The following is a 234980-nucleotide window of genomic DNA, read 5'->3' on the forward strand; positions in this document are numbered from 1 at the left end:
AGCTCAGAGGCAGAGGACAGCTTGTGGGAGTCACTTCTCTCCAGTCTTCAGGCTTGGGAGTGCAGCCGTTAGCTGCACATCCTCATCCTGGCTCCTCTGATAGAGTTCTTGGGTGTATGCATTCTAACAGCACCTCTGTGTCCTTTTGACCAGCGTCTCTGTTACAGTTTCTTGACGACAGGCTCTAATGCTGCATATGACATCTGTCTTTGTCTCCCACACTGAATTTAGACTTGAGTGTGTCCTGGCTGCTGTCAGGAGAGCTCTTACTCAGTTACTGTTTGCATGGAACATCTTTTTCTATCCTTAACTTTTCAACCTTTTTTTGCTTTTGAACTCAGTGCGAGTCTTTTAAAGACATATCATGTAATTGGGTTGCAGAGGGTTTTTTTTTAATTTAATTTTGCTGTGCTAGGCACGGAATCTAGGCCCTCGGGCCTATGGCAAGTGCACCCTTATGACTTCATTCTCAGCTTGGACCGTAATTACTGAGTTCATTTTGCTGATCTCCCTTTTGTTTGGTTGTTGTTGCTACTGAACACTTATTTTACAGCCCTGCCTGGTCTGGAACTCTCTGTGTAAGTTACTAAATAACTCACTATGTAAGTTCAGATAGTGTTGAACTTATGGGAATCCTCTTGCCTCTGAGATACATGCTGGGATTACAAGTGTGTATCATCAGACATGGCTGCCAGTCTCAACCTTTTGACTGAAGAATTTAATCTAGGGCTATTGAGATGGCTCAGTGGGCAAAGACATTTAATGCCAAGCCGTTCACCTGGGTTTGACTTCCGGGGCGCACGTGGTGGTAGGAGAACTCCTGAAAATTGCCCTCTGTGTCCTGTAGCACACACCCATCTGTAGAAAGATAGACACACAATAAGTATATGTAATTTTGAAAATATTTTATTTATATTTAATTATTGGCAAGGAAGAGTTTCTGAAAATCTGCCCCTGATTTTTCTTTCTTTCTTTCTTTCCTTTTTTCTTTTCTCTCCCCACCCCCACCCTCTGAGACAGGGTTTCTCTTTGTAGTCCTGGCTGTTCTGGAACTCTCTTTGTAGACCAGGCTGGCCTTGAACTCACAGAAATTTGCCTGCCCCTGCCTCCCTAGTGCTGGGATTAAAGGTGTGTACCACCATGCCAGGCTCTTTCCCCTAATTTTTTAATATATAATATATATATTATATATATAATATAAATATATATTTATATATTATATACACATATATGTGTGTGCTTTTCTTATGAATTATATCTTCATACATTATATGATTACCAGCATAGCTATATAGTGATTAGTTTGTGTAACTGTCTTTAAATCATGCAGGGGGAAAGATTTACAAGCCAAAATGCAAAACGTATTTACCTATAAGCGGCATGTGGTTCACTCAGTCTTCTTTGGATTAACGTCATTTTAGGGAACCATGTTTAGTTTCTCAGCCCCACTGCATGGCTGTGCTTCAGCGGCCCCCAGACACATCAGCCTGGTCCCCCTGAAATACAGTCTGGGGGTCTGGAGAGTTGGCTCGGTGATTAAGAGCACTTGTTGCTCTTCCTGAGGACCCAGGTTCAATTCCCAGCACCTACATGGTGGCTCACACTTGTATATAACTCTAGTCCCAGGGAATTCAATGTCCTCTTCTGACTTCCAAGGGTACCAGACACACATGTAGTACACACAGATTCATGTAGGCAAAACATCCATACACGTAAAATAATATAATAAATCTAGAACATTCTTTCTTTGTTTACAAATCTGGAGCTGAGGACAAAGCTCATTTGGTAGACTGTTTGCCTAGAATGCACAGGGCCTGGCATATTAGTTATTTTTCTTTTTTTAAACAAAATTTATTAATTGTATATGAGTACTTTATCTGCAGAAGAAGGCATCAGATCACAGCACAGATGGTTGTGAGCTACCATATGGTTGCTGGGAATTGAACTCAGGACCTCTGGAAGAGCAGGCGCTGGAGAGATGGCTCAGTGGTATTAGTTATTTTTCATGCTGCAATAAAGCACCGTGACCAGCCTAGGAGGAAGCATTTATTTGGAGCTTATGGTCCGGGAAGCTTAGAGTCCATGATGGTGGATGCAGGTGACAGGCGCCAGGAGAAGTAGCTGCAAACTCAACAGAACTAACACAAAATGGCCAGAGTCTCTTGAAACCTCACAGCCCTCCTGCAGACACATGCTTCCCCAGCAAGGCACATCTCACCCTCCCCAGAGGGCTACTGGCTGGGGTCAAGTATTCAAATGCTTGGGACTTATGGGGGATATTCAAGCCACCAACATAGGTTCAATTCCCAGGATTGTATAAAGTGCTATTTATATAAATAAAGCCTGCTAACACTTGCCTATAACCCTAGCTCTTAACAGATGGAGAAAGGAGTCTTGAAGTTTAGGCCATTCTTAGCTCCATAGAGAGTTTGAGGCCAGCCTAGGCTAAAGGCCTGAAAATCAAAACATCCCCAAAGTGCCAGGCATGGTGGCACACTCCTTTAATCCCAGCTGTGAGTTCGAGGCCAGCCTGGTCTACAAAAGTGAGCCAGGACTGTTATACAGAGAAACCCTGTGTCGAAAAACCTAAGAAAAAATAAATAAATAAAAATTCCAAAAGCAAACACACACACACACACACACACACCTCTGTATACCAATGTAGCTATAGTCTCCCTCCTTTTATGTTATTATTTTTATGTAAATAATAACATTATATGTTATGAGTATCAGATGAGATTTATGAGCACTGCATTACACATGTCTTTTAAGTCAAGAGAAAAAGGAGTTACCATGCACTGGCTTATATTTATCTGTTTACTTACCTTTTTTTTTTTTTTTTTTTACTTACCTTTTATTAGTGTGACATTTTAAAATATACTTCACTCATAATTTTTTTTTTTTATGTGTATGGGTATCTGGCCGGCATATGTGTGTCTGCATCCTAGGCATGCCGTCCCTGTAGAGGTCATAGATGGCATCGGATCACCTGGAACAGTTAGAGATGACTGTGAGTCACCATGGGGGTGCTGGGAATTGAACCTGGGTCCTCTGGGAGAGCAGCTCCTAACCACTGAGCCATCTCTTCAGTCTCTAATACCCCATTATTTTTGTTTTCAGTTTAGACATGGATTTTTCTTTTTTTTTCACTGAAAACATTTTCATATAATATATTTTATCTCTCTCTTAAACAAAACAACTCAGGAAACACACATAGACACAAAAATCACAAAACCGCAAAAAAGGAAATCAAAATAAACAAAATACCAATAAAAAATTTAAATGCCAAACAAAGCAAAATGAGACAGAAAGTCGACAGGGAAGTTCTGTTGAGTTGGTTTGGTGTCCCCAACTACTCCTGGGTGTGGGGCCGCCCTGAGCTGTGGCTAGAATGCCCAGCGGGACTCCACTGGACTAAACCGAGCCTGCCTTTGCCAGCAAGGGATGCCTGGTCTTTGAGTTCACTAGCAACTTGCTTCCCTCTGGTCTCTCTGGTCTTACCTGTCTCTGCCTTTATTGGAAGATACTTTTGTTACAGAGTTTTCATTTTAGTTTTTATACTTTTTCAGCTCCAGAATTTCTGCTTGGTGCCTTGTTTTTCCTACCTCTTTGCTGACACTCAACTTGGTGCTATATCATTCTCTTGGTTTCTCTTGGCTTTTTGTCATTGTTGTTCTGAATTCTTTGAACGTACATAAGACGATTGGTTACATTTGGTCAGAAAGCTCAATGTCTGGTCTTCCTCAGGAGTAGTCTCTCCCTCGCCCATTTCCTGTGAGTAGATCATGACCTGGGCTGGTTTTGCTTTTGCGTTCTTGGTGACTTTATGTGAAAACTGGACATTTAGTCAGGTATCATGGCGCACACCTTTAATCCCAGCACTTAGGAGGCAGAGGCAGGAGCCTCTCTGAGTTGAGGCTGGCCTCATCTTTATAGCAAGTTCTAGAATAGCCATGACTATATAGAGAACCCTGTCTGAAAAAAAAAGGCACAACTGGACATTTTGATGGTGTATTCAGTATAATAGCACTGCTTGCAGCTTCTTGTCACGCCCTCAAGTTTGTGTTCCTCTGTGGACACACACGGCTAGTGACTTTTCTAAGCTACTTATGTACCGACTATTTTTATTGATTTTGATCACTTATTTCTGTTGCTTTAGTTCAATGATTAACACACTATTTAAAAGCTGAGAATGCTGGGGAGCTGAGGCAGGCATACGAGTTCAAGGCTAGCCAGAGCCTCCTGCCCCTCCTTTCTTTTTAAAAAAAATTTTATTTGATTAATTTATTCCGATTACATCTCAATTGTTATCCCATCCCTTATATCCTCCCGTTCCTCCCTCCCTCCTGCTTTCACCCTATTCTCTCTTTCTTTTAAAGAGATTTAATAAAGATTCCCTTAAATAACCAGAGTTTAAAATAAAAGAAGAAAAGGGAAAGGAAATGAGGGAGGGAGAGGGAAGAGCAGAGAGGGTCCAGCCCGCCCGCCCTTCAGACCTTTTGCAGCTGTCTTAGCTGCCACTTCCTCAGTACAAGTCACTGAAGGATCAGCTAGCAGGTAAAAATGAGGGTCTTTTCAGGAACTACTCGCTTGCATCTATCCTGGGGGCGGGGTCATGGGGGACTTGCGGTGTCAGCTCTAGTCCTCCACTGTCACTTCACCAGCCTCTGGCTTTCCAAGTTCCTTGTTGCCTCTGCTGCTTGCTCCACCCACTTTGGCTTGCCCTGGGGGCAGTGGGCTAGTGCGGTTGCCTTTAAATGCTTTTGACAAACACTTCCGGAAGGCCAGTCTAGCTTTGAAAAAGTTCTAAGTGAGGTGAAGGTGAAACAAAGGCAAGGCCCTAGCGAGTATCTCAGGGACCAGGTATTTACCAGACAGGTGGCTTGTGGGTCAGAAGATACCAGGGTCTGGTAAGTTGCACAGTGGTAGAGAACGGGAGTTGTAGGCCCTTGGTTCCAGCCCCAGCACCACAGACTTCAGCCACAGTTCTTCGGGAATAAATTTGATGTTGCTTACAGTTTCAGAAGTCAGTCAGCCCATTGTCATGGCAGGAAGCATGGGGGCATGCAGGCACGTGCTGCAGCCGATGCTGAGGGGCTACTTCCTGACCTTAGATAAGCACTGACACACCTCATCAAGGCCACACCGAATCCGTCCACACAGTTCACCGAATGAGGACTAAGCATGCAAATGTGTGAGCCCTTGGCTCCCTGAGACCAGCCCCTTCCTCCTTGCAGGCCAGCAGTGCTGTCTGCTCTCCACTGAGCATTTCCCACTGCTCCCTGGGGCACCGGTGGCTTATGTGCTGTTAAATACAGTTGATGCCAACAAACTCTTCATAATGAGTGGCCTTTATTTTTACCTTTATTTAACTTTATTTGTATGAGTAGCAACGCCTGCTACACCTGTACAGGTGCGTGTGGAGACCAGAACTTAACATTAGGAGGTCTCTCTCAATGTCTTCTCCACTGTATGATTTCTTTTTCATTTTCATGTATATGTGCGTGTATGTGCGTGTGTGTGTGCTCGCGCGCGCGCACGCTATATGGTAATTCTTTGTTAATGCACCCAGCTGAGTTGCCCACATGCCAGCATGCCTTTGAACACGTTACACACATCTTTAATAGGCTCCGGCGCCGTCACAGCTGGTTGCCACTGAAGTCCCAGCTCCAGAGTGCTAACTCAGCCATGACTGTTTTAAAACAGCTTTTGCTTGACTTGTTACCATCAAAGCCTCTGAACAATCTGTGACCCTGCTGCCAAGCTCTCACCCTGGCCAGAGGAGGAGCACTTCTCCAGATGGCACAGCAGAAAATCTGTGTGATTGGTTCACATGTGGCCCTTCATTTGCATGAGGGGCTGCCATGATTGGTGCGGACACCTTTTGCAACCCCTCACTGGGGTGAGCAGGCTGTTCACCTCACATTCCGAGGCAGCCAGGAGACACCCTCCTGTGTGGCTCCCAGATGTTACAGCATTAACCCAGGTTTCTCAGTGGTCTTTTTAATTTGCCTATTTTTGTATTTGTTTTTGTTGTTGTTCTTCTTCTAGAAATTGTTTTGTTTTGGTATGATTGTTGTTCTGGTTTTGTGTGACAGGGTCTCAGAATAACTCGGGCTGGCCTTGTACTCACTGTGTAGCTAAGAATGACAATGTTCAGATCCTCCTTGGTCCCATCCACCTCTCACAGGCTAGAATTTAGGAGTGCACCACCACAGGAGGCAAGGGTTTGGGTGGGGGCGGGGAGCTGCTAGAGAGACAGCTTCCATGGTTGAGAGTTCTTCCATAGGGCTGGAGACATGGGTCACAAGTTATGGGCACTGTCTGTTCTTCCAGAGGTCCTGAGTTCAATTCCAAGCAACCACATGGGAGCTCACAACCATCTATAATGAGATCTGGTGCCCTCTTCTGGTTTGCAGTCACACATGGGGGCAGAGCACTGTATACATAATAATAAATAAATCTTAATAAAAGAAAATCATGCCAGGTACAGTGGCACACACCTGTAATCCCAGCACTCAGCACGCAGAGGCAGGCGCATCTCTGTGAGTTTGAAGCCAACCTGGTCTACAAAGCAAGTCCATACATCTAAGTCCATACAGATAGACCCTGTCTTGAAAAACCAAAAGAACACACACAAAAAAACATGTTCTTCCATAGCATTGGAGTTTGGTTCCCGCCCCTGTGTGTCAGGTGGTTCACAGCCACCTATAGCTGCAGCTGCTGTGGATCCGGCACCTCGGGCTGCACAGACACGCCCAGCTTTGGGCGTCGGTTCTCTTCTTCCACTGTGGATTCCAGGAACTGAGCTTGCATCAGACTCCCTGGGCAAAAGCCTTTACCCACAGTGCTCTCTCGCTGGCCCTGCTTTTGATATTTATTATCACAAGTGCTGGCTGAGCTGATAGCAGAAGAAAGGGTGGGTGTGGCCATAGAGCAGCTGTGAAGATAACAGCTACAAGGGGGCCCGCTAAAGAACTCCAGACTTGACGGGTGCAGAAACAATGGGGGAAAGAGGCAGATAGATGGAGCCAAGGAGGACAGGACCATGAAGAGCTGGAGACTAGGAACTGGGAAAGTTGCAGGGAGCTGCAAAGCCTCAAAGGCAAGAGTCTGGGCCACCCTGAGCCTGAGAACTGTATCACCAGCTCCTGTCAAGGACCGAGGATGCCAATACCGGAGGCCCTGAGTGTGACACGTAACTGCTGTAGGACTGAGGGTCCTAGCACCTCAGACCTGTTGAGATGCCATGGTTCAAGCTGCTGCTGCTGCCACCACTGCTGCCGCCACCGCCCCTCACTGCTGCTGGCAGCTGAGGGTTACCGTGGCCTGAGTGCTTGGGCTGCTAGTGGTTAAAGCTTTTTTGGTAAGCCTCTAACTTGAATGTTTGGAACGTTAAGTCTCCAACTGGAGGAAAGGGTTCAACTAGCTGGCTAGTGACATGCAATTTGTTTGGCTTTTGTTATTGTTGTTTGTTTGAGACAAGGTCTCACTGTGTTGTCCCTAGTTGGCCTCGAACTCTGTATAGAGCAGGCTGGCCTTGAGTGCTCAGAGCTCTAATGTGTCTGTCCCCTTGGATGCTGGCGGTAAAGGCATGTGTCACCATGCCTGGTTGCTTTGTTTTTTGTTTTGTTTTTTTTTATCTTACATTTTCTGTGTGTGTGTGTGTGTGTGTGTGTGTGTGTGTGTGTGTGTGTGTGTGCGCGTGCGCGCGTGCCACACACATACAGTGCCTGTGGACACCAGAAGAGGGCATCAGATTCCTTTGTGAGCATCTGATAAGGGTGCTAGAAATGGAGCCCATTAAGAGTAGTGAATGCTCTTAACCACTGAGCCTTCCATCCAGCGCCTTTTGTTTGCTTTTTTTTTTTTTTTAAGAGATAGATGGTCTTGCTTTGTTGCCTAGAATGGCCAGGAAGTCTAGAGCTCAGGTGATTCTTGTGCCTCAGCCTCCTGAATAGGATGTCTGCTTGTGCCACACTGTACCCAGCCGCCATTAGTTTTTATTAAACTTCATAGTTCACTAGGTGTTGGTTCAGGGAGTTTTACCAGCTTAGTTCATGAGCCTGTGATGGCCCGTATCTTAGGGATTTCTTGAATCACTCTTTGTTGATGTCACTCCAAGGTATAGACATTTTTTTTGTTTTGTTTTGTTCTGTTTTTTGTTTTTCAAGACAGGGTCTCTCTGTGTAGCCTTGGCTGTCCTAGACTCACTTTGTAGACCAGGCTGGCCTCGAACTCACAGCGATCCGCCTGCCTCTGCCTCCCAAGTGCTGGGATTAAAGGCGTGCGCCACCACCGCCCGGCTAGACATTTTTTATTATTCCATTTCCTTGATAGATTGATTACTAAAAGAAATAAGCCATTTAGCCAGGCATGGTGGTGCGTCCTTACCCCAGTCCTCAGGAGACATATAGTGGTAGACCTCTGTGAGTGTGAGGCCAGCCTAGTCTACATAGTGAGTTCCAGGATAGCCAGGGACAGACAGACAAATGAACAAAAGAAATAAGCCGTTTTAAATGTATTATTATTACTTGTGTATCTGTATGCACAGGTGAGAAGACAGTTTTGTGGGGTTGGCTCTCTTCTTCCCCTTTGCTTGGAGTCTAGGGATTGAATTCAGTCTCCATGTTGACATGGCAAGCACCTTTGCCAGCTCAGCCGCCTTGCTGGCCCCAAAGAAGCCAATTTTTTTTCATTCACTCAAGTATTTATTAGACACACTATGAAAACCACAATTACCCAGATGTGTTTTACATGTCAAGAATTTTACGTGTTTAACAGGGAGTTGGCTGGCTCATTTAAAATAGATCGGTAACAAAAGATACATATAGATAGATATATCTCTCTCATTCTTTTGAGCCGAGGTCTCCTATAGCCTGAGTTGGTGCAGAACTGCCTCACTTCACTTCCAAAGCGCTAGACTTACCAGCATGCACCACCAAGTTTTGTCTAGGAGAAAATCATTAGAATTTTTCAAAGAATGCCTGAGGAACAAGGCAGACAGCACGCTTTGCCTATCTTAGTGTGTAACTTTGTACCACTGTAGCTAACATCTTGTTCAGGGGACTAAAAAAGACCTGCTTTGAGTGTATTTGTACACTCAGTGAAAAAAATTTCTTTTTCTCTTCTGTCTTACAAACTTTATTAAACCTAGAAAAGGGGGCAAGCATCTCCCATCTCTTCCGTGCACTACTGCTTGCTGTTGCCGTTGAAGGGACGGGTCACATGGTTGGGGGAGGACCGAAGGGCCTTGATCTTGGGGCAGACACTGAGACAGGTCACATAGGCAGAGAGCAGGGGGAAGCTGTCCAGGCAGCCAGGCGCCAGGACCTGGTGGATCAGCAGCAAGTCCAGCAAGTTGTAATCGGCAAAGGAGATCTGGTCACCCATGACGAAGGCTTTAACCTCCCTGGTTCTGGGACAGCAAGGTCTCAAAAGGCTTGAGGTGCCCAGGCAGGGCTTCACATGGTCATCCTTACCATCCTCCTATTTGGTGTAGATGAGGGTGACGTATCTGCAGTGAAGGTCCTCCACCCCGCCTTCACCATATCCACCAGGGCAGCCCCCCCCCCCCGCGCCCCGATCTTTCCCATAAAGCCCAAATGAGCGGCCTAGATGCCTCAAGATGGTATTAGATTGGTACAGGATGAGGTCTCCATCCTCAAACTTGGGGAGCTGTCCTCACACACAGGTGGGCTTGAGCAAGCCTTGCACGCAGGTGTCTTTGGTCACCACCCCCTCCTTCCAGCTCTGGCCCTGGTCAGCCCACAGCATGTACATGTCCTCACAGCACCCTCAAACTAGGAAGTAGACAATATGTATGGTGGCATGGCTGCTGTGAAGACGGAGGCGCAGACTCAGTGCTGCATAGGCGATGAGGGGTCTTGGACATGCATGTGAGCCAAAAATTTTTTTTATCATATTATAATTTGAATAGGTGCCAAACGTCCTGTTCCTTTTCTTCAACTGGGAAATTATTTTCCAAATCACTTGAAGCTTGGACAAAACTGACCATTCCTCCACATCATTCCGTAGTATTACAGATTCAGCTGCATGGTAGACTTCTTCAACCTTTCCGAGAGGACATCACACCTCCCCAGGGCTAGCACTGCCCACGGTGAGCCACCTCCCCAGGGCTAGCACTGCCCACGGTGAGCCACCTCCCCAGGGCTAGCACTGCCCACGGTGAGCCACCTCCCCAGGGCTAGCACTGTCCACGGTGAGCCACCTCCCCAGGGCTAGCACTGCCCACGGTGAGCCACCTCCCCAGGGCTAGCACTGCCCACGGTGAGCCACCTCCCCAGGGCTAGCACTGTCCACGGTGAGCTGGCTCTGTCCACATCAATTATCAATTAGAAGTATGTCCCACAGGCTTGTCCGGAGGGTGCTGGCGGTGCTCACAGTACAGGAGGGCAGCAGCTGCTTCTTCACACAGTCCTTATCCCACACGCCCATTCTGCTGCCACCATTGGCTCACCTGTGTTCAGATCCTCCACACCTACAAGTTGACCCGATTCTGAATGTTCTGCTTGAACTTTAACTAATGTTTCCTGAAGGTCAAACCCAGAGTTCTGCACAAGAACCTTGGAAATAATGAGCAAGGCGTCTGCCAATGCCTGGACTCCAAGCTGAGGCCTGCCCTTCACACTGGCCTTGTCTTTGATCAGAGCTTTGCCATTGCCACCTCTACTGCACCAGCTCCTAGGACAACACAGCCATCAATAGCAATTTTCACAGCCCTCAAGCCATCTCTTACTGCATCCTTGATTTGAGTCGGTGTGTACTTACTTGGTCCTTTAACCAGTAATATGACAGCCCGGGGATTGTTACATTTCTCGATAAAGGTGAACGTCTCTTAGCTCAGTGTGTACTCAAGAGACAAGCCCTGCATGTCCCAAACAGTCAGGATTCAGGTCATCAAAGGACTTCAGAGCGACCCCACCACAGGCAAGTGCCAGCTTCTCCATGTTTCTCCTCTTAGCTCTGCACAAAGCTATGATACCTTCTTCTGCAAGGGCATCTAAGGAAAGGGGGTCAATTCCCTTTTGATTAATGATGACAAATCCTTTATCAGAATCACCACAGACTTTCTTTTTCAGTTCTATTTTTTTAACTCTGTCATCAATGAGTTTTCTTTCAGCCTTTACTAGGTTCTCTCTCTCTTCTGCACTCTTGTAAAAAGAAAAAAAAAACAACAACTCAGAATTCACTTCTGTTTTCTCATATTCTAAGGACACGTTGCATCTGAGGATGTAGGCATTTTCTGCTCTTTTCTTCATATCAGGATGCTGAGCTCCATGAACCAAAACAAGAGCTCTGAGTAAGCTTGAACCAGTTCAGGTTTGTGCTTCCTCTCCACGATCTCAACCGTGAAGAAGCCAATGGGCTCATCTTTTTTCCTAATGGCCAAAATGGAGTCCACTACAGCCTCTGTTTAAGACATCTGAAGTCTTTAGTTCGTAGAGACGTTCTGGCCACACTGATGAGTGTTTCTCTGTCCATCTCTCTGCTTTCTTGACTTGTTCCAAAAACTAGAGTGCCTTTTCCTTTGCAGCTTCAAAACTATCAGTTATTATTCTGAGGTGAAGAGCCTCAGTAATGTAGAGGTCCGCTTGCTTCAGCAGCTCCCCAGTGATTAGGACCCTGGGTGGAGTACCATCACCAGTTATGTCGTCCTGGGCTGCAGCTGCTTTTGCTATTAAAGAGGCTGTTGGGTGTTGAATTTGCATTCCATGTAGTAGCACATCGCCATCTTTACTAAGCTCGATGTCTCCAGCGCCAGATACGAGCATCTTGATGGTGCCCTTGTCCCCAAGTTGGTCCTTAGAACATACTGCAGGCCCTGCGCCTCGCTGACGTTCACAGCCAGCACTGCCTGAGCCTGGGCCAACTCGGCCTTAGGGTTTAGGGTCTTCACCACTGCCATGGTGGCCTAGCTCAAGGAGAGGCTGAGGACAACATCCAAATAAGCCACTTTAAGTGTAAGTAGTAATCTGTTTCTCATGTGCCAATATTCATCATAAACATTTTTAAATTTTTGATTAGTTGTCAAATTTTTATTATTTTAGTAATAGATCACAGTTATATTGATTTGAAAATTTTCATTGTTGTTGACTTTGGACCCTAGTCAGAGCACGGTTCTATAAAGTGTCACTCCCTTTGATCACTGAGTCTTGCTAGCTGTCAGCATCCGTCTTCACTGCAGGCCATCCAAGTCTGGGCCTGAGCCGACAGCAGTCTATGTGTGGGACACAGTCCTGCCTGTCAGTCCCAGCATCCCTTTAAATTTACAAAAATGTATGGACCTTTAACCATGTGCCAAATTTGGACAGGTTTTGGGGACTGGTAGAGACCAGGTTACCTTCTCTCACCACTTGTAACAAACAGATGACATCAGTTGCAACAGGAGTCTCTTGACTCAGGCCAGGGGATATGGGGCATCAACTCAGAATACAGCTTTTCTCTTGAGAGGTCCTAAATACACGCGCGCGCGCACACACACACACACACAAACACAGAGAGTCAGAAATCTTTGTGCTTGACCATTCTGTTGATGAAATGAGAAGTCTGGTGCTCCTTTCATCTCGGCTACCCAACCTCAGGCGCAGAGCCTAGCCTTGGCGATAGGCCTGGAAAAGGATTCTCCTGGGTACCAGGATTTAGGATCTCTAGGTTTCTTCTGGCATTTGCCTCACCTGCCAAGGAGTTCCACTGAAGACAGAGTATCCCACAGTTTTCAGATGTAGCACCAGAAGACTTTTCTACCTCTGCCTGGTGGAGGACGACACAGGCATCCCCTGCACAGGTGGAGCCATGATTAGGGTCAAACACCGTCCTGATGGAGCAGCTGTTGCCCTCGCAGTTCATACATCGCAGTCCCAAGTTGTCCCTCTCCTTAGCCAGTGTGGTTTGATGTCTGGGACACTAATGAGGTGAGTGGGGACCCATGGTGCTGTTTTCATATCCACAGGCATCGGGCAGCCATTGCTTTGCCAAACCTAAGCTGAAGTGCAGCCTCTTGGACACACCCTTCTCCACTTAGTGCAAGAGCTCTGTAGCCCCACAGCGGTTCTAACGCCTAAATCATTGAAGAGGCCCAAAATGCAGATGCCCCGGGACCCGTTCCCCACTGACTGGAGCCCACCACCTGTAGAGTTCCTAAAAAAGAGCAAGAAGGTCCCTCAGCTCTGCAGGAGATCACTTGAGGACTTAGAGAAGGAGCCCCCAGGTTCAGACCAGAAAGTAGAGCTGACCTCACTGGAGGAGCTCTTCTGGAACATGGCAGGTCCAAGCCAACAGACTGTGACCTCAGAGGTAAGTAAGCCTGTGGCCACCGTGGCGCCCCCTCATTGGCCACTTCCTTTAGTACGGCCTCCTAGTTGCCCATAAGCCAACCCTTTCAGACCACCCCTTCCACAGTCATGTCCCAGCTCTCCTTGTACACTCAGTGACGCCCAACCCCGTCCCAATTCTCGCTGATCATGTACCTTCCCTCTCCCCAGCCCTAGGGCTCTCACAGCTGAGAGTGCAGGCTCAAGTCCGGCTCCACTCCTTCCCCTTGGTTTTACTCCTAACTCTTCCTCATCCAGGCAGTAGCAGCAGATTCAATGCCATCTGTGCATTGGGGTCCCTCAAGGCTTTGATGTCTAAGGTTGGCCTTGGAGCAAAGAGGGGCCTGAGTATCAGGATCCAGGCCTGGTAGCAAAGACTATACGTGAGGTTCAATAATACAGATCCTAAATGGCGACTGAAGTGACATCCTTGTGGGAAGTAAGAATATGGGACACTTAAGGACCCATGGGCTCAGGAAGTTTATTCTAAGCGTAGCGCTTCAATTATTTACCATAGCCCCAGACTGTCAGTAGCCTGAACGCCTGCCACTGGGGAACTATGAACTATGTTCTAGCCTTGTGTAAGAATACTCTGATGGGCTAGAGATGGCTCAGCTGTTAAGACTAGGCTTATAACCAAATATAAGAATACTCTGATGATGGTAATTTAGCACATAGCGCGCACACACACACAGATGCACACACGTATACATGCAAACATGCACATATACATACACATGTACAAATATACCATGCACAAATATACAATGTACAAGTGCACATGCATGCCTAACACGCACACATATATACACACATGCACACATGTATACACGTACACATACACACGCACATAAATATACACATGCACATGCACACATACACATGCACACATATGCACACACACATGCATACATATAAACACACACACATATGAACAGGCATACATATGCAAACTTGTGCACACATACACACATACACATGCACACATACATACACATACACACATACACACGCATACATATAAACACATACATATATGAACAGGCATACATATGCAAACTTGTGCACACGTGCACACTACACACTATATATTCACACATATGCACACATACATATACCTACAAATACACATGCACATATACACATATGCAATCTATTTGCCGTTGCTATGAAATGGCACTCAAGCTATATTTCTGATTGGAAAGAAGAGCTTGCAGGATGAGGTGTGTGGCCCGTAGGTCTTGCTCACAGGGATTGATGAAATCACTGCGTGCTTGTCTTTGTATAGCAGCGTCTGAAAGCACACACACACATTCACCTGCCGTTGCCTAGGGGAATGCACTGAGAGAACATTCACACTTTTGAATGTTTAAAAAAATTATGTGATCATATGTCATCTGTTCAGAAAAATGAGCAGAGTACATTAACGTCCTCATGCCGTGTCTTTGCAGATTTCCTCTCGGGGTTCAGAGTGCTATGTCAACAACTTAGATTACTTACTGCAGGAGAAGAGGTGAGCAGGGCATGAGGGCCAGCATGGGGTGGGCCATGTCTGGAAGCACAGCGACCCCTGTGGAGGTGGGCCAGCCTTCCCAGCAGGTGTGGCATGCCCTGAGCTCTGACTAGTAAGGAACCCACAGCCAGGTCAAAGACTGGCTTCCAAAATGGAGGCTCTGGGCCCGTACCCACAGCAGAAACAAAGCCCTCATCCCAGGTTCATCCTCCTCCCTGCCTCCACCCCTGCCCAGTTCATGCCACAGGCTGTCCGTCAGAAGGACATGAAAAAGAAGACAGCTGTGGTCCAGCCCGACTTGGCCTGTCCCAATACTGAAGCACTTTTAGCCAATTTTCCTTCTTGCTTTATCTGATCACACTCGCCTTCTTCCTGCCTCACAGCACACCAGTCTCATAGAGGACTCAGGCTCTGAGTGGCTGTTCCCTCTGCAGTGCCTGAAGTTGATCAGGAGTAGACATCTCTTAGGAAGTTGCAGCTGGTATCAGACCAGCACCTGCCAGTCTCTTTTGGAGTGTCCTCTCAGAGCAGCCCTTTGGAGTGGAACTGTAGGTTCTGTGGTGCACAGTAGATGCCTCACACTGTGAAGTGGCCAGAAGCAGCGCTCACATGTGTGGCCGTTTGCTAGCCTGGAGTTTGGAGGTATATAAAAGACTGTTCTCATGACCTAGGTCTTTCCTCTGCTGTGTCCTTTCCTGTGTGCATGTGTGCACACTGACGAAGTGCAGGTACATGTGCATACATGTTGAGTGCAGGTGGAGCTCCTGCTGTAAGCATCCATGCCCACCTTCATAGCCCTGCTTTCTTGCCCACAGAGTGTATTAGGTTTACTCAGGAGTAGACGGTTGTTTTGTCTGGTTTTATCCATTGCCTGCTCCAGAGTCAATCTGCTGCCTTCTTCTATTGAGTGACTTTGGTTTTTAATATCACAAAACTATAGTTTAGGACTTGATGTAGGGAGCTGATGGTGCCACTCTACTCCCTGGAAATTTATCTTGAATCTGGTATTTTCCTTACTGTCAAGTTGCTGAGAAAGGGCCCCAAATACCAGACTTTCCCTGGAACTGTGGAAAAGGAGGCATGATGTCTCATAATGGCAGCTAGGGCCAGCTGTGCGGCTCCTGGAAGGCTGGGACAGGAACTCTGGGTGCTGACAGGGAGGAGGGATGTGGCGGGAGATAGAGCTGCGGTGTGGCAAACCCACTGGACATATACACTCACTGAATCATGGGAGCATCTTATGAGGCAGAAGTATGGTTTTCTGCACGTTAAGGAAAGATGACTCAGACTGTCCTGGAAGAATGGGTGTGGTGCTGAGAAAGTAGCAGAGCTGGGAGGGCGGAGGCCTGGGAGGGGGGCCTCCAGCGCCTGATGGCGTTTGTGGCCTGAGCTGCCAGCTTTTAGGTTGTTTGGGGGAATGAAGACCTAGATAAGTAACATGAGAGGACCTGGTCCCACGAGCTAGAAACTTATCAGGTATAGGGCTGGTGTCAGGGTCTGAGTACATGGGGGGCTTTGGCAGGAAATAGAATTTTTCATGTTGAAGGTCTGTGGTCACAGCTATAGGGAGCCCCCTAGACAGGCCAGAAAAGGGGTGGGGACTCCCAGATTTTTTCAGCAGCCTGTAGAAGCAAGGACAGTGTAGGCTGAAGGATGTCTTGATGCCTGCTAGGAATATGCAGGGTTGTTAGGACAAGAGAGAATGAAGGAATCCATCCCTACATCTTCTGTTGCTATAACAGAATACCTGATATTGAGAGCTTTATAAGGAAAAGAGGCTGGCTGTCCAAGAGCATGGTTCTTGCACAAGTCTGTACAGTTTCTAGCTAAAGTTTTATGCTTCCCCCATGGCAGATGGAAGGGAATGCAGGAAAATGTAGCATTAAAAAAAAAGTGGGCCAGGCATGGTGGCACACACTTTTAATCTCTTGTATGTTCAGGGCCAGCCTGGTCTACAAAGTGAGCCCAGGACAGCCAAGGCTACACAGAGAAACCCTGTCTCGAAAAGCAAACAAAACAAAACAAAAAGTCATCACCCATCCATGTCAGAGCCCAGTGCCTCTTCATAGTCCCAGTGCCTTTTCTTTGACAATTACATTTCTATATGAGTTTGAAAAGGACAGACCACATGCAAAGCATAGCAGAGAGTTGGGGCTCAAGGGGGGTGATGGTGGGTACACCAGGCCTAAGTGAAGGCTAGCCAAAGTGGGGAAGTTGGAAGAAAATAAGGCACTCCTCCCTGCTGCATGACAAGGGGCAAAGAGTGGGGGAGAAAGAGGCGAGCAGAGATAGGAGGGAAGGTTCTGGTGTCTTTCTCTCTCTTTCTCTCTTCTCTTGTCTCTTTTCTTTTCTTTTCCTCTTCTTCTTCTTCTTCTTCTTCTTCTTCTTCTTCTTCTTCTTCTTCTTTTCTCTTCTCTCTCTCTCTCTCTCTCTCTCTCTCTCTCTCTCTCTCTCTCTCTCTCTCTCTTGGTTTTTCAAGACAGGGTTTCTCTGTGTAGCCTTGGCTGTCCTGGACTCACTTTGTAGACCAGGCTGGCCTCGAACTCACGGAGATCTGCATGCCTCTGCCTCCCAAGTGCTGGGATTACAGGCGTGAGCCACCACCACCCAGGTAGGTCTCTTGAGTGAGAAGAGGCAAGTGGTGAGCTGGGGCTGGCAGGGACCTGAGGGTACAAGCTTCCTCTTGTGCGCTGAGCCCTGGAGTAGTAGAAGAACCACAGAATGAATGGCTGTCAAGACAAGATCCACCAACAAAGACACTTAACATTCTGTGGCAAAATCTTGTCTTCTTTTCTCATTGCCCACTGGAGACAAGGCAGAACTCTGCCCCCCAGGAAGTACATATCAGAGCCTTGGTTTAGAACACCAGCAGTGTGCCCTTGCACTTCCTAGGCATGCTGTGTTCTGGGGGTGGTGTTCTCTAGTCTGGGGAGATGGGTGGACAACAGGTAGGTGGTGCTAATGGCTGGCTCAAGCTCTCATTTCCCCTCAAGAGAACAGGCCCTGGAGCAGGAATGGGAGCAGCTGTTGCAGCAAGAGCATCCCACACTCGGCTCTACTGAATGTGATGAAGAAGACAGAGAAGCAGCGCTCACACCTGAGCACAGGTAGGAGCAGGGCCTCTTATGGGTATGGGCAGAGTTTCACCCAGCAATTTGTGCCACCTCCTCTTATGGCCACAGAGTTCAGAAAATCTCTAGTCACCTGCTGCTGGCCTTCAGAGCGGGAACAGCCTTCTAGTACACAGAGACCATGAAACAGCCCAGATACTAGCCAAGTTCATAGAACCCTGTCTCCTGGGGAATGGCTACACAAAAACCACAGTCCTAACTGAAAACTGCCGTTGGAGGGAGATTATGGCCACATGAGTTTTCTCATCTTCCCTCGATTGGAGGAAGGAAGATAGTCATCAGTGCTGTCACCCAGCTTCCTTGGCAAGGATTTCATTGCCTATGGGTTGAGGAAGGACTGGATTCATCTGTACCACAAGGTCTCAGATGCTAGTGACTACAGTGGAATCCATCCTTACAATCTTCTGTTTTCCATGTGTGGTGGTGTAAGTAAGATGGGCCCTGTTGGCTCATATGTTTGAATGCTTACTCAGCAGGGAGTGGGCTCTTGGAAAGGATTGGAGGGCTAGGAGGTGTGGGCCTTGTTGAAAGATGTGTGTCACTGGGGAGGGGCTATGAGGTTCATAAGCCCACGGCAGGCCCAGTCTCTCTCTCTCTGCCTATGGACCAGCATGTAACTCTCAGCTACTGCCCCAGCACCTGCCTGCATCCGCTATGCTCTACCCATGATGAAAATGGACTAAACCTCTGAAACTGTAAGCAAACCCCTAACTAACTGTTTTATTTTATGAGTTACCTTGGGCATGGTGTCTTTTCACAACACTAGAACAGTGACTAAGACAGAAGTTGGGACCAGGAGTGGGATTTTGCTGTGACAGGCCTGACCATGCTGTTTGTTGGGAGAATATGAAAGACTTTGGGATTTTAGATTAAAAGAAGTCGTTAGACACTTTAAGTGGGGCTTAACAGGGTATCCTTGTAGGAGCATGAAAGACAGTGTTGCAGTGTTGCCGGGGGGATTTGAACTGTGGGATCTAGCACAAGACGTTTCACATGGAAGAATATTAGTAAGAGACCTAGAGACCATTCTTGTGATATTTTGGCAAAGAGTGTGGCTGTTTATTGTCCTTGTCAGGAAAATCTGAGGCTAAATTGAAGAGTTTTGGATTAAGAGAGTTCAAGACAGCACAGTATTCTTTGGTCATTAGTGGCCACTCTTACATAGATCTGTAATGAAAAGGAGCAAGCTGAGCAAGGAAAAATATAAAATGTACGGTTTGAGGAGAAAAGGAGCACTGGTAAATATAATGGAGCTAAATCCAGTGCTCAAGAAGAAAAAAAGAAAAGCTTGATGCTAAATGGAATAAAGGAAGTGGTGACTTCAAGGCAAAGCCCACTCAGCTAAGCTTCCAGCCTGTGAGAAGGAATTAAAGGAAAGCTTAGTCACTGAAGGAACCGACTGAAAGCTGGTGAGGATGTAACTGAACGAAGGGCCAAGTTCAGCCCCGTCAAGCAACAGAACTTGGCGGCTTTGGCCATGGTGATTTTGGCTTTAGGGACAAGTACACAAGAAAGAGGTTAAGGAATCTCCCTCCACGACTAAGGAAAGTCACTGAGGCCAGGTGTGTGGCAGTGGTATCCCTGCGTGGCAGCCAGAGAGGCCGTTGTGTGAAGCTGTGAAGGTGAAGCTCGGATTGCCTGGGAGACCCCAAGATACTGGAGATGGCAGAGCTGTGTGGAAAACCTGCCAAGAAGAGCCAAACCATGAACCAGCCCAAGAGAGAGAAGCGTGCTACTGTCAACACAGCTGGAAGGAGTTGCCTATATGAGGAGCACTTTGAGATCAGATGTGGAGATGCAGAGTTTGGAGTTTGCTCTGCTGGTTTTCGGTCTTACTTCCACCCATAGTTTCCTCACTGTGCTCCTGTATTAGTCAGGGTTCTCTAGAGTCACCAAGCTTATGGAATAGAGAGGTTGTGTGTGTGTGTGTGTGTGTGTGTGTGTGTGTGTGTGTACACGTATGTACGTACATATGTATGTACATATGTATGTATGTATGTATGTGTATGTATGTATGAATGATTGGAAGGACTCACATGCTATGGTCCAGCTAATCCAACAATGGCTGGCTGTGAATGGAAAGTCCAAGAATCTATTAGTTGTGCAGTCCCACAGGGCTGGAAGATGGGGGAATTTCTCTCTACCAGGGATCAAGAGTTTTGACAGCAGACCAAAAGAAGTTGTTCTCTGTAGTTTATATGCTGTCTGCCTGGGGCGCATCAGATCCATAGTGGGGGACTCCATCCCAGTGACTGCCCTCTGACCCTACTCTAGATGCCTGTCCCAAGCCCAGGTTGTTTTACTTGTCCCTCTGACTCAATATGAATTAGGGCTCAGACAGACAGCCTACTCCTTTGGTTCAGTAAGTTTGCTGGGAGAGCTCAGAGGGCTCAGAAGCGCTTACATCGCTAGTCCTAAAAAAATATGAGAAAGCCTGTGAAGAGACACACAGGCAGCTTTGAGAAGGGGCACAGAGCTTCCCCATTCTGTCTGGGCATGCCCCTAGCCAAGAGCCTCCTTAGGTAGCTGGGAGCTCTCTGAAATCTGCCCTTTTGGGTTTTTCTGGAGATTTTCTTGCATAGGCATGATGGGGTGCCCACCTTTTCAGGGTCTTAGCTGCTCTCTGTAACCTCACTTCCTCAGGGCATGAGTCCTCTACAATAGGGGAATGTCTTGTGACTGTCAAGCTACATAGGTCAAAGGAAGATTGTGCAGATTCCAGGAGTTTCTGTGGCTCTGGGAGACCCCTTTAGGAAGGGGAGTTTTAGTTTTTATGGTTCACCTGAAGGAGGGACTCAAAAGTCAGAAACGATGGAAAGCACAAAACATTTGTATCATAATATCCCACAGAGTCCCAGGAGTTAATCCAGGAAAAATTATGCTGGCCAGAGCTATGGGCAGGTAGGCAGGGCAGGCGAGTTCTGGTGTTTCAGGAAAAAGTGGCAGTTTGCTAGTACAGGGGGTAGAGAGTGTGGGAGAAAGAAAGTCAAAGCAGGGGACACCAAGATCTTTGACCTAAGCAGCTGAAAGACTGGGGCAAGGTATGTTTTTATTTTCTGAAATAGGTTTTCCAGGCTGGCCTCAAACTTCATCCACCTACCTGTGCCTCCCAGTTTTTGGCATTACAGGCACGTGGTTTGAATGAGACTGGCCCACAGGCTCATATGTGTGGTTGTCTATCCTTAGTGGGATATTGAATAGGGTTTGGAGATGTGGTCTGGTTGGAGGAGGTGTGTCGCTGAAAGTGAGCTTTGAATTTTTAGAAGTCACATGGCAGACCCTGTCACTACCTCTCTAGCCCCACACATGCCTGCCTGCTCACTGCCATGGTAATAATGGACTAAGTCTGAAACTGTAAGCCAGCCCCAATGACTCTTTCCTTTATAAGAGCTGATATGGATATGGTGTCTCTTCACAACTGTAGAACACTGACTAAGATAAGGCCAGTGTGGAGGTATCTTTAATCACATGAGGACAGAGCCAGTGAGCAGAGGCTGGCTTAGAAGTAGAGTTTACTTGGGGAACTCCAGGGTCAAGTTCAGGTAGGAGGCCGGAAGAGGCAAGGTTGGGAGTCACCATGTATAGGTAATGTTTAAAAGCCGGCAGGTAGGACATCACATACCTGTTTTCTAGGACTCAGATGGCAGAGGCAAGAAAGTCACCAAAAGTTGAAAGCCAGCCTGGACCACATAGAATACTGCCAGGGCTGCAAAACAAGACCCCGCTCAAAAACAGAAAGCCTTGAAACAAGGTGAGATGGCATGGGAGTGAGTGCACAGGGAGAAGAGCTGGCGCCTGAGGGCTGAGGCCATGATGAGGAAAGAGAAAAGAAACCGACCATGCTGGAGGAAAGCTGGTCCTGGAGCCAGCACCCGTGGGCTGCTGGGCGGCTAGTGGACAGGGTCAGGAGCATGCGCTGATGCAGTGGTCTGTGCAAGCACAGTGGTAGCTGCAACCTTATCAAGAGCAGCTATGTTGGGGACAAGCCTGGCTACAGAGCGGGTGGAGAAGCTAAAGAGAACAGGAAGCAGGCGCTTAAAAGGAACGTGGAGCCAGGATTTGGGGGTAGGGGGGGTTGGCTGACCAGTTGGTTGGTTGGTGTTGCTTCTTTGTATTTGCTTTTGTTTTACTTCCATGGGGACATTACAAGAAACAGGGCAGCTGACGTTGGAAGACAGAAAGGCCATCTTTCATTGTGGCAGGAAAGTCTAGAGGAGGTTACAGAAGGAAGGTGGCCTCAGGTAGCCTTGCTTGTTTGATGTCCAGGCGTGGCTTTTTCTGAGTCTAAGTGTGCAGGTTAGCCTCAGCCCAGGCATGATACGTGTCGCTTTGCCCACACTCAGGTTTGTTCAGGTGTAACACACTGACAACCTAGGGACCCCGCCTTGAGGAGTCCCAAAGGAATCCTACCATTTTTAGTTGCCCAGAGATGACTTTAAGGTCTTTGCCTGGCCATTTGCCCTTTTCACAATTGTCCCTAGACAGACTTTCTTTTTCGTAGTCTGAAAACAGATAGTAGATGCTTTAGGCTCAGAGCCATCCATCTGTGGAGTTGTGGTCTCACAGAAGGTTCCTAGAGAAAGTTCCCCTTAGACAGGAGTTCAGCGGCAGAGCCTGGCTGTGCTGCAGGAACCCCTGGGTGTGGAAGTGGGCCCCAGGCAGGGACTCGCCTGCCTTCTGCCTTTATCATGACGAGCATGGGTAGACTGCTTCCCCATGCAGTGTGCCAATCACCGAAGCAAAAGACTATTTACCAGGCAGCCAAATTGAGGAGGGAGCCCTGAGCCTTTAACTAACTACCTCCGTAAGGGGGGCAAGGTAGGGTGTGCATGTAAGCCTGGTTCTTGGCGGGTAGAGACAGGACAGCCAGGAGTTCAGGGTCAGCCTGTTACATGAGACTCTGACTCAAAAAAGAAAAAAAAAAGTAAATCTATCTTCTTTCTTTTGTTGTGTGTGTATATATACATATATATATATGTATACACACACACACACACACACACACACACACACACACACACACATACATGCTGGGTATAGAACTCAGGACCTCAGGAAGAGCAGACAGTGCTCTCAACCTCTGAGCCATCTTTCCAGCCCCAAATCTGTCATTCTTAAGGACAGATATTAGGGTTATTAATGGGATTAAGATGCAGGCATGGGGAAAGATGGCTAGAGGCAGAGAGAAGTGAAGGGCTTGATAGTCTCCATGTGCAGAGTCAACTTCATAGCTCTACATAGGATTGATATTCAGAAAATGGCTGCATCGGTGAGCTCAGAGGGTAAAGCTTTTGGTCTTCTAGTGTTAATAGGTCATCCATGCCAGGTGGTGGTAGTGGCAGCTACGGAAGCAGCAGTGGTGGATCTGTGTGAGACGAGTCTCGCCTGGTCTACAAAATGAGTCCAGGACAGCCAAGGCTACACAGAGAAATCCTGTCTCAAAACACACACACACACACACACACACACACACACACACACACACACACACACACACGAAAAGGAAAAAAAAGGAAAAGGAAAAGAACAGAAAGAAAGAAAAGTTCATCCATTGGTCATGTGCGCAGCCTTGAGTGGACAAGTGGTAAGATGGCTGATCCGAGTTGGACTGATTCAGCCTCCGCGGTCCAAAAGCAATCCAAAGAACCACTGCTCCCCTGCTCTGATCTACTCAGTGGACAGCACGTGCTCCACAGTTGTGTGGAGAGTGGGGACTGATTCTGACATAAGCTCTGGTGCTCCATATTTGACCACCTCCCCTTGGTGGGGAGGCCTGGTGGCACTCAAAGAAAGAATAAGCAGGCTACCAAGATGAGACTTGATAGCCTATGACCATATAGTGGGGGAGGAGGTCTCCCTTGGACATAGACCTAGGGGAGGGGACTAGGGTGAAAGAGGGAGGGAGGGAGGAGCGGGAGGATACACGTGATGGGATAACAATTGAGTTGTAATCTGAATTTAAAAAAAAAAAAAAAAAAGAGCTACTGCTGTCTGCCCTCGAGATAGCAGGGAATGCGGCATGCTTATTCAGCTTTTCCCTCTGTCTCCTCTTTATTGTGGAAGCCCAGGAACATGTTGTGACTGGACAGCCACCATATGGACAGGAAGCCCCTTTTGCATGCTGCCTGGGGACCCACGCTTGCTAGGAAGTTGTTAGACATCAGTCAGACGCTGCAGGGCAGGTGCTGGGTCCTGCCTGCTGTCCTAGGAGCCTCTTGGCGGAAGTAATGTAGCAGGAGACTGAGCTGAATCAGTGTGTGGAGAATGCTGTGGTGGCGTCTCTGGGAACGTGGATCTTCAGGGGTCTCTGCTCACTAGACACACAGCTTTGCAATGAAGCCTCTTGCAATGGTAGTGAAATCTCCGTCGTGAACTGGAACCATAGGTCCATGGGCAAAGCACTTGCTAGATAAGCATGGGACTTGAGCTCCTGTTTCCAGAAGCCATGGAAAGATGGGCTTAGAGGCCAGGTGTGGTGGCACACGCCTTTAATCCCAGCACTCAGGTGGCAGAGGCAGGCGGATCTTTGTAAGTTCGAGGCCAGCCTGGTCTGCAAAGGGAGTCTAAAGCAGCCAAGACTACACAGAGGAACTCTGTCTCGAAGAGAGAGAGGGGGTGGGGAGAGAGGAGAGAGACATGGGCATAGCATTACTTCTGTGATTCTAGGAATCGTTTTTTGTTTTTGTTTTATTTTGTTTTTTGAGACAGGGTTTCTCTGTATAACAGCCCTGGATGGCTGTCCTGGACACACTTTGTAGACCAGGCTGGCCTCAAACTCACAGAGATCTGTCTGCTGGGATTAAAGGTGCTGGCCACCACACCCAGCAATTCTAGGAATCTTAAGCAAGATGGAAAGTAGAGTCAGGAGCATCCATGGAGACTGGACAGCCAGCTGTCCGAGAATACACAGTGCCAAGGACACAAAGGGAAGGAAAAGGAAAAAAACTAGGTGGTGTAGTATATAACTTTTATTCGAGTACTGGGCAGGTAGAGGGAAGCAGATCTCTGAATTCCTGGCCAGCCTGGTCTATATAGTGAGTTCCAGGCCAGCCTGGTCTATGTAACAAGTTCCAAGCCAGCCAACCTATGTAATGAGGCTCTGTCTCAAAAACAAAACAAAACAAAACAGACAAACAAAAATTAAACTAAACAAGCAAACAAACAAAAACAAAAAACAAAAAACAAACACAAAAAACAGAGAGAGACTGTCTCAAATCATGTAACTAGCCAGTAAGAGCCAACACCCAAGGTTGTCCTCTGACCTCCGATGAGCATACAGTCTCATAGATCATACACATGCACACATAAAGACTTTCACATTTTAAATTTTGTGTTACATTTATTTATTTGACGTGGGGTGTTAGTGCCACAGCTCATGCGTGGAGGTCAGAGGACATTTGTCGGAGTTGGTTCTCTTCTTCCACCACGTGGTTCTCACTCAGGTTGTCAGCTCTGGTGACAGGGGCCCTTAACCGCGGAGCCATTGTGCTGGCCCAATTTTTTAAAAGTAATTAAAAAAAAATCCTCATAGTAAGAATAATTTGGAGCTTTTGACCTTTGTACTGAGTACACACAGGACTGTGGAAGTCATGGCTTAACAACCAGAAAATTCCACACAGAAAGGGAGCTGTGTGTAGCTGCTCACAGCAGAAGGTGTTTTTAGCTCTGAAATCATGGCTCATTTTCTGGGCGCATGACATTCTCCAGTGGTGCTTTGAGAAAGCCTCTTTGACAACAGCCACTTTGAGGTGGTGGTTTTGATGTAGGATCATTGTGGTGAGATGGTTCAACCTTGTGTGTTAAAATTTAAAAAATGACTCACTGGTATAGAAAACTGCCAACCTGTTCCATCTCTGAATGGGTCCAGAGGAAGTGGTGAGGGCCAGCGAGACAATGTGGGTGGGGAGGGGTAAGGCCAAGGGTGGGGGCTAGGCACCATCAGCCAGACAAGACGTCATGTGATCGCCACAACTTGTCTGTGGTGGGAAGGATCATCCTGAGCAGAATGTGTGCTCATACACTAAGAATTGGCTTGAATCTTGGCAGGATGACATCCTAAATTATCTCTTTCTTAAAGTTAAAAGATCTTATGTGTGTGCTGAGATGGGGAGGGCAGGGGAAGGGAGAGGCAGATATTTAAACCACAACATGGCCCTTTATTCTCAGCTCTGGGCTACACAGGAAATCCCTAATTAGACGTGTGACAGTGTCTTGGAATCTCTAATGATACACATACATTACAGTTAACATTACAAAAGCCCCTTTGAGTGATGGCTTGCGGGAAAAGGCTAGGACCTCCCCCTTTATAGTTGAGCCTACTTATTATTAATTTCTTAATAATTTGCACATTTTTCCTAGCCACAGAAGTAACAAAAGAAGATATGATCGAACATTCTGATGGCAAAGACTTGACCAAACAAAGTTATTCCATCGGTTGTATGGTAGTCACCAGACTCTATGAAAACCTGGAGAGCCTGGCTCTTCTGGGTTTCCACCATCTTTCCCATTTAGAGCACCATCTTGTCCTCACACAGCCCTTGGAGTCTTACCTTGGGTCACGTGGCCAGAAAGGGAGTCAGGTTTACAAGGCTAGCTATCAGGTGTTGAGGTATTGTTACCCCATCGCCAAGGCCAGCCATTCAGTCACAGGACCTAATAGAGCCCTAAGTGTCTTTTCCCCTGAATTTTGATGCCTCAGCACATCTAACTGGGAACCCGTGCGCTTCCTTCCAGTTAGAGAAGGGAATGTAATATCTGTAGCTTGTTTTCTTCATTGCCGTGGAGCATATGCCATATTGCTAAAACACCAAGTGGAGCACGGCTTATAAAGCGAACAGGAAATGTCTATTCTTCCTCTCCCCCCCTACCCAGGTCTGTCCAAAAGGGTCATCAATGGCGTGGGGAAGCTCCTGTGTGTAGGCGTGGTACACATGTACTGCAAGTGTGTACAGAAGTCTCCCCTTATCTGGTTTCATTTGTCATTCTTTTGGTAACCATAGTAAACTGCTGTCTGAGACTGTTAAATGGAAAATTCCAAAAACAAACAATGCATAAGCTTTAAACTGCACACCGCTCTGAGTCGTGTGATAGTCTCATGGTGTTGCTCCATCTTGCGTGAGATACTAATTATCCCTTTGCCCTTTGGATCTACACTGAATGTGATACCCACCCATTACTCACATGGATTAGCAGATTAGCAGCCACAGGTTCAATGGTTGTGTTCAGGTAACCCATGCTATACTTAATGGCAGTCCCAAAGCACAGACTAGTGATACAGGAAATGCAGATATGCGGCAAAAGACTGTGAAGCACTTCATTTAAGAAAAAAAGGTGAACATTCACAATTTATGGAGAAGAGGAAATTGTCTGCTATGGTTTGCCAAAATCTACAGAACAGATCTTCATCTGCAAAGCTGTGGAAAAGGAAAAAGAAATCGGTGTGAGTTTTTCTGTCACACTTCAAACTGCATTAAGTCACAGCCATGGCATGTGACAAGGGTTAGGCTGTGAAGAAGCATTATGTTATGTATGCCTCAGTACTAGCTGCGAGTACAGGCATCCATTTAGGGCCTACTGAGATGCGCGCGTGCACGCGCACATGCTAGCCTTCAGCTTAGTGCTTCTCCCATCAGTGTGCTGTGATTGGCTGTCTGTACCAGTCTGTTGTGTAGACTCAGTGCCCAGGACTGACCTTAACTGTCCGCCCTTCTCCATCCCCTTTGAATGGATCAGACAGAAGTGTGGAGTCCCTCCTTCTTTGTCTTGCTCCTTCCCTGTCTCCTAGCTGGCTGCCTTGGGTGATCCTCATAAGTCACCATGGAGACTCACGCACATGGAGGCCCTGTCTGTCGATGCCTCCTCACCACCCTGGCCCTCACTGTACAGAGCCCCTCTTCCTGTTCCCCTCTTAGCACTCTGTAGGCTGCTACAGAACCTGGTACACCTCTAACTGCTTTCCTTCCCCTTGCCTTGCCAGGATGCTGGTGGAGAAGTTCTCCGTGTCCCTGCAGGTCATTTCACCAGTGCATCCAGGGGAAACTGTCTTCTTGCCTAGACGTCACCCTTTGCCTTGCATTTTGGACTCCTCTAGTCTAAAGCCACACAGCCAACTGGAAGAGCTATTCCTCAGGTAAGCATTCTGTGCTGGCTACTTTTGTGTCAGCTTGACACAAGATAAGAATCATTTTAGAAGATGGAACTTAAATTGAAAAAATACTCCTACCAGCCTGGCCTGTGGACAGCTCTGTGATGCATTTTCTTGATTGATGATCAATGTGGGCGGTGCCAGCCCTGGTAGATGATCCTTAGGGTTGTAAGAAAGCAGGCTGCTAAGGGAGCCATGAGGAGCAAGCCAGTAAGCAGCGTTTCTCCATGGCCTCTGCATCAGTTTCCTGCCTCCAGGTTTCTGCCCTGCTTGAGTTCCTGCCCTGACTTCCCTCAGTGATGGACTGTTAGCTGGAGGCATAAGATGGAACAAACCCTTTATTCCCAAGTTGTTTATGGTCATGGTGTTTTATCACAGCACGAGAAACCCTGACTGAGACACACAGTAGAGGCAGTACAGGGGAACAGTACAGTCTGTCCTAGAGACAAGGGCCACCTCAAATAAGGAGATCCAAAGCAATGTTTTGAACAACATGGATATGTAACCTTTTATGAATAGAGGTGATTGTATTAGTTACTTCTCTGTTTTCTGTAACCGTAATAAAGAAAGATTGAGCATCTTGGTGGGAAGTCAGGGCAGAAGCTGAAACAGGAACCTGGAGGCAGGAACTGAAGTAAGGGGGGTGCTGCTTATTGGCCTGTTCCCAGGCTCATTCATGTTCAGTTACCTTTTCTATAGAGAGAGACCAGGCTTACCTGCCTGGGAGTGGTGCTGCCCACAGTGGCCTGGGCCAACTTACATCAGTTAGCAATCAAGAAAATGTCCCACAGACATGCCCACAGCCAATGTGAGGAAGGCAGTTCTTCAGTTGAGTGTCCTTCTTTGCAGGAATGTCAAGTTGACAACCAGTAGCATGTCCACTTAGAAAATTTACTAATTTAGATACATAAACTCTATTTTAAATTTGTATTTGTGTGTGTGTGTGTGTGTGTGTGTGTGTGTATTTAAATATATGCTATGTGTATGCAGTGCCTGAGAAAGCCAGAAGAAGGTTCTGGTTCCCCTGGGCCTGGCAGTTGTAAGTGCTGGGAATCTAACTTGTGTCCTGTGGAAGAGCAGAATGTTCTTTTAACCACTGAGCCATCTTTCCACACCCCATTCATCACCTTTCTAGAAGCCTACATTACAGTAAACAGCGGGCCTGGTATGTGCATGTCATACTGCCTTTTCCTCCTCTGTCCCCCAGCTCATCATGCATGGCCTGGGGGTGTTGTGTCAATCAGCACAGGGCCAAGCTCTGAGCCATGAGAGCCCATGGTAGTCACTCCTTCCTAAGCAGGGCTCTTATCTGTATTATGTCTCATAATAATTTCAGTTACCTGTGGCCAGCTGTGGTCTGGACAGTATTAAATGGGAGGATTCAGAAATAACTTACAAGTTTTTTTATTATGTTTTGAGTAGGATGTTGAAATTTGCGCCATCCCACCCATCAGCCTTGGATCTGTGTGAACCCTGATGTATTCTCACAGAGCATGCCCCCACTTCCTGATCCCCAGTGACCACACACTGATCCTTGAGTGTGGGAGGGCTTTCATTCAAGGAGCCTCTGGTCTACTTAGTGACTGCAGAGCACGAGCACAGTAATCCTGGGGCTTCAGACAGGCCGAAGAGACGTCATGAGGCTCCTTTCAGTCTGTGTGGCATCAATACTAAGAAGTCTGTCCCCAGCCAGAGCGTGCTTGAGAACAGTAGGGCTGCTCCTCCTTCCCTGGGGCTAAATTCATGCTCATTTTCACACAGTCACCAACAGGTTCTTCTGTAAGGGCATTTTTAAACCGTTTACTACAATCGTGCCCAACCCTTGGCAGTTGTGAGCTCATGTCCAAGATTAATATAAGAGAAAGATAAGGGGGAATTCAAAGTGGTTGCTGTTTGTCTGGCACACCTATGGCTGGTGACTGAGGTGGGGGCCAAACAGATGGCGGGAAGGCTGCCTCAGCCACCTACCCCAACCACAGCGTGAGCCTGATCTTGTCAGATCTCAGTTCATCTCCACTTTAAAGATGACCAGTAACATTTGCATGTTTCTTTTTAAGCTCTTTTTATTTAGTTTATATTTTATTTAGTTTATATTTATATTATATGTAATAATATATATGTGTGAGTTTTTTGCCTGTATGCATGTATGCACATGCCTGGTGCCCTGGAAAGTGAGAAGAGAACCAAGGTCCCGAGAACTAGAGTGTTGAACAGTCATGAGTTACCATGTGTGTTCTGGGAATCAAACTCAGGTTCTCCACAAGAGCAATAAGTGCTCTTAACCCCTGAGCTGTCGCTGCAGCCCCTCTAAAGGTTTCTATCCTGGGAGCTTGCAGTGTGTCTGAAGGTTGAAGGAGCAGCGTAACCTGCCTTCACCTACCCGTCGCTCAACCTCAGCATGGCCAGCCAGTCTCTCTTCCTTCCTGACAGCATAACATTCTATTTTTAGATGCTATTGCCCCTAAAAGCAGTAGCTTTTATGCACATCAGTCAGTGGAGCTTGATTGGCTTACATGTGTGTGTGGAGGTCACAGGACAGCTTTTGGGAGTCTGTTCCTGCCTTCCACTTGGGTGCTAGGAATTGAACTCAGGTCACCAGGCACGGCAGCAAACACTTTTTCTATCCCAGCCATCTTGCTGCTTTATAAATGTTTATAGGTTGTTCTGATTGGGATCAGAACAAAGTCCCAAGAATTGCAAATGGACTGTGTGATGCTGCCGTAAGTAATCCACACTGCTTCCGTGCCTTAACATGTCCACTTTCCTAGTCTTTTGGAAATACAATCTTTTCAGTTTTTCTCTGTTGTAAATAATACATCAATGTCTAGAAGTCTAGAAGGTGTCCCTCCTGCAGCATGAGATAGGAAGTATATGTGTAACCCCCGATAAAGGTTCACCTGGCTAGAACAAAAAGGGGTCAAATAAGGAAGTGATGAAAGAGAGAAGTAAGGAGACAGGCAAAGGAACAGAGAAAGCAGTTGGCTGGGAGTCGGTAGGCAAGGCTGGGTGTCAGAGAAAGGAAGGCTGCCTCAGCACTGGGGGTGTCAGGGGAGAGGGGGATGTAGCCTGGTGTTAGTACCAACTGCAGGTTTCAGGCTGGAGGCAGGTGAGATTGCCCATGGCACAGTGACCTGGGATCAGAGCTGCCCTGCCAGAGGGGGCCAAGTGACTTCCCAGCCTCCCTAGAGGAAGAACCCAGACCTTCCTCCCTCGGGTAGTGCTACTGAGCAGTGGACATGGTGCTGGCAAGACTTCAGAGCACTGGTGCTGAATCTTTGCTTTCTGGCAAGGTGCCTTCATTTGACATAAGTATGTCACACTGTGTATGTGAAGGGGCTAGGCACCAGGTAAGGGCCTCTTTATTGGATTGTCTTTGTCTCCTAATTGTAATCCAAGTCTTCATCCTACATTTAAGAGTGGAAGCAAAGCCATCCAGTCATAACTCTATAGTTTTGGCCAGAAACATGACTTTAGAGCAGTGGTTCTCAGCCTTCCTCACGCAGCAACCCTTTAATACAGTCACTCATGGTGTGCTGACTCCCCAACTATAACATTATTTTTGTTGTTACTTCAGAACTATAATTTTGCTACTTTTATTAATCATAATGTAAATATCTGATATGTGAATCCTGTGGGGGTCGTATCCACATATTGAGAACTGCTGCCTTAGAGGAATGTACAGGATTCTGAGGTCTTCCCAGACAGCCTCTCCTGGGCCCCTGAGTGGCTCAGCAGGTAAAGGCACATACAGCTAAGCCTGGGGACCTGAGCTGATTCCTAGAACTCACAGTGGAAGGAGAGAATCCATTCCCAAAAGTTGTCCTCTAACTTCCACATGTAAATCATGGCATACATGTACCTCTATACACAGACACACACACACACACACACACACACACACACACACACGCACATGTAGCACACACATACACATATACATGCACACGTAGCACATACACATAATTTAAAGTTAATGCTTTGTGAGCTGACAAATTACTTTTCAAATGTTGTGCAGTTAGCAGGGAGCACAGTTATCTTTAGAGGAAAGGAAGTAGGTGCTGGAGTCTTTTTGGCTTTGTTTTTTGTTTTTTTTGAGACAGGGTTTCTCTGAATTGCCATGGATGTCCTGGAACTTGTTCTGTAGACCAAGCTGGCCTCAAACTCACAGGGATCCACCTGCCTCTGCCTCCTGAGTGCTGGGATTAAAGGTATGGGCCACCACTGCCCATGGAGTGCTGGGTTTTTGAGGTTTTTTTTAAAGATTTATTTATTAGCCGAGCATGGTGGCACACACTTTTAATCCCAGCACTCGGGAGGCAGAGGCAGGAGGATCGCTGTGAGTTCGAGGCCAGCCTGGTCTACAAAGGGAGTCCAGGACAGTCAAGATTACACAGAGAAACCCTGTCTCAAAAAAACAAAAAAAAAAATTATGTATATGACCACTTTTATCTGTGTGTACATCTGCACACCAGAAGATGGCTTCAGACAGTTGTGAGCTGCCATGTGGGTGCTGGGAACTCAACTTAGGACCTATGGGAAAGCAATGAGTGCTTTTAACCACTGAGCTACCTCTCCAGCCCCAAATGCTGTTTTATTTTTTTTAAACAATCACCTCTTGAATAGAATCCCCTGTGTATCTTTCCATGACAGGAGAAAATCTTCCTCTGAGCAGAGTAGGAAGTGTCCTCACAGATGAAGCAAGCTGTCCAAGTGGAGCAGCTGGGCAAGGGCACAGGCCCCACCTCCAGGTCTGGAAGGCCTCCTGCATCTTCTCAGATTCTTGTGCAGGAATGCTGCCCCTGCAAGGGAAGCTGCCCCCAGAACCCTCCCATTTACCACCAGGCAGACTGACATACGACCTCAGATCAGCTCTCTGTGATGCAAGTTCTATGCCTTAGTGACAGGCATTGGCTCCCAGGATCCCAGAAGCCAAACCTTGTTTCTTCCTTCATTAAGAACAATTGAAAGGAATTGCTCTTCCCAAGCAGGGAGGGAACTGTGGAGGCCCACATGCTGCCCCCAGCACCCAGCAGACACCTCCCCTGGAAGGTAGAGCTGCTTCCCAAGTATGTGGAGGGTGTGTGTGTGTGTGTGTCTGTTGGTCTGTCGGTCTGTCTGTCTGTCCGTCCGTCCGTCCGTCCGTCTGTCTGTCTGTGTGTCTGTCTCTGTGTGTCTGTGTGTCTGTCTGTCTTGGTGTGAGGGAAGGTGAGCTGTCAGGAAGTTTGGGTGTAGACTGGGCCTCAACTTCTGTTGCATGTATTACCTGTATTACCCTGAGGCCCCCACAGCCCAGGCTCCCATTTTTACTGTGTGCACCTTTTCTGGAAGAGGGTCCCATGTGGAAACCAGCGCTGGAACGTAGAGCATCCTGCTTGCGTCAGGTGCCCCCAGAATGAAGGAGAAGCAACAAAGCTGAACCACTCTGCTGACAACCCTGGGCTTCTGACAGGGTGATATTCCCACTCTTCTCTTCAAACAAAGGAGAAGAAAAGTGAGGGTCAGGCAGACATTTCTACCATTATTCGTTCTGTTCTGTTTGGGCGTTTTATTGAAACTTTGCATCTGAAAACTTGGCAAGGGCCCAAGAAGTGATAGCGTGTAAATAGTTCCCCTCGGTGTTTACCCTCCTGCTGCACTGGGACTCAGCGGCACCGAGAGACCTTCCCGCTGGGACTGCTGCTGGGAAGTGGACTTGCAGCAGAAGCTGGAAGACTCCTCCCTGGTGCAGTGTCAGGGTCACACATGCCAAGGAGGCTGCAGCTTGGCTCAGAAGCCCACCATGTGAAGCAAGCTGGTCCCCATTTGTTGTCTGCTGCCTGTCTTTTTCCCTTTTTGGCTGACTTCCTTCCTCCCTCCCCTCTGATGCAGCCGGCAGTGAGGAAATAAATATCTGTCCTCTGTCATAGCTGTGGTGGCTAGGGACTAGCAGCGCACACGGTGTGGCTGTGCCCTTCCCGCTCATTTCCAGTCATAGCCTTCCACAGGACCTTTTCTTCACTAGCACCCTGGGAGGTGACAGCTGGGTGCTTCATGCTTAGCCTGGGCGGTGTGGCATCTGTTGACCCTCCTCCAGACTTCTCAGACACTCTCAAGCTAACTTCTTACCTCAGCCCTGGCAAAGACGTGACCTTGGACCCAGCATCAGTGTTGTTTTTATTTTGGGTTTTAAAAAAAAATTTTAATTATGTGTGTGTGTGTGTGTGTGTGTGTGTGTGTGTGTGTGTGTGTGTGTGTGCGTGCACATGTACAACAACAAGCTAATGGAGACTAAAGAAGAGCTTTCAGGAATCAGTTCTCTCCTTCCACCATAGTGGTCCCAGGGTTTGGAATTAGGTCATCAGGCTTAGCAGCAAGCGCCTTTACCAGTCGATCTGCCTCTGGCCCAGCATCAGCATTCTTGGTGTGGAGACCAGACACTGGCTGTTACACAGCTAACAACTGACTGTGTCACCCAAGGTTTTTAAGTTTTCTTTTCTTTTTTGTTTTGTTTTGTTTTTTGAGGCAGGGTTTCTCTTTGTCACCCTGGATGTCCTGGACTGGCTTTGTAGACCAGGCTAGCCTCAAACTCACAGAGATCCACCTGCCTCCCAAGTACTAGGATCAAAAGTGTGCACCACCACCGCCCGGCAGTTTTTGAGTTTTTTATGGCCTATCTTCCTTCCTTTTTGTTCTAGGCCTTCCTGACCAGGGACGCTATGGGGTCCGTCCTTCCTCTTCAGGGTCAAGCGAGTATCTGCACTAGGTTGCTTTGTGTCATTTGATTGGCAGCCCCTCACATCCAGTGAACTACACTTGGCTCACTCCCCAGTCTCATCTCCTTGCCTCTCATTTAGCTGCAGACCTAGAAAGCCTAGAGAGCCATTTGCTGCCGTGCACTGTGGGGTGAGGCCTTCTCTGGCTCCCTTGCTCCTCGCCTTCTGGAGGAAATGAGCCTCGACAGAGATGAACTTGAAGGCAGCTCTCATTTCTCCAGCAGGAAGTGCACTGGGAGCCAGACGAGCAGACGGAAGGCACTGTGACTCTCCCTCAGAGCAGCAGTTGAAAATGTGTTTCTCTGGGCCAGCAGGGGCTTGTACAGTTGGTTCCCCCACTGAGCAGCTGGCAGGGTGCCTCACCCTAGCAGAATGCCAGAGCTGGTGTCTCACAGCCCATCCCCCCCCCCCCCCCATTTCCAGTGGCCTCGATGAGTACCCTACCATGTCCTGCGGGAGTGTAAGGCACTCTGACTTCGTTTGCTAAGGGTGTGGTTTTGTTTGTTTGTTTGTTATTTTGGTTTTGGTTTTGCCTGCACTAAGAAAGCATCTTTGTGACAGAACAGTGGGACCCATGCACACACCGGAAAGTCTGTTTCCGAGCAGTTAGCCCGTCTTGAGCACAGGCACAATGTCTCTTTCTTGTCCAAATTTAAATGACTTTAAAAATACATATAATTTGTAAATGGCCTGGACAGGCTCAGAGAGATGGCAGCTTGGCTCAGGAAAAAGTCTTGGTTGTGGAGCGTTCTGTTCCTGGCAGGATGATGTCCTTTTCACAGAAGGAGTAGAACAGACAGGGCTGGCTGCAGAGGATTGACACAAGATGCTGTCTGAATATTCACTTCATAGTTCCATTTCCTGGAACCCAATTCTCTAGAGAAAAAGCACAGAATGCAGCAAGGTTGGAACACCCTACCCCACACCCAATCTCAAGTGATCAGGAATTCCAGGTGACAGAGTTCAAGAACTGCCAAAACCCTGCAGGTACACACGGCACACCACACCATACAGCCAACCCCCCAGGACGGGCCCTGCAGGTCAAGGTGACCTACCAGCAGCCTGCTTCTGACAGGATGTAGGACTGCACACACAGGTTCTGGTTAAAGCTATGTTACTAGCCTGAACACACTCCTGGGCGGGTGCAGTCCACACCATCTGAAGAAGCCGTCAAGGAACCCTTCCTGGGTAGTTCCTTCCCAGAAGTTCTCAGTTTTGGGCCCCTTTGTGTTATTTTTCCCATCCTCTCAGGTGTCCTCTCTGTCAGAAAAACACAAGGTGAGGCGGAAACACTGTGTAACTAGACCCAAAGACACAGGAACCCATGGGTAATCCTGTCTACCCTTGTAGCTGGAGCCCCAGAAGGAGCCTCAGGCACAGATGCCTGACCCTCTAGTTTCTCTGACGTGCCCAGGATTCCCCTCTGTCAAAGCAAGAGCAAAAACTAGTCAGTTGTAGGTTAAAACACCATGAAGTTTGTCTCTAGGAAGCTTTGGAGACAACAAACCAGTCTGACAATATCACTAGTTTTTCCCTTCCCATGACACCGCATGCTGAGGATTCTTAAAAGTGCGTTTGTCTTATGTCCCTATGTGTTTCATGGCTTCCTGGTGGAGCAGAGAGGACTCCAGCAGTGCACTGAGAACAGCTGGCCAAGAAGCCCCTGCTAAGGAAGCCACTGTGCTGCCAGCTGGAGCTACCCTAACCTGACTGCCCTGGTCCCACAGGTCCCCACTGCCCCAGCAGCTCTCCTTCCTGCACCAGGGCCTCCTGAGCAACCTCTACCTGCATGTGTCCGATTGCCCTCTGCCTCTGCTCCAGTGGCTGTTCCAGGTGAGGATTGCAGGCCAGCCACTAGGTGGCGGGAATGGTGCAAGGGTTGGATTGGCTGGGCACTTAGCTTCTTCTGGCCTTGGGTCCTTTAGATCCGGGACTGGCGGAAGGCTAACAGGCATTAATCCCCACTGTAATGCTAAGTGTGCCAAGGTTAGGGAGGTTCAGGGTCCTAACTGGTCCCAGACGTGGAGACACCCTCAGACTGTGTACCTCTAGGGTGCCACTGGGTGAGGGGTGTGGCTTTCTGGGGTACCTGGTGTTCCTAATAGGCTTAGAACTGAGTGACTGAGTTCATTCTAGTTGATAAGAGTGTCCAGCTGAACGCCATCTGTCTTCCTGTTGTCACAGTCATGAATGGCTCGTCCCAGTGGCACAGCTGGAGGGGGAGACAAGGGCTTCTGAGTTCATTGCTATAGACTGTCTGGAGTTTAAGGGTTTGCAGTTTTCTAAGAAACCAAAGGTGGTCTGGAAAAGCTTAGAACAGCTGCTCCCTCTGCCCCAGGTTCCTCCCTGAAGGAACATTTTGCCTTGAGGCAACACACCTGCCTGAGGATGGAAACCTCTGGTAGGTGAAAGGCTAGCAAACAGCCCAGGACCTAATGCTACTATCCAAATGTCCGGCATTTGCCTTGTCTTGGCCTCCCGCCCAGGCCTGTCCCTGACCGGGGATGGGCTCATCACAAGTTCCAGCTGGTACCAGAGCTGCCAGTTGAGGGCTGGAGCCCAGCTGTCAGTCAGGACTGCCATGTGGGGCCGATTGCTCAGACACTTGGCAAGCTCGCAGGCTGGCTGCCCTCCTTAGGGAATTTATTCTGCACCTTCTCTGGACCCTTGTGCTGCTTCTGTCCTGGAGGGAAGGACACTGGGACCCTGGGACCCTGGCCCCTTCTTGAGTTCCTGGGGTGGGGAGATGGGCCCTTGGGCGGGTCGGAGCCAGGAACAGTCAAGCTATTATTTCGTACCCACAGTGCAGTTCCTTTCTGCCCCTTGCACAAAATATGACAAAATACACAATCAGCCATTGGCAGGCACAAAGAACCTCTCTCAGAGATCGCCCACAGAGGGTCCTTGTGTGACCCTGACAGGCGAGGAGTGCCCTCCCTTTTCGTGGCTCAGTCTCCACTAGATTCTGAAACCCAGACCATGGGCTGCATGGAGAGGCTTCCCTATTTTGTGTCATCTCCATTAGACCAAGATGGCTACACAGGGCAGCAAAGTTGAATCCTAGCCCCAAGTGCAGGCTCAGGCTCTGCCACTTTTCCTTCTGCATTGCTTTGAGCAAGTCCTTGGTGTCATGTCTGTGTGATGGAGCTGACAGTCAGTGTGGATTAAATAAGAAACTCCTACAGTCTGTCTGGTCCTTAACCCTGTCCCCTCCCCTAGCTCCCCGGTTCTGTTCAGGCCTAGGCAAGGACACAGATGCTGCTTCATGTCTGTAAGGACCCTGGGGTCCCTAAAGCCACTGCAGGGAATGCTCCCTGGGAAGCCAGACATGGCTAGGCCTCAGGTGGAAGGAAGACCAGGGATAGGAGGGTGGCCACTCAAGACAGACTTCTTTCTCTTCCCCAGGCACATGGCTAGGTAAGGCCAGGCCCCATTTCCATATCTGAGGGAGAGACTAGCTGACCTGGTCCAGACTAAAGCACCTAAACTGGTCAGGCCACAGGCTATCCAGCTTCCCTGGGGTCCATTTTAAATGAAGAGTGACCATCAGACCATAGCACCTCAGCTCAATTGACCACTCCCTTGGAAAAGACATCCTATTGTCACCAGGGCTTGGTGGGTCCTGGGCTTGCCCTTTGCTTGCTCCAGAGCCTCCTGTGTTCACAGTGTACACAGCAGGTGAACAGACAGGCCTTAGCAGAAGCTGAGCAAAGGATTCATTGCAATTGGGCTCCAGCAGTCTCCTTCCTCATTGTATGTATGGGGGGGGGGGTGGCGGGTAGTGTGTCGGGGACCAAGAGACCCAAGAGAGTTATCCTAGGTGAGGGTGGAAGTGAACCCCGGTGCTGGCCTGGAGAGGGCTACACCTTGAGCCAGGCACGGCCTGTAAGATCAACGTCTGGGTACAGAGTCCCATTTTGCTTGCTGCCTTCAGCTGCATGGCCCTGGGTAGGGCGAGGGAAGCCTTGATATCTGTACAGCAACAATCATGGCAGTATCCTTATACCTTATTGATTTGGAAACATTAAATAAGATATATTTAATACATGATATTATATACACCTGGGAGGTGGAGGCAGGAAACCAGGAGTTCAAGGTTATCCTTAACTATTCAGCAAACTATAGGCCAGCTTCAGCTACTTGAGATCCTGCCTCAAAGGACTAAAACTAAAACAATTACTTGTATTATGAAATTTTGCTACTATTATTCTGTAATAAAAATCTTTTTTTCTAGAGGCAGGCAGATCTCTGTAAATTGTAGGCCACCCTGGTTTACAAAGTGAGTTCCAGGACAGCCAAAGCTACACAGAGAAACCCTGTCTAAAAACAAAAACAAAAACAAAACAAAACTTTTTCCCCCCTAGTTGTTAACATGGCCTCCAGAAACATCTTCAAGAGCTTTTGGTCTCCTCTGGGATCTCAGCATAGATGGGCTATTCCGTCAGCCTGGTGAGTACCAGGGTACGAGGTGGGTACTCACACTCTGGAGCTTGCCCCCACTCCCACCTGAGCCCCAGCCCAGCATGCTGTGGGGATATTGCATCACCTGTGGTGGAGACATCAGGCCACACATCTTTGTCTCTGGCTCCAGTGTTAGTGACAAGCAGAGCCAGCAGGCTCCTTGGCACCTCCCCGAGCCTCTTGGTTCGGTTCTTGGTGCCTCCTGGGATCCCTATACCATCCAGGAAGGTGAGTTCTGCCCCAGGCAGGTTCTTGCTGAAAGGGGACAGCTTGTCATCCAGGTTCTTCTACCAAGGACCCAGGAAGGAGAGCCTCAGTACATCAGAGGAGCATTTTGGGCTGACATCACCAGGAAGGAAGCCTCAGAGTTGCCCCTCCACCCCCATGCTCTCCTAAGGGCACCTTGAATGATGGTCTCAGATCTGTACCTTGGCTATGACATTTTAGGTATATTTGACTCAGCATTTCCAGAGAAGCATTTTGTGTCCTGCTAGTGGCTACACCTTCCCCAGCAGTTGTCATTTGGTACCTAACCCTAGACATTTTGGCACCAAAAGAATATTATGTAAGCAGTTGGAAGTTGCTTACAGCTGGCAATGAGAGGATTCTCAGAGGACTGGACTCCGCCTTCACCCAGCCATAACCCTCTACCCCAAAGTGCGCAAACACACGGCTCTGAGGGCCGAGGTTCTAGCCTGGCATGCCAGAGTTCTCTGCACCTTGAGTGTCTGCATTGTGCTCCTCTGCTTCAGGAGGCACCAAACTGGGGCCATCTGTCAAATCAGAGCATTCTGGACGCCCCCGGGTGCCCCTCACTGAGGGTTTCTAAGACGCCACCAGTCCAAGCGTGTTCTCCCTTTTTGTAACCTCTGCCCTCATGGCCTGCGCTGCCCTTTGCAGCCCCAGGGCCGCCTCTGCAGCATGCCTGCCCTTTTAGAAACAGAGGCCTTCCTTGTCCACCCCTCTCCTCTCTGTGTTGTATGTAGTGTGTGTCTCCTCCGCTCTGCTCTCCTTCACCCCCCAATCAGGAGGGATACAGAGTAGACCCCAGGTTCCTGTTCTCATCTCCGGCTCTCCCAGCTCCTTATGAGCCCAGCCTGGGGTCCAGTCCCCTGCCAAGCAGAATAGAGCCTGGCCTAGTGAATTCCTGTCTGAGATCAGGATCCTACTGATTGGGAGGAAGTCCGGCCTCCACAAAAGAACGAGTATAAATGGATATCTGCGTTCCTGTGTTCATAACAGACGAAAGGTAGAAGCAACCTACATGCCTGACAGATGACTGGATAGACAAAATGTGACATATATGTATGTATGATGAACTATAATACATACATGTGATGGACAGAAGAGACATATGATGGAATATGCCCCGAAACGGAAGGCAGTTTTGACATATGTTACAATATAGATGAACTCTAGAAACCTTGTGTCAGCTGAAATAAAACTAACAAAAGGGCAGAGTCCACTTTAGTCCCTCAAGAAGGGAAATTCACAGAACTGTAGCCCCCAGGACCTCAGGAGGGTGGTGGGGGTTGTTCAGCAGGCTTTGTCTTAAGAAGCTGGGTTGGAGCCAGGTGTGGTGGTGCACACCTTTAATCCTAGCTAGCACTCAGGAGGCAGAAGCAGGTGGATTGATGTGAGTTCGAGGCCAGCCTGGTCTACAAAGTGAGCCTAGGACAGCCAAGGCTAACACAGAGAGATCCTGTCTTGAAAAACCAAGAAAAAAAAATTTTTTTAAGAAGCTGGGTTGATGCCTTGCCATAGCAGGAGTGCAGTGGCCACTGCCCCTCACAGCAGCCACACGCGTTTGACCGCTCAGCTGCACCCCAGCGAAGGTGGCTACAAAAGAAGGCCCTACTCATCAGGTCACGTCAGCCCGGAGCCTCCGGGGGCTGGGGCTGGTGAGCACAGCAGAGCTCAGGGCAAAACTGCTGGGCTGCGGGCCTCACCACCTGTGTTCATGATATCACCTGACCTTTTCCACACGTAATTTCTGTCCCCTGGGGGTGGGGGTGGGGTGCCAACCGGGGGCTGTCCTCTGACCCACTTCCTGAGTCAGAAGAATGGACCATGGTTTCAGCATATCCTGTGAGGGAGTTAAAGGCTTGAGGGCTCTAGGGTCTGCAGATGAATAGGGGCTGGCTGTGTGGTGGAGCAGCTGTGGATAAGCGTGGAGGCTGGAATATTCAGGAACATTGTTAGCCTTTACTTCAGAGGATATTCTGTCATCCACTCACAGACACCTAGAGACTTCCTGAATTAGGGCCCAGCAGGATGGCAAAGGGACAGGATGACATAGGCCAGCCCTTGTCCTCAGAGGCTGATGACCAAGGAGAGGGCATGGCGTCAGGTACCACAAGAGAAAGAGGAAGCAGAGTAGCAGGGATTGAATTCTAGCTGGGTGTGGCTGGCTGGCAGGAACCAGCACTCAGGAATTCTTAGAGGGCCCCTGGAAACGCTGAGGGCACCATGTACACTCACTTGCCTGCAGACCAAGTAAGCCGCAAGTAGAGCTCCTGCCCTTCTCAAGGGTCTGCCCATGCCAGCTCTGGTCCCGGTCAGTTACGGCGTCACATGTAGCCATGTTTTCATTAAGCCCTACCTTGACTGTTAGTGGCATATAGCAGGAAACTCACAGAGGGTTGGCCACATGTTGCTCTTTAGCATCCGGGTTCTGCTTTCTGTGTCGGCCTTTTCCACTGCTTCTCCTCAAGGCCCCAAAATGTGTACGAAAGGATGAGGTGTTGCGTGTTCTCATCAGACAGGATTCAAGGCTGAAAAGAGGGCTCAGTGGAAAAATGCCTGCCTAAGTAGGAAAACCTGGGGTTTGATCCCCAGCATTCAAAAAAGAAGAAAAAAAGGCAAAGTTGAAGCACTGACCCCCAAAAAAGAGGCCCCGACTTTGTTAGTACTTAGTACACAGTTCTCTCTGTGTGTGCATTCTTTACCTTCCTGCTCTTCTGATTAAACACCACAACCAAGACAACCTATGGGAGAGTTTCATTTGGACTTAAGGTTTCAGAGAAATGAGTTGAGTCTGCCATGGCAGAGATGGATGCAGGGCAGGGATGGATGCAGGGCAGGGATGGGTGCAGGGCAGGGATGGATGCAGGGCAGGGATGGGTGCACGGCAGGGATGGGTGCAGGGCAGGGATGGGTGCAGGGCAGGGATGGGTGCAGGGCAGGGATGGGTGCACTGCAGGGATGGGTGCAGGGCAGGGATGGGTGCACTGCAGGGATGGGTGCAGGGCAGGGATGGGTGCAGGGCAGGGATGGGTGCACTGCAGGGATGGGTGCATGGCAGGGATGGGTGCAGGGCAGGGATGGATGCAGGGCAGGGATGGGTGCAGGGCAGGGATGGATGCACTGCAGGGATGGGTGCAGGGCAGGGACACATAGCAGGGATGCATGGCAGTAGGAGCAGGAAGCTGAGTTCACATCTTCACCCCTAAGCACAAAGCAAAGAGTGACCTGGAAGCGGGCTGAGGCTATACCTCCTGGCACTGCATCCGCAGTGACTGCTTCTTCCAGCAAAGTTGTGTTACTTCCCCAAGCAATGCTACCAAACCAGGACCAAATGTCCACGTACCAGAGCCTAGAGAGGACATCCTTACTCAGACCATTACACACACTTCCCAGTTTGAGTTACTTGTGTGCACATGCGTGCGGGTGTGCACATGCCACAGGCTCACTAATGGAAGTCAGAGGCTACCTGTGGGAATCAATTGTCTCTTCCTCTTTGTGGGTTCTGAAAATCAAACTTAGGTTGTGTGACTTGCTGACAAGTCCCTTTACCCACTGAGCCATCTTTGCGGCCCACTTTTCCCTTCTTACCAGGACTGTTTTATTTTTTTTATTTTTTTATTTTTATTTTTTTGAGACATAGTCTTGGTTGTCCTGGAACCCACTGTGTAGAACAGGCTGGCCTTGAACTTATAGAGATCTGCTTGCCTCTGCCTCCACAGTGCTGGGGTTAAAGGTCTGTGCCACAGCCTCCAGTTTACCAGGACTTTCTTTCCATCTTGTTTCACTGTACAGAGCTGGGTTACAAGCTTCAAAGGCCACTGGCATATTTTCTGACTTTGAACACCTTGTCTGTGTGTGAAGTCACAAATCCAACCTTCTAGGACAAAACCCAAGAAATGCACTTTTCCAGCCTCCTTTTAGATATTCAGTTGTTTTAGAATGGGTCCCTTAGCAGCACAGTATAATGAGTCTGTTTACACAGCCTTCCCATTGTGAGAAATACTCTGAAGACTTTGCAGGGTGTACTAGGTTCATGACTTAAAGACTGAAAATAATGTGCAGTGTGTGTGGCTTCTTTGAACTGTGGTGTTTTGTGTAAAGGACCTGAGGAGCCTCAGATTTTGAAGAGCGTGTTGGAACCAACCCCCAGGATTCCAAGGGCAGCTACATTGTCTGAGCATAGTTACCGTGTTAGCCTGTATCTATGCCTTTAATGCCTGGCCATTTAGTTCCTTACATGGCAACGTTGGCAGTGAAGTAGCTGTTTAGACTACGAAGAGACGTCAAATGCTAGACCCTGGGAGGCACAGTCTCCTAGATGGCCTCGATTCTTTTCCGGAAATACTTTGATGGCACATGGCACCCCTAATTCTGGTTTAATGAGCCTTCTCCTATGGGGTCTTGTGGCAGGAAATAGCCTGGTTTCTGCTGGGATAGCCTGAGCTGTTTCTGCAGACTGTGGCTCAGAGACGCAGCTCCTGCTGGCCTCCCCAGGCTCCTCTGCTATGCTCTTTTTTTTGTTTTTTGTTTTTTTGAGACAGGGTTTCTCTGTGTAGCCTTGGCTGTCCTAGACTCACTCTGTAGACCAGGCTGGCCTTGAGCTCACAGCGATCCACCTGCCTCTGCCACCTGAGTGTTGGGATTAAAGCATGCACCACGCCCGGCCTCTCTGCTAAGCTCTTAACCCTGGAGTGGGCATGCTGTCCTATGCACACAGCAGCATAAATGGAGTCCCCTTACCAGAACAGGAGAAATGCACCTCTCACCAGCCCAGAACCTGCTATTGTCAAATTCCTTTCGGATGCAGTGATAGAGCAATGTGACCAAAACCAAGTTAGAGAGGAAAATGTTTATTTGGCTTAAACTTCCGGGTCACAGCCCATCACTGAGGGAGGTCAGGCCAGAGAAGCAAAGCAGGAACCTGGAACTTGCTGGCCGGCTCTAGACAGACTTGGTGGAGCATGCTTGGCTGTACTTTCTCCCTCTCTCTGTGCTGTATCACAGAATGCCTTTGTCCTTCCCAAAGAAACGCTATAGGCATTGGCAAGCAGACCCTCCCATTATGCCCTACCTCCAGCTCTGGCAACCTTTAGTACACTGTCTCTAAGGCTTTGTCTCTTTGGGTTAGTTAGGTTTTGGGATTTTTTTGTTTGTTGGCTTGGTTTTTTGTTTGTTTGGGGTATTGTTTTTGTTTTTTGACAAGATCTTATGCATCCCAGGCTAGTGTATGTATCTGAGATTGGTCTCACCGTAGTCCTGGCTGACCCACTATGTAGATCCCGCTGACCTCAAACTCACCTCTGCCTTCCAAATGCTGGGATTAAAGGCCTGAAGCAGTATGCTGAGTGCCACAGTAGCCATTGTATATAATATTACCCAGCCTGTGATGTTTATCTCTGGCTTCTTGCAAAATGTTTTCAAGGTTCATGCCTACTTTATTGTGCCTTACCCTGAGACAATCTGACTGAATCAGATGCCCACTCATTTGGGCTGGACTGGCTGTCCAGCAAGTCCTTGGACAGTATTGGAGTCACAGGCACACACACTTATGCCCAGCTTTTTTTTTGGGTGCTGGGGTTTCACGCTCAGTCCCTGGTGCTGTTCACCGAGCAGCCTCCTTAGCCAGTCCCCCACTTTCTGATTTCAATTTGCTTGTTTTTTGAGACAGGGTTTCTTTTGTAGTTCTGGACTCCCTTTGTGAACCAGGCTGTCCTCGAACTCACAGAGCTCCACCTGCCTCTGCCTCCCAAGTGCTGGGATTAAAGGTGTGCGCCACCACGCTAGGTCCAGCTTTCAGTATGCTTCCCCTGGTGACCATCCTTTTAAAGATGCCATTGCTAGTCCTGACAGCTATGGTGTCTCCTTTTAAATAATAAATTTGGGCCTTTTGTTTGGGCAGTGAGAGGCAGAGGCAGGAGAACCTCTGAGTTCTAGGCCAGTCTGGTATTCAGAGTTCCAGGGCATCCAGGGCCACATAGAGAACCCTTGTCTCTGCCTCGAAAAACAGACAAATAATAAAGGAAATGTAGGCTGTTGAGCCCTTTGGCTTCCCTTTCCTGTGTACAAGGGGTGAGGCGAGTCCCGCTCCATTCTAGTAGTTGTAGCCACTGCCTGGTCAGTCCCGCACCGTGTTTTTCAACACCATCCCTTTCTTAATGAATTGCCTTGGCTGCTGGGTTGAAAGTCAATTGACCATCCTGGGTGTGGTGGTACATGCCTTAAATCCCAGCACACGGGGAGACAGAGGCAGGCAGCCTGGTCTACAAAGTGAGTCCAGGACAACCAAGACTACACAGAGAAACCCTGTCTCTAAAAACAAAAACAAAAACAGTCCATTGGCCATGAATATAGGGGTCTCTTTTTGAATCCCCGAATTTCCCTCACTGGTTAGCATGTCTTTTATGCCAGCACCGAGAATTCTTGACTAATTGTAGAGTCAAAAATGAGTTGTGTTTATCTTCTACCCTGTCTGAAATGGTTACAGCAATTCTGAGTTCCCAGGTTTTCATCTGAGACTCCATGGAAATCTTCACTATTTATGTAAAAATAACAGCTGGAGTTTTTATCCTTGGTTGTGTTGAGTCTGTAGGTACCGAGTGGTTCTGCCTTCTGTCTTGGTGTGCTCTGTGTTGCTTTAGGAGATCCCACAGACTGGCTGATTTGGAAACAATAGAGTAGTGCATTTGGCTCTCTATTTTGGAGGCTGGGAAGCCCAAGCCTGGGGGCCACTTCTGGCCAGGACCATGTTTCTGTGTCAGAAGGTCATTGACGGCTTCTAGAGAGAAGGCAGCTGCATTCATCCTGTGATGAGGAAGCTCCTCCCAAGATAAGCAGCGCATTCTTAAGAATTCTTTCCTTGTGACTTTAGCACTCAGGAGGATCCCATCTCTCAACACTGTGGCCCTGGGAATTACATCTCTAACCCTGGGGGACACATGCAAACCACAGCACTTTAGTAGCAGTCTTGCCTGCCAGTCCATGAACATGGGATGTTTTCCACATGTAGTTCCACAAAGTAGTTCTCAGCATCCATGAGCTATGCTGCTTTTGCTAAATGTATTCCTAAATACTGGGGCTAGAGAGGGGGCTCAGCAAGTAAGCAGTCTCTTGCAGAGGACCAGGCGTGATTCCCAGGACCCGTGTCAGGCAGCAGTCTGCTTGTAACTTCAGTTCTAGCGGAACACACTTTGAAATCCATAGGCTAGAAACTTACACAGGCTTACACATACATACAGTACTAAAAATAAATAAAATCTCTTTCAAAATGTATCCCCTAAGGGCTAGAGAGATGGCTAAGCGATTAAGTGCACTGGCTGTTTTTCCAGAAGATCTGGGTTCAATTCACGGCAACCACATGGCAGCTCACAATTGTCTGTAACTGCAGTTTCAGGGCATCTGACACCCTCATTCAGATATACATGTAGGTAAAACACAGATGTTCATTTTAAAAAAGTTTCCCCTAAGTATTTTATTCTATCGATGCTACTATAAGTAGGATCATTTTTTTCCCTTTTGAAGTTTTTCCTCCTAACATGGCAAAATATGAGAGGCTTTTCTGTACACTGACCTTGTGTCCTTCAGCCTTGCCAGACCTGTTTATTAACTATAATTGTTCTTGTGTTTTCTGTTTTTTCTTGTGGTGGAGTTTGGTTTAGAAGGCAAGCATTCTTGAGCAGTTAACTATTTGGAAGTAATAACTTTGTTTGCTTAACGATGTGTTTTGGCTGGCTGGTCCTGCGCTTGTAGAGGTGTGGGCCTGGCCATTACCTCAGACCTAGTCCCATGAATCCTGTGAGTAGAAATCACTGTTTCTGCCCCTGCTGGAAACCCAAACTCTCCAGAAAAGGAACAAATGGTGTGTAGCTCCTTTCCTACCCGCTTCTAGAAGAACGTAGTTCATCTTACCTGTGCAGCCATTCTCTCCCTGCATGTGTCGTATTGTGTGGGAGGAGGCTGTGATAAGACAGAGCGACCCTGGCCAGGGCAGTCTTTGGATACTTTGAAAGTGGGCAAGGAGGTCAACTCTAAGAATAAATTTAGTTCACTTTCCTGAGCAGGGTCTCTGGACACTCCTTCCTGCCTTGGTCATAGTGTGTCCCCAGCTCTGTCCCCAGGGCTCTGAGGTTACTGTTACTAGAGTTTGGGGCTCCATGTTGCTTCCTGCACTCTGACCTTCCTCCTCCTTCCTCCCCTTCTTCTGGCCGCTCTACACCTCCTAGACAGTGTTCTCCAAGTTCCTTCTTACTGCAAAGGCAAGGTTGGTAGGGTGCTTGCCTAACTTATACCGAGCCCCGGGCTTGAGCCCCAGCACAGCATAAAGGGGTGTGGCTGTACACACATGTCATCTCAGTGCTTAGAAGTTCAAGGTCATCCTGGGCTACATAGCAGCCAGCTGGGCTGATGCCGGCTTGGGCTACATGAACTCTGTCTCAAAAGTTGACTGAATAAAACTAACCAATGGACAACCCCACCCAAGCATTTAGTAGTAATGAATCATAAAGCAGCTTATTTTGAAAATAATAATTTGATACATACAAAATTTTACCATTTCCTTGACCTCTTGCCTCAATTTCATCTGTACTAGGATTACAGCCATTTACTTGAGCAATGGTTCTCAACCTTCCGGATGCTGCTGTGACTCTTTAATACAGTTCTGCAGTTGTGGTGACCCCAAACCTTAAAACTACTCTCTTTTTATTTTATGTAGTTGATGTTTTGCCTGCATGTATGTCTGTGTCAGGGTGTCAGATCCTCTGAAACTGGAGTTAACAGTTGTGAGCTGCCTGTGGGAGCTGGGAACTGAACCCTGGTCTTAACTGCTCTTAACTGCTGAGCCGTCTCTCTAGCCCCTTAAAATTATTTCATTACACCAGGCATAGTGGCGCACGCCTGTAATCCCAGCACTTGGGGAGGAAGAGGCAGGCAGATATCTGTGAGTTCGAGGCCAGCCTGGTCTACAAAGTGAGTCCAGGACAACCAGGCCTCTGGTACTTCCTAAATATAATTTTGCTACTGTTATGAATTGTAATGGAAATGTAATCTCTGTTCTCCAGTGGTCTTAGGTGACCTCTGTGAAAGGATCATGTGACCCCCAAGGGGTCACAACCCAAAGGTTGAGAACTACTGCTTTAGAATTAGTGTTTTTAAAAAACTTATTTGGGAGACAGAGGCAGGCAGATTGTTGTGAGTTCGAGGCCAGCCTGATCTACAAAGCGACTCTAGGACAGCTAAGGCTACACAGAAAAACCCTGTTTTGAAAAAAAGAAAATTAAAATATAGAAAATAAAAACACGTATTTATAGCTAGGCGTGATGCTGCACACCTGAAATCCTGGCACTCGGGAGGCAGAGGCAGGTGGATCGCTGTGAGTTCGAGGCCAGCCTGGTCTACAAAGTGAGTTCAGGATGGCCAAGATAACACAGAGAAAACCCTGTCTCAAACAACAACAACAACAACAACAAAAATTGAGACTTGCCATGTAGCATGTAGTCCAGGCTAGCCCATAACTCCTAAACCCCAAGCTCAAGTGATTGTCCAGCCTCAGCCTCCTAGAGAGGATAAGATTACAGTGGCAAGTCACCAAAGTTGTTTTTAAAGAATTAGAATGTAAAACATAAACATTAGTGCAGGTGACTCATCTCCACGCCCTTGGGCCCAAGGTCTAGAAGACCTCATGTGGCCCTTGTGTGACTCTCTGGTCATTCCAGAACCCCAGGGGATAAAACTTAAAGCTCCTAGGAGAACAGGGCTTTTACCTGGAGATAATTTAAGTGTTTTTTGTTTGTTTGTTTGTTTATTTTGGTTTGGTTTTTGGTTTTGTGAGACAGGGTTTTTAAGTGGTTTTTTTGTTTTTTTGTTTTTTGGTTTTTCAAGACAGTGGCTAACTTTGTAGACCAGGCTGGCCTTGAACTCAACAGTGATCCGCCTGCCTCTGCCTCCTGAGTGCTGGGATTAAAGGCGTGCGCCACCACTGCCTGGCTTTAAGTGGGTTTTTAAGAGGCAAGAGAAACACAGATAAATATGTACACGTAAAAACATGTGGATGGCACATTCATTTTGCTTCTGAAAATAATCACAAGGAACTGCTGCTAATGTGTGTATGGGGTAGGGTGGGTTGTCCCAGTGGCTGGAGAGGAAGGCTTTCAGTCTACGTGACACCTTTCTCTAGTGTGTTAATTTGTTAAGGTTGGAGTACTTAACACATGACAGCAGGAGACATGGTGAGATAGTGGGTGAAGGTGCTTGCCTCCAAGCCTGAGTACTTTAGGTTAATCCCCGGGATATATGTGGAAGGAAAGAACCAATTCCTGCAAGTAATAAATAAATAAATGCAATTTTAAAAGGTGACAACATGGGTTGTCTGGGAGGTAGGATTACCAGTTTTTATTTTACTCTTGCCCTGTTTATTTTTTTTCTTTTTATTTTTTTAAATTTTATTTTCTTAATTTATTCATATTACATCTCAGTGGTTATCCCATCCCTTGTATCCTCCCATTCCTCCCTCCTTCCCATTTTCCCCTTACTCCCCTCCCCTATGACTGTGACTGAGGGGGACTTCCTCTCCCTGTATATGCTCATAGGTTATCAAGTCTCTTCTTGGTAGCCTGCTATCCTTCCTCTGAGTACCCCCAAGTCTCCCCATTCAGGGGACGTGGTCAAATATGAGGCACCAGAGTACGTGTGAAAGTCAGACCCCACTCTCCACTCAACTGTGGAGAATGTCCTATCCATTGGCTAGATCTGGGTAGGGCTTTGAAGTTTATGGCCTGTATTGTCCTTGGCTGGTGCCATAGTTTGAGCAGGAGCCCTGGGCCCAAATCTGCCTATCATAATGTTATTCTTGTAGGTTTCTAGGATCCTCTGGATCCTTCAACTTTGCCATTCTCCCATGCTTCTCTCATCTAGAGTCCCAATAGGATGTCCTCCCCTCTATTCCAGTTTCCTGGTTAGTGAAGACTTTCATGGGACATTATTTTATTTTTTAAATAAATGTTTTATGATTTATCATCACTGAAAGTTTTGGGGATGCACTGGCTAGATTTTTTGTTTTTTTGGGTTTTTGTTTGTTTGTTTGGTTGGTTGGTTGGTCAACAACTTGACATAGCTAGTCATGTAGGAAGTAGAAACATCAGATAAGGAGCCACCTCCATCAGATTGGCTTGTAGGCAAGGCTGTGGGCCTTTTTCAGGAGTAATGACTGATAAGGGAAGGCCCAGCTCACTGTGGGTATAAGAAAGCAGTCTGAGCAAGCTGGTAAGGACTTCCTCCAGGGCCTATTTCAGTGCCTGCCTCCAGGTTCCTGCCCTGCTTGAGTTCCTGCCTTGACTTTCCTCCGTGAAAAATTATTATTGGGCAGTGTAAGCCAAATAAACTATCACAGGTTGCTTTGGGTTAGTGTTTTATCACAGCAACAAAAATCAAAATAGGACAGAAATTGACACCAGGATTTTGGGGTACTGCTAAGACAGACCTGATTCTGTTATTTTGGCGAGGATTATTGAGGAGCTGAGAACACTGGACTGAGAAAGATCAATGGTGGCCTGTCTGTGAGACCTTGAAAAGGGAACTGGCTGTGTTTTTGTCAATTTGACACAAGCTAGAATTATCTGAGAGAAAGGAACAGTAATTGAGAAAATGCCTCCCTAGGATTAGTCTGTAGGCAAGGCTGTGACTAATCATCCAGGTGGTGGTGTTCTTGGCATTGCAGGATTTGAGGGGGTCATAGAAGAAAGAATCTGAGGCTGGTGACCAGGAGAAGCCAGTGCTGAAGGCGCAGCCTCAGTTGTAGTAGAAGCCCCAGGATTAAAGGAATCCTGGAGAGTTGAAACTTGGCACGATGTGGCAGGCTCAGAGGCCCTGAGGAGAGCCCAGGAGAGGCTTTTGGTGGAGATATCAGTACTGCAGGATGACTACCAAAGGGTCATCATCAGCCTGAGCCTGTGAGATTGCTATGTGTGCTGTGGGTGGGGCCACAGAGGTGGAACTGCTCAACCCCTTGGAGCCCAGAAGATCATGAGTCCCAGTGTCTGACAAGTCTGAACTTTGGATTTGATTTGATTTGATTGTGACTGTGCCCTGAGCCTTTCCTCTTGGAATAAGAAAGTATTTAGCATGCTTTTAATTTTAAAGGAGTCCTCAGTTGAAAGACTTAGGATTATTTTAAAGAGACTGAACTTTTTAAATGTTTGACTTCTTAAGATTGTGGGATTTTTAAAAGTTGGAATGCTTTATATTGTGTTATTAATATTAACATGACATTTTGGGAGATGAGAAAGGAAATGTAGTTGAATTGCAATGTGTCTGTGTATCAAGTTGACAAGTGATCAGTTGTCAGCTCAGAGGAAGGAGCCTCAAACTGCATAAGAATGGTCTGCAAGCCGGGTGTGGTGGCGCACGCCTTTAATCCCAGCACTCGGGAGGCAGAGGCAGGCAGATCACTGTGAGTTCGAGGCCAGCCTGGTCTACAAAGCGAGTCTAGGACAGCCAAGGCTACACAGAAAAACCTTGTCTCAAAAAAAAAAAAAAAAAAAAAGAATGGTCTGCAGCCAGGCGGTGGTAGCACACTCCTTTAGTGCCAGCACTCAGGAGGCAGAGGCAGGCGGATTGATGTTAGTTCGAGGCCAGCCTGGTCTACAAAGAGTCGAGGACAGCCAAGACTACACAGAGGAACCCTGTCTCAAAAAACTTAAAAAAAAAAAGTCTGTAGGCAAGCCTGTGGAGAAATTTTGTTGATTAATGATTGATGTAGAAGGGCCAGCCCTCTGTGGGTGGTGGTGCCTCTCAGAAGGTAGGATATAAGAAAGCAAACTGATGAAATGGGCGAACAAGCCAGTAAACAGCGTCCTCCATGGCCTCTGCTTCAGTTCCTGCCTCCAGGTTCCTGTCTTGAGTTCTTGCCCTGACTTCCCTCAGTGATGGACAGCAAGGTAAAATAAACCCTTTCCTCCCCAACTTGCTTTTGGTTGGCATTTTATCACAGCATGAGATACGTAAGTAGGACAGAAGAATGCCAAGAACCCTGCAGACAATGTAGGCCTGGCCCTGGCCCTGACGTTTCAGAGGAAAACAAAGACTATCAAGGCTTTTTGTGTGATATACCTGATTTAAGAATCTGTCCCTTAAGCTGCGTGTGGTGGTGCACCCCTATAATCCCAGCACTGGGGAAGCAGAGGCAGGCTAGGTGGATCTCTGTGAGTTTGAGGCCAGCCTGGTCTACAGAGAGAGTTCTAGGACAGCCAGGGTTACACAGAAAAACCCTCTCAAACAAACAAAATAATTTGTTGTTTCTGGTGAGATGGACTGAAAAACAGACTGCAATTAACAAAACCACTGATGTGCAGCTTTTGCTTCACTGGGGCAACTGATGCTGCTCAGCTGGGGCTGAGAAGTCAGCTGTGGTTTTAACAAGCATCGTTGAGGTGCATCTCAACATGGAAATTGATGTTGGTAATGGTTTGAAAGGATGAAGGGGACGTAGTGATCAGCTGAGACTTTGGCAGGATGGGGCAGGAGGCCGTTGGTGATGGTGCAGCATCAGTTGCAGAGACGGTCCAGAATTGAGGGAGTAATGGAGAGAAGCTGAGCTTGGTTCATGGGGAAGTGTTGGAGCCCCTAAAGAGGCCGGGAGAGGCCGCTGGTGAAGGTGGTGTAGCCTCAACTACAATGGAGACTGAGCAGTGTCCGGACCATGGGATGAGCACCAAGGACAGCACCAGCTATGGAGTGGAGCCAGCCTGGCACTGAGCAGGAGACAAGGCTACCAAAGATCGTTGGAGCCCAGATTGCAGATACTGAGTTGTCTGCACTACTGGACTTTGGTTTTGTTTTGGTCCAGTCGTAACTGTACCCTGATTATTTCCCCTCGGAATGAGAAAGTGTGTAATTTAGTTTGAATTTTACAGGAGCCCACAGTTAAGCAATTGAATATGAATATTTTAAGGAGGCTTTGCACTTTTTTGTTTTTTGTTTTGTTCTTTGGTTTTTCGGTTTTGTTGTTGCTGTGTGGTGGTGGTGGTTTTCTTTGTTGTTGTTGGATTTTTTGTTGCTGTTGTTTTGATTTTTTGGGACAGGGTTTCTCTGTGTAACACCTCTGGCTGTCCTAGACTCACTTTGTAGACCAGGCTGGCCTCAAACTCACAGAGATCCACCTGCCTCTGCCTCCCAAGTGCTGGGAATTACAGGCATGCACCACCACACTAGACTGGCTTTGGACTTTTCAATTGTTGACATTTAAATTTTTTAATTTAAATTTTTAGATTTGTTTACTTTATATGTATGAATGTTTTTTCCTACATGATGTATGTATGCTTACTGAGTTCTTCATGCCTGGTACCCACAGAGGTCAGAAGAGAGTCTTGGGTCCCCTGGAACAGGAATTATGATGGTTATGAGGCACCATGTGAGTTCTGGGAATTGAATCTGGGTCCTCTACAGGAGTAACCAGTGCTTTTAGCCTCTGTGCTGTAGTAGTCTATAGCCACTTAAGGATTGAAACTTCTAAAGGTAGTTGGACTTTTAAAAGTTGGATGTATGCTGGGTGGTGGTGCACGCCTTTAATCCCAGCACTCAGGAGGCAGAGGCAGGCAGATCTCTGTGAGTTCGAGGCCAGCCTGGTCTACAAAGTGAGTCCAGGACAGTTAGGGCTGTTACACAGAGAAACCCTGTCTTGAAAAAAAAAAAAAAAAGGATATATTAGCCAAATGGCCATAGGAACAGTGCTCCGTCCTCCAGGCCAGGGCCACTTTGATTGATACCTTGCTTCCATCTGTTTTGTCCATCTCATCCTGAGAGGCAGGCTCAGTGTCCCTAGACACTATGGTAATAGCTAATTGCACACTGGGCACACGCCTTTAATCCCAGCACTAGGGAGGCAGAGGCAGGTGGATCACTGTGAATTGGGGGCCAGGCTAGTCTACAAAGCGAGTCCAGGACAGCAAAGGCTACACTGAGAAACCCTGCCTTGAAAAACAAAAATAAATGTAGGATGTATTTTATATTGTGATAATATTAACATGCAGTCTTGAACAAGATAGGAAAAGTTATGTTTTTTGTTTTTTCCTGCCTCTGCCTCCCCTAGTTCATACAGCACTGCACAGCTCAGCACTTCACTTGTTTTGTGGATGATAGACATTCTGATTAAAATGAGATGGAGTCTCAGTGGACTTTAGAGTTCTACTGATGGCTAAAGACGCTGAACACTGTTGAAGATGATTTGTTTTTGTTTTTATTTTTTTGGGTTTTGTTTTTTTGAGACAGGGTTTCTCTGTGTAGCCTTGACTATCCTGGACTTGCTTTGTAGACCAGGCTGGCCTCGAACTCACAGCGATCCACCTGCCTCTGCCTCCCTAGTGCTGGCACTAAATGCATGTGCCACCACACTTGGTTATTTAAGATGTTTATTAGCCATTTGTATTTCTTGCTTTGTGAGTTCTCTGTTCAGTTCCATAGCCCCTGTTTTTAATAGGGTTTTCTGTTTGCTGGGCTTTTACATATTCTATAATTGTAGAATTAAGCCTTTGTCAGATGTATACCTGGCAGAGGTTTTCACCCATTATGTAGGCTTCCTCTTCTCGTGATTGACAGATTTCCTTTGCTGTACAAATGCTTTTTAATTTCCTGACAAATTTTATTTGTCAATTGTGGGCTTATTTCCTGAGCAGATAGAGCTCTCGGCCTTTCCTGAAGTGTTCCCTGCTGTTTGGCGTTTAGGCTCTTAACCCTGAGCTCTTTGATCCTGCTGGAGTTGGTTTTGGTGCAAGTTAGAGACAGCAATCTAGTTTCTTTCTTCTAAGAGTGAATGTCCTGTTTCCCCAGCACTAATGAGTATTTTCAGCATTTTTGTCAAAAAATCAGGTGGCTATGCCTGCATGTGTTTGTATTTGGACTTCTATTCTGTTCTACTAATGTGTGTCTTTGACTTTATACCAGTTCTGTGTTTTGGTCACTGTGGCTCCACACTGCACCTTGAAACCAGCTATGGCATCCGTCCACCCCAGCACATTGTTTCAGGGTGCTGTGGCTGTCTGGGATCTTTTATACTTCCATGAGTATTTTTTGTTTCTGTTTCTGTGAAGAATGGTGTTGGAATTTCCATGTGATTGCGTTGAGTCGGATAATTCAGCCATTTATTAGCCTTCCGGCTTCTTCCTAGGTTGGAGGTGGGTCCTGGAATACATTATGAAGGGCATTGCTCCCCGCCCCGCCCTGCCCCGCCCCCATTTCTTTTCAGCTTGTTTCCTGTTGGTTTCTAGGTAGCCTACTGATTTCTGTGTGTTCATTTTGCATCCTGCCACTTGGCTGAAACTGTTGATGCTTACAGTTCTAAAAGTTTTCCAGAAGAGTCTTTAGGGTTGCCACCCCGTCTCACTGTGTAGCCCTGGCTGGCGTGGAACTCAGTATGGAGACCAGGTTGGCTTCAAACTCACAGGGAATCACCTATCTGACGCCCGAGTGCAGAAATTAAAGGCATGTGCCACCACTCTGGAGATCATCTCTTCTAAAATCGTACCTGCAAATAAAGATGCTTAGACCCCTTCCCTTCCTGCTGATATGCCCTCCGTTTGCCCTGCCCAAGGCTCGTGGTGCTAGGCTAGACGGGAGTGGGGAGTGGACAGCCTTACCTTGCTCTTGATTTCAGTGGAAAGACTTGAAAATTTTCCCTATTTAGTTTAGTGGTGGCCATATTGCCATGGATTGCCCTGATTATGTTGGCATGTGTTCCTTCTATCCCTTGTTTCTTCAGCACTTTTAATATGAGACAGATGTGGCAACACATGCCTTTATGATAGAGGGAAGTACATCTCAGAGTTTAAGGCCAGCCTGGTCTACATAGAAAGCTCTGGTCCAATCATAGAGAAAACCTGTCTTAAAACAAAACAAAACTAAACGTTGGATTTTGTGGAAAGTTTCTAAATCTATTGAGATAATCGCGTGATTTCTGTTCTTTAGTCCCCCATGTAAGAGTATTACATGGATTTGCATGTGTAGAGCCATCCCTGCATCTCTGGAATAAGCCCAATTTGATCATGGTAAATCATTTTTTTTAAGATTTTATAATTTTTAATTACAAAAATTTTATTTGTGTGTCTGCATGTGGCCATATACACATATGTGCAGGTGCCCAAGAAGGCCAGAAGAGGGTGTCAGAAGCCCTGGCACCACTTGATATGAGTGTTAGGGACCAAGCTTGGATCCCCTATAAGGGCAGCAAGTGCTCTTAACAACTGAACATCTCTCCAACCAATTTTGTTTTGTTTTGTTTTGTTTTTGAGACAAGGTTTATCGGTCTGTATAGCCTTGGCTGTCTTGGACTCATTTTTTAGACCAGGCTGACCTTGAACTCACAGAGATCTGTCTGCCTCTGCCTCCCTGAGTGCTGGGATTACAGGTGTGTGCCAGCACACCCTGCTTTAACTGTTGGATTTTTAAAGTTCAACCAGTGGGAACTAGTAGCTCCCTGAGTAGCTCTCTCAAGATTCAGCCTCTGACCAAAGCCATTCTCTTCCACTGCTAAGCTTTTAACAGTGCTGATGTCTTCTGTGGCCTGGCATGGGGTCTATCATGACTAGTCACTGAGACAAGAGCTCTAGGTATTCAAAGAGAATTGGTTCACAGCAGCTTCTGTCTACCTCCTCCCTTAACATCTGCCAGAATGTGTGAAGAAAGCCACACACACCATCCTATAATGACAGCCACAGCTGCCGTACGCTGAGTGGGACTCAAACTTGGCTACACATTGAAACTACTTGGGAATTCTTAATTCCCAAACGTAGGCCACACCCCAGATTAGTTCAACTGGTTTCTGGGAGTGGAGAAAAGGTGGCAGTATTTGTGTGTCGGTGCATGTAGTGTTAATATGCGTGCATGTATGTGTACTTGTAAATACAAGTGTACGTGTGCATCTGTGGAAGCCCACAGGTGAAGATATGGGTCTTCCTCCTTCAATTTCTACCTTAATCATGGAGGTAGGCTTTCTCTCTTTTCTTTTGTCTTTTGAGACAGGGTTTCTCTGTGTAACCCTGGCCATCCTGGACTCACTCTGTAGACTAAGTTGGCCTCAAACTCAAATCCACCTTCCTCAGCCTCCCAAATATTGGGATTAAAGATGTGCTCCACCTTCATCCAGCTTAGTTTCCAGTTTTCTCAAGTGTGGATGAGGCCACTAAAAACACATGCAGCGTTTTCAGCTCAGTTGGCTAGCTCCCAATGGGCACCATTGTCAGGCCTCTTTGTGAAAGCATGTTATGCTTTGTGAGAAAGTGCTGTACTGCCTGCTTTTCAGAGCAATGAATGGAGACTCCATCACCAAAGCCTTGCCAGCACATGGTTCTGTTTGGCTTCCTCACAGAGATTAGCCCAAAAATGTCAGCAGGTTCTGAAACCCAGGGTGAGGGCCTCCTGTAGACCCTGCAAGCCAGAACAGTGCTGGGAGCTCTTTAATGAACTCTGAATCACGCTCACACTGGTGTTTGAAGTTGGAAGGGTGGTTGTTACTGTCTCTTGAGTCATGATGAAAGCCCCACGTCCTTACACACAGCACAGCCATGCACACTTAGACGATGTTCTAGCTGACTTCTGTCAACTCGACCTGAGAGTCACCTGAGAAGGGGTCTCAGGCAATGGTTGCCCAAATCACATTGACCTTGGGCACGCCTGTGGGAGATGGTGTTTTTGTTGACTAATATGGAAGACCCCAGGTCTAGCCCCAGGAGCAACACAATTCCCTGAGCAGATGGTCCTGGGCCTAGAGAAGGCTGAGCATTAAGTCTGAGAATAAGCCAGCAAGCACCCTTCCTCCATGGCTTCTGTTTGAGTTCTTACTTGAGTCCCTGCCCTGACTCCCCTCGTGATGGACTGACCTGGGAGTGGAAGCCAGGTATGCCTTTTCCTCTTCTAAGTTGCTTTTGGTTACAGTGTTTTGTCACAACACAGAGAGAAACCAGAACAGATGGTAAAGTAAGAAGAAACTGCCTGGACTGGAGAGAAGTCCCTCAGAAGAAGTGCAGTGACTTTAGCCACTAGAGATATGCAAAGCAAAGCTGTGGCAGGTCCCTTCTCACCCCAGTCATAATAGTTTATCATCAAGAAATCAAAAAACATCTAGAAATGGTAGCACATACCTCTGGTTCTAGCACTTGGGAGGCAGAGGCAGGCATATCTCTGAATTAGAGGCCAGCCTGGTCTACATAGCAAGCTCTAGGCCAGCCAAGGCTATATAGTGAGAAGGAAATTATGTCACTTTGAGGAAAATGGGTAGAACTAGAGATTTTCATGTTAAAGCAATTAAACCTGACTCAGACAACTATGTTTTCTCTCACATACAGATCTAGGGTGTGTGTGTGTGTGTGTGTGTGTGTGTGTGTGTGTGTGTGTGTGTGTGTGTGTGTGTGTGTAGTACATAAAAATACATTATGAAAATGTCTCATTTTGCACAATGAATATATATGCTTATTAAGAAAGAAAGAGGAGCTACCAAGAAGAGACTTGATACCCTGTGAGCATATATAGGGGGAGGAAATCCCCCTCAGTCACAGTCATAGGGGAGGGGAGTAAGGGGAAAATGGGAGGGAGGGAGGAATGGGAGGATACAAGGGATGGGATAACAATTGAGATGTAATATGAATAAATTATAAAATATATTTTAAAAAAAAGAAAGAGGGACTGGAGAGATGACTCAGTGGTTAAGAGCACTGCCTGTTCTTCCAAAGGACCGGGTTCAATTCCCAGCACCCACATGGCAGCTCACAACTGTCTGTAACTCCAAGATCTGACACTTTCATAGATTAAAACTAAATAAAATATTAAAAAAAAAGAAAGAAAGAAAGAGGAGGCTGGGTGCTGTGGTGCACGCCTTTAATCCCAGCACACTTGGGAGGCAGAGGCAGGTGAACCGCTGTGAGTTCGAGGCCAGCCTGGTCTACAAAACAAGTCCAGGACAGCCAAGGCTACACAGAGAAACCCTGTCTTGAAAAAAACAAAAGCAACAACAACAAAATTGAAAGAAAGAGGAAAATGCCTGGAGTTGAGTTGTGATGGCTGGTTTCCTTGTCTTGAACTGTAAGGTGACCTTGAGCTTGAGAGATGCAGGCCGAGAATGTCAGGACAAAACAATGGGCAGGTAGACCCACTGGTACCATCAGGCCTCTGTGCCAGCTGTCGTCTGCACCGCCCTTACCTTTTCACGATAGAAACACAGACTTGAAGCTTCTCTAAGCATACATGGGTTTCTGTTTTGCTTTTGTCTTTTTTCTTTTATTTTTCCCCCCCTACTGGGTATGAGCACTTCTGTGGTCTGGCACAATAAAGTCTGAATGGTAGGGGCCTTGAATACCCTGGTGTTAGGTGACACCAGGCAGTGGTGTGTGTTACAGAGGGCAGAGGAAAGGAGAGGTAGCCCAGGGACGGCATCATCTATGCACCGTGGGAGCTGGTTGCAAGGACAGAAAAGAGACTTAAAGTCCTGAGAGTAGGGCATGATGGCTCACACCAGGGGCTACAGGCACAATTTCTGAGAGTTCAAGGCCAGCCTCAGGTACACAGTAAGACTCTGTCTCAGAGGGAGAGTGGGGGAACGAAGACTTCAAAAGAAACACCAACTACAGCAGCATTTATAGGGGATGCTGGGAGAGGCAGTACCAGGGCAGAGTGGCTGTGCCCTGTGCTGACGCTGTGGTTGGAGTGATGGAGTGTTCATGGCTTTAAACTATGAGCTGAAGGCCTGGGGATGCAGCCCAGGGGTAGAGCAGGTGCTTAGCAAAGAGCAAGAGCCTGGGTTCCATCTCCAGGACCACAAGAAGAAAACAAACAGAAATCCTGATGGTCAGAGGGCTTTACTTTTTCATTAAGTACAGAGATCCCCCTGATGGCAGAGTCACCTCCCAAGCACACACCTTCCTTCTGCCTCTGCCTCTGCGCCTTGTCTCCACCGAACGCCACATACCCGATCCTTTGCTTCTGAAATCCACTGTGGGTTCAGGTCTCTTGGAGTCCATTCTGTCACCATTGCTCCTCAAGGCACGTTCCTCCCGCGCTGGCCATGTGGGCCACTGTGTCCTTCACCTGTTCCCGTTCATTTCCCATTTGTTCATTATGTCCTCCCACCAACACTTGCCGTATCCAGGTTCACGACACTTAGCTCCACTGTGTGTTCAGTTAACAGTTGCTGAGTGGATAAGTGTTCTCAGAGCCTAAAGTTGAAGCTAATTGACTTAAAGCAAATGATACTGAAACTAGTTTAAATCTAAGCAGGGAAGAGCTAAGGGAAGTTGGGTAATGAGAGCTGAGGTGGGAAGTAAGGCAGTTCCCAGCCTCCTGTGAATTCTGTGAATGCTACAGCCAAGCTGGATGGGGCTCAGTCTAGTGGGCACCTTCCTCTTTTTTATTTCCTTCTTCTAAAGAATTAGTTTCCTCCCTTTCCTGGGGCCTCTGCCCCTCCTGAAGTATATAGGACCCAGGCTGACAATGCTGTTGTTCATAATACCTGACCTGGACTGAGGTGATAGGGACAAGAGCAGCGTGCCTGCTTCACTGTTGGCGTACCTGTGCAGACTCAAGATGAGTGGTGGAGGCCCAGGAAAGGGAGGGGGCCAGGCGCAGAGTTGTGGGCGCTGCCCAAGTGGCTGCAAGAACACTTAGGCCACTGTGTGGTGTTCTCATTCCATGTCGCCGGAGCCGGGTGCACAGGCCTAAAAATCAGCTTCTTCCATGACACAGATGGAAAAGTCACTTTTATTTTAGTCCCGATACTGTTTTTCCTCTTAAAGGACCCGTCCCATCCCAGGAGAGCCTCTCAAAGGGCCGCCTGCAGCCCAGCCTCTGGCTGAGCCCAGCTGCTCACACGGACTTTTGAAAAGCTACTCTGAGAATCACCTAAAATGATAGCCTTTTGTGTGGAGAAACTGAGGTGCGGAGAGAGCCTGGCAGCTTGGGTCTGGATTTTCTTATGTGTCAGCCCTTCAGAAATCCCTCAGTTGGGACACAGAGCCGAGGAAAAGCTGAGCACATGGCCTACTTAGGAAGCCTTAATTATGGGCTCTGGGTGGTATTTTCCTGTCATCCAAGAACCAACTTCCAGGGCTGTTGATGGGACTGATTTATCCTGACATCTGGGCCCTCTTCCTTTAAAACTGCACTGACACCTCAGCCCTGGTCACACTGTGTTGGGGGAATTAAAACGGTGGGGTGGGGGGTATAGCTCCAAGGTCCATACTCAACACTCCTCAGAGAGGTTTTAGAGCTGAGCACCTGCGTGGGCTGAGGTGGGGCAGGACACAGCCCCTAGGGACTCTGGCAGGAAGTCCCAGCCCAGCCTGGCCTCGCCCTAGGTCCGTTCTCTTCCCTTCTCTGGAAAGTCCATGCTCCAGCCCACGTGTGCATGCACGTACGTGCATAGGCTCCCGGAGGCCCAGGTAAACAGAGCACTTGGTGAATGGACTCGAATTGTGTTTTGGAGTCTTTACTCTTCTCAGCTCATTTGTGAGGAGGGAGAGGGCTGTCATTACTGCTCTCCAAGTTGTTGGATTGCCAAAGGGGGGGGGGGGGACCAACAGTTTTTCCTCCTCTAAGAGTCTAATTACTTATTTGGTTAGTTCTGATCCATATACATTTCTAAGGAGAGAGACACTCTATGCCTGCTGAAAAAAATGGCCTTGGCCAGCTTTCAAAGACCCTGTGCCCAGCCAGGTGCTGTCTGTCAGCACAGCAGATGGTGTGGCCTGCAGAAACTTCTCTCCATGAGTTTAGGTAACGGAGCCTTTCGTGGTTCTTGTGAAGGAGGCCCTGAAGGCCCTGCCGTTTCCCTTGCTCTGTGCCTCATCTTGCCTCTCTCTGGTCTTACCATCCTCTTTGACGTTAGCCAGCCTTGGCCATGGCTGCCCCTCTTCCAGGTGGGTGCCTTCCTCACGTTATGGGTGGCCCGTGCCTCGCCTCACTTGTCCACTGCAGTCAGCTCCCCCAACCCTGGGCAGGTTCAGTTCTATTTCAGTCCTGGGTTTTGTTGTATTTTATCTTGTCATCATATTTTTCTTTATTTGTGTGTTGTGTATTCATGTAGGCATGTTAGTGTCATGGCTTAGGTGTGTCTGTCAGAGGACAGCAAATTAACCCTCTCCTTCCACTGAGTGAGTTGGGGGTCAAACTCTGTGGACAAGTTTAGACACAGGAACCACTAGAACAAGGTCTTGAGTCAGGCCCTTGGGGGCTGGGCTAAGACATTTGAGTTGCAGGGGGTTGTCCCACCCTAAGGTCTAAGGTGAAAGTAACCCCTGTCCCCTGGGAGCACAAGTCCAGGGAGGCACTTGCCCTGAGGTCCCTGTAACTCATCTTGCCTGCCCTCTAGTTTTTGTTCTTTTTTAAAGATAGAGTGTTATTTGTAGACCAGGCTGGGCTGTCAGTGATCTTCCTGCCTCTGTCTCTTGTGTGCTGGGACCGCTGGTGCAGGGTGCAGCAGCACACCTGGCTTGCTCTGTACCTCTCACCTGCCTTGGATTCTTGTAGGAACACCTGGGCCTTTGCTTATCTACCTGGCTTCTGCCCCTCCTGGACTTGTGCTCCCAAAGGACAGAGGATGAAGCCTCCGCTGGGTTACTTTTCACCTTTGGTGCGACTCAAATGTCTTAGCCCAGCCCCCAAGCTCTTGATTCAACATTTGAGAACATCTGTGGCTTTCCACCCAGCCTGCTCATCTTGAGGCTGTTTGTCACTTCCTTCTTACCAGTGAGCTGCTTAGTTGTGCTCTGTTTTGAAGTCCCTCGGTTCCTTTGTTAGTTCTTTCAGTCATGCATTCATTCATTCATTTGTTCATTCATGTTCTTTCATGCTGGCTGCTTCTAGGCCCTAGAAGTATAGACATGACCCACGCGGATGCAGCCCTTCTTCAGCAGTATTTCTATTTTGTTTTTATTTTTCAGACATAGTCTCATTCTGCATCTAAGACTAACCTCAGATTCACAGCAATCCTCTTGCCTCATCCTTTCAAGTGCTAGGATTATAGGCATGAGCCAGCACAGGGAGAGACAGATCAGGAGCAAGTAAACTAACAGATAAGATAATGTAGAAAAGTGTTAACAGGGCAGAGACACAACCTCTGCCTCCCAGTGAGAATGTGAGGGGCCAAGGGGCACTAAGGCCTGTGGGATGATGGGTGATCTTCCTGCAGCATTGGCCTAGCCTTGTTTTACTTTTGCTTTTTGAACATGTCCTTAAATGGTCTGAGGGGAAAAGCCCTGAGGATCCAGTTTTTTTCCCCTCTGTTGATGTGGCCTGTAAGGGAGGCCAGGCGTGCTCCTGGCAGGGACAGTGGCCCTGGGAGCCCACAGAGGTCTCAGCATCAGTACACAGGGCAGCAGTAGGCATGAAACAAAACCAACCATGTGTGTTCAGGGAGCTGGGCGATGCTGCAGCTCTGTCTTCTGAATCTTGTCTGAGCCCAGCTGCCACCTGGCATGACTGGCATCCTCTGGCATCTGTGACTTCAGCACAGCACATACCTTGAGGAAGACCAAACAAGAGCCCCCAAAGTCCTGAGACACAAAGCACCTGTTGCTTAAATTTCTACAGCTAGTGCTCCTTATGCAAGAACACACAGAAACTGCCCACCTGGAGCTGCCTGTTGTCCCCCTGTCGTGCCCCTCCCCGCCCCTCTTCCCACAGCCATGAGCAGAAGAAGGATTGCAATCGCCCTCTTGTCCCCAGTCGTAACTCTGCTCTCTTTTTGCCTGACAGAGGAAGACATGCGCTTGTGGTGTCCCTCACTGCAAGAGGTCAAGGAGGTGTTTCGCAGCCTGGGAGCCTACAACCCTGCCCTGTACCCACAAGGCCCCTTCCAGCACAGCCCAAGGTGTGTACCACCCCTTCACCACCGCCACCTTCTCTCTAGTGCCTGATGGTGACTCTAGCCTACAAGGACAGAACTACTGCAGAAGCACACATGCCTGTCTGTGAGTCCAAGCGTCCTTCCACAAACAGTGTGACCTTCTGGGCCCAGAGCTCAGAGGTACCTGGACAACCTGGTGGAAGAGTTTTGCTACTGAGACCCTGCCTCCTCCCACTGGCGGAGCCCAGACTTTCCAGCCTAGTTAGTACCCCCACAGCTGACTCCAGCCTCTCTTCAGATTTGTTTGACTTGTGCTTCTAGCAGCTCTTGGCCAGCCAAGCACAGTTTTCTGTCATTGTTGGTCTGGGAAGGGATGTATGTTTGTTTGGGTGTTTTGAGCTAGGGTCTCATACCTCTCAGGCAGGGCTCAAACTCACTGTCTAGTGCAGGAGATTAAACCCAGGGCTTCCTGAATGTTAGCCAAGCACCGCACTGAGCTAGATACAGACCATTGTTTTCAAAGGCCAAGTCTCACCATATAGCACTAGCTGGCCTAGAATTGTCTATGTATACAAGGCTGGCCTTGAACTCAAGGCTACTTTCCTGCCTCTGCCTCATAAAGTCTGGGATTACAGGTCCACACTAGTGTGTGTGGCTTAAAATGGAAAATATCTTTGAATATTGTTTAGTCCTTCCCAGGAAGCAGAGGCAGGGAGAGCTTTGTGATTTCAAGGCCAACCTGATGCTACACAAGAAGATCCAGGCAAAACAGTGCTATACAGTAAGACCCTGTACTTAAAATGCCATTTGTATCGATAATAAACTTTGTTGTTAAAAAAACAAAAACAAAATGGAAAAAATTCCCTTTCCCAGAGGCTTCACGCCCACTGGACACACTACCAGCTGAGCTACACCCCAGCAGCAAGCACTGTGTGGTGTATAGTGTCCAGTAGGTTCTATTGTGTGGAGTCCACTCTGTGCCTGGACTGGGCTTGGTGGTGGGCAGAGGTGCTAATTGTGTAAGCACAACCCTACCCTCTAGGAACAGAGCCACACAGATCGCGAATGACTGTTGTTGGGTGGGGGAGGACTAGATAGAGGCTGTAAAAGTGTCGTGTATTACGTTGTTCTCCAAATCACATCCCATCCCAGCTTCCTTGAAAACCCTCTGAGATGTCCCCAACACTGCATCTGGCAGCAGTCCCTCCACCCAGGCAGAGCTGGGACCCTTTCTTTAGCTGCCGGATGTTTCTCAGCAGGGAAAGCTCCGCTTTCTTAAGAACCTGTTCCACAACTGTGTTTAGTAATTGTCTGCCAAACCCAGCCACACTTGGCTCTGCTATAAATACCCCACGCATGTGCCAGCCTGCCACGCTCCTGCCCCTTTTCCTTCTGCTGCGCAGCGCTCCATGTCGGTGTGATAAGGCTCTTGCTGCTTCCTAACATACCCTGCTGTGTCCTGGATGAGGGGAGAGAATTTGAATTACACTCAGAAAAAGCAAAGCATCCCAGAGGAAAGGCCTGGTGGCGGAGGGGATCAGATGAGCTACTTGCAACACACAGGCTTTGGTGAATACCCAGAGTGCACTTGGGAGGTTGGAAATACACTGGAGACTTTCCCTCCCAGGTTCCATGCAGCTCTGCTCTCCTAGGAAGCTTCCGGACTGTGGCCCGTAAAGCATGTCTCCAGTCTTCCGTGCACAAATCTTAGCACATAGACTTGAGCTTGACCAGGCCCAGTGAAGCCCTGAATTGGAAGAGAAGAGTTGCCATGCCATGTGGTCTCGCTCCTAGACATGCCTTTTGACCCCCTTCCCTTACATATACCCCAGACATTGGCATAACTGTTAAGACTGTTGCTGCAGGGAGAGTTGAGACGCATCCCGGAGGACCCATCAATGGTCACAAAGGCTGGTAAGAGGAGGCTGAAGACCACCTGCCAAGCCCCTGAGACTAGAGGGGTCTTTCTGTGTGCATCCATTCTCCTCCTTGCGTCTTTCCTGGAGCGGGTGGGTGGCGATGAAGCTCAGGCTCTTCCTTGGGTTGCTGTCATGTGGCTGCTACACTCTGGGCAGCGTGATGGAGCTGAAAGACAAGTTCTGCAAAGTGTTCAAGAAGTGCCAGATAGTTCCAGCATTCCTTCCCCAAGGACACAGCGTCTTGAGGAGTAGACGAGAAATGACAAAAGAGGCTGCCTTTGTCCAGTGGTTGGGTTCGTCCTTGCTCTTGGCACTCGGAGATGTTGGCATTGTTGCTATTTGTTCACGCTAGGTATTTCTCATCTCTGTTGGCTTCTAGACATGTCCCTCCCTAGGGCTCCTTCTGGGCCACCGCTGGTGCTACCCCCAGAGTCTCATGACAGCGCAGGCTGAAGGTAAGGGCCGAAATGCCTCTGCACACAGCCACACGACCACTGTCTCTAGTTACTGGGAGGAAGCTATGTCTTGCACTGTTTGTTCCTAAACTCAGATTTCTGCCCCCATCCTTCTGCTGAAATGTGCATCACGGGTTCCTAAAAGGGCCAGAGAGGTGGCCCTGCGAGTAAACTGTTTGGTTTGCAACATCAGGGTTTGGATTCCTAGAACCATGGAAGAGTGAGGCAGAGGTGTCTGGAGTCTCACCAAAACTGTGAGCTCCAGGCTCAGTGAGAGACCTTGTCTCAAAAAACTAAGGTGGGGGCTGGAGAGATGGCCCAGAGGTTAAGAGCACTGGCTGTTCTTCCAGAGGTCCTGAGTTGAATTCCCAGCAACTACATGGTGGCTCACAGCCATCTATAATGTGCTCTGATGCCCTCTTCTGGCAGGTAGGTATACCTATAGGCAAAGCACTGTATACATAATAAATAAATAAAATCTTTAAAAAACAAAAAACAAAACAAGAAGAAAAAAAAAAAAAAAAAAAAAAAGCTAAGGTGGAGCTGGACAGGTGGCCCAGTTGCTAAAAGCTAAGTAAAGCTAAGCTACACTCATGACCAGAAAGTGAGGCGGAGAATGATGAAATAAAGGCATGGACTGTCTACACAAACACACACATACACACACACACTACACCCCTACAGGCACAGGTACACAACTCAGACACACATAAAGATGTCCTCTCAGAAAAAGTACAGCCCTTTGGCAACTTTACCATGCAAACCACTGCCATCCAGAAAAGTGGGAGGGTTTGGGCAAAAGAGGGTCCAGTGTATGAATCTAAATAAAAAAACAGGAGGTGGAGCATCAGTATTCTTGCAAGGAGTTGGGCCCACACTTCTGCACAAGCTGGTGTGTGTGTGTGTGTGTGTGTGTGTGTTGTGTGTATGTGTGTTGTCTGTGTATGTGTGTGTGTTGTCTGTGTGGTGTTGTGTGTGTGCGTGTGTGTGTCCTGGGAACAACTGGAAGGTCCTTAGGTAGCTGTGAACAGCCCTTCAGTGTTGCTGCCTGATCACAGAGCTTCTGCTGGCTTTGACAGACAGCCCAAGGGAGGAGGAAGAATTTTGGAAGTTGACCATTTCCAAGGGGTTTGTCCATGGTCAGATGGCTTCAGTGCTTTTGAGTGGCCCGTGGAGGATGTCTTCTTAGCTGCTGGTGGGGACAGCTTATATCCTTGAAAACCACACCCATGTGCTCACTGCCTGCAGCCACACCTCATCTCCTAGTAGCCCACTCAGCTGCCCATGAGGTTAGCACTCTCATGACTGAACCTTCAACAGGGGCTGCCTTTGGGGGGGACATTTCCTATCCAACCTGTAACAAAATGCCAGCTGAGGGGGTTGCTTGGATACATGGATGTGGCCTTTCAGAAGCATTCTAGTACTGTTTTCTGGAGTCAGGAGTCATGGGCCACATGTTCTGAGATAGGACATCCCTTGCAGAGGCCAGCACGTAAATAAGGACAACACACTGGAAGAACGCCCAGTCTGCCTTTAGTGGGGTAGGTGGATCCCGCTGTGACTGCATGCACGCACGCACACACCCTCACTGCTCAGCAAAGACTGCTCTTCATTTAAGAGTTATCAACTCCAGTTTGTATAAACTGCAGCAGGACTCACTGCTTGAGGCCAGATGGCTCTTGATGGTGGCCACAATGGTACTTCTGTTTGTCGTCTTGCCTCTGAGAATATCTCAGCGCTGTGCAAGTACTGGCTTTACTGTGATTTTTCTCCTTCCTCCTCCTGTTACTTCCTTTGGTTGGTTTGTTTGCTACAGGATCTCATGTAACCCTGACTGGCCTCAAATGTAGTAGAGGCTGACCTTGAACCCCTGATCCTCCTATCTCCTACTTCCTGAGTCCTGGGATTACAGGTATGAGCCACCATGCCCAGCTTTTATAAATTTTTTCAACTCTCCAAGGAAAGCAAATGTTGGTGTATAGGGAGAGGTCAGTTGATGCACCCCTGTAAGTTTTAAGTTCACTTACTGAGTCTAAAACAGTGTGGCTGAGCCTTACACTCCAGGTCCTCAAGTCAGTGGCTAGGGAAGAAGCTGACTGGAGCTGTCGGCTCACTCCTAAACTACTGAGGTCAGGCTGCAAGAATGGGGACTGGTGCCCTGAGTTCCTGGTGCTCCATGACCTCTTGCGAGACGAAGCTGTGGGGACTCGCCAATGCTACATCAAGAATGGCAGTCACAGGATGCCAGCACTGCCAAATACGTAAACAGATCACACTTACAATTACAGTCATAGATGCCAGCAGTGTACCCCCATGGCATTGCTGTCCCAGAAAGAGAAGGGCTGGAAAATGTCTGGCACTCAAAAGGGGAGGTAACTGCTCTTGAGGAGGCTGGTGCCCTTCCCAAGGAGGAGAGGCTCTGTCACAGTCACACTTCCCCTCCTCAGACAGTTCTAAAAAGGCTGTTGCCAGCTCACATTTTCTTAGCCCTCCTCCCTTTCGCAGTGGCAAACTGTCTGAAAGCCTGTTTCTCTGTAGCAGCCCCACTCTGTGAGCATCTGAAAACAAGTCTACTCAGGCTTGCACCCGGTGCCTGCTCCCAGGCTGGAACAAACCAAGACACCCACTCAACATATTGGCGCAGACCCAGTATGCACCCAGATGTGAAAACCCAAGCCTCACCTATGCTCTGGTCCTAATAAATGCTAAGACCCAGAAGAAAGGCTGCGCCCACCCCAGCTTTCCCACCAACTTTGGTTTGTTGGCACCAATTTCTCGGGGATGTAGGAGCTAGCTCTCTCTCCCTCTGTGGAACACCAGGGCCAAGAAGCGGAAAAAAGGGAGACTGTTCTAGACACTGAGGTAGGTGGTGCTGCACTGACAGCACCCATGGCCAGAGCAACTACACTAGAGCCATCTTTCCAATAGCGTCACTATCCTTAGCGTCCGTAGGTAATGAGACCAGTGCTTTCAGGGACTCTAAGCAGGTCTCTAAGAGTGGAAAAGTCAGGACAGGCCTGCAGCTGTCAGAGTCCTTGCCTAGCAAGCATGAAGGCCAGGGGCTGATCCCCGTACCACATAAACTCGATGTGGTGGCGCACGCTGTAATCTCAGAACTCGGGACGCAGGAGGCTGAAGTTCAAGGTTATCCTCGGCTGCTTACTGAGCTTGAGACTAACCCGGGATAGCTGAGACCCTGTCACAAAACCCAAAAAAGTGTGGGGAAGTGAATGAGACAGCAGAGGGGCACTTTACCTGAATCCTACTTAACTGACCCAACATGGCTGATGTGCATTTGGTCTGACAGAATAATCTAGTGGACTAGGAAGCTGGCAGGGCTGCATGCTCTTGCCAGGAGCAGCTCCGGCTGGCTGTGTGTGACTCTGGTCTTTAAGGAGGGGATTTCTTCACCCAACCCAGCCACCAAACAGCCTCATCACTAGAGGGACTAGCCACATCATGGGGCCTGTCCATAGATGACCTGTTAGATGCCATGTAACAGTCTTTGGTGGGGCGTGCAGCCTTGTTCTGGTTTCTGTCTCACATGCTGGGTCCCCTTGTGAGTTACCACGTGGCTCTTTTGGTGGGTACATTTACCATTGCTGAACAGGCAAAGAGATGGCTTTTCTGGAAGATTATCAGGGCAATTGGAGGTAGGATTTTCTGTTGTGAACATCCCAGAATGCTGAAGCTGGAGATCTCATCTGCATGTTGAGCATGTAAGAGACACCCAGTGGCCACCTGCTCAGTGTGTATGCTCTTGTGTAGCCCATACCCACACCAAGTCACCCTGGCCTGTGTGACTGACTGTTAGAAATCAGTAGGAGCAATGGGCTGTCATTTCAAGATCAGGTCTAAAAGGCTACAGTTGTCATGGGAGTACTTCCTTCAGCTCTGGGGCAGGGACTCCAGCCACCATACTGAGAAACTCCTTGTGGTAATAAGGAAGCAGGAACCTCCCAACTCACAATTGTATGGATGAGCTGAGAGACAGGCCCCCAGCATAGACAGGCCTGCTGTGAAGGTAGCCCCACCCAGCATCCTGAAGACAACTCACAGAACCACCCCCAAGCTGACTGTACTTGCACCCTTGGTTCTCTTTAGAATCTCAGTGGTGTAATAATTTGTTTGTTGATGATGTTTTGAGATAGGGTTTTTCTGTGTAGCCCTGGCTGTCCTAGAACTCACTCTGTAGACCAAGCTGGCCTCAAACTCAGAGAACCTCTAGAACTGCCTCCTGAGTGCTGGGATTAAAGGTGTGCACCACCACCATCTGGCCATAATAAATGTCTTTAGGCCTCTACTTGGGCAAAAGGGAAGGCTTCTCCCAGCAGATGCTGATAGGACACGTAACAGTGGCCAGGGACACGTGGCTCCTCTGTGCACTCTCTGTTCCTCTGCTCTGCCTCTGCTTCTCTGTGTCCTTCTTACTCTTACGTTAATGATATTGTTTCTGTTTTATGTCAGAGTGCTTGAGAGTGAGGCCAGCCTGGGCTGCTGGGAACCACAGGATCCTCCTCAGGAAGTGGCCTTGGACATTAAGCTGAGCTATATCTACAGGGTGAGCCATGCTTTCCTTTCCTGCCTCACCCCAAAGCGTCAGGGTGCAACCCTGAGTTACTCAGCACTTTAGTTGGGTAGTATCACCCAGCATCCAAGCGAGCCAGTTCACTACTGCCGTAGGTCCAGTGGTGGCCCCAGTGCCCATGCTACAGGAAGCCTGCAGTCTGCCCACCTGGGACTGCCAGCATGGCCAAAGGGGTTCTCAGAACAGGTGCTCTGCTGGTCTCCCAGGAGCTCATCCCATAGCCCCTACACACACACACACGCACACACACACACACACCCCACCCCACCATCCCCGGTTCTCTTTCCTTCCAGTTTCTGATCCTGTGTTTCCTAGTCCAGCCAAAGTCCTACACTGACGCCAGCATCTTAGGCCTGATGGAGCTGCTGTGTCGCGCAGGCCTGGATGTCGGGCTGCGCCTGCTGCCCAAGGCCGACCTCCAGCAACTCCTGCTCCTGCTGCTGGAGAACATCCAAGAGTGGCCCGGCAAGGTACACAGCCTGGGCTCTGCCCCGGAGCGCCCAGGGGAGGGGAGCACCCAGGGGAAGGGAGCACCTCATGAAGGTTCCTTTGCTCCCCTAAGTAAGCTGAGTGGCAGGGCAGGGATGGAGCGGTGCCCTCCAGCAGCTAACTGGGCACCTCTGTCCCCACAGCTCCAGCCCCTGTGTTGTGCCCTCAGCTGGGTGTCGGACCACCACCACAACCTGTTGGCCCTCGTGCAGTTCTTTCTGGATGTGACCCCTCGGGGCAGGTGGGTGCTTCTCAACCACTCAGCCTCCTCCCTGATGCTCATTCCCACCAACCCCAACAAACAAACTGCTTGCCTTGTTTCTAAACTCTCAGAGGAAGAACTAAAAATACAGCTCACTAATGAGTGCTTTACAAATGAAAAAAAAAAAAAAAAACACCTAATTTTCTTAACATGGTCTTAATAGTAAAACCCTCTCTTATGCAATTAGCTTCTGCCTGCAGTGTCCACCCACTTCTCTTTGGGGCTCCCTCTGCCTTCGGTTGCTGGGTTCTTTTTGTCACTCAGCCATCAGCTGCTCACCCCACCCCACCTCCTCTTCCTACCACCCACCTGTACTCCTAATTCTTAACCATTTATTTTCTTCACAGCATTTCTCTGCCGTAAATTATCTTACTATTTATTTCCCTGTTTGGACCCGCTCTCCCCTCCAAGTTACCTCCAGAGCAGGTGCCTTGTCAGGATCACTATCATATCTCAGTCTGTGCCTGGCAGGCCAGTGGTGTTTTGTAAAATTCTTTTGGAATGATGAATGAAGCAAGCAAACTAACTCAGCTCAGGAGATAAGACCCATAGGCTGGACTTTATCCCCGCCTTTCTTCTACCTGCTCCTACTGACAGCTACAAGGAGGGCCCTGCCTGTGCCCTCTGTGCCCCTTCCTTCCCACCCCCTATCCTGAATGGGCTCTTGGCAGTTGTCCTCTGTGGGTGTCCCAGTGACCTCACAGTATACCTCCCACCCCAGGCCCATGAGGCAGATGCCGTCCGAGCGACTTGGTGGGTCACTCATAGCCCTACCAGCTTAGCCTCAGACTCTTCTCTGTGAAGCTGCCCAGTCCTCACGTGGAAGCTCTGTCCACATCCTAGTATGCACCTTGTGCCCACAGCCAGGCCCCTGGGGTTTCTTTCCATTTGAATTGAAAAGACCAAGCCTGCCTCCCATCCGCGGCAGCCCCAGCACAGAGAGCAAGCTAGAGATGATAGCCGATAGGCCCTTCCCCTCCCACCGTTCATTCCTAAGCCCCTGCTTGCTGCCTTCAGAATCGTAAGTCCTTAATTTTGGCTGCATCTTTGTGTCAACTCGATGACAGCCATTGTGCCGACTAGGTCATTTAGAGTAATCACTACCCCCATCTCACCCCGTTTGGTTTCCCGTGATCCCTAGAAGGTCTCAGAAGCAGCCTGTCTGTTCCCCTCAGCCTGAAGACGCCACTGACACGAGCACAGGTGGACCAGTACCTAAAACTGCCAAACAGTTATGGAAATGGCTGCCTTCCACATGCTCCTTAACACTGTTTGTTCTCACTTTTGTCTTTAAGTTTTAGTCAATCTGAGGAGTAGAAAATCTCCTCCTGTGTTTTTAATTTTCACCTCCCTAATTGCCAGTGAAATGAAGCTGTTTTTCACCTTTACTGGCTGTTTGTGTTCTCCGTCTGTGACTTCTCTCCTGGCATGCCTTACCTGTTCTCTATCAGGGAATTTATCTTTAATGTTTTTTAATTTAGTTTTGCTCGGAAGTGGTGGCACATGCCTTTAATCCCAGCACTCAGGAGGCAAAGACAGGCTGATCTCTGAGGTTAGCCTAGTCTACAGAGCAAGTTCTGGGCAGCCAGGCCTACATATAAAGAAACTATCTTGAAAAAAAAACAAAACAAAAACTTAGTTTTATTGTATGTGTATGAGTGTCTCGGCTGCATGTTTGTGTGTGCACCACACCCATGCCTGCTGTCCAAGGAGGCCAGAAGAGGCTGTTGGCTCCTGTGGAACTGCAGCTACAGACAGTTCTGAGCTGTCCTGTGAGTGCAGGGACTCAACCCATGTCCTCTGCAAGAACAGCAAGTGTTCTTAACCTCTGAGCCATCTCTGCTCATTTTTATTACATGTACTTATTTTGTGTGTCTGTGTAAACACATGTGCCAGATCTTATGTTTCACAACCAACTGATGGCAGGAGTTCTCTCCTTCCAGCACTGGTTGAGCTCAGGCAAAAAGTTTGGCAGCAAAGCACCATTACCCAATAATCATCCTTTTGGACTGTTTTAAAAAGTTGTTGTCATTTGTTTTTTGACACGGTCTTGCAGTGTAGCCCAGATGGCCTAGACTTGCCTCAGCCTCCGCAGTGCTGGCTGAGATGGCAGGTGTGGACCGCATGCCCATCCTATAAGTAAGTGTGCGTGTGTGTTTAAGCCTTTCCCCGTGGCTTCTTTCAGTGGATTGGCTTTTGCTTTCACTTTTTCGGTAATTGGGGTGGATGGTCCAATTCCAGGAATCAAAGCCAGGGCCTGACCCTGCTCAGATCATGTGCCCTCCTGGTGGGCTGGGCCTTTAGTTCCTCAGTAACAGAGTCTTAGGACACACTTAGATTTGTAGGACAGTGGATGGTACTTAACACTGACCTGGACATCTGTGTGACATAATCTCTGCGTCTTCAATATGAAGGCCTGGCCTTCCCCACCCTAAAACCACACACAATAAAAGCAGGATTTTCTCTCAGTGCCAACTGCAGCAAGTTGTCTTCGGTACTTTGTTCCCAGTAACTCTTAATCCCACCCAGAAAGATCTAACTGGGTTTCCCCCATCCCTACCCCTGAAAAGAGTGTGGCTACAATGCCAATTTTTCATACTAATAATCCATCATAAAAGAAAGGAAGAAATGTATTTATATATGTTAAATGAAAATTTAAAACATAGAACAAAAAATATGTATGTTCTGTTAGAGGTTTTGACACCTATTATTTTTGTTTTTGTTTTGAGACAGTGTTTCTCTGTGTGTATGCCTGGCTGTCCTGGAATCAATCTGTAGACCAGGCTGTCCTGGAACTCACAGAGATCTGCCTGGCTCTGCCTCTGGAGTACTGGGATTAAAGGCGTGCGCCACCACTGCCCGGCGACATCTATATTAAAATGATCATCAATAATAAAAATTTAAAGGTAATTTAAAAAGGAAAAAAGCCAGGTGTGGTGGCGCACACCTTTAATCCCAGCACTCGGGAGGCAGAGGGCAGCCTGGTCTACAAAAGGAGTCCAGGACAGCCAAGGCTACACAGAGGAACCCTGTCTCAAAAAACCAAAAAAGTAAAACTTAAAAAACAAAACAAACAAACAAACAAAAAAACAGCCGGGCATGGTGGTGGCTCACGCCTTTAATCCCAGCACTTGGAAGGCAGAGGCAGGTGGATCTCTGAGTTCCAGGCCAGCCTGGTCTACAAAGTGAGTCCAGGACAGCAAAGGCTACACAGAGAGACCTTGTCTCAAAAAAAACCCCATCATTTCCTCATAGACTTGGGGGCTGGAGAGATGGCTCAGCAGTTAAGAGCACTGTCCTGATAGACGTGAAGGAATTCTTGTTGTATTCCAAATTTATAGCTGTGCTCATTCTTCCTTTAGCCATGTTTTAGGCGCTTACTTGGGAAACCCATGTCTCTATAGCTCCCAGGCCTATGACAAGCACCTCTTGAATGACAAGGGATAAAGTGGAGCGCCCGTCACCTGTGTTTCAGATAGGTGTGCCAACAGAATGCCTTAGGCCACAAGTTTGCTGGGGAATAGGGCTCCTCTTTGGGATGAGTGGTATTTATTTACATTAGCGATTAGCTGCCCTTGGTGGCAGACATCTGGATTCCAGCTCTCAAGAGGCTAAAGCGGGAAGAGCTTGAATTCAAGGTGAGCTTAGCTGCTGACATAGTGAAACCTTGAGGGGGAAAAAAAAGGCAGCATGGTAGCCTATAATCTGAGCACTTGAGAGGCTGAGGCAGGGGGCTGGTGAATTGGAAAGGCACCTGGAGAAGACGAGGAGAAGGGAGAGAAGGGAAGGAAGGGGAGAGGGGCGTGGCAGCACACAACCGTTCTCCCGATGGGAGGTGGGGCGAGACAGAAACAGCAACAGGAGGATCCCAGGCTGTTGCCCAGTCAGCCTGGCTAGCCAAGCTGTCCTTGTTAGGCTCTTGTCTGCTTGACACAGGCTAGAGTCATCTGGGAAAAGGAAGTTGAGAAAATACCCCCATCAGATGGGCCTCTGGGCAAGTCTGTGGAGCACTTTCTTAATTGATGATTGATAGGAGTGGGCCCAGCCCACTGTGGGTGGTGCCTCCGCTGGACAGGTGGTCTTAGATGGTGTAGGAAAGCTTGAGCAAGCTCTGGATAGCAAAGCCAGGTAAGCAGAGTTCCTCCATGGTCTCTGCCTGAGTCCCCGCGTGGCTGCCCTTCATGATGTGCTATGATCCCTTCCCTCGCCAAGCTGCTGCTCACCACCGTCGTTATCACAGCAACAGAAACCTAACTATTACAGAGAGCTTTCCTCAACATATAAACAAAGAATACTTGGGGAAGTTAGTCAGGATCGGTCTCTGGCCTCCATATGCACGTGTGTTCACACCCACATGTGCACACACAATAATAGTAATGTTTAAAAGGAGAAATTTTATTTCACTTATTTTTCTAAACAGAACATCGAAGTGGTGCCAAGTTTAGAGGGTACCAAGGAGTGAGTAGCTGGGAATGACACGGCGCAGCCGTGCACTCGCCTGCTGCCGCCGGCCTCCTGCCTGTGTGCGCACAGGCTCCCTGCACGTTCTTTTTCACTTCAAGGTATGTTTTGGCACTCCTTCCAAATTGGCTCATAAAGAGCTTCTAATTCTTTTTCACGTCTTGCTGTGGGTCTTTAGTAGAGCGGCAGCAATGGTAGTAATGGAGGAGCGTGCTGGATGCCTGCTTCTGCCCTCGCTGGTGGCAGCCCCACTGGGCTCAGTGCCCAGACTGACCCCAGGAAGAAGGGTTGTTGTGCAAGAAGCTGTCACACTCTGAATCTGCTTGATTGGTTACATACAAAGCAAGATCTCCCACTGCTGTCTACTCCCACGGATCTGAGCGGCTCATTCAGCACCCCTGCCTCAATCAAGATCAGGGGCTGCAGCACAGCATCAGAAGCGCCCAGCTTCACCGTGAACAATGAAAACAGATTGTAAACTGAGTCACCTGAAGTGGGGCCACTGGAAGAGGGGACTCTTGAAGGGAAGGTGACCCCACTTGGATGGGCCACGGGGTTGTTGGAAAGAACAAGGTCTCACCAGGCAGTGATAGCGCACACCTTTAATCTCAGCACATGAGAAACAGAGGCAGATGGGTCATTGTGAGTGCGAAGCCAGCCTGGTCTACAAAGTGAGTCCAGGACAGCCAAGGCTACACAGAGAGACCCTGTCTCAGGGGGAAAACAAAAAACAACAAAAAAAACAAGGTGCTGTACCGCTAGGGCAGTGGTTCTCAGCCTTCCTGATGCTGTGACCCTTTAACACAATTTCTCATGTTGTGATTCCCATCCAATTTGTTGTTGCTTCCTAACTGCAGTTTTGCTAAAGGGATCTAGACCCACAGATTGAGAACTGCTGTTCTAGGAGCCCTAGTGTGTGCTGAGCCAAACCCCTACTGCCACAGGAAGGAGCCCCATCGGGAAGGAGGAGGAGGTGGTTATGGGCTGTGCTTGCTCCACTGACCGCTGATGTTCCCAGACTCCTGGGACCTGCCTCCACCATCTGTGACTGTGGTTAAGCATCTAGGCGTGAAGCTGCACTGTGGCCTTCAGAGCACAGGGCGAGATGAGACCCACTTAAACAGACTGTCCGCTCCAATAGCAGTGTGGATGAAGGCTTATGGAACATGTCACAAAACCAACCCTGCTGGACATTGACTCAGAGCTCATCACCGAGCAGGCCGGGGCAGAGCTGAAAGAACCATCTTGCCTTTGTTGATAAGATGTGAGGAGACAGGCCCAGATCCCAGATTCACAGTGTGCTCCATGCTGCCTCCTGAAGGCCCTGAGGCAAAGTTGGGTAAAGTTAAAAAGGTGCAGACGTGGGCTGGAGAGATGGCTCAGTAGTTAGGAGCTCAGAGACTCTTGCAGAGGACCTGACTTCAGTTCCCAGAGCCACAGCACAGTCGCCTGTAACTCCAGCTCCAGGAGCATCTGCTGACTGTGAAGCACCTGCGCCGCACACAAACCCACACACAGACAAACACACATACATATAATAAAAAATAAACTTTTTTAGCCGGGCATGGTGGCGCACACCTTTAATCCCAGCACGCAGGAGGCAGAGGCAGGTGCATCTCTGTGAGTTCCAGGCCAGCCTGGTCTACAGAGTGAGTCCAGGACAGCCAGGACTACAAGAGAAACCCTGTCTTGAGAAAAAAAAATTAAATAAACATTTTAAACATGCAAACCTAACTGGACATGGTGTCACATGTCTTTAATCCCCAGCACTCAGGAAGCAATGGCAGGTGAATCTCTTTAAATTTGAGGCAGCCTAGTCTACATAGCAAGTACCAGGCCAACCAGGGCTACATCATGACATCCTGTCTCAAAAAAGGGGCCGGGCGTGGTGGCGCACGCCTTTCATCCCAGCACTCGGGAGGCAGAGGCAGGTGGATCGCTCTGAGTTCGAGGCCAGCCTGGTCTACAAAGTGAGTCCAGGACAGCCAAGGTAACATAGAGAAACCTTGTCTCGAAAAACAAACAAACAAAAGTAAAGAAAAGGCATGGTCTTTGCCAGTTGCAAACATCCAGTATGGACTGAGAGAGAGCATAAACAGTCCAGATAACAAAGACCAATCACTTGTGCATCGCTTCACATCGCTTGGCTGCTCATTGCTTTGCTCTGCTTTCAGACATTCCTAGAGAGAAACTCTCCAGAGAACACTTCTAGGTTCTGGGTTCTGGCTTCTGGGGTTGCAGTTGCTTCTGCTGAATTTCTGATTTGCTATGTAATGGGTTTTCTAGAATCCTGACAATGATGAAGAGTGGACTTGCCCCCAAGGAACTGAGTTTTAAAAAGGTCTAATTCTCCTTTACCTATCTATTAATCGTCTTTCTGTCCTATCTAGGGTCAGTGGGTTGGAAGGGAAGTAGAGGCATAAAAGAACCCCAAATAAAGTAGGTTTTAAAAGATTAAAGCTTACAGCCCACCTGTTGCACTTTGTAAGTGCTAGAATTAATTACAGGTGTGTGACAACACCCAGACTGTTGTTTTTTGCTTTGCTCTGCCTTGTGAGAAAGGGTTGCTTGTAGCTCATGTGGCCTTGAACTTCTGATGGTCCTGCCTCAGCCTCCCAAATGTTGAGTTCAATCATACTTGGTTTACATAAAAGTTTTACAATATTATAGCCCACTTTTCATCAGTTACACTTACTTCATTACCCTCTCTTCTAACTACACCCTACCCCTAACCACCAACGGGGACGGAACCCTAGGTACTTGTGCATACAGGGCAAGTATTCTACCAACTGGGCCATATCCCCAGCCTCTTCTGCCATTCTTTTTATTTATTTATTTACTTACTTACTTATTTGAGATAGGGTTTCTCTGCGTTAAAGCCCTTGACTGTCCTGGACTTGCTTTGTACACCAGGCTGGCCTCGAACCCACAGAGATCTGCCTGCCTCTGCCTCCCAAGTACTGGGATTAAAGGCATGCGCCACCACCACCTGGTCTTGTGCTTTTTTGTTTTGTTTTGTTTTTTAATTTTTAAAAAATATTTATTTATATTATGTATACAGTATTCTGCCTGTATGTACACCTGCAGGCCAGAAAAGGGCATCAGATCTCATTATAGATGGTTGTGAGCCACCATGTGGTTGCTGGGAATTGAACTCAGGACCTCTGGAAGAACAGTCAGTGCTTTTAACCTCTGAGCCATCTCTCCAGCCCTTGTGTTTTTTTTTTTGTTTGTTTGTTTGTTTTTGTTTTTGTTTTCGAGACAGGAACATACTGAAATACATACAGAAGTAGGGAGAACAGTCTTAGAGCCACTGTGGTTCTGCAGACACCCCCTGCTTCCTAGATCACTCTGTAGAGCTGGCTGGCCTCAAGCGCACAGAGATCCCCTGCTGCTGCCTCCCAGAGTGCTGGGGTCACAGGCGTGTGCCACCTTGCCTGGCTACATCCTGTCTTTCTATTTCAGCTGGTGTTTCTGAAAGACAGTGCCTCTGAGGGGCAGGTATGTGTCTATGTTTTTGTGTTTTAGTGTGAACCACAACGTCATGAGTACACCTCAGCTAGTTAACACAGGAACTGTCACAGCAGATGAGTCCAGTCCAGAACCTCCCAAACATGAGCTTCATCTTAGAAGTCTAGGCTTTTAGTCTAGGTGTGGTACACATGTCTTTGTTTCCAGCACTCGGGAGGCAGAGGTAGGCAGATCACTGTGAGTTCCAGGCCAGCCTGGTCTACATAATGTGTTCCGGGACATCTAGGGCTGTGTAGACAACAGCTAAGAAGTTCAGAGGCTTTAAGCTGGCTCGAGAAGCCTTTATGATGTGGTCCCCTCACTGTCCCCAGGACACGCTGGACACTTGCATTTTGATGTTCTCAACAGGAGATACCCACTCTCAACCTTAGTTGTCTCTGCCCATCAGTCATCGCCTTAGAGAACTCCTCCCTGTCCAGATGAGCCCCACCCTGGCTCTCTCTGGGACCTTACTTGTTTCCATGTTTCTGTAACTGAAAGTGGTTGTTCCTGTGTTAACTCTCAGATCTGAAGGGAAGGGCTATCTTGTCTCCTCAGCACTTAGAGGGATCCAGAATGTCAAAAATGTTACGCAAATACTGGGAACAAGTGAATGCCATTTAGATTTCTTCCCTGCCCGCCTCCCTGTGGCAACAAGTAGTTTTTGTTTGTTTGTTCATTTGTTTTTAAGGAATGGGTAGAATTCCTAGAATTTGGCCATTCTTCCTGTGTTGGTGAAAACTCTTCATTGTGTCTCCCAAGGCTGGAGGGAATGTGTCTTTGTCCCAGTTCCAGAGTCAGATCTGTGGGGCACAGGGTGGCAGTGGCACTCCTAGCACTCAGGAGGCGGAGGTAGGCCAGCTTGATATACAGAGCGAGCTCCAGGACAGCTAGGGCTACACAGAGAAAACCTGTCTCAGAAAAAGAGATCCAAGCTAAGCCAAGTGGATGCTCCTGAGGAAGGAATCTTGGGGACAGTGGCCCTGACAAGGCTTTTTCTCAACCAGGCCCTAGCCTTGACCACTGCTGCCCATTGTCTGTTGGCCCAGTGAATTTGGGACCCCCCTCCTCACATCAGCACTTTTTGGTTTGAAGTGTGCAACCAAGGAAGTTCAGTCCCTGAAAAGAATTAGCTGATGAAGAAATGCAGGCAGCCTAGGAGGATCAAAGCAGGGGGCACACAGGTGGACAGGGGCTCACCTAGAACCTTCTCTGAGCTGTGCACCTGCATGGCCTGCTGCAGGGCCAGAGGCCCCGCATTTGCCAGGGGCCCCGCTCCACACAGCACTCAGGTTCTGGATCAGCTCCTGCAGCTCTTGCCCTCTGTATAATCCTTTCCTGCCTCTGCTTTAGACTTCCCTGCCCTGAGACGGAGTGGCCTCTCCTGAGCCCTTTAGGGGAGCCTTCTCCCGGCCCGGCCCTCGGGAGATCCCACAACCACTGCTGCTTCCCCACTCCAGCAAACAGCAGTGTCTCTGCACTCCTACAGCCACAATTCTCCCTCCCTCCCTCCCTCCCTCAGACCCCTGATTCCAGGTCTTGACACTTCTGCCTTTTCTGGAGAAGGCTGCACTCCAGCACATACAGTTCCTCCTGGAGAGTTAGCCGCCTTCTCTCAGGCTCCTGGGCCTGATCCATCCTCCCTCCACTCTGCAGGAATGTGACCTTCCTTCCAATACACTATCAGTTCCCTCCTTTGCTGAAAATTCTTTCAGGGTGGAGGTGGAGGTACTGGTGAGATGGCGCAACAGTTAAGAGCCAGCACCCACATGGCAGTTCACAGCCATCTGTAGCTCCAGCATCAGTGTCGGCAGTCTTCTGAGCTCTTTGAGAACTACGCATACACATGGCATACATACATGATGCAGGCCCAACACTCATGCACATAAAATTAACCCTTGTTGCCCTTGATATGTTGAAGCAGCCCAGGGCCTCTGTGCTTACTCGCCCCACCACCTCTCCCAGACTCTGCCCTGTTGCCTGCACACTCCCACACATCTGCACCTCCTAAAAGTGTGCAGCCATCTGAGCTTATGCTGCACGTCAGCTTCAGAGTTTCCTGTAAAGGCAAGGGTGGCTCTGGCGGCTGGAAGGCTGGGACTGAAGTTTGTGCAGATAAGGCAGGAGGGGCAGTCCAGGTACAGGACTCTGGCTGCTGGGCCTGGACCCCTATGACCTTAGGTTTGAAAGATACGGACTTGGAAAGCAGAGCACAAAAGTCAGCAAGGCGCCTGGGTCAGAGGCAGGACTGCCTGAGAATGCCAAGGGCATCAGAGGGTCTGCAGTCTGCACCTGCGCAGTCGGCTTTGAAGTGAGAGGAGCTATTTTGGGGCTGATTGTGAAACTTCAACACTTCATCCTTCCTATTTCACTTCTGTCTTCTTTGCGGAGAGAAGAATGACTTTATATATGGAATGAAGTGGCTGGAGGAGGCTGAAGTCTTAGTGTGGAAGTGACATGTGACAGCTCTGACAGTGTGGAGTGAGGATCAGCTCTCTGCTTTCCCCCTGACACATGCACTCGTGTGCATGCGCACACGCGTGCACACACATATCCCACCACTGTACTGGGGGGTGTGCAGGTGGGGCTCCTGGCCCTTCATTGGGAGGTTCTGGAAGACAAGGCCCCTTGACCTCATTCCTAAGGATTATGGGTAAGCATATGCTTGGAAAAGGAAGCCCTGGTGTCCAGGTGTCCTTGGAATAAGTGGCCCCACACATGCTCCAGGCGGGACTGTGGAATGTGTGTCTGGTGATTCTTAGGGCATTTGATAAAGCTGTCATCACACCCTGGGGACATCAGAGAAGCTAATGATTCCACCTGCAGGGCAGCCTCCCGTGGCTGCCTAGTTCACATCTGGAGCAAAACCAGTGCCTCAAATGAGACAATTAGTGGAACAATGGTCATATTCACAGACAACATGGATATGACTGACAGCAAATTGTAGATTCCAGAAGATCTCAGCCGACTGTAATGATGGGCTGAATCAGAAAGACAGGCCATGCTGCACAGTTAAGAATGGGGTCTGAGAAATGGGCTCTGACAGGAAGACGTGTGGAAAAAAAGAAAGAAAAGACTTGGATTCAATCTATTAACTGCTTTGATCCCCATGGCTGCCAAGAAGATGAGCACCCGCCCCTGGTCCTCTGAGGAGAACAGCTCAATTGATAGGAAGCGCAGACAACCTGGGGGTCTTCTGAGGACACGAAGGAAAATGGTCAGAAAGATGGAAAAGTGAGGCTGTTGGGCCTGCGGTAGAGAGAGCCACCTGAGTGCAGCCAATGTCTTCAGGGTGAGGAGGCTCTGCCCACCGCCCGCTCCAAGAGCACAGAGCCACAAGGGCAGGTTTTGGCAGCATCTAGGAAGCACTCCCTTTGTTTACCAGTGAGAGGGCCGGACCAGCTTGGCAGGCTGATGTTGCCCTTTTGTGACTGAAGTGACCCCTTGGGGGAAGAAGCAGGGCCATTAAAGGATGCCTGTGACTACATAAGCGGTAGAACGGGTTGGGAAGTGTGGCTTTGTCTTCAGTGTCCATTGCCTGTAGGTGCCATTTGGTTTACTTACAATTATGCGTGAAGGAAAGGCTATGTGTCATAGATGGGCCCTCAGAGACTTGCAGGGGATCTTGTGTTTACCATCTGCGTACTACCACTCAGCCTCTGGACAGAATGTCACCTGGTCTCCAGAAGTCCCCTTAGGCCCCTCTCAGTCATCCCTCCTTCAGAGGAGACCACTTTCTGGTGATCTTCCATCTTACTGGCTTGCTGGCAGTTTCTGAAAACTGCTGGCAATGAGCCCATGCAGCAAGTTCCCGTGAGGCTGGCCCTGTGTTCCCACACATCCTGTTGCCAGGCCGTCCATTGCCTCGGTCAGTGGCCACAATAGTCCTCAGTTCGAGTCCACAGTGTACATGCTTTCTTCTCCACTCCCAAGATTGTACAAACGCATGTGGAGATAACCAGGCTGCATGATGGCCGTGGGCCTGCACATGCAGAACCAGAGTACAAGTGTCTGGACAGACTCCACAAGCTGCTAAGCTCACAGCTGGTTCTTCCTGCCTGGGGAACATAACACTCACATTCAAGATGATTCCCATCAGGGACCAAGGAGCCAGTGGTGTGACAGGTGTCTGTAGCCCTGGAGGTGTAGGCCATGCCACACACTATGCAGCAAGCTGTCAGGCAGCATTTCCATAGAGGAGCAGGCAGAGGCTGCCGCATCCTGAGCTGCCCTGGACACAATCTGAAAAGGAAGCTCAGACCTCTGGCCAGGTGCCTGGTAGCCTTTTAGGGCAGTTCAGTCTCAGCTGGGCCTAGTTCCCTTCTGAGGGAGTGAAGAAAGAGCACTAGGGCGGGTGCTGTACTGGTCTGTATCTTTGTCCAGTGGTGCACACTTTTGCTTTCCTGGCTGCTCCAGCACCCTGTGAGGACTGCCCAGACAGTGGTAATCTGAAAGCAAACTACGGGAGCCCTCTGTTGGCCCTAGGTTTAGAAAAGGACATTGTTTACTAATTTTCTAGTGCCTTGGGCACCTCTGCGTGCTGATCCAGTGTCCTGGTCTTACAGAGGCCTCTTGGAGGTGGGCGGGACAAAGAGCAAGGCTGGCCTGGCCTGGTCTGGCCTGAGTACAGTGTTGGAACCTATTGCCTTATATGACATCTGTTGGGATGGCTCCAGTGGCTTCTGCATCTTTCGTTGCTTGCTCAGTTTGAGTTCTGGAAAAGCTTTGCCAGGTAGTGTAAGGCAACTTCTGTGGAAAAAGAGCCCACAGCTTGGGCAGGGCCCTCTGCTTGCCCCCAGCACAGCTGTGGTCCCCTCCACACTTCCCGCGCGTCAAATTAAAAAGCAGCTGCATCTGTCCCTGCCGCCTGCCCCACCCCCACCCCCTGTCCATGTGTGTCAGTGAGACTGGGAAGTCAGGAAGGCTGTGGCAGCAGACAGGCAGTGCCGGCATGTGAGGCCTTGCATCTGCGCACCCCCTCACTGTTGCCCGCTGATTTTTCTTTTTTCTAGACTGCAGCCCTGATGTGACCTCCACCACACCCCGCACACTCACCCACCTCTTCCCTTCTGGATCCACCCCCAGTACTGCCATGAGGCCTGCCAGCTCTGGCCCTCTCCCTAGCCAGCCCCTCCCCACTCTGTGGGCCTTGGTGTGTGGGGGGATTAATGAAGCCCAGATGCAGGACTCCTGAGCCTGGCAGCAGCAGCCTGGAGGAGCCGTTTACCTCCCACTGTGTCCGGGCCCAGCTGCTCCTGGATCCCAGGAGCAGGGACAGCTGGAAAGCAGGTCCTTGGTACAGCTAGCCTAGCAGAGGGTGGAGTGTGAGATGAAGAGGAAGCTGGAGTTCAGGGCGAGCCTTGAGTGTGGACCGTGGAGGCTCAAGATAGGGGCGTCTCACCGTCCTGTGGCTCAGCTGGGATGGAAGCTCTGGGAACCCCCAGCATACTTCTGCACAGAGAGGTCCAGGTTAAAGCCAAACAGAATTCCATTTTCCTAGGCAAAATTAGGGGGGTAGCTAGATGCAATAAAACTACAATGCAAAACAGCATTTAAATTTTTTTTTAAAAACAAATGTAAAACCAAAAAGGTTCCTTATCTGAAATTTGTACTTAACGGGGCATTCTATATTTTAATTTGCTAAACCTGACAAGCATAAGTCCCTTCCAGCCAATTCACATTTTGGTACAATAGTCTATTGAACCACAATGCACAGGCCACTGAGCATGTGATGCAGTGGAGTTTTCACAAGTCACACGTGAAGTCAGGTGGCACAGGAAGTACAGCTTGAGTAGGCCCCAGGGTCACCAGGCCCCTCACCACCTCCATCCATGTAAATGATCACACTGATCCTTTTGCCCTTGTCATCTACACCCAGAGTGAAGATGGCATGTGGAGGTAGCTGTGTAGATATGATCCCAATCCCGTCAGTTTCCTGGGGTGCTTCCTGAGTCCCTCCCTCTTGTACCTGTGAACACAGGGAGAGGGACTGCAGAGTCCCGGGGCAGGTGGATGTGTGGACTGCAGAGTCCCGGGGCAGGTGGATGTGTGTCCTCAGTAAATCTCTGTGGTCCGAACAGACCATGTCCCTTTCTACAGGTGTATGAGCACCACGTGGTCCTCCACCCTGCTCAGAGTAGCCGTGTTTCTTTTCTACCATAGCCCTTCAGATGTGTGTGCCTGGCCTGTTGCTCTTCTGTTCAATCAAGAACCTCCTGCTTTGTTGGTTCTTCTGATTTTTCTGACTACTACTTAAGAAGAGTCAACAAAGCCTGCAGAGCTCTGGCCGGGTGTCTGCAGCTTCCTGGAAGCTTGGAGGAGGTCTGCCTCAGCACTCCATGGCTAAGGCAAGTGTGGCCTTGGGAGCTTTGCTCCAGAGCCAGCAGTACCAGCTGCAGTGGCCAGCCTTAGTCCTGTCTCCCAGCACCTACCACATCCCACCTCTGGTCTTTTTGGTCCTTGTAGTGTCTTTCCAGGAATATGGCTGAGGGCACCTGTCCCTCCAAGCACTGTTACTGGAAGCTTTGTCTCTACTTCTAAGAATCCAGCTGCGGACCACATTTCCCATCAGGCTTTAACTTTTTTTTTTTTTTTTTTTTTTTGACAGGGTCTCTGTGTAGCCTTGGCTGTCCTGGACTCACTATGTAAACCAGGCTGGCCTTGAACTCACAGTGATCCACCTGCCTCTGCCTCTCAAGTGCTGGGATTAAAGGCGTGCGCCACCATGCCCGGCCAGGCTTTAACTTTCAGGCTTTCCTTTGCTTTCTCTCATGGTAGCTTTCCTTCCTCTCTAAAATTTTACTCCCTGTAGCATCTGAACCGCAACTGGGATCCACTCTGAGGGTTACTCAACACCATGCAGTGGCCACACACAAGACAAGACAAAACAAAACAATAAAGTCTGGTCTCAAAGGCATGCCTGGCATGCTGAAGGCCCAGGGTCCATCCTTGTCAGAGTAAATGAATCAATCTGTTGACAGGCCTAAATGCCTGGGGATCAATGTTTGGAGGTACTAGAGGGACATGCTGCAATCTCCCCAGCAAGGCTGGGCGATTCAATAGAGTAGTGGCTTGAGAGTTTGGCCTGAGGAGGAGTGTGTCCTGTCACCTTAGCCTCAGGGATCCCAGGACAAGTTTCAGCCTCATCCTCTGGTCTCCTCTTCCTTCCTTTCTTCTTTATTCATCCAAGTGCTTAAGGACCCCAGGACCCATGCAGCAATATCTGAAGTCCCACCGGGGCCTTCATTCCTGACCAGAAGCCGGCTCAGTCCTGAGTAAGCGCTAACTAAGCATTACCTTATAGCTGGCCTCAGACGCCCAGCTCTGTTGAATGAAGCAGCAGGCCTGGGCCTTAGCACAAGCAGCTAGCGGAGCCAATGGTCTAGGAGCTGGGCTGCCTGCTTCAGGCACAGCTGGCTCCAGGCATCCCTGGGCCTCTGTCTCCCTTGCTCTCTTTGCTGGCCTCCCTGAAGTCTTTCCCGCTAGGAGACAGGAGGACAAACAGTACTATAAGGTGCACATTAGCTGTCCCTCAAGGAAGTTAGACTCCCCTAACTGTCCAACTAAACCCAAAAGCTACTGTAAAGGTTGAGCCACTCTGAGGTCCATCCTGGGAGCCTGGACTGGGCTGGCATGGTAGGAGGAGAATCCCAAAGGAAAGTTCTCTGAATAGTGGGTGAGAAAAACAAAACAAAGCAATAAAGTCCAGTCTCAGGAGGTACTCACCCACCCTGACTGAGGTCCTTTGAAACGTGAGAGTCAGTGCCCTGGGCAGCACAAAGAGGTGAGAGAAGGGGTGTGGTTTTCTTCTGGTTGCCTTTCCCCTCTATTTGCATGTGTTCCTCCCTAGTGGTTTCATCCCCTCCATCACTTCATTGCCTTGTTTAAGGTTCACTCCCCAGGGCCTCCTGCATGCTGTGCTCCACCACAGCCACACCTGGCCTTGTCTATCTGTGCGTTACTTGTTACGCACAGGTAGGAATGTTGGTCCATTTTTTTTAGTAGACCCTTCACCCTACAAATGCACAGAAACATACAGATCTGAAAGGGTTTCAACGCCAAAGAAAAATGTGCTCTCCTCTCTCGGATAGCCTGTCATTCCCCCACGCTTTCCGGACCGATCAGAGGCCTCTGGCTTCCAGCCCACCCCACTCAAGCTCTCTTGCTCTTCTCTCCCAGGCAGCTTAGAAGCCAGCTGAGCCTCATGGTTATTGCCCGGATGCTGGGTCAGCAAGAGGCACTTCCTCTCTGGGGAGAGAAGACACAGGTGAGTCCGCCTCAGCAGGACCAGGAGGGCCTCTGGTGGGCCACAGCCCCTCTCCCTATAACCCACTTGCACCTGAGCTATAATCAGAGAGGTCATCCTCAGACCTCAACTAGCTCGGAATGCTGTACTCAAATGTGTTTGTCCAACAGTTACTGGCGCCAGGGGCATAGTGCAGTGGTAGAGCACTGGTTCTGTTATCAGCATGGCAAGAAATCAGTGTTGTGAGCCCTGTTTCCAGCTGCCAGGGAGACTGAGGCCGGAAGATACTTGAGCCTGGAAGTTAATTGGCTAGGCGGGTGTGGTGGCTCATACCTTTAATCCCAACACTTTAATTCTAGCACTCTAAAAAAAAGTACTGTTTGCCCAGCTACTAAGTCTTAGGCACTGGGGATTGATCAGATTTGTGAGTTTGGAGCTTGTATTACAGTTGGTAAAATAGACATAACAAAATTATTTCAACTTTTTGTGTGTGCCAGTTTTTAGTTTAGTTTATTTATTTAGTTTATTTTTATTTATTTAGTTTAGTTTAGTTTAGTTTTATTTAGCCACAGTCTTCCAGCTTCTCCAGCCTCAGCCTCCAGAGTGTTAGAATTACAGTCACCAGCCACCAGCCCGGCGTGGTGGCGCACGCCTGTAATCCCAGCCCTCAGGAGGCAGAGGCAGGTGCATTTCTGTGAGTTCAAGGCCAGCCTAGTTTACAAAGTGAGTCCAGGACAGCCAGGGCTATTACAACACACAGAATCCCTGTCTCGAAAAGCCTAAAAATAAACAAACACATGCCCCCAGCCCAGCTTCATCTTAAGTGGTGGTGTTAATATTTTTATTCTTTGAGGATTTCATACATGCATGCAGCATAGTTACCCTCCTGGTCTTTCCCCTAAGGCCTACTAGATGCATCCATTCTCCTCCTGATTGCATGTATAGCCCATTTACAAATGAACGTGGGACCATCCATGGGGCACGGCTTCCCTTCCAGAGCACTGACAGGGACACAGCGGTAGCTCCAAAGTCAAGAGCACTTGTATGTAACAGCTCTGGCTGTCCTGGACTCACCTTTGTAGACCAGGCTGGCCTCGAACTCACAAAAATCCACCTGCCTCTGCCTCCCAAGGGTTGGGATTAAAGACATGTGCTGCCACCACCCAACTGCTTGTTGCTCTTATAGAGGAGCAGAGCTCAGTTCCCATCAGCTGAGCCCTTCCCACTCATCACTTCGCAAGCCCTGGTTCCATGACTTTGTATAGACAGAACAATAAAGACAGAAAGAAAATATTACTAAAGCTGCTCCTACCAGAGGGCCCTGTCCCAGGGTTAGGCATCCAGGGCCAGCAGAGATGAGGCCTGGTTCTTTCCCACTCCCCTCCTCTCTGAGCAGCTCTGCTACTGTCTGTTAGCTCAGAGGCCCCTGGCCCTGGACGACTTGCTGTTTCAGGTATACAGGCAAAGGCCCGCCCAGCACATCCTCAAGCCAGGCAGTGCAAGAGCCAAATCCAAGCTTTTGTGAGGGAGCTAAAGTTGGAAGGAAGGGGCTGGGCCTGGCTCTTTTTTTCTTTTGTTTTGGTTTTTGGTTTTTGGTTTTTCAAGACAAAGTTCTCTGTGTAGCCTTGACTGTCCTGGACTTGCTGTGTAGACCAGGCTGAGCTTGAACTCACAGTGATCTGCCTGCCTCTGCCTCTGCCTCCTAAATGCTGGGATTAAAGGTGTGTGCCACCACCACCTGGCTGTTTTTGTTTGTTTGTTTGTTTTGTTTGTTTTTGTTTTTGTTTTTTGAGATAGGGTTTCTCTTGTAGGTCCTGGCTGTCCTATAGTCACTTTGTAGACCAGGCTGGCCTCAAACTCACAGAGATCTACCTACCTCTGCCTCCCAAGTACTGGGATTAAAGGTTTGTGCCAGCACACCCAGCTGAGCCTGACTCTTGCTTCAGCCTGTCCCCCCAGTCTTTTTTTGGTTAGTTTTGTTTTGTATTTTGTTTTTGTTTTGCTTTGTTTTCTTTGGTTTTTTTCTCTGTGTAGCTCTGGCTGTCCTGGACTCACTTGTAGACCAGACTGGCCTCGAACTCACAGAGATCCACCTGCCTCTGCCTCCCGAGTGCTGGGATTAAAGGTGTCTGCCACCACCAACCGGCCCTCCCCCCAGTCTTGAACACTTTTGTCTTAGCATGGCAAGAGGGCTTAGCATGACAAAAGCATGTCAGTCTTACTCTGATTGACAGGTCATTTCAAGGAGACCTACTGGCCTTGTCTGTTACCATCCCTTGCTTGCTAGTATTGGTGTAGCCTTCCCTACACTCCTGTTCTCTGACAGAATCTGGGGTGCTGAGAATTGGAAATCAGTAGTGTTGCTTGCAGTCCATTGTCCCTCAGTCCAGCGCCTGGCCCACACCAGGAAGGCAGTGTAAATACTTGTGGGGTAAATAAACAGCCAAGTGAGTGTCAGGGTACCAAGGAGGGGATGATCTTCGGGCAGTCATCAGGAGATGATCCCAGTGAGGCAGGACGAAAGATTAGGAAGTTAGGAGCAGGAACAGCTGGGATTGTGTTGCCATGGCAGCCTGATATGAAGGCTTTGCCTCTGGCCAGAGGCACTCACTGAGCCCCTAAAGAGAACTGACAAGAGAAGGAGCAAAGTCAGGACTCGGGAGGGGAGGTCCCTGGAGCCTCTTACTCAGAAGCTGTGTTAGCAGTGACCCAACGGCGAGACCACTTCAAGGCCTGTAGTTTTTCTTGGTCTGAGTCTGTGCAGGAAGAGTGAGGGGAGCCACAGGGATGGAGGCAAGGTCTGTGTGCTGCCCCATTAGTCAGGGAGCTAGCTCAGGAGGGCTCTGCAACAACCAAGAATCCAGGATCACAAGGCCTGGGAGGCAAGTGGAGCGGCAGGCACTCTGCTTCTCGATTGTGTACGTGTCTGCTCCTTAGACACTGACTAGACAATTCATATCCTAGGCTCAGCTCAGACACCACGTGTGGCCAAACCAGACAACTCCTGAGGAGGGTGAGCTGTGACCTGAGTGACTAACATTGCCTGCAGGCCGGCTCTGGACGTCTTAGAGGATGAGTCCATGCTTGCTGGATGTACTGCCTGTAGGAGAAAGAGTGCGAATCACAGGCCAGGAAGGCCCAGCCACTGTGCTTAGGCACTGCTGCCCTCCTCATCCTGGTGTCTGGTCACCAGGCACTCTCCTTCACAGGCTGGCCTGTTAGACCCATCTTCCTCATACTTGCCTGTCAAAGGACCACTTTGACCCCATACCAGCCATGACACCTCCACACAACCCCTTTCCCAACTTCTCCACACAGCTGGTTCCTGGCTATGTCTTCTCTTCTTGGCCTCCTCTTGGGCTGACCTCACCCAGCAGATGCACACAGTTGTGGCTGTGCACTGGCCCCTCCTTCCACCTATAACAGTTGCATCTACCCTGCAAGCAGCACTCACTGTGTTCTGAATATTGTTCATAGTGCTTGCCTTCCTCAAAGCCTTCTGCTTTATAGATGGGGAAACTGAGTCAGGGAAGCTCCCTGGGGGCTACACAACAGGGAAGGGGTAGAGCCAGGATTAGAATTGTGCTGTTGACCACTCAGCATGCCAGCCCATCCCCTCCAGCCCAGGCCATGGGTTTGGGGCCTTAGACCATTGTGAAGGAGCTTCAGAGTTGACTCATGTAGAAGCAGAGGCCTGGGGTTTGAGGTGAGAGGAATCTCAGTACCTGAGCTGCCCACCCTCTCTCTGTCCCTGTCTCATGCCATAGACTGAGCCCTTGGAGCAGGACAGAGAGAGGCAGGCATGAGGGACAGCAGGGACCTATAATAGTCATAGTCCAAACAAGCCAACAGAGGCACCAAGAAAGAAGTAACATTTGGGTGACCTTCCAGAGAATGACAAGGGCAGTGGAGAAAAATAAAGTCAGAAACGAGAGAAGCAGCAGGTACAGTTGTGTAAGGGTGATGAAGAGAGGACATTTGTGCGCAGAGCTGCAAGAAGCAAGGTTTCCTGGAGGAGTGGGTCACTTCCAGCAGAGGACATAATAGCAAATGCAAAGGCTCCACCGGGCTCAGTGAAGGACATTCAGGTTGGAGGGGAAGCAAAGAGGCAAGAGCAGAGGGCTGAGGGGAGAATACAGCAGGCAGCAGGGCAGCTTTGGTTTTCAGAGGGAGAGGAGAAACAAAAACTGAACTGTAGAAACTTAGAGCTGGCTAGCTGCTGTGTTGAGACTAAACTGTTGTGGGATGAAGTGTGGATGGTGATCCTGTCGTTCTGCAGAGCAATAGGCCTGAGATGACAGTGACAGAGGTGGGTGGTAGCCAGATGCCAGGTCAATTCCCAAGGACAGCCAGCAGAGCCAGGAAGACAGCAGCGGGGAGCTCTCCAGGAGCTAGATGTGAGGAAGGACACAGGCTTTCACCAGCCAGGCAAGATGCAGGTGGAGCAGGTTTGGGAGGAAAGCGTGTACACACACACAGCACAACGTCCAGGCCAGAGGACAGCTCGCAGGAATCGGTCCTGTCCTTTCCTACCACAACGCTGGATCCAGGGATCCAACTTGGGTACTTAGGCTTAGCACAGACCTCCTTCACCTCCAAGCCATTGTTTGGAGGCTTGCCATGAAGCCATTTGGCCTTGAATTTGAGATCCTTCTGCGTCGGCTTCAAAAGTCCTAGGCTTATAAGTGTGTCATGTCTGGCAACAAACCACTTTGGTCAAAGAGACAGGCTTTCTCAATGTAGTCCTAGCTGTCCTGGAACTTGCTATATAGACCAGGCTGGCCTCAGTCTCAGAGATCTGCCCTCTTGCCTCTCAAGTACTGGAATTAAAGGCATGTGCCACCACATCCAGTTTCAAATCATGTCTTGAAATTTGGAAAGTGGGATACAAAAGTTTATGTCTCCTAGGAAGCAGTTAAAGTCCTAACCTGCATTTAGCCATTCAGTTGCCTAATGAATATTTAATAAGCATCAGCCATGTGCCAGGCATGTGCTTGGACTGTGGACACTGCAAGAGACAATGCTGACCTCATAGCCGGAGAGGGGCTGGTAAGAAGTCAGTACACTTAAGCAAATGAGTTTTGTGCCTGGTAGAGGGTAAATGATGCTATAGGGAATATGCAGGGTAAGGGACTGGCAAGGGTGGTAAGCACAGGCGGTGTTGGCTGTGGGTTAGATATGGCAGTGGGCTGGGTACAAGGAGGGAGCAGCTCTGCAACATCTCTCTTCAGAAGCCCCATGAGGGAGGGCCCAGGCTCCAGAGAGCAGTGGCAGGTCACTTGGGACTTCCTGGTGCCTCACAACCACCACTCCTATGCAAACTGGAGCTATTGCCAGGATTTGAGAGCAAGAGCCACATGCTGTGTAGACAGTTGCTCTGCCAGGATCTTCTGCCTCTTCCTGCCAAGAGACTGGCAGGGCCAGTGGAGGCATGTCCTTGGGGTGAGCATCACCTCTTGCCCTGAAGTGTCTGCCCTAATGGGGCCCAGTGTTTGCTGAGTTGGCACTCTGCAGAGGAGCTAGGAGGTGGGGGTGGAGATGGTGCTGGTCTGGTCCTGACCCTCCCTCTACAGGACCTTTATGACTGGAGAAGTCCTAGTCCAGAATGGAGGGTGGCATGTGGGGGCAGGGCCTTACAGGGAAACAAAAGCAAATCTGAGACCAGATTGTGCCCTGACGCACCACCAACCTGCTTTCCTGGAGCAAGAGGAAAAACACAAGCGTGTGCAAGTAAGTTTGGTCTGTGCTTTCCCTGCTAGCCCTGCCCCCAGCTCCTAGAGCAGGGAGGGTCCTGCCTCTGCTGAGGCGGGCCTTCAGTCACTCTGGGGGTGTGGACTTGGAGGCAGGGTGGGGCAGCCCTGTGCTTGCACAGCTGTGAGCCTCCAGCATGCTAAAGGCCAGGGCTGTTTTGAAAATTAGCCCCAGACTCGGAAGGCAATGCCTTGGTGCCGCCCCAGTTGGGGAACCTGTCTCTGCCTAGACCGTCCCCTCTTTTTTGCTGCCTTCTTTCCACTTTGCAGAGAAGGCCTGGCCTCCTTCCAGGAGCCAAAGCCGGCCTGACTCCTAGCCCATCACCCGCCTCTTCCCTGCCAGCTGCTCTCCAGGGCTTCTAAGGTTGAGGGCAGCTGAAGTGCTGAGCAGGTGCTGGTGGGTGAGTCACAAGAGGAAGCCAGGTGTAGTGTGCCACCCGGCTGGGCTCAAGCAGGGAGCTGGGCTGGGGGCTCAGCCCTCTTGCCTGTGGCCACATTGCACCTGCTAGATCTGAGGAGTCGGTCCTCTTGAACTCCTTGTCGCTGCCCCTTCATCCGCATCCTCCCCCCATCCCTGGCATTGCACATGGATGACTTAGAGGGGCTAGGACTGGGGCCTGCCTGCCTCCACCCAGCCATACCCAGCATCTGGGCAGTCCTTGCTGGGGCCCTGTCTAGACTGCCCAACCCCATGTTTGGGATGAGAAGAGGAAAGGGCTAGCTGCAGGTTCCTTCAGAGGGGTTGGGGAAGTTTCTTCAAAGCTAAACAGGAGGTGGAGTGTCTGGTAGATTAACACATGACCAAATCCCTGTGTAGACCTTATAAGAAATCCCCATGTAAACAGACCAGTGTGTTTCTGGGACTGAGAAAACTGAACATAGATACTGCATGAGAATTAATTATTTGCCTGGCTGGGCCAGGCAAACACCCCATACTCAAGAGGCTGAGGTAGAAAGATTGCTGGAAGTTTTGAGGCCAGCCTAGTCTACCAGGCCAACCAGGAACCACAGCAGGCAGGACCCTATCTAAGAAAAAATTAAAGTGTGCTAGTGGAATGGCTCAACACTGTAGAGGCACTTGCCACCAAGCTTAGTGACCTGAGTTCAATCCCCAGAACATATAATAGAAAGAAAGAAAGAAAGAAAGAAAGAAAGAAAGAAAGAAAGAAAGAAAGAAAGAAAAAATATGACTTGCTTAGTGGTGCATGCTTGTAATCCCAGCAGCCAGGAGGCAGATGTGACGGGGCACGAGGATTAGGCCAGTTTTGAGACACAAGAAGAGACCTGGTTTCAGACACACAAACAGTGCTGTTGGTATTGTGGGCCACCTACCCCTTCTAAGTCTTTATGGCTTAGAAGATCCAATATTTGGAGTTCCTACCAGGGAAAAGTGTGGTACAGATGAAGAGGAGTTAGGGGCAGGCAGAGCAGTTGTGGTTATGGCTCACAGGACAGACAGACATAGCTGAGGATACATGGTCCTCTTCCTAAGGATTGAACATGTCACAGCAACAAACTGAGTGACAAGAGCGGGATGCAGGGGACAATGTGCTATTGGCTATAGGACAGCTCAGGTGCTGAGGTCCTGCTCAGTGGCAGAGGGGACCTCCTGATTCTTCCTAGGGACTTAGGGTAAACCCTCAAGTTTCAGGAGGGCTTCTTCATTCATCAGGTTAAAGGGAGGATCACCCTGTGCTGGGTACTTGGGTACTGTGTGTGTGCGCATAATCTGTGTGTGTGTGTGCATGTGTGTGTGTGTCTGTGTGTGCATGTGTGTGCTTCTGTGTATGCCTGTGTTTGCACATGTGTGTGCATGTGTGTGCTTCTGTGTATGCGTGTGTGTGTGTGTGTGTGTGTGTGTGTGTGTGTGTCCATATACATGTCCATTCTCCTAGAAAGAAGGGTTGTCGACCATTTTAGGGATAAAATACTCAAGGTCTAAGAGTGAGAGATAGATTCATGTCCTGGAAGCTGGGGCTGTGACCCTGTGCCACCAGCTAAGGGTGTCTCCCAGAGCGTTTGTGCACACACTCAGTCTCCTTTCTCCTCCCCAGCTAGCCTTGCTCAGCCAGCTCCTCAGCCTCATGAGGCCATCATCACTCAGGCAGTGTCTGGGTGCTGAGACCTTTCCATCCTGTCCGGAGCAACAGCCAAAGGCCAAGACTGAGCTGGACCACAAGGTGAGCACATTGGCCCTGCCCGCCTTTACCCCTGTTCCCCTAGTTAGCGGGGAGGGTGGGGTTGTCCCCATTGCACAGCCTGCGGGACTGGTGACTGCTGCTAGTCCTTCCAGAACCGCAAGCCACTCAAGGCCAGAGGCCGGCAGGCTGCCTTCGTTCTGTGTGGGGAGGAGAAGCTCAGTATCCCTCCAAAGCCTGTAATTAGCACCTGTGCCCACCTGTGCATGTAGGTGCAGGTGAGGCCGTGGGCCCAGGCATACTGACAGAGCTTTGCCCAGCTGCTCTGTTTATTCCCACTAATCTTGATGATGGCTTAGCCCTTGACCTTCCCTTAGTCTTCCAAGCACTGACCAGCTTTCCTGAAAGCCAAACTTTGGTGCTGAGTCCAGGGCAGTGAGGTACCCTGCCTGGTTTGAGAGGTTGCAAGTTAGTAATAGAAATGCCTGTGCAGCCCTGGGTTAGTGTCAGAGCAGGGACCAAGTGGGTGTGGGGGGAGGGCGGCAGATCTCCATGTGCTCTTCTATCCAGAGAGACTCGGGGAGACTAGAGCGGGGGGTCATCTGATCAGGAGGGCAGGGGTTCAGAAATCTCTGTCCTGAGGTTGAATGCTCACAATCCAGAAGTCCAGCCTTTGGGCATCACTCTGAAAATCAGATAAGTGAGTTAATTACCTAATGAACACAAATGAACCATTAGGAAGATAGGATGGATAGGCCCCAGGTGCACGCTCCTCTTCTGGAACGTGCAGGGGATGAGTGCTTGTATAGGCTGCAGGTTCCCAGGAAGGTAGATGCCATCTGCACGTCGCTCTTCCTTTGCCAAGCGTTTCCCAAGAAGCAGGAGTGGATGACACAGACAGGTTAGGGGTGGCTCTAGAAAGGAATATGGTCAGCCCTTGGATGGATAGTCTGTGATAGCTGGATACTAGAGGCCTGGGGGTGACAAGAGAAAAGGCATAAGGAAGAGGAGGCTGCTGTCTGGGCTGGCTGAGTGAAGACTATATGGCCTCCAGGAAGGAGCCATGTAGCCAGGCTACAGCCTCACCCAGCAGGGGTGTGGCTCCTACCAGGCCCCAGGCTTCCCCTGGCCTCACCACATTTCTGACCTTCTGCTAGCAGTAGCAGGTGTCTATTTGTGATCACTGTGGAGGGTGAGGGGTGGGGGTACAGGCTGAGGAATCCTGCAAGGCTTTGTGCACAGCTACCTGGCCCTCTTTAGTTACCTATTAGAAAGCTGGGGAAGAGGAGAGTAGTACATTCAGGGGTGCTTTGTGCCCCCAAAGCAATGAGTATACTGGTTGAGGACAATAGTAAGGGCAGGTGGGACCGGGCAGCTCTCAGAACCCCTGTACTGCAGCCAGGACCACTGCAGAGCCTCTGGGCTCCCCTTCACCTTGACCTCTGGTGGGGAGGGAGCTTAAGGGCAGAGGCAAGCAGGGGAGGGGATGGTGTGTGGGGGCAGGGAACGACACTGTGGGGGAGGGCAGGGACCAGTGGGTTACCAGGGTGTAGAGAAGTGTGAAATGGTTCCAGTCCTGTGCCCTGGGCTGGGAGGGGCCAGGCCAGGCAGGTGACTAGGTCCCACTCACCTCAGCCAACTGACTCCTCATTAGGCCTGAGCATGTTTCATCTTCAAAGATGTGATGGGGCTACTCACCAGCCAAAATGAGCTGCGGCGTCAGTCATCCGCCCTAATTTACAGGGAGTGGTGGTCTGGGATGGGGCAGCCTTTCATCCCCAGAGCTCAAAGTCTTTGCTGTTTTGCTTCTTGAGTGCAATGGGGAAACTGAGGCCAGAGTTCAGGTCACTTGCAGGTGATGTGATTGTGCAGGAGGGAGATGGCTTCCTCTCAGCCTCTCAGCCTCCCAGCCACCATGCTGAGCTTCTGCCTGTCCCATGCCACATGCACCCCTGTCTAGGACATTTCCTGCCTTAATAGCCCTCCTCCAACCCTGCAAATACTGCTGTGGGCTCTTCCTCTGCTCTCCCCACCTCCTCTCTCTGCCTCAGGGTAACTAACCCTCCTCCCTCCCCAGGGAAGAGACAGGGCACAAAGTGGCTCTGCTGTTGTCCTTTGCACATCTGGCTTTGTGGCTGGACTGTGAGCACAGCTGTGTATCACAGCGCTGCACGTTTCTTGCCACGAAGTGAGCAACTGAGCAAATGAATGTATTCCATCCCTCTCTTCCTCTTTACTCTCTGGCTACCTGCTCTCCTGCCCCCATTTTGAAACTGCCCTCCCTCTGCACTGCTTATAACCAGAGGCAGCCCCCTGATCTCTTAACATCCTTGTGTCATTAAGACCACAAGCATTTATGGAACCCTGGACTTCAGAAGTATTACCTTGGCTAATGAGAGAACCAATCACAAGGCATTGTTGGTAATTATAAGTTAGTGAGGTTCCTGCCTGGGAAAGCTAACCACCAAGTACTTTAACAAAAGAAGCAACTGCACAGGCTTCCACTCTGTGGGGGCAGGGAGGATGGGAGAACTGGGCTAGAGGCAGGGGTAGGCCAGTTGTACAAAAATGCACTCGGACAATAAGTCTTTCTATGGCGTCTAAGTAATGTGCTTACCTAGCTTGTGTGAGGCCCCCTGCTCAGCCCTCTGCACCAAAAAAGGAGAAGGAGCTTTAGAGGATTAGAGTAGTTTTAGCAAGTTAAAGGACTACAGCCAAAACACCTGTTTCCAGGCTGTTCAAGAAAAGGAGGCACGCCTGTAATCCCAGCACTCAGGACGCAGAGGCAGGTGGATCTCTGATTTTTAGGCCAGCCTGCCTGGTCTACAAAGTGAGTCCAGGACAGCCAAGGCAAGGCTACACAGAGAAACCCTGTCTTGAAAAACCAAAAAAAAAAAAAAAAAAAAAAAAAAGAAACAAACAAACAAACAAACTGAAGCAGGGAGACTCATTCTTCAAGCCCATGAGTTCAGTTCCAGCCTGGGCAGCGTAACAAGACACTATCTCAAAATATTTACATATAGTGCTGTTCTCCTTGACGGCTGTCTGTGCCCTGGGCTTGCCTGGTTTGAGCTGGGCTAACCCAGAGAAGAATAAACATCTAGGTGAGAAGATGCTTGGGGCTTGGAACCTCCTAGCAAGAGGCAGGCATCCTGCGTGCCAGGGCCAGGTGGGGGATGACAGTGTTTATACAGGAGAGTATTATACCACGAGGGCTGGCCGCCTAGTGCTTCCTTTTGGCCCAGGGACATGATTCTGCCAGAGATAGCTCCTGCCCAAGCCCCTGTGAGACTGGCCTTCTGGCTGCAGGCAGATGAAGATTGCATAACGTGACTCAATTTTCTCCTCCAGTTTACCATCTCAGCCCTTCAATCCAGCACCAGGGTTTCCTGGGGCATTTGCTTTCAACTATGGTAAGTGTTATCATATGTGGCCAGATTTGGCCTAGTTATATTGTGTCCAGCCTCAGGGTTGAGTTGGGACCCATTCACTTTTATGGAGATGGCTGATGTTTTGGACTTGTTAAATCTGCTCGTATTTTTCTTTTTCCTGTTTAACCACGGTTTCCAACTAGTTTTTGCTTTATCTCCCATGACTGTTGTTATGTGTTATACATTTATGCATAAGTGTGTGTATACATATATAAATATACATGTTTGCACTTTTTCTGATACTGCTGAGTATCATGATTCCGTGTCACATGCTATGCATAATGTTTGCTACTGAGCTGCTCGCAGGCCAGATGCTGTATTAGTGGGATTCCCCCCCACACCCCACTTAGAGAGGTAGATGATTAGGGAACCAGAATCTTTATGGTAGGATGGGAGTGTCTCTATCATTGGTTAAATTTGAGGAAGTTAACACTGTCTCCTATTGTGGAATGAAAACTAAGGATAAGGAGGCCAACTTGGCACTGGGAGCCTGCTTCTCCCACCCCCACACGCCTGTTCCTCCTCCCACTCTGATGGTGGATGCCTTCCAAGGATGACAGCTTGAGGCTCACTGAGGACTGTCCATCGGTCAGCCTCCTGCAGGTGCACTCACTCTTAGGCTGCTGTCTGCTGTAGAGGCTGGGGAAAGCTTGTTTAGGGAGGAGCTGTGTTTGTAAAGAAAAGATTTTATGGGGGTGGGGTGTGCTCTTGAGTGTGGGTGATGCTGGGAGAGGCTCCAGCCAGCTGCAATTCTGCAGAGGTGTGTGTCTGCCCAGCTTGTGTGGAGGGCGTGGTCCTGCCATGTGTTTGTGTGTGAGTGGCCTGTGTACATCTCCTGTAAACCCATGTGGTGTGCCAGGTGTGTTCAGAGACTTGGTGAACGAGTTTTGCTGCTTTTTCTGCTGCAACTATAGACGGCAGCTGTCTGTCCCTGTGCTGGCTGACCCTGCCAAGAACTGCCTTGATGGGCGGTTATGGTGGGGAGAGGGCAGCTCTCACTGCAGGGACAGGACAGGGTTAGCTGCCCTCTGGCCTATCTTGCCGACACTTCCAACCCCAAGAAAAAGACATATATTCTCTTGGGCTTGGCTTGAGCCTGTGTCATCTTCAGACAAGTAGACCCTGGAGCCTGTCCCCTTGCCACTTTCTCACCTGAAAAATGTAGTGCTCGGCCTCCACACACGGTGCTGAATGGGTCAGCCAAGGTCAGGAGAGCCAGGGGGACCCTGGATCTGAGGAATGGAAGTTAGAGCCGCGCGCGCTTGGGACTCCTGAGCTCTTCCCTGGCTGGCTTAGGGCTTTGTTCCATCTTCCTTCCTGCAAAACAAGGAGCAGTAGCTGTGTCTTGTCATAAACCTGAGGGCTTCTAAAAAGCTGACTCTGTGGAGAAGTTGAGCTGCGTGCAGGTCTAGGAACCCGTGGGCCAGGGCCCAGGCCCAGGCCAGTTTTGCTTGGTTCCCAGAAATCTGGCTTCTTTGCAAGAACTTGAGCAAGGCTTGCAGTGACAGGGTTAAGCCCAGGAGGCAGGGTGGGGTACCAGGGAGCTTTTATTCAAGCCCAGCCAGCTGGAGGGTTGGCCTGCTCTCTCTTTCACCTCAGTCAGCCCAGTGCTCTCTGGAGGACCCTTTAGGGTCTCTTTCCATGGGCAGGTGATGATCCGCTTACCCTGAGGCTCTTATCTGGGTTTCTTCCTCATCCTGGATGCTCCAGAGATTGTCTTCCTCCCATTCAGACCTGTTAATATCCTACTCAGACTCTGCCTTCTGAAGCTTCTGCCCCCATTACCTACGACCCTGACACCCAAACAGACCAAACCCCAGCACCCTGCATGCTGATGGCCTTGGCTTTGTATCTTCCCAGTCTTCTACTTCCTGTCTGTTTAAGCCTGGAGGTCCAGAACTTCAACAGAGATGCTTGTGAGGCTGGGTCCCAACTCAGGCCCAGGTCTCCATTGAAATGCCTGACCTTAATAGAAGTAAGCCATGCCTCGGGCCCTCCTTCCAGCCCTGCGCCCAGCCTGGCTGCCACTGCTTCTCTTCTCCAGGCCTGAATCAGCCCAGAGTGGGTGTAGGAGCATGCTGGGCTCTAACAAGAAACAGGCCTTGACTGCCTAGGAAGGAGTAGAGACTGCTCCCCCCACATGGTCCATAGCCTTCTCAGCTGCTGTCTGCTCCCCGCCTTTTCACCCTTCTCTTTTGTCTTTGCTTTGCCTCTTTAGATAGAAATTAAATTCCTGATCACCCTGGGGTGACCTCAGGTTTAGCTGACCTAGGGTTACACATACTATGTCCCAAAACCCCAGTGTCGCTTTCCCCAGTGCTTGACTCCATCTACCCCAGGGTGCATTCCCAGAGAGGCCGGTTGTGAAATCCTAGGTTGACTTCCTTTCCTCAGCCACCCTGGCCAGGGGTAAAGAAAGAGCTTCTGTCCCAGAGTGAGGTCTCACTGACTTGCCATGGTCCATGACTGGCTGGTCCAGGTCACATGTATTCTGTTGGAGTCAACTCCATAGACACCACCATGGAACAGTTTGCCTTAAATGTGTAGGGGACAGGAAGCTCGGCCACTCTCACAAAGGAAGGGGTATGTCCTAGGTGCCTAGAAACATTGGGGTGCACAGCACACCCTGTTCTTCTGCCATGGCTTTGAGAGAAACCAGCTCTTTGCAGATGGCCAGTCCCAGTTACTCGCTGTAGAGTTCCACACGCTCACACTCACCCATGCTCTCGGGCCTACATGCTGACTTGCAAGCATGTGTGTAAGCTTGGGCTCATACACATAGATTTCCTGTAGCCAGAGATTCTAGGCCCCTGGTGGAGGGGCTCTGGTCCCAGCTGGAGAAGCAGGGAGAGCACCTCCTGTCACTCATGTCACCCCCACACTGCAGGAAGCCAGAGAGGAAGGGTGGGCAGCGTGAGATTACTCTCCCAAGGCTTTGCGCATAGCCCTGAGGTTCCTCCCTCAGGAGACAAGCCCTTCTGAGATGACAGCACCTCGGCACATGCTCTCAGCCTTCCTGCTTATGCTCCACCCCTGCCTCCTGTGCCGAAGCTGCCCAGCTCCCACCTGGCTCCCACCCAGTCCTCAGAGCAGGGGCAGGAGCCCCCCAGATCCACTCTTACTGTGATGGCCTGGGGTCTGAGGACTCACTGTCTCGTGCTCCAGCATCCTGGGAGGAGACCACCTGCCTCCTGACCCAGCTGGTCCTGAGGGCCACTCTTCATTCACAGAGATGGCTGTCTCTGTGGTGCTTGTTTCCAGCAGCTGAGCCGGAAGTCCTGTTGCTGTCTAGATGATGCCAACCTCTCCCAGTCACCCTAAAATGACCTCATCCCACCAGTATGGCCTCATCACTTTCATTTACAGAATAGGGTGGCCTGCCCAGCCCTACCCAGTGGCAGACTGTGTCTATGACGTCTACTGCCTGGCCTCTCGACCCTGTGTCTTCAGGGACTCTGGTTTAGGAAGGGGTATTATGTCACACGTCTCATTTCTTAGCAGTTAATCATGTGTCCTCATCATTTCCTGCTTGCTAGGACTAGTGACCAACCCCTGTCCTGGGCAGAGTCACTTGGAAGTGAGCTTTTCTTTGGGAACAGAACTTTGTTTTGCAGCCCACTGCTTGCTTGCTAATCTTGTGCCTGTCACAGCCAAGGCCAGGGAATAGAACCTTGGAGCTGGAGCTCCATGAACAAGGAGAGGAGCTGGTGCAGTTTGCACATATAAGAGGGGAGAAATGGCATCCTACAGATGCAAGGTGGCAGGTGTGACATGCCAGTGTTCAGATAAGGTGTACTCAGAAACGTGCATGCCCTGCGCTTTGGTGGACTCTGGAGATAGTCAGAGCTTCTCTCCTTGAGCTGAAACTCTTAGCTTGGGCCTGTGAGTAGCCCTACAGCAGGGTTACTTGGGATTAATGATGTTGTTTGCCCAACCCAGAAGGAGCACAGGCCAGCATCCCCACCAACCCCAGGAAGAGCTTGGCCTCTGTGTCCTGCCTCTAGGACACCCAGAGACCTCTGCTCCCCTCTACAGTGTCAGCCTCATTAAAGAGGTTAGACGGTGTATATGTACATCCGCGTGCACACACACACAGGGAGCCTTTCCTGGTGAAGGGGAAGGACCCCGGCGTCTGCTTTTGTCAGACCTCCCCTAACTGGACATGTTGGGGATCTAGCCAAACTTGAGCTTACACATATGCCGAGACTTAAGGGTTACCAGGCCTTCTTGTATGTCCCACTGGGTCAGGACACTGTGACACTAGATTTTAAATTTAAGTTTAAAAGGCAAATGAATGTTAGTCCCCCTCTCACCACAGGTGACAGGATGATCAGTGCAGCTTCAGTATGGCACTTCCTGCAGGGTTCTCTTGGGATCGGTTGTCAGGCTGTGCTGGGCCTCCAGACCTTAGAGACCGAGCTGAATGCATGTTCCCCAGGGTAGCCACCAGCCAGAGCCTGTGATGTCAAAGGCAGAAACAGAAGACTAGGCCCTGGCATCCTGGTGCTACCACACACACCTGCAGGATGAGCCCTGGGCCTCAGCAGTGTGCGCATCTCCCTCACTCTTCTTCCTCAATGCTCCTGGGCCAGCCTTAGGTCTCCCCAGTCCCTAGCAGCTGCCTCGAGCCTGGCTGGACCTGCTTCCGCAGAGTGCTTTAGCCCATGGAAGTCCACTGTCCCCTCTGCCCAGCAGGCTGTGAGGAGAGGTCTCCATCTAAAGACTACATCCTTGGTCATGACCTGAGGTGGGAGAAACTATGCTGCTGTCTTAGAGAAAGTGGCTTCCTGGGAACTGCTTTCTCCCTCTACCCTTTGCCTCAAGTCACCCAGCCTACCCCCTTCCCTCCCCCCTAGCCGGGGATTTCCTGAAGGATGAAGTTCCTGGGAAATGTCCAGCCATGTTCCCTTTTGTCTCCTGTGACAAAAACTTGCAAATGAGTTCCACTTGACCTAGGGGACTTAACAGTGATTGCTGACGTCAGAACTAACTGGGGCAGAACCAGGTGCTCCCTGCCTATTGCCTGCAGTGTAATATGCATTGTGATCCTTTCCTCCCGGAGTCCTGTTTTAGTGGAGAGCAGGGATGAGACAAGCCTCAGTGAGCTTCTGGGAAGAGCCTGCCACTGCCACCAGACTCTGGGGGAGAGACCAGGAAGTGGAAGCAAAGGCCTTGCTGGCAATGTGACCCTGGGACAGCACTGCCTTGGCGTGTCAGCATTGGGTCCAGGCACGTCCTGTTCTTCCCCCTCTGCCTCTCTCCTCTGAGTCCTTGGCTGAGATTTCCTGGATCTCTCTCCCACTGTGGTTTCCCAGCCTGGATTCATGTTCGTACAGGAGGGGCTGTGCTCCTGAGCTGCCTGGGGCCTTGCTGCTCTTAACAGGGTAGGAGGCCATGGAAGACTGACTCCAGAGTCCTAGGAAGCCCACCAGAACTCACACAGTTAAAGTGTGGACCTGACTCCCACAAGTCACCCTCTGACCTATACACACACACACATTCACACATATACATATGCACACACACTCATGTATGTATACACACACGTAAGCACACACACACACACACACACACACACACACACACACGACCTTGTGCTCCCAGAGGTAGAGAGAAAGGGCAGAGGGACAGTTTGGCGCGCGCGCGCGCGCACACACACACACACACACACACACACACACACACACACACACACACACACACGACCTTGTGCTCCCAGAGGTAGAGAGAAAGGGCAGAGGGACAGCTTGGCAGGGGCTGCATTGCCCATATCCCGTCTTCTGTCCACCACCTTCCGTTGAGTCTCTGCAGGTGTCAGCCAGAGTAGGAGCAGGCTTGCTAAGTTCAGAAATTGGCCATGTCACAGAAAAGGAAATGTGGCTCTCCCCTCTGGCTGTCCACTTCACATCAATTCTCCTCCTACTGGGATGACCCTTTCTCTGCCTGCCTAGTGCCTCTAGCCCACCTTGGATCCCAGGCAGAAGACAGTTAGAAGAAGGGTCTCAGCTTGTACCTGCTCCAGGCCCAGAGCCGATTCCTGCTAACGGTTTGCTTCCAGATCAGAGGCAGGAGCCACCATGCTCTTGTTTTGTTTTGGAGGGACTGATGGAACTCAGAACCTTACTTTTGGTAGACCAAGGTTCTAACACTGAGCAGCATTCCAAGGCCAAAACCTCCTTTCTCCCCTCCCCCCACCCCCCAAATACAAGCTCTAGCAGGGGACCCCAGCATTTGCCTGCCCTGAGTTCTGGGTAGAGCTTTGAGGCCTCAATTTGAGTCAGAGACTGTTAAAGGAAAACACACCAAGCCCAGAGTGTAGTACACTTGGGTTTCTCCTTTGAAGAAACAGCTTAGAAAATACAGTGAACACCAGATCCCTCCTCCCTGCACCAAGACCAAAAAAACAAAAAGCAAAAACCTCAGAATAGTTTGGGGTTTTCCTCAAAGACTACATTATGGGAGTCAGTGTGAGAAGTGCATTGTGAAACTGGAGCTGTGTGCTGATTGTTCGCCGCCCCCAGCCCCCCTCAGTGAACCCTGCCACTCAGGGTGAGTACACTAGTAGCCTTCCCTACAGTGCTCCTCGGCCAGGACACTCCTGGAGCTTTCAGCCTGCCCACCAAGCCTCCACCTGGGAAAACTGTCCTGCAGCCCAGATCCCGCAAAGATCTCCACAGCCGAGCTGGGGGCAGGCTGGGGGTGGGAGTGCTAAAGAAAGGCATCTCAAGAGAAAGGGCTTAGAGGTGAGGGGTCATCAGATGCTTTTCTCCCCTTCTCTGCAATCCAGTAGCCATACCAGACCTTTACCCCAGGCTAGTTCCTGGTCTTCCCTAGATAACGCTCCGCCCCCAGCTCCACAGCCCTTGGAGGTTTTCCTCTGTAATCCTCTGCCACCTCTCATAATCACTGTGCTCAAGGCCAAGTGCTTTGCCCTGTCAGAAAAGAGCCTCAGCTTCTTTCCAAGATCATGTTCCTCTCTTGTCCCAAACTCAGGAACCCAGTTAGTTAGGAACCTAGTTAGTTAGGAACCCAGTTAGACTCCATTAAAATAAACGATGTCCCACTGAAAACTCTTCACTAACTTTAGTTGTATTCTGAGTCTATCAGTAAAGCATACACATTATACAGATTTTTTTTTTCAAGACAAAGTCTTAGATACTCCAGGCTATCCTTGAACTCACAATATAGCAAAGGATGACTTTGAACTTCTGAACCTCCTGCCTCTAAGAAACTGGGGATTACAGGCATGCAACATCCGGCCCATTTTTATGGTACTAGGAATTGAATATGAGGCCTCCTCTATGCTAGGCAAGTACTGTACCAAATAAGTTATATCCCCAGAAATAGTACTTGTTTTCTTTTTTTTTAAAAGATTTTGAGCTGGGCAGGGGTGGCACACGCCTTTAATCCCAGCCCTTGGGGGGCAGAGGTAGATGGATCTCTTGTGAATTTGAGGCCAGCCTGGTCTACTGAGTGAGTTCCAGGACCACCAGGGATACACAGAGAACTCCTGTCTCTAAAAAAAAACCAATTATTTACTTAAAATAGTTTTATTATTTTTAAAATTAAAATATAACTACATTGTTTTCCCCCTTTTATTTCTCTTACTCCTTCCCTGTAGTACCCACCACCTTGGTCCCGCTCAACTTCATGATGTTTTTTCTTTGTTATTATTACACACACACACACACACACACACACACACACACACAAATATATATATATAGACAGGATCATACTGCCTAGAACTCACTATGTAGTATATAGGCCAGGCTGGCTTCAAACTCACAGAAATCCACCTACTTCTGAACTTCATGAACCTACTTCATGAACTCTGGTACTAAATGCATACACAGATTATTATTTTTGATTGTGTGTGTGTGTGTGATGGGGTGGGGTAATGTGCACATGAGTACAGTATGCATGCTCAGGGAGGCCAGAGGCATCGAATCCCCTGAGCTGGACTTATAGGTGGTTGTGAGCTTTCCAGCTGGGGTCCTAGCAGCCAGTATCTCTCCAGCTGCACCCCATATTCGTAAGTGGAGGACAAGGAGGATGTGAGCTGAGGATGCAGCTCAGTGGGAGGGTATGTGCTTTACACATACAAGTTCCTGAGTTTAGTCTCTAGCACAGACGGACAGACGAGGACACACACACACACAGCCAACACCTTATGGAAGACAGCAAAAGGAATATGAATCTTTTGTCCCAGAAAGACAGCATTCTGGTGTGTTTAGCTCACACCAGACACTGCTTACCCTCTATCACCAGCTTCCCCCAAGAACCTCTAATTAGCCCCCTACAACCCAGCCTTCCTCACACTGTCTGCTGCCAACCCTGTCTCCAAGCCATGCCCCTTTACCCAGTTAAGCCGGCTGATCAGCCCTGCCTCCTCCCTATGCTTGCCTGTCTTTTGCATCAGCCTTCAGGGTCTGTCTGGTGTTGTATTCTACTTACTGCCTCTGCCCCCATAGGGCCATTTTTGCCTCAGATCCTGTCCTTCTGAGGCCCACTCTGGTTTAGTCACTTCCTCTCTGCGGCCCCCATCTCAGTCTGTCCAGAATCAGGACTCTCCCTGTCTAGTGCTTTGGGAAGCTGAGATTCAGTATTTGTTAAGCAAATCCTCCATCGCTACCCTAAGCTCTGAGCAGGAGCTGTGTTAGTCAAGGCTGGTTGCAGTGCACTGGCCTGAGCATGTAGAACAAAGAGATCTGCTGAGGACTCTGGAGCCCCCTAGTCATTGCTGGGATGGTCAGCACTAGGCAGCCCAGGGAGGAAGTGGCGGTGCCGGCTGGCAGGCCGCAGCAGCAGGTGGAACCCAGTTTGCAAAGCTTGGGTATTGCCCCTATGACGGCCTTCCTGGGGGCCCGCTCTTCATCACTTTGTTCTTTGTGCCTGCCATGTGTAGGTCCCCCACTGCCGCCCAGGCTGGTCTGCATCTAGAGTCAGGTCCCCTGGGGCTTTGGCTATTGTGCTGGCATCTTAAGCAAGGCAGGTGCAGTTGCTGGTCACTCATGTGGCATTTCTCCACAGTGTATATTTGAACTCAAGAAGTCAGTTCATGGTGCCAAGTTGAGTGCTTTCAGGGTGGTTCCGGGGAGGTTCCTCGACCATGCAAAAAGATTACTGCTGTTTCTTGGGCACCATCTGGTGATCCAGAAAGGCAAGGAAGGCACCCAAAGAAAGCCGTTGGGCTGGCTTGGCCCGCCTGTCAGCCCTGGGTCTTTCCTCTTTCAGGCCTTCTCTTTCCTGAGCTTGTCAATCTGACACAGGTCTCAGGAGCACAGCCACTCTCCTTATTATAGGTGTAAGAGGAGCCAGGGGACAGGACTGAAGGACCTCTGTCCAGAGGCCCAGTGTGCAGCTAGTCCTCAGTGCCAAGAGCAGGCTGCCTGGGTCAGCACCTTCATCCATCAGGATTTACTTAGTTCATTTTCTCTGCACAGCAGGCAGATGCCCCTAAATAGAGTCCACGGCTGCCATGGGCTAACCCCTTCTCTCATCCAGTAGAATTGGCCTTTTCCCCTAATGTTGTTGTTGTTCTTTTTTTTGGTCTTTTTTTTTTTTTTTTAATGTTCATTGTTATATATTTTCTTTTGTTTTTGAGACAGTGTTTTCTTTTCTTTTAAGATTTACTTATTTGTCATATATACACAGTGTTTTGCCTGCATGTACACCAGAAGAGGGCATCAGATCTCATTATAGATGGTTGTGAGCCATCATGTGGTTGCTGGGGATTGAACTCAGGACCTTTGGAAGAGCTCTTAACCTCTGAGCCATCTCTCCAGTTCCCAGCCCAAGACAGTGTTTTCTTATGCTCACTTGGCTGGCCTTGAACTTCTGGGGGTTTTTGTTGTTGTTGTTGTTGTTGTTTGTTTTTTGTTTTTTTTTTTTTTGAGACAGGGTTTCTCTGTGTAGCATTGACTGTCCTGGACTTGATTTGTGGTTGAACTCACAGAGATTTGCCTGCCTCTGCCTCCCGAGTGCTGGGGTCACAGGCGTGCACCGCCACGCCCAGCTGAGATCTTCTATGGATTGCAGGTTGCTCCATCACACCTAGCCTTTGTCCTGGTTTTTATCTCTGAAGTGTCCAATGGCAACAATGAGGGTAGACTTGGTGGGAAAGGTATGCAGATAGCTATCCATACTGTTTCTACTGGCCTTCCCTTCCCTCACCAGCTTTCTGTCTGCCGGCAGGACTGAGTGCTGTGTGTAGGTTTGTGCAGGTGCTTATCCACTGTAGGGCACATTTACAAGGTGGGGACTTAGAGGTGGCACAAGGCATAGTAGCATCTCAGTCACCGACCGCAGGTGTAGGCGGCTCAGCAAACAAGCTGTGCAGAGGTTGGAGACCCTCTAGGCTTTTGCTTCTGGAGTGCCAGGGTAAGGCTCGAGGTGGTATGGATTTCTGGGTGGCAAGGAGTCTTTTTCAGAAAGCATTTAGGGGCAATCACTAATTACAAGGAATGTGGGTACTGGATATAGGGTACTGGGACAGTCACAGTTCTGCAAGGCCAAGTTCTGTTCATTCAGGCCTGCCTTGAAGTTGCTTTCCTGGAAGCTGCTGCTGCTGTTGCTGAGAGCAAGGACCTTGCGCAGGCTAAGGATGGGTTAGGAAAGCGTAATTGTTGTGCTCTCTCCCCTCAGGTCTGCTATCTGTGCCATAGCCTCCTGACACTGGCTGGGGTGGTGGTCAGCAGCCAGGATATTACTCCAGATCAATGGGTGAGTCTGCTAAGATGCTGGGGCAGGAAAGGCTTGGATGCACAGTAGTATTTACTGCATCAAGCAATATGGGGCCACACTAGCCAGGATGGAGCCAGCCTTCCCTCAGGAACTGCAGAGTGAGTGAGAGGCCAAGAAAGAAGTGGCCAGAGTTGCCAAGGCTTCTTCCACCCACCATGTTCCAAAAGCCATTCCCAAGGGATGCTGACCTATCCCCGAAAGCCATTCTCAAGGGATGCTGACCTATCCCCGAAAGCCATTCCCAAGGGATGCTAACCTATCCCCTGGAATCTGCCCATCCCACTCCAGCTTCCCAGCAGTCACTCCCTTTCTCTTAGTTCTCCTTGCCCTGGCCTCCAAAATATGCCTGGCTTATATCATGCCTCCTCCTCCTTCTCGTCAGGGTGAACTGCAGCTGTTGTGCATGCAGTTGGACCGCCATATCAGCACCCATATCCGGGAGAGCCCCCAGGCCATGTACCGGACCAAACTCAAGGACCTAGCTACCCAGACCTACATCCGCTGGCAGGACCTGCTGACCCACTGTCAGCCCCAGGTGGTGTCCCATAATCCCCTAGACCTGGGAGGAAAGGGAAGTGGTCAGTCAGAGCCGGGCTTGGCAGATCCAGTGGTATATCCACCCCCACTGCAGCTGCTAGACTCCAAAGGGAGAGGGTGGAGTGGGCAGTGTGGTGGAGGGTGGGGATGTCTCAGGGGACCTTCATTTTTAATCCAGGGCCCAGGGAGGGGATACAGAGCAAACATAGGGAGTCTGTTAATGACCAAATATATAGAAAGGCGGCCCTAGAGAACTGAGCACTATCAGTTTGTCATGAACAGCCAGGAAGGGGCAGCGGAGGCGACAGCTGTCCACCTCCTGTCCACTCGCCCTGTGGACCTCAGCTGGCTTCTTGCTGCCTTAAGAGCATTTCCCAGGCTGCTCTTTGTTTTGTTTTGTTTGTTTTGGAGGGGACAGTCCTTGAACTTAGGGCCTCGAGCATGCTGAACAAGTGTTCTATTGCTCCTCCAAGTCCCCAGCACCCACTCTCGTTTCTAGAGGCGCAACCTCTATTCCTGGAATTGCCTCAGGTCATCCAGGTAAACTTTGCTGAACGAAGATCCTTTTCTACAGGAACCTGAAGAATGCTCATGAGGCAGGGATTGTTAGAAACCCGTTTTACAGATGAGCAAACTAGCTAGAGGCTCCAGAGTGTCAATAGCTTCCTCGTCATGCAAGCAGCTTGAGTGAATATGAAAATCAGGGCTCACAGCCAGCATCATTCCTTGGCACAAATCAGTCCCCATCTGCACTCTCCCTGCCACCCCCCATTTTCCAACAAGCAGTGCCTTCCTGGGCTTGCCCTGAGCCCCCAAGCCCTCAATGGAGACAGCTGGACTTTGCTCCCGGCTTGCCTCTCCCTGACTCCTCCCTTATAATTCCCTCTAACCTCTGACTTGAGGTTGACACACTGGCCACAGGCTGTGGCTTGGTGCTCAAATTTCGCAAGTCCTTGAGAAAAAGAAAGCTGGAAATCAAACCTCAAGCTGATCCCCAGGAACTGGATCCCACTGGCCTCTGGTGGGAAGCATTGTTTGTCATAAAGAGGAAGTGATTGGAGCTTGGCTGAGTATGCACACACCCCATCTTCCTCCCTGCTCAGTGGGCCTGTAGCAGTAGGCAGATGGCAGTCAGGTGGCCCTTTGACCTACTGTGTGTGGACTCTTGAGCCTTAGGGACTTACTCTCACAATACCCAGCATGAAGGAGGCCTCTCTGATAGGAGCCCTCTGTAGAGGGCTGTGCCGGGGCTGTTACAGCGTGCTTTCTCTTCACAGGGTCAGTACTTCAGCCCTTGGAAAGACATTTAAAGGGGTAAAGGTCAAGCGGTCCAAGGCTCTGGACTCCAGCAGGACGGCAAAGAATGGAAGCCAGAGGAGGCCAAGCCTGGTGAAGCTAGGCTCCCGCCCTGCCACTGCCCAGCAAAGGGCCTTGGGCTCTGACCGTCCCCACCCCCTTCCTGCCCAGCTAGCTCTTCTATCCTGGGGCCTTTGTCTTCACAGCTCCGGCTTCCTGGGACCTCCTGGCCACCCCTGTTGGCCATTGTTTTGTCCCACACCTTGCTCTCTCTGTCCATCATTAATATGAGGTTCCATTGTGTATATTAAAGTCTTGTTTTCAGCATCAGTGGGTCTTGTTTTGTTTGGTTTCTTTTTTGTTTTTGTTTTTCAAGACAGGGTTTCTCTGTGTGTATCCTTGACTATCCTGTACTTGCTCTGTGGACCAGGCTGGCCTCGAACTCACAGTGATCTGTTCACCTTACCATTGCCTCCCAAGTGCTGGGATTAAAGGTGTGTACCACCAGGATCAGCGATTTAGAAAAGTTTGAAGATTTCCTTCAATCCCTACCCAGAAGGGATGCCTGGCCTCTGCGTGAGCCAGCTACCTGCTGGGCTCACTTCTGCCGGTCATGTGACTGGGACCGGGGCGGCACCTCCTGCATTTGAGGGCTCTTGTATCTAGGAGCAGTCATGCCTCTGACCAGAGTTGCTGGAGCCTGGGCACTCTTTGTCTGGACCCTGTCTGGGACTGCCCCACACTGCTAGGGACACTCTACAGAGAAGATGGTAAATTGGAGCTATAATTATGCTTAATTCAGTATAGTGTTGAGTCTGAAGTCAACTTTCTAGACTTCCTGCCTTGCCCCAGGTCAGTTTCTGTGTCTTTGACCTGAACCTCTGGAGAAGACAGCAGGCCCCTTGTGCCTCCAGGAGCATCACCCCTCCCTCACCCCCACCCCCTCACCCCCCTCACCCCCACCCCCTCACCCCCACCCCTCACCCCCCTCACCCCCTCACCCCCATCCCCTCACCCCCACCCCCTCACCCCCAGCCCCTATTTACTTTCTTTTTTTTTTTTTTAAGTTTTTAAAAAATTTATTACATATACAGTGTTCTGCCTGCATGTACACCTGCACACCAGAAGAGGGCACCAGATCACATAGATGGTTGTGAGCCACCATGTGGTTGCTGGGAATTGAACTCAGGACCTCTGGAAAAGCAGCCAGTGCTCTTTTTTTTTTCCCCCTTCGTTTTTTTTGAGACAGGGTTTCTCTGTGTAGCCTTGGCTGTCCTGGACTCTCTGTAGACCAGGCTGGTCTTGAACTCAAAGTGATCCACCTGTCTCTGCCTCCCGAGTGCTGGGATTAAAGGCATGTACCACCACTGCCCTGCTTGCAGCCAGTGCTCTTAACCTCTGAGCCATCTCTCCAGCCCCCTATTTACTTTCTTATCTGTCCACTCTCGATGACAGAATGCATGCTCATCCCTGACCCCACCTGGCACTTTGAGGGTTGGAGTGAGCTTTGCAACAGGTATAATAGGGAACCAGAAGGTGGCACAGGATGCCTCCTGCCAACATGATTTGTGTCCACTTCTCAGCGGGTGATGGCCCTTGGAGTCTCCCCAAGGTTTCTGCCCCAGGGTTGGGAACTAGCTAGGAGGAAGACAAAGAGCACACCCAAAGTCAACCCCATACCTTCCTAGGCCTGTTTCAGAAGGCCAGGAGCTAAAAGCATCTATTATTTAGAGGACAAGGCTTAGGCTCTGCACAGCACTGGGGACCACAGAGGAGGACATCTTTTCTGTCTCAAAGCCTTTGCCAAATGAGAAGTGGAAGGAACCTTTCCGGAGCCAGGTGACTCGGATGCCCAGTGTGTTGGCTGATAGTTCTGGTTTCTCTTCCTGGCCTCATCGCGTGCCCCTTTGGCATACTCTTACACCCCAGCAGCAGAAGGCAGGTCAGCCTCGCATCTCTGACAGGAGAGCCCGCCCCTCTCACCCTGCCTCTGGCACCAGTGCTTGACGCTGTGCCTCCTGACAGTTAATCCGCAGTTACTGGGTTTGCTCTGGAAACCTGGAAATCACCTTGAAATTTCCCTCTTTTGTTCTCCTTGCCAAGGGCAGAGGGGGGTAGAAGGAAGGTCTGAGAGGCAGAACTGGGGAGTTTCCATTCCTGAAGCTGCCTTTACCTGGCTTTAAGAGAAAGGATCAAATTGTCAATATAGACTCCAGGAACCCTCCCTGGCTCCTTGCTCCAAAAACATACCCATCCCTGACAGAGAAACATACAGAGGAGAAGAGGTTTTGGGGACCACTGTCCCTCCCCAAAGCCTGGCTGTAACCTGAGTAGAGGCATGCAATGTGAGGTCACTCAAAGGTGGACACTATCCCCTGGGTCCTGCAATTGCCCTGCTCTGGGACTCACAGGGAGCTGGGTTGGGCTCAGTCAGAAACCTAACCTCTTCCTGGCCAAGATCTCTGGAATGAAGCTGGCCTGCGCAGCATTTGCCCTCTGGGTTCTTGACCCTAAGCCTCTGGGAAGAGGCAAGGGATATCCTGACACAGCCACTGGAAAAGCAGTATCCTGGGCCGTGATGACCGATGCTTTCCTGCTTCCTTTTGGTGATGCTGGAAGGGAGGGGCTGGGAAGGAAAAGGCTTCCCAGGTGGACAGCTTTGATAAATCTCCTTTTGGAGGAAGTAGACCCAGACCGAGGAAGTCCTTTTCCTATGTCCCAGTTCTCTGGGTCCCGATGGTCAGAGAGCCCCTTGAAAGATGGCCAGCCCCAAATCTTTTCACATTGTCACCTACTGGCTACCTTGGAAATGGTCCAGGTCCAAGGAGGCCCTGACTAGAGATACCCCAGCATACACTCCAGGCCTCACTCTTGCCATTTACCCCAGAAAGGGTAGTTGCTAAAAAGTAGGGTACTGCTTGTAACCAATATTGGGGTTCTGTCTAAGGCTCAGCTTGAGCTCAGTGTGTCTTGGGAAGCGTTTAACTTACCTTTTTGTGTTTCCTTTACTTGGCCACAAGCATTTAAGGTGTAGCAAAGGGGCAAGCAGCGGGACCTGGTCTTTTGGGCTTGAGCAAGGTGTAATGCCTTCCATAGGCTATGCTAGGCAGGCCTAGGGAAAGTACACATGGTCTTTTATTTATTTATTTTGGGTTTTTTGAGACAGGGTTTCTCTTATAGCCCTGGCTGTCCTGAACTCGGTTTATAGACCAGACTGGTCTTGAACTCACAGAGACTCGCCTGCCTCTGTTTCCCAAGTGCTGGGATTACAGGCGTGAGCCACCGCACCCTTATCTTATTTTTTTTTCTTTGTATTACTAATTTTTTTTTCCTGATGGAAGATCCAGTATCTTTATTTTTTTTCTGCCAGCTATCCTTTTATTAAAAAAAGCATGAATCACATACATGTAATCATGCAAAGAAACTTTATCTTCTGCCCACCTGCTGTGGAGAAGACCCATGGTGGTAAACAGAGTATGGCAGAGAATGGGCAGAGGTAGCGTGGTGGGTGGAACCCTGTCGTTGAGGATCCTTGTGTGGAGAGAGGCTGACTGGGTCTGTTACCGAGCACTCTCATTTCCACCTCCATCCCTGGCTTAGAAGACCCTGACGCCTGCCACGAAGGTACAGAATACTGTCCGTGCCAGTGAAACCAAAGCCTTTTGAAACTTTCCACTGGGGCCACCTTGGAGGTTGAGCCAGGGAGCTCACATCACTGTTGAGCAGCCCTCATTCCTGGGGGCAAGACTTTCAGGTGAGAAAAAAAAAAAAAAAACAGGAAATGGAGCATAGCTCTGTGCTTGCTGACTGTTAGAAAGATAGAACTGGGAATCCCAGACCTCACCTTTTTTTTCTTTTTTTTTTTCTTTTAAAGACAGTCTCACTAGTGCCCAGCATGGATGTGAATCCATGGGTTCATAGACTGCGGCCATCACTCCAAGACCTCATTTAAAAAAAAAAGTCACCTTGCTGCTTATGTGAATTTGAGCCAGTTTTAGATCTTGCTTACTCTTTCTGGGGGGGGGGGGGGGGAATGAAACAGTAGCTTCAGAGCTGAGGAGACCTAGCTTCTAAAGTGTCCTGAGCGTGGAGTGAGGAGCTGTGACAGACAGCACAGAACAAATGCCTGGCCTGCTGTGACCAGCTAGCCCTTATTTGATGGAATCGGGGTCTGATCAAGAGGAGTGCCCATAGCTCCCTCCCTGGCGAGCTTCCATAGGACACTCTTCCTGCCTGCCCCTGGTAATACCTGGCTGGCCTCCTATCTCTGGCATCTCCGAGGCCACAGCTTTGTTTCCTAATGGAAAGGAGCTGGGAAATGTGGCTCTGGCGACCGAGGGAGAAGGGGCCCTTCTGTGTCCCAGTAAAGACCCAAGTACAGAAACCAAACTGGGCTGCCTCTCTCAATTACCTCCATTGCTCTTCTGGTCTCTACTTTCCTCATGCCAAGTTTTAACTCAGAACAAAAGCCCCTGTCGGACTGATTTATACTCCAGATCTGTTGGTGGGGTCTGAAGGTTTTTTGTTTTGTTTTGTTTGGTTTGGTTTGGTTTTGGTTTTTTTTTTCCCTCCAGGACTGCCCCTGGGGCTTAAAGTTACCACAGAAACCTCCAGGCCTCAACTCGCCCTCGTCCTTTGATTCTGGCTAGGGGTGGTCTCCAAGTACCGGTGGGGCAGTTTCCCTGAGGTTCCTCAGTCCACCTGCCTACAGGAGGACCCGCCAGCCCGCACAGCCCAGGAGGCCAAAGCTACAAGCGACTTCTAGCAGCGGCTGTGGGCGGAGGCTGCCAGTTCTTGAAGGTGATGGTGGTGGTTCTCAGCGTGGCTCCCTTCAGCCCCCTTTCATCTGAACAGTAGGGCTCCTGCCACTTGTTAACCTTCCAAGTGGCACCAGGAGTCATTTCCTGGGGGTAGGCCTGGCAACAAGGAGCTGCCTGGAGACTTGGGGTCTTCTCTGCCTGTGCGCGGCTCCTTCCAGTCCAAGGGTTAGGGCCAGAAAGGAGGACTTTGGAACCAAAAGACTGACCATTGTGGTTAGCCCCTGAGAGAAACTATAGTTTCCTCTGTAGCTCCCCTTCCTTCGGATATGCGTCCCAAAATGGCTCGCCAGCTTTCGTTCTTGTAAACGGAGCGTGAGGGAGCCCCTCAGCCCTTGCAGAGCCCTGCTCGCGGAAGGGTTTGAAGGCACACTTCTGGAAGACCAGGTGAGTGCTGTTCCTGGTGGCAACGCCTAGACTCCCTCCCCGCCCCCCTCCTCCAGGCGTCACGGCGTAGACCTTGACTCCAGGGCTGCCAGAGTCGCCGGGGTCCCCGAGTCTCAGTGTTGGGCGAGCAAGGCAGCCGGGTCGCAGCCCCCTCCTGGGCGGGCCTTCTCGTCCCGCCCCCGGCCACCACTCGACACCCTCCACGCCTGACGTCAGGGGGTTGGGGGCGGAGAGCGGCGGCTGCAGCGGAGAAAGAACCGGCGCCCGGCGCGGTGGAACGCCGAACCCGAGCTCAGGGGCTCCAGGAGCCTTGCTGGGGCTGAGGGGCGGTGGCGCGGGACAGCCTCAGCGTGCTGGCGGGCGCGCGCCGACTGGAGCGGCGCGGGGATACGGGAGGACCGTGGCCGGAGACAGACGCGAGGGTGGCGCCTAGGGATTCGAGCTGCACCGAAGAGGTGAGTGAGGCCGGAGCTGTGGGGGCCCGGAGCTGCCGCTTTGTCCCCTTCCTTGGGCATGGGCTGGCGCGCGGCGCTAGGGGACAGCGTCTGGGGGTGCAGGGCGGGGCGGGAGCGCAGACAGCTGTCCGATCTGGGTCCCTCTCGAGCCCGCCGCGGGTTGCCCCGAGGACGATTGGCAGTAAAGCAAGCAGTGCCTGCAGCTCCAGTGGCCGGAGCGGCGGGACCCTGAGGGTGCGGACGGAGCTAGGGGCAGTAGGGGACCCTTGGGTTGTTCGGCTCGAGGTCCTAATCTTTGCTAGGCTCGCGAACTGCTCCGGTTCCCCCCAACCTCGACGGAAAGTTCGGGGCGGGCTTGGACCGTGGCCGATGTTGTGGGATCGGATTTCCCTAGCTTGGCCCCCCGCCCTCCCGTTCTGCTAGGGAGGCGGGCTAGCACCGAGAGCCAGCCCCCTCGCCGGAGCTCGGCCGCCGGGTCCCGCGCTGGAGCGCCGCGATCCACGACCGGGTGTGCAAGTGTGGGGCGCAAATCCTGGTCCTGCACCCCTCCATCCCCCGTGGCTGTCGGTGTCCCTTGCCTTGGGAAGAGCTGGGGGTTGGGTCACCGCTACGCAGGCGGATTCTCGGAGCACGCCGCCGGGTTTTGACCCCAGCCTAGGGTAATTGGCAGAAGGGAAGCTGAGGGTGTGTCGGGGGGGACTGCCCGCGGGAAGGCAGCCCCAGCCCCCCGCCCTTCCCGCGCTCGGGTTCTGGGCCGACAGGGGGCGTCCGCAAGCCGGGTTTTGCCACGCTCCCAGTGCTGCCGCTTTGTTTGCATTCAAATCCCTGGAGCTGGGGGAGGGGAGAGCTCACAGTAGGGAGACCCGGACAGGGTCTTGGCTAGGAACCTTTGTTTTGGAGTGAAATCCTTAGATTCTGCTTCTCTCTTCCCGGCCCTGGGCATCTGGTTTAGTGGAAATCAGCCTCGTTGGCCTAGTGCCTGGGGCAGGGTCCCCGGGGTGCAATCCCCGAGTTAAGAGCGTTCATCAGAGCTGGCGGTGATGGGGTTGGAGAGGTGGGGACGTAGCCCTCGAGAGCCATTCGTGGGCATCCCCTGTGGTCCAGGAGAACGCCGCTTCGGCCTCCCCAACCCATTTCACTTCCCTCCAAGACCCGGCTCCCGCTGCGGTGGGGAGATTCCCCATAAACCCGGAGCCGACTCACTCCCCAACCGCCGCTCTGCAGGAGGGTCAGCGTCTGGTAGAAGGCTCTTGGTGGAACTGGACTGGTCCTGGTCATTTCCACGCCCATCCCACCCACTTCCTGCCTCCCTCTTGGGCAACAAAGGGGCCTCGGGAAGCCTGGCCCGTTTGGTTCCCGGCCTCACTCCTACTCCAGCCCTGCTGATGTGGAACCGGGTTTGGGCTCTGCCCGGCTATTGTCTGCGCTGGGGGAGGGGACAGGCTGGGGCCGGGAACTCTGCACGCCGCCTGCTGCAAGTCCCCCACTAGAGGTCTTTGCCTAGCCGCCTGCCTGCCTCTGCCGAGTAAGGGGTATACCTCCCCGAATTAGGTCTTAGGGCTGGCTGCTGGAGTCCCACTGGTAGCAGCAGGTCCCGTTTCTTATTATTCTAAGAAACTCTGAAACCTTTTAGGCCTGAAAGGGGAGGGGCGTCCCCCTTTTTATTTTTTCTACACAACTCCCAGTTGAAGGGAGGGAGTAGGGATGGCCTGGAGGCCACAGAAGGCTTTTTGATGACTGCCCACGCCTGTTACTTGCTGACTCAGTTCCTCTCCTTGCTCTTCTGGGAGACCCCCAGGGCCTCTCGGGGCAGAGGCCACTTGTAGGAGCTAGTACGTCCTCTCCAAAAAAAAAAAAAAAAAAGGAACATGGGGAGATCCAGGAGCTCTTGGGGAGTTGGCGGTCAAGCGTGCGCCCTGTGCTGCCTGTCTCTTGGTGCGGGGGCGGGGGGCCCTTCCGGTCTGGGATGCTGACCAGTTTCTTTTCCTTCAACAGGGCCACTGGACTGAAGTTTAGACCCTGGGTGTCTGCCATGGCCCCACACTGGGCTGTCTGGCTGCTGGTAGCGGGGCTGTGGGGCCTGGGCATTGGGGATGAGGTGTGGTGGAACCTTGTGCCCCGGAAGACAGTATCTTCTGGCGGTGAGTGCCTGAAGCATGGGAGGTAGGGGTAGATCGCTGGGAGTAGGGGGTAGGGCGGGGAGAATGATGCTTACTTGAAGGAAGGGCCGCTGCTGCTGAGGAAATACCCCCAAGCATGCACCTTTATACTGACATGTGTGGTATGGCTTTCTAAGAAATGTGAGTGGCCCCAGGGACCCAGAACTGGTAGTACGGGTCTAGATCTGGGATTTGCCTCCCTCTGACACTAGGATAACGTTGTGCGATCTCTTACCCTCACCCCCACCACCCAGACTTGGCTGTCCTGGTGTGCAAGGGTGGTAGTTTCTGAGTCACCCTCCCTGTTCCTCACTTGAATTGTCACTCACACGCTTGGAAGCCCAGAGAGAGAAACGTGAACCCCAGGCCAAGTGTAAGCCTAACCTCTTCTCCAGTCTTCGTACGGGTCTGTCCCTAGAAGCCCCTTAGTTCACCCTAAAGGCCCTCTCCCGCTGCCCTGGCACGGGAGCCTTCTGGTGCTTCTCCGTGGGTGTGTATAAGCACCTGTGCTTCTGGGGGAGGAGGCAGCGCAGACCAGACAGCGCTCCTTTGCGCGCACACCTGTATGGAGAGGTGATGTCAGGTGTTTGTATCGTCTATGGGCTCTTGGGACGTGGGATGAGCTCACCTCCCGCAGGCTGCACTCAGCCGCTAATGAAGCCCCTCCCGTACCAAGGCTGGCCTCCATGGGACCCCTGTGGACAGGTGGGCAGGGCCTCTGACAGATCACGTGACTGTATGCCCATGCCCTACTGTCCTGATGGCAGCTTCCCAGCCTCCAACACCATCTCTGATTGTTGAGTCTCTGGTCCCTTTGACACCCCAACCCATCCCCCCTCCAAGTCCTAACATCTTTCCTGGCTCTCCACACGCCACCTTGCCAATCCTGTGCCCATCTGTCCTTGCACCTCTGGAAGCCTGGTTTGGTGCCTGCTGGATCCGAGGAGACAAGGAATGCTCCCAACTGTTCTGTGCTTTCCGATGCACTAAACCTGCCACTGGGGTCTAGCTGGACCCTGATGTGGTCAGCAAGGAGGAAACAGCAGCTGAGGGAGCCGGGTTGGGGGAAGTGCCCAGCTCCGTGCCTGAGGTACCGCTGACCCTGAGCGAGAACCATTGGTCAGATGGCTTCCTCTGGCCGGAAGCTTTGGCTGAGATATCCTTCCTTCCCCTTCTTCACTAGCCCAGATTGCCTCCTCCCAGGCTGAAGAAGAGTTTTGGAAGCCTGGGTAGGGTGGAGCTGTTGAGCCAAAGGCTATTCAGAAAAAGTCCTCTATGGCCAATAGGGCTTTGGCTGTCATCTGTGTGTGGTGCTAGCTTTTGTAAAGAACAGCCATGATGAGACCCAGGGGATCCTTGGATAAAGGGAGATTGATGGCTTCCTGGAACCCCAGGGAGGCTGCCCTGCACCCCTTGCTAACACCCCCCTTTGCTCTTGTCCCGGTTTCTGCAGACCTGGCCACAGTAGTGAGGCGGTTCTCCCAGACGGGCATCCAAGACTTCCTGACCTTGACCCTGACTGAGCACTCTGGGCTTTTATATGTGGGGGCCCGAGAGGCGCTGTTTGTCTTCACTGTGGAGGCCCTGGAGCTGCATGGAGTGGTGAGAGGTGGGGCAGTGGGAGGCACACAGAGGGGAGAGGGAAAAGTCTCAAGGGCTGTGGCCTGTGCAGGCTGTCCCTCAGCCCAGAGGTCTCTCTTGGTGTCTGGATCAGCAATTGCTCTTCGCTGATGGTTTCTGTCAGGTGGGATGGTTTGGGGACCAGGTGTCACCCGTGGTATAGCTCAAGCTGTGTTTGGGACACATACTTAGCGCATGCCTGTGACGTTGCTGATATGCCCTTTGCGGTCCTCAGATCTCCTGGGAGGCCCCAGCTGAGAAGAAGATTGAGTGTACCCAGAAGGGGAAGAGCAACCAGGTGGGTGCTTAGAGTAACCCCCTGGCAGGAATGCAGGGGAATGTTTGCTAGTCTCCTGCTCTGTCCCGGACCCTGGCAATCTCTAGCTCTCAGGGCTCGCTAACTTGTGTGCCTTTCTCTCTGAAGACCGAATGCTTCAACTTCATCCGCTTCCTTCAGCCGTACAATGCCTCCCACCTGTACGTCTGTGGCACCTACGCCTTCCAGCCAAAATGCACCTACATTGTGAGTGCTGCCTCCCCTCTTTGGGTGTGCCCCTAGCTTCTGTGACCTCCTTCCTCAGCCTCTCAGACCGTGGTTTTTTCAGGCTGTGCAAGCCCCCCCAACCCCGGTGTCAATGCCTGTCTTAAATGTCTTCCTGCCCCTAGGACATGCTCACTTTTACCTTGGATCGCAGAGGATTTGAGGACGGGAAGGGGAAATGTCCGTATGACCCAGCTAAGGGCCACACTGGCCTCCTTGTGGGTGAGTGTCCACCTCCAGGACAAACAGGGCAAGTCTGGGACCCTCTCAGTCGCACTCTGACACCTGTCTTCAGAGTACATGTATGCATCACACTTCTAGCTTGTTTGACCCGCTGCTCGTCTCCCGTAGATGGCGAGCTGTACTCAGCCACGCTCAACAACTTCCTGGGTACAGAGCCTGTTATCCTGAGAAACATGGGGCCCCACCACCCCATCAAGACAGAGTACCTGGCCTTTTGGCTGAATGGTGAGTTAGTGGAATGGGACTGGGGAAGCCAAGAACGGGAGGACCGCCTAGGGCCCTGGCACCCTGCCACTGACCCTCCTTGCTTTGCCCCAGAACCCCACTTTGTAGGCTCTGCCTACGTCCCTGAGAGTGTGGGGAGCTTCACGGGAGACGATGACAAGATCTACTTCTTCTTCAGTGAGCGGGCCGTGGAGTACGACTGCTATGCCGAGCAGGTGGTGGCTCGAATTGCTCGCGTCTGTAAGGTACCGAGTTCCACAGTGGTGGGCAGTGGGAGCCCGGAAGGCTTGGCAGGCTGACCAACCATGTCTCCTTGCCATCTGCCAGGGCGACCTGGGGGGAGCACGGACCCTGCAGAAGAAGTGGACAACGTTCCTGAAAGCGCAGTTGGTGTGCTCAGCCCCTGCCTGGAAAGTCTATTTCAACCACCTGCGGGCAGTGCATACCCTGCCGGGCGCCTCCTGGCACAACACCACCTTCTTCGGGGTTTTTCAAGCACGATGGTGAGCGGCTCTGAGGTAGCTGGGGGTAGGGAGGAGCAAGTGGTTAGGTTGGAGACCGTGTGTGGGTGTTAGGGCCCACACAGGCCTCCGGATGGAGTCCAGTGCTCAGTGCCTGGCAGCCAAGATCACTCTGCGCCTGCTCTTTTAAACCTCTGTGGGGGAGGGGTGACACCTCAGAGCCTACTACTTTCCCTGGGTATCGTGGGGGCCAAGTGGGCACCAGACCTGACTTTGAAGGTTGTTTTTTAACAGGGGTGATACAGACCTGTCAGCAATCTGTGAGTACCAGTTGGAGCATATCCAGCATGTGTTTGAGGGTCCCTACAAAGAGTACAGTGAGCAAGCCCAGAAGTGGACCCGCTATACCGACCCAGTCCCCACCCCTCGGCCTGGCTCGGTGAGTTTCCAGCGTGGGGATGTGCTCCCAACAACGGCAGCTCCAGGGCCCAGTCATTCACCCAACTGACGGCCTGCTTCCCCGCATCCCTCCCCAACACAGTGCATCAACAATTGGCACCGCGACAATGGCTACACCAGTTCTCTGGAGCTGCCAGACAACACACTCAACTTCATCAAGAAGCACCCGCTGGTGGAGGAACAGGTGAGGCCTCGGTTGGGCCGTCCCCTGCTTGTGAAGAAGAACACCAACTTCACACACGTGGTGGCCGACAGGGTCACAGGGCTTGATGGCGCCACCTACACGGTGCTCTTCATTGGCACAGGTAGGCACTTCAGGTGTGCCCAAGGCTGGAAACCTGGGGGTGCCCCAGGGCCCGATCCCTCATCATCTGACATATTCTCCTCGTCTCCTAGGAGACGGTTGGTTGCTGAAAGCTGTGAGCCTGGGGCCCTGGGCCCACATGGTAGAGGAGCTGCAGGTGTTTGACCAGGAGCCGGTGGAAAGTCTGGTGCTGTCTCAGAGCAAGGTACCCTAGCTGCTCTCTGCAGCACCAGCTTTCTCACACCCAATCTTTCTACCTTCCATAGCTGGGCTCATGTGATTGGCCAGCTCAGAACCCCTCTCTTAATCTCTTGTGAGTTCCAGGAAGTAAGAGCACTAACTAACTCACCGGCCGGAACCTGTCCTCTAAGGGTTCTTACATAGAGCCAGTCCCTGTGGGGCCCCCATTCCCAGAACCCAGCCTTGGCAAACACCCTCGTGTTTTCTCAGGTCCTTCCAAGTGGGGCTAGGGCTCTGTCTGCAGCAGCATCTTAGTCACACCCTGGTTGACCAGATCTCCCAGGCTCCCAGATGTTTTGGTACCCATGCAGCAGTCACCAGTGGGCCTCTGAGCCAGGCCCTCCATCTTCTGGATCATTTCCTTGAAGTGGTCACTTTTTTTTTTTTTAACCTTTATGCAAAACTGGTATATTTGCAGCATTCTCCGGATTCTGATTTGGTTGCCTTTTACAAGCTATTGTGACGCAAAGTTGCTCCCCAGAACACTGAATAATGAAATGGCAGCAAGTGTGGGGCTGAGCACACAGATTGGCAGTCGCCATTCCTACAGAGGAAAACACCTTAGGTGGGCACAGCTGTGGCTGACTCCTGGGGCTGGAGGGGACCGAGTTCCCTGAACTGTGTGTGAGCAAGTGTGCTTAACACGTCAGCCTCACAGGTCCGCTGTCCTTTCTAATAAGGTCATGTCTATAAAGTGATTAGGACTGTGCTGGCTTGTCGTAAGCCCTCATCACATTTTTTTCCCTCTGGCCTGGATTTTTCTTCTGCCTCCTTGGGGACCTTGTGCACTTGTCTCTGCACAAATCTCAGCTATCACACCAGCGTGACATTCGTGGCTCACCCTCTGCCTCTGCCTTATTTTGCTACAGAAGGTGCTTTTTGCTGGCTCTCGCTCTCAGCTGCTTCAGCTATCCCTGACAGACTGCACAAAGTACCGCTCCTGTGTAGACTGTGTCCTTGCCCGGGACCCCTACTGTGCCTGGAATGTCAACAGCAGTAGATGTGTGGCCACCACCAGTGCTCACTCAGGGTGAGTTGGTTATCTGTGAGTGCTGGGGCTGGGGGTGGGGGCAGGTGGAAGTGGTGATTGGAGACAGCCTGCTCATGCCTTCTCACCTCCCAGCAGATCCCTTCTGGTCCAGCATGTGGCAAACTTAGACACCTCTAAGATGTGTAACCAGTGTGGCATTAAGAAAGGTGAGCTGCTTTTCCCTCATTTTGGGGATGGCCCCCTGGATCACAGCCAGAGTTGGCACAGCATCTCCTCCCATCATGGGCCCTGGGTTTCCCGTGTTAACGCTTTGTTCTCTCTCTCTTTGTCCCCTGCAGTCAGATCTACTCCTAAAAACATCACAGTAGTAGCAGGCACAGACTTGGTCCTACCCTGCCACCTCTCATCCAATTTGGCCCGTGCCCACTGGACTTTCAGAGGCCGGGACCTCCCTGCAGAACAATCTGGCTCCTTCCTCTATGACACTGGCCTCCAGGCACTGGTTGTGATGGCGGCCCAGCCCCGCCACGCCGGGTCCTATCATTGCTATTCGGAGGAGCAGGGGACAAGGCTGGCTTCGGAAAGATACCTTGTTACTGTGGTAGCTGGCCCGTCGGTGACCCTGGAGGCACGGGCTCCCTTGGAAAACCTGGGACTTGTATGGCTAGCTGTGGTGGCCCTGGGCGCTGTGTGCCTGGTGCTGCTGCTCCTGGTTTTGTCACTTCGTCGGCGACTGCGAGAAGAGCTAGAAAAAGGTGCCAAGGCAGCTGAGAGGACATTGGTGTACCCCCTGGAACTGCCCAAGGAACCAACCAGCCCTCCCTTCCGTCCTGGCCCTGAAACAGATGAGAAACTTTGGGATCCCGTTGGCTACTATTACTCAGATGGCTCTCTCAAGATCGTGCCTGGTCACGCCCGGTGCCAGCCCGGGGGTGGGCCCCCTTCTCCACCTCCTGGCATACCTGGCCAGCCTCTGCCTTCTCCGACTCGGCTTCACCTAGGGGGTCGGAACTCAAATGCCAACGGTTATGTACGCTTACAGTTGGGAGGAGAGGACCGGGGAGGACTTGGCCACCCGCTGCCTGAGATTGCTGATGAATTGCGACGCAAGCTACAGCAGCGCCAGCCACTGCCTGACTCCAACCCAGAGGAGTCTTCAGTATGAGGGAAACCCCCCACCTCACTGGCGGGGGGGGTTTTCCTGGGAGGTGCACTCTTACTTTTGCACAGGCACCAGCTACCTCAGGGACATGGCAGGGATATTTGCTCTGCCTGGGACAGACACTGCCCAGCATTTGCCCAGCCATGAAGACCTGCTCAGCACGGGCACTGCCATTTGGTATGGCTCACCAGAGCATCAACCTCACAGGAGGCAGGCACACCTGCCTCTTGTGAATTTCAGACACGTGGAACCCCAGCAGCCAAAACTTTACAAGGCAGAAGTTTCAAGATGTGGGTGTGTTTGTGCATATATGTATGTGTTGACATGTGTATGGAGAGGTGTGTGTGTGTGTGTGTGTGTGTGTGTGTGTGTGTGTGTGTGTGTGTGTGTGAGAGTGACATAACCTTCTTGTCTCTGTCAAGTCTTCCCTTGGCCTGGGGTCCTCCTGGTGAGTCTTTGGAGCTATGAAGGGGAAGGGGGGTCATACCACTTTGCTTCTCCTACCCCCACCTGTCCCGAGCTTGGGACAGCGATGTACATATGGGGATGGGATGGACAGGGTGTTGTACCCCTTTTGGGAGAGTGCAGGATCCAGGGGTGGGCCTAGTCCTGCGCCTCTAGGGCTTTGAATGTTTTCTGGGCGGGGGTTGGGGGAGGAGATGGAGCCTCCTGCTTCAGGGGGAAGGGTGGGCAGGGCCTCCCACTTGGCGTCTGGGGTCCATGGTTTTTTTATACTTGTGCTCTTCCCACTGGGCTGGGAAAGGTTGTCGGGAGGGGGGGAGGGAGAAGGTGGGCGTGCTTTGGATACTGGCACACCCTCTCCCAGCTCTAGGAAAAGGGCTCCTAACAGTGTAACTTATTGTGTCCCTACATATTTATTTGTTGTAAATATTTGAGTATTTTTATATTGACAAATAAAATGGAGACAATGAAACGTAACTGCGGTGCACCGACGTTTTGACTGAAACCCGTCCATTCGTTGGAGCCGAGAGGGAGCCATGCTTTGGGCTGGGCCGGTCATGGTCTTAAGGCTTGTCTGTGCCCCATCTCTGGAGGGGCCAGCTGAGCCTCAAGTGTTTTCCCACAGTGGTGCCTATGGGACTGGGAACCAGACCAGGGCTACATCCCCTTGGGAGCTGGACTTGGCCTGGTGCCCTAGGAAAAGTCAGCACTGGGGCAAGAGGAGAGGGGGTTTGTCTTCCCAGAACTCCTAGGGAGGGTGAGCAGGGAGTGAGGGAGCTGAAAGAGAGGGCCTCCTAGAAGCTTCTCAAGGTTATGTGGATGGTGTTTTACAAAGATGGAGCTGAGGACAAGCTCAGTGGGTGGAGGGACAATACTTGTAGCTTTCTACTCCAAGAATGCCCCATCTCTGTAGGGAAATATAGCCCCCTACTGCCACCCAGTGAGTTCCAAGTCCTTGCTTGTCCTAGTGAGGGAGTGGTGTAGGCCCAGATGTTCCTGAGAAAAACAACAGGCCCAGCCTAGATTCATTTTTGAGTGCCCTTAATGGGAGTTGCCCAGGAAGCGAAAAGGAAAATAGGGTATGGGGGGGGGGGTGGGGGGTGGGCGACAGGACGTTTTAAGATTTTGTGTTATGCTAAATTCGAAGCTATTGTTGGCTGCAATTTGGACGCGCCTAGTTTAGATAAATCTAACTGGCGCTTAGGGACAGAGACCACGACAGTGAGCACCTCCCTCTTGCCTGCTCCCACCCACACGCCATCCACTTGGCTGCAGCTTGAGCAGGCTGCAACCTGGTTTCCCTGAGTGTGGGTCAAAAGGCTGGCTCAGACTTCAGTGAGTTCCCCTTAGTTCAGAAGTGGGCCACTGGATGTTGGCAAACAGCGCCCACTGCGGGGACGGAGGGTTAAGCGCAAAGGTGGGCCCCAATCCTTGCTTTCAGGCCACCTGCTTCCCACTGGATTGCTAAAGAACCAGGGTCCGGGGTGTTAGTAGCTTGTAGCTTTCTAGAGGTCCCTGAGCTGTCCGTGGATAGCCTGTGGCTCGGGTGATGCTGGAAAGACAGGATGAAGGATCGTGGGCCGCGTCCAGAGTCCATGTGCCCTGGAGAGCCCGCAAGGCCTCGGTGTTGGCGAAAGCGGCATAAACACTGCCGAGCGGGCCAAACTGCCTGGCCCCACACCCTACAAGGCGCGGCTACAGGATAGGAACCGTCCCGCCTCCTCCCGGGGCGCGCAGCAGCTCTCCCCCCCCCCCTTCCCCGCCCTCCCCCCCGCCCCCGCCACTCCGACCCCCGCCCGTGCCTTTGCTTCTCCTTGTGCTTAGTTAGCCTCGGGCGCCATCCGGTGGTGGCAGAACACCAAGGCGCAGCCCACCCAGCCCCGCCTCCCTACTGTCATTGGTTGCTAAGCTAAGGTCTAAATGTCGAATTGGTCGGCTCGGGCGAGGGGGCGGGATTCGGAGGTCAACTACGGACGCCGAGTGGTCAGCTTGGGGCTGGGCAGTTCGTCGGAGCGCCGGGCTGCAGACGGGGCCGTCGGGATGGCGGCGCCGCAACCGTGCGCGGACGTCTCCTGCTGCTCGCACCCCCGTGCTGTGCCTGGGGTACAGCAGACGCTGGAGGAGATGGACTTCGAGAGGGGTGAGAGGGGGTGAGGTGGCTGCGTGGCCGGCGGCAGCTCCGGGAACGTGGTCAAAAAGAGGCTTCGAACCCTGTTTGGAGCTTCCCGGCCTGGTGTAGGAAAGCTGGTCTCAAAACCGTAATCCCAGCACTTGGGAGGCAGAGGCAGGTGGATTGCTGGGAGTTCGAGGCCAGCCTGGTCTACAAAGGGAGTCCAGGACAGCCAAAGTTACATAGAGAAACGCTGTCTCGAAAAACCAAAAAACAAAACATGGCAGGAAGCCCCTCGGCCAGCAAGTCTCGAGTGCGGACGGGTGAACTGAGGCACTGGTTTGCGACCTGGGTCTGGAGACCAACCCAGCTAGGAGACAGAGGACCTAGGGACAGAATGTGCAGCTGGTGGGTTGTAGCCACCTGGGAGATCAGGGGAGCTGATCTCAGGTGTGAGTGTTTTAGCTTGACAGTGATCTCCAAACAGGTGACTACAGCGCAGGGATGTAACTGTTTTGTCCCAGAACATACAGAGATCTTGGTGCTAGCAACAAGTATGTTACCTATTGTGTTATCCCAGGTACAGGGAATTTGTGCAGTTATAGCAAGGTTGTCATCAGTAGTAGGGTAGATGTTACTGATGTGTATGCAGTCACACTTGACCGATGCCATAAGAATGGTTTCTTAGCCTGTGCCCTTCCTCTACCTCTGCTACTGCCATCCTTTGGGCTAGGGGTTTAATAGGACGTCTCGCTTCCTCTCATGCCCTCTGGGAGTGGTTTTATTCCTCTCTACCTTTGGAAAATAGCAAATGAGATTATTGCACTTACCCCTCTTTTTAAAAAATTATTTACCTTTATTTTATATGCATTGGTGTTTTGCTTGCATGTATGTTTATGTGAGAGTGTAAGATCTTGGAGTTACCAGACAGTGAGCTGCCATGTGGTGCTGGGATTTGAACCCCGGGACCTCTGGAAGAGCAATCTGTGCCCTTAACCACAGGATCTTCTCTCCAGCCCCACTTTTTGTTTGTTTGTTTTTGTTTTATTTGTTTGTTTAGTCAGAGTTTCTCTGTGTAGCCTTGGCTGTCCTGTACTCACTTTGTAGACCAGGCTGGCCTTGAACTCAGAGATTGGCCTGCCTCTGCCTCCCTGAATGCTTGGCCAGCCCCTCTTTCTTTCTTTCTTTCTTTCTTTTATTCTTTTTTTAATCTATGTGCATTCTCCTGCATGTGTGTGCATGTATACCACATGTGCCTGCAGCCTGTGGGGGCCAGAAAAGGCCATCAGTTCCCTGGGATTGCATATACATAGATGTTACAGTCGGGCGCTGGGAGCCAGGGCCTCTGCCGAGCAGCAGGTGCTCTCAACTGTGCAGCCATTTTTCCAGCTCCTCCTATTGTTTTTAGTTCCGCATCCCAAGTTCTCTATTGTGGCGTACACAGCTCTGTTTCCGTACCCTCGCTATAGCTCTCATCCTCACAGTGAGTTTCTAACATATGCCAGACATTTGTCTAATTAACAGCATTCAATTTACTGGCCTGTCTTCTTCCTGCAGACTTGAGGCTAACTTGAAGCTTTGCCACCTGCTCTCAGTTCTGTGACACCTCTTCGGAGACACTGTCCTTATGCCTTAGCGAGCCTAGGAAAGGTCTAGGGACATTTCGCGTGTCACAGCCATCCTGACATGCACAAGCTGGTTCCCCATGACAGAAAATAACCTGGCTCAAAATGTCAGCCTAGCCCCTGTTGTTTGTTTGGAGACTGTGTTTCTCTGTGTTGCCCTGGCTGTCCTGGAATTCTCTCTGTAGACCAGGCTGGCCTTGAACTCAGAGATCCTCCTGCCTCTGCCTCCCAGGTTTTTCTAGGAAAGACACCATCTTGGGGTTTGTAGTGTGATCAGATGTCCTGCAACAGCTTAGCATGTTGACTGGTTTTGTGCAGGAATCTGGTCGGCAGCCCTGAATGGAGACCTGGGCCGAGTCAAGTATTTCGTCCAGAAAGCCACAGACCCTAGCCAGCCTGACTCTGCCGGCTACACTGCACTGGTGAGCTCTGGGCTGCCGCTCTCTTCCCCTTTACCTCCAGCAAAGCCCTCTTCTGTTTTCTGTTGTTTGGTTATTGGTGTGTGTGTGTGTGTATGTGTGTGTGTGTACACACCAGTGGCCACAGTGCATGTGTGGAGGTCAGAGGACAACTTTTGGGAGCTATTTCATCCCTTCTACTCTGTGAGTTGGTGGTAAGTACTTTTACCCAATGAGTCGTCTTACCAGCTCTTGGATTCTTTCTGTTTTGTTGTTGTTTGTTTGTTTTTGGTAAAGGGGCACTATGTGGTCTAGGCTGTCTTTGAAGTCATTCCTGTCTCTTCATCCTAAATTCTGAGGTCACAGACATATGCCACCCCACCTTGCTTTAAATCTTGTTGTTTTGTCTTTTGAGATAGATAGGCTCTCACAGACTCCAGATCAGCCTCAGACTTGCTGCTTGTGCCACCATGACTGATAAGCACTCCCACACCTACACCACATCCTTAGCCAAACTTCTCTTTTAACTCTGGCCAGAGCAGCTCGGTCTTTTTAATTAGTGGAAGAGCACAATGTCTCTGAGCTGATCCAAGTCTGCCCCTTGCTGGAGTGCCAGCCAGTGCTTTGTCACCTGCCAGGACTTTGCCATCTGACTTTAGTCTCTGCCCCCTGTAGCACTACGCTAGCCGCAATGGGCACTATGCCGTTTGCCAGTTTCTGCTGGAAAGTGGAGCAAAATGTGATGCCCAGACCCACGGGGGTGCCACGGCTTTGCACCGGGCCAGCTACTGTGGGCATACAGAAATCGCGCGACTGCTGCTTGCCCATGGGTCCAACCCCCAGCTGGCCGACGATGACGGCATGACCAGTCTACATAAGGTATGGCCCGGCCTCCTTCGCTCCTTCTTTTCCTTAATCTTATTCTTATATTATATTATATTTTCTTGTTTTGCTGTGACAATTTTTTCTTTCTTTCTTTTATTATTTTTTTTTTTTTGGAGACAGAATCCCTCTAATTAACCCTCCTGGTCGTCCTAGAACTCACTATGTAGACCAGGCTGGCCTTTAACTCACAGAGATCTACCCGCCTCCCAAATGCTGAGAATAAAGGCAGTGCTCTAGACACTGGCATCTCAGCTCTTGAGGTTAAAGTGCTCTGGAAATGCCGTCGTGCCCATAAGTGTGTCTCCTAGGTGATTATAAATCCTACCAAGTTGCCAGGCGGTGGTGGCACAGGCCTTTAATTCCAGCTCTTGTGAGCTTGAGGCCATCGTGCTCTTCAAAGCGAGTTCAGGACAGCCAAGGCTACACAGAGAAACCTTGTCTTGGAAGAAAAGAAAAACAAAACCAAAAACACCCCACCAAGTTGACAACCAGCACTAAGCATCATAATGATCATTGTAGAAAACAGGAAAATGGAGAAAAGAAACCCACCTGAAATCCAGTGCTCACTGGTTACCACCTCAGAAAAATAGTTTTTTAGCCCTTCTTCCCTGTGTATGAGTGAGTTCTCTTTCCTCAGTGGTGAGTTGTAAAGGCTTTCCCACGTAATCAGCGTTTTGAAACCACTACTACTTTGTCTTTCTGCCACCCACTTTCTAGGTCATAAACAGGATGATCTTTTGTTGTTGTTGTTTCTTTTTTTCTTTTTTTTTTGGTTTTTCAAGACAGGGTTTCTCTGTGTAGCCTTGGCCATCCTGGACTCACTTTGTAGACCAGGCTGGCCTCGAACTCACAGTGATCCGCTTGCCTCTGCCTCCCGAGCGCTGGGATTAAAGGCGTGCGCCACCACGCCCGGCTGTTGTTGTTGTTTCTAAAGACAGGGTTTCTCTGTGTAGTCCTGGCTGTCCGGGATTTGCGTTGTAGACCAGGTTGGCCTCGAACTCAGAGATCCACCTGCCTCTGCCTCCCGAGTGCTGGGGTTAAAGGCATGCGCCCCCACGCCCGGTCTGCCTGTCTGTTTTAAGTGCTGGGGAATTGCTAGGCAAGTGCTTTACCACCGAACTGTATTTGCAACTCGAGTATGCTTTTAATTCCAGTGCTTAGTAGGCAGAGGCAGGCAGATCTCTGTGTGTTCAAGGCCAGCCTGGTCTACAGAGTGAGCTCCAGAACTACACAGAGAAACCCTGCCTTGAAAACAAAACAAAACTAAACTAAACTAAAAGACGAGACAAAACCAAAAAGACATAGACATGAGCAACATAGTGAGACCCTGTTTCAAAAGGTTAAAAAAAAGGGGGGGGGGGCAAACAATAGCTCTGTGGTGGAGCATTTGCCTGACATGCGTAAAGACCCAGCCATGGCTGTTCATACCTGTAATCCCAACACTTGGAAGGCAGAGGCAGGAGAATTGCCAAGTTTCAGTCTGGTCTACATGGAGAGTTCCAGAATAGCTGAAATAGAACTGAGGCTGACCAGTTGCACAGACAGCCTCAGGAGCTTCACAGATCTGTGTACAAGGCACAGGGCTTTGGTAGCATTTGGAGGTCTGCTTGGACACCTGGGGTTCCTGTTTTCAGGGGACATTTTCAGAGAAAGCAGGCCCCGAAAGGGAAGAAAGCACGGGTCCTGGCTCTGGTACATTTTTTGACTCAGGCCTCTCTCTCCCTGCAGGCTGCAGAGAAGGGTCACGAGGACATTTGCTCCCTCCTGTTACAACACAGCCCAGCCCTGAAGGCTGTCCGGGATCGCAAAGCACGGCGAGCATGTGACCTGCTGCCTTGCAACAGTGGCCTGCGGGACCTGCTGGCCAGCTGAGGCTCCACCTCCTCCGTCTCCCGGCTGCCCTTGAAGGGTACACAGACTAGCTCTCCACACCCTTGCCTTGCTCAGTGTCATGCTGCTGGGACCCGGGCCAGAATGCCCAGAAGAGCCCTGTCTGGCCCATGTGGCAGCCAGGAGGGAGGCTGAAGGCTTGTGAGCCTGGGTCAGGGGGGGGGGGGCGGGGATCATATAACTTAGTCCATGTAGAAGCATCTATTCATTTGGAAGAAAATAAAGCTTATATCTTGATGGTATCTCACAGACAAAGATAGATTTCAAAATAGAGTCCTAAGTATGAGAATGCAAAACTCTGAAGTATTAGGCGACAATATGACATGTCTAACAAAAGCTGTTCCAGCTGAATAAGGCTGGTGCAGTGTTTTTTAAAACCTGTCTGTCCTTCAGCACCCCTGTCTGTGAGATGAAATGACTGCCTCATGGCTGCTCTGGAGACTGAAGAAGCCTGCGAGGGCACTCTGGGGAGTACACTACATTACAAGCACCTTGCGAGAGTACCCATTGCCTGCGTGGCCTGGGAGTGCAGGCCTGAAATAGCAGCAGCTCAGAAGGCCACTGACTGCCTGGGCTACAGAGGAGTTCAAGGCCAGCCTGGGCAATATAGACCCCATCTCAAAAGGTAAATAGAGGGGATGCATAGCTCAGTGGTAGAGTGCTTACCTGACATGCAAAAAAGCCCTACGTTAGTCCCTAATACAATGGGGGGGGGAAATGCCCAGTTCCCGAAGTCTTAACTGACACCGGCTTTTATTCCAGAATTTCAGTTCTGGAAGTATGATCTGTACAGAGTGTAACTGTGCCAGGTGTGGTGGCATACCCCTTTCTTTAATCCTTTGATGGTGGCCCTCAAGGCAGGAGGATCTCTTTTTTATTTTTTTATTTTTTATTTTTTGTTTGTTTGTTTGTATTCATGAATCTGATTTAATTCACTTCATATGATAAGCTGTAGTTGTATCCACTTTCTTGCAAATAATCTTTTTTATTTTTTAATTTTTGGTTTTTCGAGACAGGGTTTCTCTGTGTAGCCTTGGCTGTCCTGGACTCACTTTGTAGACCAGGCTGGCCTCGAACTCACAGCGGTCCGCCTGCCTCTGCCTCCCGAGTGCTGGGATTAAAGGCGTGCGCCACCACCGCCCGGCTGAGGATCTCTCTTTGAGCTCCAGGCCAGCCAGAGCTACAGAGGCCCTATCTCCAAAACCCATGCAACTGTACTTGCTTATTGCTTCTTTTGCACTGCTTGCTAGTGAGGCTGCACACCTGGTCTTTGACCTTCCTGTCTGTGCCCATTCAACACGTTCTTGTTCTTGCTATGTAGTCAAGGCTAGCCTCCAACCTGGAGCCATCCTCCGGCCTCAGCCTCCTGAGTGCTAGGATTATAGGTGTGTATCACCACATCCAGCTTGCTATGGTTTTGTTTTGTTTTTTTTTCTTTCCAATTCACAGGAACTTTATATTATGAATATTGAGCCTTTGCTTTGGGTGTATGCATGTATATAGAGAAACATAGGGTACATAGGGTATATGTATATTAACATTTTCTTCGATGCTATCACTTGTCTTAGGTTGATTGGCTTCCGGTCGTGGACTCTGGTCCACATACTAGAAATGGCGATTTGGCAATAGCTGTTTAAGTGAGCAGAGCTGATAATTACCTCTCCATAGCAACCTAGGCAGATTCATCTTTGTTTACAAAGACATTTACTTACAGGCTCATTTTCAAACTCTGCGTGAGGGCACAAGGCCCAGGCTTCCCCAGCACCAAGAGAGAAAGAGATGCACTGAAATATGCTGTGTTTTTGAAAGGAGAGCACCAGGTATGGTGGCTACTGTAAAGCAGCCCTCGGGAGCTTAGGCAGAAGTACAAGTTTGAGGCTAGCCTGAGCTACAGTATGAGACTGTGTGTGTGTGTTCAGGGGGGAGGGGTGCTGAGAGAGAAGCTGACCTGCTCCCCAGGTTCCACCTACACCACAGTGAGTATAGTTAGTGATGTGTGCCACAGCGTGACACTCTTCAAATAACACGTGCTCTGCAGACACAAGAGGAAAAGTTAGGAAAATGTGTTTTCCCCCGGGGCCACTGAGGCAAGAATAATCAAATAGGTCTTTTTTTTCCTCACCCCTCGCCACCCCCGAGACAGAGTTTCTCTGTGCAGCCTTGGCTGTCCTAGACTGGCTTTGTAGGCCAGGCTGGCCTCGAACTCACAGTGATCTGCCTGCTTGTGCCTCCTGAGTGCTGGGATTAAAGGTGTGCACCACCACGCCCACCTGAGTATAGAGTGACAGTTGCGTTGTACCCTGATGCCCAGCTTCATGAGATGTGGAGAGCAGAGCTAGTCTGGCTTTGTCGGCCTTCTTTCTCAGGAGTAACACTTCCCTCCCCATCACCAAGGTGGTTTTTGCAAAGAAAGCATCTGACACATAAGTCCTGGGAAGCACTCTAGCATCCCTCTGTGGTCTCTGGTCCTCTTTCGGCCCTAATACCCTTGAGCTTATTTGGTTGTCTCCATTGATGTTGCTTTCATGCGCGCGCCTTGTTTACTGGGTGTCTGATTTCCTCTTAAAGGTCAAACTGGAGTTGAGAGCACAGCAGAGTGAAAGGCACCCCTGGCTTCTGAAGGATTAAGGATTTGATTTTGTTGGCTAAAGACAACTTGCCTCGTGGCTGCCTGTCATGGTTACTGCCACAGACCAAGGCCCCTTGTCCTGTCGAAGGGCATGTTTCATGCCCGGACGGTATCTGGTGTGGACCTGCAAGGCTTCTTCAGCCTTATGAGGGCTGATGACAGACAGGCTGGGGCAGAACACCATGTTGGCTGTCAGCCTGCCGAGGGACAAATCTGGGTGGGAAGGGCAGCCTTGAGACTAGCCAATTGGGAAATCACACGAAGCCTAGTTTCATCATGTATCCCATGAGAATTCCCAAGGCATTAGGTCACCGTCTTCTGCCGGCCCTCCTGAGGTCCTCTGTAGGATGCCTGCCTCCTGCTGGCGTGACTGTGCTGGGTCTTTGCAGCATCTTAGGCTGCCCTAAGATACCCAGACCTTAAGGCCAGATCTACATTGTGAGCCTGGGCTCCTCACGAATGGGCTCCTCAGAAGTGTAAGAAATGGCTTCTCTTGGGTCTGGCCCAGGCACCCCAGCCTGTGTGGTGGTAAAATGACTCCCTGGTAAATGTAGGGTGTGGCAGGTGCAGGGCAGTGGGTGTCTGAGGAGGTTGCCTACTCAGCTCCGAACAGCTCCTGCCTTCAGTGGGCCACATTCCCAGGTCTGTATTTTGGTTAGTGTGACAGGGCCCCATAGTCATCCGGCCTGGGCATAAGCTCTGTCCTGCCCCACCCCCAGGAGAGATCTCTCCCATAAAAGGGCCAAGCGCTTTGCTCACTTCGCTGGGTGTGAGGAGAGCAAGGGGGGGACCATGGACTTCATCAGCATTCAGCAGTTGGTAAGGATGTGAGGCAAAGGGTGGGTGACTTGTGAGGACCCAATACAAGGCTCAGATACCCAGACCTTAAGGCCAGAGTAACAAAGTCTGGTTGAGAGCTGGTTTTTTTTTTTGGGGGGGGGGGTCTGAGGGTCAAACTGAGAAGCAAGACAGCATGGTTCTTTCCTGCCCAGTTCTCATGTGAGGGGCATCAAGAGAAGACGTGGGGAGAGAAACTGGGTGACAGTAGAGGGGAAATCCTTGGGTCCTTGGGTTGCTGAGCCTTTTTTTTTTTTTTTTTTTTGGTGATTGTGGTACTAGGGGTCCATGTGTGTGGTACTAAAGCCCACATTTTGGGGCTTCACACATGATGGGGTAGCACTCTGCCACAGAGCTGCACCCTTGAGCTCGTGGCTTTGTCTTTATCTGGGTGGTGGAAAAAAAAATGGAAAACGGTACAGACAGTCCTTAGGTCAAGCACAGGATGGTTGGGATGGAACTTTTTGGAGGGTCTGGCCATTTTGGGTGTGTTTTGGGGTTCCCCAAGCAGCAGCAGTGTAGCTATCTGAAGTGGGTGACACGGTTCATGGAGGGTGTGAGGCACATATTTCTCACTGTGGTGCAGTGGCCCCAGCTGGCTCCTTTTGGGAAGTAGATGGCAAAGCCAGGTCCAAAAGGCATTAGGTTTTTGAAGGCTGACTTACAAGGGAAGACCCAGCCATTCGGCCAGAAGCCTCAGTCTCCCACCATCTGCACCTTCCTCTGTGCTCTCCAGCTCCCTGCATAGCTGCTAAGGGGATGGGTAGGCTCTCGCGGATGGTCACTGAGCCCATTTTACAGAGACCCAAGGGCTAAGAGCAGGGATTTGGGATTTGGCCCAGGAGCTTGGGTCAGGTGGCAGTGTGGCATGACTTCACAGCAATCTGGGGATCGAGGCCCAGCGTAGAAGCTAAGGTGTCACCTGGCATGAACGCAGAGATATAAACAGACTTCACCTCCCTCAACTCTGATCTGCTGACAGTCACAGGCAGTCCTTCCCCTGGGTCTTGGCCATTGCCACAGTTGGCAAAACCTGCAGGTGTGGGGTATGTGTATGTGTGCGCGCGCGCCAACATTGCAGCCCACCAGGAAGTGTTCAGCAGGAAGTCTGACTCCCAGGCTCACAACTGACTCTGTATGTCAGATCTCTTATTGTGCCACACAACTGCTTCCCAAGCAATCCCTCCAGTTGTCCCGACCCCCAACCTACTCTACATGTCCTTTAGGTAAGTGGAGAAAGAGTTGACGGGAAAGCGTTGGAGTTTGGACATGGAGTTCCCGATCCTGGAGGCTGGCCTAGTGGCTGGAGGCTGGGACCCCAGGAGGCCGTGGCCCGGGAGAAACTGAAGGCGGAGAAAGAGAAGAAGAAGAAGGTGAGTGGTCTTGGAGCAAGAGCAGTGTGGGTATCCATGAGCAGTGAGGACCCACAGCCATGGCCATAGCCAGCCAGCGGCTCGGTGCGCCTTCAAGGCAGGAGCCTGCCCTGAGAACCCTACCCTGTGGCTGATGCCTGGCTTGGACATGTCTTCTGCCCTAGATGGAAAGATTTAAGAGCTCCAGATTGACTCTGGACAACCTGACAGACTTGGAAAACTTGGTTCAAAGACGAAGGGAAAAACGACTGAGACACAAAGTCCCCCCCAGGGACCCCGAGCCCGTGGCTGAGGTGAGAGAGAGGTTTAAACTCAGCTGCACAGTCAGCACCCCAGCCCCTTCTGTATTAGCTGCTTAGCTTGTGACGAAATGCCTGGCAACTTGAGGGTTTATGCTTGGCTCACTCTTCCAGAGTATAGTTCACGGCTGTGGGGAAGGCGTGAAAGGGGCTTAAGGGAGCTGTCACACAGCAATCACATGCAGGAAGACAGAGACCAACCCCTCTATCATTCGTTTATTTATTTATTGTGCCAGTGTTTGCCTGTATGTATGTGCACCAAGTACATGTTCATTGGTCAGAGGTCAGGGGAGAGAGCATCATATGTATGCCCTGTACAGATGGCTGTGAAGTACCGTGTTGGTGCTAAGAATTGAACCTGGAACTTCAGCAAGAACAAGTGCTCTTAACTGCCGAGGCACCTCTCCACCCCAATGCTCACTTTTTTTTTTTTTTTTTTAAGATTTTGTTGTTTATTTATACAGTATTCTCCCCACATGTGTACCTGCAGGCCAGAAGAGGGCACCAGATCTCATTACAGATGGTTGTGAGCCACCATGTGGTTGTTGGAAATTGAACTCAGGACCTTTGGAAGAGAAGCCAGTGCTCTGAACCTCTGAGCCATCTCTCCAGCCCCCAATGCTCACTTTTTTTAAGTTTGGTGGTTCGTGTGTCAGCCAGCCTAATCTAGACGCTCTCACGGATGTGCCCGGGGCTTTGTCTCCGTGGTTCTAGGCCCTGTTATATAACAGACATCGTGGGCAGTTAGCTGTAACAAAGTGCTGAGGACGCAGCCACACCAGCAGGTCATTCCAGTTTGCTCAGCAGGGCTGCCTTTCAGCATCTGCTCGCCTGCTCAGCTTTGGGGCTGCTGGCACTAGTGCCCCCTAGCCTGTAGACACATTGCCCATCTCTACTTTTGCTCGTGTTCTGGGTGTCTGTCTATGTCCTTGACATAAGGACATCCGTTATGCAGGAAAGGGGTCTACCTTACTCTAACATAACTGCAAATGCAATGACTGTAGCTCCAAAAAGGCCACATTCTGAGGTACTGGGATCAAGATTCAGAATATGAATGAGGGCACAGGAACAATCAGTATGTGACACACACGTCCCATTCTGAATCTTCCACAACTGTAACGAGACAGGCCAAGTGTGCTGTGCTAGACTGGTGAAACGGCTCTGTTCTGTCCCACCCAGCCGCAGCCCCAGGTCCCACTGGAGCCTGTGGACCTGGAAATGTTCCTGAAGGCAGCAGCTGAGAATCAGGAGGCCCTGGTTGACAAGTACCTGACAGATGGCAGGGACCCCAACGCCCATGACAAGGTAGGGTGGGCGAATAAGCTTAGACTTGTGTATGCCGTCTTGAACACACTAGGCCTTAACTGGGACACTGGTGGTCTGTTCTAGGAAAAGGGGTGGGGGTGGGTGGGTGGCTTTAGGGAGTGGCTCTGCTCTTGGTCTAGTTCTGTGTCTCTGTTCCCAGCTCCACCGCACAGCCTTGCACTGGGCCTGTCTGAAGGGCCACGGACAGTTGGTGAGCAAGCTGCTGGCGGCAGGAGCTGCTGTAGAAGCACGGGACTTGGTAAGAAGCAAGGGTAGCCCTCATGGTGAATGTGGTGGCTCATCTAGTCAGCTGCCTTGTGACCCTGTGGGTCAGAGCACCTCGATGCTTTGTGTTGCAGCTGGACAGGACACCTGTATTCTGGGCCTGTCGTGGAGGACACTTGGATATCATCAAACAGCTACTTAACCAGGGAGCTCAGGTCAATGCACAGGACAAGGTAGGACAGGTGCCTGCTTTGGTAGCCTGTTAGGGCTGGCAGATGCAAGAAGGGTGGCATGACCAGCCCAGACCCAGCACTGCAACCGTTCACCCCTAGATCTGGAGCACCCCTCTTCATGTGGCAGTGCGCATGGGCCATTCTGACTGCCTGGAGCACCTTATTGAGTGTGGCGCCCATATCAACGCACAGGATAAGGTGGGTGTTTGTGACAGAGTAGTCTGAGACAGATGGGGGAAGTCATCTGTGTGTCAGCAGCACTTTCTGCATTGTGCCCGTAGCAGTGACTGACTTTCTCCACAGGAAGGAGACACGGCACTCCATGAGGCTGTGCGCTATGGGCACCACAAAGCTACAAAGCTGCTGCTGCTCTATGGAGCCAAGTTGGGCATGAAGAATATGGTGAGTGCCAGCCAGGTGAGGTCTGACACCTGAGCTGGAGTCCCTGGGAGAGGGAGACTGACTCAGTGTCCTTGTTCACAGGCCTCCCTGACACCAGTGCAGCTGGCACGAGACTGGCAGCGGGGTATCCGGGAAGCACTACAGGCCCACGTGGGGCACCCCCGCACCCGGTGCTGATGACTGAGGCCTGTAGGTCATCCATTCATAGCCACCATTCCATACCCACCCAGCCACCCAAAATGGTTCTCTGCCTCAGTCCCAACTACTCTCAGGCTTTGCTTCCCTTGGGCCTGAGGCAGCAGGTAGAGCAAGCCTCCTCGGGGTCAGCCAGGAAGACTGTGCTCCCTGCCAGGGCTGGAACAGAGGACCACTGGGCAACCAGAAACAAAAGTGGGTCCAGATGAAGGCCAAGGCCGGAGCAGGCGCGAGCAGAGCAGCAGTACCCTCAGCTAGGTGTAGGCCTCTAGCAATTCTTAGCCCAGGAGACTGGCCTAGGCCTGCTCTCCTCTAAGACTCAGATGCGGCCAGCAGCTGCATCCAGGGCGTGACAGGCGCTGGGGCAGCTCACAGCCGCCCTCTGGGCAGTGTTTCCCAGGACGTCATTCCTATCTGTAGCAACCCTGATAGTGTCTGGAGTAGTTCTAGCCATCTCTGGTTTTCAGAACGCTGAGGGGCATGTGAACAGAACTGAGGCCCTACAGAAGTCAGTACCTGCTAGGTTGCCCCAGAAGCCGGAGCCGGAGGAACTGAACCTCGGTGTTCCTCTGGGGAAGCTCCGCCTAAAGGTGTCACGCAGCCCCACTTGCTTTGTGTGAAGGCAGAGAGCCAGGTGCTGGGGATTGCTTGTGGCCCACTCAACACTTGGGGTGGTGGCCCGCAACCCTAGCTTACCCTAAGGCTCTCATGCCCCTGGTCTGGAGGAAGTGCCTGGACTAAGCTTTCAAGCCCTGCACACTGGGGAGGATGATGGTACGGTATGTCGACTGGTGTAGAGGCTCCCACATGGCCCCTTTCTTCCTTTCCCTTCCATCTGTCCTAGCTTCACTGGTGCAGACCTGTACTACTGGCAGGGCCAGCTCCTTCTATGCCAAGAAGTGGACAGTCAAGAGCTGGGCCTCCTCCACTGAGGCTTCAGGCCCAGGAAAGGGCTAAAAGGTAGAGGCTTTGCCTCCCACACAGCCCCAAGTTGACATCCATTTTGCAGCAGCTATTTTTAGCCTAACTTTGGCAGCCTCTCTGGCCACTGTTACTATGTGAAGAACCGAACCTGACTGGTGTTCCCTCCTAGGGGGCACACACCTTTCTGTGGGCAGGCCCTGCCAGCCAGTGTGCACGCGACACTGGTGCCGTGGGCAACACAGACATTCAAGACTACTTAATGTGAAGACGACTCCTCAGAAATGAGGGTGTCTAGTTGACTCACAAAGCCACCTTTTTTCTACAGATTACTGTTTTCTCATTAAACTGATTATCCACCACTACCTTGTCGTACTGGAGCTGGGAGGCAGCAGCACATTGGGTTACACAGCAGAGCCAAGTCCATCAGCCATGCCAGCTGACAGCAATGTGCCACCAAGTGCTGGGTATGTGTGTTGTCCTGGCTTGTGGCTCTCATGATGGACAAGTTCTGAAGGTGACAGTTCTCAACTTCAGCTGTTTTTAGAATCGCCATTAAGAAGTCCTGATGGGTGCAGAGGGACACAACTTCAATCCCACTACTCAGAGGCAGGTCCAGGCCAGCTGGGGCTACAGTGAGACCCTCCTCAAGAGTCCCAATGTGACTGCATCAGAATCCCTGAAGGTGGGCTCCAAGTGTTAGCTGTGGACATGGTTGTCTGTGTGTATTAGCAAACTACATAAGTCTAGGAGAGTGGTGGGTGGGAAATACCTACCTTAGTAGTAACAGCCCAACAGACGTCAGGATACAATATAGCAATAATCCACCTCCCCCTGAAACCAGTGAACATATGGATACAAAAAACTGCTGTTACAACTGCTCAAGTTTAAACCTAAAAAAGCTGTAAGATGCCCGAGTCTACAAATGGATTGGAAGGCACCACATACAAAGATGTTGGTTCTTCCCAAGTTGGAAACCTACAGGGTTAACAGTTCCTACCAAAACCCAACCCAAGCTCGGTATAGACAGAATTCTAAAGCTTGCAAGCAAATGTACATCGCAAACCGTTTTAAGTTCCTGCATGTAATCTCGCACGTGGGAGGACTCAGGGTTGCTTTGAGTTCCAGTATAGGTTGAACTAGTGTGAGACACATCTTCTAAAAAGGGTGTGGTGCATGCTTTAATCCAGCACTTGGTAGGCAGGTGGAGCGCTGTGAGTTCAAGGCCAGCTGGTCTACAAAAGCAAGTCCAGGACAGCCAGGACTGAACCAAATGGGGTGGCATGTACCATAAGCCAGAAAGCTGAGGCAGGAGGATCATTGAGTTTAAGGGCAGCACAGGCTATATATTGAGACTGACTACAAAAACACCATACCACCACCACGTTCCAACTTGGAAAATAAAAGCAGCAGGTATAGGATTCCGTGCTTGTGTTCCAGCATCTGGTAAGCTGAGCAAGGGGCACCATGAGGCCAGCCTGGCCCACAAACTGACACACCCTTTTGTTTTGAGACAGGATTTGTCCTTTGTAAACTCAAAAGATCTGCCTGCCTATCAGTGCTAGGACTAAAGGCATGCCCTACCCTGTTTTAAGAGAAAAGATAAAGTGGGATCAAGAGAGTAAGGGACAGAAACTAATGACAACTGACAACTCAGAAGCCATACCAAACACCCAAGTGACTTAGAGGGGCCGATGCCTTCTACAACCAACGTACACCTCCTTAGGCTAAACATGAAAGGGGAGAGCTAGCATTGGGGTCCTCAGAGAGCAGGCCTAACAAACACAAAACCCAAACACCAATAACAAAACAGTTGTGGGGGCTGGAGAGATGGCTCTGCAGTGAAGGGCACCAGCACTAACCACGCTTCCAACGACAGGGGTTCGATGCTCAGCATCCCCATGGTGGACGACAACTGTAACTCCAGTTCCAGGGAAGGTCCACTGTCTTCTGGCCTCTGTAGGTGCTAAGCATGCACAAGGTACACAGACATGCATGCAGGCAAAACAATTTTTTTTTAAAAAGCTATGATCCAACCAAGCCTTATAGAAACATTAATTTAAAATGGACAAGTGTACATGTAAAACAAACTATTTCAAACTCTTAGGGAGGGGCTGGAGAGCTGTTCTTCCAAACGACCCAGGTTCAAATCCCAGCACCTGTAACTCCAGTTCCAGGAGATCTGACAGCCTCCCACAGACATACATGGAGGCAGAACACCAAATAAAATGAAAAATTATTAGGGAAAAGAGGCAATCTAAGACAGTCAGATATGCTAAAAGTACAAAAGAAAATTTGATAAAAATGAATTTAATCACAGTTTAAACACCTTCAGGACTACACAGAGAAACTCAGTCTTGAGAAACTAAAACCAATGAACAAAAAGACCCACCTTTGTTCTAAGACCCTGCTGTGAGAACACAGCCACGGTAATACTCTGTTACTAGAGAACACACCTGACACGGGCGCTCGGGAGCCTGTGGTTGCATAATAAAGAGGGAGCACATGGCCTGGCCTCTTCACCCCATGGTCATCATGGGGCAGAGAGGAGGAAGGGGCCAAGGCCCCAACAGCCCCTTTGAGGGCATGCCCCAGTGACCCCAGGTGGACCCAAGGGCAGCCTAGGGAGTAAGTCTTTAGTACACAGGCCTTAGGGGAACAACTCAGATCTAGACTACAGCACTATACAGGTTAAAATCTTTGCAAACCAAAAATCCAACAAAGATTTCTAGATTATGAATATTTGAAGCAGGAAAGGGAGTAGATGTACAAATAAACAAAGCGCACAGGCTATCACCACAGTGAAAGCAGATACACACCGCTGGGTCAAGGAAGAGCAGGTGAGCCGCACAGCTGAATAGTGCTGGTTAAATCTGTATGACCACTCGGAGGGGCTGGGAACCAGCTCATTCCTACATTGTAGGAACCTAAGCTTGTACTTGGCTACTCCAAGAGGCCTGCCAGTTCCTTTTTAAGAGGTGCACATCCTGGCAACCTGTCCATAGCACTTCCCCAGGGCAAACACCAATCTTTACAAGGAACCTGTATGTGAATGTTCATAGCAGCTTTATTTGGAAAAGGCCAAAAATTGGAAACAACCCAGCTGTCCTTTGGCAGGACAATGAATATACCATAGGATACAATACCACTCGGCAAGAACAAGGAACAAACCACTGATCGTCTCCAGAGAACTACACTGAGTGAAGACGTCCATCCCAAAGGCCACGTGCTGCATGGCGCCTTAAACAACATCTTGAAATGGCAAAATAAGAGATAAGGAGCAATATAGTGGTTTCTGGGGCTTGGGGATGGGGCAGGCTACTCTGAGTGGCAGTCCAGGGGGACATGTGCCAGACATGCAGGGCTGCAGAGCTCTGCACGTCATAGTTTGTGAGATAGAACCGCTGAGGAAAACCAGGTAAAGGGTGCATGGACTATGAATCTTTGTCACTTCCTATGAATTGGCAGTCACTCTAAAATACAGTTAGGTAAAAGGGAAAACAATAGCTCTAAGTGCATTTTGGCATCCTGCCTTGGAATCCTGCAACAGAAAAGGATATTACCAGAAAAAAAAGTAACATCCAAATCAGGCCTCTCGTGAAGAGTACCGCACTAATGTTGACATTTTAGTTTTGATAGGAACCCCAAGGTTATTTAACACGTTAACATTAAGGGAAGCTGTATAAAGGGCATGTGGAACAACTCTGAATTTAAAGCTATTTCAAGACCACAATCCTGGACTCAAGGTGAGGCCAGAAATCCAAGGTTCTAATTTAACAGGCGATTCTGGGGTGCAGCCAAAATTCAGAATTCTGTTCTGGAAACAAATGATTTTTAAAGTATTTGCTTCCAACTTAGGTTTGTTCTTGGAGCATATAGCTTTAGAACATTTTCTCGGCAAGCTTACCACTCACTGTTCTCTTGGCCTGCAAGTCAGGTCAGCATTCTTTTGAGGAAGGTTCTAGGCATCCTCCCTTCCCTCCCCAACCTATAGTCTCAGAGCTGAGATTATGGAAGGAAAATGTAGGTAAACTAGAAGAAAAAGGCAATGCCTTCCCATCTCTGTATCTCTAAGACGTCACTGGAAACAGAAAACATACAGAATCTGAAATATTTCAGAGATACAAGAAAACTTGACTTATTAGCAGGTGACAGGAGATACTGGGCTTGCAACCAATCCTCACTGGCTGCTGCTCTCTGCATGGTACAGGTGCACACCTCCTGGAGGCTTAGGACGAAAGTACATGGCAGGCACAACAGGAGGTCACTCTCCTGGGTCAGTCAACAATGACCTTTAGTTTTCACAGACCTCAAACAGAAGTCAACAATACCATTGGTGGCACCGTGTGCAGGTAGGAGAGAAACACAAGCCAACCCTTGGGCCATGCTGAGCACGCTTTCTGTGTCACTGGACCAGCCTGCTTATGACTTCAGGAGTCAGAGGAGCTTCCTCCACAGGAGGGAGCGGGACTAGGGCACAGATTTATTGGGGAACTGTGCTTTTAGATTTGGCACATGGAAAAACTGGGGTACATGAATCAAAATATGGTACTGTAAGAGAAGCCAAAAAGTACACAACAGGGCCATAGATTCGAACATCTCCATCAAAATCCAGCACTCTTAGTTTGCTCAGAAAGCGATGCCAGCAACAGAGGGTTGGCCAGTCAAAAGCAAAGTGAGCGCAGGCCAACCAAGGCCATGTAAAGGCCGTTAACTGTGCACCACACGGCACCTGGCTGGTTCAGGGAGGTATAAACACACTGTGCTGTTACAGCACCAGGGAGAAGCTGGCCCTGTGGACTAGAGATGATGCTGTTTCTTTCATCCCCTGCCAGAAACAGGCTCCTGGAGGGTTGCCCTGCCAATCCCATCTCCTAAGGGAAGGCAGAGCTAGCTGGAGGCTCTGGCACTGAGGAGGCCCGGGACCTACAGCTTATAAGGGCCATCTAAAACGTGGCCAAGAGAGGTGGGGACAGGCTGGCATAAAGCTCCCCACACACTTGTCCATTTTCAGCTTGGGGTTGCCTGGCAAGCAGTTACACTCCTGGGTTCCGCCCCGGGCTCTCCTCCACCGGGATGCTGGGTCTGCTGTTGCTGGACCCTAAGGAGAGGGGGAAAAGAAAATGGCATTCACAGTAGGCTCTGCAAAACCAAGCACTGAACCGTTAGGACAAGGAGCAGCGGCTTGGACAGATGGACAGATGGGCCTCGGAACACCTTAGGAACCATCAAAGCACAGTTAGGAACAGGGATGGTTGTAGGCTTCAACAAAAAAAAACCCACTCCAAGGACAGCTGCCACCCATCAAGGGCAAACAGAGGATATGGACTTGTCATTGGTTTGTGGATTCTGCTCTGTTTCCCTTCTTTGGGGCAGCAGGGGTTGAGACAGGGTCTCACGCAACCCAGGCTGACCATGGATCCCAGGTCCTATGTCCATCCCCTAAGAACAGGGATTACAGATGCGCCACCACAACTGGCTTTTGTTTTTGGTTTTCGAGACAGGGTCTCTCTGTGTATGTAGTCTTGGCTGTCCTGGACTCACTTTGTAGACCAGGCTGGCCTCGAACTCACGGTGATGCACCTGCCTCTGCCTCCCCAGTGCTGGATTACAGGCGTGCGCTACCACGCCCAGCTGTAAATCAGCTTTCCTTATATTAATGTGGTTGTGTACGCATGTTGATGTGAGGGTATGCGTGTATCATTACGTGTGTGGAGGTCAGAGGACAATCTGTGACAATCAGTCCTTACCTTCTAAGGTCCCAGGGACTGTTCTTGGGTTACCAGGCTTGGAGGCATGCATCTTTACCCACAGAGCCTTGTTTTCTTTTATACAAAGTCTCACTGGCTGGCCTGGAGTTCACGTGCAGTGGAGTGACCTCAAGCTTAAGGCATGCAGAGTGTGGAGAGCACAGGTGTAAGCCGTGGGGCCTAGGGGTGCTATGTATTGACTTCAGAGGGCTCGGGCGGCACTGCTGGGCAGAAAGACCCTTCTCCAGATGATCAAGAGCTCCTGTGCTATGAGGAAGCCTTGGGTTCCAGGACCAACCAGGTGTCTCATGACCCCTTGTCTTCTAAAAGAGTAAATACATCCAGTACCTCCCCCAACTCCCCCCACCAAGAGGAACGCACCCAGCCTGGGAAACTCTGAAGTGCCTGACAAGAGCTAGAGGATGGGGAAAGTGAAGCAAAGGAAAAGAAAAGGGAGATATTTACCTTGGTGTTTTCTTAAAACAAAAATGCTCACTAGTCCACAGTCATTTATCAACTGCAGTTTCCAAATGTGCCAAAGAGGGAAAGGTCTACTGGGAAGGCTGAAGAAAGCAGAGAGAAGAAAGAGGAGGAAAGACGCTATTGAGTGGCAGCAACACGCCTCAGCTCCACACACGCAGCAGGCTGGGGAGGGCTGTGCCACACGGGTGCTGCTGGGACCACAGAGGGAAGGCACAAACACAGGGCTGCAAGGGTAAGCAGTCCCAGAAAAAACGCTATGCAGAAGACTTAGCATTCGAATAGGAGGTCAGGGGTCAAGAGATAAGGTTTCGAAGGTCACCTTTTGTCACAATCACTCAGCAGCAGCAGATACAACGCAAACAAATGGGTGGATACTAATAAAACCTTGTTCATAAACTCAGGCAGCTCCCACACCACCGGCTGCCTATGCCTGGGGCGGGCAATTTAAACCTCTTGTAGCTTCCAAACCTTTCAACAAAGGCACTTTCCTGCCAGTGGTTTCCTGCCGAGGCCACAGGGCCACAGGGCCACAGTCCCTACACAGTGCTCCATAAAAACCAGCACTATGCAGCAACATGAAGCTCTTCAGGGGCAAACACAGGAGATCCCAGAGTTAGGCAAACCTCAGAAAGGCACACATCGGGTCACGCTTCAGTGACAATTGCCAACATTATGCTGGCAAACAAGCTGGATAAACCATTTCAAAGAAGAAATAGCCCAAAGCCAATATAAATTACTCTTGTTTGTTTTTCAAGACAGGGTTTCTCTGTGTAGCCTTAGCTGTCCTGGACTCCTTTTATAGACCAGGCTGGCCTCGAACTCACAAAGATCTGCCTGCCTCTGTCTCCCTAGTGCTAGGATTACTTTGAGTGCCACAAAGCCCAGCTGTAAATTGCTGGGAGGCAAAACAAAGAGGACTAAAAAACAAAAAACCTCTAGAGACTAGAGGTACAGTTCAAATGGTAGAATGTTTGCCTTGTGTGTGCAAGGCTCTAAGTCCAACTCCCAGCACTGGGAAAGAAAGGCAGGGAAAGGAGCAGCCAAGTGGGATGGAGGACAGAGGCGAAGGAGGGAAGAGGAGAAAAAACTCCTGCTCAAGTGACAACTATCATTCTCAGTTCAGTTCTGTACCTTGAATACAGTCTGTGCTGTCTGAGTAGTGGATAGAGCCAGAAAACATTCATGTTTTAAAAAGAGATCTTGAGACAGAGGCAGGTGGATCACTGTGAGTTCGAGGCCAGCCTGGTCTACAAAGCAAGTCCAGGACAGCCAAGGCTACACAGAGAAACCCTGTCTCGAAAAACAAAAAACAAATAAAAACAGATCTTGATAAAGCTAAATGCATGAACTTCTACTCTGGGGTATTTCATAGGGTGCCACGGTGCACACTGTGAACACAGTGAAAACACCTTTCTGAACTTGACATTCTTTTAGAATGGACGGTGAGCCATGTCCACAACCAGGACTACACGGGCCTCATAGGCTGTCCCTCAATAAATCAGAGCTAGAGCTCACAGGAACTGAGCCATCATTGTGGCTCAGGGTCATGGGTCTCTATCCTTTGCACTCCTGACTCAGAAAGCAGCTTCTACTGTAAAAACATGTTTATGATCTCAAATGTGCACTGCAGTGACCACAGCGCTAAGCTCCTGGGAGGCTCTCTGGCCATGGGCAGGATGGGCAGAAAAACAGCAAGATGCAAGATAGGGGAAGCAGAGAGCGGAAGAGGGATTCCACATGACCTCTGGTCCTCAAGACTTCAGGATGTACCATGTGGCGCTTACCTGCTGTCTCAGCAGACTTATCACCAAGGAGCCTGGTCTGGCTGCCTGGGATGGTCTGGAGCCCAGCATTCTCTGGGGACGGAGGCAAGCTTTGGGCTCGGGTGGCCAGGAGTGCATTAAGGTACTGCAGCCGTGTGACCTGGAGGACAAGAGAAGAGAGGAGTGACCCAGCTGGTCACGGACAGTAGGGCTCCACCTCTGACCACCCCTAGATAGGCAGGACTTTACACCAGCGAAGGGCAAAAAGCCTTGAGCCAAGCGGTTCTGGTTTTCAGCCAAATGCTAGGATCACCCACAATGGGGAGATCAGGTGTAAGGCCTCCAGATGCGTCCAGACCCCAGCAGTCCAAGGAGGGCAGGTGGTCCCACCACGAGGGGTGTGAGCATGTCTCCTTGTGCTGAGTCCACTTTTCATCCTCACACTGACAAGCTGGACTATCCCCTTGGGAGCACAAAGCCAATTAAAGCATCACCAACCAACGTGCAGCCCAGACAGTCACCTTAATGAGCTGCAGGTCAGAAAGGGCCCTCACAGTGTAGTCGGGACAATACGTGGAGGAGCGGGCACTATCAGCTGGTTCAGGCTGCAGGTCATGGCGGATGAGCTGGCGTGAAGACACTGGGGACTGGTGAGCTATGGAAGAAATAATCAGAGATGATGGAAGCCATTGGGACAACTGCACGGCCTCTTACGGCTGCCCATCAGGTCACCTTTGAGAGGGGACATGTAGGAACAGGGAAGATGGAAAAGCTGCCTTGGGATGTTTGCAGGGATCGAGTGGGCTACCAAGATAAGGTAGAAATGCTGCTCTGCATTCTACGCTGCCTGGAGACAGGAAGCTCACTGTGGGACAGAGACGCCGACTCTTGGGAAGTCAGGGTCTTGGGTGCAAAGACAAGCTGCATCACCAGAGTGCCGGGACAGCTCTGCTGCTGCACCCACAGCTCTCAGCTCCAGAGGAACCATAGCTTACCTGAAGACGGAGCTGCCAGGGCAGACACTCCATAGTATGTGAAGGCCCCGTTCTCGAACTTCAGGCCCTCTTTCCCAATTTCCACCTCGACCCTGCCCTGGGAAGAAGATAGAGGTGGACAGGTTATGTCTCCTGCAGTAAGAGAATACATGAGGAACCACCAGCCCCAGTAGTTTAAGGGTATGTGGCTGCATCTCTCTCCCCAGGCCTGGGAATGCGGCAGGCTTCAGGCCTGGGCATCATGGTTACCTGCAGGATGAGAATGAAGTAGTCTACCGGCTGGCTGCGCTGGTACAAGTAATGGTGTGCGGCCAGACGGTTGTTCTCATCAAATTTCACCTCCTGGTTGACGCTGGGATGCTTCAGCAGGTGCAGCAGGACTTTCTCGGAGATTCGCAACGGGCTGAACACATCCACCTCTGCCCCACGGTGGGAGAAAGGGACAATGTCCACTGGGGCCCAAATGGCTTGTCATCACACCTGCCTCCTGCTGCCGCCTGGGCTCTCCCACGGTCCCTGGGCTGAGGCAATCCACGCAAGAGAGCCAAGCAGGGCATACAACATGGGCCAGACGAGGTTCCCAGAACACGCCTTACCAAGAGACACCAGCTAGCTCTGCAGAGGGAGGCAGGCGCTCTCCGAGAGCTTCCAGCTCACCGAGAGCCAAGCTGGTGTCTGGCCTGGGTGGTTTCTTGACCCTCTGGGTGCTGAGACCAGGGGCAAGGAGCACCCTTCACCCTCACCTCGGGAAAGGAAGCGCTGGGTGGCCAGGAGCAGCTGAGGCGAGATTTTTACTTTATATTCATCATCGGACACCTTGAATAAGGAGAATTCCTCCTTCCGCCTGAGGGGGGTGCCCAGGGCAATGGTCTTCTTTCTCACCTTGGTGTCTGCTGGGGTAGTGAAGAGATGGCATGGGTAAGTATTAGCACAGAGCAAGTGACGCTGTTACCCTGAGGTTGGGGTTTCCGGGGAGGTATCACCAGGGCCCCAAGGAAACATTCTTGCACTGCTTCCTGCATGACACTGAGCTGCTGTGCCCCCACACAATGATCCTAGTGCTTGGGACAGAGGTCATGCCCAGAGGCAGTCTCGCCCTCCTGCTCAGGGGGGAGAATGCTGCTGCAGAGGCCCTTCAGGACGCTTGTGCTTGAGTGTCAGCCACAGCAAATGGCAGCAGCTACCCTGGTGACGCTGCATCAGCCCAGGAACAGAACTGAGGACACAGACATGGTACTGCTGAGTCCTCAGAGGCCACGTGAGGCCCCAGCTACCAAAGGTCCCAGGACCTGCTTGGTAGTAAACAATGTTTGGGGGTTTTGTTTGTTTTGAGACAGCCTTGGTTAGTCTGGAACTCAGAGATCCACCTGTCTCTGCCTTGCTGGGATTAAAGCCAAGTGGATAAAAACAAACACACAAACAAACAAACAAACAAACACCGTGTGGCATTGGATGTGGTTGTGCACACCTTTAATCCCAGCACGCAGGAGGCAGAGGCAGAAGGCAGAGGCAAGTGGATCTCTGTGAGACAAAGGCCAGCCTGGTCTACAAACAGAGTCCAGGACTACAAAGAGAAACCCTGTCTCAAAAAAAACAAAAAACAAAAAACAAAAACCCAAAAACAGAAACAAAAAAATCCATGTGGTGCAGGTGACCAAATGCAGCCCCATTCAAACTAGACACATATATACTCTACTGAGGCCAGAGGCTGCGCGGGCATGTGGGCTAGCAGAGGCAGGCGCACTAGCCTGCCCAGGGCAGGGGCATCCTGCAACAACGACGGAGAGCTGCTTACAAAGCCCTCTGCTCACACAGGGCTCACAGAAGTCAGCCGTGGGACGGTATGCATGGTCTGTATGGCAGGCAAGAGGGGCCCGTACCAGAGTAGGGGCGCTATCACCTGGCTGGAGCTCTAGCGAGTTTTCAGCGGCATTAAGGCCCACTGGCCCCTGATACAGATGCCCCTCAGGCTGCTGGAGTTAGAGAAAAAACACCAGTCAAACTCACGGTAGTCTTCAGACTCGTCCAGGATCTCGGACTTGATGATCTCCTCGATGACGTCCTCCAGGGTGACCAGGCCCAGCACCTCGTAGAAGGGGTCACCCTCCCCCTCGTTGTTCACCTTCTGCACAATGGCCAGGTGGGACTTCCCTGTGAAGGGGGACACTTATTTGCAGCCTGCAGGGACCCCCTAGGTTTCCCTGCACCAAATGACAGAAGATGCTCCTACTGGCTACGCCACACCCTTTCTCCGTACACTAGTGCCTCACACCTCACACAAACACTCTATCTACCCTGCCCTGAGCTACAGCCTCAGCCCTCTTTTTACTTTTTATTTCAAGGTAAGAGCTCACTCTATAGCCCAGTCATAGTCAGTGTCTCTCTCCCCCGCCCAAAATCTGGTCCTTGTCCCCTCACGCCCCCCCCCATATATATATATATATATTTCCCAGACAAGCTTTCTCTATGTAGCCCTGGATGTCCTGGCACTAGCTCTGTAGACCAGGTTGGCCTCAAACTGAGAGCTCTGCCAACCTCTGCTTCCTGAGTGCTGAACTGCACGTGCCCCCACTGCCTGGCCTTTTCTCTACAGTCTCTGTAGTCTACCATATATAAACACGCTGAGCAGTGTCTCAGAGCACAGTGCCATCTACTGAGAAACACCTATGCTGTTTTGTTTTTCGAGACAGGGTTTCTCTGTGTAGCTCTGGCTGTCCTGGAACTCACTGTGTAGACCAGGCTGCCCTTGAACTCACAGACATTTCCCTGACTCTGTCTCCCAAGTACTGGGATGAAAGGTGTGCACCACTGCCACCCCACCACCCTGCCCTGTGCTGGGTTTTAATTCAGGGTCTGTACAACTCTGAACTGTGAGTGTGCTAACAGTCCTCAGCTGAGACAATCTAGGTTGAGGGTGGGGCACAGGGCAAGGGGTACATTTAGCCCAACTAGATGTCCAGTTTGATTATGAGAAAACTTTGCAACTTTAAAGTGCTCCTGCCTCCGTCTCAGGAACCCTGAGACCAGGTGCACAACACCACACACTTGGTTTTCTTCTTTTGTCTCACTATGCAGTCCGGGTTGGTCTCTTGCCTCTCTAGTGCCCGTCAGGGTTGCCCAGAGGATGGAACTGAGTCCAGTGTGGGCATCAGAATCTCGAGTAGGCCAAGAGGAAGAGCTGCAGCTGGGACATGCCACCCGCTCCTGCGACCTTCTCAGTCACCTTCCTATCTGGCTGAGTAGTGAGGATAGAAAAGCTTGGAAAGACCCAACTATTATAGGGTCGGCAATGCGCTCAGAAATGTACTCAGGGTCACATAAGTCTTTTCCATACATAGAACTTTACACTTTATCTGAAAGACAAGTGGGCGCAAGCTATGTATGTGACTTATAAAATCTTTTCTAACATGCCCCCAAACCTGGTGTGTACGTGCCTAACACTTGCGGTGTAGCACAACCCAGAACAGGGTCCGCTCAGAATAGCCCACAGCTGGTCCTAGAGGGGCTACTGGATGGAGCCAAGTAGGTCTGAGGGAGGCACTGAGCACCTACACACCTATTACCAGCGACAGAGCTGGTCCAGTCCCCCACTGGGGCTATTTGTTCCCAGGATCTTTGGGAGAAAAAGCCCAGGCCTCTACAGAAGCCATGCAGTACATACTAAATAAGGTAACTTTCTGCAGGAGGCAATAAATGCCCCAGGAAAAAATTAAAGCCTCCCAGGAAGAAAAGGCCAGGTGCTCCTGACAAGTGCTCAACCCGCTGGGCCAGAGTTCCAGGCTTCCAAGTTCCTTCTGGTCCCTCCAGGTGGAGCTGGGACCGGCTCAGGCTGGCAGGCAGGTGCCAGCTCCCTCAGGGCTGATCTGCCAGGGAACACAAACGTGAGACCAAGCAGGGAGGGTCAAGAGTGCAACATGCAAATTTTGGATTCTCACACCCAAAGGCTGGTTCTAAATGCCACTCAGAGCAGAGAAGCCTCCACTCAGCTCCCTCCATCCAAGAGTGAGGCCCTCTGGCTGCCACTAGCAGGAAGTGATTAGCGTCTCCAGTGTTCTTGGACTTCTCTGAAAAGGGGTCAGGATTCTGTGGCCCGCTGCAGCAGGACGATTTGGAATGCACAGGACAAGTCCTAGCCACAGGAAGTGTGGAAGGGCTTCACAGGAAAGCAGGGGAGGACAGGGAGGGTGTTAGGGATTAACATTTTGCCCCCACTACACAGGACTGAATACTCCCTAGGGCAGATGTACAGTCTGGCTAGGCCAGCTCCACAGAACCACGGCTGGTATGGCTGGCGTGACCTGCTGAAATAACCGCAAACCAGAAGGTGCTAGAGTTTTCATTCTAGTTACCAGGCTCAAAAGTACTGCAATTGTTTGGAGGCTGAGAGAACTGCTCATGATGCACATCTTGTGTGTGTGCCGCTAGGGACGAGCCAGGGTCTCTCACTCTTGCCGTCACTGACCTGTGCTGTCTTCTAAAGCAGTTGTGTGCGTGCACGCTCAGAAAAAACACGCGCCAACAGCTCTCAGCAGCTGAGACCTGACTCATCTCAGCGCCGTGACAGGCACTTGACAGTAAAGTAGACTTCAAGCTGGCGCCGGCAGAGGCTGAGTGAAAAGCCCATGCCCTAATCCTTCCTCTGCTTCCAGTCTCACGGGGCTGACAGGCAAAGAAGCAGGGCTTGATCACCTGCCAGAAAGCACAAGTCACTGCGGCCCCAATGCACACTCTTTCAGGCGACTTCTGCACAAAATACTCCCTGGAAGGGGAGCAGCTCCCCACCTTACAAAGGTCCCAGCCTACTGGTGTCTGAACTGAGCACACAGAGTAGGGCCCCAAAGGACAGTGGGTAAGATACCCCACCCAGACTCAAGCTCCGGGAAGATCAGTGGCCACCGGTCTCAGATGCTTGGCAGAGAGCAGAGAGAACCCATCTAAAGACAGTGACAGCGGGAAGGCTGTAATATGTCCTTGGTTCCTTTTTTTTTCCTCCCTTAAGATTTATTTATTATACAGTATTCAGCCTGCATGTGAGCAAACAGGCCAGAAGAGGGCACCAGATCACATTACAGATGGTTGTGAGGCACCAGGTGGTTGCTGGGAATTGAACAGGACCTCTGGAGTAGTAATCAGTGTAGTTAAGCTCTGAGGCATCTCTCCAGCCCCATGTCCTCTGTTCTTAAGAGGAAAAGGGGATAAAAGAGTTGGGATGAAAAGGACTCAGATGAAGAAATACTTAGTCACAGAAGCCAAGGAGGCTCCTCACTTACCACACAACCCAGGAAGTCATGGCCCCACTGGGTCTCCAAGTTGTACCCTGCTTTGAGAAGGCATGTTATTGAGCAGCTTCTGGAATAGTCCGTGCCCCTCTCCCCACCCCCCCCCCCAGACAAGGTTTCTCTGTGTAGTCTTGGCTGTCCTGGACTCACTTTGTAGACCAGGCTGGCCTCGAACTCACAGTGATCTGCCTGCCTCTGCCTCCTGAATGCTGGGATTAAAGGCGTGCGCCACCACACCTGGCTGGAACTGTCTATTTAAACAGAGGCATTCAACCCAAATCCTTCAGCACCAGGATGCCTGAAACCCGCAGAGGCCGCACACCCCAAATCTGAAGCACACACACTGTGGCCTTCCTTGTCTGGGACATTTCCTTCCTGTTGACATGCTAAGTGGAGCCAACTATTTTCTCATGCCAAAACCACTGCCACACTCTCCATCCTTTGGTCCTCTGTTGGTCACTGCTACCTGGGCTCTGCTTTGCAGCCACGCATGGTGAAAGGAGGCCAACACTCATCCTCCCAATTACCCCTCAAGACTGAAGAGTAAGGGCAGAAGCTCAGAGGCACACTGCTTGATATTTGTGTGTGTGTGTGTGTGTGTGTGTGTGTAAGGACATCCTGGGTGCTGCCCTCGCCTGCCGCCCCTCCTCTTAGGAGGTCTATTTCCTCAGCATTCTGGAGAGGGGAATTCTGCTTCTCACTTCCACGGTCCAGCCTGTTCCTGGCAACTTCTCTAGCCCCATCCTCTGCTGTGTTGTGTGTTCCCCAAAGCTTAGGCTCCCCGCACCATTCCTGTAGCTCATCCTGGAGACTACTTCTGCCCGATACACAGATCTTCACCTCCTCTACAGTCTTTTGTTTACCGTCCACATCAGCTGCCTGCTAGGAATCTGTCCCTCTGGACACAAATTCCAATGTGAGAAAATACTCGCCTGCTCCTGGCTCCAGCCCTTAAGGATGCCAAAATGCTATCATACAGGAGGAAGCCTAGGCCTCCTCCAATACAGGCTCCACAGCCCTGAGCCAAGCAGCAAATGTCTTCTAGCCTACCTCCTTGGGTCACCTCCTCAGGCCAATGTGGCTCCTGACCTGTCTTCCCCGAGCCACGAGTGTCCACACCAGTCACTGATCAGTAAAAACCACTTAGGCAATCTGGGTATGGAACACATCCAGAACTTTAGTTTGAGCACTTGAAGGGCAGATACAGGAGGCTATGCGTTCAAACTGAGCCAAGGCTACACAGTGAGACCCTGTCTCAAAAAACCAAAGTACTCACACAGTGCTGCTCCTGACTCACAGCCCTGATGATCAAACCCACATCCATGATACAGTACACAGGCACGCCACACACATGCCTCTGTGAACATTTTAACTAGGAGGATGAGACATCATCAGCGTCCCCCGTAACTGTTACCAATCCCCGAAGCTTAAACTCAGTTCTACTCAGACAGGGACAACCCTTACACCTCCACTGTCCCCACTCTGTGACACCCACAGCTTTTAAAGAGACCAAGTACAGGTCCGGCTGGAACGGGACACTACAATCACCACCTTCCCTGCTCACCACCCTCTCTCCCCTACCCCATGTGGCTTCAAATCCCAGCCCTCCTGCATCTGTCCTCACCTGCAGCACTTCCTTTCTATTGATACAGGTCAACTAGAACTTGCTCTGGCAAGACATGTGCAACTGTCCTTGATGAGCACGAACAACTCAGACCTTGGACCTTAGAAACCAGAGTTTGGAGCATCAAAGGAAATGATGCTCTCTATATTACTCCCTAACAGGAAGGCTTGGGACAATTATGGACGAAAAGGAACCCATACTTCCAGGTTCACCATTAAAAGGCTAGTTCACCTGGAGCTAATAAACTTCTTCTCTCAGGAAGGAGTCACTAGACTAATACGCACACCAGACCTGACTGTCGCTTTGGTAAACAGAGCAAGAGGTACTCCTAGGATCTGAACAGAACCCTGCTGGCTGGCTCCCATACTGTGAGAAGTGTCTTGTTTGAGGGTTATAGCACCCCAGGCACCATACTTACTGTAAGGAGGTTCTACCCTACCCACTCTCAGAAAGAGGCTGCAGGATCAAGCTCTAGGAAAAAGCCAGGACACACCCGAGAGGTCAGACCTGCTCACCCAAGCCTCCCATTCAGCCATTCACCACCTATCTACACACAGGTCTCCTGCACAGACAGAGGGAGACTGGGCATGCAGAGTGCCCATCAGAGCCTGGCACACACGACTGAAGCTGCCTCTTGCATTGACTGAGTGGACCCGGGGCCAGAAGATTTGCCAGTTGCCCAGTTCAAGGGGGTTTTGCTCCATTTGCCACTTCTTTTTCTTCTTTTTTTAAAAGATTTATTTATTATTTATACAGTATTCTGCCTGTATTTGTGCCTGTACACCAGAAGAGGGCACCAGATCTTATTATAAATGGTTATGAACCACCATGTGGTTACTAGGAATTGAACTCAGGACCTTTGGAAAAACAGACAGTGCTCTTAACCTCTGAGCCACCGCTCCAGCCTCATTTGCCACTCACTTTTTGTCAAACAGCATAGTTCACCCAGGTGGACTACGGAAGCACGTCAGGTGGGCAAGAACACCCTAAGGATGAGGATGGAGTGCTACAGAGGACCCCACACCTTTTCTGTTTCAAGATAGGGTTTCTCGGTGTAGCCCTGGCTGTCCTTGAACTCAAGAGATCTGCCTGCCTGTCTCCCCAACTGCTGCCTGGGATTAAAGGTATGTGCCAACCCCACTCCCAGTAATCCACGTATTAACGTTTGGAGAGCCTCATATTTTTTTCCTTTCAACCTTAGATGTTCAAATACATTTGTTCTTGCATTAGACCTAGGTTCTGTACCCACAACCATTTATAACTCCAGTTCTGGGGGCTCTGAAGCCCTCTTTCAACCTTCTCAGGCACCTGACACACACAGACACACACAGACAGTTTACATAAATATATGCAAGCAAAACGCATATATAAGTAAATCTTAAAAACCAAAAAAAGCTGCTTAAACAAAGCAGTGAAAGGAGTTGTGAAAATGTAGAACCCCAGAGACCTTGAGGGAAAAAGCGGGAGAGTGGAACTGGGGGAATGGGATGCACAAGGCCCTGGGTTAATTGCTAGCACCGAAAAAACAATTTAAATCAAAGGGAGGAGGCTAGAGAGATGGCGCAGCTGTTAAGAGCACTGAAGACCCAAGGTTTAGTTCCCGCCATGGGGTGGCTAACAACATAACTCCAGGCCCAAAGAACCCATCGCCCCCTTTCGACTTCTACAGGAACTGCATGCATGTAGTACACATAAACTTAAAAAAAATAAATAAATAAAGGGGAAAAATGGCAGAAAGGGAAATAAAAACATTTCTCATGATGTTTTCAATGACATTAAAAGTTCTCTCAGTACCTGTAGCAAAGTATTTGGGTGCCTCCTTGCCCTGCAACCTGAAAGGGCCAGGAACATCACAGGTCCAGCTAATTTGATGTTAGTTAGGCGAAAGTAAGTTTCCTGTTACCCTAACCTTTTGACATCTGAGTCTGGGTCAGCTTGGAAGCCCAAGTGAGCAAAATGGCCCAAGAGAAGAAAACCTGGGGTGGGGGGGTGGGGTTGGGGGCGTCAGAGCCAAGTAAGGCATGCCAATGAGGAAGGGGGAGGGGGGCGCAGGAGGCTCTTATTCATTCAATTTACCTTTGAGACATAATCTTTAGCCCAGGCCGGCCTCTATCCTTCTAAGTAGGTAGGCAGGCCACCATCTGAGTTTATGTAGTGCTGGGGTCGATTCAGGGCTTCACATATATTAGGCAAGCACTGAACTACATCCCCGACCCCCCCCCTTTTTTTTTTTAATAAATAGGGTCTTACTACATAACCCACGCAGACCTGACCCTCCTGCATTAGACTCGCACAGCACCGCCCCCCCCCTCACCCCCCCCCCCCCCCCGCTTCTAAAAGGAGGACTTTAAATATTTCCAAAGGCCATTCCCAGGTGCAAGGTCATCACCATCTGGAAAAGGTCAAGTTTTAGTGCCTTCTCTGGCCGGGTGTGACCCTTTCCACCAGGGGCATCCCCTTACCTCGCTTGAACTCCTCCAGGACGGCGTCCAATTTGGTGTCGTTGAAGACGAAGTGAAGTGGATGGTTGTAGAAGCGGGTGATGGTGCTGAGCGGCGTGCTGTCCTCGGGGTCCACGAAGGCCAAGTCTTTGAGGTACAGCATGTCCACGATGTTGGAGCGCTCCTCCTCGTACACTGGGATGCGTGTGTGGCCGCTCTGCATGATGCTGGCGAGGACGCCGAAGTCCAGGACTGAGCTGGAGTCCAGCATAAAGCAGTCTTCGAGCGGCGTGAGCACGTCCTCCACGGTCCGGTAGCGCAGCACGCCCTTGCTGAGGTCGCTGTAGGGGTCGCCGCCGCCGCGCGCCAGCTCCAGCACACGCTCCCGCAGCCGCCCGGGCCGCGCCGCCAGCTCCAGCAGCTGCCCAACGGGCAGCGCCACGGGCAAGGTGAGCAGCACCGCCAGGCGGCTGAGGCCCAGAGCGCGCGGCGCCAGCGCCAGCGCCCAGCGCCCGCTCACAGCGGCCGGCAGCACCTCTCCCACCAGGAACACCAGCCCGGCGCAGCCCAGCACGGCGGGCACGGCGCGCTGGCCGGCCGCGCGGTACAGCAGCACCGCCAGCGCCGCCTGCGCCAGGCTGGCCAGGAGCAGCAGCGCGCCCAGGGCGCAGCCGGCCCAGCGCCGCGCAGGTTCCAGGCGCCGAGCCGCCGCGCGCTCCGCCTCCGAGCCGTTCTCGCGCAGCACCTGCACCTCGGCCGGCGCCAGAGCCAGCGCGCTCAGCTGCAGGCCGCGCGCCACGGCCGCTAGAGCCAGCAGCCCCGCCGCCCCCAGCCCCAGCGCCCAGGGCGCCGCCGCCGCCGCCGCCGCCTCCTCGGCTACCCCGCCGCCCGGCTCCACGCGCACCGCCAGCAGCGCGGAGCGCGGGTGACCGGCCTCGGCGCGCAGGCGCAGCAGCGCACGCCACTCGCCCGTGGGGGCGGCCGCCTCCTCCGGCTCCGCGGCCCGCCCGCCCTCGGGGCAGCCCGAGCCCTCCGGGGCTACCCAGGTCCAGGAGCTGTTGGCTAAGCCGGAGCAGAAGAGTCGCAAGCAGAAAGTGGTCTCTGGCGCTGCCCTTCCGCGCAACGAGCCTGCGGCCGGCGCGCCGTCCTCCTCCGTGCAGAAGCTCAGCAATCCCGCGCCCGGCGCCGCCTCCGCCGCGGTGCTGCCCAGACAGAGCGCGGCAAGCATCCAGCCCAGCCAACCCGCCACAGCAGCCGCCGCCGCAGCCGCCGCCGCCGCCATGGCCTGCTACCCCCTTCTGGGCCTCGGACGCAGCCTACCCCACTCACCCGCGCCTCTGCTGCGGCGGCCAATCGACACGGGCCTTCGCGTCGCTGCGACCAATAGGCGGCTGGCGGGGGCGGGCTCCGGGGAGAACTAGGCTGCGCCGGGGAGTAAACAAGCGTCGCGGGGCGGGCCGGGGGGCGTGGGGCTCGGCCCGCCAGGGAGGTTGCGAGCGGCTGTCTGGGACGACCTCTGGGTCCCCGCGCGTGTGTACAAGGAAAGAAAGGTTGTTAACCCCCTGCCCTGCAAGGCTAAGAGCTGAACAAGAACCAGAGACTGGCCGCAGGGAAGCCAAGGGCTCTTTGTTTATAAGATTTATTTTCTACTTGTGTGTATGTGTGTGTGGGTTTGTGCATGCGGGTGCAGTGCTCTAGGAGGCCAGAAGAGGGCGTCGGATTCCCCATGGAGCTGCTGTGAGGTTGTGGTGGGAATGGAACTCCTATCCTCAGCATACATTTCTTAAACCTTAGAGCCAGCTCTCCAGCCCTCTATGAACATCAAGACACACAGCCTGCTTTTGAGGAAGTTGCCCTGACATGGAGACCCGTAGTAAATACTCAAACCCATAAAATTAAGTTTCCTTGAATCCTCTCAGCTGCTTCACATATCTAATCTCACAAGAGAAAGCTATGTTCACAGACGAGTCTGTGTGTCTTTGGGGTTCTGACACACACCTGACATCCAGGTCGTCCAGCCATGCAAGGAAGTAGCAGCTCTCAGGGATTTTCGTATTTGCTAGCATCACCACCGCAGTTTATCTTGATTACCAGGGCCGAGAAAGCTGTTCTAGAGGGTTCTTTCTCTTCTCATTTTACAAGACAGCTGCATCAACTAGAGTGTTCTTCATCCTTTGTGTATAGTCTTTATCTGTGGTTAGGTTCTTTATGGGTATCCACATATTTTTGTGTTTTTCTTTATACTTCCTCCCCAAACATACTAGTATAAGCACACGAGTTATACATGCCAATTTAAATAATATTTTAAAGTATTATTAAATATTAAAATTAAATATTTTAATTTTTGTGTGTATGTGCGCATTGTGCAGGTGTCCAAGGAGGCAAGAAGGCACTGCACCCCCCTGGAATTGGAGTTCCTGGCATCTGTGAGGCACCATGTTGTGGGTTCTGGGAACCAGATCTTCTGGGGAAGGAGTAAGTGCTCTTCAGCACGGAGCCCATCTCTCCAGCCTTTTGAGTGATTTTTAAAAAGGAGTCTGTAGACATAACTCACGGCTCTGAAAATAACAGCCTACAGAAGTATGTGCAATATGGCCACAAGTTGTGTATAAAAGATAATGTGCAAAAACAGGTTCATGAGGAAAAACCAAGAGGGAAATTAGTTGGTGAAAACAACTTATCCAGGTGTAGCAGACTGCCTGTAATCCCAACAGAGGCCAGCCTTGCCTTCGGAGTGAGTTCAAGGCCAGCTAGGGCTCTTTAGTGAGATCCTGTCTCAAAAATCAAAACAAGGGACTAGAGAGATGTCTCCATGGTTAAGACTGTGTGCTGCTCTTCCAGAGGACCCTAGTGTGGTTCCTGATACCTGTATCAGGTGGTTTGTCACCACCTATATCTCCAGCTCTAAGGAATCCTGTGCCCTCTTCTGCACCCCCCATACACGTTGGCATACACACACACACACACACACACACCTTAAAAACTAAACAAAGTTCCCCCCAAAGTCTTTACAAAGTTGGCAGTGACTCTTCTATATTGTAAACTTAGAATGGTGTCTAGCAAATCACATCTGGGCTCCTGTTTTTATTCTCTGAACAGTGCAATATATATGCCACACGTTTGCCTCTTGCAGATTATAGAACAAGCTACCAGTAGAAGAAATTACGACACAGCTGCTCTTTTGCATTAGAACTGTCTTGCTGCATTTAAGGGGGAAAGGCCCAGAGCTCTAGAGTGAACTCAGCCTTTAGTTTTCTTGGTGTCTCCGAGTTAAGATAAAACGCTGACACCAAGACAAGCAGATGGTGTGATGCAATGAGTCACGTGTCTGAAGCCATCGCTAGCAAGGAACAACCTGCAGGAAAGGAAGGAAGGACTCAAGTGACCTTTTTTTTTTTTTTAAACTCTCTCACTACTTTCTTTGAGGCTAAAAAGCTCGAGTAAAAGGAGATTGAGTAAAACTTGGAAAACAACAGATGGTTCTTTAAACTGTCAGTAGCCAAGCATACAAAGAATCCAGGCTGCCAGACCGGTTAGTTTGAGTTCAGAAAGCTCCCCTTCTCTCTGCTATTCCTTGCCGCATCTCTGATGCGTCACAACTTCAGTGGGGACGCTTGACTTTTCTCTAGGTTTCCTACTGGCCCTCCCTAGGGCATTTTCCTTAGTGGACATTTAGGTCACAGCATTTCTTCTTTTTATCAAGACATTTATTTTTTTTTTTTTTAAGATTTATTTATTATTATGTATACAGTGCTCTGTACATACACCTGCAGGCCAGACGAGGGCATCAGATCACATTATAGGTGGTCGTGAGCCACCATGTGGTTGCTGGGAATTGAACTCAGGACCCCTGGAAGAGGAGTCAGTGCCCTTAACCTCTGAGCCATCTTTCCAGCCCCAAGACATTTATTCTTTGTTGTTTAAAACTCGTAACTATAATCCCAGTACTCAGGAGGCAGAGGCAGGGTAACGTAAATTTCAAGGCCAGCCTGGACTAGAGAGACCTGTATTAAACAAAACACAGGCCAGTGCAATGTCTCGGTGTGTAAAGGCACTTGCTGCATAAACCTGCAACCAGAGCTCAATCCCTAAAACCCATGCAAAGAGAGGAGAGAGAGCCAACTCCACAAAGTTGTCCTTTGACTTCCACTTATGTACCGTATGGTGCATATTCATGTGTACAAGCAAACACACACATACACACACAAATTTTAAAATATAAAAATGTAACAGCAAAAACCTCATAGTTATGGAGTATGGCCTCCCGGTAGCTTCTGCATTTCTTAGCTCAAACATCCCTCACTCAGTGTGGCCTTCCCTAGTTATGTTGACTAGATTGAGCCAAGGATCCAGCCAGGACTCTCATTTTTTCATTTGGCAAGCATGTCCTCCACTGCATGCAGCACAGGCGCTTTCCTAAAGGCTGGGACTCCGGCAGGAACAAAAGCCTCCCCCCCTCATGGTCCTTAGCACCTAATGCTAGAACAGAAGGAAACAAGTCTACATTTTAAGATCTAGCAGTGCTATAGAGAGGATAAAGAGAGATTGAGGAGCCGACTGCCTGAAGTGAAGACCATCAAGGAAGCCTTCCCTAAGGAAATGACATTTGAACAGAGGTTGAAATGAAACGAGGAGCAAGCAAGGTCTGGGGAGAAATGTCCTTGGGTGGAGGTGACAGCACAAAGCTGTCGGTGGGTGTGTAGCATGGGCTCAGCACCAAACACATCTGGAACGGACAACAGACGGATGCTGTTTCTTCCCATTCCTGTGCACACATGTCTGTTTTGTTACCCTTTCCTCAGGAACATTCTCTTTGTTGCCCACCCAAGTGCTTCCACCCCCACCCCCCTACCCCTCACCACCCCACCCCCCATCCCCACCACTGGCAAGGTCATCCCTCACAGCCTTGGCTGGCCTCCAGTTCATGCTCCTGCTTCCTTCAGCCTACTGTATGTTGGGATGACGTGTGGCAGCGCGTCCAGCTCGACCAGGGCATTGGAGAAAGGATGGCAGTTGGAGACCACCCAGCTCTCTAGAGTAAAACCTTGCTCCAAAAACCAACCAGAGCTGGGTGTGGTAGCACACACCTTTAATCTCAGCATTCAGAAGGCAGAGGCAGGCAGATTTCTGTGCGTTTGAGGCCAGCCTGGTCTACAGATGGAGTTCCAAGACAGCAAGAGGTACATAATAGAAATGCTGTCTCAAAACAAAAATTACAGGGCACGGTGATGCATGTCTGAAACCCTAGCATTCAGGAGACGGGGCAAGGGGTGACCATCTAATGAGACCAGCTTGGACTCACTGTCTCTCAAGCACTGTTGGGGTGATCTTTCTGTGCAAAGGTAGTCTTTGTATATTCAAATGCTGATTTCTGTACCAGCAGAGAGCTGAGTACAGATCTGACTTTGGTATTGTTAAGCATCGCCTACTTCAATGCTTTGTAAAACACTCCCTCCAACACCTTCTGATTGGCTTAATAAAGAGCTGAATGGCCAATAGCAAAGGCAGGAGAGGAAGGCAGGACTTCCAGGCAGAGATAGGAACTCTGGGAAAGAGAGAGGTGGGAAGGTCACCAGGCAGAAACAGGAGGAAGACACCGTGCTGGGACTAAGATTGAGCGGTAGCGGCCACATGGTAGAACATAGATTAATATAAACCAGACAATTTAAGTTAAGAGCTAGTCAGGAAGCAAGTCTAAGCTAAGGCCAAGCTTTAATAATTAATAAAAGGTTCCCGTGTCATTACTTGGGAAGCTGGTGCTCCAAAGAAAGTCCTGTTTTAAAGCACAAACAAAACAACCTTTGTTGATTAATTGTTGAGCTTTGCTTGAGTCTCTGGCAGGGGGACCCAGGACTGCACATGCTAGCTTTCAGTACGTGTGCTTTCCACAGAAGGGTTCCACAGCTGCAGTTCTGAGTGACACAGTGAGAAAACCCTCTGCCAGCCGTCTCAGGAGATGGACACTAACCCTGAAGTCCATCAATGTACACACAGTGATCTCCATGTGCTGTGAAACAACATGATCCCACTATTGCATGGAGCCCAAACAGCCCTCAGGCCCCAGAGAGGGAGGGAAGAGGGGCAACGTGCTCATTCCAGTGCCCTGTTCCACCACTCAGAGTCCCATGCCATCTGATTTATTTGCCCTGCGTGTTTGCCAGCAGCTGCCACTCTGCAACTCTTGTGGCAACTGCTTTGATTATAGATATTTTGTAAATTACAGCTCTTCTTTCATTTCACTTCCAAACAGTTCCAGAATGCTCAATGTCCTTGAGCTGTCACAAGTGACAGCCAGCCACTTCTGTCTCTACAACATGCAGCAAAGAGTCCAGAAGCAAAACACCCAAGTTATATGCTCACCAAGGCTTACATGCATTTCATTTTTTATTACCAATCAAAAATAAATTCCATATATTGTTTAGCAAATATTATCATTGTTTTGTGACAAAAGACACAAGAGTCATAACAACAAAACTCCCCGAGAGTCAAACTCATAACAATGCCAAAATAAATCACAAAAAATATACAAATTAAAATCTTAATGCAAAATAAATAGGAGTCATTTGCTACGGCGGCTGTTACTTGCCTACCCACTTGGATGCCATCTGCAAAGTCTTCCTTACCTGGGAAGACATGCAGACCAGGCCAGTTCCAGGGTATGGCTCAGCCCAGGAACCAGAGGTTGGAAGAGGAAGTGAAAAATTGCACTGGGAGGACAAAGTCATCTGACCAGTAATATTTGGAAATAATTATGACCCTCTGCAAGAAGTGATTCTAACTGAGGCGGGGGAGGGGGGCCTGCCTGTCGATGGTGACTGTGCATGCGGAGAGGTAGCTGTGGAAGTATGCACACCTGCTACGCTTGCCTCACACCCACCACATGGTTTTGCTCTACCTGGCACTTAGGTCTCTCAGGAACACAGCTGGGTATCTCCTTTAGGGACCCAAGAGCATGCTGCAGCTATAGAAAACTAAGGGTTTCTTAAGGAACTAGAGATCTGGTATCTTTTTCCCTTGTATTTGAAAACCACCCTCTTCTCCAGGCTTCTAGGAGTAAAGTCTGTGAGTGGAAGAGACCTTTGACTAGCCAGAGGCACAAGATACCCTGGTCCTAGGAGTTAGGATGCTCTGGGTACAGAGACAGCAGAGAACCTGGGGTGACAGGACTCCACTGGCTGAGCAAAGGAGTGCATAAATATTACACAAAAGGCCCGTGGCCTCGCTTGCTTGCCTGGATCTTACACCCCAGCTCCTATTCTTCCCAACAAAAGGGTGGATGTGGCCCTTGCTCCTCCAGCCTCCCACAGTAGAAGCTGGAGCTCTGTCCCACGGCCTGACTCCACTCAGGTTTCCCAGGTTGCACTGGGGTAGGTAGGGTTTCACGTGGTGTGCATCACTCCACAGTGCCAAGAGTCCAGCCCCCGCTTATCATCCACTGCCCTTTCACTGGGGGAGCCTCAGGCAGGGGGACCGCAGGTTCTTATGTACACTCCTCCCTGCCTGGGCGGCAGTAAGTGGAAAATGAGGTCAGGTGATCCTCAGCCAGTGACCTAGGCCAGGCCATGATGGCCCAGCACTGGAGGCTCCCAACGTCCTGTCCCCAGTCCCTAGAGGGATGAGGAAGGAGGTAAGAATGGGAGTCAGGGAAGAAATCTTCCTGGGTGAACTGCTGAGCCTCTACTCTTCTTGCAAGTATGGGTGGTAGGTAGTAACTGCTAACACAGCTTCAGCTGGAAAGCACAGGAGTGCCCGACAAGTTACCTCGGATGTAGGCTGTCCCTTCTGAGGAAACTTTTGGTAAAACAGAGGGCCTGGCCCAGAAGGCCAAAGACCATGCCTAACTCGAGCCAGGGCGTGGGTCTCAGCTGAGTCCTGACTCACCAGGAGAGCCTGTGGGCAAGGTTCCAGGAGATCGCGGCATCCGACGGTTGACAAGAGTAGACGTTATTCCTCTGTGATGCAGGCCGGGGCCATTGTGTCACCTCTCAGCCTCAGGAACCTCAATGCCTGAGTCCTGGCAGTTGATGTTTCGTTGGGACCGCTGCTTCCCAAGTATGACTTCTTCCTCCTGCAGGCTCCAGGCCCCCAGTGCTGCAGAGGAGTAGCTCCGAAAGAGACACACACAGGCTGCAAGATCTTCTCTGGGAACAGGTTATGGCTCTTGCTTCCCAGGGTAAGGAACCCTTCTCCCCTTTTAAAGTTTGTGGGGTTTCTTGGGGGAAAAAAATTATTTTTACATAAAGTTCCTTAACCCTGTCTTCCCTTCCCGAAATGATATTTAAAAAGAGGAGCAATGAGCCTAGCTTAAAAATTCTCTCAGTGTTTAAAAAACAAATAAACAAACAAACAAACCAGCCTTCGCTTACTAGTTGGGCTGGGCAGGCATCATGTCAGAGTGAGGTCCCCATCTGCAGCCAGGTCCCCTGGACAGGGGTGTCTGGTCACTCAGTTATGCAGGATCTCAACCTGTACCCCTTCTAGCCTAACAGGCTCCCTGACTTCATGTGGGCCCACTGGGGAGACCCCCGCAGGGTGGGCGGGAGTCCCCGGGCCCTCCTGTCAGATGGCCCCCTCCTGGGAGGCTCTGTGCAGCAAGGAGTTGCGTTCACTGAGAAGAGTCGTGGTCTCATCCACCACAGGCAGCTCAGACTTCTCAGTAAAGTTCTCTGAGCAGGTGGCACAGCCATCCAAGGGGAGCTGAGGGCTGTTGTCCATGCGGGAGGCCAGCAGCCCATTCTGGTACTGCTGCCTTGTGATCTGAAGAGGGAAGAGGAGAGAGAAAGAGAAAGAAATGAGCATGAGGCGCAGGGGCTGAGATGTAAAGACGCAGCTAACCAGGCCAGGAGAGATGTGACCAGGCGGTGGCTTCCAAAAGAGCTGGGAGGAAGCATGTTCTAGGGGCCAGCAAGAGGCATTAGGTGGTAAAGGCACAAGCTTGGGAACCCATGTAGAAAGTGGATACAGAAATCTCTTTGTTCTTTATCATTTGACAGACCTATCTACTACCTACCTACCTACCTACACACACACACACACACACACACACACACACACGCACGCACGCACGCACGCACGCACGCACGCACGCACATATGCGCACACGCACACACACGTCACCACCACCACCACAATCTTCGTCAATTGTCATAGCCAGGCATGATGGTACATGCCTGTAATCCAGGACTCAGGAGGTTGCAGCAGGTTTTCAGAGCTTGAGAGGCCAGCCTGGATTACACATTCAATGGATTAAATGTTCAGACTGTGTCTCAAGAAAACAAAAATTCGAAGAAGCGGGGCTAGGAATGTGGTTCCCTGGTACACTGTTGGACCTGAGAGAAATACAACAGGTGACATTCTTTTCTTTTTCGTTTTTCAAGACAGGGTTTCTTTATGTATCCTTGACTGTCCTGGATTCACTTTGTAGACCTAGCTGGCCTGGAACTCACAGAGATCCACCTGCCTCTGCCTCCCTGAGTGCTGGAATCACAGGCTTGCACTACCACACCCAGCATTATTTAATTTTTCTTAAAGAAAAAAAAAGTTCAGGTCTGGACTGCCCATGCTGGCTCCAGAACAGAGCCATCTAAATGCATAAGGCAGGACAGGAGAAGTGAGAGACTGAGAAGGACTTACCTTAATGTACTGCAGGTCTGTGAGTGCCCGGACACTGAAGTCAGACACATACTGGCCCAGAACGCAGCTGCCAAACTGGTTGCTGCCTGGCAGGGTTGAGGAGGGTGGCACGTCCGTGCTGCGATCTGGGTAACTGAGGGAGGCTGAGCGGCTGAGTGGAGTCGGGTGGGCTGGGGACCGGTCTGTGGGGACAGCACATCATTAGCACAGATCCTGCCCTAGCCCACCCCAGCTCGTGCCTGACCTCAATCACGGATGTTAGGAACTCCAACCACGTCTGCACCAGGACCAGGACACAGTTCTCAGGGGCAAACAGGAGTACACACAGAAGCTCTAACTGCACTGGGCCATGGAGTTAGTGTGCTTAAATGTGTCACATGATAAGTATTAAGAATGCCACCCAAGCAAACCAACCAAAAAGTAAAATCCAAGACAATATTTATGGCCACAAAACACTTAATTAGTCAAATATAACACAATGATTTCCCACATGACAGACAAACGACTATCCTGTCTAACACCAACTTATACCACGTGACCTACACTTAAAAATAATAAAGTGGGAGAGGGGCCGGAGAGATGGCTCAGTTAAGAGTGCTTGCTGTGTACACATGAGGACTGGTGTTCAGATCCCAGTAGCTATGCATCAAGCCTGGAGTCCTGCCAACACCTGTAACCCTGTCATCAAGGGACCTGATAACTTCCAACTTCTACATAGAGACTCAGAAACCCATACCCGCAGACACACATAAATATCAAGGTTAAAAAAAAAATTTTTTTTTTAATTCAAGACAAGGTTTCTCTGTGTAGCCATGGCTGTCCTGGAACTCTCTCTGTAGATCAGGCTGGCCTCGAACTCACAGAGATCTGCCTGCCTCTGCCTCCTGAGCACTGGGATTAAAGGCGTGCACCACCACTGCCCGGCTAAGTAAAATAAATTTTCTAACTTTTTTGAAGCAGGGCCTCATTACATAGCACAAGATGGCCTCCAATTCATAATTCTCCTATCTACCTCCTAAGTGTTGGGATTATAGGTGCACAGTACCGTAAATGCCTTAAATTGTATATTTTAAAACAAAATACATGTATTAAAAGGAAGAGCACATGAGTTCAGCCGAGTGGCACATGCCTGTGGTCCCAGAACTCAGGACGCTGAGGTGAAAGATCATGAACTTTAGGCTAGCCTTAGCTACAAGGAAACCTTGTCTCAAGAAGAAGGGAAGAAATCACTTGCATTCTCATTATGAATCTGACCCTGACAACATGATGCGTGTCAGACCCTACGATGCTCTGAAGAGGGTCAAAGGTGAAACACCAGCCCTAGCAAAGGAATGGGGTAACAGGCCCTTGTCCTAGAAAGCCAGAGGCTACAGAGGTGGCACAGACCTCCCACCCAAGCGAGGAAGAAAGAAACTGAGGCACTGAGCTGTCCCCATCCTTGGCTCTTAGCTCTGAGCACGCTTATAGAACGCTTATATGAAGCACACAGAGACGCCAGCTGAGAAGTGGGAGCTGGCTGTGAGCTGACGGGAGGGGGCTGCCACAACAGAGGAGACAGAGAAAGAACGCTGGACCCAGTAGCGCCTCAACGGACCAGTGCAGCCTTTAGCTAAGTAAGGCTATGCAGAGGATGGCCATGTGCAAGGAGCTAATGCACACAGAAACTCTCTTTACGTTCTGGGAGCACTGGTGCTATTACTTCATATTTTCACACTAAGCACCAGCAAGGTGGCTCAGCAGGTAAAGACTTGGCATCAAGCCCAAGGACATGAATTCAATCCCTGGGGCCACAGAGTGAAAGGAGAGAACTGACTTCCACAAGTTGTCCTCTGACCTCCCGTGTGCACATTTGCTTGTACACATATACACACACGACTGTAATAAATTAAAAATATTTCCTATTATTTATTTGAATGACAAGATGCTGTTTAGTTACTTTTTTGTTTTTTTGTTTTGTTTTGTTTTGTTTTGAGACAGGGTTTCTCTGTGCAGCCTTAGCTGTCTTGCTTTGTAGATCAGGCTGACCTCAAACTAACAGCGATCTACCTGCCTCTGCCTCCAGAATGCTGGGACTAAAGGCGTGCGCCACCTTAGTTACTGCTTATTAACATAACAGGAGCTGAATTTGTTTGCTACAGTGCTGGGGATCAAGCCCAGGGCCTGGAGCACAGTAGCCAAAAGCTCTATTGCCGAGTGGTCGAAAGAACTGCATTTAAAGTTCTCAGTCCTAGGTGCATGCATACCCAGCCTAGGCTACATAGTGAGTGTGAGACAGTTCAGAATGAGGCCAATCCTGAGAAGAACATGAGTATTGTAAGGTGCCATGTAGCTGCTGGGAAGCAGACCTGGCACTCTACAAAAGCAGCTCACACTCGTAACTACGGAGCCGTCTTTCCAGTCCATATTTTAACTTTTTTTAAATATTAAAAATTTTAAAGTATTTTATGTATGAGTGATCTGTCTGCATGTACACCTGCACACCAGAAGGTGGCATTGGACTCTATTCTAGCTGGTTGTGAGCTATCAGGTGGTTGTTGAGAATTGTACTCAGGACCTCTTAACCTCTGAGCCATCTCTCCTGCCCTTTTGTTTTTTGTTTGTTTGTGTGTGTGCAGGTGCATGCATGAATATGCATGTGGGGATGTGTGACTCCTGGAGGTCAGAGGGCAGCACTCAGCCACCTCACTCCACCACAGAACCTGGGGACTGAGCTCGGGGGCTGCGAGGCTGTGTGGCAAGAACTTTTTACTTTCTGGGCCTTCTTGCCTGTCCTCTGATGAGAGGATTTATGGAAAAGTGTCATCTTTGATACAAACGCCAGGATTGCCGCTACAGATGTATAAACTCCTGGGCGTCCATGAAACAGGAATAAGACCAGGGAGGTAGGGAGGCTGAAGTCAGTGAGTGACAACCAAGTCACCATTTCATTTATTATTTTAAGATGAGGGGGTGGGGAGGGGGCAGAATAGCACACAGTGCACTGTGAAACATTAAGAGAAAAATTCACACGCAAAAAAAAAGAAAAATTGAGGGAGGGGGCTAGGCATTTAGCTCAGTGATGTCTAGCATGTGTGAGGCTTCGGGTTCCATCCCCAGGAACACACAAACACATACATACATACACACACATGAGAAGAGACAGAGACAGACAGACAGACAGAAACAGAGACAGAGAGACAACGCTGAGAGAGGCTTTTGTTGTTGTTTCTTAAACAAACATAAATCTAACTATAAATGGGAACTGACTGAATGACTTGTCGAGTTTTATAGCTGCCAAGCCTGGGTTGGTCCAGGGCTCAGCAGCAGGGTCAGAATCTGAGGGTGTCTGGGTCTTTCCCAGCTGTGGTGCATGTGTGGACCTTCAAGCTGAATGTCTCTAACTGCTCCCACGATTCCCAGGAGAGGCCAAGTCAAGAGACAGCACCTGCCATTTGGCTTTTCCTGAAGTATGAGTGTCACATTTTAGTCATGACAGAGAAAATAGAAATATTCTAAATTGGTTCTGTCACTTAATGCCAACCAAAGCTCTGTGAACTGGGCCCAGAATTGGTCCCATTTTTCAAGTGAAAGGAACAAGACAGAGCCGGGGTTTAGCTAAGAACAGTAGACCCAGACTTAGAGGCGGGGCTTGATGCTGTGGAGCTCTAGCCTCACTCCTTAGGCTGTGTATTAGCATGAGAAGGCCTGAGAACGGATAGGATGGCGGCCTGTGAGTGGGTTGGAGCGAGGTGCTGGCCAGCTGGGCTTCGTTTCCTCCAGGCTACAGCAGGGTCATGGTCTGAGCCGTGCATATGTCCCTGTGTCTCCTGGATGATGCGTTATTGGAGCCTTTGGTAAGGCTCTTCCAGGACTGTGGCACACAGAGACAATATCCATTAAGAGTGCCCAGTAGGTAGGGAGTCCTCAGGTGCCTGTGGGAGCCATTAGTGCAGCTACAGTACAAAGCTCTAGCAACAGGTGGCGCTGTGCACTTCTCTAGCATGCCTCCGTTACCTGAGAGCCAGGAGAGCAGGGAGTTCAGTTTGCCAGGGGAACACCCCACCAGCACGGGAGGCACTGGAGCAACACAGAGGAGGAAGTCAGTGACCTGGGAGGGGTCACCCATCACAGGAACAGGATGGAGAGGCATATTGAATGGGCCAGGCTACCTTGAGCAGGGGAGGGTGGGAGTGGGACACATTTTAATGGGAAGGGTACTCAGGATAGACCAAGGAGCCCTGTGTAGAAAAAGTGTGCCCAGAGTCATCTCCCTTGGGCCTTCCAGCCACTCTCTATATCAGCACTGGGCAGAGTCCGTTATATCCCCAAGCTGTTCCAAACAAGATCTCCCCAAACATTAGCTGCTGCACCCCTACTATCTCAGCATCAGGAGACTAGGGCAGGGGAAGGAGGAGTTCCAGTTACAAAAAAATAAAACTCCCGAAGCAACAAGAGAAGGGTGCTCTCGGCAGGGGCAGGTCAGTCCCCCTTAACCCAGACAGGTTCAGGCAAGCTGCGCCTGCTCTAGAGGCCAGCTTATTTGTCCCCAGTCTTGACCCCAGAAGCCTGGAATACCACGGCTCATCATAGTGCAAGGCAAGAATGGCAGAGGCTAAGCTGTGTGATATTCATGGAGGCCCTGGCCCTGTGCGTGCTTCTTGTCAAAGGATAGTGACAAGTGTGATACAGGGATTCCCCATGAGTGACAGTCTGTTCTATGCCTAGAGCATACCCTGTTCTAGACACCAAAGACGGCTTTTATTCTTTCCCCTGAAGTAAGCTGGCACACAGTCAGAGTGTCCACACAAGGCAAAGCCCAGGACAGTGAGACTTGCTGGAGTGTTGAGGTTCTACCCATCCCCCAAAATGACCTCCTAAACAGGGGACAGCTGAGCCACCCAGGGCCAGAGGTCATCTTCGGGGGCACCCAGCTCCTTATTCTCAGAACCAAACCTGACCAAAAGCAGTAGCTGAGGCCCGGAGAAGCCACAGCCATCTACAGCTACAGCATGCAGGCTCTGAGCTACTGCCCACCACCAGGACTCTGTATGCCCCCATGCCCAGTTCTGTGTCCTTCACGTGCCTCCTATCCTGCCCTGATCCTTTAGCTGCTGATGCTCCATCCAGTGGTGCCCTACTGGTCCATTCTAATCTCATCATGCTGTCAAAGGCATGATCGTTTTAGTTTCCAAAGCCCGTGAGCTGCCTGGTCCCTGATCATTCATCTCTGTGTGCAGTCTTTCCCACAGCAGCTGGTCCCCTCGCTCCCTCAGGACACCCTCTACTCCTCTCTTGCCCTCGAAGGCAATTTGAGGAAGGCCTTGGAAGGCCATTCTGTTCCCATAGGCCTGCCAACCCTGGCCCCTACCTGCCTCCTTCTGCTATGAGCCATCCAGGCTGCCCTGAATTTACAAGTGTCAGAGGGTCACAAGGACCTGGCCTGCCACTCACCCGAGGGGGCCGCAGACAGAGCCATGGTCCCATAGTACGAGAAGGCGCCCGTCTCAAACTTCATGTTCTCCTTTCCTGCTTCCACTTCCACCTTCCCCTGGAGGAACATGGGGTTAGGGTTACAATGGGGCTTGGAGAGATGCCCTGAGGCCTGTGCGGCAGCAGGAGAGGGGTTAAACGGGGCATCTCCACAGAACAGAGAGGCATGAGTGCTGGCCCCAGAGCCCTGCAGCATTCAAGGCCTTGACCTGTGGGTACAAGAGCGGCCTCTGGGGGAGACTGTGGGCAACGCAGAGCAAGCAAGCGCAGGTTCCCGGGTGTAGGGCGGGGTGAGTGGCCAGGGCCGGAGGCTCACCTGCAGGACGAGGATGAAGTAGTCGGCCGGCCTGTTCCGGGTGTACAGGTAATGGCGGATGCAGTGCTTGTTGTGCTCGTCAAACCTGAGCTCCTGAATCACATCTGGGTACTTGAGCAGCCGCAGCAGAATCTTCTCTGATATCAGAGAGGGGCTAAACTGGGGCACCTCTGCAGGAGAGAGAGGGGACTTCACACGGGGCTGGGACCAGGCAGCCCTGGATCTCGGCCACTGCTGGGCTAACATCTAAGTGGCCATGGCCACTCTGTACTGAGACGGCTTCCTCCCTGCGTGGCCCGTGTCTTCAGTCTGCACCTACGGGACGGGCTCCACTTGGCTTCTGCTGCTTCGGTGGCATCTGTCAGCCTACATGGCTCCAGGACTGACCGTCACCACCTTTGGCAGATTACTGAATGTATGTGTCTCAGTTTTCTCAGCAGTAAGATGGGGGCGCAACTTTCCTGGCTTCGAGTTTAAATGGCTAACACGGGTAGAGCATTTAGACACATTCTTGGCTTGTGCGTGTTAATTAAGTGTTCCTACAAAAGGGCTAGAGAGATGGCTCAGTGGTTAAGAGTACGGTCCACTCTTCCAAAGGACCCAGGTTCAATTCCCAGCACCCACATGGCAGCTCACAACTGTCTGTAACTCCAGTCCCAAGGGATTTGGCACTCTTACAACAATGTACATATGCCGGACGTGGTGGTGCATGCCTGTAATCCCAGCACACAGGGAGGCAGCGGCAGGAGGATCTCTGTAAGTTCAAGGCCAGCCTGGTCTACAAAGTGAGTCCAGGCTACACAGAGAAACCCTGAAACCTTCAAACCCTGTTTGAAAAAACAAAACAAAACCAACAATGCACATAAAATACAATTAAATAAATTATTTTTTAAATGTTCCTACAATTACTGTTCTGTGCATTGACAATGACTAGCAAGAAAACACAAAGGAAAAGAAATTTTTTGCACCTTGCCCCTTTAGCAAGTGAGCCAGAAAGGAAGCTGGAGTCAGAGTGAGAGCACGGGTGGGCAGTGGTTTTCTGAACTGTCCCAAAGGGTGCTTTGAATTAGAGGTGATGAGAGAGAAACGCCGCTGATTACACGTGAGCGCTGCAAGAACCAGCATAGCACACAGAGGGATGCTGGAGGGCTTCCCCGCAGCAGGCTCCTCAGGGCAGGTGAGCAATCCAGGAGGAGACAGACTGAAGGGCCCGCCCAGGGCTTGCTCTGTAAACTAACTAGATTGTTCCTGGAAGTCTGTGGCAGCCATGAATGGTGAACAGACCAGAGAAGGAAGAGGGAGCTAGCTACCTGGGCCTCTCCAAGGTGATTGTGTCCTGCTTTCGTAGGAGGAATGGCCAGAGGCCTGGGGTTACTCCCTCTGTCACTGCGTCCCCACCCACGGTGGAAGGTGCTCCACACAAGCTCACCTGTGGCCAGGAAGCGATGGGCAGCTAGAAGCAGCTGAGGTGAGATTTTCACTTTGAGTTCACTGTCAGTGTCCTTGAAGGCAGAGAAGTCGCGCTTGTTCTTCACAGATACCCGCTTCCGGGTTCGATTGTCCGCTGTAAGGAGACAGGTCTGCAACTGAACCACTGACCCCTGAGACGTGGGACCCAACCCCCTAGTTTTCAGGCCTCTCTCCAGTGAGGGAGGGGTGTGTGGAACAGGCCCCAGGCAGGAGAACAGAGGAGGCCTCCTGTCACTGTGCTCAGCACTATGTGCCCTCCTCACCTCGCCGGCTACTTGGCCTGGCTCAGGGCAGGGCCGCCACACCCCGCCACTGAAGCCTTCTATGTAGGGTTACCAAACTTGAGAGACACAGGGGGCCTCTGGGCCTGTGGAGAGGGCTGAACTCACTGTACATGTCCGACTCGTCCAGGATCTCGGACTTGATGATCTCCTCGATGACATCCTCCAGGGTGACCAGGCCCAGCACCTCGTAGAAGGGGTCACCCTCCCCCTCGTTGTTCACCTTCTGCACAATGGCCAGGTGGGACTTCCCTGTGAGGACAGCAGCACACTAGGTCAGACATCAAACACTGCCATCACATTTAGGGTTGAGTCACTGGACGTCCCTTTCCAGGTCCCTGGTGCTTCTTCTACAAGCAGACATTGCTCTTGTGAACAGGAAGACCCACAGGAGTCGTAAAGGCATCGCACTAAGGACCCTTTGCTTGAAGAGGATGGAAACAGGGTGTGGTGACTCATATCTGTCATCCCAGTGCTCAGGAGGTGGAGGCAGGAGGATTGCTGCAAGTCTGAGGCCATCCTGGGCTACACAGTCAAACCCAGGCCAGCCTGAACTATACATAACACCCCTGTCATAAGAAGATGAAAGAGGAGGAAGGGGAGGGAGGAGGAAGAGGAGGAAGAAGAGGAAGAAGAAGGAGAGGAGGAAGGAAAAGAGGAAGAAGACGATAGCTACCACTACCACAGGAGGGTAAAAATGACAGGCTCTCCCTGGTGCTGCCTGCCAGGGGCTCCAAGTCCTCTGGTACAAGGCCATAAGAAGCCCGTGGTCAGGGGCATGTATATGACATCTAGACAGAGGGCCTAGCACTGCCCAGGGTCTCATGGGCCACCATGCTCAGTTCAGTCACAGTTCTGCCTAGCAAACTCCCCTGTAGGGACCCAGGGATGGCCATAGTGTGCAAAGCCAAGGCTCTGCATCTCAATACCACTAACAAGTGAACTCACTGTATCAGGCCAGGCCCACAACCTGAGGCAGCTGGGAGGTGGGTGAGTGAGAAGCACTGCAGGCTGAGAGGCTTCCTAGGCTCCCTATGAGGTGCCCACCTGGCTCTCATACCCCAGGGAGCAAAAATGGAAACAGCCAAGAAAGGTCTGAGCACTATAAGAACGGGAAGGTGTGCTCTTTAGGGCACGTGTACACACCCACCTGCCACCCACCACACAGAGGCGGCTTAGAGCTCACTAAGACGATAGCCCTGGGGACCTCTGCAGGTTAAGTCTGGGTCTCCCACATGGCCTGCCCCATCCCCCAAGCTCATGCTCAGGCCTCACGGTCAGGCTAGGATTCATTTGAAACACCCTTGGGAGGGGGTGTTTGCCAGGGTTCTTAGGCCACAGACAATGCCTCAGTCCAAGGAGAGACTCTTCAGAGCCCCTAAGAGGCCCTTGGTGAAAGCAGGGAGAATTGAGGGCTCAGGAAGAAAGCTCTACCCACATGCCAAGGGAGCACTGCTTTGGAGGGGTTTACATACATGCCAGCCACTACACACAGAGGTCTTAAGCAGAGCCATAACTGCACCCAAAGACAAATTCCCTGGCACCTGTCTAGAGAGGAGCCCACAAAGGCAATATATCCGCCATAGCCAAGACTGTGGTATCCGACCCCAGGACCTCTTCTCACTGAGGAGTTGTCTCTAGGGAGCAACGTGCCCAGGGGCTTGAGCTATGCCAACTAAACAGAGCTAGGAATGAGAGAAAAGCAACTTTAGGCATCTTTCAGGCTGGTACCACCCTAGTGGTGATGGCCAGTGTGGGTAGGAAGAGGCCCTCACATTCAGCATAGCTGGTGGGCAGGTAACAGGAACACAACAGTGAAGCAGACGAAGACAAAGCCAGCTGTCCCAGAAGGAAGGGTCTAGACATTCCACTCCTAAGAATGTATCCTACAGAGCCAACTGTCACAAATGCACAAACACACAACAGCAAGGGTGACTGTCACAGCCTTCTTAACACCCCAAGAGGAACTCTCCTACATCAACAGGCACAGCAACCCTGGACAGGAGCTGCAACTGCTCCCAGAATGTCAGTGCTGGACGGACAAACATGGAACAGAACCCCACATGACTCTTAAGTAGCAGACCAAGGTCGTCAGCTGCACAGGCATGAAGGGGTATAAGAGCCTGAATTGGCCCAGAAATGTCTAGAAGTGCTGATGGGACCCTATTTTGACAATGTACGGAGTTTGGGTGGGGGATTCCTTTCAACCCTTTCCCTGGCCCTCACTGGACTGTTCCATCAGATGAGTGTGTTTGAACTGAAGTCTGAGAAGTAGCTCATAGCGGAGAAATGTGTATCAGGTGTCCCCGAGCTCTGGGCTTCATCCTCTGCACTGCAAAACAAAACCTGAAAGAAAAAGTACAAGGACAAAGGGAAACTGGTGGGAGACTTTAGGGTGAGCAAAGATCTTCTGTGTCTCACAGGTCATCATCATCACCACCTTGGGTTTTTTCATTTTTCTTATGTGTGTGTGGGGAGGAGATGTGATGTGAGTGTGGTGGCCCACAGAGTTGAGAAGACACCAGAGTCCCTGAAGCTGGAGTTATGGTTGGTCATAAGTTGTGTTGTTGGGACTTGAACTAAGGTCCTCTGCAGGAACAGTGAGTGACTTAAGCACAGAGCCATCCCTCCAGCCTGCATCTTGTGACAAGGTTTGGGGAGCAGCATCTTGGTAGGACTGGGATTCAATTACCATCCACCCCTCGGTGAGTTCCTGGAACAAGCCACCTTAATACAGTCATGGTTATGCTGGCTGCCAGGAAAGGCTGGCGGCTTCCCTACAGGCAGAAGTGCCCACAGCGGATAGAACAAGCTGGTCCCCGAACAGGCACCTGAGCTGTCTTGACCCTACCTCCGCTCTGACGCTCTTTTGTGGGACTCGTTGCCACACCTGGGCATCTTCTGGTAGGTCTGTATGTATGGCAGTCACCTGGTAGGTAATGGAGCCTTAGGAAAACACTGAACAGTCAGCCCTGTTCAATGCCAAGAATTCTGGACGCTGGCCCAAAAGATGGCTTGCCCACTGGGCCCTACAAAAAGGTTCCTGGCTAGGAAGCCATTCAGCACCCTCTGCTGGGCCAGCCCAGCCTCCTCCCCACCCCCAAGGCTGTGTGCCTTTTTCTATTCTGCTTTGCCTAAGGGGACACCTGTTTGTTTTCCACAGAAGAATCTCCTATTAAGGTCATCAGTGACTTTCAATGGTGAGGTTTCAGTCTTAGAGGATCTGCTAGCCAGGAGTCCTTTCTCCCCCTCCTGGGAACCTCTTTCTTGTTGGCAACAGACACTGCTGTGTCTGCTGTGTTCCTGGTCCCAGGGCTTCTTTTTTCTCTGATCTCTAGTTTGTTTTTTAATTTAAGAAAATTATGTGTGTAAGTGGATGAGTGGATGGATGGATGGGTGGGTGGATAGATGGATGGGTGGATGGATGTATGGATGGGTGGGTGGGTGAATGGATGGGTGGATGGATGGATGGATGGATGGGTGGGTGGATGGGTGGATGGATGGGTGGATGGGTGGATGGATGGGTGGGTGGATGGATGGATGGATGGGTGGGTGGGTGGGTGGATGGGTGGGTGGATGGATGGATGAATGGATGGATGGATGGGTGGATGGATGGATGGGTGGGTAGATGGGTGGGTGGATGGATGGATAGATGAATGGATGGATGGATGGGTGGGTGGGTGGATGGATGGGTGGGTGGGTGGATGGATGGATGGATGGATGGATGGGTGGATGGATGGATGGGTGGGTGAGTGGGTGGGTGGGTGGGTGGATGGATTGATGGGTGGGTGGGTGGGTGGATTGATGGATGGATGTGTGGGTGGGTGGGTGGATGGATGGATGGGTAACACATGTATGCTTGTTGCCTCTGGAGGCCAGCAGAGGGCATCAGATCCCCAAAACTGGAGTTACAGCTGTTGTGAGCAGCCAGCTCCTTGTGTTCTGTTTTTGAATTAAAGTACACTGTGTAGCTTAGGCTAACCTTGGACTCATGCTCCTCCTGGCTTATTTTTTTTTAAGTGCTTGGTCCTCTCTGACCTCTCTCAGTGCTGGAGGGTTGAGTCATTGCCACTGGTACCTTACCTAGTTACTTAAATAGTCATGTGTCAAGATATCTCAAAAACAAAATACAATAAAACAAAACAACAACAAAAGCCCTGGTTTTTTGAGGCAGGGTCATATGTAGCTGAGCCTTTTGGAACTCCCTATGTGCCCTGAACTCCTGATCCTCCCAAGTGCTGGAGTGACAGGCCTGCACCACCCTGCCCGGTTATATAGTGCTGGTGTCCAAACACAAGGCTTTGTGCAGCTTAGGCAGGCCTAACAATTGTGCTACATTCCCAGACTCTAAGTACAATTTTGTAGCCCTCTCCTATGTATGCCCCAAATCTTCTATCCAACTGCAAGCTCAAGGCTCAGCATCTTGAAGCTAGGGTTCAGCTAGCTCATGTGCCCATCTTTCTCATCTTTCTCATGAGCAGTTATGACAGCACCATTTTGTCCTTTCAGTGAGTGAGTCACGCTGAGGCAACAGTGAGCTGTGCCTCCTCTCTTTCCCTATTCCTCTTCATCTCCTTAGCTGCAGAAGAGAGGAAGTGAGGGGAAGGAGAAAGGGAGGCAGAGCTGAGAAGAAACCATTTTAGCCTTTAGTAATTTTGAGGTTTCTGTGCTGCTGATTTACCACTTCAATAAGTCCACTAGGCGGAAGGACATCAGTGGGTTCATCACCACTGGCCACTGTATGAGAAGCAACAACCTGACAGCCAAGAGGTGCCCACCATGGCAACAGTGGCATGGCTGTCACAGGGTAACCAACCACCTTCTGATTGGATAGGAAGCCTGCTCCAAAGTACAGAATTCATGTCTGGCACAGTAAACCGGTCAAGAGCCCTCAGCTGGGGAGGTCATGTGCTCAAGCTGAGGCTTAGTAGAGTTGTTTGCTTATTTATGTTTATACCCATGGCTTTGTGATGCTCTCGACCTTAGTCAGAGAACTTTTTACAGTAGGCAGCAGTTAGTGTAGAGATTCATTAACTGCTCAAAGTGCTGAAAGTGTGACTGAGAGTGCTCAGCCCTAAGTGGGACAGCCCCACAACACCCACCACCACCAACAGCCGAGGCTCAGGGAACCTCATGAAAGATGAGGTGAGAAGAGTGTAAACGCTGGAGGATGGAGAGGAGAGCTGTGAGATGTGGTCGTGTGGACAAGGCATGGCCAACGCACTCATGAACTCATGTGAGCTATGACTGCCGGCACAGGACTTGCACACGGTTAAGCCGGCAAAGCTGGTAGGGTGCTAGTACTGCAGTAGATGGCCCCACGCCTACGTGCATATGGCCAGCACCAACTGGACTTACTGGGTTTCTTCTTTATTTTTAAAGACTTATTTATTTTTATTTTGTAGGTATAAGTGTTTCGCCTGCACGTATATATATGTGCCACATATGTGCCTGGCAACCAAGGAGGGCAGCTGATTCCCTGGAACTGGAGTTGCAGATGGTTGTGAGCCTCCGTGTAGGTGCTCTGCCACCTCTTTACTCTTAACTACTGAGCCATCGCTCTAGCCCCTGTATTATTTAAAAAACAAAAACAAAACAAAAAAAAACTGGGTGCCCTGGCACAGGCCTGTAATTTCAGCACTCGGGAGGCAAAGGCAGAGGCAGGCAGACCTCTGTGAGTTTGAGGCCAGCCTGGTTTACAAAGTGAGTCCAGGACAGCCAAACCCTGTCTCGAAAAACACAGAGGGGGGGAAGTGAATGCACTGTATCTATGTATGACATTCTCAAAGAATAAAAATATTTTTAAAAATAATAATACAGCAAACAGATCAGAAGCTGGAGATGTAGCTCAGCATTAGAGTTTTCCTAGTTGGCCAGGGAGTTAGCGTTTACCTAGTTGGCCAGGGAGCACCATCCCAGCACCATGAAACAAAACACAAGTAGGCATATCAACTCAAGACTTGCATTTACAGTTTTCATTATACAAAGTGCGACTCTAACATGGAGGCTTGTTTTAGTGAGCTGCCTTCCTTCATTGCTGATGGTCGTTCAGCCAGATAACTGGGCTTCACTGTGGCTGAAATAAGAAATGAAGGGCATTTAAACAGACCTAGAAGCCGGGCGTGGTGGTGCACGCCTTTAATCCCAGCACTCGAGAGGCAGAGGCAGGCGGATCGCTGTGAGTTTGAGGCCAGCCTGGTCTACAAAGTGAGTCCAGGACAGTCAAGGCTATACAGAGAAACTCTGTCTCAAAAAACCATAAAAATAAATAAATAAATAAATAAATAAACAGACCTAGAGCTGAAAACCCCACACTTTTCAAAGTAGTATTTGTTAAAGAAAAACAACTGAGAAAATGTAATAAATGTTTATATTTGGTTAGGCCACATGTATTGGTAGCACTTGGCTACTTCTGACACAAATCAGCAACCTCATCTGGTGTAACCTGAGGCTGGGCCTTTCCATTACTGTCTGTTCCTACACAGACAGCCCACATTTCCACAACTGCATGAATTGTGTAATCAGAAGGAACACACAAAGTAACTTTAAGAAGAAAATAAAAAGACGGCACTGTGGGGGAGCTAGAGAGATGGCCCCGAGTTTCAGAAGCTATAGCTCTAGGACGTTTTCCATCCTCTTCCGGCCTCCACAGGCACCTGCATACATGTGCGCATGCACACACACTGGCACATACACATAAAAAAAATTAGAAATTAAAACCATTTAAAAGCCCCAACGTTCTAAGGGCCACAAGATGGCTCGCTGGGTAAAGGTAGGGCCAAGCCTGATGACTTGAGTTCAACCTCAAGAATCCACAGGGTAGGAGGAGAGATCGGACAACAACAGAGTCTACACTGGTTGTGCATTATAGCACACACATGCCCACACATACAAATAAAACAAAATACAAATAAATAACGTAAAAACATTCCTGCTTCTCAGGGACTTCCTAAATGAAAGGGGGCAACTGAGTGCGTAAGACCACAAGGATGAGGCATCTTGGAATCCTGGCTGTCCTCAGTGTCTCAGGTCCTACCTTGCTTGTGGCAAGCTTGCCCACCCTACCCATTACTGACCTCTGTCCAGAACTAGCCAGAAGGAACCTTACCCTCCCCCAGACAGCCACAGGTGAGCCTCCTCCAACCCCCACCCATGGCCCTGGTTCACATGGAACGGGTTAAAAGCGAGGGACAAGGTGAGAAAGGACCTACAAGCCGAGTCCCTTTGCTTCAGCTTTCCCGTGTCGCATCGGGCTTTGTTTAGTTTGGTTTTGAGACAGGATCTCATGTAGACCAGGCTAACCTTGAAGTCACTATGTAGCTTGTGACGACCTTGACTTCTGATGACCCTGACTGCCTCACTTCCCAATGCTGGGCTTACGTGAGTATGCAACCGCGTCAGCTTGTAGCACATCTGTGTTCTCTGCACAAAGCCCGCACACATCCCCTGAAGGGTTGGTGATACCCAGTCCAGACTTTGCTGTTTCCTCCCATAGCACCTAGGCTTCTGGCTAACCACTGTCCAGGTGCTCCAAACTCTCATCCAGATTTTAAAAGGAGTGTCTATGGCCCTAGAAGGCCAGAACCCCACCCTGCTCAACGCTTATTTTAATAAACTGCCACATCCTCCTCCCTTCCATAAAAAAAAAAATTTTTTTTTTACAACCCGTCAAAGACTATAAGGAAATGTGTTACTCGGTTCTGGGTTCCAAAGTCCACAGGGGCCCCATTAGCGCCAGCTACTTTTCTCCGAGGGAAGAAACAAGGACCCAGATCATACAGGGATCTTACGACCAGAGACAGCCTCCTTAGCGGCCCATCATCGGGTCCTGGGTGCTGACTTGGTGATGAGACACCATATAGCCTTGGGTCACTCACTGGTCTGCACTTACAGATGGCTGGACACACTGGCCTCCTGGCAAGCAGCTTCTTTTTCCTCCCTTTGCCCAGGCTTGAGCAGGATTAATCTGGCTATTAATAGTGCTGACCTCAGGCAGCAAAGGGAGCAGCCGCCCTTCCCGGCACAAAGGGGTGGGAGAGGAGTCAGCCAGAGTGGACAGGCACCTTGCCTTCCCACCTGGGACGACTGAGAGAGTCACCCATCATCTTAGGCTCACCTACATGGTGACCATTTTCCTCCCGGGCCAGGTAAATGACCTGGCAGAAGCTAGGAGATACCAAGAGGCTGCAGTTCCCCAGAAGAGTGCCCGCACCCACTGTGCTCCGTCATGCTGGGTTTCCAAGACTGCAAGAAGACAGTAGGAGGCTGGGGAGATGGCACAGTTGGTAAAGTACTTGCCTTGCAAACACAAGGACCCAAGTTTGATCGTATCTAAAGTAATTATAGTTAATCCTAATACATAATAAAGAAGAAAGTGGGGTTGTCTGAGCACTGAGAGGAGGGCCAGTACCACTGACCCACTGGAGCCACGAGAGTGGGCAGGCTAGGGAGAAGCATGACCAAGCCCGTTCTCCCTGAGTATACCCAACTGTCCAGGCTGTACCACAGGCTACGGGGGATCAGGAGCAAGCTGTGGTTTCACATAAAGGCCTTCAGTTCACAACCGTCTCACCTTGGCCATTGAGACATCAGAGGTTATTTTATCCACAGCTTGGAGCTGGCCTGGGACACCCATGCCAAGGCTGGCCAGTCACCACCGACAGGAACACTACAGAAGCCTTTCATTCAAGCTTTAGTGATTCTGCTTATTATTGCTACGTGTGTGTTGGGGGTGGGGAGGCTGGAGGATAACTGTGGAACTGGGTCTCTCTTTCCATGTTTACATGGGCTCCAGGATTCTACCTCAGGTAGATCAGGCTTGGGAAACAAGAGCCTTTATCCTCTGAGCCATCACACAGGCCCACATTTTACTTATTTTCAATATGACGGTCTCATTTTGGTACCGAGGCTCCCCTCAAATGCAGAGCTCTGGGATCAAATAGTCCTCTTACCCTGGCCTCTCTTACAGGCCTATGGCAACATGCCTGGTAATAAGACTGTAGTGACTGCAGCAGTGCTCTACTGGACAAGCCAACAGAGGCAAAAGGATTGCCACAGGTTTGAAGCTAGCCTGGGCTACAGTGAGCTTCAGGTCAACCAAGCTAACCTTGCTTTTAAAACAAACAAAATAAAACCTTCAGTTGGCACCCTCCACTCACGCACACGTGTGTGTGTGTGTGTGTGTGTGTGTGTAATATCATATTACAAATCTGATATGTGAATCAACAGGAAAAAGAGACTATTCACTGAGAGGCAATGAGCTAACTGGGCCAGCCAGTAGCACTGCAAGCCTGTACAAACCCACTTAGAAAAATCACAAGTGTGGTTTGCGTTTAGCCCCTAAGCCATCACTTTGGCCCTTTTGGGTTTTTTGTTTTTGTTTTTTTGAGACAGGGTGTCCATCTGGGTGGTCTGAAACTTTGTAGCCCAGGCTGGACTGAAATTTACTGCAATTCTCTTGCCCACAAACTTACTTTTAAATACAAATATAATAAATACAAATTGACCCAAGGAAATGCAAGTTTTAAAAATGACCCATTAGTCTGTTGTTTTGTTTTGGCAGTGCTAGGGACCCAACGCAGTATACTATGGGTTGGGGGTGGGGTGGGGTGTTTCGATTTATCAGATCTGTACTCTGCATCAGTAGGACTCATCACTACTGATAAGGAGCTTAAATGTTTTCTTCAGGAACATGGTAGCATATACTAAAATACACAATGTGCAGGACCTTGGACTCAGCCCTTTCTTCCACTCCTAGGAAGTGACTTACTACTAAGGAAATACCCACATAGTGTATGTGCAAGGTGTAGCCAAGAAGATCCAACCAACACTTAGAGCACAGAATTGCAGCAGCTAAAAAGGATGACTCAGACCTAAATTTATTGAAGGAGCGGGTGGTTCACAGTATGTACAAAACAAGACAAAAAAGTTATAAACAATATAGAAGCTGGGTGTGGTGGTACACGCCTGCAATTTCAGCACTCAGGAGGCAGGGGCAGGAGGATCACCACAAGTTCAAGACCAGCCTGGATTACAGAGTAAGTTCAATGTCAGGATGGACGACATAGTGAGACCGGCTCAGACACACAAACAGTAAGGACAGCAACCAAAACCAGTGTAGGAAGAATGATCATTGTGCCGCGCTGTTTTATACTGGCATTTTATAGTGGCATTTTATACACCATTTGTCTTCTTGCTTTTACCATAAGAAAATGATGAGAACACCACTTTCACGAGGAGCCACGGAAGGCAAGGCAGCTTCTTTCTGGCTTACTCAGGCAATATAACAAAGGCCAGCTCAAAACTAAGTCAAAAGGGCTGGGCATGGTGGCACACTTTAATCCAAGCACTTCGAAGGCAGAGGCAGGAGGATCTCTGTGACTTCAAGGCCAACCCCATCTATATATGCAGCTCTAGGCCAGCCATGGTGGCACAGGGAAACCCTGTCTTAAAAAGCAAAAGAAAACAAACAGAAAGAAAAAAAAATACAGCATGCCCCTTAGCATTGCGGATTCCAGAGTTCCTGGACACCAGGTGTGCTATTGTAGCACACCTGCCTTCTCCCTCCCTAGGGACAGACAAACCATGACCACGCTTTTTTCCTAATGTGACTAATGCTACAGTAAAAACCCCTGTTTAAGCATCTGTTACCTGACTCATAGGAATGAGCCCCCTACATTTGTAAGAGCAGAGTTACCAGGCCCAAGGGCTCTCACAGTGGCACCCTGAAGTGATCCCCGAATTCTCTTCTCAGCAGGGGGGCCAAGGCCTTGTCTTCCCAGCAGACCTCAGGGCTGGGAGCTCCTATTCACTCCTCTATTGTCTTGCATAAAGCTAAATATACAGTGGACACTCAATAAGCCAGCAGGTAAATAGACACCACCAATGAAAATAGTGCATCCTAAGTAAGTATGTTGTCTTTAATTGATTGATTGATTTTTGAGACAGGGTCTCATTAGGTAGCCTCGATGGCCTGGAACTCAAGAGATCCTCCTGCCTCTGCCTCCCAAGTGATGGGATTCAAGGTGTGTCACTTGCCTCTCTTAGATATGTTTTTAATCTTTTTTGTTGTTGTTTGGTTTTGTTTTTTGACACAAGGTTTCTCTGTGGGACAGAGCCCTGGCTGCCTAAAACTCTCTTTGTAGATCAGTCTGGCCTCCAACTCACCTCTGCTTCTTGGCATGCTGGGCTACATTTTTAATCTTTAAAAAATATTTATTGCAGGGCGTGGTGGCGCATGCCTTTAGTCCCAGCACTCGGGGAGGCAGTGGCAGGCGGATTGCTGTGAGCTTGAGGCCAGCCTGGTCTACAAAGTGAGTCCAGGACAGCCAAGGCTACACAGGGAAACCCTGTCTCAAAAAAAAAATTTTTATTTGTATTTTATGTGTATGGGTGTTTTGTTTTGTTTTGTTTTGTTTTCTCCCAAGACAGGGTCTCTCTGTGTAGCCTTGGCTGTCCTAGACTTGCTTTGTAGACCAGGCTGGCCTCAAACTCACAGTGATCCACCTGCCTCTGCCTCCCAAGTGCTGGGATTAAAGGCATGTGCCATGGTGCCCGGCTGTGTATGGGTGTTTTGCTTGCATGTATATTTGTATATGTACTGTGTGCATGCAGTACCCTTGAATTCCAGAAGAGGGCATCAGATCATTGAACTGGAAGAACAGACAGTTGTGTGCTATCCAGTGGGTGTGGAGATCCAAATCCAGATCCTATGCAAGAGCTCTAACCTGCTGAGCCACCTCTCCAGACCTGGGTTGTTTGTTTGTTTGTTTATTTAAGGAAAGAAATGACAAAGGGAAAAACAATGGAGTAAAGAAACAGAGGGGTTGGAGAGACGGCTCAGTGGTTAAGAGCACCGTCTGCTCTTCCAGAGGTCCTGAGTTCAATTCCCAGCAACCACATGGTAGCTCACAACCATCTATAATGTGATCTAATATCCTCTTCTGGTGTACAGGTATACATGCAAATAGAGTACTCATACAAAATAAGTAAATAAAATCTTTTTTAAAAAAAAAGAAAGAAACAAAAGAGGCGGGCCGGGGAGGGGAATAGAACTTGACTGATGACAACCTCAAGAAAAAGAGAAAAATGATGCAGCCACTTTGGCACATTTGCCAGAATCACAGGAGGGGAGCCAAGTGATGAAAGGGGTTCCTGGAGACAGCACAGCACACAGGACACCACACAGACTGCAGGGCCAGGCCTACCTGGAACCTGTCAGTACCAGTTCTTTTCAAGTTTAGTTCCAAGTCCAAAATAAGTGCGTCTCCCTTTTGTCTCACACACGCTGAGCAGGGGTGCTGCCCAGATCCGCCTGCTCAGGGGAAGGGCCTGTACACTCTCCACTCCCTCTGCAGCGGCTGCGAGGGCACACACACAGGGCTCCCTGCACTTTAAGCTGGAGAGCTTCTCACCAAGCAGATAATGTGGCTCCTGGCAGGCAATGGCCAGCTGGAGGGAACACAAACAGAAAGGCAGCAGGCTAGAAGGGCCAGCCTCTGCTCACCACAGCATGGGGAAGTCTGATGGTTGGGCTGGAGCTGGCCAAAGTAATTCAGATTTCTATCTATTGTCATTAACCATCGAGCTACCTTGGATTTTGTGTCTTGGAGCTAATATACAGTAATAACTATTAGGGAAAAAAATTAAATATGGTGACTTCATCTTTACTTCTTTAAAAATTGTGTTGGGCTGATGAGATGGCTCAGTGGGTAAAGGCCTCTGTGCTGAGTTTGACCTCTTGGCCACGTGGCAGAAGGAGAGAGCCGTTTCCTGCATGTTGCCTTTTGACCACACAAGCATCAGGGCACAACCTTGCATGGGCATATGCGCATAATAAATAAATGTAATGTGAAATTGTTTTTAATTGTTTGTTTTATGAAATATACTACCAAAACAGTACCTGCACATATATAATAAAGAGCAGAGATACAAACTAAAAAACACCTCTTTTGAATAGGGGGTACAATAAAAAGTTTGGAAAACCCCTTGTAGAAAAGCCCTGCAGTATCTATCAGCTCTTCAGGAGGCTGACTGCTTGGGAAGATGACTTACACCCAGGATGAACAACAAAGTGGGGAACAGTGTCAAAAGAGGAGTAAGACTAGGGCTAGTGGGATGACTGAGTGGATTAGAGCACCTGCCTCGAAGCCTGACAACCTGAGTTCAATCCCCAGCTGGGGATCCACGTGGCAGGAGGAAAGGACCAAGTCAAGCAGATTGTCCTCTACCTTCACACTGTGCAACAGTGTGCACTTCCCCCCACCCCTACCCTCCCTCCGTGTCTCTCAATAAAACTTATTTTAAAGAAATAATAGCCCCATTAAGATGACCAAGCCTCAGTTGCCCCTTTGTATAGCAGATACCCACATGGTGTCACCATCACAGCCTTAGGGTGACCTTCTCTCCAGAAGTCTGTCTGTGCCTACTGTCATGTTACTGGGAAGGGTCTCAGGAAGTGCTATTAAGTCTCCTACTACAGACCTCGACCTCGACCTTCACCAGAAAAGCCACATCCAGAGTCATTCTGCAAGGAGGTGGTTGGCTGCGCCCTCGGCCAATAGCTTGCTAACCTCAGCACCCCGCGACGGAGCTGCCAACAAGGAGAAGACAGGGACCCTAAGTCTGGTCTCCAGAACATGCGCAAGCTTCTGGCTTATTATATCACTAGTGCTATCTAGGTGTTGGACCTTTTTATTATGGGAAATATTAAACATGTACAAAAGTAGGGGTAATAACATAATTGCAGCCTCATCTACTTTAAATACTTAAGTGCTCTTGGCCAAGCCTGCTTCCTCTTTGCCCGATTTTTTTTTTTTTTTTTTTAAGTAAAGCCCAGGCATGATCTGTAAACATCTATAAAATGTTACCTGCAGACAGCTAAGGAGCGTGGGAAGGAAAGGGTTTCTTGGCTTGCATAACCGAGTCATGCTCCATTGAGGAAAGTCACGGTAGAAACTCGGAGCAGGAGCCTGGATGCAGGAACTTAGGTGGAGGCCATGGGAAGTGCTGCATACTGGCTTGCTCTCCATGGCTTACCCAATTTACTGTCTTATACCCACAGGACCACCTGCCCAGAGGTGGCACCGCCCACAGAGGCTAGGCCCTCCCTCATCCTATGGGTGAATCTGGTGACATTCCCTTTTCTCGGATAACTTGGCTTGAGTCTGGCCAGCCCGCCATCCTTCTTACTTCTGCCTGCTTGTACACAAGGACTTTCTCTTTCCTGAGACATGGTTTCACGCAGCGAGGCTGGCCTCAAATTCACTGGGTAGATGAGGATAAGCTGGGCTTCCTGATCTTCCTGCCTCTGCCTCTCAAGCACTGGGATTACAGGCATGAACCACCACACACTCAGTTTATAGAGAACTGGGGTCAAAACACAAGGCTTCAGGTATTCTACCAACTAAACTACCTTCCTGACCTCCAAGTGTCGTGACAGGAGTAAGCAATGTTTCCATGCATGAATATGTGTGTGTGTGTGTGTATATGTACATACATATATATGTGTGTGTATATTTATGTGTGTATATAAACATGCATATATATTTCATTTTAAAATACCCTCACTGTCCCCAAAAATTACAGCTAGCTGTAGTTATCTTAGAAAGGTAGACACATACATATATCTGTAGTTTTGAGACAGGGTCTCTCTGCATAGCCCTGGATGTCCTAGAACTCACTATGTAGACCAGGCTGGCTTCAAACCCAGACATCCATCTGTGTCTTTCTCCTGAGAGCTGGGAGCAAAGCAGTGCACCACCACTCTGGGATATACTTATCCATGCGCATGCACACATACATCCGGGCACGTCCGTGAGTCCCCCTGCACTGGTAAGGAAGTTAGAGCATTTACAGTCTTGCCTTGCTGTGAGTGTGGTTTAACAGTGAACCGCAACACTCAACACTCGAGTAGCTTAGATTGAATCCCTAGCACTCAAAGCATGGCTACCATTGCAAGGTAACCACAGCTAACTGCAGTTGGGGCAGCGAGGTCCAGCATGGCACCATGGACCTACAACCCCGGCACTGAGGAAGCAGATGCAGGAGGACCATGGGTTCTGGGACAAATGGAACTAACAGCATAGCATGACTCTCAAAAACAAAGTCTCTACCCATATCGGTAACAATTCACAATGTTTCCACTACCTGAATTAGATCACCACATGTGGGGTTTTCTTTTTGCTTTTTAAATACTTCATAAGCTTTTGATTTCCTATATCCTTAAATTTTTATTGACACACACGTTCTTTGAAACTACCCCTCAAAAAGTTCCTTTTTCAGCTGGGTGGTGGTGCCACACACCTTTAATCCCAGCACTCAGGAGGCAGAGGCAGGCAAATCTCTGTGAGTTCAAGACCAGCCTGGTCTAGGAGTAGCTCCAGACAGCCAGGGCTACACAGAGAAACTCTACCTTAAAAAACAAAACAACAACAACAACAACAAAGGTTCCTTTTTCAGGGTTGGGTACTGTACCCAGGACCACACTCCTCTTAGGTAAGCACTGAGTTGGCCTCATAACATTTCATTAGGCACATGTGTACACAGTGCTCTTCAGCGATGCCTTCCTGTTTGGTCCCATATGGAAGCATGCGTGCATGCGTGCGTGTATCTGACCATCTCCATGTATTTGAGATAGGCATCCAAGAGTGGGTTCTTTATAAGTTTCTGAATCTTTCTAACATGGAGTCAGTTCAGATCTGAGGTATCTTGGTGGGATGGTGAGAGGGACTCGTGAGAAACCGAGGATCAAAAGCCAGGAGAACAAGGACTAAAACACAGAACTTGCTCCACCAATCACAGGGCTGGAAATGAGAGAAGAGTGTGTCCAGCCCGAATGCTGCCTGGCTGATAATCTGGTGTCTGGTGCAGGCTCTCTCCTAAGGAAGAACAGAGGCCATGCAGCCAGAGGTGCCAGGGATTCCAGTAGCACTGAGCACTGCCAGCCTCCTTTCGGGCTTATGCCCTCCCAGCAAACTGCTTCTCCCTTTCCAGCCAGCTCTCTTACTCAGGAGACCCCTCGGCCTTCAGTGGAATCACAGAGCTGGAAGCAGGGTTTGTTGGCCTCTTCCCTGTTCCAGAGTTCCAGGCAGAAGGATCCCTTTCTCCATCAAGCCTCTGCTCACAGCTCACAGCCTTGGGAGGTTTCTATTCGTCAAACCTGTGGGCAGTTAGCCAATAATTTACTGACATACCTATGGATAAGTCAATGAGCACACACGTGCATGTAAGCTATATATACTTAAAAGGAAATCCTGCTAACGGCTTTGCTGAATGCCAAGCACATTCTAGCCTGCACCTGGCTCTCCGCTGTTCGAATTACACATGAATGAGAAGAAAGTTAGTAATTTCCCCCTTGGCAAACCCCAGTTGGCTCCTGTCTGTCATACACCAGTTCCAAATTGTTTACCAACTATTAAAATTATTCTAGATATTAATCACCTGAGTAAACCAGAACTACAGGTTAGCAGCTTCCAAAATGAAAAAATGACAGAGACAATTTGCTACCTGAACAGTCACCCAAAACTCTCTGTTACGAGGGAGCATCATCTTCAGCCTTCTAACCCAGTATATCTGACAGATATATTTGTGAGGCAGAAACTATTGAGGACTTGCTTACCCTGTCTTGGCAGAGTTTGGCCCTGGACTCTGCCTGCATCCAAGCTTGCCCATTTTTAGGCAGAATTCTGTCTGTGGTAGAAAGGAGGACATTTTGCCCAGTGGCTGGTTTTCCGCATTTGAAGCCATCTCCATAAGGAGGTTTTTTGATGCTCATCACCTCTTTTGAGGTAGGCTGGGTGTTGCCAGGAGTTAACCTGTCTTGTTGTCAAAGAATCTTTAAATACTCAAGTAATTAAATTTTATTCCTTCTCAAGTCTCTGATAGGGTTGAAGACCAGATAGTTTAGTCTTACAATTAAGCTTAGTTTTTTAGGGGTTAAGATGTTTTTAGGGGCTGGAGAGATGGCTCAGAGGTTAAGAGTACTGTCTGTTCTTCCAGAGGTCCTGAGTTCAATTCCCAGCAACCACATGGTGGCTCATAACCATCTATAATGAGATATGATGCCCTCTTCTGGCCTGCAGGTGGACATTCAGGCAGAGCACTGTATAATAAATAAATCTTAAATAATAAATAAATAAATCTTAAAAAATATGTTTTTACGTCTAGATAGATGTTTTAATTGATAGAGATGAGATGTGATAGATACTGATTTTCATTCAGAATTTTAGACGTACCAAGATAGGAAATATGCTTTCTTCAAGATTGCCAAATTCAAACAGCCAAAACACTATGAATGTAACATTTACATAATTCCTGATTGTTTCATGGTTCTTCTTGCTGTATGTAGCTTATTTTATTTATGTGTAATAACATAAATGTATATGTAAAAAAATACAAAAATTGCAAAAAAAATTTATTCTAGATCTTGATAGCCAAACCCAAAGAGGGAGAAATGCTACAGCAACTGCAGGGTGAGGTAAGAAGCCAGATTACAGCAGGGAGGGAGGGAAGAGAACAAGAGCACTATCTAATACGTTCAAACTTGCTCACCTACACTGAGATATTAATTACAAGAGGGGAAAGACTTAATTATTAAACAATTATTTTCTCGCCATTAAAAAAGCCGATGGCATCTTCTAATCGCAGGAAAAACAATTATAGCTCCACCTCTCATGAACGTAGGTGCCAACATTCCCAGTAAAGATGTTAGCAAATTAAACCCAGTGATGTTAAAGGGGGGCAATAAATAATAAGTAAGACATGGAAGAATTAGTATATTTCGGAACAAAAGTACATCACCAGGGAAAGGGGACTGCCATCCAATCCTAGCAGCCTGAGTCCAACCTCTAGAACCCACAGAAAGGTGGAGGAAGAGAAGGGCTCCACAGCTGTCTGCTAACCTACACTAGTGTGAGTGAGTGTGTGAGTGTGTGTGTGTGTGGTGTGCACGCACGCACGCACTCATGAACATGCTTAACCTCTAAGGGGAGAATTTCACTGAGAAAGGAGGTCTATAAAATTTAAAGGAAGCAGCCAGGCATGGTGGCCCACACCTTTAATCCAAGTACTCTGGAGGCAGAGGCAGGTGGATTACCGTGAGTTCAAGGCCAGCCTGGTTTACAAAGTGAGTCCAGGGCAGCCAAGGCTAACACAGAGACCCTGTCCAAAAATAAAAATAATTTAAAAATTTTTTTTAATTAATTAATTAAAGGAAGCAGCCAGGTATGGTGGCCCACACCTTTAATCCCCAGCACTCGGGAGGCAGAGGCAGGTGGAGGTTGATTGCTGTGAGTTCGAGGCCAGCCTGGTCTACACAGCGAGTCCAGGGCAGCTAAGGCTAAACAGAGAAACCCTGTCTCGAAAAGCCAAAAAATAAAAATAAAATAAATAAAGGAAGCAGCATCACATGTGACAATTGTTTATTATTTCCCTTGCCCTCACCCTCATGCTAAGGGGGCTGGTGTCCAGCATGCCAGGAGAGCACTATGCTCCTGAGCTACTCCCCAGGCCTTGAGGATCAGTTTTCAACACTTCCCCTAAGCCAAGAGTGAGGTGAGGATGCCATGATCTGTGGTTTCCAAGCACCGAAATAAGGCAGAAACAAGATGCAGAATGTGAAAGGTTCAGCAACGAATAAGCAAAACTGCCAAGACTCACGGATGATATAATAGCGCAAAATCCAAAAGATTATGTAATAATAATAATAACTAGACTGAGTGAGCTTATAGCAAGGTCGACAATAAAAGTTAATCCTATTTCTCTCTACTTGTATGTATCTGGTGTTTGAACTTGGGTCTTAGCACAGGGCTTCAAAAGCCCAAATGTCATTGCTAAACTAAGGAGGCAGCTTGGGGTAGGCTCCCAGATAGCTTAAGGAGTCACCAGAAGACCAAACTCAGTAACTAATGCAAGCCTGGGGCTTTGCACTGCTGCCTCCAGGATGGGGGGGGGGGGGTGGGGGTGGGGGATGGGACAGGACAGGATGGGGGAGACTGAGTTCATTTCTGAGGGCAATGACTTTAATCAGTCATGCTTACGTAATGTAACCATGATGCCAGCTGGGTGGGGCTTCCTGGCTGGCGATCACTGTTGTCCCAGGAGGGAAGGTGCCTCCACTCCACCTGCACAGACCCTAAAGCTCCTCTAGCCCCCAGATGTTGTCAGCATGTATGCTGCTGCCGCCATCCTACAAGCTGATCTTTCCTGATTCTTGGGACTTGTTCTAGGGAACTAGTAGGGCTCGGGAAGGCATCGTCAGCATCTTGTATGAGCAGCAGAGCATTTGTCTTGATATATGAGACTACAGGTTCAACCTCCAATCCCCAGCACCAAAAAACAAAAGAACATTAATTAGTGAACCCCAAGGGATGAGCTGGTCAGAAGTACACAAGGGAGTGACGGCCATCATCTATAGGTGTACATCTACCGGTCCACAAAAAGTTCCAGGTGACCGAGTGTGGTGGCGCACACCTTTAATCCCAGCATTTAGGAGGCAGAGGCAGGAGGATCACTGTGAGTTCAAGGCCAGCCTGGTCTACAAAGTGAGTCCAGGACAGCCAAGGCTAACACAGAGAGATCTTGTCTTGGTGGAGGAAAAAAAAGGCCCACGTGAAAAGGAAGGTTAGCCAAAATGCCCTTGAAAACAAAGGACTCACTATTACCTGAAACCAACTGTTTCAAAGCTATTGCATTATGTCAAGGTGGTGTTGGAACAAGGAATATTAAATACACTGGACTACAGAGGCCAGAGGCAGCCTCATCCATCTGCCACAGGTTAGCTCTTATTCAGTAACTAACACTGGAGTATGTGGGACACTATATGGGTTTCTCTCTCTCTCTCCTCTCTCTCTTTCTCTCCCCCCCCCCCTCTCTCTCTCAGTGGAACACACCTTTAATCCCAGCATTGGGAGGCAGTTCAAATCCAACTTATTGTATATAGTGAGTTCCAGGGCTACATAAATAGACACTGTCTCAAAAAAAGAAAAATGAGGGGTTTGGGGATTTAGCTAAGTGGTAGAGTGCTTGCCACAAGGCCCTGGGTTCTGTCCTCAGCCCCGAAAAGAAAGAGGAAGGAAGGAAGGGAGGGATACTTAGTATACATGTATATGACTCTCTAAGAATATGTAAGTAAAATTAAAATAATTTTAAATAATAAAGATTGAACTGCTCAGAGTATAACAGTGACACATTCTAGAAAAGAGGTACAGACCTAACAGACACACTCTAGACTCTAGAAGACAGCACAGACAAACTTCCTGGTGAAGCTTTACTTAACCAGAGGAAACGGCTGACAGACTGAACCACTGCACCGAAACAAAGATGGGCAAGTAGCCGGAGAAGCAGCCTGGTTAACAGCACCTAGCCAGCGTGTGGGGGCCCAGGCTCTGATCCTCAGTACCATGTGTGCTTGCACATGCAAACACACACACTTACACAAGGTGCTTAAGTCGTCACAAATCCTGAAAAGCAAGAGAGGGACTGACTGACAAACAGGCAGATCTTGGTTTGGAGAATGAGCTATTGCACATCATGGTGACTCCAGTTACTAACAATGCAAGACTAAGTGTCCTCAACACACACACACACACACACACACACACACACACACACACACACACACAAATGTTAATTATATAAGGGAAGCCATACCATAATTACCTTGATGTTGTCATTCTGCAATGTGTACATATATCAAAACACATTAAAATGGGCATGTTGGCACACACCTATAATCCTAGCACTTGGGGAAACTGAGGTAGGATTATCAGTTGAGGGCCAGCCACAGCTATTTAATAAGACTCTGTCTCCCAAATAGGAAAAAAATATGGGTATGGTAGCACATGCCTTTAACCCCAACACTCAGAGGCAGAGGCAGGCAGATCTCTATGAGTTCAAGGCCATGGTCTAAAGAATGAGTTCCAGGACAGCCAGGATTATACAGAGAAATCTTATCTAAAAGAAAAAAAGGAGGGAGGGGAGGAAGGAAGAAAAGAAAGAAGCAAGGAAAAAGAAAAGAGAAAAAAAGAAATGTGTTCAACTACAGAAATCTAAAACTGAGATTTTTAAAACTAAGTTCAATTCTGGAACCCACACGGTGAACGATGAAAACTTACTCCTGAACGTGGCCTTTGTACCTCCACACTCACGCTAAAGCCTAGGCAGGCCTTGACCTTGCAATCCTGCCACCCCGGCCTCTCCAGCAGCTGGGACAATAGTCCTAGGCCACCCTTCCACTGCCCTTAACTCCTCACATTCCACTCCCCCTCCCAGATCTCTTCCTAAATAGCTAGCTGAAATGACACAGCACAGTGCTACCCAGCATGGCTTCTAGAGCCACCACCAGCTTAAGAATGTCACTTCGCTGCTAAGCCACCAAGAGAGGAAGGCTCAGCCCCATGAGCCCCAGGCCCTGCCTTAAGAATTCAATAAGTGTTCCGTAAGTGTCAACTGTTCAGCCATTTCCTTCTTTAAGCTCTCTGCTTGCCACTCTTTTAAGCTGGATTTATTCATAATTGTACCACAATTTACAAACAGAGGGCAGAAAACAAACTGAGGCAGTCCTCTTCCTGCATCATGTGGGTCCCAGGGACCAAACTCAGGCCAACATCAAGCTATCATTCTTGGCAATAAGTACCTTTACCCAAAGGGCCAACAGTCATCTTGCCAGCCCTGCCCACCCTCTCTTTTTAAAGATTTATTTATGTATTATTTATACAGTATTCTTCCCACATGTGTGCCTGCATGTCAGAAGAGGGCACCAGATCTCATTGTAGGTGGTTGTGAGCCACCATGTGGTTGCTGGGAATTGAACTCAGGACCTTTGGAAGAGCAGACAGTGCTCTTAACCTCTGAGCCCTCTCTCCAGTCCCAGTCCTGCCCTTTTTTAGAAGGCAGATGCTTCTCAAGGACTGGGGCTAGAAGTCATCATCTGCTTATACCATGGTTCCCCAGCAGCAGCACTCACATTCTTCCTCATCCTCCTTGCCTGGAAACGGCTAAGACAGGCGTCTGTTTTTTGAGACAGGGTCTCTCCATGTAGCCCAAGCTAGCCTTGAACTCTCCACCCTCTTGTCTCTGCCTCTCAAAGTGCTAGTGGAATTACAAGTGTGGATCACCGTAAGAAAAACATTTTGAGCCAGGCATGGTGGTTCGTGCCTGTGGGTCTAGCAATCAGATCTCTGAGGTGGGAAGACTGCCATGAATGTGTCTGGTTTACACAGTGAGTTCCAGGCCAGCCTGGGCTCCACTGTAAGACCCTCATCTCAATCAATCAATCAATCAATCGCACACACACACACTTTTTTTTTTGAGACAGGGTTTCTCTGTGTAGCCCTGGCTGTCCTGGACTGGATCTGTAGACCAGGCTGGCCTTGAACTCACAGCGATCCCCCTGTCTCTGCCTCCCAAGTGCTGAGATTAAAAGCGTGTGCCACCACGCCTGGCTATTCACTTTTTTTAAAAAGAGAATGTCCTCAGTTTTCAGTTCTTGTCCAGATACTATTTTCTTTAGGCTTGGCTTGTGATCCTTATAAATAAGATAATATCTGGCTTTTTAAATGTGGTTATATAATAGGTTTTTTAAAAACCCAAGTGACTTGCTTTTTACAGAAACTGAGTTCTTTTTTATTTACTTATATTTTGGAGGGGGCTGTGCATATGAATGCGGTGGGCATCAGACCCTAGAGGTGGAGCTGCCGGACATGAATGCTGGGAACCTGTCTTGGGTCCTCTGGAAGTGCAGTGATTGCTCTCAGTCACTGAGTAACTCCATCCTATAGTGGGCTATCTGTTGAGCTCAGTGCATTTACAACTTTTTTTAAAAAGGCAACTGCCACCATAGCCACTGTGGTCACCGGTTGCTGTCAGTGCCAACTGGGGCACGTTTTGGACAACAGGAACAGTAACAGTTAACATAGCTAGTGTTTACTACACAGTGACATAGTACTGGGCACAGAGCTAAATGCCTCGCATGCCTGACCTCCTTAGTCCTCGCATCAACCCGGAGGTGGTCACAGTCATCAGCAGGGATGGGCAGAGTCATGGGCACAAAGGGAAATTTCCTGAGTTCAGGAGTTAAGTCAGCATTCTAAACATTTCATGAACTTATCTTTACCTTGGGAAAGCTGGATGAGAGAGACAGGCTGAGAATAGGTCTCAGGGTTATAGTGCATGTGTATACAGATGTGTGTGAGAGCCTGAGTGCTAGGGCATGGCAGGCGGATCTATGTGAGTTCAAGGCCAGCCTGGTCTACAAAGTGAGTCCAGGACAGCCAAAGCTATGCAAAGAAACCCTGTCTTGGGGAAAAAAAGAAGAAGAGGAGGAGGAAGAGGAGGAGGGGAGGAGGAGGAGGAGGAGGAGGAGGAGAAGAAGAAGAAGAAGAAGAAGAAGAAGAAGGAGAGAGAGGAGGAGGAGGAGGAGGAGGAGGAGGAGGAGGAGAGGAGAAGAAGAACCACCTGCCTAAGCAGTGTTCCAAAACACAGCATGTAAAACTGAGCAAAGATTTTAATGTCAAAATACCTATGGGCAGTTCCAGGCAGAGCATGTGGCTAGAAAATTTTAAAATGGCGTTTGTTTTATTTTTGTTTCGACTAAACTCAGAAGTCTGCCACCTCTGCTCCTTTTGTTGGCATGTGTCACTGTGAACATGGTTTTGATACTGCTGTTTGTTGTAAGAATTTTTACAAAGTAAAACAATGGAAGTGAACCTCAAGCTCCCCAGCTCCCTCCCCACCCGACTCCAGCGACTCTCAGGCAGCCCTGAGCTTAGACTCACAATTGTCCTACCTCAGCTTACAGATTTGAGCGCTGGCATTTCAGGTGCACGCCATCACACCCAACCATGAAAGTGAACTTCTAAAAAAGTTGTCCACAACACGTCAGAATATTCAGAGTAGCTCTGCTTGGTGACACACTGGTAGCCTGGTCTGGCTTAGATTTTTGTTGTCTTTTCTGAAGTTCTGGCAATGAGATGCCTGTCTTTTATGGCTATGAAAAAATAATGAACAGCAATAAAATGAAAGAAAATGCCAAGTAAACAAAGCAGGAATATGAATAAGGAATCCAGACCTCAGTCTGCAAAATGAGCCAAGATTCCCTTACATTAAAAAAAAAAAAAAGATTCCCTTACATAGTCTCCAAGCTTTTTACAAGGTATTGACATGCTCAGCTGTGAGGACAGCAGTGACTATGGTCCAGGACAAGTGAGGCAGGCTGGTCCAATGAGGCAGCACTGGATCTACCAGGATGCAGACACACCAGGATGGAGGCTGGATGAAACAGTAGCTGAGGCCAGGGCCATGGTGGGTACTTGGGGGAGCCTGGAAACCCTCTAATCCTCAGATAAGGTCCCTCCAGAAACTCAGAGTGTCCTTAAGACCACAAGAAATGGGCTGGAGAGATGGCTCAGAGGTTAAGAGCACTGTCTGCTCTTCCAAAGATCCTGAGTTCAATTCCCAGCAACCACATGATGGCTCACAATCATCTACAATGGGATCTGGTGGCCTCCTCTGGCATGCAGGTGTACATGCAGGCAGAACATTGTATACCTAATAAATATATCTTAAAAAAAAAAAAAAGAACCAGAAGAAATGTTAATAGAGTCAGTCTGAAGACAAACAAGGGCAGCCTGTCGCCTCTCGTGGGCTGGATGAAGGAACCAGGAGGCCCTGCCAAAGCCAGACACTGAGCAGTGACATAGGAGCCCAGCCCATGCTCCTCCTATACACACTGGCCTGGCTGTGCTGCCTTTTAGTAACTAACACTCAGCGTGGGCTAAACAGCCTGTGTGTCAGCTCTAGGAAGACTGCAGCTGGTAGGTCACTCTCGAGGCACAACAGGCTTCTTTCTGCTCAAAGATTCCCTCAGTACTCAGTGTGCCCACCTCATCTGGAGGTTGCGACTGCGTGGGCAGGGGCTCCGGGAAGAAAGCACGGGTGATCTGCACTTCAAGGCCAAAAGGGCTGGATAGCAGCTCCAACAGGCACCAATAAGGTAATTTCCTACCTGACAGTCTGTGCCTAAGTCCTCCCAAAAGAAGTGTGAAGAAGTGGCCCCTGCCAAGAGCACACTGAGTGCCCGCTCCTCATTGCTTCTCCTGACTGACTTCTAGTGACAGACGGGACAGCCTCCTCGCAGCAGTCCCTCCCTTTCCTCACTGCCCCACAGGGTGCTGTTCTGTGACCTTGTGCTCTTACTGCTCATCTGTTTCCAGGTTAAACTCTGTTCGGTGATCCTTATCCTGACCTGTGGTGTTAGGAAAACATTAGAGCTGGGCGGTTTTAATTTAAAAATATGAGGCTTTCGCAGAGTCGATGCTGGTATGCTAAGAAGCTCTTACTAGGGCCCAGATGCAGGCAGCACCCTCTGGAACGCCATCAAGGGCTCTAAGAGAGGTCTGTCAACAGCAGATTCCCTCAGATCGCTGCGCGGGTGGCACAGTGGCAGCCTGCTGCACAGAGCTCTGCTCCCTACTCATATAGCACAGCACCGAAAGAGAGGAGGCAGCAGCCTGGCTGGCAAAGGGCTTTGTCACCTGCCCACACTTGGGACTGATGCCCCATGCCCGGAGTACTATCTGCCCTCAGGCAGCAACTGTCACTCTCAGATACAGCTCCTCGAGATCAAATCACTGACTGATGAGGGCCTGACAGACATCAGGTGAACAATTGCCACTGCTGTCTCTGAGCCCCTGGGGCTTAGATATCCCATCCGACAGCCCATGCTGTCCAAGCTTTTCCCGCTACCGCTCCCAGTACCACCCCTGACACCTTTCCACCTTCTTTAGACTCTTGGCAGTGACAGTGTCCAGCCTAACCCTGGCCTTCCTCCTGAGCCCCATGTGAACATTTTCACCTGCACAGGGCCCTAGAGGGGTCTAGAGGGCAGTGTGGGCCAGGCTTGCCCACCACCTGGGACCTGGTCAGAAATGCACACTGTTAGCCATGGTGACTCACACCTATATTCCCAGCACCTAGAAGACAGAGGCAGGAGGATCACTATGAGTTCAAGGTCAGTGGGCTATATTAGTAGCCAGTTTGGCTACACTGTAAGACAATATCTCAAGAAAACAAAACCAGCTTTGGGGGGGGGGGGGAAGGTGCACGCCTTTAATCCCAGCACTTGGGAGACAGAGGCAGACGGATCGCTGTGAGTTTGAGGCCAGCCTGGTCTACAGAGTGAGTCCAGTCAAGGATACACAGAGAAACCCTGTCTCGAAAAACCAAAAAAGAAAGAAAGAAAGTAAACAAAACCAGTCCAGTGAGATGACTCCTGTACTAAAAGAGTTTATTTGGTCCCTGGAACCCATGACAGAATGAAAGAACTAACTCCTAAAAATTATAGTGAGCCTGCAACACACAGACACACACACACACACACACACACACACACACACACACACACAAACTTGAAAAGGGAAATGCTAACATTCAATAAAAAGTCTGGGTGGTCAAAAGACACAGGCAAGAGAGAATCTCTGCTGTTTACAGTGCTGAACAGAGGAGCCAATGGCAGAGCAGAGCTCTTTTTACTTTCTTCTGCTCCATTCTCACCAAACTGATCCATCCTCTTCCTTCCCCTCCATAGTTAAATCACGTTATCATCCCCAAATCACAAGCCAGACACCTCAGACATTCGAAGGCCCGCTCAGCCTTGGCCCCGCCTGCCCTGTCTGTGCACTTGGCCAGCCAAGCCCTGGTGGCATGTTTGTCTCCCTGGCACACTGGGAGCTTTGTGAAAAGATGGCTTTACACATCTCTGGCTCCTAACAACCAGCGCTGTGTCTGACACACAGGCTGTGAAAAGCTAAATGCCTATTGAACGAATGCAGGAACAAGCACTTGTGGCAGGTAGGGGGAGAAGTTCCTGAAGGTGTGTCAGACGACAGGAACCGACTGCGAGTGCAAAACCCATGCAGTGTTTTCTTCCTGACGTTACAGTTGTTCTGGGAATAAAGTTAAGTAGATGGGAAAATCTGACGTGGCAGAGACGGAAATATGGGAGGGATTTTTTTTTTTTAAACGAAAATATTTCTAGCTTGCTCTCTTCTCCAAAATTACACCCTGCTAACTTGCTGAGAGGAGCACTAACAAGCCTCAAGGTCACCTCATAGGTCAGTGACCAAGCTGGGTAGAATGTAACCTCGGCTTTGTCTGGGTGGAGTTTATATCCTTCAATATGCAGTGGTCCATGGGGTTATAGGGAGGGTGGGGAAAGATAAGATGGTTAAAGATGAGCTAAGTGCCCGGGAGTGGCAGGACTACCCAGGAAGGGACACAGGAGAAGCCGGCAAGTGGGCTCAAGGGTGGGAGAGGCATCGTCATAACTCTGCCTTAGTGCTTGCAAAAGCATCTACATGCAAGTAAGATGTAAATTGGGTTAGGAGTCACTGGGCTTTCTTGTTTCAGGATTCCAAGCCGGGACAAACCCACTCCCAACACCCAGTACTGCAAACAGTTCTAGGCAAGGCTCCAGTAGAAGGGCCAAAGTTCAAACTACACGAATCTGGGTGGCCTTGATTAACTGGCACATCCTCATGCCACAACAAGTCTTACTCCTGAGGTCCCTAGAGCACCTGCAGCCTGCCCCGAGTGCGGCAGGAAGGTTAATAAGCACCTAATGTTAACTGTCTTGAGGTGAGGAAGCAGGACTCACTGTCATAATCCTAGGGCAGTTCAGCTCCCCACACCCTGTGTTGTGCAGGGCATCTCATGACTCCTCGTAATGTGGGAGGCTGTGTAAAACCTCCCGTGGCCACAGATGGCTTGCCAGCAGGCCAAGGAAAGCAACTGGCAATGGGGCTCAGGCATCACATTCAGACCCCCAAAGCCTTCATACCTGGGATCAAGACACATGTGTCATTATAGGAGTCTTCTGGCTTTCCCTGGTGCAGATGGAGATGCCTCGGCACTCCATCTAGCATTTTCTCATAAATGCCTCAAAATTCTAAAGCTTCTAGAATAGGAATATTTCTCCCCCAAATCTGACAAGTCATTCACTCATTTATTCGCTCACTAGGTCATTTTATTGAGGGTTTGCTATGTGCCAAAGGCCATTCCAGAGCTATTGATACAATCACTGGAGCACAGAGCCTGCCCTTTGGTTCTTATATTGTGCTGGGTGGAGACAGCACAGCACAGCACAGCACAGCAGCCCCTGAGAAAGAAAAGGTAAACGTAACACAGAGTGGAGGGACTGGAAAAGTCCAGTGTGGTGTGGCTACCGGCCTAAATGGGGTGACAGCAAGGCCTCCCAGAGGGGATGCTGAAGACACAGGACAGGGGCAGGGAACTACTCTAACTTTCTTGGAGAATTTTAGGGCAAAGGCCCCAGAATGGGAGTGTCTTGAGCTGTGTTTAAGGAACAGAAAGCCTGGCAGATAATCATGCATTCATTTGTCCAACTAACATGTACTGAGGCCCCATCTGTTGGCCAGGCCTGCAGTGGTAAAAAACCAGTAAGGCAAGGGCCCCCTGCTCAAGGAACTTACAAAGCTGGGGAGTGTGGATTAAAGACTCTGGTTCAAAGGGCCAGGCGTGGTGGCGCACGCCTTTAATCCCAGCACTCTTGGGAGGCAGAGGCAGGCGGATCACTGTGAGTTCGAGGCTAGTCTGGTCTACAAAGTGAGTCCAGGATGGCCAAAGCTACACAGAGAAACCCTGTCTCAAAAAAAACAGAAACAAAACAAAACAAACAAACAAAAAAAAAAAAAACAAAGAGACTGGTTCAAAAAAAAAAATTTACTGATCAGGCTTAGGGGCACACACCTGCAGTCCGAGCACTTGGGAGCCAAGTCCGGCCTCAGCCACAAAGCAAGAACCCAAACTCAAAACAAAACAGAACCCCGAACAGAAAGCAAGAAAGTCACAGATAGGCGGAAGGCTTCTGGCAGAATGAGGTCCAGTGCAGTCATACAATTTTGGGGTAAAAGACCCAGTAAAGAGCCTAAAGTACATCATTCTCTCTGAGGTAATACTGATGGCACAGAGCTGCCCTTGCTCATTGTTTACAACAACAACAACAACAACCCTTCCAGACACTAAACTTGGAAAGAAAATGTTAGAAGTTCTGAGTACACCCAAGGCGTGTGTGTCGTATCTTGAGCACCCTCAGAACAGGGGTAGGCACCAGATGGAAAGCCCACACAGCAGGAGACATGGACCCGGCAAGTCACCTCTGTGTTAATTCATGAATTAAGACTGCTCTCCAAAGGCCTCCAGACATCAGGAAGGCACCACACAAGGACCAGGGTCTGTTCATAAGGGGTGACCACTGTGTCACACTGCCATCTCCAGTGTCCTGACCCACGCCATAGATTGTACCTGCTTTTCCATGAACTAACTGCTAGGGGTCCACACTCCAAGGCATGGACTCAGGTCATAGGCTTCTATCAAGGAAAATCTGATGGACCAAACTGGGGGGCGGCGGGGCTCAGCGCACAAGAGCTCTGGCCTAAGAGGTGCCGGCTCTGTTTTTTCCAGTTCAATGAAGGGATACTTCTTCACAGGACAGAATAGAGTCCAAAGATGCCCTGCCCAGAGCCAGCATGCTCCCACAGAACAGTGTTCAGCCCAGCTGATCAAGAAGTGGACACCAAATCAAGCCAATCCAAACTAGTTGGATCCAGATCTGACCAAACTGATGGGGAGGTAATGGTGGGCTTACGTCACCAGAAAACCACCTCAAAGACCACAGAGGCAGGTGAGAAGGAACCAGGGTCCTAATGAAGACACTGGAGAGGGTCCCTAGCAGCACTACCCCCGGGCCCCGACTCAGACACTGGGCAAAACAGGCTCCTGGGTCTGCAACACAAAGCTTTCTTCCACCCAGACTACCTCCTGTCCTGGTTTGTAATTCTCAGAACAGCTTAACTCTGATGTTAAGATCTGTTGAGAACACTTAAACAGGAGGGTACAAACCTGCCCCTTTGGTCTTAACCCTGACCCAAGTGCATCTTTTAAGACCAAATCTGGCAAGGCCATCTCTTCTCTCCCCGTGTCATTTTAAGACTGTCCACCACTCTCAGTTCAGAAATGGCCCCAGGCTTATCCACAACTAGAGTTCAAAAGTGGATCCTAGGTCAGCTGGAGCCTGAGCCTTTGCCAGAAACAGCTATATGTGGGGGAGAGTATTGGGCCTGAGGCTATGAAGTGAAGTCACCACAGGGCGAGCCTCGAGCTCTTCTCTAAAGAGCTGCCCTCTCTGCCTCCTTCAGCCTAGGTGGGTTTTACTCTATAATCGCCTTGTTTACAGCCACTTTGAGGGTTTCAGAGGAGGAGGAGGAAGTCTTTGTTGGGAATAAGGAAAGGGGTGTGTGCCCTGAGCTTGGAGGTAGGGAACAAACCCTCTAAGCACCTATCTACCTGGAAGCCAGCCAGGTAGGTGTGAACACACACACACACAAACACACACACACACACTGCAAGGCCAGGGGAAGATTTGGGTGGAAGGCATATTTATGTTTCGATCCTGGGAAAGATGGAACAATAACCAAAGCTTGATCTGTGCTTCTGCTAAACAGTGGAAACTACTAGTTGGCATTGTTCTGAGCCAAGGAGAGACCTCCTAATTATGCTTCTGTGGGCCGGGGGGCCACTGATCTACTCCCCAACCCCAAATCTTCCAGAGCTCCAATCTTGGGTGTGGAGGGGAGAGTGAGCAAATACTCTAGCCTCTCCCAGGGTGGTCACCACTCAGCAGAGCCAGAAGGTCCACTAGGCAGGCCCACCTGCTGAGCCACAAGCACATCCTCCTTGGCCTCCTCGCAAGTGGGGTGTGACCCAGTCCCAAGTCACTTCATCTTTTAAGATTCCCTTCCAATGTTTCCTCCCCCACGACAGCATCCTCAGCTCCCGTGCTACATCCCCTCCCCAACCCTCTCAATCTCCATGAGGCTTGGTGTTTGTCTCTTTTAGAGGCACTGAGCCTTCTTACCCTGTATCCCTCCCACCAGCTCCAGCTCTGACTCAAGTAAACACAGAGCACAGTGCCTGGCAGAAGGCAAAGGCTTGAGAGCTGCTTCTGCTGCGTCTAATAACCTCAGAGGCACGGGAGGTGATGGACAGAGGGACACAGAGTCAGTCACACAAACGGAGGACACAAAACGTGCAGGGGATGCTTCAGGGGACCTTACCCTTCTTAAATTCCTCCAGCATGGCATCCAGCTTGGTGTCATGGAAAACAAAATGCACCGGGTGGTTGTAGAAGCGGGTAATAGTCTTGAGCGGGGTGCAGTCGTCCGGGTCGACAAAAGCCAAGTCTTTGACATACAGGATATCTACGATATTGGATTGCTCATCCTCAAACACAGGAATGCGAGTATAGCCACTTTCCATGATCTCAGACATGGTGTTGAAGTCCAGGATGGCATCGCTGCGGATCATGAAGCAGTCATGCAGCTGGGTCATGATATCCTCCACAGTTTTGGTCCTTAGTTCCAGGGCGCCCTGGATCATATTTAACTCCTCCTTCACCAGGTCGTTATAGGGCTCTGTCACCTTCAACATCTCCATCAGCTTCTCCCGATTGTAAACAGTGCGGATCTCCTGACCCAAGAAGAAGTCCAGGAGTTTGCTAATGGGGAAACTCAGAGGGAAGGTGAGCAGCATAAAGACTTTGGTGAGGACAATAGTGTTGGCACCCACAGCCAGCCCGTGTCGGGAGCACAGGGCTTGAGGTAAGATCTCCCCGAAGATGACAATGCCAATGGTGGACGAGGCCACTGCCATGATGCCAGACCCGATCAGGTTGTCTAGAAGGATGGTGAGGGAGGTGTTGACTAGTACATTCCCCAGGAGCAGCGAGCAGAGCAGGTAGTTGCCCTTGCGCCGGATGGGCTCTATCTTGCGGGCGTACCGTCTCTCCTTCTCAGTTCCACAGTTCTGCACGATGCGCAGTTCCATAGGGTCCAGGGCCATAAGCCCCAGGTTGAGGCCAGAAAAGATGCCCGACAGCACCAACAGCACCAACACGAGAAGGATGTGCAGCCAGAGTGGCAGAAATCTCCCATGCTCCACCACCATGAAGAGCAGGGAGTCCTTGTCCGTCCATTTGAGCCAGGGCCCGTCGGCCCGGGCCCGGGTGCACAGCGCGTACAGCTTCATGTTCTCGCTCCTCCGCAGGAACTTGGTGAGCACCACTAGCATCCCCGACGTGTTCCCGCGGCTCACGTTGACTAGCCGCTGGACCACTAAGTCCTTGGTGAGCTCCAGGCAGTTGGTAGAGTTGTGGACCGTCTCGGCGTCGTCCACCTCGGTAAAGGAGATCAGGTTGCTGGAGATCTCGTCCAGGCTGTGGCCGTAGAGCCTCAGGTTCACCGTGCTGCCCTCGGACACGAAGATGATGCCATCCGGGTTCATCCCGCACGACTTGTTGCAGCTCGCCAGCCTCATGCCCAGGATCACGCTCTGCTGGGGGCTACTCTGGCCGCTGGCCGCCCGCGTCCATAGCAGCAGCAGCAGCAGCAGCGCGGCCAGGAGGAGGCGCCCTCGGGCCGGCCAGCCGTCCCGCTGCCCGCCCCCGCCCCCCGGCGCCATGTTGCTCCGGCCCCGCCGCTGCCCGCGCCCCGCCGCGCGCCTCACTCGGCGCCGCCGCTCCTGCCCTCCTGCCGCTCCGCCGCCGCCGCGCCAACTGCCCCAGCCGCGGGCCTGACGTCAGGCCGCGCCCCGCCCGCCCCGCCCCGCCGCCCCACGCCCCTTATTTGCATGCGAGGTCCCGCCCCTGCCCGCGGCTCGCGCGCTCGCCTTAAGGAGGTCTGCGCGTTTAAGGTGGCACCGCGCGCAGGGCCAGCGCGGGAGCCCGGGGCGGGGGTGAGCCCAGGCCGGCCTCCGCGCGGTTCCCGGCTTCTCCCGCGCTCCTCCTTGGGGAACCTGGCTCCCGTGCCCTACGCGACCGGCTCCTTCCGGGTCCCCAGCACGCTGTAGCTCTGTTCTGGGGCGGGTGGTGCTTCTCCGCGGGCACAGGGAGAAAAATGCATTTCCTGGTTTAGAAAAAGAAAAGGGAACTTGAGGGCTCAGGCTGGCGTTACAGCCTCCTCACTTCTGGGATTTTTTTTTCCCTCGGACCTTGACCCAAGGCCAGAAATAGGTTGTCACTTCCCCCGAACTCCCCCAGCCCACCGTTTGCTTCTGTTTAGAGACCACCAGACCCCTAAGGCGCCGAGGGACCAGGCTTATCACCTGTCATTTCTATTTAGGGATGAATTTTCATTGAATATGTGCCGGACACTTGTTTCAGGCGCGGCAACGAACAAACCAAAATCCTTGCCCAGCCTAGAACCAGAAAAAATGGCAAGAAGGTAAATACATATGGGGGGGAAGGCGCAATAAGGAAGTAAACACATTCCGGGGCGGGAGGGGGTCAAAAGCAAGTAACCATACAGTTACTGAATCCTTCCTTCGGGCAATAGTATTTTGCAAGAAAACTTGAACCTAAGGCACAAATCCTTTCAGATCTCTACGATTAATCCTAGTCTCTGGTCTATGAATGACAGTAAGAATGACTTCGTTTTTTTGAGACAAGCTCCTTACGTAGCCAAATATGGCTTTGAACTATCAAAATCTGAGGCGGGCTGACCCAGTACTCTATTTTTTCTTTCTTCACTTCCCAAGCGCAGGGCTTACAGACATGTACCACCATGCCTGAATTGAGCTTATGTTTTAGTTTTTAATTTGATGGCAGAATGAATGAAAACACAGCACCCCCTGGCTAAGCATGTGGGAACAATCGGCTCACACATCGAACATGACAGGACAATGCTCTGTGGATAGGCTTTGCCTGTGTAGTAATAGTTGTTGCTGCCTGCTCTTTCAGAACCATACCCTTAACCCCAAATTGTGGTGACTGGCCAGCTGAGGCAGATGCATGTGGAAATGAACTCATAGGTGTGGCCGCTGTCCTAGCCCTGAGATCACTGCTTCCTGGTCAGCCCTATTTGGATGTCACGCTATGAGTGTGTGTGTGGGGGGGGGGGTGACCACAGCTATCCACCCACAGCTGTTAGCCCTGCGAAGGGCAGGACATGGATGACAAACATCCTCCTTAGTTGCAGAGCGACACTAAGCAAAGGGACTGGGTTGACCCCTGGGTCTCCTAGCACGGCTTCTCCTGGCCCTGGAGGCACAGAAAGCCCTTCTATGCCTCCCTGTACAAACCCCTGTGTTTATTTTTACTTTGGTGCACAGCCTGCCAGTAAAAGCAACAATCAATACCAGCATCAAAAAAAGCCTAAACAGAAGGACCACTCATGCACTGTTGTCAGGGAGGCTTGGTAGCAGATACCGGACTTAATGCTCTGGCACCAAGGCTGGTGGGGTTTATAAAGAGCCCGCTGGAGGAAGCCCCTTGTGAGTAGGTACCTCACCACACACACACACACACACACAGTATGTCCAAAAGACCAGGTTTTTAGTAAACAATACCCTCAGGTTGGGCACTGGCCAAGACTTGCTGTTCCCTCCCTGTCTTTATTGACCCAGAAGAGCTACCTGCATTGTTTGAAAGCAACCCCAGGGCCTTGGACGGCTTCTGCCGGGCTACCTCATCGTCCCAACTGCCGATAGACCCCTGCATGCCCTCTCTGTCCTTACAAACTCCCGTTCTATTATCGACCAATTAGCTATTTTTACTTTGCCCTTTTTGGGTTGTGTTCGCTCCCGCTCTGTAGGTAGGCGGCACACAGTCTAAGCAACGGAAGCCGACAAAGGGAACAAAAAATAAGCACTTGAGCGACTTGGCTTGAAGATAGAATCGAAGAAGGAAGGGGGTGGTTTGGGGAGCAATATAGGAGCAAGGGTGAGGGTGAAGGTCTGCTGGGAAACACAGTCCGTTAAAGTCAAGTTCATTCACAATTTGATTGCCAAAGGGATTAGGAGAATAAGAGTAGATTCCATGAAGTAAAGACATGAAATTCGCCTTTCCGGTGGTGACGACCTCCCCACGAGAACATGCCTCTCGCAAAGGATCTCCTTCATCCCTCTCTAGAAGAAGAGAAGAGGAAACACAAGAGCAAGTGCCTGGTGCAGAGCCCCAATTCCTACTTTATGGATGTGAAGTGCCCAGGCTGCTATAAAATCACCACGGTCTTTAGTCATGCACAAACGGTAGTCTTGTGTGTTGGCTGCTCCACTGTTCTCTGTCAGCCTACAGGAGGAAAAGCAAGGCTGACAGAAGGATGCTCATTCAGGAGGAAGCAGCACTGAAAGTACCTAATTCAAGATGAGGGGGAAACCAGACCCAATAAACACATTTTGGATATATTAAAAAAAAAAAAAAAAAAAAAAAAGACATGAAAGTCAGGGCTGGAAAGCTAGATCAATGGTTAAAAGCATTTGTTGGTCTTGCAGAGGACTCAGGTTCGGTTCCCAGAACCTACATGCTGGCTCACAACCATCTGGAACTGCAGTTTCAGGGCATCCAAAGCTTTCTGTCCTCAGAGGGCACTAGCTACACACATGCTATACATATACAAATGTGGGTGGAATATTCATTCACCAAAAAATAATATAAATAAATACATAAATGGTACCATAAAAGGTATCAGAGGAGGTCAGACTTGTGATCTGGTGGCTGTGGCTGTCGGCTCACTCCTCTAGGTAGGGTATCTGCCTCCCTTTCTCATGGAGTCATATAGGAAGACAATCTATGGCATACCCCATCAGGAAACTGCCTGTTAAGAATGGAATGAAGTCTCTTGGGGGGACAGAAAAAGGCACCTGTCTGTCTGCTTCTGCAGTGAGTCCTTACTCACCTGAGTTGGTTTGGTTTGGGTTTTGGTTTTTTGTTTTGTGTTTTTGGTTTTTGGCTTTTGTTTGTTTGTTGCATTTTCAAGACAGGGTTTCTCTGTGTAGCCTTAGCTGTCCTGGATTCACTTTGTAAACTAGGCTGGCCTCGAACTCACAGAGATCCACCTGCCTCTGCCTCCGAAGTGCTGGGATTACAGGCGTGCGCCACCACTCCCAGCTGGAGTTGCTTCCTTTTGCAAGTAAGGAGTTTGAGTGAAGGTCCTCTTAATCAATGAGCATATCAAAGCACTCTGTTTCTGAGCTCCTTGGACATGGATGGTCCCTTCTCAGTGGAGACTCTAGGGCAGTGTGTCTACCTCTTCCCTTGTCTAAGCCGCTCCTTCTTAGTCCTAGGCAATGAAGCTACTTCAAAGCTACCTTTTCTTGTTCCTGGCATCACGTTAATACTGGGGTTTGAATGATCAAGGACTCTGATTGGAGAACCAGAATCGAACCCTTCCAAGCTGGGTTCTTAGCCTCTTCGCCTTCTGGGTTCCCAAGATGGAGGTGCTGTGGGCAAAGAAGCTGCCTTTCTGCTCATGGTGCCCAGAGCCTAAGTCCTGTCCTGAACCTACACACTGAAAGTCTGTTGGGTTGTCATGGACCTTGGAGTGGAAAGCCTAGTTGGGGACAGTGGGACATTTATCGGGATGGTACTAGCCATCATCAGTATGTATGGCAGTCTGCGCACTTACCCCCTCATAAGCCTACATTGTCCTCGTTATTTTTAGGACACGTCCAAGTCCTTGTCTTGTCTCAGGAGAGAAGGGAGCTTTCTCCCTGTATAAGGGGACAAAAATAAACCAAAAATTAGCCAGCTGAAATCTCAATTCAGATAGAGAAGATCATGATTTCTGGCTTCATTAAGGCAAAGAATAAAGTGAAAACATCAGGTTAGAGAGCCAGACAAAAGAAAGGGTGTGCCTCAGGCAGGAGAGTCAAGCCACAAAGCAGAGGCACAGTTGGTATTAATTGAGTAAGTAGGTTTCAAAGGTCCCTTGGGTACCTGGCGTGGTATTCTCCTAGGGGCAGAACCACAGGAAGCTGGATGCCCCAGTGTTGGGTTAGAGCCTTGCAAGCACCCTGGAGCCTAGTTCAGCTAGGGGCTGGTTCAGCTGCTGACTGCCCATGAGGCCTGGGGTTCGGGAACATTCTTGTGTGCTGTGTGATGATGCACAGTGATGTCCTCACAGGTTGTGGCAAGACTTCAGTAAATGAACCAGCCAGCCTGGTGGCGCACGCCTTTAATCCCAGCACTCGGGAGGCAGAGGCAGGCGGATCGCTGTGAGTTCGAGGCCAGCCTGGTCTACAAAGTGAGTCCAGGATGGCCAAGGCTACACAGAGAAACCCTGTCTCGAAAAACAAAACAAAAAAAAACAAAAAACAAAAAAACAAAACAAACAAACAAAAAGAAACCCTGTCTCAAACCCCCACCACCAGCAAAATTCTATTTGTCCTTGAGACAATGTATTTTATTTTTTAAGATTTCTTTATTTTATTTATTGCATATGAGTGCTTTATCTGCAGAAGAGGGCATTAGATCACATTATAGATGGTTGTGAGCCATCATGTGGTTGCTGGGATTGAACTCAGGACCTCTGGGAGAGCAGGTGGCGTTCTTAGCCACTGAGCCATCTCTCCAGTCTGACAATGTATTTTAATCATATCTAGTCTCCTTTTCAATGACCTCCAACCCACAATATGTCTCCCTCCAACGTCATGCCCCGCCCCTTTTTAATAAGCCACCGAATCTGAGAGTGCTACCCATGTGCTTGGGTGTGGACCCAAGTCCTGGAACATGGGCAAACTACCAGAGGCTGCATTCACAAAGAGAAATTCCCCTCCCTTCTCTACCAGGTAGCAAGGACCAATAGCTTCTCATTTAGGGGAGGGGATTTCATGAGCCCACACCCCGTATCCATTCTGAAAAGTTGACTGACTTGATCTAGTGCGGTAACCACTACTGCTATTGAGTGCAGTGGCCCTGCTGCCATGCCAAGCCCAGAAGACAGCGTTTCACAGCTCTGCTCTCTATCCTTCTCTTTACAGTCTTTCTCCTGCCCCCCTACCCCTCACCCCCGGTTCTGAGATGTTCTCTGAGCCTTGATGGTGCATATAGAGGAGAGAGGTATTAGTGTAGATGTCCCATTTAGGGCTGAGCACTCAGAGTCACTCATTCTCCACACTTGGACGACTTATGAGTCAATCCCCTTGCCAAAAAGAGTGTCTCTGGCCAAAGGAGAGCAGCGCAAGTCTATGGGCATAAGCATAAATATTTAAAAGGCAGTTTGGCAACATGGTCATTTAGCAAAGCAATAATAGTAGGTTCCTCCCTAGATGCCCTCATTTTTTTTTTTAACCACTGTGTTCCTCCATCCACCGCTGGCCACATATACTTGTTCCTTCTCTTCCCTTTTCTCCATCGGGAGATCTGCACAGAATGGTGGGAAGGAGGGAGACGCTGAGAGAGAGGTCGCACAGGACTAAACCAGATCACATCCAGGCACTTTGGTCTCTGCGAGGAAGGGAGAGACAAGTGGCACAAAGGGGTCAGAACCTGGAAGTCTGAGCAAATGCGGAGAAAGAGAAGCCCTATCATTCACCCCCCAGGAACCCCCAAACCCTCCTTGTCTAGAGCCCCTGTGAAGAGCACCAGTTTACATGGATGCGAGGGTCTCCAATACCCCAGGACTCACCCCCCCTCCTCTTTCCTCTGCTACCCACTGCCATCTCCACACTGGAACACCCACTGTCCCCAAGTCTACAGGCCACAGCAAGACTTTTTCTTCTGCTTCTGAAAACACACAAAGATTCTCTGTCTGTGCATCTGTCTGTCTGTCTGTCTGTCTGTGTCTGAATGAATGAATCTCATTTGACTCCTTGGTCTAGGGATCAAAGCGAAGGTCTTTCACTTGTACAGCAGGGAAGTGTTCCAGCATTGAGTTACATCCCTAGTTCTTTCTGTATTCTTAAAGCAAGTCCTAAGTAAGATTGTGACTTTCACCTGTTGCCATCCATCCAATGGGTTGTCTTTTTATTTGTTTGTGACTGGGTCTTGCTATGTAATCCAGGCTGGCCTTGACCTCAATCTTCTCTATTCTCCAGCTCCTGAGCACTGGCACCACATGCCCACCTCTTCAAGGTGCTTTGTTTTAGGTGCTGGAGAGAAAGCTCAGGGTCTCACACTTGTGAAGAAATGCTCTCCCACTAAAGCTTTATCGCCACCTCTGACCTTTCTGTGTTGTGAGGGATTAACTAGTGATCACTAGAGAAAGCCAATGACCAAGGTAACAAAAGCTAAATATTTACAAAGGATTAAAAGCACAGTGCTTGGGATCCTTGGCTCCAGCACCTGACCAGGGTCTGACCCTTGCTTGAATTTGAAGCTGACCAATGGTTAACTCCTTCCTGGCAAGTCTGTTTCCCACTGTCTTATCTCACACTTCTTATCCCAAATAATTAACAGATAGAGCCAGCCTTGCCTGAAAAGAATAAGTGAAAATACAAAGAATAGTGCGCCATAGAGCCTCCTGGTCAGTAATCTTTCTTAACGTTTACAGGAAGCAGAATGTCTGAAAGATCCGGTGCCCCCAGCTTCTAGGGTCTAGTACAACACAGAATCACTGCAAGGTGGCTCGCAATGCAGGTCGGTGGTGGACTGCGTTGCCTAGCATATGGCCCTGGGTTCAATACCCAGCATGGGAAAAAGAGAGAGAAGACTGTTAAGAGAATTATTATAAGGATTAATGGGCATTCCAGTGCCCACCCAGCTTGGGCTAAAAAGAAACTCTTGTTTTTGCTCCTCTTGGCAAGACAGAGGCAGGGTCTCTCCAACAGACCCAGGGCTTGCCAATATGGCTCGTCCAGCTAGCCAGCTGCTTCTGGGGAATCCTCTGTTGCTGCCTTTTGAGGGTGGAGTTACTACACACATGAGGGCAATTACTGTTTATATGCGCCATCTCCTCAGCCTTTAAAAAATATTTTTAGGCCGGGCGTGGTGGCGCACACCTTTAAACCCAGCACTCGGGAGGCAGAGGCAGGCGAATCGCTGTGAGTTCGAGGCCAGCCTGGTCTACAAAGTGAGTCAGGATGGCCAAGGCTACACAGAGAAACCCTGTCTCGAAAAACCAAAAAAAAAAAAAAAAAAAAATTTTTTTTTAAGACGTCATGGTGGTGCACGCCTTTAATCCCAGTACTTGGGAGCCAGAGGCAGGTGGATCTCTGAGTTCGAGGCCAGCCTGGTCTACATAGTGAATTCCAGCAGTCAGGGCTGCTTAGAAAGGCCCTGTCTCAAAAAAACAAAACAAAACAAAACAAAAAACAAAAAACTGGGCCTGGTGGTACATGCCTTTAATCCCAGCACTTGGGAGGCAGAGGCAGGTGGATCTCTGTGAGTTCGAGGCCACCTTAGTCTACAAAGTGACTCTAGGACAGCCAAGGCTACACAGAGAAACCCTGTCTCAAAAACAAACAAACAAGCCGGGCGTGGTGGCGCACGCCTTTAATCCCAGCACTCGGGAGGCAGAGGCAGGCGAATCGCTGTGAGTTCGAGGCCAGCCTGGTCTACAAAGTGAGTCCAGGATGGCCAAGGCTACACAGAGAGACCCTGTCTCGAAAAACCAAAACAAACAAACAAACGAACAAACAAACAAAAAGGTTTTAATTTGCCAGGTGTGGTGGTGTACACCTTTAATCCTAGTGCTCATCAGGCAGAAGAAGCAGGTAGTTGTCTGTTGATTAAGGCAGCCTGGTTTCTGTGGTATATATTAGGAGTTTCAAGACGGCCAGAGCTAAATAGTTACACTCTGCTTTAATAAAATTAGGGAGCCAGCCCTGAGGGTGTGAGAGCAGACCCTTGCCAGCTGCAGCTTTGGGCAAGCTAGCCAGGGCAGAACTGGAGAGCTCACCCTAGCGGTGTGGGTGCAGGAGAGCTGGCAGCTGACCAGCTCAGCAAACCCCTCCCCCCCACCCCACCCCCGCCCCTTCCCGGCCCAGTTCCAGGACTTTGAATTGGCCCATCCCAACATCCACCCCATCTGTGAACTGCTGGAGCACTTGAAAGAGCAGGTCCAGTAGATCCAAAGCTGAGGAATCTCCATGACACTGGGACACAACAGGAATCTGAAAGGAGTCCCAGTGAGGCTCCAGTATTGATAGTGTAAGCAAAGCCAGAGGCCTCGAACCAGACCAACAATTCATTGAAATGAACATTTGCAAGTAAAGATTGTGTGGGAAAGGGCATACTACGTGACACACTACAGCTTCCACAATGAGTTTTCTTCTTCTTCTTCTTCTTCTTCTTCTTCTTCTTCTTCTTCTTCTTCTTCTTTTCTTCTTCTTGCTTTTCTTCTTCTTCTTCTTCTTCTTCTTCTTCTTCTTCTTCTTCTTCTTCTTCTTTTCTTTTTTTCTTTCAGTTTTTTGAGACAGGGTTTCTAAGTGTGTAGCCCTGGCTATCCTGGAATCACTCTGTAGACCAGGCTGGCCTCAAACTCACAGAGATCCTCCTGCCTCTGCCTCCCAAGTGCTAGGATTAAAGGCATGAGCCACCACCGCCTGGCTCCACATTGAGATTTTCTTCTTCCTCCTCCTCCTCTTCTTCTCCTTGGTTTTTTGTTTGTTTGTTTGTTTGTTTTCAAGACAGGGCCTCTCTGTGTAACCTTGCCTGTCCTGGACTTTCTTTGTAGACCAGGCTGGCCTCAAACTCACAGTGATCCATCTGCCTCTGCCTCCAAAGTGCTGGAACTAAGGGCATGCACCATCACGTCCGGCTCTTTTTTTTTTCTTTTGAAGAGGAGGTTGCAAGAGCAGAGGTGGGTACAAAGGGAAAGGAGATGAGCAGGATTGGGGCGCATAATGTGAAATTCACAATCAATATAAAGTTAAATAAGAAAGGGGCCAGGTGTGGTGGTGCACGCCTTTAATCCCAGCACTCGGGGAGACAGAGGCAGGTGGATCACTGTGAGTTTGAGGCCAGCCTGGTCTACAAAGTGAGTCCAGGACAGAGAAACGCTGTCTCAAAAATTAATTAATTAATTAATTAAAAAAAAAAGAAAAGAAAAGAAAGGGAGTGCTGGAGAGATGGATCAGTGGTTAAGAGTGTGTCCTGCTGTTCCAAAGGACAAGAACTGGGTTCCCAGGGCCCACACTGGCTGCTAACAACCGCCTGTAACTCCAGTTCCAGGGGATCTGATGCTTTTTGTGGGGGGGCTCCATGTATATGTATATACACAATTAAGAAATAAAAAGTTGCTGGCAACTTGGGAGGCAGAGGCCAGCAGATTTCTATGAGTACGAGGTCAACCTAGTCTATGAAGTGAGTCCAGGACAGCCAGGGCTTGTTACACAGAGAAACCCTGTCTCAAAAACAAAAACAAAAAAAAAGAAAGAGTCACTAAAAAACTAATTTACCTTTATTTTTCTGTGTTCATGTGTGTGTGTTGTGTGAGTGTGCATATATGTGTGCTGTGTATGAGTTTGTGTGTGAGTTTGTGTGTAAGTCTGTGTGTGTGTGTGTTGTGTCTGTGAGTGTTTGTGTCTCTGTGTCTGTGTGTGTGTGCTGTGTGTCTGTGTGAGTGAGAGTGTGTATCTGTGTGTGAGGGGGTGTTTTTTCCTATTACTCTGTTTCTTGACTTAATGGCTTCATCACACAGCAAGAGACTCACAGTTTTCAGGTTACAAGCTGGCGGTGGGAAAGGGCTGTGCTGACTAGGGAGGCTCCTGGTCCTCCGTAGCTAGTGAGGTGCTGTGGTATTTCATCCTCCAGGCCCTTAGCTCCTCCCCTGATGGGGACCAAGAGCCCACAGAAAGGGCTAAATGAGGCAGCAGCTAAGCCACCCTTCTGGACACAGACAGAGACAGGGAAAAGGCCAGGATGAGAGATGTTGGAGTTGAGGGCGGGGCACTACAAGGACAAGTGGGTCCCCGAACCACAAACCACTCCTGATGCTTGGAAGTCACTAGAGACCACCACTTTCAGCTCTGCCTGCATGTCACAGCAGCCATCCTTATGCATAGAGTGCCCATGACTACTTAAACATTATATAGTGAGTTAGACTTCCTTTAAAGAGGCAAGAATGACAGTGGCAGGGACTAGGGTAGAAGAGGAGTGACTTTAGATATAAAATAACAAGCCTAGGCCAGGCATGGTGGCGCATGTCTTTAATCCCAGCATTTGTGAGGCAGGTGGATCTAGGTAAATTCAAGGCCAGCCTGGTCTACAAAGTGAGTGCAGGACAGCTAAGGCTACACAGAGAAACACTGTCTTGAAAAACCACGCCCCCACACACCCTGCCACCCCCACTCCCCCACACACCCTGCCACCCCCACTCCCCCACTCCCTCAGCCCCCCACTCCCACCCACCCCAAAACAAACAAACAAACAAACAAACCTACAAGTCCTCTGAGCCGTGATGGCACGCCTTTAATCCCAGCACTTGGGAGGCAGAGGCAGGTAGATCTCTGTGAGTTCGAGGCCAGACAGGTCTACAAAGTGATTCCAGGACAGCCAAGGCTACACAGAGAAACCCTGTCTCGAAAAATAAAACAACAACAAAAAACTAGAAGTCTGTTTCCTGAGACTATGTTTAACTTCTTGTTCTCTCTCTCTCCCTCCTTTCCTTCTTCCTTCGCTCCCCTCCCTCCTTCTCTCTCTTCTCTCCTCTCCCTACACGCGCGCGCGCACGTGTGTGTGTGTGTGTGTGTGTGTGTGTGTGTGTGTGTGTGTGTGTGTGTGTGTGTGTATTAGAGCTCAGGAAAGCTAGGGGCATCTAATCCCCTACGGCTGGAGTTAGAGGCCATTGTGAGTCACTGGATGTGGTATTGGACCTAACTCAGGTCCTCTGCGTGAGCTGTATGTGCTCTCAAACACTGGGCGGTCTCTCCAGCCCCTATATCGTATTTATAAAGATTTATCTTATTTTATCTGTATGTGTTTTGCCCACATGTATGTATATGTACCACATGTATGCCTGATATACGAAAAGGTAACAGGAGGGCTTTAGACCCCTTGAAATTGGAGTTATAAATGGCTGTGAGCCTCTCTGTGGGTGCTGGGAACTGAACTCAGATCCTCCCCAGGAGCAATAAGTCCTCTTAACCATTGCACCATCTCTCTGGCCCTGGTTTTTTGTTTTTGTTTTTTTTTTTTAATTACATATACAGTGTTCTGCCTACATGTGCCCGCACACCAGAAGAGGGCATCAGATCTCACTATAGATGGTTATGAGCTACCATGTGGTTGCTGGGAATTGAACTCAGGACTTCTGGGAGAGCAGGCAGTGCTCTTAAAAGATGAGTCATCTCCCTAGCCCTGGTATTTTATTTTTCTAATAGAGGGAGTAAATCTGATCTTGACCCAGCCAAATGATTTTCTTTCTTTCTTTTCTTTTTTTTTTTTCTTTGTTCTTTCTTTTTTTGTTTTGTTTTGTTTCGTTTTGTTTTACATGGTTTCTCTGTGTAACTCTGGCTGTCCTGGAACTCATTTCATAGACTGGGCTGGCCTGGAACTCAGAGATTCATCGTCTCTATCTCCCTCCCGAGTGCTGGGATTAAAGGTGTGTGCAACAGCCACCGGGTTTAAAGAACAATACCGGTCTCACTTTTTTTGCTGTAAGCAGGCATCCTATTAGAGCTGCCTTCATGTGTTGTTGTAAGCAGGCATCCTATTGGAGCTGCATTCATGTGTTGCTGTAAGCAGGCATCCTATTGGAGCTGCATTCATGTGTTGCTGTAAGCAGGCATCCTATTGGAGCTGCCTTCGTGTGTTGTTGTAAGCATCCTATTGAAGCTGCAGGTGGCCCTGGGTTCTGTAACAAAGCAGGCTGAGCAAACTGGATAAGCAAGCCCATGAGCAGCATCCCTCCATGGCCTCTGCATCAGCTCCTGCCTCCAGGTTCCTGCCCTGTTTCAGTTCCTGTCCTGACTTCCTTTGATCTGTGGTATGGAAGCTGAAGCCCAATGAACCCTTTCCTCCCCCAAGTAGCTTTGATCGTGGTGTCTCACCACAGCATAGAACCCTGAGACTCATGGTGACTTAACAATCTACATGTGGCAATCAATCACCTTAGGCAAATCAATGAGGCAAGTTCTGATTGTGTCCCCGCCCCGCCCAGAAATCAGAACAGGAGATCTTCTTTCCCAGGTGTCCAGATCTCATGTTTATCTAACCACCACACCAGCTACCTGTAGCGAGTGGCTGGTGTTGCTGGGCCTGGGACCTTTTACACAAAGCAGGCTCTGTCGCAAGAGTGCTCCCTGGGGCTATGGTTTGGGTGTGTCCCCTGGAATTCAAGTGTTGGAAATTCAGTCCCCAAAGTCATGAGCAGATGCTATCTGCAAGTAAGACTTTGAGAAGGAATGAGTATTAGGTAAGGTCGCTAGAACGAGGGTGTTAATGGCTATGTGAGAAGAGGAAGAGAGGACATGGCAGGCTTGCAGTCTCTGCGTGTTGTGACATAGCCCACAGGTTCTCACCAGCTGCAGAGAAGTCAGTGCTCCTGGCTTCAGACCCAGAGCCATGGGTCTAGAGAACTTCTGTTCCTTATAGATCAACTGGTCTCAGACGATCGAAGATATTAGTCAACCAAAGGGGAAATTTTCAGTTATTTCCATGAAGGAAAAAAGGCGAGCTTCGACTGAGTGACCATGGGTTGCTTTGATCTGTGTTCAATAGCTGGTCCTCTCTGTGGCCTACTCCACTCTTTTTTTTTTTTTTTTTTTTTTTTTTTTTTAAAGAATTATTTATTTATACAGTACTCTGCCCCCATGTGCCTGCAGGCCAGAAGAGGGCATCAGATCTCATTAGATAGTTGTGAGCCACCATGTGGTTGCTGGGAATTGAACTCAGGACCTTTGGAAGAACAGCCAGTGCTCTTAACCTCTGAGCCATCTCTCCAGCCCCCGCCTACTCCACTCTTGACCTTGGGGATGGGCCCCTCTTCCATCTTCTGTGGGGTCTTTTATTTTTAAAAAAATTTTTTTTAAGATTTTATTTTTAGGTTCTGTGTATGAATATTTGCCTAAATGTATGTTTGAGCATCATGTGTGTGTCATGTGAGTGCAGTGCCCACAGAGGTCATAAGAGGGTATCAGATCCCCTGGGACTGGAGTTACAGACTGTGAGCTTCCCCGTGGGTGCTAGAATAAGTTGATAAATAAAAATAAATCTATTGCACTTGGGAGGCAGAGGCAGGCAAATCTCTACAAGTTCAAAGCCAGCCTGGTCTAAAGAGTGAGTTCTAGGATAGCCAAGGCTACAAAGAGAAACCCTGTCTTGAAAACCCAATAAATAAGCCAGGCATGGTGGCACATGCTTTTAATCTCAGCACTTGGGAGGCAGAGGCAGGTGGATCACTGTGAGTTCAAGGCCAGCCTTGTATAAAAGGCAAGTCAAGGACAGATAAGGCTACATAGAGAAACTTGTCTCAAAAAACAACAAACAAACAAACAAAAAAGAAAGAGATAAAAAAGAAGGAAAGAAAAACCAATAAACAAACAAATAAATAATATTTGGCCTGGAGAGATGGCTCAGAGGTTAAGAGCACTGATTGCTCTTCCAGAGGTCCTGAGTTCAACTCCCAGCAAGTATGTGGTGGCTCACAACCATCTGTAATGTGATCTGCTGCCCTCTTCTGGCCTGCAGGTGTACATGCAGACAGAGCACTGTGTACATAATAATAGATAAATAAATCTTTTAAAAAATAGATAATTTCCAGCACTCGGGAGGCAGAGGCGGGCGGATCGCTGTGAGTTCGAGGCCAGCCTGGTCTACAAAGTGAGTCCAGGACAGCCAAGGCTAACACAGAGAGACCCTGTCTCAAAAAACCAAAAAAAAAAAAAAAAAACCAATAAAAAAAATAGATAATTTATTTTGCATTTTTTAGTGTTGTGAGTGTGTGACACATGTTTGGAAATCAGAGGTCAACTTTTTTCAGAGTTAGTTTTCTCCTTCTGTTCTGTGAGCACTGGAGCTTGAACTCAAGTCCTCAGGCTTGGCAACAAACACCTTTACCACTTAGAAATCTCACCGGCCTCTTTTTGTAATAACAAAAAAATTAAGAAAAATAGTCATTATTATTTGTTTCTTTTCTCTGTTTTTTGTTTGTTTTTGTTTTGTGTTGTTGTTTTGTTTTTATTTTTCGAGACAGGGTTTATGAGTGCAGCCTTGGCTATCCTGGACTCAGTTTTTTGTTTTTTCAAGACAAGATTTCTCTGTGTAATAGCACTGGCTGTCCTGGACTCACTTTGTAGACCAGGCTGACCTTGAACATGCAGCAATCCACCTGCCTCTGCCTCCCAGTATTGGGATTAAAGGCATTCACCACCATGCCCAGCTCTTCTTTTGTTTGTTTGTTTTGTTTTTCAAGACAGGGTTTCTCTGTGTAGCCCTGGCTGTCCTGGACTCACTTTGTAGACCAGGTTGGTCTCGAACTCGCAGAGATCTACCTGCCTCTGCTTCTAGAGCACTGAGATCAAAGGTATTTGCCTGGCACTTATTTTAGAACAACATGGAGTTTCATTCTCCAGTGGAGATTTGGAAAGTTTAAGAAACCCATTAAGGCTCACACAGAAGTGGATTTTGACCCCATTTGCGCTTGTCCTGCCTATCTTTCTGTAGGCTCATGTTCAAGGAATAGAAAAGGAAAAAAAAAAATTTTTTAAGGAATTTCAACCCAGCAAGGCCATAATATGGTGTAGTTTGTTTTCAAGAAAAAGTGCTTAAAATTTTTCTATCAAATTTCTTCTGAATATTTGGGAAGATCCCACATATAACTTTAGGGCACACTAATGCCCACCTTTAATCTCAGCACTCAGGGAGGCAGAGGCAGGCAGATTTCTGAGTTTGAGACCAGCCTTGTCCACAAGAGTGGGTTCCAGGACAGCCAAAGATACACAGAGAAACCCTGTCTCAAAATAATAATAATAATAATAATAATAATAATAATAATAATAATAAAGAGACAGACAGACAGACAGAGACAGACAGAGAAAGATAGAGACAGAAAGACAGGGCGAGGGAGATCGTTTCTTTGGTCTGTGGCCAGTGCCATATCTGGAGTGAACAGACATATGTCAGTTCCTGCTTACCCAGGAATAGCTGTACAACGTGTTGGCCTGCCAGCATTCTTCTTGGACTAGTATCCCAATGGTCACAACCCCAGGCAGCCGTCAGGTCCTCTGTCTAAGGAGGGAGGTCTGACAGTGGCACGAAGCTCCAATCTCTGCCCTTTTCTTGGATCATCCCCACCACTTGACTGTGAGATGTATGTTAGTTATTTTTTGCTGCATAACAAATAATACCCCCCTTCAAGCTGAGTAGCTTAAAACAGTAAACATTTATTAAGTCATAATTCCTGAACCACAGGATTATGAAATAGTTTATCTGGGTGGTTCTGAGACACACGTTATACTCAGTGTTTTCCAGACTGCAGTCATCTGAATGCTTGATCCAGGGCTAGAAATCCACTTTCAAGTCTGAATCCGTGGCCTTTGGCAGGAGGATGTAGTTTTGTATTATTTGGGCTGCTCACAACATGGTACCTGGCTTTCTTCAGAAAAGTGATCCAAGAATGTTGGGGGAGGGGATTAGACAGGAGTGTTTTGTGACCTTGCCTCATAAAGCAACAAACCACCACATATTTCCTGTTAAATTCCTACTCGTTGTCATGGGATACACAGAAACATTCCCTTTACTGAATGTTATGGTTTAAATATTTTTGTTTGATTGGTTTTGTTTTACTTTTTTGAGACAGGGTCTCCCTAAACCAGGTTTCCCTCCAACTCATGGAGATCCTCCTACCTCTGCTTTCTGAATGCTGGGGTTAAAGGCATGTGGCACCATGCCTAGCCCTGCCTTGAATCTTTATTTTATTTTTTTTTTTTATTTTTCCCGACAGGGTTTCTCTTATTGTTGTTAAATTACCAGTATGGCCTAATAATGTTTATTATCAGGCCTATAATTATTATTATGTCAGTATAACCCACTAGCAATCAATCAAGACACAGACACCAGCAATATTTTAAAATAGCCTTAGTTAACCTGGGGCAGGGCAGATATTAATCACCTAAACTACTTCCCATAGTGGGGCAGGTATGGGATCCCTGTCCCAATCCCATGCCATCTGCTGCTAATAATTTCTATCAAACTACCTCCCATCTATAATCTCAAATACTTGCTAATTATCATCATCTGGGCCAAGTCCCCATCCACGCTGGCCATGTGCTTCTCCTCCACCTAACCCATGATGGCATAGCCTTCTCTCTCCAGTCTCTCTTCTTCCCAAGAGTCTCTCCCTCCCCCAGCCAGGGAACCTTAGCCATGCCTGTCCCACTTGCCCTGCCCAGGTGTAAAGATCTTTTATTGGTCAAACAGGTTAAGATCTAGGCAAGGTAGCTCACAGAGACACTTTGTAGACCAGGCTGGCCTCGAACTCACAGAGATCCACCTGCCTCTGCCTCCCAAGTGCTAAGTTACAGGCATGGGCCAACCATGCCTGGCCCTCCACCTTGAACCTTTTTTTTTTTATAATTTACTATGTATATAATATTATGCCTGCCCACCAGGAGAGGGCTGTAGATCTCATTATGGATGGTTATGAGCCGCCATGTAATTGCTGGGAACTGAACTCAGGATCTCTGGAAGAACAAACAGTGCTCTTAACCTCTATGCCATCTCTCCAGATTCTGCCTTGAATCTTAAATATTCCATAAGGGCTCATGGCTTTTTTTTTTTTTTTTTTTTTTTTTTTTTTTTTTTTTGAGAGACAGGGTTTCTCTGTGTTAGCCCCTGACTGTCCTGGACTCACTTTGTAGACCAGGCTGGCCTCAAACTCACAGAGATCGGCCTGCCTCTGCCTCCCTGAGTGCTGGGATTAAAGGCCTGAGCCACCACCACCCAGCTGGGCTCATGTTTTTCTGAATAACCAGTCTCTAGTGCACCATTTTAAAGGCTGTGGGACCTTTATAAGATGGAGCCTGGCTGAAGGAAGTGGGTCACAAAGGCCAGCCTTTGAAGAATGGTTCCAGACTCCACCAGGTGAACAGCAGCTACCACACATTCCTGTTGTCCTGTCTTCCCCACTGTGATGGACTGAGAGGAATCCTTCCTTCTTTAAACTTCTCTGTCACAGCAACGGAACCATTAACTAGTATGGTCACCACAGATCCCTCCTGGGATCCCAATAGCTTTTCTTTTTTCTTTTTCTTTTTTGGCTTTCCTGGTCTTGCTTTGTAGACCAGGCTGGCCTAGAACTCACAGAGATCTGCCTGCTTCTGCCTCCCAAGTGCTGGAATTAAAGGTGTGCACCACCAAATAGCTTCTATTTCAAGTCTGGAAATCTGGCTTTTCTAGGGTGATTGTTCTCTGCTTAGGTGTCCAGTAGACAAATAAATCTATAACCACGCAGACAGAAGTCCCACTCTTTCCCCAAGACCCTGGTAATCCTCTCCTACAGTTCCTTCCTGCACTGGGGGCTGAACCTAGAGCTCCATGCATGACAGGTAAGCAGCCTACCACTGTGCTAACTTCCAGTTCTTTGTCCTTATAGATCTTTTCTTGTTGCTGTGTGTCCGATGTATGTCTGTGGTATATGTGCACAGGTATCTGGAGGTGGGAGGCACTGAAACTGGCCAGCAGCAAGGCCCCAGCATACCTCCAGTCTCTACTCCTCCGCACCTGGGGTTACAAGCATCCAACCCACTCCTGGCTTTGTTTGTTTGGTTTGTTTTGTTTTTTCAAGACAGGGTTTCTCTGTGTAGCCTTGGCTGTCCTAGACTCACTTTGTAGACCAGGCTGGCCTCGAACTCATAGTGATCCGCCTGCCTCTGCCTCCCAAGTGCTGGGATTAAAGGAGTGCGCCACCACGCTGGCCACTACTGGCTTTTTACATAGAGGCTGGATGGAGATTTAAAGCCAGGTCCTCTTGTTTGCACAGCAAGCACTCTTACCTACTGAGCCATCTCCCTAACCTTTTCATCATCATCGTCATTAACTTCTTCTATTATTATTATTATTATTTGAGATAGGGTCTCCACCAGCTGCTGTGAATGACCTAAATAGCCGAGGCTGGCCTTGAACTCACAAACATTCTACCTTAGCTTCCTAAGTGCTGAGATTACAAATCCGCACCCCCATATGCACCACAACCAGCTTTCCCCATACTTTTCCTTCTGTATGACAACTCTATCTTTCCCGTTGCCACGGCAAAGTGATGCTTCTCTGCTCATCTATTGCATCGCTGTCTGTCTCATCAACAAGCCACGCTGGCTATACATTGAAAGTATAGTCATCACTTGGTATCCTCAAAGGATTGGTTCCAGGACCTTTGGGAGACATCCAAAATCCACAATAAGTGTTCTCCCATATACTCTCCCTGCACCCTTTTCTTTTTTTCTCTGAACCACTGAGTATCAAACAGAGCCTTGTGCATGCTACGAAAGTATTCTACTATTGAGTTAATATGCCCAACCTAGATTATTTGACATCTAATACAGTGTAAGTCCTCTGTTAACGGCTGTATGTGGAATGGTCATAAGATAAGTCTATACATACTTATTTATTTAAATATTTATGTTAATGTATATATTTATTTATATATAAATATAATGTTTATATTTATGTTATTTATATATTTATCCATATTAAGGATTGAATCCAGTGCTTCATGCCTGCTGGGCAAGTGCTCTTCCACTGAACTCTAGCCCAGGCCATCCCAGCCATCAGTTCCCTTTTTTTTCCCTTCGAGACAGGGTTTTTCCTAGGTTACCTTAGCTGTCCTGGACTCACTTTGTAGAAAAGGCTGGCCTCGAACTTACAGCGATCTGCCTGCCTCTGCCTCTGCTGGGATTAAAGGCGTGCACCACCAAGCCTGGCTCAGGATTTTTTTTTTTTTTATTCTAAATTTTATTTTATGTGTATGGGTGTCTTGTCTGCATATATATGTCATATGCACCAGAAAGGCCTGAAGGAGGTGTTAAAATTCCTGAAACTGCAGTTACTAGCAGTTGTGAGTTTCCATGCAGCTGCTGGGAGTAGGATCCTGTATTGTTTTTTAAAATTACATTTATTATCTGTATTATCAGTAGGCCCAGCTAGCAATCAGTTAAGACACAGACACTTGTTATATTTTAAAATAGCCTTAGTTCAACTCACAACTGTCTGTAACTCCAAGATCTGACACCCTCACACCAATGTACATAGATTAAAGTTAAATAAAATATATTAAAAATAAATAAATAAATAAATAAATAAAATAGCCTTAGTTAACCTAGGGCAGGGCAGACATGAATCCTCTAAACTACTTTCCACAGTAGGGCCTCAGGCATGGGATCCCTGCCTCCGTGCCATGTCATCTGCTTCTAGTAACTTCTATCAAGCTACCTCTCATCTATAATCCCATATACTTGCTCATGTTCTTCACCTGGGCCGGATTCTCCATCCATGCCTGTCATGTGTTTCTTCTCCATCTAACCCATGACAGCCTTCCTCTCTTCACTTCAGGTCTCTCTCCTTTCTCCTAGTGGCGGTCCTTCTTCTTCCCAGAATTCCTTCCTCTCTAAGCCCCACCTATCTCCTCCCTGCCCAGGTGGGATGGCTTTTTATTAAGCAAAAGGTGGGTCAGACAGCAAGCAGTAATTAGCATCAAAATACATCAGATTATCCCCCAACAAACCTGGGTTCTCTTGAAGAGCAGCTGGTCCCCTTTTGTTGTTGTTGTTTGTTTGTTTTTATGTGACAGGTTTCTCTGTGGAGCCTTGGCTGTTCTGGAACTCAGTCTGTAGACCAGACTGGCTACGAACACATAGACCTGTCTGCCTCTGCTTCCCTGAGTGCTGGGATTACAAGTGTGCGCCACCACGCCTGCCTGTCCAGAAAGAAAAATTCTAAGAGGAACACACCTGCTCCTCCCCACAAGGCTCCAGGATCATAGCAGAAGAGGGAGTGGGTGGGAAGAGTGTAAGAGCCAGAGTCAGTGGGTGGCTGCAATGGATGGTGTTTTCTAGAAACAGCAGAGCAGCTGTGAATATGAACTCGCTGCAGTTATTGCAACATGGACAAGCCCAGGGTGAGCTCAAGTCAAGGCAATCTCAGCGGGAAGAAGGCGGGTAGACCTGAAGACTTACCCCTAGCTAGGAACTGTTGCTGATGAGAAAAGGAGAGTCCGTTTTCTTCTACAGTTGAAGAAGATGGTCCCTGGTAGGTCAACAGTGCTCCCGTGGAAAGCCACATGCCCCTGAATATACGGACACTTCAAACTGGAAAGAATGTGGAGGTGGGGGAGGAGGGAAGATGGGGAGGGAGGAGGGGAGATGGGGAGGGAAGGGAGGTGGATCTAGAAGGAGTTGGGGTGCTGAATATGGTCAAAACTCCTTGTACCTAATTCTCAAAGAAATCATTTTTTAAGGGAAAAACTGTGTTTAATAAAAGAAATAAAAGGAAAATAATTAACCAGGCACGGTGGCACACCTCTTGAATCTCCGCATTCTGGAGGCAGAGGCAGGCAGACCTCTGAGTTCGAGGCCAGCTGGTCTACAGAGTGAGTTCAAGGACAGCCAAGGTGAACACGGAGAAATCTTGTCTCAAAAAAAATGGCCGGGCAGTGGTGGCCTTTAATCCCAGCACTCGGGAGGCAGAGGCGGGCAGATCGCTGTGAGTTCGTGGCCGGCCTGGTCTACAAAAGTGAGTCCAGGACAGCCAAGGCTACACAGAGAAACCCTGTCTCAAAAAACCAAAATAAATAAATAAATAAATAAATAAATAAATAAAATAATAAAGAAAAAGAAAAAGAAAAAAGTAGGCTAGCCGTAACAAAAATCTCAGGTACTCTCATATACAGAACTCTCTGGAATCCCCTCATAAAGTCTTTGATCTCGTGCTGTCAGCAATCTAAGTTGTGCTCATCTTCTCACACCCACCAAGATCCAGAAGGGTGAAATAAGTTCCCTGAGTTCACACAGCAGAGCTCTGTCTCCAAAAATGCAGATGTGGAGCTGGAGAGATGGCTCGACGATTGAAAGTACTTGTTCTTACAGAGGACAGGGCTCATTTCCCAGCACTTGCATGGCAGCTCACACAGCGACATCCAGGCAAAACAGCCATACACAAAAAAAACCAAAATAAAGACATCTTTAAAACTAAGAGCTTGCTGGGCATGATGATGCATGCCTGGCACTCACAATGGTAAAACAGAAGAAATGTCTCAAATTGAAGCCAGCCTTGGCTCCAGGGTAAGTTTTAAAACCCTGCCTCATAATTTTTTTCTCATTAAAAAAGAAAGAAAGTCAGGCATGGTGGTGCATTTCTTTAATCCTAGCACTTGGGAGGCCAAGGCAGGCGGGTCTCTGTGAGTCAAGGCCATCCTGGTCTACAAAGCAAGTTCCAGGACAGCTAGAGCAGACAGACAGCTAGAGCAGACAGACAGAAAGAAAGAAACAGCCAGGTGTGATGGCTCACACCCTTCATCTCAGCACTCGGGAGACAGAGGCAAGAGGATTGACGTGAGTTCGAGGCCAACCTGGTCTACAAAGCAAGTCCAGGACAGCCAGGGCTACGGGGAGAAACCCTGTCTTGAAAAACAAAACAAAACAAAACAAACAAACAAAACTAACTAAGAGCCAGATGTGGTGACATATACCCATAATTCCAGTACTAGAAGTAGAATCGGTGGATTCAAGGCCAGCTTGGGATACATTACAGAACCCTGTCAAAGAAGAAAAGGATGAGCCAAAAAAAAAAGGGGGTGCACGCCTTTAATCTTAGCATGAAGGAGGCAGAGGCAGGCAGACCTTTGTGAGCTCTGGGCTAGCTTGGGCTAAAGAATTAGTCCCAGGACAGCTGGGTCTCTATGTTCCAGGCCAGCCAGAGATGTCTCCAACACACAAACACACAAACAAAAAGGTGAGGTTGTAGTCTAGTGGTGGAGGACTTGTCTAGCATACACACACACACACACACACACACGTAGGGTGCAGAGAAGAGAAGGAGAACAAGGAGGATGAGAAAGAGAAGAGGGAGAGGAGAGGACTGCAGCTCAACGGTAGAGGTATTCGTCTAACAAGCTCGGGGCCCTGCGCTAATTCAAACAAAACAAATGGTCTGGGTTTATGACTTCCCTGCTTCATTTAGTCAAAGATGAACTCATAAAAATCAAAGTTCTGGGGGAGATTAAGAGCACTGACTGCTCTTCCAGAGGTCCTGAGTTCAATTCCCAGCAACCACATGGTGGCTCACAACCATCTATAATGTGATCTGGTGCCCTCTTCTGGCCTGCAGGTGTACATGTAGGCAGAGCATTGTATACATAATAAATCAAATCAAATCAAATCAATCAATCAATCAAAGTCCTGATGACCAGATCTCAGATCTGTGGTGGCTGGGTGAAGAGGCCAGTACATCCACCTTGTCTGCTCATTTGCCTTACTCCAGTATTTTCCCACTTGGCGGCATGACTCCATGGTGCTAAGCCTGTGCAGTATGGTGTTCTTTTTTTTTTTTTTTAATTTATTCATATTACATCTTGATTGTTAGCCCTTCCCCTGTTTCCTTCCATTCTTCCCTCCCTCCCATTTCTCCCCTTTTCCCCTCCCCTATGTCTGTGACTGAGGGAGACCTCCTCCCCCTATATATGCTCTCAGAATATCAAGTCTCTTCTTGGTAACTAGCTATCCTTCCTCTGAGTGCCACCAGGTCTCCCCATCCGGGGGACATGGTCAGAAAAGGGGCACCAGAGTTCGTGTGAGAGTCAGATCTCACTCTCCACTCAACGGTGGAGAGTATCATGTTCGCAGTATGGTGTTCTTAGAGGTGGAGAGCTGGAACTAGGCCTAAGGGAGGCTGAGGCAGGAGGATCAGGAATTCAAAAGCCCTGCTTAGGCACCACAGTGAGTTCAAGGACAGCCTGGGCCACACAAGACCCTATCTTAAAAGGAGGGAGTTGGGGGAGCATAGCTTAGTGGTGTAGTACTTGCCTAGTGTGCATGAAATGCTTGGTTTGATTTTCCCATACTGAAAAAAAAAAAAAAAAAAAAAAAAAAAAAAGAAAGAAAGAAAGAGGGCTGGAGATGTATCTTGACAGCAGAACATTTACCTAGCATGTGCAAGGTCTGGGTTAGTCCTCAGCACCACAAGAAGGGGAAAACCAAAAGCAATGGGCTAGTCAAACAAATTAATAAAAGTAACCAAAAGTTCATTTTCATGGCGAGCGGTGGTGGTGTATGCCTTTAATCCCAGCACTCGGGAGGCAGAGGCAGGTGGATCGCTGTGAGTTCAAGGCCAGCCTGGTCTACAAAGTGAGTCCAGGACAGTCAAGGCTACACAGAGAAACCCTGTCTCAAAAAAAAAAAAAAAAAAAGCTCATTTTTATTATTTAAACGCAACAAAAACAATCTAGTTGACAGAGAAATACAACGGAACTAATTCTTAAAACCCACTAGAAGAACCCTTACTCTGTACTGATGATAAAGGTTACAGGGTCGGGAAGTGGGCGGGGCCTGGCATAGGAAATGAATATAAGAAGGGCTTCCTGTGGCCCTGGAGCTGCATTCCTTGATAGGGAAAAAGAAAATGTCTAATCTAGCTGGGGGGGGGGGTGGGGTGCGAGGTGACGCATGCCTTTAATCTCAGCGCTTGGGAGGCAGAAGCAGGCAGATCTCAGTGAATTCGAGGCCAGCCTGGTCTACAAAGCCAGTCTGGGACAGTCAAGGCGAACACAGAGAAACCGTGTCTGGGGGGGGGGGGGGAGGGGAAAAAAAAAGAAAGAAAGAAAATGCCTAATCTGTTGAGTTACAGAGTGACATAATTCCAGTGACACCCATTATAGTAAATGTGTACAGACTGATCTGATCAGGTTGTAAAGGGCCTTGAATGTCACACTAGGGAGACTGGATTCTATTCTGTGGCCAATGTGGATCAGGAATGGATTTACAGTAATGGTGTGGCATAAAATATTAACTACAGTTCCTGAAGTCTTGTGCCTATGTATCTGTTTTGGGTGGAGTTTGTAAAAGATCATAGCTTTGGCAGCTTTCAAAGTTGATCTTCTCCAAAGCAAGCTCATGTCTGGTTTCTCTATTAAATTTACTCATGCCGCCAGGCGTGGTGGCGCATGCCTTTAATCCCAGCACTCGGGAGGCAGAGGCAGGCGGATCACTGTGAGTTCGAGGCCAGCCTAGTCTACAAAGAGAGTCGAGGACAGCGAAGGCTACGCAGAGAAACCCTGTCTCAAACCAAAACCAAAACCAAAACCAAAACCAAAACCAAAAAACAAAAACAAGAACAAAAAATAGTAAAAAAAAATTATTCATGCCTAAAACATCTATCTTAAAAAAAAAAAATCTATCTAGACCCAAAATCATCTTAACCCCTCACTAACTAAGCTTAGCAGGTCTGCTGAAATTCTGCCGACTATCCTAGTGGAATTGCTCCAAGGAACTGAGTCTAAAAAGTTTACTTCTCGGGCTGGACGTGGTGGTGCACGCCTTTAATCCCAGCACTCGAGAGGCAGAGGCAGGTGGATCACTGTGAGTTCGAGGCCAGCCTGGTCTACAAAGTGAGTCCAGGACAGTCAAGGCTACACAGAGAAACCCTGTCTCAAAAAGAACACACACACACACACCAAAAAAAAAAGTTTATT

General features: G+C 49.7%; 7 protein-coding genes and 2 pseudogenes across 12 annotated transcripts; 5 read left to right on the forward strand and 4 right to left on the reverse strand.

Annotated features, from left to right (window-relative positions):
* Positions 1-9192: 9192 nt before the first annotated feature.
* Positions 9193-9833, reverse strand: LOC127195130 (glutathione S-transferase P-like; annotated as a pseudogene).
* Positions 9834-10344: 511 nt separating this feature from the next.
* Positions 10345-11929, reverse strand: LOC127195280 (T-complex protein 1 subunit zeta-like; annotated as a pseudogene).
* Positions 11930-12980: 1051 nt separating this feature from the next.
* Positions 12981-112331, forward strand: Fam178b (family with sequence similarity 178 member B). Of its 5 annotated transcripts, XM_051152793.1 has the most exons (15): positions 12981-13317; positions 14786-14847; positions 17841-17954; positions 27955-28107; positions 36602-36707; positions 39239-39323; positions 64302-64416; positions 71234-71327; positions 71648-71824; positions 71987-72084; positions 88255-88342; positions 96126-96251; positions 110288-110365; positions 110769-110921; positions 112201-112331. In XM_051152793.1, exons 1-15 carry the CDS (start codon positions 13105-13107, stop codon positions 112231-112233), a joined length of 1695 nt encoding a protein of 564 aa, XP_051008750.1. In that variant the 5' UTR covers positions 12981-13104; the 3' UTR covers positions 112234-112331. The 5 variants fall into 5 exon arrangements, with proteins under 5 accessions (XP_051008750.1, XP_051008746.1, XP_051008747.1 ...); XM_051152789.1 differs by lacking the exons at positions 12981-13317; positions 14786-14847; positions 17841-17954; ... (5 more) ...; positions 71648-71824; positions 71987-72084 and adding an exon at positions 84706-84808; XM_051152790.1 differs by lacking the exons at positions 12981-13317; positions 14786-14847; positions 17841-17954; ... (5 more) ...; positions 71648-71824; positions 71987-72084 and adding an exon at positions 86005-86427 and having other exon boundaries at positions 88259-88342.
* Positions 112332-117506: 5175 nt separating this feature from the next.
* Sema4c (semaphorin 4C) lies at positions 117507-126630 on the forward strand. The gene is made up of 15 exons (XM_051152811.1): positions 117507-117878; positions 119874-120019; positions 121491-121639; positions 121893-121955; positions 122082-122180; positions 122324-122420; positions 122550-122666; positions 122760-122911; positions 122994-123169; positions 123422-123566; positions 123669-123891; positions 123983-124095; positions 125000-125160; positions 125257-125327; positions 125460-126630. The coding sequence occupies exons 2-15, from the start codon at positions 119911-119913 to the stop codon at positions 126284-126286; spliced, it is 2502 nt and encodes an 833-aa protein (XP_051008768.1). The 5' UTR covers positions 117507-117878; positions 119874-119910; the 3' UTR covers positions 126287-126630.
* Positions 126631-128722: 2092 nt separating this feature from the next.
* Ankrd39 (ankyrin repeat domain 39) lies at positions 128723-133805 on the forward strand. 2 transcript variants are annotated; one of them, XM_051152814.1, is made up of 5 exons: positions 128723-128885; positions 130799-130902; positions 131554-131762; positions 133084-133092; positions 133474-133805. In XM_051152814.1, exons 1-5 carry the CDS (start codon positions 128786-128788, stop codon positions 133550-133552), a joined length of 501 nt encoding a protein of 166 aa, XP_051008771.1. In that variant the 5' UTR covers positions 128723-128785; the 3' UTR covers positions 133553-133805. The 2 variants fall into 2 exon arrangements, with proteins under 2 accessions (XP_051008771.1, XP_051008770.1); XM_051152813.1 differs by lacking the exon at positions 133084-133092 and having other exon boundaries at positions 131554-131757; positions 133492-133805.
* A 3154-nt stretch (positions 133806-136959) lies between these two features.
* Positions 136960-141375, forward strand: Ankrd23 (ankyrin repeat domain 23). The gene is made up of 9 exons (XM_051152807.1): positions 136960-137101; positions 138346-138492; positions 138657-138785; positions 139971-140096; positions 140257-140355; positions 140456-140554; positions 140654-140752; positions 140858-140956; positions 141038-141375. Exons 1-9 carry the CDS (start codon positions 137075-137077, stop codon positions 141131-141133), a joined length of 921 nt encoding a protein of 306 aa, XP_051008764.1. The 5' UTR covers positions 136960-137074; the 3' UTR covers positions 141134-141375.
* Positions 141376-146054: 4679 nt separating this feature from the next.
* Positions 146055-161689, reverse strand: Cnnm3 (cyclin and CBS domain divalent metal cation transport mediator 3). The gene is made up of 8 exons (XM_051152661.1): positions 160429-161689; positions 153071-153214; positions 151807-151956; positions 151313-151482; positions 151064-151160; positions 150590-150723; positions 150090-150228; positions 146055-147173 (listed from the first exon to the last, which is right to left on the reverse strand). The coding sequence occupies exons 1-8, from the start codon at positions 161687-161689 to the stop codon at positions 147109-147111; spliced, it is 2160 nt and encodes a 719-aa protein (XP_051008618.1). The 3' UTR covers positions 146055-147108.
* Positions 161690-168156: 6467 nt separating this feature from the next.
* On the reverse strand, positions 168157-210108 carry Cnnm4 (cyclin and CBS domain divalent metal cation transport mediator 4). The gene is made up of 7 exons (XM_051152801.1): positions 208707-210108; positions 177685-177828; positions 177255-177389; positions 175826-175995; positions 175471-175567; positions 170041-170222; positions 168157-169164 (listed from the first exon to the last, which is right to left on the reverse strand). The coding sequence occupies exons 1-7, from the start codon at positions 210106-210108 to the stop codon at positions 168967-168969; spliced, it is 2328 nt and encodes a 775-aa protein (XP_051008758.1). The 3' UTR covers positions 168157-168966.
* A 2409-nt stretch (positions 210109-212517) lies between these two features.
* Positions 212518-212822, forward strand: LOC127195413 (40S ribosomal protein S27-like). The gene has a single exon (XM_051152809.1). It carries the CDS (start codon positions 212518-212520, stop codon positions 212770-212772), a length of 255 nt encoding a protein of 84 aa, XP_051008766.1. The 3' UTR covers positions 212773-212822.
* Positions 212823-234980: the final 22158 nt, after the last annotated feature.

The sequence above is a fragment of the Acomys russatus genome, chromosome 11 (assembly GCF_903995435.1).
Source record: "Acomys russatus chromosome 11, mAcoRus1.1, whole genome shotgun sequence".
Taxonomy (NCBI): Eukaryota; Metazoa; Chordata; class Mammalia; order Rodentia; family Muridae; genus Acomys; species Acomys russatus.

Excerpts from the sequence above, each read along its gene's own strand:
- Ankrd39 (XM_051152813.1), top strand. The coding sequence starts at position 128,786 with ATGGCGGCGCCGCAACCGTGCGCGGACGTCTCCTGCTGCTCGCACCCC. Across the intron at positions 130,903-131,553 it reads CTGCCGGCTACACTGCACTG|CACTACGCTAGCCGCAATGG; the intron begins GTGAGCTCTGGG and ends TGCCCCCTGTAG. Across the intron at positions 131,758-133,491 it reads GCATGACCAGTCTACATAAG|GCTGCAGAGAAGGGTCACGA; the intron begins GTATGGCCCGGC and ends CTCTCCCTGCAG.
- LOC127195413 (XM_051152809.1), top strand. The coding sequence starts at position 212,518 with ATGCCTCTCGCAAAGGATCTCCTTCATCCCTCTCTAGAAGAAGAGAAG.
- Fam178b (XM_051152793.1), top strand. The coding sequence starts at position 13,105 with ATGCAGATGCCCCGGGACCCGTTCCCCACTGACTGGAGCCCACCACCT. Across the intron at positions 17,955-27,954 it reads GCGCTCACACCTGAGCACAG|GATGCTGGTGGAGAAGTTCT; the intron begins GTAGGAGCAGGG and ends TTGCCTTGCCAG. Across the intron at positions 71,825-71,986 it reads TCCAAGAGTGGCCCGGCAAG|CTCCAGCCCCTGTGTTGTGC; the intron begins GTACACAGCCTG and ends CTGTCCCCACAG.
- Sema4c (XM_051152811.1), top strand. The coding sequence starts at position 119,911 with ATGGCCCCACACTGGGCTGTCTGGCTGCTGGTAGCGGGGCTGTGGGGC. Across the intron at positions 120,020-121,490 it reads GAAGACAGTATCTTCTGGCG|ACCTGGCCACAGTAGTGAGG; the intron begins GTGAGTGCCTGA and ends CGGTTTCTGCAG. Across the intron at positions 123,567-123,668 it reads CCACCCCTCGGCCTGGCTCG|TGCATCAACAATTGGCACCG; the intron begins GTGAGTTTCCAG and ends TCCCCAACACAG.
- Cnnm3 (XM_051152661.1), bottom strand. The coding sequence starts at position 161,689 with ATGGCGGCGGCGGCGGCTGCGGCGGCGGCTGCTGTGGCGGGTTGGCTG. Across the intron at positions 151,161-151,312 it reads ACTTCATTCTCATCCTGCAG|GGCAGGGTCGAGGTGGAAAT; the intron begins GTAACCATGATG and ends TCTTCTTCCCAG. Across the intron at positions 150,229-150,589 it reads CTGACCTGCAGCTCATTAAG|GTCACACGGCTGCAGTACCT; the intron begins GTGACTGTCTGG and ends CTTGTCCTCCAG.
- Cnnm4 (XM_051152801.1), bottom strand. The coding sequence starts at position 210,108 with ATGGCGCCGGGGGGCGGGGGCGGGCAGCGGGACGGCTGGCCGGCCCGA. Across the intron at positions 175,568-175,825 it reads ACTTCATCCTCGTCCTGCAG|GGGAAGGTGGAAGTGGAAGC; the intron begins GTGAGCCTCCGG and ends ATGTTCCTCCAG. Across the intron at positions 170,223-175,470 it reads TCTGTCTGCGGCCCCCTCGG|ACCGGTCCCCAGCCCACCCG; the intron begins GTGAGTGGCAGG and ends CTGTCCCCACAG.
- Ankrd23 (XM_051152807.1), top strand. The coding sequence starts at position 137,075 with ATGGACTTCATCAGCATTCAGCAGTTG. Across the intron at positions 138,786-139,970 it reads ACCCCGAGCCCGTGGCTGAG|CCGCAGCCCCAGGTCCCACT; the intron begins GTGAGAGAGAGG and ends TGTCCCACCCAG. Across the intron at positions 140,356-140,455 it reads CTGTAGAAGCACGGGACTTG|CTGGACAGGACACCTGTATT; the intron begins GTAAGAAGCAAG and ends TTTGTGTTGCAG.